This window comes from Apodemus sylvaticus, chromosome 11 (genome assembly GCF_947179515.1).
Source record: "Apodemus sylvaticus chromosome 11, mApoSyl1.1, whole genome shotgun sequence".
NCBI classification, from domain to species: Eukaryota; Metazoa; Chordata; class Mammalia; order Rodentia; family Muridae; genus Apodemus; species Apodemus sylvaticus.
Window position 1 is genome coordinate 35,351,359 of NC_067482.1, and position 249,175 is coordinate 35,600,533.

A 249,175-nucleotide genomic window follows, 5' to 3' on the forward strand; every position below is an offset into this window, starting at 1 on the left:
TTCTTAAAAGTCCCAGGTGCCGCTGGTTGGAGCCAGTTTAGGCAGCAAGGAGCTCAAGCTGAGATTCCCTTCTCAGTGCCTGCTGGACAAGGAGCTTCCTGGCTGCGCTGAGAGATCAACTCTCCCCCAGGGTGAGCCAGCTCCAGGTGCCTGTCTAGTGTCCTGGCTTGTCCGGCTCTGCTGCAGGGATCCACGCGTGCTGCTGGGTTGCTTCCCCTTTGGGCTTTTTTTCCTAATAGAGATTCTGCATGTATAGTGTTTGAATGAGTTTAAATTGAGGAAATACAAGTGTTCAAAATGGGAGATGCTGTCTATTTAAACTGGGGTGTGACTGAGGGAGCCTTTGGAGATCCAGTGGCACAGAGTGACAGGACTCTCACTGGGAGGGGATTTGAGGCAGAAGTGGCAGGCATACCAAGGGATCACAGATAGGGTGCGGTGCTGTATACCTGTAGTCTCAGTACTTGGAAGGCAGAGGCAGGAGAGTGAGACCCTGCTCCTAAAAATCAACTAACCAAACCCCCAAACAAAATGCAAACAGATCACAGGTCATTCAATGGAGAGAACCTGCTATTCTTCCAGAGGAGCCCTCAGTTCTGAGTACAGTGTGCTCTTAAATTCTAGCGACGAGACAGGTAGCTTGGCCTCCTCTGCTTATTTTATATTTTATATTTTATTTTATTTTTTCCATATGAGTTGTTTTGATCCAGAGCTCCAAACATAACACTGGGTTGTTGACGTCACTGTCTTTAGTTGATGGTTCTCCTCTGACCCCTTTCATAGAACTGTGGAAGTCCCCCCCTCCCACTTTCTGTCCAGACTCCAGAGATATGTCCCCAAGCAACCCTTTCTTGGCTTGGGTTCTGCCAGTCAGCCAGGAAAACACTGTGGACTGTCTAGAATTGAAGTTGGGTGTTATTGCCAGACGCTCCTGGGGTGGGAGTGGGGCTTCTCCAAGGTTTCAGGAGAGAGGTACCACAGTAGGTAAGTCCTTCCAGGACAGGCTAGTACCCCAATCATGGCCCCTAGCACTCTGCCACCAGTACCACATCTCAATAATCCCAAGTTGCTTCTCCCTGGAATGCTCACAGTCTTTCTCAGTGTGGTCAGGACGCCAGGGAAGGATTCATGGGCTTGTCAGTTCCTTCCACACTGTTCACTGGATCCTTACCGTGTGTTGGGCTCTTTGCTTGTTTCCAGAATTCTGTACCTAGAAAAACATTTCAAAACCAAAGGTGGAGTGTGCATTTGTGGGAGGCCATAAAAACCAAAGGAAGGGGTCAGCTGGCGGGCTTTCATAGAGTTAGAAGGTGCTATGCAGGCTGCTGGGGAGAAAGGACATCAACGGTCTTCTCTGTGCTGGACCCTGCATGCTGCAATGCGAACCTGCATCACCAGTACTAATGCAATAATGTAATAGTGGCAAGGCTGTTGTGGGGGGCAATCAGTCTTTCTCCTGACCAGATCTGAGACCTGTTCCACAGGAAAGAACTCATGCTTGGTACTACAACCACGGTGAAAACTCATGGTGAGTCCACCGATGCCGTTTTTCTGAATGGTCATGTTGCTAAATTGCCTTCCAAAGGTTAACGTTCATATATTTGTGCTGCTCTCAGCCGTGATCCGAGAAGCTTCTGATTGCAGTGGGCAGTGGGTTAATGCAGAGACTCTGAACCGTTCAAAGAGCTGAGACCGTGTGACTGAGTGTTCAGCTCTAGGTAGGACCTCTAAATTGAGACCTCACCGCCCGAAGGGCTCAGGGAACATTGCAGAAGAAGTCGGAGAATACCAGAGCCAGAGGATGGGGAGGAGTGCCAGGAGATGCTTCCTCTGAGCATGGCGTGACTTGTGCACGCTAGAATGCAAAGCAACTGTGGTTACCTGGGCAAGATCAAACCACGGAACATGGTAGGGCTCCTGAGATCCCCATCCGCACCTCAAGGGCTAATGGCAGGTGATAGCAGCTGGGAGAGAGTGAGTCGTTTATCTTTGAGGATTGGCTACTGACAGGTTGCCCATATCCCAGTGGATGACGTCACACCATTTGCATATAGGGAGCACAAACTGTCATCATTGGATTATAAAACAAAATAAGACAAAAAATGCAGAGAGGACTTGGAGCTAGAAAGGCTTTATACTGTGGAGAGAGCTAAGGGGTGTGGGAGGGAAGGGGCCAGAGGTTATATGAGTAAGATGCAGCATATATATCTATGAATCTTCCGAAGAGTAAAGGAGAGAGAGAGAGAGAGAGAGAGAGAGAGAGAGAGAGAGAGAGAGAGCGCACAACAGAAAATCTGTCCTGTAAGGAGTGCTTCTTGTTGTTTGTTTATATTATTTATTTCATTTTACTTTTGACATAGGATTTCATTTGGACAAGAATGTCTTCAAACACTTGGCAATCCTGCTGTTTTTCCCTCCCTGAAGGAAGATGGGAAGAGATGTCACAGACTATCATGACGGAAAAGGGATGGAGCTGGAAAATGGCACAGCAGTTAAAAGCACTTACTGCTCTTGCAGACAACCTGGGTGTGTTTCCCAGCACCCACATGGGAACTGAAAAATGTCTGCAACTCCAGTTGTTTCTGTTTTCCTCTTCTGACCTTCTCCAGCGGCTCTACTATACACATGCTCTGTGCGCATGCGTGCGCATGCGCATGTGCCCACCCACCCACCCACCAATGCATGCTCAGGTACCCAGGGATTGCAGAAGAGAGCGTTTGATCTCCTGGAGCTGGAGTTTGGGTCCTGGCAAGTGAACCTGGGTCCTTTGGAAGGATAGAAAGCTCTCTTAGAACTGAGCCATCTCTCCAGTACCTTGACTTTTCTTTTGTTCGTCTTCGTCTGCTTTCTCCTTCCTTCTTCTACACATGAAGGAACCAGGCTAGGCTTGGTGACACAGTTACTGGGAGTGGATCTCTGGCTGCTATCCGGGCTGTCAGCCTTCTTATCTGGGATTGTTTGTCCTTTGCCACAACTCACCACACTTGAACAGACGCGACATAACTTCGATACTTTGATGTAGAAACAACCCTTAAACGGAGAGAGTATGCAAGATGCATAAATAAACAGACCAAGAGGTAGAAAGCAGAAGAGTGACCCACTTACTGTGCTGCATTTGTTGACAGTTGATGGGCATCAGTCAGCAAAGAAGCCAAAGGAAAATAACTCAGCTATAGGAGAAACTCTGGCTTGAGACCAGTGAATGTCCTTGCGTTCAGCCCTGGCTGCCCTGGGACAGAAGCTCTTCTTCTTAGGTCACTGCCCCTTCCTCACCCTGGGTGGCAAGGTTCTTCACACTCAGGCCTTCATTTGAACTAGATATCTGATGGGCTTGCATGGAGTCAGTGGCTGTTCCCCACCCCCTGCTCTCTGCTGGGTTCCCACTGTGTGCAGCACCCAGGTCTATCAAGTGGCCCGTGAATTCACACACAATCAATTACCAGCTGAGCAAGAGCTCTGGAGGTCTCAGAGAACTGACCCAAGCACTGGGATGAAGGCAATCAGGCCTGAGGTCATCTGGGGTCAAGCCCATGGCGTTGGATAGTCATTTGTCACTTGGAATTGGGCAGGAAACCATAAACACAGGAGACAGTGAGTGAAGTTAACTAATTATATACAACTGTGGCCTTCGTTTGGCCTGGCCAAACAGAAAACTAGATAAAGGCGGTGTGAAGGCAGAACTGTTTTAAAACATGGCATTTTCCAGCTGGGACATGGAACAGTAAATGCAGGGACCCGGGAGGAACAAGAGAAATCCAGGCTTCCACTCAGAAGCCAAGCATATAGGCTTGGGAGGAGTGGAGAGTAAGTTCATGGCTCCCTACAGTTAAACCAACATGAGCTGTGTTGCAAACACCAAGCTGGGGGTAATGATGACCATGACGGCCAGAGAGGAAAACAGATCTGAAAGCATGTTTCTCCACCAGTAAAAGTAACTCAGGGAAATGTGACCCAGAACACCCTGGGAGAGGCTGGGCAGTCAAACTGGTTAGCACAGGCATCTCTTATCACTGTCGAGGGAAAGTGTAACAGGGAAAGACCCCAGTATCCTCAATGAGTCAAAACGGGGTGAGGGTGGGGGTGCTGATGACAGTAACCGTCTCTCAAGCACTAGAAACTGTAACTGGGTCCAGTTGCTCACTTTTTACCCTGAACATATATATGCACAAATATGGCTTGTATAGGTAAGGTTCCTTCGGGCATCAGGTCTCTCTCCTCAACTTTTGCAGGGCTGGCTGACTTTGAGCAAGGTGTCTTCTTTCTATGCTTTATTTTGTTGTCTTAGGATAGCAAAGTCAAGGCCATAGTCCTGTTCATCAGACCAATCTATTTCCATCTTAGGAAAATTCTCAATCCCTAGTAGCTCACAGCCTCCTGATGGTCAAGGTGTCTTCAACCTCTCTCTTCACTTGCAAGCCTGGGCATCTCCACTCCACATAAACAGTGGGTTTCTGCAGTCCTAAGCCAGACACACCTGTCCTTCATAGGCTACAGAGCTGAAAGCCACAATTAGATACATTCAGTTAAGTCAATATAGCATAATAGTGTGCCCGCTAGTCACAACTTAACTCACCAATTACATCATCATATTACATATAAAACTATGTTGGATGATGGATGTGTGTGCAGTTGAGGGTGTCCCTGAAGGAATCCTGGCTGACCAGTGCCCTAGCCCTAGCCATACCAGTATGACATTATTCTCCGAACAACAAAGGAAATGACAGCTCCCAAAGCAGATGCAAATTCCAAGATGCAAGACAGAGAAACTAGCTCTCCTCTCCCTCATTGTCCTGTTCTGTCAATTGCGGGTGGGCTGATTTGAAGATCTTCAAATTCTTTGTCCATAATTTAGGTCAAACACATCTTTGTTCATTTACAATAAGGTAAAATAACATGGCGGCCAATGCCTCATTGTTTTTTCAAGGAGGAGAAAGGAGGTGTGCTTGGAGACCTGTGCTCTGCCTGACATGTGTTGTTTGTAGATATCATTTTCTGGAATGATCCAGAGAGATGGCTGTTAGTTAGTCAAGGTTCTACTGACAAACCACAGAGGCAGATGTGAGAGAGAAAGAGAAAATGAATAATTGCTCTAAAAATTGGCTCATGTGATTGTAAAGGCTGAGAAGTGTCGATGGTGGAGGACCCAGGAGAACCACTGTTTAGTTTCCAGTCCAAAGCTCCTAGCTTTGAGGCTCCAGAAGAGCTAGAGTCTCAGTTTGAGTCCAAGGTTAGTGTCTGTCTGTCTAGATATCTGTCTTTCTATCTCAGTCCAAGCCGTCTTGGGGAAAGTCAGTTTCTTTTCAATGTTCAGGTCTTCAGCTAGTCAGGGTTCCTCCACATTAGGGAGGCCAGAAATAAAGACTGCTTTATTCAGTTTATTGATTTAAATGATAATTCCACTCTAAAACAGTCTAATAGAGTTTGATTAGATATCTTTAAAATATCTATCTAGATATCTAACAAAGCACTTACATATCAGCTAAATTATGTCTGAACTCAGCTGCTATTGCATGGAAACTATGTCTGATAATGGGGTGTATGTGTGTGTGTGCACGCGCACGCGCGTGTGCGTGTGTGTGTGTGTGTGTGTGTGTTTTGTGGAGGAGGGGATGTCTTCAAAGTAAGAATGTTGAAAGCATATGAAATGGTTAAAAGAATCACAACAAAGATGGGATGCACGAAGTCCCAGGATGAGGAACCTTGATAAAATTTTGAGAATGGATCACAGAGTTCACTGGAGACTGGGTGGATATGCAAGGTCTGAGCCACTGAGTCTGTGGAGTGTGCTGAGACTAGGAAGTTCTTGGAGACACAGTATGGACAAAAAAGGGTATTTTAGTTAGAATTTTATTGCTATGAAGAGACACGGTCATCACAGCAACTCTGTCCTAGCTTGAGCATCTGAAACCTCAAAGCCCACCCCCGAGTGACACACTTCCTCCAACAAAGCCACACCTCCTAATTGTGCCACTCTCTAAGGGTCTATGGAAACAATATTCATTCAAACCACCACAAATGGCTAACGGAAATTTAGGGGAAAAGGGATGACCTCTGAGCCAGTGAGATCTCCCCAGCTGTAGGTAAAGTTGGTGGCCGCTGCCCATCTTGTTCTTGCTACCTGCCTGTCCATCACCCAGGAAAATGGACTTCCATTACCAGGTAGGGCGAACTCCAGGGCAGAATACACACATTGGTCACTTATTTATTATACAAGAATAACTCTGGAGGCCATCAAGTTTCAGGCCAATGCCCCAGGAAGCTGATGTCTGTGGAGGATTTTTTCTCTGCTTGCAAGGAGGCATCTTGAGTGTCACATCCTCCTAAGGAAAAGGAAGCTGGGTCCTCACGAAAGGCCAAAAGGGTAAAATCCTTCCCCAAAGCCTTTCGTAGGGCAATCTACCCCATTTGTGAAGGTGGAGTTGGAATCTTCATGACTCAGTCTTCTCATCAAAGCCTCCCAATACAGCTCTGGTAGGACTCAAGTTTCAATATGGGTTTTATGGAGAAGGCAAAACATTCAAACGTTTCATCATGGATCAGAAGTTCAAGGCCAGGTTGGGCTATGTGAGTCAGTAGAGTAGAGACCCCAAGATGTCAAGATATAGATTCCACCAAGTGACATACACAGAAAAAAATTCTCTAAAGCTGATTCTCAACCTGAGAGATGGGGCATCCTTGCAGTCTCTTCTAAGATTTTTTGCCAATGTGAACCACAGGACAGATTTGCCTTATTACTCTCTGGGGGGCACTTTTAGTCTCCTCTTCTCAGACAAAATAACTAAGGGTCAATTAATATAACTGACCCCAAGCCCACATGACACAAAGGACCTATTTGTTGAGTTCCTTTGATCTTGTTCTCAGCCTCAAATGACTTGTGGTTAGTTCAGCAAAATTCACCTTAAAAGCCAGTATATTGAGAAGGATTTTCATGTGTTTTTGCTTTTGAATAAACCCACATATAGTTCTTGTTGCATACAAAGCATGGATATTTCCTGATATGAAACTATGTACTCATTATAAAATGCCAACAGACTGTCACCTATATTTCTGTCATCTCCCTTTAAACAAAGGGATAATCAAGAAGCAGGGAGATGAAGTAGTAGATATGTACAGCTTAAACAAATTTGTGGCACCTGGAGTGATAATGTTCCCCACAAGTTCCACAGACTATTTAACAAGATCCTAGGGCCAGGCATGGAAAACCTCCTTTTGAGGTCAGAGAAGTCCCAGTGACTTCCAAAACAATATTAGGTTATTGATGTTGCCCTTGGCTGCAATTCAGAACATTAAAAGCCAGAACATGAAGGTAAGACTCTATTGTCAAAGGTATCACACTTTGGCTATATGACTGGAGGAACCAAGTTGGAATTTTCCTAGAGACTTCCTCCCTCAGAACTGACTCTCATAGGATCTGATGAGGCTATGCAAACTGCTGAGGGACAAGAAAAATCAATTGTCCTCTCCAGCTGTGACACCTATGTACTACAACAATGACCAGCACACAGAGATGTATTGAAGGCTGCAATAGTGGTTCTTCTATCATGGGAGTAACCAACAAGTATGTATTTGTACTTAAAGGTTGATCAGTGGGAAAGAATTCAAGCTGGTACTGTAAATGTGGCCAGCTACTTGTGGTTGACTGGAAGGTCATGGAGAACCTATCATTGCACAATCAATCATGGGGTGTCCAACCATAATTGATACATCTACAATAAAACTTCTGTACCCAAGGCTCAAAGAACATTTTGGCAGAGGAGACAGAAAATTGTAAAAGCCAGAGGACCAGGAAGTCTGCGCGCGCACACACACACGCACACACACACACACACACACACACACACACATAAATGATAGGGACATGAAACCTCATGAAACCTCAACAGGACTGAGATCTACACTTATCTGTGGGTATAAGGATAAATATTTAGAATGCAATATGGCTGCCTAAGCAAAACCTGAACAATGGCAACTTTAGTTGATATGCCAATGTGGATGGGAAAAATCTCAGGGCCACCCCTAGATGAAGAACTTCAGGTAATTAATGGCTGCTAAGAGACAGAATTAGTCTTCTCCAGGAATGAGCCTCCTGATAGGTGATCCAGTCCAAAATGGTCAGCCCTGAAAACATATACATGAATAACACTAAATGGACTAAACAGGTCATATGTAACTGTGTGTGTGTGTGTGTGTGTGAGTCTGTGTGTGTGCATATGCCTGTGTGCACATAATAAGGAAGAGGTTGTGAATTGGAGAGAGACAAGGAAGTACATGAGAGGAGTGGGAGGAGTGGGAGGAGTGGGAGGAGTTTGTGGGAGGAGTTTGTGGGAGGAGTTAGTGGGAGGAGTTAGTGGGAGGAGTGGGAAATGATGCAAATACAGTATTAATTTATGAGATTTTCAAAACAATTTAAAAAGAAGAGGAGAAAAAGAAGCAGCCATTGGAAAGAAGCAGCCTCAGAGATCTCAGCAGCAGGATTCATCCCCAATCATTTAGGATTCTTCAAAAGAATATATTCACTCCACACATTCTCACCTTTTAAAATTTTTTGACTTATCCTCATTAACACACATTTATAGGACTCGTTGAGACACTTAGTATAAGTGTACCATGGAATGACCATATTAGTGTCACTGTCGCATTTATCACCTTAGACGTGTGTCATGTCTTTGTTGGGGCAGCACTTTAACATTCTCTCTTCTGGCTATTTTGACAGTTTCTCAACACTGATGGTAATTAGCTGGCTGGGCTATAGAACACTAGGGAGATTCCCCAATCCAGCTGTACCCTGTCACCCATTCACCACCCCCCTCCTCCACTCCCCCAGGCCTCTCTAGGTTGTGGTAACCACACTTTGATCCTCTACTTTCACCAGATAAACTTATTAAGGATCTCATTACATCGATGGCCCATTAGTATTCCTTGACCTATGTCAGCCACGTTTGTGGTATTCATTTATTTACTGATGAATTCTCATGTTGATTCCATATCTCTCTTATTTTAAATAATGGTACAATAAATTCAAGAATGAGGTAGTTTGATGTTTTCCTTTTTACATGTTTGATTTGCCCCCCTTTGGATAAACACCCAGTTTGAGGGTTTCTGACCTATATGGAAGTTCTAGTATTTCTCACCTTTTGGGTTACATGATAGACTACCATTTCTCACAAAGAGAATCAGATTGATCTCAGGGCCTGCTCAGGCTGTGGGAATGGGGAAACCTTCCTTAAAGGTGGTTCTCCAAAGCCCAGAAAGGAGGGAAGGATGGTGGGAACCAGGGCTGTTTGCTTGGCGAGCAGCAGGGATCCCATGCAGACCAGCCTGGCTGCGCTCCATTGCTGCTGCACTAAGTGCTAGACCCACATCTTTTTGCTTGGACTGCACCTGTTTATCTGATCCTGACTCATCTCTTTCAACCCTGATGGTCTAGGGTTGATGCTGTTAGCTTCTGTCTTGGGGGGCTGTCAATGAACTGTCATGTAGATTTTCTCTTCCTGTATTTGGTCCCACTTCATTTTAGAATCACAAATGCTTGAAGGACACCTCTTTTTAAAGCCCTTTTTAAAATGTAAAGACGCTACAAAGTAGGCAGTGTGAATATTGCTTCCACCATCCTTCAGATGAGCTGGTGTCAGCTCCGCCACAAAGTGAGTAAGAAGCAGGTTGCTGCACTGACACCTGGGACCGCCATTTTGTTAAGACCCCCAAACAACACTTGCAATTCACTGTGGTAAGGAGGACTCAGTTGAACTCAGCTCTCTGTCTGGCAGAACTTCCAAACTCTTTCTGTTTCTACTGTTATGTTTCCAGAACTCTTCAGAATGCCCAGAAGAGTGCTGGCTAACTTAATAATCCCACTCTTTCCCCTCTCTTTTTGTCCCTCCCTGTTTCTTCCCTTCTTTCCTGACAGATTCTGGCTATGTAGACCACACTGGCTTCAAGCTTGTAATCCTCCTGTTGTGGGTTCCCAATGGCTGTTATTACAGGCATATGCCATCATGCTTGACTTGAGTTGACCGTGCAGTCTTCCATCTCTAGCACTCCAAACACAATCGATCTACTTGATCATCATCTCCAGGGTAAACTCTGACCTATGTATTTAGTTCAAGGTGTTTGGAGTATTTTATATTTTCCTTCACTTGGTATTCATTGTTTTCAATCCCTTAAAAAATAATAGTCACAACTGACTCTGGGAAGCAGGATCTAGCTGTCTGTCATTCTGATATCCCGTCAACTCACACCCACAGACAGCTACATCACATTTCCGTCAGCCCTGGGGCAAGGAAAGTCCACTTGTCCCTTAGCCTCAGTCAACAGCAGAGGACAGGCAGGTGTTCTTACCCGCCTCAGTCCCTACTGAGTTGGTCCTGTGTGCTGATTTTCTAAACCCAGTGTTTTAGTAGATGCAGCATAGGGTCAGCATAGCCAGTGGTCCCATCGGGAGTGGGTCTTTAATGCTTTCCAGGTCATCTGGAAATTATCTCAGAGATTCATTTAAGGCACAGTCTTGGGAGCGGGAGACCATTTCCAGGACATACAAGTTAAGCTGCCTTATAAAATGTTTATGGATTTATTTGATTCGTTTAAGGATATTACCTGCTAATTCTATTCACAGGGCTAAGAGGACAATTTAAATTCTAATCTCTTTTAAATTAATACTTGTATGCTGTGACTGTGTGTGTGTGTGTGTGTGTGTGTGTGTGTGTGAAGACTGGCAATTCGTTAGGAGTCACAAACTTAAATGACTCTATATTCTAGGATAAAGGGTGTGTGAGTGACATTCTAATAGTGTTCATTTCAAACTTGCTTGGTTGTGAGTTAAAACTATGCTCATTTTAATAGTGGGGTTGGGCTGGGTGTAGCTTTCTGGTCCTTCCTAGTTTTACCTGGGCTTGTTGATGTGGTTTTAATCATCAGTTGGCCAGGATGGTCTAAAAAGTCTTCGCCATCTGCAGTCACTCCAGACTGCCTGCCCAACTGCTGCTGCTCTCCCTGGTAACCTGCAGTGACAGGCCTGCTTTGCTGCTTGGTGGTCCCAGGGCTCTCAGGAGCCAAAGATGACAAAGCCTCGTGTGCAAGCATTTGTCAAACTCCTGCTTTTATGTGTCGCATTGACCAAAGAGAATAACACGGGCCAGTTAAATGTCATGGGAGCATGGAGAGGACCACCCAAGGGCAGGAATAACAGGAGTATGGCCCCACTGACATCTTCCCTGCTGCACCCTGCCCAGATGTTCTCTAATAAGTGGCAGAGAACACGGGGCTGGATAGTCACCTCTCCTACAGGTAGCAGAAGCCACCCAGCTCTGGGTCCCATAAGGGAATGAAGACAGGTTCAACATGACTCAATTCTGTACTTTGATGAAAAGCTAGAAAGGAAGAGTTCTGTGTACATTCTTGAATTTAAAACACTGTAAGTTGGGGACCGAGAGACTCAAGTCTTAGAAAATTTACTGCTCTTGCAGAAAAACTGGATTTGACTCTCAGCACCCACATCATAGCTCATAAGCTTCTAACTCTAGCCTTAGGGTTCCAACATGTATATCAAGCAGGCAAAACAGTCATGCAAGTGAAACAAAACAAAAACTATTGTCTTAGTCAGGGTTTCTCTTCCTGCACAAACATCATGACCAAGAAGCAAATTGGGGAGGAAAGGGTTTATTCATCTTACACTTCTGCATTGCTGTTCATCACTAAAGGAAGTCAGGACTGGAACTCAAGCAGGTCAGGAAGCAGGAGATGATGCAGAGGCCATGGAGGGATGTTTCTTACTGGCTTGCTTCTCCTGACTTGCTCAGTTTGCTGTCTTACAGAACCCAAGACTACCAGCGCAGAGATGGCACCACCCACAAGGGGCCCTCCTCCCTTGATCACTAATTGAGAAAATGCCTGGTAGCTGGTTCTCATGGAGGCATTTCCTTAAGGAAAGTTCCTTTCTCCATGATAACTCCAGCTTGTGTCAAGTTGACACAAAATCAGCCAGTATAATCGACCCCTTGTCAACTTGACACACAAACACATCACTCTTAAGCCTCAACTCTTACTCTTTTATTCATCCCCAAGATCTAAATAACTTTAGATCTGCAAATTCTTAAAATTTCAATACATTCAAAATATCCACTCTCTTTTAAAATTCAAAGTCCTTTTACAATTAAAAGTCTGTTAACTGTGGGTTCCACTAAAATACTTTCTTCCTTCAAGAGAGAAAAACATCAGGGCAGAGTCACAATCAAAAACAAAATCAAACTCCAACTGTCCAATGTCTGGAATCCACTCATGATCTTCTGGGCTCCTCCAAAGACTTGGTCGCTTTTACAGCTCTGCCCTTTGTAGCACATACCTTGTCTTCTAGGCTCCAGCTGCCTATATTCCACTGCTGCTGTTGTTCTTGGTGGTCATTCATGGTACTGGCATCTAAAAACACTGCTGTCTTCTGCTGTAACTAGGCTTTACCAATAGCCTCTCATTGGCTCTCTTCATGGTGCCAAGCTTCAACTCCTTTGCATGACCCCTTCAGCCCTGGGCCATCAATTGCAACTGAGCCTGCACCTTCACCAATGGCCTTCCATGGCTTCTCACAGTGCAGAGCCTCAGCTACTCTTCAGGAACCCTTCATGTCTTCAAAACCAGTACCACCTGGATGAATCTTACACATTAACAAGTCCTGCTACAGCACAAGGTACAACCTTGGCTATCTCTGGAACACAGCCTCTTTATACTCTCAGAAAACACTTCCGAGAAAATGTCACCTCAGTGATGCTGGTACCAGTCCTAAACACTTGAGATTTCAGACAGTAAAACTACAAACATTATCAGAGAGGATGGCAAATTTAAATTGTGTCAACCAAGTATTTTTTCAAAGCAAATCTATAATTCTATGGTTTTAGAATAAAAAGACTCAAATATCCAAAAATATCAATGCCAGAGACTCAAGATATTAAATTTATAAGAACAGATTCTCTTGTTGCTTTGACCAAACATCCAACAAAGGCAATTTAGGGGAGGAGGGTCTTTCTTTGATTCATAGTAGTTTATCGAGGTGGGGAGGGCACAGTGGTGGCAGACTGCTCACTTACTTGGCAGATTGGCAAGCAGAGAAAGTAAATGCTGGGACAGCTGGCTTCCTCCATTTTCCTTTTTATTGAGTCTGCACCCCAGCCCATGCTCTGCTACCACATGCATTCCAGGTGGGCCTTTCCTCCTGTCTCTGGAAATATGTATAGACACATTCAAAACTGGGTTTCTCTAAGGCCCTCGGCATTTCTCCTTTCAATCAAGATGATGACAAAAATCCTGAGAAATTACATAAATTCACTGGAAATGCCTAATTTTAAGATTTAAGACACACACTTGCAATACAATACTCTATCTCTTTGCCTTAACATGAGTGTCTTAGTTAGGGTTTCTATTTCTGCACAAACATCATGACCAAGAAGCAAGTTGGAGAGGAAAGGGTTTATTGAGCTTACACTTCCACACAGCTGTTGATCACCAAAGAAAGTCAGGACTAGAACTCAAGCAGGTCAGGAAGCAGGAGCTGATGCAGAGGCCATGGAGGGATGTTCCTTACTGACTTGCTTTCCCTGGCTTGCTCAGCCTGCTCTCCTATAGAACCCAAGACTACCAGCCCAGGGATGGCACCACCCACAAAGGGGCGCTCCCACCCTTGATCACTAATTGAAAAAAATGCCCCACAGCTGGATCTCAGGGAGGCACTTCCCCAACTGAAGCTCCTTTCTCTGTGATAACTCCAGCTTGTGTCAAGTTGACACACAAAACCAGCCAGTACAATGAGCTTTATGATATACTGTTTGAGGTCATTGCCTGCTCTAGGTTCTTCTATATCACTGTGATAAGATGCTCTAACCAGAAGCAACATTCACGCCCAGTCATGGTCTAGTGTTGAAGGGAGTCTGGGCATGCGTTCAAGCAAGAACTTGGTAAAGAAAGCATGGGGAAACCCTGCTGACTGACACTCAGGCTCAGGCCTCGTGTGTGAACTCTCTTGTATGGTTTAAGTCTACCACCTGCCCAGGGATGTCGCTGCACATGGTGAGCTGGATTCACCAACATCTATTAACAATAAGACAACCGTCCACAGACACGCCTACAAATCAACTTGATCTAGGTAGCCCTTCAATTGACACTCCCTTCTCAGATGATCCTAGGCTGTGTCATACTGATAGTTAAAGCTTACTAGGATATCAGATAATCTTAATTCAAGAAGATAAATCTGTACACACATGATATTATATTCTCCCCTATTACTTAAATGCTATCTTCAACAGTAGATAATACAGAATTAAGGAAATTATTATATCATTCTGACTTTTCTCATTTTGTTCATGACTAACGCAAGGTGGGGTCAGGCATGGGGGCTGAAGTCTGGTAACTACTGCTATGGTAGAGCAGTGAACATTGGAGTTAGTTCTATCTGAATTTTAATCTTGTCTTCATCTTTTCTGGCTTTGGACAATTTTACTAACCTCTTTGAACCTGAATTTCCTTATTTATTTATAAAGTGACATCATATTATGAATTATAGATAACATAAATTATCCCTAGACACCAGGCACGCGATACTCGGGCACGATTGTCATAAGATATTCTTAGAGTCATGAGGATTTGATTCATCTTTTTTTTTAAATTTTATTTGATATATTTTTTATTTACATTTCAAATGATTTCCCCCTTTCTGGTCCCCCACTCCCCGAAAATCACATAAGCCCCCTTCCCTCCCCCTGTTCTCATATCCACCCCTTCCCACTTCCCTATTCTGGTTTTGCCTTATACTGCTACACTGAATCTTTCCAGAACCAGGGGCCACTCCTCTGTTCTTCTTGTACCTCATTTGATGTGTGGATTATGTTTTGGGTATTCCAGTTTTCCAGGCTAATATCCACTTATTAGTGAGTGCATACCATGACTGATCTTTTGAGACTGGGTTACCCCACTTAGTATGATGTTCTCCAGCTCCATCCATTTGCCTAAGAATTTCATGAATTCATTGTTTCTAATGGCTAAAAAGTACTCCATTGTGTATATATACCACATTTTTTGCATCCATTTTTCTGTTGAGGGATACCTGGGTTCTTTCCAGCTTCTGGCTATGATAAATAGGGCTGCTATGAACATAGTGGGGCATGTATCCTTATTACATGCTGGGGAATCCTCTGGGTATATGCCCAGGAGTGGTATAGCAGGGTCCTCCAGAAGTGACGTGCCTAGTTTTCTGAGGAACCGCCAGACTGATTTCCAGAGTAGTTGTACCAATTTGCAACCCCACCAGCAGTGGAGGAGTGTTCCTCTTTCTCCACATCCTCGCCAACACCTGCTTTCTCCTGAGTTTTTAATCTTAGCCATTCTGACTGGTGTAAGATGAAATCTCAGGGTTGTTTTGATTTACATTTCCCTGATGACTAATGAAGTTGAGCATTTTTTAAGATGTTTCTCCGCCATCCGAAGTTCTTCAGGTGAGAATTCTTTGTTTAACTCTGTACCCCATTTTTAATAGGGTTATTTGGTTTTCTGGGGTCTAACTTCTTGAGTTCTTTGTATACATTGGATATTAGCCCTCTATCTGATGTAGGGTTGGTGAAGATCTTTTCCCAATTTGTTGGTTGCCGATTTGTCCTTTTGATGGTGTCCTTTGCTTTACAGAAACTTTGTAATTTTATGAGGTCCCATTTGTCAATTCTTGATCTTAAAGCATACGCTATTGGTGTTCTGTTCAAGAACTTTCCCCCTGTACCGATGTCCTCAAGGGTCTTCCCCAGTTTCTTTTCTATTAGCTTCAGAGTGTCTGGCTTTATGTGGAGGTCCTTGATCCATTTGGAGTTGAGCTTAGTACAAGGAGACAAGGATGGATCAATTCGCATTCTTCTGCATGCTGACCTCCAGTTGAACCAGCACCATTTGTTGAAAAGGCTATCTTTTTTTCCATTGGATGTTTTCAGCCCCTTTGTCGAGGATCAAGTGGCCATAGTTGTGTGGGTTAATTTCTGGATCTTCAATCCTGTTCCATTGATCCACCTGCCTGTCACTGTACCAATACCATGCAGTTTTTAACACTATTGCTCGGTAGTATTGCTTGAGGTCAGGGATACTGATTCCCCCAGAATTTCTTTTGTTGCTGAGAATAGTTTTAGCTATCCTGGGTTTTCTGTTATTCCAGATGATTCATCTATTTTTGTGCAATGCAGGTGATTCAAATGGCCTGTTCCATGCCCACATGCTGACAGTCAGTGCCATCTGTGCTATTTCATGTTAGTAAGTTCACTTGGATGAAAGTCAAGTGCTATCCTACCGTAGAGATGACAAATACCCAGAACATAGGACACTCCTCTCACACCTTCACTTTGGTAAACATTTAGGGTTTATGGCCTTCAGAGACTTTCTCGAGGAAGGTTCTGCACACTAGTGTGCCACCAGCAAGGACACTTGCCATTCCTATTTAGGATACTATGGAACAGGCTGTCACAGGTCTACTTTGCTTTGCAATGTTGTATATCAAGCAGACACTTTAAAGTCTTCTCTATCATCTGATAAGGTGAACACCCCTGACTGTCCAAAGTCCACGTGTTGAACACCCCAGTTCTGATGCTTTGCTTCCCTGTTGGTTGGAGCACTGGGGGAGTCAGTGCTGAGACCACACCAAGCAGCATCCTCAGAGATGCTTGGCTGACTTAGCCTCGTGGGAAGCTAAGCACATAAGAGCTCAGATTTCTTTGTGTTACTTTCCCATCACTGCAACAAAACATCAGGGAGAGATTAACGGGTCATGGGTGGATCTGGGCTCACTGGTTTTGAGGTTTTGCCCCACAGTGTCTTGGCCCTGTTACTTTTGTGCCTACGCATGGTGAGGAAGAGAATCATGGTAGAAAGGCATGACAGAAGAAAACTGCCACTTCATGGCATCTGGGAAGCAAGCATGAGGCTGGGTTGGAGATAAGATATACCCATCAGATGTGTAAATCCAGTCACCACTGCCTCCAACTGGTCTACCTCCTGCTAGGTGTACCACTTGGCAATGAGCTTATCACTTGGTTACTGTATCGATGAAGTTAGAATTCTCCTTATCCAATGACTTCTCAAAGTCATCAGCTTGTAAGCAAGCTTTTAAGAGTCCAGGGCATGTGCTAAAAGTCAAACCATGGGCTGAACATACACAAACCATCACATTCCACTCCCTGGCTCCCATAGGCTTGTTCAAACATGAGTTTGTGGGAGCCATAGCTAAACATCGCATAATGCAAAATATTGTATATGCTCATCCCAAGGAGCAGCACTATTAGAAGGTATGGCCTTGTTGGAGGAAGTGTGTCACTGTGGGGTTGGGCTTAGAGATCTTCCTCCTAGATGCCTGAGCATGCCCAGTCTGTTCCTAGCTTCCTTTGGATAAAGATGTAGCACCCTCAGCTCCTCCTGCACCATGCCTGTCTGGATGCTGCCATGCTCCTGCCTTGATGACAATGGACTGAATCTCTGAGACTGTAAGCCAGCCCCAATTAAATGTTATCTTCTATTAAAAAAAATTCAAACCACAGCACTCACCTTTCTGTAGGAGACATGCCTCCCCATTCAGATTCTGTCACATGCAAGGTGGCATCCTAGCAATGAGGATGTAGAAGAGAACCAGAGATACAGCTCTGTCAGTACGGATTACTTTCTAAACTGGGAGACCAGGCAATAGACAGTAATGCAATCCAAGGGACAACAATGTCTGATAGTGGAACACTCTGAAGGACCTATCTCGGAGAGGTGATGGGGAGGAAGGGACTCTCTGAGGGATATCCTCGGCTAAGGCCTCACAGGGAGAGAAAGGAGTCTAGGCCTCGTGAAGACTTCATGAAGATTTGAACCTGCCACCACGTGAAGAAGGCACATGCTCTCTTTCTTTTGCCCAAGACAAAGATGACACTTAACTAGTAATACATCATTTCAGTGATAAATAATTAGTGACCTGAAAGGAACTAGATCAGAATTTGTGGCAATGACATCATCAATGTCTATAGGCCTTTGCCTACACTCTATTTAGGAAAGCAGGTTAGTATCTGTTCTAAACTATAATTTATTGCCTAATTCCGTTCAACCTTTGTTTCTGCTCTTGTTTTAGACACGGTCTTACTGTGTATCTTTTCCTGGTTTGAGGCTGGACCTCAAACTCATCATAATTCTCCCAGTACTGCCTCTAGAGTTCTGGGATTACAGGTATGCACCACAGGGCCCAGCTGATGAGGTACCTTTTGAGCAGAGATCTAGAAGGTACAATGTCCTCTTCCACAGCTCTCTGACCTCTCCAAGTCTGACCTGGGCATGGTACTTTGTTCTTCTGCCTGGAAGTCCAGCAAGGGATCTCAGCCCTGGACCAGTTCCTAGTCACTCAATGGGGGTGGGGGTGGGGAATCTGAGTTTCTTCCCTAACACAACCTAAACACATGGTGTGTTTTCTACTGCTCAGACCTTCTGAGAAATCTTACTTTAGCTGCCCTGCTTCCTGCTTTGCTGCTTGCACTTCAGCCATCTGGATTCTTGGTTTGTGTGCAGTCTTTGAATAAAGATCATTTTTTTTCTTTTGTTAAAATAGCTCATCAGCCCACCGGCTCCTCCCATCTCCATGCCTGAGTGGTAACCTCTCTGACCTACCTTATGTAGGTGACTCACATCGTGAGTTCATTTGTGGAGTGGTCCCCTCATGTCTAGACGGCGCTGCTGCACTCTGATCCTCTCTAACCTCGGGCTTTTATACTCTTTCTGCCCCTTCTCCTACAATGTTCCCTGAGCCTTAGCTACTAGAGTGGAGTATGATACAGATGTCTCATTTGTGATTGAATTATGATCTTTAAAAATAGCTTTATTAATGATTTGAGAATTTTGCACTGTATATGATTATAACTATCTCACTCCTAGTCCTTGATCCATCCGCAATTCCTTATCCTTCCAACTTCATGTGCTCTTAAAAAAAGATAACCTACTGAGTGTAGTTTGTGACATCCACTGGAATATGGCCTACCTTTAAGGGAAACTAAGTCCAGCATGAAAGTGTATACCTTTAATCCCCGCAGTTAAGGGCCAGAGCTAGGTAGATATCTATGAGTTCAAGGCCAGCTTGGTTTACACAATGAGTGGCCAATATTGTTTACACAATATGTGGCCACAGTAGGCTCCATAGTGAGATCCTGTCTCAAACCAGTCAATCAATCCATCAACCAGTCAGCCAATCAATCGATAGATCGATCAATCATCAATCAGTCATCAATCAGTCAGTCAGTCAGTCAAACCAACTGAGAGAAATAGACTTTCTGTCCCACACACCATTATTATCCAGAGTTTCTCACACACACGGGTGCTGTAGGTAATGAGTGTAGCGGTCCTACGCGGTCCAGAAGATACCGCTTTGGTTGGGTGCTCCCCAAGTCTCTGGCTCTTGCCATCTTCCATGGCAGTCTTCCGGATGAGCACTCCGCACTATCGTCTGCACCTTGGCCACGTGTGAATCTCTGCTTTACCTGCCATCCACTGCACAAAGACACTTTTCTTATGCGCTCTGAGAGCTATACTGACCCATGGGGTAGGGAGATGCAAATTGTAAGGGCAGTTTGATTCTATGTCCATTTAGCAGAACATTAATAGTAGGTTCAGCCTCTGAGGCCTGCGAGCTCAGCTACCATCCATAGTTCTTGGCCAGATTTAAAGTACCAGGCCAGTGTCTGTTTCCATGGACGGAGCCCTAAATCAAATAAGGAAGTGACTGGTTGTCATTATAACATATGTGTATAGTGTATTCAGCACTAGGCCAGCGCCATTAGGTTCTACTTAGCCACCAAGAACAGTGACAATAGTCTGTGTAGTTTGGCGTTTGGCGGGGTAGGTGGGAGAGGTTTCATTTCTAAGACATCTCACCTGAAGGGCTCGCCTGGGGTCACAGGGTCCTCCACACACGGACACCATTCTTTCTCTTTCCCCACTTTGCACTCTAGCACCAGGGTTACTGCCTGAGCCAAGGAATGGCTTCTTTTCTTCCAATTTCAAACTATTATCCCCACCACCGCTGCCCTTTCCACGTTTTTATGGCTTTATTGCTACCTGAGTTTGGTTGCTTAGTGGCTGCCTTCCCCAACAGGAAGGACTAGCTGTAAGAACAAGGACATCTCTAGTCTTTTACTGAGCTTGGAGATTGCCCATAGCAGAAGCTCAGTGGATGGATGGCTCTATACCACAGACTTGCTCATTCTGGCCCAGTTAGAACCCCTGGTCGGGAGATTGCAGCATCATCTCACAAAGGAGAGAGACCCTGTTCAGGAAAGGCTTCTCCCTGAGCTCTGATCCTTACAACTCAGACTATGGAAGTTTGCCCAAAGGGTGCAGTGCCCAAGTCATCAGTATCCTGTTGAGTCCCCTGTGGCTTTCCTTTTGGTACCCAATTTAAAGGTGGAGCCTGCAGAAGGGGTGGGAACAGGATACTCAGTTCCCAGAAGCCGGGACTCTGTTTCATTCATTTTGACCATCTCTCTTTTAATTGACTATTTACAAACGGTTGAGTCAGACATCCCACTCTGCCTCCTCCATCGGCTGGGGCCAGGGAGATGTGGTTTATATTAGTGCCCTGGTGGAAGTTCATGCCCTCTGGGAAGAGCGTGTCCACGAAATGGCAGAGTGATTAATGGTTTGTTTATAGCACTGACATCCAGCCTGTCAGGACCCTTCAGTGGCCTTTGATGTAAAACACACTGAGAGGCCCTGGGACCTCCTTATCTCCTCTGAGGAGAGAAATCAGAAATGAAGAATGGTGGGCTGGGGCTTAGAGTGCTGGCCTCCAGGGCTCTGAATGGTTAAAACAGATAAGAGCCAGAGATGGGGGTCCAAGGGGACCTAGAGGGTGGACAGTGCTCAGCGGGGACTCCTGTTGTCTTATCTTGCCCTCCTCTCCCTCCTCTCTCTCCTGCTCATTCCTTGTTCTCCTTAGCACTCCCAGGTCTACAGAGCTTCCTCAACAGACTAATGATCTCACAAGTTCCACACCGACGTCATCAGGAATAAAGTGATGGGCATTTTATTTCTGAGGGCCAGTGGGTGGGCAGTAGCAAAGGCCTAGTACTGAGCCATTAATGATAATTTAAAGCCCTCTGGAGATTGCTTGAAGGAGCCATGTTTCTTTAAGAGAACAGAAGAATCTGAAATGGTTCCCCAGTTTCCCCTGGCCAGGGGCTGGAGTTTGCAAACAGGCGTCCTATGGGCTGAGTCCAGCTCACAGCTGTATTTTGTTTGGCTGTAGAGAGAGGGACAACTTTGTAGCGGTTGCCAGTGTTTAACAATAAGATCTCAGTTACACATAAAAGTTCAAATTCCTTCTGTCTTCTGAAGAAAACAATAAATAAAAAGCTGGAGATCTGAAGTTGCTGGGTCTTTACTCCCTTACAATGATGGGGACTGAAAAGATGCTGGCCTCCCTCAAAGGAGAGCAGACCTGTGCCCACTGTCCCCGCCACACAATGTGCTGTAGCCATTGTATTGTTTACTGTTGAGATTTATCCCCAAAACTGCTGTTTCTTTTAGTCCTAGCTTGCTGTGCACATTTTTGGTGAATTATTTAATCTAAATTCTTTGAATCAGTTAAAAAAAAATCACTATTTTGTTACTACAACAGCCAGCCAAGACTAACCTAACAGGGTCACTGTAATGTTTATAAGAGATGCCATTAAGTGCTTAGCTCAGTGCTGGTATTGTCAACCGTCTTCAGTAAGTGCTTGTAGTGTGGTAGAGGCAGGCATGCAGTGAGATCTTCCATTAAGTGAAAACACTCTTGAAGTCACTTGTTGATTTTAAAGCTGTCATTAAAACATGTGACCATTTTAGAAAAGCCTTTTTACTTTTATTTCTGAAGATCCATTGACCTTTCAATATTTAAATGCAGCCCTGGGGGCTGGGCATTCTAGAATATCTTTAAAAGATTGATTTTAACGATGTGTATTGAATAAGTTTGTATTTGTGTGTGCGTTTGTGCACATGAGTGAAGATGCCCACAGAGGCCAGAAGAGGACGCCAGAGCCACTGGAGCTGGAGTTATAGGCATTTGTGACTGCCTCCCAGGTGCTGGGAGCCGAACTCTGAAAGAGAAGTATACATTCTTAACTATTGAGACATCTCCCCAAATGCCTATTAAAGAAAATTTGAAGTAATATGGGAGCTTATGCTTGTCATTCCAGTACTGGAGAGGTTGAGGCAGGAGGATTGGCATAAGTTTAAAACCAAAGCTAACCTTTGGCTACCTAGTGAGTTCCAGGCCAGGTTGAATTATACATATGCACACACACACACACTCACACACACCACATATTCTGATCTCCTCCAGTGAACACTCACATGTTCTGTGTCTTCTAAGGCCAGAATAGGAGACACGCTGAGAACTTGGGAAACTTCTGTTCTTGCTTCAGAATGGGTTAGTAATGTGCCAGCTACGCCTGCAAGTAGACACAAGAGGATGCAGACTATAAAAACAGCATGGGAAGATGATTTCCTACAGCCCTATGGTCAACATTTCTAGTCTTCTGTGGAATAAACGAGGCAAAGGTGACCTACACTCGGTCTAATGAGTCACAAGCTACAGTGAGACACTGCTGGCCTCAGACTTGTGACTTCGGGCAGCTTTCTGTTTGCCTTCTTATTTTGTAATGCCTCAGCTGCTCCTACCCAGCCCATTGCCTGCAGCCTGGGAATCCGGAGGCAGAGCTCGCTGCAAGGTGATGCATACATTGTTGTAATTGGTCTTTCCCGTCACCACAGCACCAAGCATAGATGCATGAGACAGACAAGTTTGTTTGGAATCAGATCCACCCTACAGTGTAGGCCAACTCTTAATGATTTCCCCCACTGTTCTCTACTATTTCCCTGGAAGAAAGAGCTTGACCCTTCTGAATGCAGGCCTCTGGGATCTCATTTTTCATTGTGCCTTAATGTACCTCAATGTGTATAGGTTCGAATGCTCTGGCTACAAGCAACAGATACACTGTATATAGTTCTATTGACAGATACATTGTATATAGTTCTATCAACAGATACCCTGTATATAGTTCTATCAACAGATACATTGTATATAGTTCTATCAACAGATACCCTGTATATAGTTCTATCAATAGATACATTGTATATAGTTCTATCAACAGATAACATTGTATATAGTTCTATGGTCTCATCCTCCAGGAAGTCTGCTGGTAGATTCAATTTTCACCTCTTTCTGAAAGCTTTTGTAGCTGAATGGGTTAATTTCCCAAGGGTGACCACATGAGAGGCCTGTACCCAAACCCCAGGAATAGAAAGAAAACAATATGGCCATACAACTGACCTTGCTCTGGGCCCCAGGTTGAAAAGTAGCTGCTGGTTCACAGATAAGAGTCTGTCATATGAACACTTGTTCCTGACTCAAAAGAAGAGTCAACTGAGAGTGTGTTGACATCTGTCTGGTGAGAGAGAGACAGAGAGAGAGAGAGAGAGAGAGAGAGAGAGAGAGAGAGAGAGAGAGAGAGAGAGAGAAAGAGAGAGAGAGAGATTTCCAAGCATCCCCAGTGTGACAGAGATCAGAGAAGTCTCTGGGCTGCAATGGTGGTAGATGCCAACAGGATGGCCAGGGCTGCGGAGATACGCTCTGTGTTGGGTGGCATAAAGCATTGATATCCAGAGACATAGTAGCAACGCAAGTGCCAGGTCCTGGGGGAAAGAGCTGAATATGTTCTAGCTAACTTCATAGCAGCAACCATTCCATGAATAAAACAAATTCTCAACACAGGGGAGCCAAATAGTAGAGAAGATACAACGGGTGGCATACACCCTAGAGGAACAAAAGATGAGAGTCTGTGCTGATGTTCTCTGTCTCTGTCTCTCTGCCTCTGTCTCTGTGTCTCTGTATGTCTTTGTCTCACTCACATAATAGAATTCTATTCAGCCATCAAAATAATGAGGTTATGTATGATCAAGTTAGCCTCATTTCAGAGATGAAGGGATGGACTGACAATTATAAATCAATAAATGTAACATATTATATAAATGGACTTAAGGATCATCTCAGCGGATACAGAAAAAGTCATTTACCAAATCCTATATACATTCGTGATAAAATCCCCACCCCAAGAAACTGGAACTAAAAGAAATGTATCTCAACATCTCAAGTATTTGCTTTGTTCTAGTAATGGAAATATGACTAACACAAGGTTTGTGAAGAGTATTAAGAGAACAAAGTGTAAGTCCTCTGCACAAAAAGCAATGCACAGGACAAATGTCTCAATACAGCCACTGTATTATTTATACACACTTCAAAACAGCATACTGTGTGTAATAAGTACACACAGGTCTACCTGTTAGTTAAAAATAAATAGCTTTAACATTATTTATTTAGTATATGAATTATATATTTAGTGAACACACATGTTTACATGCTACAATTTGTTTGTGTGTTTGTGTGTGTGTGTGTGTGTGTAGGTCAGAGGACAACTTGTGGAAGTTATCTTTTTTCATTATGTGGTTCTGGATGATGGAACTTAGGACATCTGTCTTGGCACTAAGTGCCTTTGTCTGTTGATCAAGATCCTATGGTTGCTGTACCTTAATAACTACTGAATACTCTTTAATAATGTTTTTGTCTACTTGTGAATGGGGTTCCATTGGGCTCTTCTATCTCTATTTGAGAGAGAGAGAGAGAGAGAGAGAGAGAGAGAGAGAGAGAGAGAGAGAGAGATTTAGTTCACACTTAATTAACTACAAGGATGTGGAAGTGACAGATGGAGCAATTTGCCTTCCTTGGAGGCTCTGCTGCTTGAAATGATAGACAGGAACTGTGGGTCTCCTCCTCAGCATGTTAACTACCTTTCCCTTGTTGTGACCTAATATCCCACAGAAGGAAGTTAAGGAAGGAGGAGCTTATGTGGCTCCTGGTTTCAGGTTTTACAGTCCATCATAGCAGTGAAGCCATGGCAGCCGAATTATGAAGCCTCTGACGGCTACATTACACATGCAGTCAGGAATCAGAGGGACAAATGAGCCCTCTCACACCATCTTCTATGTTCTATGTCCCATCACTCCTTAGGGGATTAGAGGGTCCTTTACAAGTCACCTTCACTGCTATAAAAGTCCACAATCTAATCTCTCCTTAGGGGATTAGAGTGACTTAGGAAAGCAGCCTGGGCCACCAGCTTGGGATTCAGGATGGGGTCTTCCCCCTCATTCACTATAGAGGCCGATAATCTAATAATTTATAACATACAAACATTTCCTATGAGTCATTCCTACATCCTGTTACTCAGTACCCCCAAGTTTTTAATCTATGGCACAGAGAGCATGGATTGAGTTTTTTGGTTTTGTTTTGTTTATGTGATTACATTGTAGCTCTCTTCAGACATATCAGAAGAGGGCATCAGATCTCATTACAGATGGTTGTGAGCCACCATGTGGTTGCTAGGAATTGAACTCAGGACCTCTGGAAGAGCAGTCAGTGCTCTTAACAGCTGAGCCACATCTCCAGCCCACAGAGTGAGTTTGACAGCTGGATAGTGTGTGGTTGTAAAACATAGTTCATTTTGCTGGGTTTGGGATAGCCTTGAGAAACAAAAATGGTAAGCCTGTGGTCACTGGGCACTCTGCAGTAATGGGTAGAGGGTCCTTTACAATCCCACTCTTGAGTTACCCTCACTGCTGTAAAAGTTCATAATTCCATGACGGAAGAATTGCAGGGGTCATGGAGGGATCCTGTCCTTAATCCAACTCGAAGCTTCATCATGCCAAGGAACGCTCTCGGGTCTCTCTCAGGGCAATATCCTAGGACAAGGTCAGCACATTTCCCCACAAAGCCCAGATCCTGGAAATGTCTGAGTAATACCAGCGTCATGCCTTCACGGGTGAAATAGTTTCCTATCCGACCCCCAGGAACGCAGACCTCCTGATCTCAAGCACTTCAACTCCTACGGGTGCTTTTCTTGGTTAACTGCTCAGTCATCTCCTTCTGTAGCCAAGAGCAATCTTGGTCTGAAGCATCCAGCTTTGCCTTCCAGTCAGGAAGGGCGGTGTAGCTCAGTCCTGTCTGACACATGCTGATTCATTGTTGCTCTAGGGAAATCGCTCCTTGCTATTTTATTAGAGTATGAATCTGGTGGGGGGGGGTCAGATTTCAGTTCGGTTTGTAAAAGCACAGTGGAAAACACTCACGTTGTTAAGCCTGGGGTTGGATAGATGTATATTTCCTTCGTTTGTTTGGCGTCCAGACTGGCTTCAAACTATTTTGTTTGTTTGTTTGTTTTTTGTTTTTTTGTTTTTTTTCAAGACAGGGTTTCTCTGTGTATTCCTGGCTGTCCTGGAGCTCACTCTGTAGACCAGACTGGCTTTGAACTCAGAAATCCGTCTGCCTCTGCCTCCCAAGTGCTGGGATTACAGGTGTGTGCCACCGCCGCCCGGTGCCTCAGCTTTTCAAGTGCTCTATTTTGTCTCTCTTTTATTATGCTATGAGACTTAGAACTATCAGACACCTTGTTCTCAAAGGCCCAAACATGAAGAATTTATGAAAATTGGAAGCCAGTTTGCAGGTAAGGATGTATTGAGGCCTTGGTTAAGCTATTTTTTTTTTTTAAATTTAAAAGTGGAAGTTAGCATACCAAGTGATGCTTTAATTGTGGCATGTTGGGCATATGTGTCACTATATTTGTATTGAACCATCTCTCCCAATGTCTCCTTTCCTCTCTGACCCCGTCCTTGCTGTTCTCGGTCTGAGGAGTCAGGCACACAGTCTGAAGGGGACGAAAGACAGAATCACACCCAGGTCGGTGGCAAACAAGAGCAGGCTGGGTGTGGTCATTCTGGATCTGTTGTCACTTGGAGGGATCCCCTCCCCAGTACATACTTACATGAGTGAGAGAGATGATTGGACAGACTCTGTGGTCAGATCGCTGTGGCAGTTTGAGTATGAAATGGTCAACGCTTGGTCTCCAGCCGCTGGCGCTATCTGAGTTTGTGCACAGGTGGAGCCTTCTGAAGGAAGTAGACCACTGGGAATGGGACTCTGTAGCCTGGCCCCATCAGCTCCTATTCTCTCTGCTTCCTGGCTACAACACAAAGTGACCAGCTGCCCCTCACTCCTGCTGCCAGGCCCTCCCCACCATGAAGACTTTACCTCCTCAAACTATGGGCTAGAATTAACCCTTTGTCCCTCAGTAGCATCTTGTCAGCTATACTGTCTTAACAGCAAAAAAACATGATAGTGCAATTGTGGTATAACATTCATTAGAGAGTCAGAGGCACAAGAATTGGGGTCTTTGGGCTCTGGCAATGGGATCCCACTGCTACACATTACGAGGGTGAGGATGACCACCAACTGGTCCATTCACCCAACAAGACAGTGTGATACCTTGAAGGTTCTGTGGTAGGAGAACGCGGTTAACCAATAAAGGGAGTGTCTGCTCCCAAGGGCTTGCTTCCCAGTCCAGCAGGGAGCTCTGGAAAATCACAGTAGAACTGCAGCTTCCTGGAAAGGGCAGGAGAGGCTTCCTGGAAACCTAGATGTCACTGCAGCCTGTAACATAAAACGATGAGAAGCAACCAAGTAGGCAGAAGCTGTGGTTGAGGGGAGGAAGGAGTTAGCCAGAGAAGGGGTTGAAGTAGAGAGTGGGGTGGGCTCTGGATAACTCACTACAAAGGATCAAGCTAAGGCTACTCAGCGTAAGTTGCAGGTGAGGCTGAGCAAGGGCGAGGGCAGGTCTGGCAGAGCCTTTACAGTCCATTCTGATGGAGGCAGAGTTTTCACTAGAGAGAAATGGGAGCTCCTGAGGCCCCCTGAAAATGGCTGGATTCTTGATTAGACCTGGAGATAGGTGATCTTACAGCAGACCCTTGTTTTGGGGAGGTGACTGTGAGGGCTATTCTTGGTTGCCAACGTGGTGGAATTAACCAGAACCCCCAAATGGAGAGACACACCTGTGAAGGAGTTTTGCTTAATTTGAACTGGGAAGGTCTAGTTCTAGTTGGATCTTTGGGGAAGACAGACATCTCTACAATGAGCCATGGGTCTCCCTAGGAGCCTTTATAAGGACACAGAAGAGGGAAGCTTTTGCTCTGCGCCTATTCACTCTCTCGTTGCTAGCAGGCCCGTTCTTTGAAGATCACTAGAGCCTACTTCTACATGCTGGTATATACTAAGACCATCTGAGACTCCAGCCTCATGGACTGAGCAACTACTGGATTCTTGGACCTTCAGTTCAGAGGCAGCCATTGTTGACCTAGCTGGACCACAGCCTATAAGTCATTCTAATAAATTCTCTTTCTATACAGAGAGATCCGTTGTGTAAATCTGGTTACTCTAGAGAATCCTGACTGATACAAAGACCATAGAAACAAGTAATGTGTGTGTCTCTCTGTGTGTGTGTCCGTGTCTGTCTGTGTGTGTCTGTGTGTGTGTGTGTCTGTGTGTGTGTGTGTCTGTGTGTCTCTGTGTGTGTGTGTCTGTGTGTGTCTCTGTGTGTCTCTGTGTGTGGCTATGTATCTCTGTGTATGTGTCTGTGTGTGTGTCTCTGTGTGTCTCTGTGTGTGTGTGTGTCTGTGTGTGTCTCTGTGTGTCTGAGTCCCTGTGTGTGTGTCTGTGTGTGTGTCTGTGTGTCTCTCTGTATATGTCTGTGTGTGAGTGTCTCTCTGTGTGTCTCTCTGTGTGTGTGTGAACTTGGACATCTGTCCATACCTTCATCATCACAATGAAGACAAAGATGCATGTACCCACTACCTCTGAGAACTCCCCCATGTTTCTGTTGCTCACTATGAAAACACGTAACACAGGATTCACCTCTTTCCATGTCTTCAAGCACATCATACAGTGCTACCTTTATGTAGCACATTTAATAGTACATTTCCAGAACATTTTCCTTCTGCACACCACAGACTTTTATCTGTGGAGCAGCATCTCCCCATTTCTCGTTCCTGAAGCTCCCAGCAAACACCACTCAGCTCTGCATCTGTGGGATGTCCTGTTCAGATTCCTTCTGTACATGCAACATTTAGTCTTCTGCAACTGGCTAACTTAATTTAGCATCATGTCCCCTCGAGTTCATTCATATGACAGAAATGGCATTGTTACATTCTTTTCCAGGGCTTAGTAGTACTCCACCACTGCAAGATTTACTCTTGGACCATCACAGCACAAGGGGTAAAGAAGCAGGATTTCTTGTGTCAGCTCAGGGAGATGGAGGGGGGCTTTGGTGGGGATGAGAAAATGGGGAGGTAAGCACATTAGCTTGAATCCAGTTGGCTTGGAAGTTGTAGCATTCTTTCATGTGAAACTGTGTCCCAAAATAGCTTTTTATAACAAATGCCTGAGATGACCAGCTAATACCTGAGAATGCTTCGCTCTGGGAGAGATTGGTCCAGCTGCTCCTAAGCCTGTGGGGAGAATGTGATGGAGTCGGACCACTTACCTGGTAAGGATAAAAGGAAAGGGAGGGGCCAGGGCCCTACCATCCTCTTTGAGGAATGTCCCCAGTGGGCTGAGTCCTCCCACAATCTTCTCTGGATCGTACTCAACACCTCCCGCCAGGTCCACATCTGTAACACATGGGTTCAAGTTATACAAAGTGAGCACAGAGAGGGTTGTCCCCGAGTTTATTTGTGAGTACCCTCCAACAAGAACCTGGCTGTAAGCTGTTTTGAGAGAGGACACTGGTGTCTGTGTGGCCACGAGCCCTTCTGGGAGGAGGAGGCCATGGGAGACTCTGAGTCATGATTTACTTAAGTGCCTTGTCAATTGTAGGACTCTGACACACAGATGGACCATTGCTGGGGTCTTTGCTCCGAGATTTGGTAAGCGCTTCGAGGAACTGTGTGGAGTAATGTAACAGCACCCCAGGAACAGTCATGTATTTGTTAAAGCAAACAGTGCCCCTGAGCTAGCAATTCCCATGGACAGCGACTTGCTCAATGTTTTAAGTAGGTCTTGAAAGAAGAGTTGAGGTCTGAAACTTGCCATTAGAGAGATAAATTACATATGTTAAGAAGAAACTGATGATGCAAAATAACACAGTTCTTACCTCAAAGGGAATAAAAGAAGAGTTTATGCTGGAGCCAAATTTGAGTAACCATAGCCTGGGAACTCTGGAGCTAGGTTATCCCAGATTCCACAATCTCCTGACGTTTTATAACAACAGAACAAAGAGAGTTATAAACACAGAAACTTAAAACATACTGTGGTGGAAACATCACAGAGGCAGGTGGTTTGGGGGAAAATCTCCTTATCCCTTAGATGCTATCTAATGGCGTCCTTAGCTGTTGGCTTGATGGAAGCTAGTGGCCTGCACAGTTAATAGATTTCAACGGTTTTTATCTGTTCGCAGCATGGTAGTTCCAGACACAGTGACAGGCCAGGAATGTCTATTAGAGGGATAAAGCTAACGTAAGATAAGTTATAATTAGACTCTGGACCTGCAACATTCCAACCTCCCACATCAATACAGTTTTAACCAGTCCATCAGTCAGTTTCTGATCCTTCTCCGAAATTACTGTTCACAGAACATTTGTAGGACAGACCTTGAATATCTGAAAATCACAAATCGTCATGACACACTTTAAATAGTAAACTTAAAATTGCATTTGTGTGTGTGTATGAGTGTGTGTGTGTGTGTGTGTGTGTGTGTGTGTGTGAAAGAGAGGGAGAGAGAAAGAGAGAGAGAGAGAGTGAAAGAGAGAGAGAGAGACGCAGACCATGGCGTGAGTGTGGAAGGCAGAGGGCAGTGTATGGGACCTGGGTCTCTCCACCTGTGCCTGGGGACAGGTGCTTTACCCATTGAGCCATCTTACTGGCCCATTAAGTGGTCATTTTCTAGCAGAATAAAAGATGATGTAGTAAAACTCTTAACGTTTCCTGAAATGTTTTATTGTCAAGACATTCTTGCCAATCACCTCAGTTTCTACCCACTTTCGATCCCACACAGATAGGATGGGTGGCTCACGTAGAGAGAATCAAGAAATGATAAAAGATATCTATAACCTCCCCCAGAAAAGTAAAACACCAGCCATTCATATCAGAAAAAAAACCTTCTAACATCTGCTATGAATCTGTGAGCCAGGGAGGGTGTTGGTGATTCTAAGTGAATAGGAGACGTGGTAGAAGGCTGAAGCAAGAGGACAATGAGTTTGAAGCCAGCCAAGGTTACCAGTCCAGAGACTGTCTTGGAATCAAACAAACAAACAAACAAACAAACAAACAAACAAAAAAGCTCTAAGACAACTAGATGAATGCAGGGAAGTTAAAGCCAGAAGACAAAGTGCGTGAGTGCATGTGTGTAAGCATGTGTGTGTGTGTGTGTGTATGTGTGTTCAAATGCAGCAAATACCTCCCTGTTCTCCCTTGCTCCCCAGGAACTGGTTTAACTAGTTACTTAGCAAATGTGCATGTTCCTACTTGGGGTACCATCAGCATCCCCCTTTTACAGAGAAGCTGAGTAACTCATCTGGAGTTACCCAGCTGGGAAGAGAAAGGCAGAGGGACTCAGATCCAAGAAGGCAGGCTCCAGGGCGTGTTTCCAAACTGCAGGCTGCATGACTTCTTTGATGAAATGACTCAGGGCCTAAGGAGATGCCACAGGAAGGCACCAAGTCAGGAGTTCAGGTTTTATGGTATTTTTACTTACCTTGGGTCACACACACTTAGCAAGAACAGATTTTCAAAGGCTGCCTGTACTACATGTCCAGAACAGGAGGTCTAGATGATCACATCTGATAGGGATCCCGTGACCCCTATACCCACATGCTCTCTGCTCAGGGGTGGTCCGATTTCATCTGCCATGGCAAATCAACCCCCTACTGGCTTCTCCTTCTGGTGGATGGTGGGGGGGGCTGGGTTTGCCTGAAGCATCAGGCTATCTTTACTGCCTCAGGGAGACAAAGAGGAACTCTCCTTGGATCATGCTCAGTCTCACAAAGCATACTATATGTTCTAAAAAGAAAAACAGCCTTAAGAGTAAGTTGATTCAGTACACACACACACAAACACACACACATGCACACATATAATACACCACCCTCATCTCCATTCTCACACACACACACAAATACACATCATACACCACACACCACACACACAGACACAGACACACACACACACACACACACACATATATACCACACTCATATACCACACATATGCACACATATAATACACTACAACCATCTCCACTCCCACATACACACACATACTCACACTGGTACCCTTCCACACACATACACTGCACAGCACATATATATACACACCACACATCATATATATATATGATGTGTGATATATATATATATATCACATACCACACACATGCACACATATAATATACCACCCCCATCTCCATTCACACACACACACACACACACACACACCTCACATACAGACACAGATACACATATACCCCTTATACTCTCCACTCCCCCCACACTCCATATACCTCCAAACCACACACTACTGCTGGGCACGGGCCTGCCCTGAAGCATGGCTAACACAGCCAGGGAGACTCCCTTAGAGAATGAATTTTTCCTTTGGAAGCAGATGTCACTTGCAGGTAGCATCTTGGTAGGGATGGAACTCACGCCTACCTCCCCACCTCAGCCTTGGGGCTGTGTCTGGCTTGACCCTGTGCACGAGGCCCCAGCACGACACGGCTCTGTGGACGTTCCTCCTCACCTGGCCTGTTAGCTCGTTGGACTTGCTCACTCTCCCTGTTTGCAAAATGCCTGACAGTAAAATATTCTCACCCTATTCCTTTTCCTCTATGTTAGGTCAGGGCCAAAACCAACCAAACAAAAACCACCTCCTCCCCCACCACAAAAAACAAAAAACAAAAAATAAAATCACAATGTTTTCCTCTTGAGAAATTTTAAAGTAAGAATAGAAAAATATGTATAGATAAAATTCTCTAAATCATAAAGAGGATGATTTATCTTTCCTTTAGCAGCTCAGTTTCTTTTATGTGAATAGAATCATGAAAACTTCTTTCAATGTACCTGATTTCCCACTGGTTTTGCAACTTTATGAAGAATTTTCGTTTATTTCTTTTTGTAAAAGAATTTAACAGTTTCTCCTTAGAAAGGGCTAAGCTGTGGCATCTAGCCATAGATGCAATCAGTTCCTAAAAGAAGGCTTTTGTGGGAACATTTTAAATGGTGTATTTAATCCAAAGGGCGTTATTTGGAGTACAACTTATGGCCACACGGTCACACTTGGCAGACCCGCCCAGATTTGGAGTTTTCCGAGTGACAGCCTGAAAAATTTAACTTTCCGCCTGAACATTTCACTCCTCTCAGTTTTGGGTAATAGAGTTTTGAAAATTCACCAAGCATCTGTAAAGAGCAGCGTTTGTCTGCAAGGTGTGTGGAACAGCTTTTGGAGAAGGAATTGGCCGCAGGGTTGGGGCTGTAGCTGCCCCTCAGCATTTCCAGATGTGGAACCAAGTGTCAGCATAAATTTCTCCAGATTTACTCCAAGTGCGGGCTTGGCTGGCCTCATTGCCTGGAACACACAAGGAGATGGCGCCGAGGCAGCGGCCATCGTCCGTGTGAAAAGGCTGGGCTTGGGTCTCCCCCAGAATCTAGAGCTCATGCTTAGAAGCCAGCTCCCACGAGGCAAAGCCTTGCTCGCCACAGTGTTGGTTGTTTTGGAGCATACTAGAAGTCCCAAGAAATGCAGGGGTAAGGAGACACGCTGACTGAGAGACGAGACTACCTCTCTCTCACACGCATCTCAACCTCTCTCTCACACACACCTCAACCTCTCTCTCACACGCACTTCAAGCTTCGCTTTCCCTGAAATCGTTAGGTTTCTTCCAGAACGTCTTGTACTGTAACCACACATTTTTATATCACTGGCTTTAGTCCCTGAGGTATCTTTTAATTTAATTTACTGTCCCCCTGTTGGAAATCAAGCCCTTTTCTGTTTGTTTAACATGTGTCTCTGTGTGTGTATCTTGTACCTTTTTTTTTTTTTTAAATCATTCTGGTTCATTTGCTTTTTTTTTTCTTGTTTGTTTTCTAAAGAGACAAAGAAGGAGCAGACTTGAATGGGTGGGGATGTGGGAGGATCTGGGAGAAGAGGGAGGAAGGGAAGGGATCTGTGATCAGAATATATTGTATGACTTTCCAGTTTAAAACAAAAAACAAACTGCAATTAGTACTTCCATGAATGTGCAAAGCATTTTGTGGTGCTTCCTGTTCTTCCAAGTGTGTCTTCCAATGAGACTTATGTGAATCGTGGGAGTAGGGCCTCCTCTGGCCATGAAAAGCCATTATCAAACTAGAGTGTTGGGGAAAGAAGGAAGGGAGGAGGAAGGGAGGGAGAGGGAAAGGAAGAAGGGGGAAGGAAGAAGGAAGGGGGAGAGAGAAGGAAGAAGGAAGGGAAGGGGAGGGAAGGAAGGAAGAGAGGGAAGGAGGGAAGACAGAAGAGGAGGGAAGAAAGAAGAGAGAGAGGGTAGAAGAGAGGGAGAGATAGAGAAAAAGAGAAAAGAAGGAAGGAAGAGAGTGGGGAAGGAAAACTGAAGTAAGTTAGTTTTAAAAGGACTGAAAAAATGCTAGTTTGATAAAAATCTGAGTAGAAACAGGCAGATATGTATGCGTTACTCTAAGACTCAAAATTATATTTTAAAAGACGAAAATTAAAGGAGTAGACAAAAAAAAATTGCCCTCAGGCTGAGCAATCTGCATATAAGCCACACCCACATATGGCAAGCCACACCCACATATGGCAAGCCACACCCACATATGGCAAGCCACACCCACATATGGCAAGCCACACCCACATATGGCAAGCCACACCCACATATGGCAAGCCACACCCACATATGGCAAGCCACACCCACATATGGCAAATTTAAGCTTTTTCTCAGCTCGGCTGAAACAGCACAGAGCAGGCTCAATCATGTCAGGTAGTTTTGTGTTTTGTGAGATTTATTAACTCTTTAAATCCTTAGGAAAACCTATGAGAAAATAACGACTATTCTTCCTATTTACATGTAGAAACTGATACCAGCGAGTCACAGAAATGCCCAAGGTCACTATCATGTTTTGTTTTGTTTTTTTGTTTTTTGTTTATTGTTTTTTTGTTTTTTGTTACTCTGCAGACCAGGCTGACCTTGAATTCACTGAGATCCACCTGCCTCCTGAGTGCTGGGACTAAAGGTGTGCATCACCACTGCCCAGAAACCATCGCATTCTTAAACTCTTTCTCCAGTTGCCTGTCTGTATCTTGCCACACACTGGGTGTTCCTCATTTTCTCTGCTTGTGGAGAACCCTGAGCCCAACCCCAAGGTCCCATCCTCGCTGTTCCTTGGGCATCTCCCTTATTATTTCCCTATACCCTTACCTCTTCTTGGCATTTCTCCTTCTGGTCACATGTGCCCCTCTCTTGATTCACTCTCCTGGTTTGCCAAGGCACCCCTTGAAGAAGAGTACGCACAGGATGATTCTTTGAGAACTTGAATTCCAAGAAGCTTCTCAGGTGCTCAACATGGAAGCTCACCTTGACAATATTTTGTTTGCTTGGTAATTATCTTAGTCAGGTTTTGTATTCCTGCACAAAACATCACGACCAAGAAGCAAGTTGGAGAGGAAATGGTTTATTCAGCGTACACTTCCACATTATTGTTCATCTCCAAAGGAAGCCAGGACAGGACAGGAAGGCAGGGCAAGGAGGAGGGATGAACTGTTGCAGAGACCATGGAGGGATGCTTCCCCTGGCTTGCTTTCTTATAGAACCCAGGACCACAAATCCAGAGATGACAACACCCACAATGGACTGGGCCCTCCCGCTCTTGATCACTAATTGAGAAAATGCCTTACAGCTGGATCTCATGGAGGCATTTCCTCAAGGGAGGCTCCTTTCTCTGTGATAACTCCAGCTTATGTCAAGTTGACACACAAAACCAACCAGTACAGTAATTTTAGTTTTTCGAGGTGTGTCTCACTCGTGTATCTAAGGTGGCCTTGAACTCATGAAGCCTCAGCTTTTCAAGTGCTGGATTACTGGGGTGTCACTATGTCACTCTATTTTATGGAGTCGTCAGTATGGTAACAATCATTCTTCTCCAGAACTTCCAAGGACTTGATGCACCGTCTTCCAGTTTGTGTTGTTGAGAGGCCTGGCGACATTCCGAGTCTTGATCTTTTATGCAAAACCTGCTTTGGCTTTCTAGATGCCTTGAGCATTAGAGTCTTAACTCTGACTTAGTTAGATTGAGTTTCCTAAAAATAGAGGACCACTCAAATCCGTGAGTAGATTTGACTGTGTGTGATTAACTGAGAGAGATTACTCTCAGGAGAACTGGGGTGAAGACCTGGGAAAAGAGCCCAAGTGGTGTCCCCTAGAATCTGCACTATGACTGGGAGTAGGGCCTGTAGCCAGAGCTGTACCTTGGATTCGGCTTTCTTTGAAGAGAAAAAGCAACTGGCCTTTGGAATATATGATGGAGAGATTAGAAAGAGGGAGCACACTGTGGAGAGATGGGCGGGAACAAGAAGCCTTCCTCCCCTGTGGAGACACAGCACCGGTGACAAACAGACATATATATGAGGAGCCTGCACAACCACCCCAGGCCATGGAGGGATCCCGCTCTGGCTGCTGCCAAGGGCCATGCCTGGGTCTGTGCTGAGGTCTGTGGCCTGTGTTGCCACCCAAGACCATCCAGATGTCAGTGGTCTGGGTGCCGCCTGAGACCACGTTAATATCTGTGGGGCTGGCCTGAAGCTGGAGAACAGGCTGATCTGAGAGGCCAGTGCTGCCACCTGAGGTCATGGTGATGTCCTGGCCCCATCTGCTGCTGAAGGCCATGTCTGAGTCTGTGGTCCTGCTGCAGCTGCGATCTGTGTTACGTCTGTGGCCCACGTTAGGACCCTAGGCCATGCAGATGTCAGTGGCCTGGGCTACCACCTGAGACCATGTAGATGTCTGAGAGCTGTTTTCCTGCCAGGGGACATACTGATCTGAGAAGCCTGCACTGCCATCTAAGGCCAAGCTGACATCTGGGCCCATGCTACTGTCTGTGGCCAGGGTTCATGGTCTTATCACAACAAGGTTCTGCATGGACGTCCAAGGTCCATGTTACCACTGAAGGCCTTGGTTTAGCCTGCTGCCTGAGGTCATGTTGATGTCTGAGCATTGTGCTGAGCTGGCTCCTGCCCCTCAACTTTGGTGGGAGATTTGGCCCCACCCCTCACCAGCCGTGGCACTAGGCCCCATACCTGGTCTGGGCAGCACAGTAGAGCTGCCCCTGGTGGTGGGGGTGCAGGGGAGCCAGCCCCAGAGAGTGTGAGCACAGGAGAGCAGGCCTTGCTTCTTGTCTGCCATTAGGTGGGCTTGAGAGAGATGCATCCCCCTCCCCCTCTCCTTCCCTCCTGACCCTCACCTCACCTTGGCAGCACAGTAGAAGAGGTGGCGGGGCAGAGGAGAGTTGGGCCAAGGGTGTGAAAGCGGGAGAGCTAGCCCTGCACCTGGGCAAAGCAGGAGAGCCAGCTCATTGAGTAAGTTAGCTTCCACGCAGGCCCGGATCCGGGGCTCTGTGTTGCCCACCCCAGCACCCACCCCTTCTGGGAACTGTTAGAGCTTGTGAAGGGGCCGGCCCTGCAGATTGAAAGCTCAAGGATCTCCATCACACAGGGCAAAACAGGATTCTGAGAGGAGTCTCCTCAGTATTGATAGTAAAACACAAGTTAGAGGTCTCAAACCAGACCAATGACTCCCTGCCATGAACATTTGTAAACATTTGTAAAGCTGTTTGGGCAAAGGGGTGAACTGTGTGTGATACACCGTGACACACTGCCGCTTCCACAGAAGGAGGGATACATTTTATATATTTCTTCTGGGAGGGAGGTTGCAAAGGCATAAGGTGACTATGAAGGGACAGAGATGAATGGTATTGGGATGCGTGATGTGAAATTCACAAAGAATCAATAAAAAGTTAATAGCCAGGCAGTGGTGGCGCACGCCTTTAATCCCAGCACTTGGGAGGCAGAGGCAGGTAGATTTCTGAGTTCGAGGCCAGCCTGGTCTACAGAGTGAGTTCCAGGACAGCCAGGGCCACACAGAGAAACCCTGTCTTGAAAAAAAAAAAAAAAAAAACCCAAACCCCAACAACAACAACAACAAAAACAAAACAAAACAAAACCCCCCAAAAAAGAAAAAAAGAAAGAAGAAAACAAGTACCAGGAAGTGTTCTCCATGAGTAACCACTAAAGCATTGTTAACACGAGTGGCTATGAAACCAGCCACCTAGGAGACATATCTCTGGGTGTATCTTTGTGGGATTTTTTTTTTTTTTTTTGAGAATTTTAGTTCAAGACTCACCCTGAATGTACCAGATGTTAATCGATGGACTGGGGCCCTGAACTGACTTAAAAGGGGCAGAGGAGCAGAGAAGTGCTTTTGCTTCCTAGTTCTTCTTTGTATAGGTACCACAGCCCAGGCTGCTGCTGCGGTGCCTTCTCTAGTGTGACGGGCTGTATTCTTTGGAACTGTGAGGCAAAAGGCAGCCATCCTCTCTGGAGGTTTCTCACAGTGGTGAGAAAAATGAAGATGCGGTAAGTTAGTTCAACCAAGTTAGTCAGATTCGTTTAGCCCAGAAATCCTTAAAGTGCGACCACCTCAATTCAGATGCTGCAGAACACACCACTAGACCCAAAAAACCCCAGGCTTTGTGTTCCAGTGGCCGTGTGTGGTTGACTATGGCAGATGCTAGAACAGAAGGAAGAGATACAAAAAACGGTCTCAAAGGTTTGGTTGGACACGACTGAAATTTGCATCGCTGCTACCACAATACCCAATATGTGTATCTCAAGAGAACAGTGGGGTTTTTCTGGCTTAGGTGTCAGAGTCTTCATGATGCAGGGAGGCCCAGCAGAGAAGTTCAGCTCACATCCCACACCGCAGTCCAGGAAGTGTGAGACTGTTGCTCAGGCCAGCTCTTGCCTTTCCCTACTTATATGATCAGAGCACAGGGCCTGCTCTGCTCACAGGATGGTGGTCCACACATTTGAGTTTGGTTCCTTCTCCCCTTAGATAACTCTCTCTGAAAATGTCCTTACAGGTATGCCTCACTAAACCTCTTAAAATCTTAGCATTCTTTTCCTTCCTTTCCTTTCCATCCCTCCCCTTCCCTCCCCTACCCTTCCCTCCCTTCCCCTTCCCTCCCCTCCCCTCCCTTCCCCTTCCCTCCCCTCCCCTTCCCTCCCCTCCCTTCCCCTCCCCTCTTCTCCACTCCCCTCCCCTCCTTTCCCCTTCCCCTCCTCTCCCCTCCCCTCCTCTCCCCTCCCCTCCCCTCCACTCTGCTCCCCCCTCCCCTCCTCTCCCCTCCCCTCTGTTCCCCTCCCCTCCCCTCTCCTTTCCTTTCCTATCTTTCTTTTCTTTTCCTTGTCTTTCCTTTCCTTCCTTTCCTTGTCTTGTCTTTCCTTTTCTTTCTTTCCTTCCTTCCCTCCCTCCCTCCTCTTTCTTTCTTTCTTTCTTTCTTTCTTTCTTTCTTTCTTTCTTTCTTTCTTTCTTTCTTTCTTTCTTTCTTTCCTTCTTTCTTTCTCTCTTTCTCTCTTTCTTTCTTTCCAACTTCTCGGCATTTCTTAATTCTCTGAGTTGACAATGAAACCTCGGGCTGTTCTACAAGAATGTTAGTAAGAACTGACCCGGATAAAGGTTTTAAGCTTTCTTTCTTTCTTTCTTTCTTTCTTTCTTTCTTTCTTTCTTTCTTTCTTTCTTTCTTTCTTTCTTTCTTTCTTTCTTTCTTTCTTTCTTTCTTTCTTTCTTTCTTTCTTTCCTTCTTTCTTGTTCATTCAAAATTTTATTGAGCAGCAGCTAAGGATAGGCTTTTAAAACCTTGACCAGAGAGATGACACACATGCAAAAGTACTAAAAGGCAGTAAAGTCCTCTGCATTACAAGAGTGAAGAAAAGTGCTTTAGGAAAACAAGAGATTACATCTAGTGTGCAAGTGGGGAAGGATGGCCAATCAGGAGAGGGGTGTGGAAGGATAGCCAATCAGGAGAGGGGAATGTGGAAGGATAGCCAATCAGGAGAGGGGAGTGGGGAAGGATGGCCAATCAGGAGAGGGGAGTGGGGAAGGATGGCCAATCAGGAGAGGGGATGGAGCTGGAAAGAGAAGACTTCGGTCTGGATTGTTGATGGTGTTCTATGTGGACTATTTCTATACTTGGTTGCATTTTGCCTTAATATCTTCTGTGAAATTAGATCCTTATGGTGTTTTAGGAGGGTTTTGGTTTTGAAGGACTCTTTACTTTTTGATCTTGATGTTTTCCATTTCGGTTTGGTTTTTGTGCATTTTTGGCTGGGGTATTTCAAACAGATTTCTTCACTGGAACATTTTCTTCACTTTCCTTCTCACCAAAACCTTCCTCCTCCTCCTCCTCCTCCTCCTCCTCCTCCTCCTCCTCCTCCTCCTCCTCCTCCTCCTCCTTTTCTTTGCTTTTTACTTTTTTCCTGTACAACCTTGTTACCATCTTCAGGAGCATCTTCTGGAAAGCATGTTACTTTCCAGACATGCCTAAGATTTTTGCATCCTCCTCATTTTTATCTTCAGATTCTGCCTCTTCCTCTATCTACAGCTTCTAGGTGCTCTCCACCAATGTGCACAGGACCTGAACCACGATTCAACCTTAAGACCACAGGTGGTGTGATCTCAAAGGTCCCAAGGGAAACTGCTGGTTGAACAGACATTTTCAACGTTGCCAGTGCTGCTTTAGTTGGACCGCCTTCAGAGTTCGTTGCTACCGCCTCTATGATGTGTAATCTTTTGCTCCTGCCCCTAAACCGATCATTCTTAATGATAACTGATGCTCATTTGAATTATTACTCACCTTAAAGTGATAATCTTTGTCTGCCTTTAGTTCACAACCAGAAAGATAGTTCTGGGCCTGACAGGGTTCATGTCCATGTCCACTGAGTTTTCCTTGGTGTGGAGCTGTGCGCTTCAGCGTGAGAGAAGCCAGACAGAGAGAACTGCCCACTGCTGCTCAGAACAGACTTTCAGGATGGACTCATGCAAGGTATAAAAGTGTGTGGCCCAGGCTGGCCTTGAACTCGTGATCTTCCTGTCTCCACCTCCTTCAGTAAATCCTACTGGCACCAACTTCTCGGCATTTCTTAATTCCCTGAGTTGACAATGAAACCTCGGGCTGTTCAATAAGAATGTTAGTAAGAGATGACCTGGATAAAGATTTTAAGCCTTGAAAGTCATCACTAAGCTCAGTTGTTTCTTGGATATTTAAACTCCAAGAGACTTTCCTATTTAATTTTTCATCTATTTCTATTTTCCTTAAATAGATTTGTCTCTTTTTTGCTTCTCTATTTAATGGGTATCTTTTGACAGTCAGCTAATGAGCCCCAGTGACGCTCAGTAAATGCTAAACAGTGTCAACAGCACATGTCCACTGCTAGTCACATAAACCTCATCAACGAGGCCTTATCACAGGCTCTCACCTCTGGGTAAACAACAAAAGGCTAAGAAGTGGTGTGAGCGCTCAGCTTACTGACAAGTACGGGAGCTGTTGTATCTTGGTGTCGAGAGAAGTGGGTCATCCACAGAAGGCACACTGCACCACCAGGCTGGTCGCCCTTCTCCTCCCCCCAACATAGAAATGCTTTCAGAAACGCTGACCATAAACTCTACTAAGCGCTTACTACATAAGCGCTACTCTCATAAACTCTACTTCATGGATAGAAATCAAGCCACCGAGTTAGTCACAGAGCTAGTCACAAAACTTGGGCAGCAGAGAACAGTGAAGAGCAGTGGTCTGGAGGATGTGACTGAGAGATGGTGCAGGGCAGAGTATTCGTGCTTGGTTCTCAGTCGCCTGGTCTACAAGCCCAGGTACTGATCGAGGCTCTCTAAGCTCAGTTGCTTTAGGAAAATGGGAAGTATGTCGACATTTAAGAAGATTCTTTTCAGCTGGCCATGTGGCTCAGTGGTAGAGCACTTGCCTAATATTTGAGGCTCTGGAATCCACAAGAAAAAGAAAAAAAAAACCAAGCATTCTTTGTGGGATAAGAAATTTGCTGCATTAAACATCCAATTATAGGTCAGTGGGCTAGTTATTACCATGTGTCCTTGCTGCTGCACTGATGTGGTAACAATGCTACCCCACTGCTATTTGAATGACCCAGTCAATCCAAAGTAATTACTAATTTCAATTCACATACTTATTATTTGTTTAGGCTGTGACTACAGGTCACTACACATCAAACACTGGCTTTTGCTCTTTGCGACCTGCCTCATTTAAATTATTATTTTTTCTTCCTTTTCTTTGTGATAGAGTCTGTTAACACAGCCCAGTCTGCACCTGAACTATTGATTCTCCTGCCTCATCCTTCTGAGTGCTGGGAATACAGGTGTGTGCCAGCACATCTGGCTCCTTCATTTTTAAAGGCTTCTGAGAGATGAGACCTTCCCCGTGATTTACAGGTGAGAAAACCGCAATTTAGAGAAGTAAAGTTACTTTTATAAAGACTATTGAACGCATGATAGAGTTGAGATGGAAAAATAGCCTCCGCTGACCTGTGGCCCTTGGCAAATATGGAACTGATATGTCTGTGGGACTATGACCGGTGCCCCTTGGTAAATGTATGGCTGGAGTTAGTGGGAGTTAAGTTGGGACATGTAAGATCACGGTTTGACCAGGGGCAAATAGGACATTTGGAAGTGACAAAGCAGAGTTTGACCAAGGATTCATTCAGCCGTGTGATGGGTCAGATTGTTAGATAGCCGTGTGATGGGTCAGATTGTTAGATATAGTTTGTCAGGTGTGTGTGTGTGTGTGTGTGTGTGTGTGCGTGTGTGTGTAAAAATCTTTTCATTAGACATCCAGTTGCAAGGGATTGAAGACTCAGCTATGGCTGGCCAGTAGACAGGGAGTTGCTACCTCACTAAACACAACGCTCTGAGAGGGAGGGTCCCAGGACACATTTGGCCCCTGGTCTGTCACCAAGGACTGCTGGATTTTATAGCACTTCCGGGATTTTATAGCACTTCCGGGATTTTATAACACTTCTTTCTGCTCTGATCACAGTGCGCACAATTTTCCCTCCCTTTGAACATCACAGTGGTTGAGGAGGCTGTCAGAATTTCACGTAGAAAACACATGTCCAGCCAATAAGGGGTGTGTCCTCCTGTGTAGCTGTGTCTGTGGAGTCTAAGGGAAACCTTTTCTGGAAGCCCCAGCAGATTGTCTTTAAGATTCCAGCTATTCATTCTGGAGATGTGGCCAGGCAAAACAGTCGATGGCACACGAAAGGAACGAGCTATCTTTTCCCAGTATCTGTAAGGGGTTGCTACTGCTATTTCCCGTGGATACTGTCTTAGTCAGTGTTCTACTATTATGAACAGACACAATGACAACAGCAACTCTTATAAAAGAAAGCATTTAATTGGGGTTTGTTTGTAATTTCAGAGGTTCAGTCCATTATCGTCATGGCAGGAAACATGGTAACATGCAGGCAGACATGGTGCTGGAGAGCAGCTGAGCGTTCTGCACCCAGATCTGCAGGCAGCAGGAAGCAGTGAGGGACACTGGGCCTGACTTGAGCATTTGAAACTCCAAAGCCCACTGGCGGTAACACACTTCCTCCAACAAGACCGCGACTAATGACCAAGCATTCAAACTTATGAGCCTATGGGGGCCATTCCTATTCACACTACTGTAGATACCCAAATCCACAAATATTCAGGTCCTATGTATAAAATAACATTGTAATTTCATATCTTCGTAAACTTCAAATTATCTCTGGACTACTTATAATATTAAATAGAAAATACTGTGTATGCAATTGCTGTGCTATACTGCTTAGGTAACAATAACAAGGAAGAAAAAGTCTGTGCATGGTCAGGTCGGAGGCAAGTGTTTTCCAAATTAATTTTAGTCTGCATTTGGTTATATGCACAAATATGAGAGCTGTGGGTGACAAGTAGGGACAACTGCAGTGTGCTTCGCTTCAACTGAGACTCAGTATCTTCTACCTGGACCCGAGTGAGGAGTCTTTTTCCCTAAATGGTGTGTAGTGTGTTGGGGTCGGGGGACAAAGGCTGACAGAGCAAAACTGAAACTGATACCAAGAAAGCCGTATGTGACCTCTGTGTATGTGTGTGTGGAGTATGAGCCTCTGGGTAGAAGAGGAAGCTGTGTGTGCTGTGTGTGTGTACTGTATTGAACTGTGTGTGTACTGTGTATGTGCTGTGTACTGTGTATGTGCTGTGTACTGTGTATGTGTACTGTGTATGTGCTGTGTACTGTGTATGTGTAACTGTGTATGTGCTGTGTACTGTGTGTATATGTACTGTGTATGTGCTATGTATTGTATGTGTGTACTGTGTACTGTGTATGTGCTGTGTACTGTGTGTGTGTACTGTGTATGTGCTGTGTATGTGCTGTGTACTGTGTGTGTAATGTGTATGTGCTGTGTACTGTGTATGTGCTGTGTACTGTGTGTGTGTGTACTGTGTATGTGCTGTGTGCTGTGTATGTGCTGTGCACTGTGTGTGTGTGTACTGTGCATGTGCTGTGTACTATGTGTGTGTACTGTGTGCTGTGTATGTGCTGTGTACTGTGTGTGTACTGTGTACTGTGTGTGTGTACTGTGTATGTGCTGGGTACTGTGTGTGTGTGTACTGTGTATGTGCTGGGTACTGTGTGTGCACTGTGTATGTGCTGTGTACTGTGTGTGTGTACTGTTTGTATGTACTATGTAAATGTATGATGTATGTGCTGTGTGTGTACTGTGTGTACACTGTGTGTACTGTGCAGTACTGTGTGTACACTGTGATTACTGTGATTACTGTGTGTACTGTGTGTGCCATGTGCTGTGTGTGTACACTGTGTGTATTGTGTGTGTACTGTGTGTACACTATGTGTGTACTGTGTGTGCTGTGTGTGTACTGTGTGTGCTGTGTGTGTACTGTGTGTGCTGTGTGTGTACAGTGTGTATTGTGTGTGTACTGTGTGTGTACTGTGTGTGTGCTGTGTGTGTGCTGTGTGTACTGTGTAAGCCATGCGTACTATGTGTGTACTGTGTGTATTGTGTGTGTACTGTGTGTACTGTGTGTGTACTGTGTGTGTACTGTGTGTGTGTGTAGTGTGTACTGTGCAGTACTGTGTGTACACTGTGATTACTGTGATTACTGTGTGTACTGTGTGTGCCATGTGCTGTGTGTGTACACTGTGTGTATTGTGTGTGTACTGTGTGTACACTATGTGTGTACTGTGTGTGCTGTGTGTGTACTGTGTGTGCTGTGTGTGTACTGTGTGTGCTGTGTGTGTACAGTGTGTATTGTGTGTGTACTGTGTGTGTACTGTGTGTGTGCTGTGTGTGTGCTGTGTGTACTGTGTAAGCCATGCGTACTATGTGTGTACTGTGTGTATTGTGTGTGTACTGTGTGTACTGTGTGTGTACTGTGTGTGTACTGTGTGTGTGTGTAGTGTACTGTGTATACACTGTGTGTCCTGTGTGTGCACTGTGTGTACTGTGTGTACACTGTGTGTGTACTGTGTGTGTACTGTGTGTACTATCTACCTTGAGGGCAATGTCAAGATTTTCATGCAATTAGACCCATACTCAGGGATCTGCACTGACCTTCCCAAGCAGAGGCCTCCCAGCTTGCTGGCTTCTGGAGGACTTATCGCATCCTCTCTTATTCAGACCTGCCTCAGTCACCCTTCCCCTACAGCTACTGTAAATTCTCTCCAGCAACCCCTGACATGGATCCCAAGACCCTTGTTCTTCTCTTCTGTCCTACCAACAATTCACCTCTCTAAAGAAATACATCCTGGTGGCGTGAAAACCGTCTAGGATGGCAACATCGACCACGCGTCCAGCCATAAATCACCATCTAGAAGGAGAAACAGAACTGTGAAAATTGTTTTGGGGGAAAGAGCACTTTCTCCTAAATGTTCCTGAATTTTTAAATTCCTACTCAAAAAGCCATTCTCTGTCTTGTATTAAGCACCAGTAAAAACAAAAAACGCGACGGCCTCCCTGCTTCCCCAGGGCTCATCCCAGCCACGGCTTCCCTGGCAGGCACCAACCAAGATGGCGCCCGTCCCTGCTCGCCCTCTGTTCACTGGGGTGGGGGTGGGGGTGGGAAGAGTCTAATACTAAACAGGGCTGCTCTGGTTCTGAAAGGCATCGTGGCAGGGAGCCCAGGATTAAAGACATAAATAAGCTGCAGGTTTTCAGAGATCTGCCAGCAACTCTCTCGAACAGGAAGAGGATACTTGGAACTGTCCTGCTAGCTCTCAGCCTCAGTTCACGCTCAAAGGTGGAGACCGTGCAGCCAACTCCTAAGGCAGCGAGCTGAGACCGCTGTCTGAGATATCAGTGTATGGGCCATGTCCTTAGTCTCCAGATAACAACTCTACCTTCAGAAGGGGATGCGGTTATAAATGCCATTCCTTTTCTGGGAGATGAGCTATTAGATGCCAGTGGGCTTCTGGGAAAACTAAAAACAAACAAACAGGAATGAGAGGGCTTAGGGTAATGGGCAGTGCTGACTTAACTCATTGTTGTCTCAGAGCTGTTCCCAAGCACCTTGCGTTCCAGGGCCCACACTCAGCCAGGATTTAGAACTCTCTCGTTCATACATAGAAAGAACTGGAACAAGTGTTTAAAATTCTATTGTACGAAGCTAGCATGTGTCTCTCTCAAGCCTGAGAGTCTTTAAATACTCATGGGAAGCCATCACTGAAGTACACAAGGGAGACGGCAGACACAGGATCTCTCTGTGGAACCTGCAGTGAAGTGCAGCCGATGGTCTGGCCACATCAAGAGGCATTTGACAGCAATGGACCAGGGGTTTGTGGTGATAAGAGTCAAGCCTGGGCTTAGAACTGTGTTCTACACCAGAGAGATAGCCATCCCACATCACACGCTCAAAGAGACAAGGAACACGCATCATACATTTTAGAAGCTTAATGTGACCACAGATACATAGCTTAGCAGTTTAAATAACAAATCAAAAGAACATAAGAAGCCACAGGCATCATTTGAGAAGCTACTGTGCATGCCGTGATACCTTAGAATCCCAAGTGGGTTTCACTGCAGAGAGGTCAAGTGGTCCACAGAGACTTCTAAAAGGAGATGGGATTTGGCATGGGGATTATAGAACAAAGGCTCTGGGTAGATGAAGGGAAGGGGAGGGGGAGACTATGAGGATAGTGCTATAGCTGTGTGTGAACAGGGCTGCCTCACTTGGGGGGTCTTGATAGTGCAATAGCTGTGTGTGAGCAAGGCTGCCTCACTTTGGGGTCTCAGTAGTACAATAGTCGTGTGTGAACAGGCCTGCCTCACCTGGGGGGGGTCTCTGTCTACTTGTGCTCATGTGCCTAGACGTCACTGTCCATTTTTGCTTCTAAACTGTATTCTTCTCATTGTATTTTTTTAATACAGCTTTGTGTAAATGTAACCAAACTACAATAAATCGTGTACAGCACACACCCTTCAGTAGGTCTGGACCTACATGTGCAGCTCGGATCACAGTCCTGTACTACATCACCACAGTCAGTGTAGTACCCATGTCTATCCACCCCCGGAGAGTTACAGCCTTGTCAAGTAGGAAAGTCAGCTGTGTGGCTTCAGTACACCTGCTCTCCTGGGGTTCTGAAGATCATCCCCTTTCCTTTCTCAGGGAAAGAACTACAGAACATAGATTTCATTTTCTTTTTTCAGGAGGGAGGGTCTCTCTCTTTCTCTTCCTCTTCCTCCTCCCTCCCTCCCTCTTTCTGCCTGCCTGTCTGTCTCTTAGAGATAAGGTAGCTTGGAACGTGAGTCTTTCTGCTTCATTCTGAGCACGGGCGTTACAGGTGCCCCTACAATGCCCAGCCTCATGCTTTAGCGATGGCCACACCAGCTTCCTTCGCTGATAGCATTTGACAAGTGGGTACGTGCTTATGCTGTTCATCCTAAACAGAATCCCAGCGAGGAGACACTGTGACCTTAAACCCATTCCAAAGAAGAGAAGGTGAGCCTTAGATAGGTCAGACACTTGTCACCTATGACAGTAGGTAAATAGGGGTGCCACTGCTGCACCTCAAGTCAGCTTGCCTGAGATAGTGATTTATTTATTTTTGTTTTTGTTTTCAAAATTTATGTGTATGCAGGTATGTGTGCCTGACTGAGTTTATGTGTGCCACACACATGTAGGAACTCATGGAGACCAGAAGAGGGAGCTGGCTCTCCTGGAACTGGAGTCAGAGGCTGTTGTAATGAGTGCCCCACTCTGGTACTTTCCAGGGTCAGGATCTGCCTGCCCAACACCCAGGGAAGGATCAGCTGGCTCACCATGGAATCCTGACGATGGGCAATCTAGTGAGTTCCGGTAGGGGGCTCAGTTAGTTTTCATCTCCAGCACAGTGCACACGGGCTCCCTTTTCTCCACAGCCTCACCAGGCACAGTGCTCAACGTTGGTCTTTCTGATAACAGCCATTTCAATAGGTGGGGGATGATTCCTGAGCTTCCTTTGATTTACTTTCTCCCAGGCTATTATTCATAGCCAAGATATGGAAATAGCCCCTCAAATGTCAGCCATCAGATGACAATAACACACACACACACAGGCACACACACACACACACACACACACACACACACAGAGGAATATTATTTAGCCTTTAATAGAAGAGGGGACCACAGCCACTTGTGTGATGGACCTGGAGGCATGAGCCTGGGAATATTAGGCTAAGTGAAACAATCCAGATGTCGGACCCCAGATGCTGCACAATCTCATGTTTATGCATAATCTGAATGGCTGAGTCTATAGAACCAGAGAGGAGAATAATAGTTACCCAGGGCTGGGGATTGTCAAGTGTGTCTTCATAAGTTGAGGGGAAAATTTTGACCATGGCTTCTGCTTCCTATAAAAGAGCCTTGGTGGTCCCTGGTAGGGACAGTGTGACAGTCTTTCTGTCCACTGCTGCCCTCAGGTCCCAGAGAGTCATCCGGCCTTTCCTTAAATGGAACCAGGATGTCACATGCAGCCTAGATAGAGGACAATAGGCACCCCCTGTGTCTGTGCTTCCTTCTGGTCTATTCCACACTTGGGAACCAGGACTCTGCTGAAGCTGCTGTATAAATGTCCTGTCAGCCTGTTTATCCTCACAGGGCAGTTTCTTGGCTGCCCCAGCCCTGTTAATTGCCCCCAGCTCAGGAGTCTTTGAAGGGATAAAAGCCAGATTGCAGACACACAGCAGTGTTTATCACGCACGTCTTTCCTGGGGGTCCCTGTCCCAGGAAGGGGCAGGTCCTTTTCTTCATGTGCCAGCTCTGTTGTCTGGGGTTGCCTGTGCCCCTCCGCCAGCTGCCTTTGAACTGAGCTTCTGATTTACAGAAGATAGCTTATTCTAGCAGGAAGCTGTAGCCCGGGATGCGAGATGCTGAAATGGACTTGTTTTTCGTTACCTGTGTGCTTCTGTGTTCCGATATCCCATCCTCCCATCAAGCCCTTCTCTGTCTTCTGAGAGTCCTCCCTCTCCTTCTCCTCCAGCCAGTGTTCCCTCGCGTGTGTAACACGTCTTCATCTGAGTGCTGTACCCACAAGGGCTCTTCAGAGTTTGTCTTTGTAAACTCCGCACAGGCAAACACCACCCCTGCAAACATGACTCAAATGTTAGAAACAACTTGAAGTCTCTGAAGAGACACAATGAAATGTGGGTGATCAAGAGAGGGCGGAAAGACACTCAACTCAGGAACAAGGGGGGGGGGCTACATGTCAATTCAGCAAGTGTTTGATGACATCATTTTACCTTCCAAATAATTATAGTAGGTAAGAGAACTGAGCAGGCATGGGAAGATGCTGGATTCTGACCCTCGTGCTTCCAGGGAGCATGGGAGGCAGTAGAGAAAGGATCAGCATATATAAAGCCTGGCTAGTTAAAAAAAAATCTTATTTATTCTCTAGAATAAACACATAGACAATTAAATATAATCATAGATCTTCCTTGCTTCCTCCCTATAATTTCTCTATATTTCTCCCTAAAAATGTACCCTCCCCCCAACTTCATGGTCCCTCAGCCCCCAAGTCCAGTTATGCATGGGTGTGGGATCAAACCATGTGAGCATGAAATCCTACCTGTAGCTGTAAGGAAGACGAGTGGGGCCTGTGTACCTGTATAGGGATGGTGAGTGCCTGTGTTCCTGCAGAGGGAGGCTACCCGGCTAGGGGGGATCTGGACTTGATCTGGACTTGATCCTGTGGGGCAGAGGTCCGAGTACCTGTGGAAGAAGCCCAGCTGGGGGGCACCTCACTTCCAGAAGATCCTGCTATACCACTCCTAGGCATATACCCAGATGATTCCCCACCATGTAATAAGGATACGTGCTCTACTATGTTCATAGCAGCCCTATTTATAATCGCCAGATGCTGGAAAGAACCCAGGTATCCCTCAACAGAAGAGTGGATGCAAAAAATGTGGTATATCTACACAATGGAGTACTATTCAGCCATTAGAAACAATGAATTAATGAAATTCTTAGGCAAATGGATGGAGCTAGAAAACATCATACTAAGTGAGGTAACCCAGACTCCAAAGGTGACTCATGGTATGCACTCACTAATAAGTGGATATTAACCTAGAAAACTGGAATACTCCAAACATAATCCATACATCAAATGAGGTACAAGAAGAAAGGAGGAGTGGCCCCTTGTTCTAGAAAGACTCAGTGAAGAAGTATAGGGCAAAACCAGAATGGGGAAGTGGGAAGGGGTGGGTGGGAGGACAGGGGGAGAGAAGGGGGCTTATGGGGCTTTCGGGGAGTGGGGGGCTAGAAAAGGGGAAATCATTTGAAATGTAAATAAAAAATATATCGAATAAAAAAAAAGAAAAGCAAAAAAAAAAAAAAAAAAAAAAAAAAAAAAAAAAAAAAGAAGCCCAGCTGGGCGGGGAAGTCCTTGGTCCTTTCTGTAGGCTGGGAATGCTACGAGGCCTGTTCCATTATTTCAGCATGGCGGGTTTTGATAAGAGGAGACAGCCCGTGACTTTAAAGCTTTATTGTAGAGAAATAAAGTGAGAGAGGGGAGGTAGAGAAGTAAAAGCTGCCATGACCACATAGAAAGAGGGAGAAGAGAAGAGAAAAGAGAAAGGTGAGAGAGAGTGAGAGAGAGAGAGAGAGAGAGAGAGAGAGAGAGAGAGAGAGAGAGAGGAGAGGAGGGGAGGGGAGGGGAGGGGAGGGGAGGAGAGGAGAGGAGAGGAGAGGAGAAGAGAAGAGAAGAGAAGAGAAGAGAAGAGAAGAGAAGAGAAGAGAAGAGAAGAGAAGAGAAGAGAAGAGAAGAGAAGAGAAGAGAAGAGAGAAAACAAGAGCAGGGAGAGCAAAGGGAAGAGATAACGGAGAGAGGGGCCAAGCATCCCCTTTTATAGTGGGCCGGCTACCTGGCTGTTGCCAAGTAACTGTAGGGTGGAGAAAACTTGACTATAGCCAGGTGACTGTGGGAGTGGAGTCCAGGCAGAGCACTAGGGGCCTGGCCCTACGTGACTGATGGCCATAGGGTTATGCCCAACATGTAGCCACATCGTCCCCAGACACTATCAACTGCCAACAGCTCTTTGGTAAGGGGTGGGGTCTGGAGATCATCTATGCGTGGTTCCTAGTGTTTTGGCTGGCTTGATTTTGTGGAGGTCTTGTCCAGGTAAGCTCTGCTGTTGTAAGCACATGAGTGTGACAGTGCTTCATTCGTCCCCATCCTGTGGCCCTCTGAGATGTTCCCAAGTCTTAGTGAGGGTGAGTGAGTGGAACCTTTAGGGCTGAGAATCAACATCCCCTCCTCAGCACTTGTAGCAGTATGCATCTCTCCGTTGACTGCTGCCTAGTGCAGAAAACCTTTTCCGACCGGGGCTGAGAGCAGCCCAGATTAATGGCACAAACACAAACACTTAGAAAGCATTTTGACCGCCTGACCATGTAACAAAATCCCCAGCTATGGACTTTTTAGCAGGATTATAATTAGGCATGAAACTCCATTCTGTGGAGCAGACCTCAGATCCAATCAGAGAGCTAGTAACGCCATAAAACTCATGCATTATTGCACCTGTGGGCCAGCCTTGCTTGACAGGCTAAGATTGCAGCATGCAGGGCCAGACCATTGGTACTCTTCCCGTTCCTGCAGTCTTCATAGCATCTTTGGGCACTATGATAACTACCCGGCAAGGAAGAAGTGTCCTGGCCAGTTTGACACTGGTTTCTCCATATCCTGCAGTCAAAGTGTATGGTTTCTTCAGCAGTAGGGTTTTTCCATGTAGTTTTAGAGGGTGACCAAGGACAAGAACAATAGCCTGTGTTGTTTTTGAAACCTCTGGGACCACTTAATCCTTTAATCCCAGTATTCCCCCGAAACCTTTCATGTTGTGTGTATTCTACTATCCCTCCAATTATTTTTACAGTTGGGTTGTGGGATAGTAGGTTTCCATGTGGTTCTCCAGCTATCCCCCCTTGTTGTTGGGTTATGGGATAGTAGGTTTCCACGTGGTTCTCCAGCTATCCCCCCTTGGCCTCTAGTCCTCCCTTACACCCTCTGGCATCTGCCATATTCCCATGAACCATTTTGCTTAAACCTTTCCATTCCCAACATTCCATGTCCCAACTTTTGCCTTCCATGAAACCTATTACACCCCCTGCATGTTCCTTACAAAAGCTCCCTTTCTGGTTTCTTAGGAAACTCAGCTCTTTTCCACAAAGCCTGGCTGCTGACGTGGCCTTGGGCCTGATATTTGGAAGATGAAATAAATTGGCGGGTACAACCGGAAGAGAGCATTCCCACTGTGAGCCACAGACAAATGAAGAAGAAATAAAATAAGAAAAGCCTCGGAGAAAGTCACTCATTCATTCATTCAATAAATAGAGTTGTTCAACTCTCACTGCGTGTCAACCACTTAGGGTCATAGACTCTGATGAACAGAGAGGTTCAAGCACTTTGTTTTTGCTATGGGGATGCTAACTCTGAAAGACGAGTGTAGTTATAGTTGAGACGTTATAGAAATGCAGCCAGCCCAGGAGGACTGGAGATCTGAGGTGGCCTGAGAGAGTAGCAGTTGATACAGGTGGTGGTGGGCAGACCCACCCCTTGGCCATTCTCACTGTCTAACTTTCCCTGCATGATCTGTTTGTCTAACACAGTAACCTTTGAAACCACGACATTCTTGAGTCAGTGTCTTAGGACAGATTCTTCCCAAAGTACTGACAATCCCAAACTGCCGAGAACACACACCCCGAACCAGTCTGGAAGATGCTGTGACCCCAGAAGGCTATGATCCGGCTCCGGGGCCAAGTACGGTATCTGATGTTTTCTGATCTCCAGGCCAAGCCAGGCTTGCTGGCTTCCTGTTTACCACTTCTTACTTTGCCCCCTCTGTACCAGAGGGTCAGCTCCCAGAACAAGGTTGAGGACAAAGCCTTCCTGGGCTTATGCAGCCAATGGCTTTGCTGCAAAACACCCCAGCCAGCTCAAAGGAGGCATCGAAGGAATGTGGAGTGTGACTCAAGAAGGGGAGTGCAGAATGCTGTTGAAAGAAAAATATAACCATCCCCGGCACCCTGGCCTGGATCCCCAAGTAAACAATCTGGACAGAAAGTAGCTCACAGAGGGAGTGTGGCGACAGATGAAATCCCGGAGCTGTTAGGGGATTCAGAAGGAGCAAGAGCAAAACCACTTCAGGGAAGAGGCCTGGGTCAATTCCTATCAACCCAGTAACAGAGATAACTCAGTGAATACAGCCTTGTATGAGCACATGGAGTCCGGGGGAGGCAGGATCCCTTTGATCCCTGATGACTAAGGAACCATTTGTTGACCTCCAACATAATAATGACCCACATCACAGTCATCCGTATGTCATGTGATGTCACCCTTTACCTGGTTCTTTTCCAGTGGGGTCTGCTTGGCCCCTCTCTATTTGTTTTCTAGAAAGACTTCGTTGTTTTTCCAGTGGGAGTGTAGGGAAGGACCCTGAGGGCTTGTTAAGACAGTACTGAGCTTTTGTGAACTGATCGAGCCAGTCTAGATACCAAAAGTTCACAAACGATAACGACTTTCCCTAGTTAGAGATTGTTTAGTCGCTGAGAACTGAAATCCACTTCAGATGGGGGAGACTTTTTGGTGATGTAAGGAGGAGGACATCAGATTTCTGGGATGACATGGAAGCATCTCATATACCTTGGGGTGGGAACCCAGACAGCTTCAGAAGGCAAGGGACCAGAATCCTGGAACTGAGCCCCCTCTGTGGGCTTGTCTCTGCGTAGCTACCTCGGCCTTTTCTCTCTTGCAAGATGGCTTCATCGTGTTTGCATGCCCATATGGACCAGTTCTTGTTTCTTGTGGGTCAGTTCTCAAGAAACATTGACTTCTGAACTCCAGACTCCCGTGCACACACTTGGCACACCACCTTAGCTCAGAGTAGCTTTAGGTAGGGCCAAAGAATTCTTATAAACTAGTCCCGGAGGTTTCTGGAAAGGAAGCTGTAGGAAAAGGGAAGAGAGGTTATCATGCGATGTTATCTTAACAAATCTCCCAGAAAGGGAAGCAACAACAGACTAAAGCAAAAATACCACCGAAGTCCAACTTGGTGAACCAGTAAGCTTTATGTCTAAATAACCAGTGAGTTACTTACAGGAGTATGGGTAAGGAATTATCTACAGGAGCAGAAATGACTTAAAGGTGTATCACCAAAGCCCACCCCAGCATGGGCAACAATTCACAAAAGCTGGGAAACCCGGAGCACACGGCACAGCCTTCAAGCAGCTCAGCAGGTTGGGCAGTGCCCTTTCTGGGTGGGCTCAGTTTGTCGGAGCATCTTCTAGGCCCCTCAGAGGGATCTCTGATGCTTCTGGGCAATGTCACATACTGTCTGCCCTTCCATAGTTCTTTTCTCAGCCAGTCTTTGCATCTTTCAGTCAGCTCAGTTTGAGAATATCTCTCAGCCATCTTTACTGCTTATACACACTTTGGGGGACAGAGGCCTGGAGAATCTGGTCAGTTTCAGTGACTTCCTGAAGCTATTGAGTTATCTTCTTCCCAAGCTTAAGGAGCTTTGCTGCAGGGCAGGAGGTCTCATCTCCTCACAGCAGTTTGTCGTCTCTCTTCTCCTTGAATATCCGAGTCTTAACTAGCTTTCCTCCGAGATGGGAAGTTTTAATCTTTGAAGAAACTGCTACACAGCAGGGTTTTTTTTTCTAAGACTACATTCCAGAAACTGCTTACTGCACAGCTCTCACTAACAGGAAATGTTCCAGAGAATGAAACGAACTCAGCACTATTGATTCAAATACAAGTTGGCACTCAGATGCAAACTGAGCTTCAAAATGGTGGGACTTCCCCCTTACTCTTGGCCGTTGGCTCTTGGCAGTTGACAGAGGCAGATGAGGAAATACTCAGTTGGGAAGCTGTGGTCATTGGTAAGATTCCCGTGTTCCAGTGGATGGCACATATGGGCACCATTAGCTAGAGCTAATGGGTCATTTAAGAAAAAGATAGGATGTTATAAGGGAGGTTGTTGTAGTCCCAGGATTTGGGGAGAGCTGGAAGGTGAAGATGGGGCTTAGATATGAAAATCTGTATGAAAGTCTCAAGAATAAAGAAACAACCAACAGATAGTTGTTTTATTTCCATTGCATAGTGAGGTTATAGCATCAACAGGCTAGCGTGAGGAAGCAACTTCTCAGTGGCAGATCTATAGAACACATACATCCTGTAATAGCTCCCATGGTCTCCTAGCATCCATGGATAAGATCCTCTTCCTCATGCTCTCCCTCTCCCTCTCCCTCCCCCCCCCCCCACATCCATAGCATATGGCTGAGGTTTCTGTCAATTTCAGGTAAGGAGATATTCTGAGATGGCATGTGGCATTCACATAGCAAAGAACACATGACTGAGTCAGGCAGTGATGGAACACACCTTTAACTCCAGCTCTTAGGAGGCAGAGGCAGGTGAATTTCTGAGTTTGAGACCAGCCTGGTCTATAGTGTGAGTTCTGGGAAAGCCAGGGCTATATAGAGAAACCCTGTCTCAAAAAACCAAAAACCAACTCCCCCCAAAAAACAAAAACAAAAAACAAAACAAGCCAACAACAATAAAAAAACAAAAACAAAAACAAAATGCATGCCTGGGGCCAACAACCACCTGAGACCTGGAAGCTGCCAACAGCCCTAGGAATGATCCTTTTTGTAATGAGCACAGAGATGCAGAAGTTCTAGTTAAAACTTTAATTAAACCTCCACAGAGAGACCCTGATCCCAGGAGGGCCCTACAGAGGTGTGTTTTTAACCTCTGACTAGGAGGGAAAGCCGGTTTATAAAGGTTGCCTAAGGCACCACAGTTTGGCTGAATTCCTAGAGAGGAGGAGCACAGCAGGCTTCTTCCATTTTGCTCCTCTGCCATCTCTGGGTGTCACCCTACTCCCACGGTCCAAATGACTCACCACCACCGCTGCCACCCCTGCTCCACAGCCAAGCAGCAAGAAGGCCTGGGAATGGAAAGAGCATAGCTTCTATTTATTCAGGGGAAAATTGGAATCTGTATATAAAGTCTCCATTCACAAGCTCCTAACCAGAGCTTAGCTGTGTGACTGTCTAGCGCCTAAGAAGGAGTGAAGGGACACAATTGTGATCAACTGAAAATCAGAGGTTCCATTCCAGGGGAAACCCAGGGGGAAAATCATTAGCAATTTCTGCCACAAACATTGATAGCCCTAGTGTTTACCCTGTGCACACTATGTTCATGGTCTGTAGAATAGGTAGGAGCTTAGCGAAGCTGAAGAAGATGAGACCCAGGGCTGGGAAGAGAACAAGGTTAATAAAGTGTTTACTATGTAAAATGCTTGCCTGCTTGCTTGCTGACTTCTTATGTAAGCATGGGGGTCTGAGTTCAAGCCCCAGAGCCCTCAAATAAAAGCCAAGATGTGGTGACACAGGTTTGTAATCCCAGAGACAAGGGGACCCTTGGTACTTGCTTGGTAGGCAGCCTAGCTCAATTGGTGAGTTGCAGGCCATGAGAGACTTCTTCTCAAAGAGAGCGGTTGATGTCTGAAGAACAGTTCCTAATGCTGACCCCTAGCCTATATATTACACACACACACACACACACACACACACACGCACACGCACACGCACACGCACACGCACACGCACGCGCACGCGCACGCACACACACACAAGAACTGGGTATATACCTTTAACTGCTGAGAGGCAAAGGCAGGCAGGTCTCAGTTCAAGGTCAGCCAGGGCTACATAGTAAGACTGAGTCTCACAAAAAGGGTGAGGCAAATGGCCTCAGTGATCTAGACCCTATGCTGCTCTTCTAGAGGCCTCAAGTTCAGTCCCTAACACTCACAACTGCCTGTGAGCCACCTCCAGAGCATCCAATGCCTCTGTCTTCTGTGGACACTTGCACCCATGTACACATAGCCTTAAGGAAGGAAAGGAAGGAAGGAAGGAAGGAAGGAAGGAAGGAAGGAAGGAAGGAAGGATGGAAGGAAGGATGGATGGAAGGAAGGAAGGAAGGAAGGAAGGAAAGAAAGAAAGAAAGAAAGAAGGGGAGAAAGGAAGACGATACCGTCCAGGGGAACCTCATGGTCTCACACCCACCGAGCCAGCATGGCAGGTGATGACTGCAGGTTTGTGGGCGGCTTAAGGAGTCAAGAGCCTCGGCCCTGCTTGTGATTTCTTCAGCAACCCAGCCAGTGTCGCCCTTGGTTTCTGCCTCCTCTCCCCAGGCTCGGTTGGTAAAGGGCAACTGTAGTGCATTTATTTTGGGCAGGACTAAATGAGAAGTTTGAAAATGAGGAGAGACTGACTCCCGGCAAGGCCCTCGTGACAGTCACACGCAGTCCTGACAGCACTGTCCTTGCCAGACCTGAACGGTTTGTTTTGGAGCTCCTCGTGAGCATGACGGCAGCCTTTGCCACCCTGGGCTGCCCCAAACCTCTCAGGGAAAGACAAAGACTTTATCTTTGCTCCAATTTCATGCTAAGAAAGAAATACCGCGGAGAAGGCTCTTGTCCTTCAATGTTGTTTGTTTACAGATAGATATGTTGGGGTTTTCCCTGGAACAAAGTCCCCTTTCTTGGAAGATTATCTCTGGATGATCTAGAATACTAGCACACACGAGGAAATGTTTGTTAAACACGTTTACAGGTTCATTCTAGTCATGACCAAGGCACGCGGAAGATGCCTGCCAAGTCCATCCGTTCATTCTCCGTGCCCAGCCCCCACTTCTCACTTAGAAATAAGATCCCTGCCTTTCAGCCGGGCACATGGATTATCTGTGAGAGACTGTGTTTCCCAGTCTTGTGTGCAGCTGGATTCAGCCTCGTGTCCAAATTTGACCAATGGAGTGTAACATCAAGTGGTACCCACAACATCTGGCTCATCTACTGGCCACTGGGCAATGGCGGCAGAGGCACATGACAATATTCTTGTGCTCAGAGTGAGGAGGCTAGAAGCCAAATCTCAAGGCTGGGTGGGCTGGCAGATTTAAACCATCTGCCCACCCCAAACCATCTGCTTCACCTGGGACTTAAATTTTGTTGTCATTGTTTATTTTATTATTTCATGTGTATGGGTGTTTATTTTTATTATTTTATGTGTATGGGCGTTTATTTTATTATTTATGTGCACTACATGTTTGTGCATGCATCACATGTGTGCCTGGTGTCTGTGGAGGCCAGAAGAGGGCATCGGAATTACAGATTGGGACTGGAATTACCGACAGCTGTGGGCTGCCGTGTGGGTGTTGGAAACGGAAGCCAAGTCCTCCGAGAGCGCAGTGAAGATGCTCTCAACCACAGAGCCATTTCTCCAGCCCACACTTGGCCTTCTTTACATGAGGAAAGTCAGCTCCCATGGTGCTTAAGGCGGCTGAAGTCTCTTAGCATGGCTTAAATCGTCGTCATCATTTAGTATGTTGGTGAGTTGGAGTCACTGTTTAGCCAACTATTTTAAGTTTTCTTTTCTTTTTCTGGAGCTGTATGACCAATCTTAAAATGCTTAATATTTAATTAAATTATACAAAGTATTTTCAGAGCTAGCCATGAAAAATCATCGAAGTGATTGCTAACAGAGAGAAGGACCATTCACCACCCAGCAGAGGATGCTGTCTCTAGACAATAGCATAGGTTCAGCTTCATTAACTAAATTAATGTGGCTCCACATTTCCTTAAGATACAGAACAGACTCAGAGAAAGAGATGTGGTTAAAAAACAAACAAACAAACAAAAAAACGAGTGTCAACAATTACCCAGAATATCTTTTCAGTGAAGTTCAGGCTCTTTGGGGGAGAAGGTGGTTGAATTGTAGTTTATGAGTCAAGAATGTAAGAAATTTCAGCTCAATTGTAGAAATGCATATTATTATATCATCTGTAAACCCTACTGGTTCCAAGACCATTATGGAAAACCCAGTATGGAAAGCTCACTGAAGACAGTAGAATAATGTATGCCCTGTCACAGAGTGGACACTTCACCCTGCATTCTCCACAGTGGCGTAGCTGTCTAAAAACCTACAAACTCGTTTTCCTGTCTTCTGTGTTCTTGCTGTGTATTTGCTCCCTGGCCCTTTCTGTCTGTGTTAGGAATGTATAACCCAGGCATTCAGGCAAGCCAAGCAAGGTCTTTACTACTAAGCTACAATTTCAACCTGAATACGTTGACTTTAAATATTTATCTTTTTAAAGATAAATATTTGACTTTGGTCGTGATCTCTCTCCAAAGGACCTAGGAAATAACCTGATATTTTTCTCATTCTGGGTAGACCTGACTGAGTCCTTCAGCTATGGTAATACCACGCTGTCTTTGATGTATATAGCATCAGCTGACACTTTGAACTTCCTAATATTTCTGAAATACATGAAGAGGGTCTCTCTCTCTCTCTCTCTCTCTCTCTCTCTCTCTCTCTCTCTCTCTCTGTGTGTGTGTGTGTGTGTGTGTGTGTGGAGAGAGAGAGAGAGAGAGAGAGAGAGAGAGAGAGAGAGAGAGAGAGAGAGAGAGAGAGAAAAGAGATAAGAAACACTGGCAAAGACAGACACAGGGAGGCTCACAGTGAGATACAGAGACATACACAGAGAGACACACAGACACGCAGAGAGAAACATGGAAAGAGAGGCGCAGACAGAGATGGAGACAGAAAGACAGAAGGAAACAGAAACTGAATGTATTAAACTGATGTTTCTAATGAGAAAGCAACCCTTTCCTTTCTCCTCATTTCCTGCCAGACTTGGAGGATTTGAATTCTTCTTTAATGTCTATCAGGTGAAATTCTGACACACGGCAAAGATGAGCCCTGTCCGTCTCACACACCCCAAATCCAGTGTTGTTCTGTGTTAAAACTATGAGCTATCATCCAATGAGAACCTGTTCTCCCTTTCCTCTCAGTCATTTCTTCTGTCCTCCTCACTGTCTCCTTCTCATTTGTAGGTCATCCCCCTCGGGGTCTGGATGGATGTCACTGTGGAAGGATGTGGAGAAATCAGTCAATACTGTAGCAGTTAAGCATCGGGGCCTCGCTAGGCTGTGTGCCTGAAGCTGCTGCTCCTCTGGTTCCTTGGAGCCTTCGGTCCTGAGGACTTCTCCTCTGAGGTCCCACTGACCAGCGCCTCCTCTAGCTATGGCTGCCCCTGCCAGAGTCAATAATGCACGAGTGCTTCTTGTAGTCACCTCTGGCCTCCGGAGGCCCTCTTCTACAGCATCCCATTGGGAATGGTCCACTCCCTGCCCTCCCTACCTCAGAACCAACACTTGGACCATTGCCTGCTCTGTTTCAAGCTTGGAGACTGGACACAGCCTGCTTGCTCCAGCAGATGCTGCTTTACATGACACACCATGACCTAGACACAGTTGGAGGGAACATCAGTCTCCCAGGATTCCAGGAAACAGCTAATGTCCTATGTGGGTCAGTTTAAGGTCACCACAAGGGAGTCTTGCTTGACTGTTTCATTTCACGCCATAGCAAGCGGACCTGGCTGAGATGTGCCACCAATCCTGCCTCCTAAGCTGGGCCTCTGACTTCCCTACTCATTTCTGACTTGACTTCTTTTTTGCAGAAGTCCTCATCCTCCACTCTCATCAAGACCATTGCCCTAAAGTGCTTCTTTTGCCAGCTGTGGAACCCATTGGGATATTGATCAGCAACCTTATTGTCAGTTGCATGGCGTCATGGAGTGGGGCAGGTGTGCATTCAGAGGCCTCCCTCCCACCTACCTGCCAGTGGGACCTGCCTGCTAGCTCTTCAGAACAAGTGAGCACTGAGCCAGTCCCTGGGAGTCCTGCAGGTGAGAGCCTCACTTTCGTAGAACCGTGGCTTAGGTTTGGAGTGGTCAAGCAGAGTCCAGAAGACAGGGCCCAGGAAAGCACTGGGGTTTCTGACTTAGGGTTCACCAGCCTCCCGGCAAGCCGAACATACGTTAAATCAAAGCCTATTGATCCAGCACCTATTTATTTCTTGAATAAACTTGTAAAAATCTTTCTCTCCTAAAAATGTTGGTTATTTCATCTCTTGAAAAGAACACCTTCTCTGGGCTGTGACCAAGTGTGCCCCCCTCCCCTTCTCCCCAGGCGCTGTTGGCCACCAGCCTGTGAGGACAAAGGGAGCAGAAGCAAAGAACAGGTTTCAGAAGTCTGTGATAATGACAGAAGCACTTCTGGAGACTCTGCAGTGGCATAGGTCTACTTTAGGGTGTATAATGGCTTTAGGGGAATGGGTGGAAAGGCCTAATTGGTCATAGCATAGTATCTAATTATCATGAGGGTGGAAGGGTTGACTGGTCATAATATAGTATCGATTATCATGTGGACAGGAAACCAGAGTGGGACTTGTGTGCTGAGCTGTGCAGCGTTTGCAGAGAGTTCTACACAGGGTCATTTTTTCATACAAGGCCAGGTACCTGTGCTTAAGGGACACTCTCCAGACAAAGCCAGGCAGAGGCAGGGACGCCCTGCAAGAAAGGGAGACCTCCATTTTGCTCCCATCTCAGAAAGCCATCCTGTCATGGGGGACAGCAACCTTAATAGCAGGGCTCTCCAGCAGCCAAGAACTAAACCTCGTAAGTCCTGTGTCTTTTCTCAGATCCTGCTTTCTGTTGGCGGTAAGGTTGGGGAAGATGCTGTGGATACAATTCTATGTGCTCACCTTTACCAGCACTTAGTGGGCCTGCCTTCACCTCAGGCTAGAGTGACTACCTTCACTTCAAGTTGGTTTGAGAAGAAGAAGAGTTCTAGTTAAAAGCCCAGGTTTTGGAGCCTGGCTAACTAAATATGAATTCTGGAACTCTTGGTTTCTTGAAAATAGCCTGGAGCAAACAAGGCTTAGCTAACCAAGATATAACCCTGTGTCCTCTATTGCTCCATAGGCTTATGGCTTGTGTGCTCAGAACAGAGTCTGATGCACAGAGACATTCCAGCAGATGGGAGCTGAGGAAACAGGAGAGAGATGGCTCTATCTTTCACTGATTCCAGCTTTGGACGGCATCTTACCAAATCATGGCTCTGTATCTGACTTGGCTGGATAAAGATGCCAGGGCTCAGCGTAGTTGCTGGAGTGCCACAGGTGTGTGGCACCTGTTCTGTTGAATCTGTTACTTCATGCACACAGTGTCCCAGCTGGGTCCTGTAAAGGGACCCACTGTGGGAGGGTTGCAGCAATCCAATTAGAGAAAAGCCACGTCTTCCAGCATCTCTCCTTGGTGGATTTGCTGAAGGGCATCACTCCTGGTGCCTGCCAATCTGGAAGGCTGAGCCTCTTTATGTCTTGCTTGAAAGTTTACCTATTCTTCAGAGTGTTTCCAACTCTAGATTCTTCACAGCTAACTTCCTTACAACTAGCTCTACTCCCCTTGGAAGTTCGCCACTGCTCAGTTTACACTTTCAGCTTTGACAGTGGAGTTGCTCAAGGGAGGTCCTGACTTACCTTTCACCATCTCTGTGACTAAGAGAGTATGCTTATCTCGTGATTGGGTCCTGCTAAATAAACACATGGGTTGAAAGCCGCCAGAAAGCCGGTGCAATTAACCTTAATTTGAGTTGTATTTTCTTCGAGTGTTCAAAAAAAAAGTGATAACTAGTCAATATACACATAACATTTTTTTTCCTTGTCATGACCTTAATGGATGGCAAGGGCTTACTGGATGTTTGGGGTTGAAAGAGCAAAGTAGGCAGGTGTTGTAGAATGCCGCCCCTGAGCACAGCAGGCAACACACCTTCCTCTAGACAGCTGCGACTACTCCCAAGAGCCCTGGACATCAGGCCTTTGAACAGTTTCTTCTAGAAGAAGTGGGTAGGGAGAATCATTAGACACTCCCCTGGGCTTCCAGCCACCCCTTGTAGAATTATACACAGTAACTCCGCAGGTCATCCTACCTAAGCTGCTTGTGTTCCTGTGGTCCGCGGAGGTGGCACAGTGTAGAGTTGACTGGAGGGGGCCATTCTGTCCATACAGTTTTTAGAAAAGTAGTTATTCATGCTTGGGTGAGACTTTTTGGTGGTGTGGCTACTTTGGAGTCACCCAGGAACCTGTAAGTAACCCCTCGTCCTTGCTATGTCATCGAGCCCCATGAACTCATTGCCTCTCCAAAGCACCGTGGGATGGATTGTCACCTTGGTCTATCTTTTTTCTTTGGATTTTTTTCATTTTTTATTATTTTTATTTTTTTTTCAATTCCCACCCATTGCTCATCTTTACAAGAAGTCAAAGACAACTAGTCTCATGGAAGTCTCTCAAGAAGCAAGCACACTTGAAGTTGAACAGGACCCTGGAAAGCCAGTCAATTTTTGATGAAGGCACCAAGGAAATAGTGGGGGAAAGAATATTCTTTTTAAAAATGACATTGCGGAAAACTGGGTATTTACATGGAGAAGAATAAAATTGGATTCTCATCTCATACCATATCCAACATCAGCTCAAAATAGGTTAAAGAGCCAGATGAAAGACCTGGAATTATAAAACTCTAAAATCTCATATCAGTCTAGGAGTAATATTTTGGGCATCATAGCAAAATCTCAAGCAATAATGCAAATTAAACAAGTAAGGCTCCATCAAGCCAGAAACTTCCTAGCATGGGAGTTAGTAAACAACATGGGAAAGCTGTCTGCAGATTGGAAAAAATATCTGCAAACTATTTATCTGGGTTAACAGCCAAACTATAAAAGGGAACACACAACTCAATAGTAAAGCACTGAATAACCCAATTTTAAAAATGTACGAAGAACCTGATCAGACATATTGTCCAAGAAGACATAAGAAGACGGGACTCAGTTAACATCCCAGGTTGTCGGGGAAATTTGAATCTTCGGCACAGAGAGCTATCGATCCACACCTGTTAGGCCGGGGCTTGTGAGACACAAGAAGGGCGAGGGCATAGCTCATTGAGGACAGCTCGGCACTGAAAAGCTCCTGGCTTGGATTCCCAGCAGCATAGCAAACAGATGGAGCATCAATGGGCCAGAAAGACCAGGTTTAGGGAGGGTGTGAGAAGTGGGGACCCTGGTGCCCTGCTGGTGGGAATGTTATGTTTGGAAACTAACAAGGAGGTTCTCCAGAGAATCATCAACGAAACCAACTATATGGACCTAGCCCTCGCTCTCCTTAGAGTATACCCACTGTAACTGAAATCAACAGATACGATTCTAAAATTAGGGGAAGGCGTTGTAGAAGCTTCATGTCTAATAGGTCGCACTAATATTGATTTATACCGTATTGCCTTAAGCAGGACTTTCATAGTCGCTTCAAGAGAAAAATAGGAAGCGACAAACTCAGCATCGGAACTCTTTTTTCTTCTCTTGGGCTGTAGTTTGAGTTAAGGTTTCACTAAAGAACCCAGGCTGGCCTTGAATGCCACAGTTAGGGATGATAAGCACAGGCCACCACATCAGGTAGATGATGACGATGACAGGTCATTATAAGTTGGCAACAGTTTTAGAGGGTTTAATTCTACAGTGAAATGAGGGCCACTTTCAGCCTTTGGGGAAGAGCTGGGTAGCCTTGTCCAACACTTCCAGTGACAGCCCGTCATTGCCCAGCAGGAGAGGGTGACCTGTCCTTGCTGCAGCAGGAGAGTGTGGCCTGTCCTTGCTGAAGCATCAAGCAAGGCCGATTTTCCACATGTCTGTGCATGATGGGCATCTGCAGCTTGGTGGGAGCGTTTGAGGCTCCAGGGCAAATCTCTCCTTCACCTTGGTGAACTTGTACAGGCATTTGCTTGCTGTCCTAAGCCTGGGGCAAGACCTCTCGTGACTGCAGAAAACCCGCTGCAAGCCTCTTGTGCAACCTTCTCAGTACAGCTGTGCTCACTCAGACCTACAGCCAGGTCTGGGCTGTGTTTAAAGCACTTTGTGTGGGGGCGGGAAGGGGGGGCTGCCCTCAGAAATGGTTTATGAATCATGGCGAAGAAAGGGGCAGCTGGAAGGATGCTGAGGGCTGAGGACTGGCTCTCAGTCTCTCTTGTAGCCACCTGGTCACTGGTCCAGCAACCTAGAGTTGCTGGGCTAGAAGCCGCACGTCCTTCTAATGGTTGACTGTTACTTGACCTCACAACAGTGCCTGAGGAAGATCTGGGAATGGTAGGTGCTCTCCTTCTCCTTCTCCTTCTCCTTCTCCTTCTCCTTCTCCTTCTCCTTCTCCTTCTCCTTCTCCTTCTCCTTCTCCTTCTCCTTCTCCTTCTCCTTCTCCTTCTCCTTCTCCTTCTCCTCCTCTTCCTCCTCCTCTTCCTCCTCCTCTTCCTCCTGTTCCTCCCCTCATTTTCCTCCTCCTCCTTTTCCTCCCCCTCCTTTTCCTCCTCCTCCTCCCCCCCCCTCTCTCTCACACACACACACACACACACACACATTGCCTCAGTGTTTTGAGACAGGGTTTCTCTGTGTAGCCCCTATAGCCCTGTCTGTCATGGAACTTGCTCTGTAGACCAGGCTGGCCTTGAACTCAGAGATCTGCCTGCCTCTGCCTCCTAAGTTCTGGAATTAAAGGCCTGTGCTACCACTGCCCAGACGCCCTGGTTGTTTCTTTAACACATACATATGCAAGCATTGGCAGTCAGAACTCCCTTCATGTGGTAACAGGGTTAGCTTCTGGCGGATCTGGGCAGTGGCACTGGGCCCATCCAGTAGAGCCTGCAGGCACTATAATGCAGTGTGGCTGCCATCTTGTAATTCTAATTGTGAGTGTATCTTGAATTTTCATTTTGCTCTTGACCCTGAAGAGTATGTGGATGTTCTCAGGGATCAGTCTCCCCACTAAAGTAAGTATAGCAGCATCCTGGAGAAAATAGATTTTTCTTCTTTTGCAGCAATGTCGTGCTGTGCAGCTCAAACTAGCCTCAATCTCAGAATCCAATCTCAGCCCTCGGAGTAATGGGATTACAGACATGCACTACTACACTTGGCTTTGGAAATAAGGTTTTGATTATACCTGATACATGGAGTGAATCTTTAGCTCTGTGTGCTGACATCACAAGGTTCTTCATTTACAGTGAGAAGAGACGGCCCATGATTGTTAGCTGGAGGGCAGCCCACCACCTTCTGGGTCTTTGAGAAGTCCTTCAGTGATGTTGCTGGGTGTAAGTATTAGCATGGTGGGAAGACTCAAGCAATGGGTTTCGCTTAAGGACCTCATTGTTTAGCCATAAGCTTAGAGCGCTCTGGCTAACCTGAGCCAATCTATTCGGATGCTATCTGCAATGGATCCAGGTCTGATCCTGCAGGGACTCAGAAGACTCTTCTAGTTCGAATCTTACTGAAAGTCTCTGGTAATGCCCACCCAGCCCTTGGCACAAGGTGGGTGCACTCTACACTTGCTGGAGATGTTGCAGACAATATACACAGATTTTATCCTTCCTCAGCATTCCACGGAGTAAAAACCACATATCACCTGAACATCTTCCCTAATAAAGTTCCAGTTGCTTACTCTCCGTACTGCCGTCTCTAGTGGAGGCAGTGGATGGATTCCATGCAAACCAAAATTGGGGGCTATTTCTACAACAATGCTGTGGGGAAAATTGTCTCCCAATTCATTGATAAGTACTTTTCTTTTTAAAAATGTAATTAATTAATTTGTTGTTTTCAAAATGGGGTTTCTCTGTGTAGCCTTGGCTGTCCTGGAACTTCATCTGTAGACTAGGCTGGACTCGAACTCTCAAGAGATCCTCCTGCCTCTGCCTTTCAAGTGCTGGGATTAAAGGAGTTTGCCAACACTGCCTTGGACAAGCACTTTTCTTATGAAAACTACAGTGGGATTGGCATATAAGAGAAGCTTCGACTTGTGGGTTTATCTGGCTCCATTATATTTGGGGGTCCTCGCACTACATGAGTTCACTTTGGTCCAGAGTGGGTGGCTGCATCAAGGCAGGGCAAGCTTACGTCAGGGCTGTGGACAGAGGGAGATGCAGAGGCAGCATAAGGCCTACATGGAGGTTGGATGCTATTGTGTCTGTCACAGTCCATTGTCTAAAGCAACTCCCATGGCCAATCTCGAAGAGACAGATGCATCCTCTCTGCCAATACCAAGTCAAGAATGTAGATCTAGGGCCTAAGAACTGAAGGTAATAACTAGTTCCACCACTCTGTCTCTGTGCTCCTGTACCTCAGCTATAGTGTAGTCATACTCAGGACTGTGGTAGTTAATCTCCTGACAGAAACAACTTAACAGAGAACTTACCTTGGCTTAACATTTCATGCCAGTTCCCCACTACTGCCAGAAGGCTTGGCAGTCTTAATGGCTGTCTGAGCATGGGTGGCAGCTTTTTCACTTCATACAGACCAGGAACAGGAAGTGAGAGAGGAACCAGAGATAGGGTCCTTAAAAGGCTCATCCCCCAGTAGCTTGCTTCCAATAGCTACGTGCCACTTCCTAAAGACTCCATGGCTTTCAAAATAATACCAGAAGCTGAGGACTGAGTGTTCAGAACACGAGCCTGTGAGGAACATGTGGGATTCCTGAGCATTTAATATCTACCAAGCACCAAGCAAATACTTAACGGGATTGTATAGAAGTATATCCCACAGTCCACCATAAAATCCTCGGCTTTTGTAGTGGAAGCCACATCATAAAGTATCTTCTAGGGACCATATTAAAATGCAGATACCCTATTCCCACGTAGAATGACAGGGGGCCCAGGGTCCAGGAACCTGTATTTCATTGCAGTTCAGAAGGGAGGGGGCTGAGGTGGGGAACTCGTGGTCCTTAACAACTCTTAGGCTAATCAATGATGCTAGCAGATTTGGACAGATTGGGGTACATTCTTAGAGATGCATAATGTGTAAACCTGTCTACGAAGAATGAAAGAATTCTTTGCTGACCCCCTCCCCCTCCCCACACCATCTCCATTGAGGTCTTGGCCATGCCACTGAGTTTTGCAGATAGTCTCTGGTCTCTAGAAAATAGCTAAACACATATACCTTAAAGTCATGTTTAGAAACTGAAAGTGTGTCTTGCTTAACTCTACAGGACATTGATCATTTCCCACTATTCATTAGACAAAGTTTTTTTTTTTTAATACTTCATTTGGAGTTCCTTCCCTCCCCCCCACCCAAGATAACCCCATCTTTCCTCCTAATTGATGAGGTAAATTCTAGCTGACCCCAACCACCATGTACTATCTCTGGTTCTGGGTTTATTTACATAAATCACACGGTTGCTGGGAAGAGCCATATATTTGATTCTGGACCAAGCCTCTGTCTGTCTGGGGTGTGTTCAGCTAGCACCGTAAAAGGCTGGGGGTGTGGGAGCTCACTGTGTCCATCGCAGTAGCTAAAGCTGCCTAACAATAAAGAGCAGGAAAGGAGAACAAAGGGTTTTGGCAAGAAAGCTGGACAAGGAGTCCAGCTGGGCCTAAAGATGGATGGTCTGACTCTCCCCACCAGAGAAGCAGATGTTCATACTGCTTAAGCTCATAGGAGTTTAGTTTCTTTTACCTGCAACCCTAAGAGCCCCGGCCAGTATTCCATCATCTGATATTGAGACCAGCTCGACCGCAAGCAGGTGGGACTGATCAGAGCTTGGCAAAGCCAAGGATTTGCTCAGAAAGACACACAGTTTATTCTAAGAACCACACCAGACCCGGGGCCCCAGCGCCACTACTCCTGAGGCACTCCTCTAGAAAAATGAATCAATTAAAAAAAATAACTACACCCATTCATTAGCTCTATTTGTGTGTTCTAAGCAAGGCCCGATTACATTCTCTAATACTGTTTCTTCTGACTTCCACCCGGTGCTGCACAAGTTGTGTTTCTTCCCCATTCCAACACCCACGATTGACTCCAGTGACTTCTGCCCAGGTATTCAATAGGATGACCTCTGAGATGATTTCTTGTGTCTTCCTGGTTAATGATGAAAGCATAGAGGCCTGGGTATGGCTGACAGGAAATCATGTATCACTTGAGCATGTTGCCCTTTTTATTATAAATACGACAGTATGGCTAGGTGGGGCGGTTTCAAAGAGACAGGATGTTACCTTAAACATTTACAGAGCTGTGGTTAAAACAGCCTTTTTAAACTACCTTTTCAACCCACGGAGCTTACATAAATATTTGGCTGTTGGTGACAGGCCTAATAAAGCTGTTTAGAAGGTCACAGCACTATTTACTTACAAAGTAATGTCCTAGACCCACTTTGGCCAATATTTTCAAGAGGGAGAGATGCTACTTTTTAGCACCTTGAATAAATATTTGCAAGACATAAATTCAAGATAACCCCATCTCTTCTCTAAAGCTGTTTACTGCATCCCATCCAAGTGCTCCTTTTAGATGTTGCTTGCTAGGTACAGCTGGAATGGTTGGATGTTTTCTTAAAATATATTGGAATATATCAACTACTATGTGTGGGAATTCTTGGGTTTCTTAACAGCTCAAAGTCCTGTAGAGTAGCTTGAGCCTGGAGAAGAAAAAAAACAGAATTTTTTTGAGCTTAAAGAATGCAAATAAGAGCACAACTAGGACCCTTTGGGGAATGATGAATCTCAGGTCTGAGCAGAAACCAAAGCCATATTCTAAGTGACCTACCACATGATGGGCATTGTAGAAAGTGCTGGAAACAGAAGTAGAAAGGACAGTTGACCCCCCTGGGCATTTCTCCTTTTCTAAAACTAATACGGTAACTTCAGTTGTTGAGTATGGCTACAAGGTCAAGAAACAGGTCTCTGTCCATGCGAAGTAGCCAGAATGTCAGCTGATTTCTTCTTGGCTCTGTTCAAGAGCTAAGTTTCTTCTTTATTCTCAGAAATGAGTCCCTAAGGGAAAAGACACGCCGACTGGCATCTCTTCATGAGGAGCAAGTCACAAGCAAGAGCATGGTTGCCTATTACACCCCTGTGCTATTTTTTTCTTTTAAAAACACAGTTGAATTATTTTTTAAATCCAAGAAGCTTTTCCAGCTTGCTGTGTGATAGTGTTAAGGTTTTCAAATCCTTGTCCTGCATGTAGATGCCACACAGACTCTTAGTGCTTCCTATGTCCATATTACAGTTACCATATGAGGTTTAATTTCCCAACAAACATTCCCAACATTTAAGACAGCAATACTGACTCGCAGAGCTAGCCATTCAAGGTTTCACGTAAAAGCTGCCCTTGTCCCAGTGTATAATGAGCCCTCTTGGTATGAACACTCCTGAAGAGAAAAAAATGAACGTGGAGTTGGGATCTATATTATCTAGGGCTGGAAGGGAAGATGATGACGGCTTTGAAGGGTGACATTTATCCTTTCTTTCAGTGTATGAATTTAAACCAGATGGGCCATTCACAATATCCCCACTCAGCCGGTACTCTCCATTCCAAACCATTTGGTTAAGTGGGCCCTACAGAAAGCCCCCCTCCCCACTCCGGCCATAGCCTCTGATGCCTTGTAGGCTGCTGTGCTTTCTTCCTTTACCAGCCAGTGGGAACACTGTATGGCAGCCTACAGATGTCTCCAGCAAGAATTGCCCTCAACCAATGCCATGTAGGTCACAGCATTTTCTTGTCTCCCGGAATGACAAATTCAAAATGGAAAACTACCCCGTTGGGGATGGTTTCATTTATCTGGGAAAATGGAAGATATCTTCACAAAGATTCAAAGGAGTGGTCAGGACATTCTAAGTGCCTTAACAAGCATCTCCAGGCTCTGGGACTGGGCTCTGGGGACATGGGGATACAACAGAGGTCCTGTGCTCAAGGACTTCAATGTTGTGGCTTTCAGGACAAAACTGGTGTCTGTGGGGAATGATTCCTTCCATGAAATATTAGTGCTGGGCTTCTGCACATTGATGTCAAGAGCTCTTTAGGAAAAATTCAGATGAATGGGTCCTACTTACGAGTTAGAATAGAGAAAATAACCTTAAATAGCAATTTGCCAACATGAGGAACCACTCTTGGGTCCTGTCACCTGATCTTCCTGCTGGCCTCACAGCTTCTATAGTTTTCAACTCTGACTACACACTAAATGTGTGGGCAAGCGTTCAAGACTACTGAAGGTTCGACTTAGCAGGTCAGCAGAGACGTGCTGAATATGAAGTTTGGTCAGCCAGGCTGCTGATCATGGCGTTAGCACCCTTGGACTGGTGGCAATAAGGTCAGTTTTGATGACAGTGGCTACAAAGCTGTACACTAGCCGGGAGGTGGTGGCGCACACCTGTGATCCCAGCACTCTGGGAGACCGAGGCAGGCAGATTTCTGAGTTTGAGGCCAGCCTGGACTACTGAGTGAGTTTCAGGACAGCCAGGGCTACACAGAGAAACCCTTTCTCAAAAAAAAAAAAAAAAGACAAAAAACAAATCCAAAACAAAGAAACAAACAAACAACCCCCCCAAAAAAAACTGTAAGCTGAAATATGGTAGGCATATTTATGCATCATTTGACACAACAGGTTTCTTCATCCACAGACCCATGGCAAGTGTCTTCTCTGTGACAAAGGGTGATGGTCCCGATCTATGGCTATCACAGTGAACTTGTGGGGACATGAGACAAGCAAAGAGTTACCACCTAACAAGAAAGGCAAATGTGATGGTAAGGACATTTGTGCATGATTCGTTCGCTGATGTACCGACAGAGCTTGGCTGGGGACAGTATAAATAACTCTGGGTGGAGGAAGCTTAGAGCGATGATGTAGAGGGCAAAACAATTGCTACGCAAACCCAACAACCTGAATTTGGATCCCAAGAACTCACATAAAACCCCAGCTGCAGTAGCTCAAACTGCAATATGTAATCCCACTGCCTCTCCTGGGAGAAGGGGCCACCACAGGAGGACTAGAAGAGGCAGCCAGCCCGGCCCAGCTAGCCTAGCATACACAGCGAATAAGAGAGATCCTGTCACACAAGGTGGAAGGCAAGGACCAATTCTCCAGGATGTCCTATGACCTCTGTGAGTGAGCTGCCTCCAGCCCCACCCCAACCCTACACATACAAAAGAAAAAAGCAAGCTGGGGTGGGGGGTGTTGTAATGTGATCATCTTGAATCTTTAATTCTAACATTATGAACACATTTAAGTGTCTTTAGAAAGCAATTAGGAAATAATACAAGGCCCATAAAATATCAGAACCATTAAACTCTTCTCTGAGGTTTTATTTTTTCCTTGAAAAATGAAGTAAAAGATGAAAAGATTAAAATTTTGATAGTATTCATTATAACAGCTCACAAAAACAGTCATTTAGCTACAATATAAGGATTAATGCATTAGCCACGACAGGCTAAAGCAGTAACAAAGAGTCCCCTTTTCATACCAACACTCTATACCTTTGTTTCTCACTTATAACTTAATGTTGAATGCATGTTTTACCAGATGGCGATTCTGGGATTTGGGATTAGACTCATAGCTCCACAGTCCTTTGGGATAGTGAGATCTTCCACATCTGGCTATCAGATGGTGATGAGGAGAAACAGCATCTAGGGAAATATCCACGGGGCAATTTAGAAGCCATCAAAAAAAACTGATGTGTGTCATTCCCTGCAGACAACACAAAAGAGAGCTAGACATGAACTGGACACATGAGGACCAGATAGTGAGATGGCATGGTGGGTACAAACACCACTTCTGTCAAAACATGTGAGTTGTGCATTATAGGGAAGAGAAGTGAGCAGATGCAGGGAAAGAGGCAGTATATTGCTATTGCACATCCTCATTTGCCTATTTTTGTGTCTGTTTAAGACCATTAATGCCTTTGCAGAACTGGAGAGTGGCTTTGACACAGGGTTGTGCACAAGTGTGTGAGTGGAAGCATGTGTGCAGGTGTGTGTCTGTGTGTGTTTCTGTGTGTATCTGTGTGTGTCGGTGTGTATCTGTGTGTGTATCTCTGTGTGTGTGTTGGTGTGTATCTATGTGTGTATCTGTGTGTCTGTGTATATCTGTCTGTGTGTATGTGTGTGTGTCTGTGTGTGTGTGTGGGGGGGGGTTGAGAATCCCAATGACATATGAGCCTACAAAGAAGTTTGGAGCAGTGACTTTCAATCTTCCCAATGCTACAAGCCTTTAATACAATTTTTCATATTGTGGTGACCCCCAATCATAAATTTACTTTTTGTTGCTTCTTCATGCTGTAATTTTGCTACTGTTATGAACTGTAATGCACTTATCTGATATATAGGATATCTGATATGTGATCCCTGTAAAACAGTCATTTGACCTCACAAAGGGGTCTCAACCCACAGGTCAAGAACCAATGCTATAAAGCCTCTTCCATGTTCAATTAAATATATAACAATCGTTACATTTACAGGTTAGAATATTCTATTTGGAGGATAGGTTAGAGAGAGAGAAATGGGAAGGAAGTGAATTTGTTAGGAATTTGTCTTTCTAGAATCATGACTGGCATCTTCTTGTCTCATTAGTACATTTAAGGTCTTTAAGGGCAGATGATTTTTTAATTAAATGTATTTATTTATTCCCTTTAGAACCCAATATTAGCATTTCCTCTATTCTCAGAACACCTCATGCAAATCCATTTCCCTCTTCCCCTTCTCAAAAGAGAAAGGGAAGCCCCATTCTGGGTGTCAAACACCCCACATTCCTCCATCCCCATCCCCACGCACACATATGTGGGACTAGGCACATCCTCTACCACTGAGGCCAGACAAGGCTGTCCATTTAGGGGTGCAGGATCCACAGACAGGCACCAGGGACAGCCCCTACTCCAGTTGTTTGTGGGGACCAGCATGAAGACCAAGTTGCGCATCTGCTATGTATGTGCAGGAGGCCTAGGTCCGGCCCGTGCTCACTCTTTGGTTGGTAATTCATTCTCTGAGAGCTCCCGGGGGTCCAGGTTAGTTGTCTCTGTTAGTCTTCCTGTGGAATCCCTGTCCTCTTTGGGTCCCACAATCTTTCTCCCGGCTCTTCTGTAAGACTCTTCGAGCTCCATCTAATGTTTGGGTGCGAGTCTCTGCATCTCTTAACTTTTCCACCCAGTTCCCTCCTTCCATCAATCTCCAATATCTATTTTGTTTCCCCTCTGTTGGGTAGAGTCTCTCAGATGACAGTTATGCTAGGCTCCCATCTGCAAACACAACAGAGTATCATGAACAGTGTCAGGGTTTGGTTCTTGCCCCTGGGATGGGTCTCAAGTTGGGTCAGTCACTGGTTGGCCATCCTTGCAGTCTGCTCTATCTTTATCCCTACACATCTTGTAGGTAAGACACATTTTGGGTGAAGGGCTTTGTGTGTGGTGGTTGCTGTCCTTATCCTTCCCCTAGGAGTCCTGCCTGGCTACAGTGGGTGGCCGCTTCGGGATCCTTTCCCCCACTGCTAGGGATCTCAGCTAGATTCCTTCCCCTTTCATGCTCTGTGGCCTCTCCCTATCCCAGGTCTCTGGCGCCTCCTAAAGATTGTCCCTCTCCCCCTGCTGATCTCCCTTCTCCCTCTTCTGCTCTCCCTACATCTGTTCTCTCCTTCCTTCCCCATCCCTTCTTCCCTCCATCAATCTCCGATGTCTCTTTTGTTTCCCCTCTGAGAAAGGGACAAACACCCTCCCTAGTACCCTCCTTGTTACTTGGCTTCTTTGGGTTTGTTGATTGCAGCAGGGTTATCCTATACTTTATGGCTGACATCCACTTATAAGTGAGTACATGCCTTGCATGTCCTTTTGGGTCTGGGTCACTCAGGATGATATTTTCTAGTTCCATTCATCAAGGGCAAGCAATTTTACCTACACAGCCACTGTTGATGCTATATTCCCAGACGGATGCACGGATTCAGCACTTGAGGAACTCTTGGATTGATGAGAGAAGACAAGGATGATGGAAAAGAGCTTGAGAAGAATTTCCAAGGTCACCTGGGTCTTCAACAAAATGTGGCAGGTTGGAGCTTTTTATGCTGAATGATTGTTTTTAAAGGAAACTTATCATACATGTGATAACTAGACATAGGATGGGGTTCAGATCCTGGGTGCCCTCCAAAGTTACAATTTCCAGTAAACAATTATTAGCAACCAGTAGGTTGTTGTGTGTTAAGCGGAAAGTGTACTGAGAAGCAATAAGTAAGAAGTCTAAAATCAAGGTGTTGGTGAGAAGTCTCCCTTCCCCCTGGGGTTCTGGGAAAGAGCAGATCCTTGCCTCCCTGGATGCCTGGCTCATCACTCCAGTCTCTGTGGTCAAAACACTGTTCGCTCTTCTGTCCATTGTCTTTGGCCTAAGACCCGCCCAGATGATGCAGGATGATCTCCTCATACCCAAATCACTGACAGTATTCATCTGCTGGTGCTTTCCCTAGTGAGATCATAACACACATTTCAGGACAGGAATTTCACTTTGAGGGCTGTCACAATTCAGTCTATTTCACAGTCCTTTCAAGGCTCATTACCTTGTTCATTGGCTAGGGTCTTGAAGCTTTTCCTGTCTTTGGTGATGGTTCTCAAGACAGACAGTGTTGTCCCCATTGGCGTGGGCACGTTGCTAAGGGGTCTGGGTAGCAGGTGCTGATTGAGTAGAGTATACTTAAAATTAATATTGCGTTTTGAAACTTCTACTTCTCAGTTCTGGAATTTCTCTTCTGGAATCACTTCCTATTCTCCCAGTGGGTTTGCATATTGACTTCTTCCATATCGTAAACTAAGGACAGAAACTTCTATGATCCCTGTTTCCTTTCCTATAAACACAGCGAAGAATCTTCCAGGGCGTATAATCACTCCAACCATGCTGAGCTGTGTTTATAATACTGGGTGTCACAGATGGTGTCTGTCAGGTTTGTTTTAAAAAACAACCATCTACCTGGCCACAGTGGTTCACTGAAGCTATTTCAGTTATTTTAGCACTTGAGAATCTGAGGGAAGAGGATCACTGTGAGTTCAAGGCCAGCCTGGATTACATAAAAAGACCCTGCCTCAAGGAGAACAACGGCAACTTGATGATATATATATATATATATATATATATATATATATATATTAAACTTAGACCTAAACAAGCACCTGCACATGGATTTAGATAGGAGTGTCTTTTACAACTGCCAAAACTTGGAGACAATTGGGTCTTTCAAAAGTTGAGCAGACAAAGTATAGTGTATGTATAGGATGAAATATTATGCACCATGGAAAAGGAATGAGCTATCAACTCAGGAAAAGATGTGGAGGAAGTATAAATGCATCACTAAGTGAAAGGTTATGTATATTATGATTCCAATTACATGGCATTCAGAAAAAGGTAAAACTGAGACAATTAAAATATCAGCGCCTGGTAGAAGTTGATGGGATGGAGATGGTGAATAGGCGATGTGCTCTTCTATGGCAAGAACGCTATACAGTGTGGTCATAGAGTGATATGCACATTTTTATGTCATTGGAACCTTGGTTCACTACCAAGAGTGAGCCCCCTGCAAATTATTGAGCTTGATTGACTGTGCCTTGTCCATCGTGGTTCACCTATGTGAACTTTGCTGTGAACTTAGAACTGCTGTAAAAACTAAATTGGAAATGTTTTAATTAATTAACTTAATTTGCATCCCAATTGCAGTTTTTCCTCCCTCCTCTTCTCCCAGTTCCCCCACCCCACCCCCTACTCCTACCCTCCACTACTCCTCCCTTTCTCTTCAAAACTCCCATGGATATCAACCAGCCTTGGCATATCAAGTTGCAGTAAGATTAGACACATCTTCTATCATCTTCTATTGAGCTAGATGAGGCAGCCCAGCAAGAAGAAAGGGTCCCAAAGTCAGGCAACAGAGTCAGAGAAAGCCCCAGCTCCCTCTGTTAGGAGTCCTACAAGAAGACCACACTGCACAACTGAAACATGTGCAGAGGGCCTATGTTAGTCCCATGCCTGCTCCCTGGTTGGTCGGTCAGTCTCTGTTAGCCCTATGGGCCCAGGTTTGATGACTCTGTAGGTCTTCTTGTGATGTCCTTGACCTCTCTGGCTCCTATAATCTTTCTCCTCTTCACCAGGATTCCCTAAGCTGCCGCTAATGTTTGTCTGTGGGTCTGTGAATCTCTTTCTATCAGTTACTGGGTAAAGTCTCTCTGATGACAGTTACGCCAGCCTCCTGTCTCTGCACATCTTCTAGTATGAACAGATTTTCTGTTGAAGGTTTTGTGGCTGGCTTGGTGTCCCAAGCTCTCCACTGGAAATCTTGCCTAGTTATAGGAGATGTCCGTTTCAGGCTCCATGTCCCCCATTCCTAGACACAGTATCCTTGGCCACCCTCATAGATTCCTGGGAGTTACCATCACTCTAGGTTTCTAGTTAGTCCCAGAGATGCTGCCTCCCCACCCCACTGTGATTTAGTTGCCTCTACCAGTACTCTCTCCTGTCCTCCCTGACCTGATCACTCCTGATCACTCCTGTTCCCATTCCAATTCCCACCCCCACTCCATCCACCCACAGTGTCTATTCTATTTCCCCTTCTCACTGAGATTCGCATTAAATTAAAATTTTAAATTGGCTTATATATTACACAAAACCAAACCCCCAAACAGAACCCCATTTTTCTTTTTCCTCCCAGTCACACCAAAAATTCATAAACATATGGTGATAACTAACTCCTACCACCCAAGCTTTGTTACTCATACCTTTTCCTTCTTAAGACAGGAACAAGGGTTGATATTCAGATCACTAGAGAAATAGTATTTCTGGACTAGAGAGCTAAGCAAGTGAATTATAGAACCAATGTTTCCTTCAGAGTGCTAATTCTGGATGAAGGGGGATGTTCCTTGGAAAAGAGTCATATTATAGCCCTTCCCTTCAGGGCATCCTACAGAGGGAGTAAGACTTCTGCTTCTGCTCTGACAAAGAAAGCAGTGTTCCTTGTGGGATAGGGCTTCCTAGCTGGTGGCCCAGGCCTACAGGGTTATTCTCTAGTGACAAAAGTTAGTTTCTGACATCCAAAAAGTGAAGTCATACCCATCTAGCTTTGGGGTAAATAATGAATCTAATTAGACTTGCCACATATCGAGATTGAGAGGAGATACAATCAGTTCCTTTTTGATCACACCACAAGGCACACAGACAGACATCAAGTAGAAACACCAGTAGTCATCAGGTAATAAAAATACTGGAATAAATAATAGTCTGTTAGGCATCACAAGGAAACAGGGCAAGGCTGAGTCAGCTGTCAGTCAACAGGTCTGTGAAAGGCTGCCACATTGAGGCTTTCCTGGTTGGCATCAGATAGGGGGAGGAACATGTATTATTTGCTGTGATTTGTCGATGACCTCATGTCTGCTATGACTTCTCTCTGAAGGAAGGGTACCTTTCCGCAGGTGATGAGAACCTGGGGATGTGCAGGCAACAGGGCTCAAGGGATCCTGTAGAGCTAGAAGCAGAGATGTCTCTGGTCCAGTGGGCACTACCTTGCCTTCACCTACTGGAGGATGGGGTCTTGCTGGTGCCAAGTCCCATCCCATCTCAGGGAGCTGATGTTTATAAACATCTCCTTACGAGGAAGCAGTACATTCTTAATGGAAGTTCTTCCTGTTGGTTGGAGCTGAGGCCAAAAGGACAATATGTGGTTAAGACTGGTGCTGCCTTCTCACTTCTGGAAGACTCTACCTTCTAGCAGCACTACTAACAGCTGCTCACTACAGGGACCCAGGAGCAGAGGAGAAAATACATTAAGATGCTTTGTACCTGCTTCTGGTTGTCTGGGCCACATCCATTCCCTACACCGTATACCCCAGCCACTGGCCAGGACTGTGGTGTGTCTATTTGTATGCAATACAAAAATGTGTATGTGTCAGAGACAGAACCTTCTGTGGGACAAGGTGTTTGTGCAGGTGGCACTAAAAAGTTATGTGACTGTGTTATAGTTACAGAAGAGTAGACATAAGAGGGTGTGGGGTGACTTGGGGTGTACAAGGAACTATAAAAATGCACCAGTGATCTTTGAAATAGGCATGACCTAAAAGGCACATAGCCTTGTATAGGACAAAAGACAAAAGCACTGAGTGAGCAGATCCTAAAAAGCACAGCAAGAGTTGAGGGGCCATGTTGAGGGGAGGGAAAGAAGGAGATGACAGCAAAGGCAGGGACGTGAGTGACACACTCCATCACTACAGACCAGCCCACCGAGTGATAGGCTACCATCATCGCTCAGTCACGTGACAGGATCCTACCACCTACCACCTATCACCTGATAAGCTAAACTTTCTGAAACTGTTAGCTGAAGTAAATTCCTTCTTGGGTTATGTCTATCAGATAGTTCGTCATGGTATTGAGAAAGCTAACTAACACAGACTGCTCAGTATCTGTGCATGAAGTATGAAGTTATTACTGGTGCTTAATAGGTGTAAGAAGAGGAAAGATGGACTTATTGTATTCATGTCCACATAATAGAGCGTATAGAGAGCTGAAGCCCCTCAGGTCTCGTCAAGATCTTACTTCAGTATAGCCATGTAATATAGTAATCAGAGCTCAGGCTATGGACATCCAGCCCTGCCACTTTCTAGACATAGGATTCTCAGCAAATGACTTGAGTTCCCCAGGCCACAATTTTCTTATGTATGAAGGGCAATGTTAAAATAGGTCCAACCTCAAAGGATGGTTGTAAGGGTTGGAGAACCTATAATGGGCTATGCCCAGCACCAGACACATGGTAAACAATCATCAAATGTCAGTTGTTTTTATTTCCAATATAACACTAGAGGTGTTAATTGTGTTCTCTGACTGCCACGGGGACTCTAAAACCTGGGTAGCATTAAATCCCTGTGGTAGAAGAGTATAGTTGCCAATATCACATCATCATCATCTCCTTCCCATTAACAGAACTCCTTGTTTTATTTAAGAGAACATCACATGTATATTGTATGTAGGCATACCTTTTTCCAGCTTCCCTTGCAGCTAGGAGCTATGTTTTCACTAGAGAGATGTAAGCAGTGCATACCTTTTTCCAGCTTCCCTTGCAGCTAGGAGCTATGTTTTCACAAGAGAGAGGTAAGTAGTATGCTCTCCTGAGAACTCTGATCCAGCAGGCACAGAGCATTTATTTATAGCACTTTTCTTCCTTCATCCTGCCTGACATATGCATATAAAGGCTGAAGCCTCAGCATCCTGATTTCTACATGTGGGACCCTTAAGGGTGGAAGCTGGACAGATGATAACTGAGTTTCACAGAAAGAAGGAACAATGGTGTAAGAGTCTTAGGTTGTTTGCCTCTCAGCTTCTTCTTACATGATAACCATAACTACTTCCACTGTGAAAGTCGTATCTTTGATAGCCACACAGATTGAAAATAGGAAATGATACATTTTTCCTTGACCCATACATTTGGTTAGGGGCTGAGATGATTAGTTGGTGGCAAAATCCTATGTAGGCAGCTGGTTCCTACTCTGATCTGGTCTTTTTCTTCTCTCTCCAATGGGCTCAGTAGAGATCCCAAAAGGGATGCCCATGTCTTAATTCCTGGAACCTGTGATTGCAAATTTATCTGAGGAAAAGGTCTTTGTAGACATAGTTGACTGAACAAATTGGGAATGAAGACTATATCTCATGCATCTTCTAGACAGACTCTAAATCTAACAGACATAGTTGGTCCTGTGGGAGATAGAGAAACAACATTGAGACAGAGGAGAGGTGACACAGTTACAGGTACAGGAAGATCACAACCTACAGAAGCTAGAGAAACTAAGAACTGGATTCTCCCCTAGAGCCTTCACACTAAGTGATTTGGCTGCCATCTTGAATTTAGGCTTCTGGTTTCCAGGACAGTGAGGACTACATGCCAAGTATTCTAAGCCAATGGTTCTCAACCTATGGGTCATGATCCCCCTTTCAAATCTCTATCTCCAAAATTAGGTACATCACAATTCATAACTGTAGCAAAAATTCCAGTTGTGAAGTAGTGACAAAATAATCATTTGGTTGAGGTAACCACAACATGAGGAACTGTATTAAAGGGTCTCAGCGTTAGGAAGGTTAAGAGCCACTGCTCTAAGCCTTTGTTACAACAACCAAGAGACCCTCCAGTATATTCATTATACACAGCATCTTAGCCCCCCGCCCCCAAGCAGGAGTGATGCCTTCAATTTTCTGCAGTTCCTCAATAAATTCTTTTTGAACCTGACATATGTGTTCCCCCATCAGGCCATGCTGTTTGTTCTCCTTTCCCGAGTGAGGAAGAAGCAGGCGCCCTGACATTGACATTCCCCACACATTCCACTTCCCAGACTCTGTAAACAGCTGTATTCTAGTGGCAGCTGCAACCTTACCAAACACAAGAGTGAAACCATTTGTTACCATCTGGGGGACATGTCCAGGTCCTTCTTGCTCTGAAATGTCTGCGAGGTTAGGAATCTAAACACAGATCTCAGTTTGTCAAACTTCCCAAAGCCTGGGCTATATTACATGGTTGCGTAACACAGCTCTTTGGATCCACTGCCTACTCATCCCTCTCCACCACATGGGCCTACGTAAAGAGTTAGGAAGTGAGCTGGAGAAGTCCGGAAGCGGGGAGATGGGAAGCAGGAGGGTACAACTGTCTGGGCAAGAGAACAGAGACTTGAGAATCTTTTACAGGCTATCGCATGCACCTGGCTATGTGTATATGCATATACATATGTATGGGCTATGCATGCACGTATTTAATGGCATGTTATGGCTATATAGCCCAAGCTGCCTTGAACTCTCAATCCTCCTGCTTTGATCTCTGGGAGGAAGGATGACAAACATGAGTTGCCACACCAAGTTATCATTTAACTTTCAACAGAGTCCATAATAATACAGGGCATGCATCATCAACAGTACATCCATGTTCTATACACAAGTCACTCAACCACAGTGTATCTCTGTCATCCTGGAGTTTTGTTTTCTTTCTGTCTTCAAACAGGGATGGCAATTCCTATACTACAGTGATCCTGTCCCTTCACTCACGGCTGATCAGCCCTTCCCTCTGTTAGAATCTAGAGAACTCAGCAAACTGTTTACAAAGATACATAGAATGCTCCATGTGCACTCCCAAATGCCCCCCATTTATTTATTTATTTATTTATTTATTTGTTTGTTTGTTTGTTTGTTTACTTACTTACTTACTTACTTACTTACTTACTTACTTACTTCTTTATTTTGAGACAAGGTCTCACTATGTATCTCTGGCTGGCCTGGAACTCTCTATATATAGATCAGGCTAGCCTCAAATTCAGAGATGCCCCTGCCTCTCCTTCTGTTTTTCAAGACAGGGTTTCTCTATATAGTCCTGGTTGTCCTGGAACTCTGTAGACCAGGCTGGCCTTGAACTCTGAAATCTGCCTGCCTCTCCTTCTGAGTGTTGGGGTTCAAGGCACTAACTTTTTCATTCCTAGCTCCCTCACACAATCTTTCTGTTGCATTGTTTTTCTTTTCTGATGCCAGAGATGACACCCAGGACCTTGTATATGCCAAGGAAGTATTCTGTCCCTGTATTTCAGCACCTAGCTTTGCCCTGTAGAAGGAAATAGCTTAAGGGGGTGATGGAGGACAGATCTGGCTCCAGTGTTTGCCATGCCTGGGAGATGAAAGTTTAAACAGATGGAGTTCCTCGGAGCAGACCCCCCACCCCCACCACCCCCCCGTCTGCATAAACAGGGAGATTTGAGAATGAAGGCAGTTTCTATCTGTCTGACTCCCTCTCAAGAGGATGTGGCCTCAGAGGTAAGGTGAACTGAAGGGATCTGTGGCTGAAGGACATGAAGTGGAGATGAAGGGCCTTCTCCACATACTGTCTCTGCCTAAGGCAGCTCCTGCCAATGTGTGCGGTCACCAGAGGAGCCCATGGGAACCAGATAGACATTTGTGTTTCCACACAGCTTTTGTTCAGCAACTCAGAAACGATGTCACCTGCCCATAGTTCAGCCTGGCAAGATGCCCACAAGCTAAATGCTCAACTCTCATTCCAAGATTTAATAACAAATTAACTCCTTCCTGGAACTCTCACCCCAGCCTTTAATTCTAGGCTGCAGAATGCAGGGCATCAGTTTTACGGATAACATCAAATAAATCCCTGGGTGAGGGACTAGGGTCAGTTATCTGAGCTTCCTATGGCCAAAAGATTCCTGTCTGTATCTAAAAGAAACCAGGGCTGTGAAGACCCTGCCCATGGGATTCATGGGCATGGGAAGTCTAGAGCTAAGGGGACTAAATTTAACCCTGAAAGAAAATATAGATTACTCCTTGATCAAAAGAGAAAATGGATTATTATCAGATTCTCTATCGAAGATAGCCAAAGAATACTTATAAGCATGGGTAAAAATGAAAGTTGAAATGCCAATCCTTAATTGTTTCCACAAAGATACACATATGGCAATGGGTCTTTATTTCCTGTTAAAAACTAATTCTTTCTTTGAGTTTCCTTAACCCAGTGTATTAGTCAGAGAAACAAAACCAACAGGGCATGTGTGTGGCAGCCCAGGATGGACTTATGTTAAGGAACTGACTCCCGTGACTGCGGTGCTGGTGAGTATAAAATCCTTGGGACAGTCTCACACTTCAGAAATCTGTGGAAGAGATGTCAGTGTTGCTTAAGCCTAAAGTTGGGGTTCAGAAAGAGTGTTATTTCTACAGAAACTGCCAAGTTCTTTTCCTCCTCAGGTCTCTAAGTGATTAAATGAGGCCCACCCACATCAGGAGAGAATAAGTTGCTTTAATTACTATACTAATAATACTAAATTAGTTTGCTTTACTTAAAGTCTATGGATTTAAAATTGAGTGTTCTCCAAAAGCACTTCTCCAACAATGGTGTTTTATTCCATAGTTGGATACTATAGACTGACTCCGCTGACACATAAAATTGACCATCCTATCCGGGAGTCTATCATTTTCCTTTGGGCTCACTGAATTAGCCAGAGATATTAGAGGATTTTATTATGACTTTTCGTTCTTTGTGTAGGGTGATAAAATAGAAGAAAAATAGATTACCCCCAAATAGCACACTCTGTTCACTAGAAATGTGTGTAGCCACAAGTAATATGAAACCAAACTCCGGGAGTTAGCTGTGTGTGGTGGCACATACCTTTGATCAGAAGGCAGAGGCAGGAAGATCTTTCTGAGTCTGAGACTTGCCTTGTCTACATAGAGTTCCAGGACACAGAAGGCTGTCTAGAGAGACCCTAGACAGGACACAGAAGGCTGTCTAGAGAGACCCTGTCTCAAAGCAAACAAGCAAATAAAACACCCTGTTTGTTATGAAAGGTGTATGGGTGTGACCACTCTACCTTTCAGGGTGAGCTGCGTGTAGAAACTCAGGCAACCTCAAAGAGGAAGCAATGATAAAGCAGCATCCTAATCTATGACTAAAAGCTGGTCTCAAAGCTTTAGGGAAAGCCAAGGCTGTTGTGTGCATGAATGCTCTCTGGCTCCGTCAGGTTTCTGCAGATACTTCTTCAGTTGCCACAGTATGAGGAATTTAAAATAAGGGATTGATAAGACTGTGTGCTAGATAGAGATGCTGGAACTGAAACACGGGGTAATGAGGCCACATAAAGATTAACATCAGCAGGAAGTCACCACCCTTCTAGAGGGGGAAAGAAGTGTCCCGAGGTTATGGTGGGCTGCTTGGCAAGAGCTAATGTTCCCCCAGATATCTGGGTAATGTTGTAGAATCCACTTAAGGCAGCACAGAGAAAAATAGCCTGGTGTCTCCTTTCTTTCTACCCACCTCACTGCTACCGTGATTTTACCCATACTTCCTGTTGGTCTCACTCAACCAGCTGACAAACCTGTGAAATGAAACCAACAAGGGCTAGCCAAGAGGAATGAACACAGAGTCAAGGAAGGTGAGGATGGACTCAGGGGCAGGAATATGGTCTTAGGAAACTGTTAATAAAACTAATGTACAGTATTCCTCAAGTGCCCAGTGTATGGAAGGTTGTGCGTGAAGGAGGGAGGAGATGAAGGCTCATGACACAAAGGGCTTTCCTGCCACGCCGATGGCTTTGAACTTCGTCCTGGAGGCATCGGGGTCCATGACAAGCTGGAGGTAGAACGGAACAGTTTGATTGGTGCTTTTGACGGATCATTCCATGACCTTCTCTGATGTTCCAAGAATTGCTAACTCATCAAGGTAAATAATGGTGATCAGATGAAGGAGAACCAGGGCGGGGCCAACCTCTCTGCCCCTCTCCTCTCAGCCAGCAGCATCACTTCTGAGCACTGTCATCTGTTGACATAACGAGGGTCTTCGTTTACTTTAGCTCAGCAAAACTGGAGGCGCAGACCTTTTTACAACAAAATATTTGTTACTAATCTATACAATGGCTACAGTGGTTGATGAATTAATGCATCACTCTCCTCGTTAACGCATTTCCGGAAGGATCCATATCCTTGCAACGTTTCAGATAGCCGTGCCTAGCCTCCAGTTCCTTAAAGCATACTGTCTTTCTTTGGATTTGCCTTTCAACTTTTAAAATAAATTAGTGTCATTTGTCTTGAGGTGGTGGAGCTGGCAGTTGGAGACAGACCCTGAGATTAACTTGAAGTGTTGACACAATGCTATCACAGAGCCAAGACATAGAGCCTTAGAAGACACATTTAGAGTTTCTCTCTCCCAATAGTCTCTTCTATCAGCAAGACAAGTGAACCCACACAGATAAGGTGACTAGCCCAAAGATCTGAAATCAGTTACTGGAAAAAGAAGCTCCAGCCAGATGCAAAGACTAAGACTTCCACACTGGGAAGACCCTAAGACTTCTTGGCTCCTTGCCAAGGTATCCAAAGTTCATAGGAAGTTGTCAGTCTCAGAAATACTGGCCAGGTGACGAGATCTCCCGTGGACTTTGGTAGAAAAAGGAGTTTTATTGGCTACAAAAATAGATCAGAAGGAAGCCAATTTCAGTTCAGGGGCAGTCTGTCCTGTCATCAGGACTCAGCCACTTCGGTCTCTTTGTTAGTTCCTGGGCTAATTTCATTCAGGTGTGCTCTGTCCATGGAAATATAAGAGAACAACCAAAAGTCCCAGCTCACTTGTCCCTGGCATCTCCCTAGTGGAAACAGCAGATGGATGCTGTTCTTCCAACAATAACAATATAAGTTTAGGAACTGAGTTGTATTGGTTGAGTTTAGGTCATATACCCATTGATGAACCAATCACTGAATCATAGATGAATGGACTACTAATTGGCCAAGTCTACCTAATCACTATTTTACCTATTTAAGTATCAAAAAACTATGTATAGTATGTCCATCAACAAAACATATGCTTCCTCACTGCTTAGCGAGGGGGATGTATTCTGAGAAATATGTAATTAGACAATTCATTATTCTACATTATGCAGTCATCATTCCACCAACATCATTGGGACTGTGCCTATACAAAGATAGCTTGAAGGCACTGTCTTGGAATTCTAACACTCCGGAAGCTGAGGCAGAAGATTGTGAGCTTAGGCACAGTCTGGACTGCATAACGACATTGTCTTAAAGTAAAACCAAAACAACACAGGCATATCAGGTGCTTAAGGGTGAGGAAGGACCTTGGGTAGTGAATTTGTCCTACAACTCTGCTTGCTCCCAATGAACAGATCAAAAGGAACCTGCACACTGAAATGAAGCAGCAGCAGGCACTTGGGCATCACTGTGTGTTTGGGCTTCACTGGACTTGTCTTACAATAGTCAGTCAACTTTGGTAGCAAAGCATTATGGGATCTTATCCCACCACATTCATCTATTGCCCCCTCTTTACTGTACCTGCTCCTTTTGTATCAAGAACACTGCCAGGCAGTGGTGGCACATGCCTTTAATCCCAGCACTTGGGAAGTAGAGGCAGGCATATTTCTGAGTTCAAGGCTAGCCTGGTCTACAGAGTGAGTTCCAGTACAGCCAGGGCTACACAGAGAAACCCTGTTTTGAACCCCCCACCTCCAAACAAAAGCAAAAAGAAAAAGAAAGAAAGAAAGAAAGAAACAAAGAAAGAAGGAAAGAAAGAAAGAAAGAAAGAAAGAAAAGAAAAGAAAGAAAAGAAAGAAAGAAAGAAAAGAAAGGAAGAAAAGAAAAGAAAGAAGGAATACCTGTGGAGCCAGGTCTAGTGGTGCAGCATATAATTCCAGATACTGAGAAGACTGAGGCAGGAGGATTATGACCTTGAGGGCTGCCTGGGCTATAGAGTGGGACCAAAGCCAGCATAGAGAGCTTCTTTAAATTTTTAAAAAGGTCCTGCTATATAGCTCAATTATGGAGTATTTACTCAGCTTGTGGGGCCCCCGTTTCAGTCACCAGTCCTGGAACTCTAAACAACAGCAACAAAAACTAAACAGTGACGGAGTTTGATGAAGCCAGGCTCACAGTTTCATCGAAAAGCCACTACCTTCTCCTGAGGGACACACAGATAAAGGGACCTTTGTAAGCATGATTACACAGTCAGAAGTCTTTTTTTTTTTAATAAAAAAAACAGCAATCTGGAAATGGTGTATAGTGGGCAGTATGGATATGGTCCAGTCAGAGAATGTTTGCTGTGTAAGGGTGAGGACCTGAGTTTGATCCCCAGAGCCTTGTAAAAAAAATGAGGTATGTGAGTATGAACTTGTAAACCCAGTGCTGGAGAGGCAAAGAAAGGTGGCTCTCAGGAGCCTGCTGGCCGGCAAGGCAAGTCTAACCAGTGAGCTCTGGGATCAATGGGAGAGCCTGTCTCAAGACACAAGGTGAAGAAAGCCAGAGGGGTTGACACTCAAGGTTGACCTCTGACCTTCACGTGCACATGCACACATTTGCATACATACCCCCCACACGTATGCATGTACACAAACACATCATACACATGAACAGTGTGCGGAAAAACTACGAAGGAAAGGCGGCAAACTCTGAAGCACTGAACACCTTGTATTCAGAGGTGACAAAATCTATTTTATTTAAAGGATTCTTATGGAAGAGAAAGCTAAGTACCACCATGAATAACAGTCCAACTGCATGAATGATGAACGAGTTAAAAATTAAAATAATACATATTTGAAAACTTGCTCTCCTGCAGCTAGAGAGCTCAGGTAAGAAGAACAAAGAGAAGCCATCTTCACAGCAGCAGGTGAGCAGAAGAAAAGGCGTTAGCTTGCCGAAGCTTTTGGGGTAGTGGTACTGCATGAGTGAGAGGCCTCAGCTCGTGAGGAGCCATTCTAAGAAGCCATGGGCATATGCATCTTTGACTCCACAGCCATAAAGCATTGAGCTGAGATGCTGTAGCTACAGGCTATTCATGAACATAAGACACCAGAGCGAAGCTACCCAATGCAGAAGGGTTAGCTGACGACATTAAGACAGACTCACTGTTTATCACAGGCCATGGCGGGAGACTGTGGTGTTACGAAAAAGGATGGCAAACTGGGTGCTTAACTGGGCGCTTCCCTCAGCATCCTTCTCTCCCTCCTCTGAGAAAAATGGAATGTGACTGTCCATCCCCTCAGCAGTCAGGGCTCTGATGTCCCCCTGGTGATGTCCCCCTGGTGATGTCCCCCTGGTGGGTGTCCATGCCTGGCTCCCCCGGGGCTGAGAGAGCTCCTGGCTCAATGAGAAGCAAGGCTGCACCAAATAGAGGCTTTTGATCTTTAACTCTGGGCCAGAAATGCTCAGGTTGAGCTGAGGCTTGTTTTCTATGTCCATGTAAAGGGGGGGGAAAGGGATTTTTTATTTTTTAAATACAGAGTACAACTTTTCCTTTTAGTTTTTAGTTTAGTGTTTGGTTTTGGGGGTTTTTTGTTTGTTTGTTTTTTTGTTTGTTTGTTTGTTTTTTAATTCCCCACTGTATTTTCTCAAAGATAATTCTGAGCTTTTATAGAGAAAAGGAAAAATGGAAAGAAAGGAGAGTGAGTATCAGATAGCCGAACTGGTCTCCAGATCCTCTCTGGTGTGTGTTGGATATCTGCTGCTTTCCGTCCACTTCTGATTCTAAGCCTCATGATAAGAGTCCCTGCTGACACCTCCGCTATCGGGCGAAGAGGCTCCACGTCTAGCAGAGGCCTTTCATGCCGGACAGACAGAGCCTCTGTTTATTTAGATTCTGTCACACTGGATCCATTTCAACGAGCGCATAGTATGCCCCTCTCCCGATTGAGAGATCTGGTGCTGTCTTCCTCCCTCCTACTAAGTCCACCTTAAGACTTCCGAGGAATTCAGGAGATGGGAACCAGTTCTTTGTAGTAGACTTACAGAAAACAAAACAAAATCAAAAAAAAAAAAAAAGAAAGAAAGAAAAGAAAGAAAGAGAAAGAAAGAGAAAGAAAGAAAGAAAGAAAAGAAAGAAAGAGAAAGAAAGAAAGAAAGAAAGAAAGAAAGAAAGAAAGAAAGAAAGAAAGAAAGAAAGAAAGAAAGAAAGAAAGAAAGAAAAAAAGAAAGAAAGAAAGAGAATTTAAACCTGAGGTTCAGGTATCCATGAAGTCGACATTTTTTTTTCAATTCTTGCAATCAATCCCTCATTCCAGACTCAGCCCATTCCACTTGCTTGCATTTCGCTTTGCTTCATCTTTGCAAGCTAAACGCTTCATTTTCCTGACTGTGTCTCATCTGGATGGAATTGCCGCATCTTCCTCTCCCACCTGATGGATAATTTCCTGCGTTGCATGCTGCAGGACAATCTGGCAAACACTCCTTCCTCCCGAGGAGCCAAAACCTTCCCTAAGCCTTCAGTCCTTCAGGAAGGACCCAGCGCAGAAGCTGCAGGACTCCGAAGAGGGTGGATGGGTTCTCAGCTCCAGCCCCTCCCCCTTTCATTTCTAAGTGCATGTTTTGAGCTTTTTTGGGACAGTTAGGCCTTGCTGAAATCAAGGATGGGGTATCTTTATAACTCCCTGTTTCCTGTACGTTTTCTGGGGGGACTGCACAAAGGAACTGAGAAGCCCAGATACACCGCCTCCCCATCTGTTTATAATATAAAGATCTATAGGGCCCCCTCCCAATGGGATGAGCCTATTTTATGAAGTGCTCAGAAATCCTCAAAGAACATTCATCCCTTGCCCCAAGTTTCCTCGTGGTTAGCAGACCCACAACTTGGAAACCAGGTATCCTGCACCATGGGGTGATTAGGACTCCTTGGCTCCAAAGTCAGGCTTGTGAAAAGCTGCCCCCACCCCCACCCTACTCCCAGCTCCTCTCTCCTCCCTCACGGGTAGTAGAGTATTTGCTTCTAATTATAAACACTGCCTTGGTTTGTGTTGGAAGGAGCCACATGTTTGCAGAGTGGGATAAGGGGGGCATTAAAAATTCATCAGGAACTTCTGGGACCAAGTCACCTTTTATTGGCTGCGGTCACGGTCTCAAGGATGTATCCATACTTCAGAATTTATCAAGGTGGGGTTTTACATGTATACATGTGACTTCAGGCCAGTTATACCCTCAGTTCAACTGGTAGACGAAACAAAAGACCTTTGTCCATCCCATCCCCCAGCCTAGAGTCTCCTCCATCCCTTTGTACTATTATTAATAAGTTGGGTAAAGTTAGAGACAGTCTCCAAACAACCTTCCTAAGGCAGCTGAGGGTCTTGGTTTATCTCATTGCTTTGGCTGCTTTCAGGGTCTAGGACCCTAAAATCAGATTCTGCTTCAGAGATCTAACAAAGATCTAATGGGGTTGGTATGCCTCAGAGGAGATGTTGATAAAACTCTGTCCCAGAAATTATTTAAGATGAGGCTGGATCCAGGAGATAGTGGCATGGCCTCCCTTGAGGCACCTCCCCAGCTCTACGTAACCCCCTTAACCGGTTATCCTAAGTTTAGCTATCGGCTCCTCTCACAGCCTGTGATTTAGGTGGTATGTACGGACTAGCATTAAGGCTAAAATTTCACAAAGTGTCTGTGGATTGAAACAGCAGAGGAGGCCACAATAGAGGTGACTGTCATTCAAAGGGTGAGGAATCGCTTTCTCTCGTTCACAGCTGAATCATATGTTTTGCTAGCATCCTTAAATAATGTGACAGCTAATCATAGATGTTAAGTTTGTAGCAAGTGTTGAAGGGAGCCAGTAGCTTACATGGGGGCATGGAGGAGGCACCAGCAGGGGCAGGGTCCCACCGGGTATATATTGATTTTCCACGGAGAGGGTTCAGGAGTGGAGCAGGCTTACAGAGCAAGTCCAGTTTCCATCTTATCACAGCCAGACCTGCTGGCTCCAGTGTGCTTGGTGCCCCGTCTGTGCCGCTCGCTGTTAACCTCCCACTCTGAAGCTGGCATCTCCTTCCTGCTGTACAGAAGGACAGGCTGAAGATACGGGATCCAATGTGACAAGGTCACGTGACAGCAGCAACTGCAGTAAACATTGTAGAGAGCATGTACTTTGTACCGCAGACTACATTGGCTGCTTTAGACACAGTGCCTACGGGACATCTCCCTTCAACCCCTCCCTCTGTGTGTGTGTGTGTGTGTGTGTGTGTGTGTGTGTGTGTGTGTGTGTTCATGTTTTGTGTGTGCAACAAGGAGGAAAGGTCTGTTTAACTTAAAACAAATAAGGCTGGATGAAAGTTGACTCCGACATGTGTGGCTTCTGCTCCACCAGAGCCGCAGGCTGTCCCTCATCACACCAGCCTGTTGTATTTACACCTTCCAATGCCCTGTGAGGAGCTGGGCCCCATAGTTCAGAAGGCATATTACTGTGCTTACTCAACCACTGGAGTGAAAGCGAGTCCTACACTTGGACCATCGGAGACCCGCCCACTGAAACCTGATTGGCCCAGCAATGAGCATGTGAACAACTGGAACCAATCAGGATCCTCCTTTGAGGTCATTCATTTATGTGCTCTGAGGGTAAGGACTCTGGATTCTCCGGAAATTTTCACTAGGAATGGTACACCTGACGCTGAGGTCGTGCTCCTCTTACTCTGGGCTGCCTGTGGGGACCATAGCGGGAAATGGAGACACCAGACGGAAGTGGTGGGTGACAGGGACAAAGGAGAAGGTTGAGAGACAGCAGAGGCCAGCCTTTTAGCCTTAAAAGATGTCTCCGTCTCCGCTCCACCCAGTTTCTATATTTACTAGTTATGTGTACCACGAAATTTGCTTATTGGCACACCCGGGAAATATTCTTTTTTTCCCTTATGATTTTATTTTACTGATTTTAGTGTTTTGAAACATTGGGGTTGTCCTTTGATGAATAATAATTGCATTGCTTGTATCATATGGCAGTAATTTTATGGTGACCAAATGCATGGATTTGGGCCTGATAGTCTGGGATCTGATCCTGGCCATAGCATTGATTTCCTCCCTCCTTCCCTCCCTTCCTCCCTCCCTCCCTCCCTCCCTCCCTTCCCTCCTTTCCGTGATCCTAATTTTCCTCCTCTGTGAAGTGAGAAGATAGTGGGGTTAGATGCAAGCATAGCATTCCATGACCTTTTGCCCCTCTCTCCTAGCCTAAGTTGGTTCACAGCACACCCTCAAGCAATGGAAGCTGTGGTCCCTAGGTTGGGCCATCCTGGAAAAGAACTGGAAAACTAGCAGAAGCCCCAGCAGTCACCTTGTTCTCCAAACGTTGTCCAAGTGACCTTATCCAAACGCATCTCATTTTCTCCCCACCTGATAAACCTGGATTCTAGTGTCCCATCACGCCTTGTTCCTCATAGTGGCAAACCCAAGACTGTTCTGAGGACAAAATGAGAAAACAGAAATGAAAGAGGCCGTAAAAGTGGGGATGGGATTTAAATAAATAAATAATCAGTATTTGCAGAAAAATAGGTTATTCCCTAGTGTTTCCCAAGTGCCTGCTGGGTCTAAGGCATCACTGAAGTACAACTCTATCGGCAAACAGCTGCTAAAACTTCCTCCACAATAGAGAAACTTAGGAGAGAGCTTGAGAGCTCCTTAAAAATAGAGGAAATGACCTTGGCATGGTGGCAAACATCTCAAATCCCAGTGTTTGGGAGGCAGAGGCAGGTGTATCTCCTTGAGTTCTGGCCAGCCAGGGGTACAAGGTGAAACCTTCTCAAAACACACACACACACACACACACACACACACACACACCTACAAAATGAGCCTGGGGTGGTGGCACATGTTTGTAATTCTGGAACTCAGGAAGGAGAGAGGCAAGAAAATTGAGGAGTTCAAGCCAGCTTGAGCTACACAGTGAGGGCCAAGCTCACCATCTTCCCGCTTCACCGTTTCTGCTGCAGGCTGACTCCATCTGACTAACCCTCCATAAGATCAGGCTGTAGGCCAGACTGAAGAGCATTTTCTTAATTAGTGATTGATGGGAGAGGGCCCAGCCTGGTGTTTGGTGTCATCCCTGGGCTGGTAGTCCTGGATTCTGTAAGAAAGCAGGCTGAGCAAGCCATGGGGAGCAAGTCAGTAAGCAGCACCCTTCCATGACCTCTACATCCGCCCCTGCCTCAGGCTTCCTGCCCTTCTTGAGTTCCTGTCCTGATTTCCTTCAACAATGAATAATGATATGGAAGTATAAGCCAAACAAACCTCCCCTCCCCTACCCCAACTCACTTGTGGCTGTAGTGTTTAATTATAGCAATAGAAACCCCCGGTTAGACATTGACCCCTTCTCAAGCAGTCTGAAGCTCTCATGCCATCTGTTCTTTGTGCCAGTGTCCGCTGAGTGAAATCTGGCATGTCTGCCTCACACCCACCAATGCCTAGGAGCTCAAGTAAGCTGCTTTCCTAAAACAGAACTACTTTTTTCCCCTAAAGGATCTAAGATAATTATGTTGTAGATGGGCCTGGTGTTGTTCTTGTGAACCATTCCCCTAATGAATAAAGGAGCCAATCACTGGGCAAGGAGGTGGGACTTCTGAATGGGATGGTGGAAGAGAGGAAGCAGGAGAGAGTGAGGCTCTTTTGGAACAGGGACAGCAGAGGGATAAGATGTAGCTGCTAGAGTTTCCCCGGTATCATGGGGGGATCCACAAGGATTCACCACTTGAGGGATCACAAGGGTTACAAGATTAGGTTTTAGTGGTTGCATGCAGAGATTGAGTTACTACTGTTTCTGAACTAAGTTTGTGTTGTGTTTTCCTTCACGTGGTGGGTCGTCTAGGTTCAAGAGAGAAAGGTACAGCAGCCAAGTGTGGGTTTGCCTGAGGTGCTCCACAAAGGCCGTGGGGGGATTTGAAGCGCAGGGCCAGTAGCAACTGGCTAGTAGGAACTTAGTGAGCTGGGTGGAGAGATTGTGGAGTTCAGAGGAAGAATCTCCATAAGACAAAAATAGGTCGGCCGCTGCCTGCCAGTGTGTGGCTAGCCAGGCTGCGAGGGGCAGAGGCACGAGTGCAGGAACACGACAATTTGATTTTTTTCAATATTTTATGCAGCATAATTATGGCAATGAAATTTGGAATTGGGGCTACATTTTGCTCTGACCTGCTCCCAATTTACTAAATGTCCTCAATGGGTTTTCAGGGCCACCAGGCTTTGGGCAGAGGTGATGCTGCTGCTCTGTGGTTATGGTGGCTCCTGGTCACAACTTTCATACCTGTGCCCTGGGATTTTACCTTTTATGGTTGCATGCTCCTACATTTTACACACACACAGGACTTTTTGGGGAAGCCAAGGCCCAGGGTGTGACCCACTGGACACTTTGTTCAAGGATCTTAATGGAAGTTGAGGTCTTATCAAGCAAGCAAAGTGAACAACACAGCTGGCCTGCACGATGTGTCTCTATTGGTGCTGAGAGGAGCAAGTGTCCTAAGGTTTTACTGCTGTGAACAGACACCATGACCAAGGTGACTCTTATAAAGGACATCATCTCATTGGGGCTGGCTTACTGGTTCTGAGGTTCAGTCCATTATCATCATGGCAGGAAGCATGGTAGCATCCAAGCAGGCACGGTGCTGGAGGAGTTCTACCATCTTGGTCAGAAGGCAAACTGGAGAAGACTGGCTCCCACGTGGCTAGAGAAGGGTCTCTAAGCCCACCACCACAGTGACACACTTTTTCCAACAAGGCCACAGCTACTCCAACAAGGCCACACCTACTCCAACAAGGCCACACCTACTCCAATAAGGCCACACCTACTCCAACAAGGCAACACCTCCAATAGTGCTACTCCCTGGGCCGAGCATATACAAACCACCACACATTCCCAGGTGGGAGATGTGGGGCACTATGGGATGGGAGGGGGACGAGAGTATAGCTTGTTGGTGACCTGGAGCAGACAATGAGGTGTGAAGCTAATGTTGCCTTAGGAATAGGTCTCCATACCCCAAGCTGAAGAAAACGCAGGTTGAAAAGACCTTGTCTGCCCCTGTCTCTGCCTCATCCTGACTTCAGCTCAGCAAAACCCAGGTCCTTATACAGGTCACTTACAAGTAAACAACAGTAACAGCAAACCCCGTGTATCCCAGAATGTATTCTTTCCAACATTGGGTATTCTCCTCTCAAACCCACCACCCCAGGTGGATAGAGTTATGCTGTCCACAGGCTGAAGGCCATACTGGACTGGCACTATGGAAGAACAGCCTTCAAACAGGGCAGAAGCCTTTTGAGTCATCTGTGATCTTGTGATGGCACTTGGCGTAGGTGTTCAGAAAGATCCTTACATGTTGGGGCCTTTAATATTTTGTATATTGTGTGAAGGTTGTCTCTGTATATTCAATAGTTGAATGCTAAACCGGCAGAGAGCTGAGTTCTGGCTGGATCTTGCTGTTGTTATTTCTATGCCTCATATTTTGTAAACATTCTCCCTTCCTTGCCTATAGGACGAAATAAAGAGCTGGTGGCCAATAGCTGAAGCAGGAAGAAGAGATTATAACTTCCATGGAGAGATAGGGTTTTTGGGAGAAGAAATCAGAAACAGGAGATTCATCAGCAGACACAGAAGTCAAGGGGACAAAACAGAGCTAAGCAGAAAGGTAGACCTGGCTACCTGGCAGGATTGGACCAGAATTAGTCGGGTTAGAGTAGTTGGAAGGTAGCCCAAGTTAAAGACCTAAACGTTGAACATTAATAAGACTCAGTGTCAATATTTACATAGGTGGTGAGTTGGTGAAAGTCCTGATCTGCTTGCATTTGATCAACAGGATACATGATCGACCCACGAATGTGTTTGGGGTGGGCAAAGAAGATGTAGCTTGCTACAGAATGGTAGCTAAGCTTCCCAGTGAGTGTCAGGCCAGCCTTAATGAGCAAGGGACTGGGAATAGGAAGGATGCTACCATGTCCAGGGCCCTTGACTAGACAGTCGGCTAGCTGCTGCAATAAAATGTCTGGTGAAAGCAATTTAAGGGTAGAAGGGTTTCTTTTTTGGCTCACAACTCAAGGTCACAATCCAGCATCCCAGGGGAGTCATGGTGACTGGAGCTTGAGGTTATTGGCCACACATTGTAGTCAGAAAGCAGAGAACTGTGACTATGACTATATGACTGTTTATGCTCAGGTCTGTCTGTCTGTCTGTCTCTGTTCTATCTGTCTCTGTGTCTCTGTCTCTGTGTCTCTGTCTCTGTTTCTCTCTCTCTCTCTCTCTCTCTCTCTCTCTCTCTCTCTTTCTCTCTCTCTCTCTCTTTCTTAAATAAAGTCTAAGACCCCTTTGCAGAGAATGGTACCACTTACATTCAGGGTAGGTCTTCCCACCTTAATTTACATCATCTAGATAACATTTCATACAGGAATCCAGAGGCTAACCTAATCTAAATCATCCTTCACAGGCTCTCCCAGAGGCTTGTCTCCTGTGTTATTCTAGATTCTGTGGAATTAACAATCCCTGTTAACCATCACAGACGATAATCCTGGAATTTCATGGAACGAAGCTAATAGTATGGATACCTCATCCATGCATCTATCCATGCCTTTATTTGAATGATTTATTGGAGGCCTGTGATGTTTCAGGGTATTGTGCTAAGATCTGGGGTACAGTGCTGAGCAAAACCAGATTGAGTTCCTCTGTGTTAGCAGGGAATGTTGAGGTTGGTCTGTTGCCGTGTAGTGTGATACTAAATACTGGCCCTGGTTGCCTCAGGGATGAGGAGATCCTCATGTATACCACGTGATGCTATGTAGACTTGATTGGTCAGGTTATCCCTGATTGGACAATAAAGATGCCTACAGCCTATAGCTGGGCAGAAGAGAGGTAGGTGGAGCTTCAGTTCCCAAGCTTGGCTTCTGAGACAACAAAAAGAGACAGAAGGCGGAGAGAGGAGAAGATGCCATGAAATCATGAAAACATGGCCCCGAGGGCTGGCTGATTGGAGTAAGAGTGGAATGTGGCAAATTATAACTCGGTGTTCCTGACAGGGAAGTAGACAGAACAGCCATAGACGGTTGATATTTGTCCAGCTCTTAATGCTCTTTCAGGCTTATTATAAATGTAAAGGTTTTGTGTCTTTTATCTGGGAACTGAATGAGCAACAGTGGGGTAGAAACCCCCAATTAACAACAACAACAAGGGAAGAGGTGAAACTTGGTAGAGGAGCATCAGGACTGAGGCGTGTAGGTCCCAGAGCCTGGAGATACACAACCTGAGGTCACTGATGGTTGGGGAATGGTGGAGGAAGGAAGATGTTAAAAGGGCATCAGGGTTGCGGGGCTCTGTGTGGTGAACAGTCCTGAGCACTACAGAAAACCCAACTGCACCCCCAAGTTGAACTCTGTTCCACGTTTGGTGGCAGGTAGGTGCTTATGTGTTTCAGCCATGGGAAGAACATTAGCTTGTCCATCCACCATGTTGTTACTTAAAGGTGAAGATTTACAAAGAATTATAGCCTTAAACACAGACTCAATCGTCATTTGACCCTTCTTCTCCTTAACTCCATTGTCCCCTGTCACTTCAGCCAATTAGACATTAATTTCCTCAAGGATAAAATAATGCCAGACAGACTTAGTGTGCTTAAGTTCCCCTGAGAGTCTGCCGATAGCTGTGAGATGAGAGCGCTCTGCATTTCCCATCTGTCTGCAGTTTTACAAGTGTGTCTGCTGTGTGTTGAGCTGTGTGAAGATCGCCCGTATGGCCTCGTTCAGACCCAAGACAGCATGGAGAGGCCCAGGAGGCTTCCATTTCTCAGCTTTTGCAGAATATAAAACTAGGCAAAGCATCCCAACATCTTACATGCGACAATCTAAAAACTGGCCTTATTTTACTGGGGCCAGGTGAGTTCCTGAAATAGTCAGTTATTCACTTACTAATGATAGTATTGATGAGATTAATAACTAATGCTCCTTGAGCTTGTGTTCTGTGCTAATCATTTCATGCTTAGAGCTCATATTATGTTAACTTTATGGAACATGGGTTGGTGGGAGGGCTCACACGCGTGCAAGCGCCTGAGTTCTGATCATCCGAGCCTGCATAAAGGACAATGAGGTAGTATGCATCTCTAATCCCATCTGTGCTACGGCGACATGGGTGGTAAAAGCAGGGGAATGCCCAGAAACTTGGGGGCCAACTAGCCTGGGGTATGCGCAGCAAGCTGCCGAAGACCCCATTTCAGCAAGGCAGGCAAGGACAGACTCCTGAGCTTGCTCTTTGACCTCTTCACATGCATCACAGTGTGTTCTCACTCTTGTGCACAAACTTATACAGATTTAAGAGATTGGGGCTGTGCTGACATTATGCCCACTTTATAAGGAAAGGGAGAGAGAGAGAGATGCAGAGATGTCACATGACTTGTCAAAGTCCTCACACTGCGGCGCTGTGCTGTGACCAGGTTTGAAACTGAAGTCTGATTGATCATAGAGCCTACTGAGCAACGCCCTTGAAGCCTTTAAAGTCCCCTACAACCTCCGGAGCATCAGACATGAATATACAAATGCTTAGCCAATCACGAATACTTACCCATCACTTTCTGACAAGAATCCTATGTCTCTAAAGACAGTAGCCCAACACTGTTAGATTCTAAGATGAGTGAAAAATTTTAAAGCACTCTGGCCAAGTGTTTACATGGTTAAAAATACCATTTTACTAAAGAAAGATTAACTAAAAGTGTAGGAATTAAATAATACACAACACTAAAAGCTAAATACATCTAACCCTGTGAACAAATCGCTCCACCCTTCTCTCATTTTCCTTCAGATCACTGCAGATAAGGCCTCAACACTGACTGGCACCAATACAAGAAATGGAGTCTGCAAGCATACATCTAGCCTTTGCCTCTTAGAACGACACTCCCCATTTGAATGCAGCTGGAGAAGACGGGATGGTCCTTATTACTACTCTCTTTTATAACTCAGACTTTCCATTACTTTCATCTGGTTTCTATCCTTCCCCACCACACAATTAGTCTGAATATTTGAGGTTTCCCTATTGTCTCTGGGAAGGTTCTTGAAGACAAGGTCAAATCAAGGGCGAGTCGCCCAGGTCAGGAGTGCTGTGCACTGAGTCATCTGAACGTGCCTCTCAATAATTCTTGCAAAGTCAAGTCGCTGTGATGCTGACATTATTGAGTGTTTAAACCAAAGAGCTGAGTAGGTCTTGGGCCCAAACCAAAGAGCATGGTTCAGAGATGGTAATGATTTAAAAATGTTCATCCATCACAGTGCAATTGGGCCAGAGAAGCAATGTAAGCCATGAGGGGAAGGCCAGGCTCTGATTTGTTTGGGGTCAGTGACCTTTCCTGGCTCCAGTATTTTTGTAGACCTATGCTGACCATCTATATCATGAAATCCAGAGTTTATGAGCCACATGACATCTTGGGGGCAGTGTCTCCTTTTCTGGGGTGTTTGTAAAAATCCCACCAGGTAAGTTGTGGGGTACCACTTTAATTCAGGATTTGCTTCCTTGAAATTTGGAGGGAATCCGGTTGAGACATGCGAGGTGCATTAACATCTCCCTGTCAGGCAAAGCACACACCAGGCAAGGTCCATCTTTATAACATACTAACTTTAAATTGAGTCCGATGCCACATCTTAAAACCAGACATCTGTACCTATAGGGAATCTCTCTAAGTGTTACAGATGCTCACCGCTCTTTCTTCAGAGTGATTTTCAGAGTGATTCAGAAATCAAATTAAAGATAAGGATTTTTGAGGGTAAAAATCCCCCATCAAATCTAGATATTGGAGAGTAGATCAAAATTCCCAGCTGATTCTATCATTTACATACCAATGAGCATGAGCCACGTGACCCCAACATCTCAGTCTCTATAGGAGAAGGCAAAGCTAAAGCTACACATGCTATGTAAGTTCTTATCATTGGATTTTGGAAGGGATGAAAACGTACAAGATGGGGCAGAGGCCATGTAAGCCATCAGAATGCTCATGGCCTCTGAGACATCTCCTGGCTTTCCCTCACATCTTCCTGTCACATCTGGGCTAAGGCATTTAAAAATGGGGTTCTCTCTCTCTCTCTCTCTCTCTCTCTCTCTCTCTTTCTCTCTCTCCCTTTCCCTCTCCCCCCTCCCTCTCCCTCTCCCTCTCCCTCTCCCTCTCCCTCTCCCTCTCCCTCTCCCTCTCCCTCTCCCTCTCCCTCTCCCTCTCCCTCTCCCTCTCTTGATCTCCCCTTGGCCATAGTGGTGACCTCACAGTCCCATGCTTAGATGGCAGAATCATAAGACAGAGGGGTCCTGCGGTCCTGAGTCATGTGACTTGAAGAAAATGTCATGCTAGGTCTAACATAAAGGTACATTAACTTTCCCCTAAAAAGACGTGGACCTTGTGAAGAATGTCCATTACAATGGTGGATTAATAACTATCAAAATAGAACTAGGATCAAAATACATACATATTTTGTTCAGATCAAGTTACATTCCTCTCCACCCTCCAGGAGTCCATTTTCATTGTGCTGACTCCGTTTTTTCTGGGTAGGAAATTGAGAGGAGTGTCTAATCTCATACATAATCTCATTAATTATCTCCTCTTGACCTATAAAGGGAAAGCCCGCCCTAAGGGTCTGACTTCCACCTGGCCATGGACAGAGCCACTGTAGCCAATATTAACTACATGGGAGCTAGGAGAGCACTACCTGTGGCTCCTCAGATGACACCTAAACATATCTGCCTTCCCACCTCTAACCATGGTCCTCCTGAGTTTCAGTCGTAAATATAAGACCCATATGAAACTGGATACTTTAGTTCGCTAGGGATCCCATAACAAAATTGCACGAGTTGGCCAGTTTAAACAACAAAAACTCATTTCCTGTGGCTCTGGATGCTGGATGTTGAAGATCAGTGTGATTTCTGAGGCTACAGGACCTTTCCAGCTTCCCTCTCCATGGAGAATGAGACCAAGCCGTATTAGAGCAGGGCTTGAGCTAATGACCACTTGATACCTTAAATTCCTCCATAAAGATCCTGGGCTCCAATATAGCCTTGATTTCAGGCACTGAGAGTTGGAACTTCCACATACAAATTGTGGGGAGACACAATTCCGCTCTGTCCAGCGCCAAACCCAGAACGAGTTTGGGTTTGGGAAATGAGACCCAAGCACTTAGACGCTGTGCCTGCCTGTGTGCCTGAGACAGGCTCGAGGAGTTCCTGTGGTTTGACATCACAGCAAGATCCTTGGCATCGTCTAAGAGGCCGTCAGTCCTCCAAGTGTTTTATTTAGTTCACATAATGATCTCACATTGATCACGGTGCATCTAGAGTCATTTTAAAGGGTATTGCGTTTGTGTTTTTCTTTTTAAAAAAAAACATTTAAGATTGAACTGAGTGGGCTTGCTAATGTTCCCTTCCTTCAGCTTGGTAAACAAAAGCAGAAAATGTACAAGAAAGAACACTCAGTTGGCACTTGACTTGTATGCCTTTGTTGACACTTTGTTCTTTAACTTTTGTGCTTTTGTTGGCTTTTTGTTTGTCGGCTGGAGCTAGAGTGAGGATCAGCCTACTCACTGGCTTGTTCTTAGTTCTTGGCCCCCCTGCCTCTCCTTGGATATCCTGCGAGCTAGCCCCAGTGCGTGCAAACACATAGAGCTTAGCCACAGCCATTTCCAATTAGATGAAAAGATTCCCTTTCAAATTGGGTTTGCTGCCCTCTTTGAACATATAAAAGACCAATTTGAGGTTTCATATATCCTTTTAGGTTGTTCTATTGTTTCAAACTCATGCATATGTGTAAAACCATAAAAGGAAGTTAAATTGGGACTCAGAGCAGAGAGCTGTGATTAATTGCTGGCCTTATTAAGACAAGTCACTACACAAAGCTGAGCAATAAATTAATAACGTCTCAGATCATAAATTAATCAAGACAGCTTGTCTAAGGGGTAAATGATCATTTGTAAAGGCTGTTGCAGGCAAAGTGTCTAGGGCAGCCTTGGGGCAGTAAAAGAATTTGGAATTCCTGGCTTTGACAGCCCATGTGTTCTATATGGTAAGAAAATGAACAGATTGTATAGTGAACTCCAGTTTAAATTGGAGGGAGGACTATATTTCGCCCTGCACAGTGTTTAGGCAGAGATGGGGAGGCTGGTTTGTGACGATGTCAGGGAAATAGTGAACTGGGGCTTTCACAAGATGTTGATCTGAGCCAATTTCTCAGAATTTGTTCTTGCAAGGAGGCATGGTGAAATGAACCGTGTGGGCCAGCAAGATGGCTCCATGAGGGAGTGCTGTCCCCGCCAGAGAGGTGCATCCCAGAAACATTGTGGAAAGAGAGGACCAACTCCCTCAAGTTGTCTTCTGACTAAAACATGCATGCCATTGCCTGTGTGTGCTCACAGCGTGCATAGACACCACAAATATATGGGGGGGGGAGAGAGGGGGGGAGAGAAAGGAAGAAAGGAAGGAAGGAAGAAAGAAAACGAAAGCAAAATAAAGGAAGAAAGGAAGGAAGGAAAGAAAGAAAGAGAGAGAAAGAAAGAGAGAGAAAGAAAGAAAGAAAAAAGAAAGTGAAAGAAAGAAGGAAGAAAGGAAGGAAGGCAAGAAAGAAAGAAAGAAAGAAAGAAAGAAAGAAAGAAAGAAAGAAAGAAAGAAAGAAAGAAGAGAGGCTGAAAGAGGGAGGAAAAGAAAGAAGAAAAGAGGAGAGAAGATGAGAGAAGAGAGGAGGAGAGGAAAGGAGAGGAGAAGGGAGAGGAGGGGAGGGGAGGGGAGAACAGCTGTTATGAGGAGTATAGTTTAGCAGATTGGTACCTGATAGGCCGTGGGTCTGAGAAAATACAAAACCCCTTAGCAAGAGGAGCACAGGATTTAGATTAGTGGCTCTCAAACTGTGGGTCACAAACCCCTTCGGTAAAGCTCTGTCTCCAGCAAAATTACAGGTATGAAGTAGCAATAAAAGTAATGTTATGGTTGGGGGGCTCACCCCAACTTGAGCAACTGTATTGAAGGGTCACAGCATTAGGAAGGTTGAGAACCACTGACTTTAGATAGATTTCTACAAACCTCATGTTGCCTCTCAGGAACTGGCAGGGCCACCCAGCCCAGCCCAGTGTGGTTGCCCCCTCCCTTGGGAAGTCTGCCTCACTGTCCAGCCCTCCCCCTTTAGCAGCCTAGCTCCAGTCAGTAAATCCAGTCCAGAAGAGATCTGCAAGGTTCCTCATGTCACCCTTGCCTCTGCCTGTTTGCCTGGTGTTAGCACCCGAGCAAAAGAGCCTCGTCCTGCAGCCAAGTCAGAAGAGACTTCTTCCAGTTGTATTTCCCTCAGTACAGATTCTGGAACTTTTTGTATCCAGGTAGTGTTTGGGGAAAGTTGGGCATATTCCAGATGCTGGTAGAGGTGCTTTTCAACAATATTCTTCCCAGAACTGGTCACTATCACCACGGTAACCTGAGGGCAAGCTGTGTGCCATGGGGTTTAGGGACAACAGCCTTGGCTGCCTGCACCGTGCTGCTGAGACCCTGACTGTGAAGAAAGGCAGTTCTCAGGATCTAGAGCAATGGCTACTTCCTGACCTTTGCAGACATCCAGTGCACACGGGTTGTTTAGCAGTCTTCTTCTTCTTCTTCTTCTTCTTCTTCTTCTTCTTCTTCTTCTTCTTCTTCTTCTTCTTCTTCTTCTTCTTCCTCTTCTTCTTCTTCCTCTTCTTTTTTCTCCTTCTCCTTCTCCTCCTCCTCCTTCTCCTCCTTCTCCTCCCTCTTCTTCTCCCTTTCCCCCCTCACCCTCCTCCTCCTCTTCTTCCTCCTCTTCCTTCTTCTTCAAAAGAGACACTGGAAAGTGAGTGAGTCTTGCTGCCAGGAGAGTTGGAGTTCCACTTTGTGAGTTATTAGTCTCATTGATGATAAAAGGATTTAAAAATTGACTCAGAAACTGGTTGACCATTTCATTAGTTGGAGAGTAAAAACACTGGCAGGCAAGCTGTAGATCCCGGCAGCCCCCAGGAGGAGGGAGGCAAAGGAGTCACAATGAGAAGACCTGTCTGTTCTCCTGACCCCTAACAAGGAACCATGGTTGTGTAACTTCCCATCTGGGTTGGATCCCAACAGTCAGGACACAGATTGTTCTCTTCTCTTGTCTCTCTGTCCTTCAGTCAGTCTGTCTGTCTTTTTCTCTGGCTGAGGCATTGAGATTTAATTATAGTCAACATAATAATTTACCCCATATTATTTCAGTTTATCTTTCCTAGTCCCAAGGACATTCTCCTACACAACTACAGAAGCAATACGCAGGGAATTTAGCACGGATGTGGCTCTACTTTACATTGAGAATTTATAGCCCATGTTTATAAGCCTTCCAAACGGTGCCAATAATAGCCTTTGGAGATTTCTTCAGTTCAACCAAATGCAATCAAAGCTCCTTCCCCCGTGACTTCCTAATGTTCCAATGGACATTCATAAGAGGAAAAACGCAAATAAATCTCTTTTCTTCTGAGACGAGACCCTCACTTAGTTTTAAAAATAAACACAAACCAATTTTCTGCAGTTTTAATAGACATTACTTTTATTCAAGTGTGATTACCGGGGCAATAGAGGAGTATGCTGCCTTGTCTTTTGTCTGGGGTTTGGGATTGACTGATGGTTACTCTCTGGGAAAATCACATTGCTGTTTGGAAGGCTGTCTCTGGTGTCTGTGACCAAGTGTGTGTGTGTGTGTGTGTCGATCTGCACTGTCACAGAGCCTCACAGTCATTGCACTTCAGGTGCCAGCAGTGAGCCCTCTAAGAGGTCTCTTATTTAGACCTATTTAGGCATATACTACGACATCATTAGCAACAGTCTTATTTCTATTTTTCTTTTATTTCATGGAAAGGGCATCCATTATGCTGGGTTGGCTCTTAAAGAGAAAGATACATTGCAGACAATATAATATTCAATTTTGTTTTAGGGTACTGGGGGAAATGCCACAGGGTGTTTATTATTAAAGGGACTTGTTGATACATTCAGATATGAACTAAGACACCTGCCCTGCCAAGTGGGGATACTGAACAGCTGGAAGACTGGAACACAGCTGGTGGGACTTAAATGGTATAACAACCTGGGAACGAAAGTGTAACAGTTTTGGATAAGGTTAACCCTACTCCCATAGTGAACTTAGACATTCCTCCAAGAGATACAGTCAAGGGCATTATAGGCATCTGCCCATGAGCGATGTTCATACATGTTCTACTTGAATGCTCATGTATGTTTGTTTTTGTTTTCAGCACTAGAAACAAGCCAAATGTCCAGGTGAGTGGCTACATTGTAGCACAGCCACACAACAGTGTGCCACCATGCAATAACAACAATGAAGTTGTTTTTATTATTGTAATAATGGCTACTCATGTCAAAACTCACCAGATTGTACATTTAGACTTGTGAAAGATTTTAATATGTCAATTGTACCCAAATAAAGGTATTAAAGAAAGAGAAGGGGGTGCTGTTACATGTACCTGCCCTGTTAAACAAAGTCTATCTAGCATCCTCATGATCTGGCCCTTTCTGGCTTTGGGTTTTATATTTTCTTCTGGTTGGTAGGTTCTGGTGGTTTACACTAATTATGGTAGTTTTTATCTACCTCCTATCCCAGAACTGGTTAGATGTAAGCATAAAGGACCACTTTGGATAATGAGGTATCAAGTTTGAGAGGAGGCTTCTGGGAAAAGTTTATTTTGGAGAAAAGCTAAGAGAACGAGTAGTACCACCCTCCTTCTCCTGACTTGGATGTGTCGGACGTGAGAGCTGGAGCTTCTGCAGGCATGTGGCACCATGAGGGATGGGAACACAGCTAATGTAGGGAGAGAATGGCAAGAAACTCAGTCTTGATAGCCTTTCCCAGCCTCTGATCAACAATGGACTCCAGGCTCTGAATTATGAGAGATAACAGATAATCCTCTATCATGTAAGGCTACTGATTTTTTAAAAATATATCCATGCTTTTATTATTATTATTATTATTATTATTATTATTTTGGTTTTTCGAGACAGGATTTCTCTGTATAGCCCTGGCTGTCCTGGAACTCACTCTGTAGACCAGGCTGGCCTCGAACTCAGAAATTCTCCTGCCTCTGCCTCCCAAGTGCCTGGATTAAAGGCGTGCGCCACCACCGCCCGGCTATCCATGCATTTCTATATGTGGATATATTGTAACCGTCTGTCAAAGGCCACACACTTCAGGCTGAGAGACATAGAGGAAGCCATGCCTCTTCCTCAGCCTTCAGACAGCTGCTCCTCTTTCTGCTCCTGTGGCTTTGGCTCTCTAGGAGAACACACTGTAACTGTCCCTCCCATGCCAGCAGGCACAAAGGGCCTGTGTCTCACTGACCTCTGCTTGCCTTCCTCCGAGGCTATTTGGGATTATTTTCTAAGATTCAATTCTGTCCTCCGTGACTCATTCACACCTCTTGGGCACCTCCCAAGAGTACCAGGTCCAGAGACACCGACAGGTGATGTGTTCCTGCCTCCCAGGTCGTTACCCCTGAGGAGGATGGAGACGCAGCCAACGCACAACCCTGGGCCTCTGCTGAGTGTTTGTCTCCTTTTCTGGGATTTGAACCTCAGGCTGGAGACAATTACAGCTTATCAGCATGTTTTGGTTGCAAATTGTGCAAGACGGTGGTTCCTGTTTTTTGCAGACCTTCTCTCTAAAATTTGTGACACTTGATGTTGTATTCCATCTCTTATCCTCCTGAAGCCTCCCAGATGACTGCCTAAGAACTCAGACTCTAGGAATTGAAAGGCTACTTCTAAACCTATGTTCTCTCCCTCGATAGCTGCCCAATCTGGAGAAGACACTTAAGTCCTCTGAATTTTGGTTCCTTCGTTTCTGTAGCAACGATTATACATTACACTCATCTCCTGCAGTGGGTATTAAAGTTTCATGTGCAGGACTGGTGCCCATGCCTGGTATAAGGTTGGCACAGTGTGGGTGTTAGGAGAAATATCACCTCTATGACTGCCGGTGACATAGTCAGTGACTACTTCCTGCAGGGCCTGGTGTTTGCTATTTCAAGCTCTTTAAAAACACTGGCCCACACAAGCTGGATGTGGTGGTAAGCATCTGTAAACCCAGCTGCTCCGGAGGCTGATGTCTCAGGATCACTTGAGCCCAGGTGTTCAAGGCTAGCTTGGGCAAGGAAGCAAGACACAAGGCAACAAACAAACGCCCTGAGTCCACTTAATCACCAGGTCCTGAGCAGCAGTTGAGGAAAGAACAAAATAAAACCATTTTGAGTACTAGATGGCAGGCGCTTTATAAGTTCTGCATATTAGTCTAGTGACAGGGAAACTAAGGCTGAGACGAAATGTGTTTGGCTGAGGGTGGGAAGCCACACTTCAGGTCAGTCTAACCCCATGTTTTTCACATGTGAGTTCTTCTGATAGCCAAGAATCCGCTAAACTGCAAATCCTGGACCCAGGGTAGCATCCAATTCTGTAAGTCTCAGAACAGGGACTGAGGATGTGTATTTCTGAACTCTGTCCAGAGACTTAGGGATGGGGTTGCTTTACTTTATTCTTATAGTAGTCTGAATCCAGTAGGGGCCTTACATTTTGTTAAGAAATTGTGATCTGGATCCAAGGAGAAACTCTGATTGCTGCTTAAAGGCTTTTCAGGCCCCTTCTAATACCCAATACAACAGTCTCCCAAATCCTGACTCCGTCTATTAGAAGTGAAGTTGTTAAGATGATGATGATGACAATGACGATGAGTATCTTCCATAATGCTCACATATCCCGTGAGCTTTTTCTGCACAAGGATGTCAATCTGATATGTGTCAGTCAGCAAGGATGTGCTGATAACATGGCAGATGTCAAAGCCATGATGCGAAGAAGCAGAGGAGACCTTAAAAAAAAAATGGAGCATCCGTTTATCCGTTTGGGTGTTAGGCAGGAAGGAGATTGGCTGTTTCCCTTGTTGATACTAGATCTTTATCCAACATGGAAGATTTTAAGAATAACGTTTCTGAATCTGAAAGACATAATTGGTACAAGTGCCAGTTGCTATCTTGTTTCCTCTTGGCTGAAAACCTACTCACCCATTTCACTCTGCTGTTGCACTGGGCCCTGCAAGCGTTTCCCCCTTCCTAGCTGCCTCCGGTAGCCTTTATCAACAGAGAGTGCTTGGCGGATGAAGCTGGAGAGTCATCAGCAAGGAAGAGGCTGATTTACCTCCACAACTCCAGGGTGGACAGCTGGCGGCAGTCAGCCACCTAGAGTAGCTCACTCTGCAGAATCTCTCCTGCAACTAGAAGACCTCTCTCTCCACACCAGCCCTGTTCTGGTTTCACTTCTGCTGCTGGAATAAAATATCAAGACAAAAAGCAACCTGGGAAGTAAGGTTTATTCTAGTTCCTACTCGCAGGGGAGGATACTTGCAGGGAAGGCAAGCTGGCAGGAACCTAAGTCACATCACATCCCAGGCATGCTTGCTTGTTGGATTTCTCCATTCTTAGGCAGTTCCGGACCCTCTGCTTAGGGAATGGTGTCGCCCAGAGTGGGCGTGGTCTTCCCACATCAGTTAACTTAATCTGCCCACAGACATGCCCAAGGGCCAACCCAATGTAGACAACCCCTCACTGAGAGCCTTTCCCCAGGTGATCTTAGACTGTGCCATTGTTAGAACCACGGCAGGTTCTAACAAGCCAGCATGGCTTCAGGAAGCTTCCTGTAAGTCAGCCTGGGTCTCTGATTCCCCAGTTGACTGCTTTCCCTCTAGCTCATCCTTCAGCACCCTCCAGAGAATTCCTTCAACCCCTGCACCCAGGCTTTGCCGTTCCTTCAGCTCTGCTCCTGTTTACCTGCCCCCTCTACTGAGTTCCTCATCACTTAGCAAGATCTTCCTGCAGACAAGATGGGCCCCATCCTGGTAAATGTCTTTACCACAGAAAGGTTATGTCTTTACATCTTTGCAGTACCCTGGTGAGGGCTAACCTTCAGCCTAGAAAAGGGCCACCCTGTGCCTTCCCAGCCCTTCCTTCTATAGTTCTGTCCTCTCGAGGAGGAGCATCTTTTTCTTATGCTTAGATTCCTTCTGTTTTGATAACTCGCTGCCTTTCCGTAGCTAATGATTCTATATATTGCTTTCTTGATTCAAATACTGATGTGTATGTTTTGTGGCATAACATAGACATCAGGAGCATGGTCTGAGAAGACAGGCCCTCAGACATGAGCCCAGGCTACAGCTTTTGTCTTAAGTGCAGCGAGGAACTCTTTACCAACAGGAAGTGGACACTAAGCATTTATGCCATGCAGTAGCTTTGCAATTAGTCACGCTCTGGGAATTGGGCTGAATCTGAAAAGAAGCGCATGTCCTTCGGTCGTGCCCTGTGGGGTTGGCTGGATGCTCTGGAGTGCACTGGAGCATGATTAGGAAGCAAAAATCCTTAATTCTCCGTTCAAGTCATGATCTGAGAATCATGACTTTCCATGGCTGTCCTAAGAGACTTTTTATTATGACCAGCGGCTGATATAATTAAAACTCAAGTGTGAAATTTAATTGGGTGTCTTGCAGCATCAGGGTTAGCCAAGTTCACAGCCTTATTGAGTTTCTCATGTAAAAGTTAGGAAACCAAAGCAAAAGAATGAGACAGAGACCCACGGTGGGGTCATGTAGGAACTGACTGGTAAATATTTTCACCAGTCTGAGCCTCCCTCGTTAGTACTTTCATGTTGAAAGAGACCAGCTTTTCTTTGACTAAAAAACCAATAGTAACATTTCCTGGGACTGGAGGCTTGCAAGGAGATGCTCACTTTCCCCAGCACCCACCACAGCAGCCCCTGTTGCCACAAGGCTAATGACTAGGTACAACTACAGTGTGCTCCAAGACTCAGGGACACACTTGGATTTAGGAAGAACTGGTGATGTACATTGCCAGACTTTAAGTATATATTGAAAGGAGGTCTTTATGCGACCTCAACAAAAGCAAACAAACAAACCAGCTTTATTTGTGAATGAGTTTCATTAGGATGTAACACAAGCCTACAGCATTAAAACAGAATTATGGTAGCGCATGAGTGAACACAGAGGTCAATGGGACAAGATAAGATAGGGTCCTGAAAACTCTCCCAATATGAGTAGGAACTTGTTTTATGGGAATAAGTAAGTGGGTATAGGAAATAAGTAGATGCTACTCATACTACGGAAAAATCCTAATTTATTTAATGTCTAAAGAACTGCTGTGAGCCAGAAGGAAAAGAAACAAAAATGGGGCAGAAAAGGAGATAAAATAGAAAAGCAACTGGTTCACGATAAGACTGACTATTCGGCAAACAAACGGATGCTGAATTCTACTCTGAATTCACGAGTGCTCAGGAAAACAGCACGCCGAGAACAGTGTGGGAATAGCTGATAGTGCTGACAGGCGGGCCTGCATGCCCAGTGGGAAAGAGCGCTCAGGCTTTGAAAGCGGAGTTAATTAAATCTATCAATTTGAAGCATACATGTCCTCTGACCCAGTGCTAGAAGATTCATGGAAGGTGGGCTCACAGATGCACGGAGGGTTTGAACGTGATGCTTATTGCTGGCTTGTTCCTATTTGTGTGAAAATGCAGGATTGCAGTGTGTATCCATTTTAGAGAGCTGGTTAAAAAGTTGTTCATCTAGTCCAGTGCTTCTAAACCTTCCTAATGCCATGGCCCTTTCATACAGCTCCTCGTGATGTGATAACCTCCAATAATAAAATTATATTTGTTGTTACTTCATAACCTAACAGTTTGCTACTGTTATGAATCAGAATGTAATTTCTGATATGCTAGTGGGCTTGGCAACTCCTGAGAAAAGTGGGTCAGGTTCCACAGATTGAGAATTGCTAATCTAGTCAAACACGGCAGAGCCATTTAATATTTAATGCTGTTTGTTTGCTTTAAAAACAAACAAGGTTTTCTATGTAGCCCACACTGGTCTGGAACCCACTGAGTAGTCTGTTTTGAACTCACGATCCTCCTGCTTCAGCCTCTTCAGGGATGGAATTACCAGCGTGAGGCATCGTGCCCTGCTGACAGAGCCACTTACAGCACTGAGGGAGAGCTACATGTGTGGAAGCCAGAAGATGCACATGGTATGTTATTAAGAAAAATAGACACATCTCGCTAAACAGTGTGGATTCACAATGTCACCTGTGGATAACAAAAACTCATAGCTATACCGTGGCTACCTGGACGCCCTGGGGACTAACAGGTTCACCTCTAGGTGAATGGGATGGGGGAAGAGACTCTGTTTGATGAGAGGCCTGGGCTTCTTAATTTTTTATTTTGTTTAGTTTATAAGTGCTTAAATTTCCTTTTAATAAACATATATCCAAGTTGTGTTTGAGGTTACATTTCATTTCGCTTAAAACAGAACAGGAACATTCTTTTTCTTCCTTCCTTGAGGAATTCCTGCTTCCAGAAACTTCTTTGCTCTGGGACTTGTATGACATTACTGATCTCAGGCTCTAGCCGTGTTCACTGGCCCCACTGGAGAAAACACTGTGGGTCTTCAAGGTTGAAGACCCGAGTTTCTGTACTGAGTCCAATCTCCATCTCACTGTGGGATCGTGGATGAGACAACCTCTCTCAACCTGGGTGTCTTCGTCCGCAAAGAGAGGCTCCACATTCCCCTGCCCCTCCCTGCCTCAGGGACCAGCCGCTGCCTTATATGGGAAGCGCGTGCATGCGAGGCCCACCTCACCTCTCACACGAAGGTGTCCCTGAAGAGAATGGGCAGCACAGGGCTTTTATTTCACCTCCCAATCTGCCTCATCTGGACCGATATCAGCCACCCTACATCTCAGTCTTGCCTCTGTTATCTAAATGGACTCTCTGTGGCCGAGAAACAGATTGGCCATCAGGGAGAGCTCTCTATGGCTGTATTTAAAGTGGCTCCAAATAGTCTTGTCACCAGACACCTGGGTGGCGCCTGAGCTGAGTAGAGACACTGCAGACATGAGCATCTTTCTCTGGAAGGGCCACAGAGGTACACACAGCATGAATCCACAAACATGACACTGTTTGTACATGTGGCAGCCTACATTTCACTAGTACCCTCTTCTCCTGAGAGTATGCTGGCTGTTGTACGTGGGTTACATTATTTTATCCTCTCTCAACCCCCAAAGCTATGTGTTACTAATCCCATTTCACAGATGAGAAAAATTGAGACTTAATAGAGAGAAAGACGTGCTTAAAGAATCTGAGTAAGAGTTTAAAGCAGTGTTTCTCAATCTGTAGGCTGTGACTCCTTAAAGATCAAATGGCCCTTTTACAGGGGTGGCCCCAAGACCATAAGAAAAGACAGATGTTTACATTACCATTCTTAACGGTAGCAAAATTACAGTTATGAAGTAGCAATGAAATAATTTTATAGTTGAGGCTCACCACAACCTGAGAAACTGTATTAAAGGGTCACAGAAAGGTTGGGAATCACTGGTTTAAAGAGTTAAGTCAATGGATTTAGGGATGTAAATGTAGGCTAGGGATGGACTATAGAACCCTGACCTACTCTGTACGAAGCCTGAATTCAGTCCTCAGCATGGGGTAGGGAGTGAGGGTTGGTTGAGTCAAAGGATAGTCACAAAAATTTTCTTTTCCTGAAGCAAGCCAGTGTGTTGGTTGGCAAGGCCCAAGCAGGCGACCACAACCTGAGCAGGTAGTGAAAGCGATGCAAACCGTTCCAGGCTTTCAGCTGGGCCTCACGATACTCTCCGCTGACCACTGCACAAGACCACCGCCGCCACCACCATCAATTCCGCCCTCTTTTCCCCAGCTATTTGTTTACCCAAGTAAATAAAACCCTCTTGATGGTCAGTACTCGCCCAGTCGGGGCAGCAGAGGGGACAGGCACAAAACAAATGTTGATGTGTCCCTTGAAAAGTGATCAGAGAAGGTGGCAGAAGTTTGCACAGACTTCTGATCAGTTTTGTTGAAGCTGGTAGCTTGGGGTGGAGGGGAGGGAGATGGGGAGGGAGAGGGGATGGGGAGGGACAGGAGGAAGGTTGTGTCTTGGAACCTGGCACTGGGAAACAGCATCCCTGGCTCATCTTGCAGTGACAGTTTCTACCTTATCTCCAGTGCCTCTCCCGCCCCATAAAATTACAAGCATATGTCCCTCCACCGTTGAGAATAAATTTGTCCAGACAACAAGCTGGCATGGCACAGGGCAGTGTGCAAAACAGGATGTGGTGGCAAACGCTCCCACATTTCTTCAGAGACAAATTACTCTGTTTTTTTTCCCTACTTGGAACCAACTCTAGCAGTGAGTATTTCATGTCTTAGACCCATAAAAGCCTAATTGGCCCATATGTGAGGCTATAGAAGTCCTCTCAGCCTTTAAAGCCTGCTGCAGGCTCCGATGAGCAGCTAGACAATAGTTGAGTTCTCTCTCTCCACTGAATGCAACAGCAGCATGTGGAAATCCTCAGGATGCTACCTCTGCTTTTCCTCAAGGCCCTGGTGAAGGCAACCAAGCCACGCCCAGTCTTTGCAAGCTCTCTCACAATGTACAAATTGCTTCCTGTGAGCCTGAAGATTGTCTTAGACCTCCTCACAATAGCTTTAGAATATCCCAGAAGACGGGACTCATGTTTGTTTTTAAAGTGGTCATGAGAAGCGATTTCATCATATCATAAACAAAATAACAACATCTAGTAAAGAACTATTTTTGGAAGGGTGATGTGACCCAAATGTGAGCTTCTTCCTTAGACTCACACAGTAAATTCCTTTCTCCAGGTGACAGTATTAAGAGAAGGGGACCACTGGGGCCTAATTAAATCATGACAGTGGGACCCTCATGAACAGGGTTAATAGTATCTAAAGAAAACGGTCCCCTGTAACTGGGGCTATGTTAGTAAAATACTTCTATGCAAGCATGAGGAGCCCTAGAACTGATATAAAGACTTGAGCTTGGTGTGGCATGTCATAATCCCAGGACAGGGGAGGTGGAAACACATTGATCCTTCCATCAATGGCCAAGCTCAGCAGGCATTCAGCCTGCCAGCCATCCAGCCATCCAGCCATCCAGCCATCCATTCTACCCAGTGAGCTCCAAGCCAGCTTGGATCACTGCCTGAGTTCCAGGACAGTGAAAACCTCAAAAAGCAAGGTGGCTGACTTGTGGGGATAACAGCACACGCGAATGTTCCTCCCAGCCCCCATCCCGGCTAATCATAATGACACACAGTCATAAGCCCAGGATCTGAGAAACTAAGGCAGGGAGATTTTGAATTGGAGCCCAGCCTGGACTACATAGTGACCTTACCTCATACAAAAAAACCAAATGCAAACAAACAACAAGGAACTAAAATCAAAAGAGCCACAGAGAGAGTGGCTTTGTCCTTTCCTTGTGTGAAAACATAGTTCAGGTCCTTCCTTTGAACCAGGAAGCCAGCTCTCACCCCCACCTCACACCTCTAATCTCCAGAGGCTGAAGCAAAAGACCACCGCAAGTTTAAGGTCAGTTGCACTGTGAGTTCCAGGCCTGTCTGAGTAACTGAGTAAGATCCTGTTTCAAAAACAAAGCAACAGTGAACCAAGATGTCTAGAACGTTCTTTGGTGAGCTTCTTCTCTTCCTACTTCAGAGCATATTCTCTTCCATGAAGATGACTGGCTAGAGATGGAGAGATAGTCCAACAGTGATCGGTTCTGAGGCTCCTAGAAGAGCCCTGGTAATAATAAGGAGTTTCCCTGCCATGGGTCCAGCTGTCTTTAAGGGTTATGGGAGCCAGAAACTTTCAGCGTTCAGTTCATAGAAAGGGCCTGCCTGAGAGGCAACTCAAAACAGAGAAAGCAAAGACATGAGGAGGGAGACGGGATCAAATACCATGCCTTAACCCTTAATAGTCTAACTATACCTAGGACCCCAAATCCTTTCGGAGCTGGTAGTCGTTCAACCCAATAGCCCCACCAAGCCTGTCAGACTTCCAGAATTATGGCATTCCAAAATAACGAAGACAACACACCAGAAATGTCTATGGTTTCAGTATCTTGATAGCTACAGCTTCTATTCGAGCCTGTTGGGTCAGCTGGTACTGGTCAAGAGCCAGGCTGCTGTTTCATAGATCTCAATATGCAACTGCTGAACACTGGGCATTTCTCTGCTGTGGAGAAGTCTATGAGGCCATCTAGGACATTGATTATGCCTTAAGCAGAATTCTGGCCCTTTACCTCATCATCCGGAGAGTGCAGTCTCTTTGCCATGGATCCAGGAGGCAGTTCAGCCTCCTGCTTCATGTGTCTCATGCTAGGTGGGAAAGGGGTACCAATGCTCCAAAGATGCTACTGGTATGCGGGAAGAGCCTATAAAAGAGAGGCTATAAAAGCTTTCCTTCCCTCCCTCTCTTCCTTCCCTCCCCTTCTCCTCCCCTTTCCTTCCCTCCCTCCCTCTCTTCCTTCCCTTCCTGCCTTTCTCCCTTCCCTTCAGTCATCCTTTCCTTCTCCTCCACAGTCACCCAATGAACACCTGCTACCAGTGGTGCGCTGTTGGGTTTTCTCCTTCCCCAAGTTTATCTTTCTTAGAGCGTTAGTTCTTAGTTTTGGATCGCCAGAGGCCCAACTTTAGATGGCACCTGCTCCCAGTGATATTGTATGCTAGTGGGGTTCAGAAGGCACCCTCAGAGAGAGAGAGGTTCCCGGTTCTTGTGTCTCAGAACAAAGAAATAAACATGTGCATGATTGCAAAGGAAGCAGGGACAGTTTAAAGATGAAACGCCCTGGCGAGTGGCAGATGGTCCTTACAGACAGGTGATGTTCAGCATCTTTCATACATGCTCTATCTGTTTCGTGGGGTTCTACATATAACTGTGTGTCACATGCCTCATTAGCATCCTAAAGCTCCACCCTGGAGTGTGTTTTGGTGTCCTAATGAGCCAGATTTTTTCCTACACTCTGGAGTGGCCCTGTGCCTTTGGCAGTGGCAGTGGCTTTAGTTGGCTGCCCTGCTGAGAGTTTTCAAACCCTTTCTTTGCCAACTTGTTTTGAATATGCTAATTTTGTAGGGTTTGGCATAGGGCCTTCTGAACTTTGTTCTTCTAGCCTTCTCTCCTGCAGTGTGGACTCTGGATCACCCTCTTCAAAAGGCTGGGAAATCCAGCCACTCCTAACTTCTAGGAGCCTGTGGATTCCATTTTTCAGGGCCCCAGGCCTCCTGAACTAGGAAGGTCTGCCCCTGCCCTCAGTTAGACTTTCAGAGACATTAGTGATATTCATTTCAATTGTTTTCATCATGTGTGTATTGCAATTCTTTGCCCTCGTTGCTTTAGCGCCTTTGTCTTCTCCCAAAGGGATTTCAGAATAAAATGCATTTTTCTACAGAATGCCAATAATGTCACCTAGTTCATGGGTGTGTTGTAAAAATTCAATGGGATGATGCCAGTAAACTTGGGTGACAGAGGGCAGGGCAAGAATCTGTCTCTCTATATATGTAGATAGATAGATAGATAGATAGATAGATAGATAGATAGATAGGTAGATAGATAGATAGATAGATAGATAGATAGATAGATAGATAGATAGATAGGTAGATAGATAGACAGTACAGAAAAATAGAAGATGATAGACTATAATAGATAGACATATATATGTATATATAGATAGAGATAAACATAGGTAGATAGCTAGAGGTATGTAGATGGATAGATATGTAGGTAGGTAAATATGTAGATAGGTACATAGACACGCTACTAAGAGTGTGAAAGAGAGACTCAAGAAGAGATAGCTTTACAGAAATATGAGCATATTTGTGCACACTAAAATAATTGAATTTAACATTAGGAAGTTGAAGAAATTGTTGCCCTTTTGTTCAATGCTCTTTAACACAAGAGATTTTATTTCCTTAAAACTCCCTCTTGGGGGAAAAAGGTTAAGAAAAGAAGTCATGAAAAATGTGAAAAGGTTGGAGTCATTATTTTTTTAGGAACGTGTTTCAGTTTTCCACAGTATTGAATGACTTGGGTTATGAACGATGAGAACATTTTCCAACTTGTGCTTCTCCTCTGTCTATCTCTCACCTCCCAAGTTTGCTAATTTTGCATATTTGCCACGTGTAATGTTCACATGTGGTTGTGGGGAGATTTCTTCCATAACTGTTGAACATCAATCAGTTCTAGAATGAAGTAGAGTGTGTGCTCATGAGAAGTTCTCTCATTGTGCACCAGCATGCTCATTCTCAACCAATTATCATCCCCTTCATCTCTAACTTGGCAGAATGTTGAGTAGGGAGATATAGAGGGTGAGGGGGGAGGGGGATCTAGGTGGAGCTGGGGGAGGGAGATGAATAACCAAAACATTGTCTAAAATCCTCGACTAGGGGCTGGAGAGATGGCTCAGTGGTTAAGAGCACTGACTGCTCCTCCAGAGGTCCTGAGTTCAATTCCCAGCAACCACATGGTGGTTCACAACCATCTGTAATGGGATCTGATGCCCTCTTCTGGTGTGTCTGAAGACAGCTACAGTGTACTCACATACGTAAAATAAACAAATACAGAGGAGAATCCCTATTCTTTTATTCTGCCACCATTCTTCAGGAGCCATATTGTTCATATTTTTTTCATCTACCACAATTGAGAAATTGACTTCCATTAAAAAAAAAACGAGTTTATATAAATGCAAAGTTCATTTAAAAAATTGAACTACATTGCACAAAGGTTTTGGTTTTGGTTTTGGTTTTGAGATGGAGCCTTACACTGTTGCCCAGTTGGCAAGGAATTCATTTTGTAGCCCAGGATACAAAGTGGGATTAAAGTGGAACGTGCCTGGTTTCAAATATTTTTTAAAATCGCAATAGATCTAGTATTGTGTGGTTAAGTCCCATAAGAAAAGCTCTGAAGGTGGCTTTCGCACCTTCCGTGATGGGGGGGGGGGCTCCCTCTTGGGCCAAGCTCTCAGGTTTTCCTGCCTATATTTAGGCAAAATGTGCTATTCTTATTCTCAACCTGCTGAATTTCCCAGTGGCATAATGGCCATTCTTCAAAAATGACACAATGTAGGATGCTAGCCTCTTGCAAAGAAGAAAATCAAACTAGAAGATTCGATGTGTTTACATGAAGCACAGATGGTAATAATGGACTTTCTACTTGTGCCTAAATAGAGGGGGGGGTACGGGGGGGGGGGCAATTGAGTTGTGTAAATCCCAGCTTAACTATGTATCAAGTTTTCAATTTGAATGCAATGGAACCTTATGCAATCCTCGTTCAAAGCTCAGAGATAATTGCTCCCGCCAGTGTTGGCAATCTTTCAAAAAATTAAGTGGAGGGTTGCTGAGAGCTGGCCGTCATCACCTCTGTGCCTCTTAGGCTGCTGAGTGAGGGACACACTTCCCATGGCCCAGACCCTTCTCAGAAGGAAGCAGGCCAGGCGGCAGAGCACCCTGCTGATTAACATGCTCCACAACAAACCTATCCAGAAACACCACACAGTTCTTGTCGGCCCATTTGATAAATACTTTAACAAATAAGTTCAAGGTTTTACAATCTTATTCCAGCCTGTAAAAGAAACCTATCTCACAGTCACATGCTACATCAGTTTGTGTAGTCTTTTTGTTTGATCTCCATTCCAGAGCTGATATTCTGGCTTTGGAAGCTAATAAGGAAAGTGTCTGGCGCTCTAATACTGCCCTCTCCGGGATTAGATAGAGGACTAACGGTGTGTGTAGCTCTCAAGTGACCAAGGCTAGAGACCTTTGCCTGCCTCCAGTTGCCATCTCTACTGAGGTTGAAGGCCAAGGTCCTTTGATCATTTTCCCACACCCTTTCAAACCTGAGCTCCGCTGGCCCCAGAGCCACCCTTAAGACCCTTCTGAAAGATCTCCTTTAAAGACCAATGCACTCTAATTCATCACTATTCCATTCTGCAGTTCAGTGAGCCTTTCTTAGAATTTTACAGCTTTCCTCTCTGTTAAGTCCTGGCCAAAGTTCTCAGTTGAGAAGGTAGAAACCTCAGGCTTTGAATTCCTCCTTCACACCTATATTTCCTTTCCCTGTTCAGGAAGGAGTCTGATTATCCTGTAGGACATTCCTTCTTCTGACTCTAATCTTGTGTAAGACCATGGAGAGCACTTAACTGACCTGGTCCTTTCTCTAACTCCACCTGAACTGACAGCTACAGAGCACTGGGCAGAAGCCCTGGTCCTTTCTCTAAATCAACTCTGTTCAGGGCTGGCATGCATAGGGCACACTGCACTGGGCCAGCCCTTGGCACAGGTTACCTGTCTCCAGGTGATTCCCTGTTTTGCATTTTGAGAAAGGAAGGGTTAAATAATAAACCCAGAGCTGCCAGTTTAGGAGATAAAAGAATTCAAGTATAAAGTTAGTGGCGGCTACGACTCCCGAGCAGGTTCTTTCCATTGACTTTCCACCACACAGAAGTAGATCGACTCCTGATCCTTAAAACCCGCTGGCAACAGGCTTGCCTGCGTTCCCCTGGGCACTCCCCAGGCATGTCTCTACACACATCTTGTGGGCACCTCATTCAGTGTTTGCTAGCCTGAGTGGCCACAGAGGTTAAATGATCTCACGTGGAATTCTACCGACCTAATGGGATTTCCATTTGGGACAATATGGTGAGTGCATGATGATACAGACCCTCCTGCTAGAGGGCACCTGTAAAAGCAGTATAAAATCCAACTAGCATCCCTCTAAATGTCCAGCTGAGCTCAAAAGAGTGAAGAGGAAATCCCATGAGCCGAAAATGAAATGAAACTGGAGACCAGAGTATAACTTGCAGACTCATGCTTGGGGCTGCCTGGGGTATTAGATGATCTCACAAGCCAAGCTGTCTAGATTTAATGGTTAGTGCAGGACAGAAAGAAAAGTTAATACCCCCGCACGAAGCTGCTACCCATAGTGACAGTGGTAAAGGAAATGAATATACTCTCCCTGAGGGAAAAAAAAAGAAAAAAACAAAAAGCAAAAATAAACAAACATAAAAGGAATTTTTTGAGGAAGCTTGAGTCCTTGAAGTGAGCTAAGTGGAGAAACTTTTTGGAATTCTAGGACCACTCCCGTCAATGTGGGTTGCCAGGTCACTCTTCCTACGTGGTGAAGTCCTTAGGTATTAAATTAGCATAGAAATAGTTCTCGTGTCCTCAGTGTTCCCGATAGAGGAAGCATTAGAGAGCCCTCAACCCAGGAGACCCAGGATTCCTATAGATCAAACATCACAGAAGATAAATTTATCAACAGATCTGTCTCCTCACACTCGGATATGAGATAGAGAAATATAGACATGTTCTTTAACCCACAGACTGTATTGGGACAGCTAGGATTTCTCCCAAGGGCTGCATTGCAAAGGACTCATCTTCAAAGTGACTGAGCGTGAGAAGGAACGACTCGGGGGGAGAAAAGGGAACCAGCAAAAGCGGTCCCTGGTTAGGACTAACGGAGCGCTTGGAGAGGTGAGCATGACACTAAGGTTAAGGACTCCAGGGCAGCCAAAGATGACTTGTGGAGGCCATTGACCATGCTTGTGTTCAGATATTGGAGAAGACAGATGAGAAAAAAGAAACAGAAGGCAGCACAGGAAATGATGTGGCCCCATTACAGTGGCTTTCATGCTCTTCCTGGAAGCAGTGGACAGGGTTTGATCCATTTGTGCCTGAGCTGCTAAGCCATGAGTTCTCCTCCCTCCCCTCCCTCCCTCCCCTCCCTCCCCTCCCTCTCCTCCCTCCCCTCCCTCCCCTCCCTCTCCTCCCTCTCCTCCCTCCCCTCCCCCCTTCTCCTCCCTCCCCTCCCTCCCCTCCCTCCCCTCCCTCCCCTCCCTCCCCTCCCTCTCCTCCCTCTCCTCCCTCTCTTTTTTCTCTTTCTCCTCCTCTTACCACCACTACTACTGTCTTAAGGAAGAGATGAACATTGTCCTTGGCTTTGCCATTAACCATCCCTTTTGTTTAACAGTCTTCCCTTCTACAGTTTTTATGACAGTAAAAATACAGACAGTTTTTTTTAACCCACAGACTGTATTGAAACAGGTCACAGCTAGGATTTGCCCCCAGGGCTACATTTTGGTTCATTGCAAAGGCATGAGTGTACAGCAGCATAGGGGGGAAACCTGAGCTTGAACCCCCCCCACTCTCTCCACAACACACACACACACACACACACACAGAGAGAGAGAGAGAGAGAGAGAGAGAGAGAGAGAGAGAGAGAGAGAGAGTTCTTGATGTAGTTTGCGTGTGTCCAGGCTCACCGCGTATCAAAGCTTTAGCCCACTGACTCTTCTAGTTAATGGGAGCCAATAGATACCGTTCTTTCTCCAAAAGTCACTTTGCTTTGGTTTTATGTCACTTGTGAATAAAATGAACAGTGTGTAAAACTGGCAGCAGTGCTTGAAGAATCTTGAAACCATTCACGTGTCATAGTCTTCCTGCCTAGATCGTATCTAAACTACAAATATTATTATTGTTCAGGAATTACTCAATAAGTAAGCCCAAATAAATCCAGTATTATTTTCTAATCAGTCACTAAGCAGAGAGAACAATAGGAGAGAGGAAAATAACAGCTTGCTATGCCAAGCACTGTGCGGAGAGTTTTACATATTGTGTCCTTTAATAATCATAATGGGAGCTAGTGTGGTGGTTCATACCCTGTAATCCCAGTACTTGGCAGGAGAATCATGGATTAGATGCCAGCCTGAGCTACACAGCAAAACTCTGTCTTAAAAATGAGTCATGACAGCTTTGTGATATCAGCCTTAGTCCATCTGAGAGGGGTGATGTAATAGTCCAACTGCACTTGTGGTAAGTGACAGGCTGGTCTTGGATTTACCACCATGCTCTATGTTCGCGTAAACCACACATTGCAAGTGCCCAAGCTCTGGGGTCAGAAAGCTTTTCCACAAAGGTCAAGATAGGAAATATTTTTGGTTCTGTTGGCTACATATCATCTCTGTTGAAATAACCTGGTTATGCCAAGTGCACTCTCAACATGGAAATGAGCAGTTGGGGCTAACTTCAAATGAAACTTTACTTAGAGAAACACAGTGCCTACAGAGATGGTTCAGTGGGTAAAAAGAACTTGCTGTGTAATTGGAAGGACTTGAATGTGAATCCTAAAGGTCCACATAAAAGCTAGACATGGCTGATAACTTATAGACATGCCTGTAACACCAACGCTAGCGACTAGGAACAAGTAGATCCCCGGAGCTCACTGGCTGGCTAGTCTAGCTGCAACAGTGAGCTTCAGGTTCAAGGAAAGATTCTGTCTTAGGGGAGCAGGAGTGGTAAAGGAAGACACATGACACCCTCCTCAGATCTCTGCATGTACACACACACACACACACACACACACACACACAGGTACAGGCACAGGCATAGGCACACAGACACAGTACACACAAGTAATGGGTAAGATTTGGTCAGATGCCGTAGAATGTTGACATCTGTCTTTCTAGACTTCTGTCTTTACTAAAGATGAGCTTACAAGTCAAAGAGATCTCCAAATAATACCCCAAAACCTTAGTACTCCATCGAAAACATGGTTGTGATTTTGAACTTCATTTCATTTGCAGCTAAATTCAATCCTGATCTAGTTAGAGAGTTTTTCCATAGGAGATATATTGGCAAAGATGATCCTAAACAGTAAAGCTATTTTAAGGAATCTTAAGAAGATTAAACCTCTTCTTGTAGCAATAAAAAAGAAGAGAATTTTTTTTTTTTTTTTTTTTTTAGTAAATGAGGGGAAGTTTCACTGTTTAAAAAAAATTATTCTTCATTCTTTGGAGCAGAAATGGTTCTAGGGAAGAGCGGATCAGGAGGAGACGACTGCAGAAGGTCGTCAGCTTTGCACTTGCTAGATATGCCATAGGAAAATGGGTGAGCTTCTGAGAAAGCGCAGAGTCAGGGAAGCTGATGCAGGGAGACGCTTGAATAGCACTTCTCCACCTGTGGGTCAAGACTCCTTTGGGGTCACACATCAGATATCCTGTATATCAGATATTTACATTATGATGAACTGTAGCAAAATTACAGTTATGAAGCAGCAACAAAAGAATCTTATGGTTGGGGCCACCACAACATGAGGAACTGTATTAAAAGGTCGCAGCACTAGAAATGTCGAGAACCAATGCTCCAGAGCTTGATTCATTAAGGTGCTGGCTAGAGAAAGGGTGGGCCTGGAATCTCTCTCTATTTTGACCTGGCCAGCGGCAACAGTCACAAGAGGAAGGCATTAGAAGAGCTGATCTACTAGCCTGAAAATGGGATAGCAGTTCTAAACACAGAGAAACCATGCAAAGGAAGGTTCTAGAAACACGGTATTGAACCAGTTATAAGACCGCAGATTTAACAGGTAGTGTTTGATTGTTGTTTTGGTTGGGTTTAGGGCTTGATTGTGTCATCCAGTGAGACTCCAGAAAGGCTGCGGGTACTCCAGGCTGTGCTATTACAGCTAGACCAAGCAGGGAGGGAAATACGCCTTCATATGACCTGAACACTCAGACAAGCAGCACAGAACAGCCACCACACCCCAGCCATCTACTATGTCAAGTTGAAAGCTGGGAACTTCATTATTTGTCACAAAATCTACTAAAAAAAAGATCTAGTCTTTCTAATTGAGTTAGTTTTGCATATGAAAGAATCTAAAGGCCTAGGAGAGGAGGAGGAGAAGAAGAAGGAGGAGGAAGAGGAGGAGGAGGTGGGGGGAGGGGAGGGAGAGGGAGAGAAGGAAGAGAAAAAAGAGAAAGAGGAAGAGGAAGAAGAAAAGGAAGAAGAAGAGGAAGGAGAGGAAGAGGAGGAGGAGGAAGAGGAAGAAGAGGAAGAGGAAGAAGAAAAGAAAAGAAAAAAGAAAGAAAGGAGAGAGAGAGAGAGAGAGAGAGAGAGAGAGAGAGAGAGAGAAAGATCATGGAGCCCAAAAGTCAAGCAAGGGTCTGTGTGAAATTTGAACCAATTCAATTTGGTTTATGGTTTTGGCTGTGCCAAAACAAATAAGCAAACAAACACGTCCAAAATTTGGGTTTTAAAAGCAGTGCTTCTGTGTAGGGCTGGGAGTGGGGAATGACTCAGGCGGTAAAGCAAACATGAAGACCTGTATTTTGAGCCCCAGTTAAAAAGCTGAGTGTGTGAATCCAAGTGCTGGGGTCAGGGAGACAAGTGGATTCTGGGACTTGCCAGCCAGCCAGCCTAGCCTATTTGTGAGTTCTAAGCCAGGAGACACCCCCCCCCCATCTCAAATAAAAAAGAAAGGAAATGGCAGTGGTGCCTGAGGGATGGAGGCCAACCTCTGATCTGAATATAGACCAACATGGACACATCCATGTGTACCTTTCACTAGCGTGCGCACACACACACATTCACACACACATTCACACATACATATACATACATACATACACACTCAACACACACATACATATATTCACACACATACACATATATACATATACAACACACACATACACACATACATACATACATACATATACACACACACACACACAACACACACACCTCACATTTTTTCTAGTAAATAATTTGCTAAATTCCTTAATGTTTTAATGTGGTGGGAAAAAAAAGAATTTTTCCCCCTCACTAGACATTAATTGAGCCCCAGATCCCCGAAGAACACAGTAGGACATATAGCAATACTGGCCAGCCATAAATCTGGAAGAAATTAAAAACCAAAGACTAAAGTCTTTGATTTTTTAAAAACACACGTATTTAATCATTTCAAAAAACAAAGCGAAAGGCCACAAATCTACACGGACATCTCAAACAGTGAATAATTTTTTATGAGGATCTTGTAGCCCTGCTCATGCTGAAACTGTCCCTAAGTGGTGCTGACAGCCTTGTCCGAGACTGTGCCTGAAGACTGTGTATTTTTTCAATCATACTTTGGAATCAATGAATGGACTCAATGAAATTCCATAATTAATACATCCCAGTCTTAGAATACTCACTGACTCATCCCTGTTTTCCCTTCAGTAAAGTCCTCATCCTCTTCCTCCCGTGATGTGAGTTGAGTAATGGGGTCATGGGCCATGCACACGTGTGCACAGATACCCTGGTCCTCATTTTCATTACTAACCAATGACTATGATACATCGATAGTCACAGCTAATCTGAGCGGCTTTTTCCATTTGCAGCTCCTGTTTTCCTATCACAGATGGAGAGAAGATATCTCACTTACTACCTGGACCACCTCCCAGAAGAGCTAAGATACCGAGAAACTCTGGCTTAAGGGAAGCTCGCTTGGTTCTTTCTGCCCATAAATCCACCCTGTTCAGCCTCCCCACGCAGAAAGATGAGGGCCCTCGGTTACAGCCCCCACGAACGCCAGAACTGCACTGGGTTGACATTTATTGTGCAGTCTTTGCAGAACAAATGATTTACCTAGAAAGCAGCACAGGCTTCCAACAAGATGACATTTCCTTCTTCTTGCAGAGCTGGCGAGTGGGAGAGACTCCACAGATGGACTGGTTTCACAGTCCAAGATTTTAGATGCATAATACATTTCTATTAAACATTCTTAAAGATGTAAACTCACATACATAAAATCCAGCCCTCTAAAGTCTGCAGTTCAGTGGGCTTTTGGTATATTCATAGGCTGTAGATACAACCCTTATGACTATTTCCGGAATGATTGCGTCACTCCCAAATACATAGCATGCCCATTAGTAGTCAGTCCTAGGCCTCGAACCTCCAACCCTCAGCAGTTGCTACTCAATAGTCCATCTCCAAAGCATTGACTGGTCTCAGCATTTTCTATAAAAGAGAGTAGATAACAAGTGAGATTTGCCTGTGGATTTCTTTCACTTAGCAGTGTTTTCAGGACCCTACCCGTGCGCTTGTGGTGCTATATTTGCTGCCTTTTCTCCTACCTGGTCCTGTCCAGGGCATCTCCCCGTGCTGAAGGGCTCTGCAGCCCTACCTCCACTTCATCCCGATAGTAGCATGAGTCATGCATAACAACATCCATTTTACAGATGAGTAACTGAGGCTCATAGCAAGAGAGCCAAATGTATCCAAGGGGAAACAGCTCACCAGTGGGGGAGTCGGGGTCTCATCCCAATCTGCTGGGCTCCAGACTCCACTGGCAGAAGTTTTAAAAGACAGATTTAGATTTTGCTCTCTTTCCCAGTCCAGTATTCTGAACAAGCAGACAGGTACCGTAAAGACACTTGAAAGAAAATGCAGTTCCCCAGTTCCCAGAGCTGGATTAGGGAAACACAGAAGACAGCATTGTAACTGGAGCCTTGGAAACCCCAGGCCCTCTAAGGGGGATGAGCGAGAGTTCTGGCACCCAGCAGGCAGGATAAGCAAATGGGGATCTTGGAATTTCACTGTCCCCTTCTTTGGGCTTTTGATTTATGACCCAATATAGAGCCATATAGATGCATATATTAAATTATTTAACTAAGTCACCTTACTCATATAATGCTTTCCCTGAAAAAACCTGGAACAATAGGAATGAAGGAAAATCCTGCCTGTCACTAACCTGTCAGAGCAAGATTCAGTGTTAAGCATCTGGGTATGAGATTTGATGTCTGTGAATTTCCTCAAGAGTAGAAAAACATCCAAGCAGAGAGTCATGGAAAACTGCCCGTCTCCACGTCTCTCCCACATTAAATGAAACAAATTACGCCGCATCCACCGTTCTGTCCTTTTTGTTATTTCTGTCACCCCTAATGGCTGACATGTCAGGAATGCCTGCGACAGGCAGAGGGTGTCCTCTCTCCCCGTTCCCACCTTGCACCTTGCAGAAGCCATGGTACCCGCAAGCCATGCGCGGCTGCAAGTGGGACACGTGGCAGAGAGGCTGCAGAGCAGGGAGTCTGGAGGTTCCTCCCTCGGAGCCTCAGCCTCTGGATGCACCCTGGGTGCAGGTGCGCAGGAAATGGACTTTAAATGATGACAGATTATTAGGCGCACGATTAAAATGAGGCCAACCAGCCTCAAACGTTCGGATCTGCTTCCCAGTTCAGTTTGGAGCTGTGGCTGAGTCCTTTAAAGAGAGAAAAGAGAACATTATTCTCCCCTGAGTCCATCTGTCCATTCTCGCTGTCTGTCCTGCTTTTTCTGAGAACAGCAGTCAGTTCTGTGGGCTCTCTGTCTCTATCTCTGTCCCTGTCTCTCTCTGTCTGTCTCTGTCCCTGTCTCTCTCTCTCTCTCTGTCTCTTTCTGTCTCTGTCTCTCTCTCTCTCTCTCTCTCTCTCTCTCTCTCTCTCTCTCTCTGGTATTAGGAGATGCTCCATCTAGCTCTGGAGTGAGACAGCATCTGAACTTCCCTCTGCTGAGCCAAATCGCTTACCTCCCTAAGCCTGGGTTTCCTCACTTGCTCAATACAGCCATTCATACCAACCTCTTAAGGGTGTTATAAGGATTAAATGAAATAAATATGTAAAGCACTCAGCAGGATGTTTGACATAGAGTAAGTCCCCATGAATACTAGCTCCCTCCCCCCCTCCATAAATTTCTCTCAGCTCCTTGGAAGCATATCCAGTGAGACATCCTGTAGTCATTCTTGCAGATGTGTGGAGAATACACATCTGATGGAGGAAGACCAAGGATGGATAGGAATGAGAGCTGTCTCTAGTAGGGCTTTCTGGTAAAAGCATCGCACCTGCAGGGGAAGCCGCTGCAGGTGGCTTAGAAATAAATGGAAGTGATTTGGCGCTTTTCTCTCTTCTTGAAGGTGGGGGGGGGGGAGAGAACCCAAGGAAAGCGCCCACGATGCTGAGGCAGGTGGCGAGAGCAAGGGCCAGCATCCTCCAGGGCCACTAAGGTCCAGACAGCAGGAGTGGGAAAGGCCATACAGGGATGAAGGGGAGACCTCCACCTCCACACCTAGACAATCACCTGCTGGGAGCTGATGAGGAGAGACCACTACCTAGCAACGCCCTCCCTCCTTGTGGCCTATAATTATCGGTATGGGGCTGACTCCGGTACATCTCCAGCAGGTCTCTGAGTGGGACATCACAGTGTCCGTGAGCTTAGGGGTAGTTGTTGGTGTGTGCATTGAGACCCTGGAACCGGGAGAGTGGGGGCCAAGGAGGGAAAAGAGACAGCCTGTGGCGGGTAGGAAGACAGAGACAGGAGACCTCGAAGAGCTCCTCTCTGCTTTGCCACATGTCCAAGTTGCCATAAGAAGCAGGACTTTCAGACACAGGGACTGAATAACAGCAGGGATACGAGGTGTTCACCTGCTCCTGGTGTTCTCAGTGCCTGGGAATAGAGAGGAAGTCGCATTGCCGTGGGAGTGTGACAAGGCACCACCCAGGGTTGCTGAGGGTGGGGGCATGGCTGGACACTTTGAGAGGGTCTAAAATCGGGGAAAAGCATGGCTTTGGGCAGGCTGACTCTCTGGCTGAGGGGGATCCTGTCAGAGCTTGCCTATCAACCCCATTCCCCAGGGCTATAGAGCTAAGCCTTCCTTGGAAGATCTGAGTTGGCATGTGTACCAACCACAACCACCTCTACCACACCAGCTTGTTTTCGTGTATCGCAATATCTCTGCAAACACTCAATCAGTGATACGGGACCATTTCTCCCAGGATAATACAAAGCTGTGTTCCTCTGAGCCTCTGGTCACAACATCTTCATCAGTTGATGCTTAACCTCGTATCTTAACCTGACTTTGTACATACTGTTGATTTACTAGTCTTGAACTCGTGGGCCATTGCACCGTAATTCACATCTTAATGAAGCTTGTCCACTTCCTTGTGGTTAAGAACAATAGCCAGTTCTTCAGAGCTAGAGCTATAGTGGGCTGAGCCAACAGCCAAAAGGTGGAAAAAGGAAATGGCACTCAATAAACCTCATTCTTGCAGCGTTTGCAGGATGGGAGCTGAGTAGGACAGTTACGGAACTGTCTGTTGGACCTCAGGTTGCTGAAGTCTAAAGGACCGCAGGTCCTGAGGCAGGAGCCATGACACAGGATGCTGTGAGGAGCAAGGGCTGGCAACAGGAATGGCTCAGTAGTTCCGCATCTCAGAGAACTCCTTCTCTCCTTGGGTTTCCGAGCAACACAGCCAACCTCCCATCCACCTCCTGTCAGTATAAGTTGTGTTTGTCTTTCACTTGCTAATACAACAGCAGCTTGTGTTTAATTCGGATTGATTCAAATTAGGGAATTCAGCAGCTTTCCAAATCCACCCACTTCTTCCTGTGTGGTTAAGTGTTCCCATATTGGATGAGAACAGAAGAAGAACCGATGAAGGATTTGGATACTATCCTTAACGTTATTTGCTTGCTTTTAAAATCTTAATAGAAGATCCCTCCAATTTATTTTTCATAACTTTGTGGAAACTAAGAATAATTTCTGTGAAAGAGTTGGTTCTAGGCAAAAAAAAAAAAAAGTTTAATTTCAAAATACGCCAGAACCCAGCATTAAGTGCTATAAGACATTTATAATGTAAAATGTCCAAAGTCAACACTGTATAGGGTCTCTGATGGGGCAGGAGTCACGGGGCTGCAAATTGTCTTTTTTTTTTTAATGCTTCTTTAAAAAGCATATTAGCTTTTTACAGTTGGCTTCCTCTGTCCTCTCTGCTCTGCTGTCATATAACTACTTTCCTGGGGTTGGTAAGCTTTAGATGCATTATTTATAATTGAAGCTAAATATTTATGAGTTCAAAGTAGATAAGATAAACCAAAGCAAAGACGCATGTGTACATTATAGAAATCCTGAACCTATGGAAAAATGTCCACATCCGACATCCTGTTTCCTTATTTGCTGCATTTTCTGATGGTTACTAATGTCCCTGTCAGTTTCTCTTTCTAATTCTCTTCCAGTTGATGATCCAGGCGAGAAAAGGAAGACATACTCCGAATAGAGCACACTCGATAGCTTGAGTCACTAGTCCCTCTTGCTGGAGTGGCCGTCCCATACTGGGGATGACTTCTGGGTGGAGGGACAATCTGCGGTCTCAATGCTTTATCTTCTTGTAGTCCCCCAGGGTCACTTGGCTTTGCCAGGCTTTTAAAGTATTTGGTTTTCCTGTTCTGTTTTGTTATATGGTGGGGCAATGTGTTTAGTCTTCCTGGAATTGCATCTTACCCTCCTGTCATTCTCTCTCCCTCCCTCCCTCTCTCTCCCCTCCCCTCTCCCCTCTCCCCTCCCCTTTCCCCTCCCCTCCCCTTTTCTCTCCCCTCTTCCCTCCCCTCCCCTCTCCCCTCCCCTCCCCTCCTCCCTCCCCTCTCTCTTCCTGTACTTTGCAGCATATGGTTCTCACAAATGGTCCCAGTCTCCACAGTAGCCAGAAAGACACCTGGCCTCAAATAGCTTTATCTATGGAGTCTAGTGTACAGCATAAGAATGTTTTTTTTCCATGTATTCTGTGACTTAAAGATGGTAGCAGAGTACCACTCAAGACCAAGGTGAACTAGAAACTTAAGGGTTCTTTGGAAATCAATTGAATGGTGTTTTGCTGGGGCAAACATGAGAAGGAACATTTAGCTGAAGCAGACACAGGTGAAAAGATGTTCTGCTAAAGCAAGCACGTGAAAGGACACATGATGAAGGATTCTTCGCTAACGACATACATGTATTGGTCTGCCTTACATTTCGTAGTTGAGCTGCATTTGTCGGGACTCCTCGGATTCTGGCTGATTGGATGCACGTGCTGAGGTAAGGCACGTGGAGGACATGTGATGTCTGGAGGGCATAAATGGACTTGAATAATGATGGAGACAGCTTGGCTTGCTGGTACAGCTAGCTGTGCAACACCTGTGGGTCTTGAGTCTTCCATGATCTTCGCGTCCCTGAGAGAGGCACAGCTGAGAACTTCTCCTGGTGTTCCTGTAGGTCCCTCCTGCTGATTTGAGGCGAGGCTGAGCCCTGGCTGTATCTACTAGGTCACCGTTTCCACAGTTGCTCACTTGACTCTACTGAACTGCTGGTGTATCTGAGAAGTGTTTGCAAGTGGATCGAGCTGCTGCCTGCTAACCTGTGAACTGAACTGCTGATTTCCAGACAACACAGACAAAAGTTGCTCTAGAGACCTCTCTAAACAGGTCCATTTCGCCTGGATCCTTCCTTTTCCACTACCTCTAGTGGGTGGTGGGCTATAAGGGAGGTTAAAGCATTTAAGAACGATTATTAAAAATAGGATTTGCAAAAATAAAGTTACCAAGGTTCATTATGACTTTGGAAATTTAGGAGACTGATGGTGCCTTTGTCTTCAAGCGCATTTTCTTGTCTACTGCAGTGGTTCTCAACCTGTGAGTCGGAACCCTTTGGTGGGGGGCGATCACATATCAGATATTTGCATTATAATTCATAACAGTAGCAAAATTATAGTTATGAAGTAGCAATGAAATAATTTTATGGTTGCAGGTCACCACACCGTGAGAAATAGCATTAGGAAGGTTGAGAACCTCTAATCTAGTGACTGCTGCCACAGAGTAACTGGATCATACTTCTAGCCGAGACTGACTACGAAGACTGACTGTTTACCAAACCCTCCATCCCTTTCCTAGGTTTGGGCACAAACTACACTTCCCAAGCTCTGTTCATCCAAGTGAGCACAGAAAACCGGCTTCTACTGCTGCAAGGTAATGGAACATAAGTGACCCTGCATCAAGGGTCAAGGCTGCTAACAGTCAAATGCCTTACACACACGCACGCACGCATGCACACACACACGCACGCATGCACGCACGCACAATGGCAGCTGTGGCTGGAAAGACGACATCAGTTAAGGGGGCATACTGTTCTTCCAGAGGACCTGAGTTCTGGTCCCAGTCCAGGGCAGGGGGATCTAGTGCTTCTGACATCTGTGGGCACCTGTATACATATGTGCACATACAATTATATATTTTAAGATATATATGTGTGTATTTATATATGTATGTATATCTGTATGTATTCCATATGTGTGTATATATCATATGTGTATATATATTTCACATATATGTGTATGTGTATGTGTACATTTACATGTATATGTATATATGTATAATATACATATATATGAAAACTCCTCTTCAAGACAAATTTACATTAAGGAACTCATGCCTACTCAACCAAGCAGATTTTGAGTGCTTTTGCTTGATGTATTTATTCCACATTTCAGCAGTTGTCTTAATCATGAAATTTATTTAGCAAGTCTTATCACTCCCGTGATCATTCCGAATTCCATCCTAGTCCAGTACAAAGTCCTCTAGGGAGGTAGATGCATTTCAGTGAGTTCAGGCTCCATTATCGGTGTGTGTGTGTGTGTGTGTGTGTGTGTCGGGAGATGCATGTGTACATGTGTGCTTGTACATGTCGAAGTCAGAGCATCAATGTCAGGTATCTTAGTCATCTCCCACCTTATTTTTCAAGGCAGGGTCTCTCCTAGGGTGACCCCTAGGTCACCAGTTCAGCGAGGCTGCCCGGCCAGAAATGCTCAGGGCCCTTCTGTTTCTACCTCCCCAGAGCTAGAATTACAGATGTGCTCAGCCTGGCTGCGCCTTTGAATGGATGCTGCGGATCAGAACTCAGGCTCCCATGCTTGCGCTTGCGCAACAAGAATGTTACCTGCCGAGCCTTCTCTCCAGCCCTCCACGCGCCTCCCCCTTTCTCTCCTTTATTGTGTCACCTTCCTAGCCACTGTTTCCAAAGCCTGTCACTGCTAATGTCCCCCTGGCCTGAGTTGTGGGTTTCTCTGACCCAGGACTTCTCCCTGAAGACTTCAATCACTAGCACACTGCTCAGTGTGTATGTGTGCAGGGTCAGCGGAATTTGCCAGCTCCCGTACCGTGGTGGAACCGAGACCTGCCTGAGGAATCCAAAAGGCTTACACTGGAACCTGCCACACTGGGTTCAGACTGAGCTCTGCTGAGGAAGCAGGATGCAAAATCCCGGGGAGCCCACAAAACCCAGAAATCTACCTTGCATAAGTTTTGGTCTGGCTCAGAGCTTGACCAGCCTGCAGCTCTGTTATGGTTGGAGTTTCCAAAGCACACACAGGACCACCTGCTTGGTTGATTGTCCATTGGCCTCCGGCTTGTGCAATATGTTTGAAACAGCTCCCTCTACTGGGCTACTACTGCCTCTAACGCTTTCTGTGTCAAAACGTGGGAGAAAATGGATGGATCTGGAAAGTATTACCTTAAGTGAGGTAAAAGTCAGAAATAGAAAAATCCCATGTTCTTCTCCCCCCCCCTCAGATCCAAGCTTATAATGTTTACATGTGTGTACATAAGTGAGCTTGAGTGTGGATAGAGAGTGGATGAAAGAGCGGAGACCACAAGCCGCGGGGGAAGGTGTACAAGGGTCAGGCATGGGCAAGAAGAGGGAAGCAATGAAATTCAAAACAAAACACATACACACAATTGTTTTGAAAATCCCATAATGACGCTGGGTGTGGTGGCGCAGGCTTAGAATCCCAGCACTGAGGAGGCAGAGGCAGGCCAAGATCTGTTAGTTCAAATCTCGCCACATAAGAATTTATTTTTTTAAAAAGTTATAATGAAACCTAATACTGTGTGTGCTAATTAAACAGGTATTAATATATATTATGTGTATATAATCAACTATAACAAAATCAACTAGTTACCATCTGAGAAACTGCCTGATCGAATTAATGAGACAAGTACAATATCTGAAAGGAAACCACGAAGGGTGTTTTGGGGGAGGCTCTCTGGGATTTTGTGAATCCTTTCTGGGTGGTTCCTTCCCTCTCTGCTTCTAGGTCATCCATCACGAGAGAAAAAGAAGCATCAATCTTGACCCAGGAGGTTCAGGACAATAGAGTTACAGCGTTTTCTAGGAACAAATACAACCTAAAGTTCAGTTCTATGGGAAGCTGATGTGCATTGGGAGGGCAAAGGTGTCTCAGGCGGGCCAGCAAGAACACATTTCCTAAGGAGCCTTCTGAACCAAGGTATCTTGGGGAAGAAGATAGGCAGCTATCCTGAGAGTCACCTGAGGTGAGGTGAGCTTCTGGACTCAGACCAAAGAAAGCTGGTGACCATGTGGAACTGGTCCACACCTGAACAGAACCATTCAGAATCATTCCATTTGTCCTGCAGTCTCCTGTTGTGTCACTGCAGAGCAAGGTCAGAAGGGAGCTGCAAAGGTAGGGGAGGAGCAAGGCAGGGGGACTGATCTGAGCTCCAGGTCAGTTGTTCTGGTCTTAGACCTGGGATGTAGTTTCCTGTCAGTGGGGCCAGAGCCGTGATTGCATGCCCACCATCCACTTATGGACCACACTTAAGTATCATCTGTGTTATGGTTCAAATGAGTCCTGTTACTTTCTTCCTTACCACAAGCATCAGGTAAAAGGAGATCAAAACAGCAAATACTGTGGGCAGCTAGGTTACAGAATGTAGCTTTAAATATACGAGCCAAATGGGCTTAGTACCATCCCTCCCCATCCTGAAATCACTCCCTCAGCTACTTGGTCAGTACCTTCTGGCAACAGCCATCTTCTAGAAACTACACTCAGGCTCCGAAGGGAGTGACCCACCCGAGAAGCAGCTGACTCACTCTGTCCCAGTTTCCCCTTCTGAACTCCTGACTCTCCAATCAGATAAATCATGCCTGCTCTCTTGGGTAGCCATGAGTAATGGGCAAGTGGGGGAGGCCAGGCGAGGTATTCAGTGCTATAGCTCAAGTCTTGGGCACACGGGGTTTCCAGAGAAGAGAGCATCAGGGAATCTCTCTTGGGAAACCACCGTGTGTGTGTGTGTGTGTGTGTGTGTGTGTGTGTGTGTGTGTGCATGGATGCATGCCCCTTCCTCAACCACAACACAGCTAACCCCCAGTGCCCAGGCCAAAGCAACACTTCAGGTGGGTTTTCAAAGCTCCTCATTGCATATGCCTCAGCCTTTGCCATAGCTACTTTCTCTTCATCCCCTGCTCTATTTTTCGAGCTCCTGGAAGTCGGAGACCATAGGCACTATATTAGAATTCATGTGTGCATCCCCAGAGCCTGGTATCAGCACATGGTGAATATCTCAGGACTGCTGGGGATGTGCGGATGAGGAAGGAATAAAAGCACTGATTCCCATAGAAGTAGGGTGCGGGAGTTTGAGCATGAAGTATCCCCACAAAGAAGCTCACACACTGAAGGCCTAGACTCCAGCTGGTGGTGTGCTCTTCTGGTAGGTTCTAGAAGCCTTAGGAAGTAGAAGCTATCTGAAAGAAGTGGGTCAAAATGGGCATGCTCTTGAGAGCTGTGACGCTCCCTCAGAACCCTTGTCACTTCTGCTTTCTGGTTACACATATCTACCACCATGACACATGTTTCACCACAGGCCCAGAAACACAGAGCCAAGTAACCATGGACTGAGCCCTTTGAAACCCAGAGCCGAAAGAATTCTTCCATTTAAACATTTCCTTAAGGCACTCTGGTCACAATACGGAAAGTTCTAACACACAGGCCCACCCACTCCCACCCCATATATGCCATTTGAGTCTATCTAATGGTAAAGTTGCTTTAGTTCTAAGGAGAGGAGTGTGCAGTCCTAGAGTCAACAAACTCGAACAAAGGTCCTGGACTCAGGAGACAGTTGGGATCAGAATGATAATCTTCAGAAAGCTAAGAGTTCCCAAGTGACAGGAACCCTTGCAGCTCCCTGTGGCCTGGCCAGGCCCTGGCCTCGGTGCTGGTCTCTCTGAGACCTCTTCTTGTCTCCATATGGCTTCAACCCTCATCTAGAGGGCTTGGAACTTAGGCCCAGGGCTAAAGACTACATCTGGGGGGCTCTAACCCACAGAAACACAAAGCCCTCTTTCAAAGTACAAGTACTGAAAAAAAATATAATCTCCACATTCCCTCAGTATGTGTCATACTTTTTTTTTTTTTTTTTTTTTTGCCTGATGTCAATAGCATGTTGGCTATTTGGGTCTCAGAGACCACATTGGGATGAACACAGGTTGCTGTGTTTAATTAGGAGGGCAAAAGATAGAGTAGCTTGGACTCTGAGTAGAAAGAAAAACCTAGAGGAGGAGCTATGAGCCCTGGGGAACATGTTCTCTGACACAATCAGTTCCTGCCACCTCTGGGGCCGTCCCACCCCTGTAGAAATTCTGACAAGTCCTATCGTCTTTTCTAACCTGCCATTTTCTGTCTCCTGGAGATAATAACTGCAAATTTCATAGGACTGTTCAGTCCTATGAAAATTAAACAAAAGGAAACACATCAAATATTTTCTAGTGCTAAGCATACAGTAAGTATCCGGCACCAGTATTTTTGGATCATAGATATTGCTTTATTGGTTTTCGTCTTGTTTCATTTTTTTTTTTTAAGATTTGCTTGGAAGATTCTAGAGAGAGGCAATCGGCCAAGGAGAAGAAGATGATTAACAGTTTCCAGGGACCCATGCTGAAGTGGCAACGTTGGAGTGACCCCTTGCTGGGGCACAGATGTTCTAGCCTCCAGATGTTCACACTGGATTGGTTTTCTGAATGTAGCAAGAAGGAGCTGAAACCCAAACAGGGTCTGGGAAACTTGTACAAGCACAAAGTTAGTCAGGAGCACAGGAATAGGTCTTAAATCAACTGCAAATAAAAACCCCATGAAGGACATCTCCTGCTTTAACCTGGAACGTTTTCTCCACCGTATACAAAGGAGTAGGAAAAGGAGAGGTGGGGTTAAGGCGAGGGGAGGAGGAAGAAGAGAAAGACAAAAAAGGGAAGATGGAGGAAAGAAGGGGGAAGAAGGAGGTGGGGGGAGACTCTTTAAACACTCCTCCCCCTGCCTCCCACAGAGAGGAGACAAGTCCCTTAGCCAGCCGCCATCCCATCGTCATCGGAGGTCTTAGAGGGATGCCTGTTGTCTGGGCCACCAAGGGCAGCCAAGGAGCCTTGCTTTTGGTCCTAGGGGAAGCTGTCCCTTGAGGAGGCTGCAGCGTGTCCACAAATGTGGTTCAATGAGGGCAGTAGTTTGAACACATGGGGAACCACTAGAAATGACAGAGTCTAGCCCCGGGGCTATTTTAGGCCAGACTCAGAATTGGAGTCAGTTGAGGTTTTGTTTATGTAACATCTGCTCAAGGCTCTTAGGAGCAAATAACCCAGCTTCCAGGCCTGCGCTCGCTCAACGAGCGGGGGCGTGGCTTCGAGCTTCCTGTTGTTCTTGGCCGCTGCTTCCCCCGCTGTTGTGGCTCCTCTCCGGGAGTTGTTTGCTGCCACCTAGGCTCAGTGCAGCTCCTTAGATTCCTTTCTAGGGTCAGGATAGCCTGTAAGAAGCCATGAAGCTAGAGGAGATGGTACCCCAGGCACTACACTCCAGAGAGTTGCTTCCTGACCCCAGGGTGTCCTGGCCACTTGTCAGCCTCCCTCGGCTCCGTGATGCTCTCCCTACACATGCTCTTAATTGAGCAGCCTTCTGGAATGCTAGGTAGTTTGGAGTGCTAGATAAAAGATTCTCTTCTGCATTCTGCAAGCACAGATCTGAATCACGACCCGCACCTGATCCTTGCTGTCTGGAATTGACTTTACCTGAAAAGAATATAAACAGGACTGTTTCTTGGGGTCCTCCCGCGATTGGCTCCAGTACCCAGTGGATACCGAAATGCAAGGACGCTCAAGTACTTTCTGTGAAATGGACAGTGTTTGCATAAAACCCATGCAATCTCAGGATTACTTGTATTACACAAATCAATCTAAGGGCTATAAGTGGTTGTAGTTCTTGCTTGGGGGAAAATGACCAGGAAAAATATAGTGTACGTGTTCAGAACAGGTGAAGTTGTTTTTCATAAACATTTTTGTCTGTGTCTGATTGACCATGAAGGCAGAACAGACATATACAAAGGGTGACTGCACATATAATAAAATATGTTAATTTTCTTTGTTTGGGACCTTCTCAAGGGCATGAAGACTATAGCTTTGTAAAAATCCAGATAATATAGACACTTTGTATTTGATTATGAACTCTTTGTATGTCTGTGTATGACTATTATGTATATATGTATATATATATACACACATATAAAGGTATGCATACATGTATACAATGCATTTTTACTAGACTCGCCCTCCCACATTCATTCTTGTCCCCTATTGCTGTACACAGATTCCTTCCATCCAGTTCTTTCCTACTTTCCTGATATTTTTTCTTTTCTTCACACTCTCAACCCCAACACTTGTGACTTACTGAGTTTAATCGGCATTATTTGCATGAGCTTGGATGGGGAAATTATTTCCCAAAGTTTGGACAACCTACCCATAGGGCCAGGAGAAAAAAATGATTTCTCCTCCCCTGATACCCTGTTAACTGCCGAGAGCTCCTTGAAGAAGGCTAGGCCTCATGAGACCCCCTTACAGATGATGGACCATTGATGGGCCCTCTCAAGTGCAGGTAACCATGGCTACGAGTTTATGAGTGCAGTGGTGGTGTCATCCTGAAGATCGGGCTTCACCTCACTCTTCCTCATCTTCTCACTTCATTCTTTCTATCCCCTCTTCCATGATGCTCTTTGGGCCTTGGAGAGGGACGTGCAGATGTTTGACTTAGAGCTGAATATTCAGAGTTACTTACTCTTAGTACTTTGGCCTGGTTGGGTCTCTGCCTTGGCCATTACTCACTGGGGCTGATAGCAGCATTATTCTATGGGTATAACAGTAAGTAGGAAGCAATGTGTTCATTTAACAAAACATGTGCAGTTGATTCCCTGACTGAGTGATGGCCTACTCTAGTCAAGGGCTTTTGACCAGTCTTACAGCCCGAGGTGTGAGTCTGCTCTTTCGGAGAGAACTTCAAGCCATCTCAGAGCAGCTGATTGCCCCTAGAGCAGTCATGTCACCGTCACACAAGTGGACATAGCTTGGCTTGAAGGTTACTGTTGTAGCACACAGGGTGCACAGCTGGGCAAGACCGAGGAAGATGGTTCCTCCCCAGGAGCCTACATAGCACCTTCCAGGCCTATGAATACCAACTGGCAGCGAAAAAGTCTGCGTCCCACAACCAGAGTGTGCAATAAGGTTACATCTTTTTTTAAAAGTATATTCATTGGGAAATAATAGACTCGGGGGCCCTTTTCTAAGTTTGAATAAAATTTACATACACAAAACTTACAAATCCTAAGTGGACAGCTTGACACGTTTACTTAGCTTCATAGCCGTGATATAAATACCCAGATCAAGGTATAAAATGTTTCTGCTCTATGTATGTCTCCTCCTGTCTCTGAAAGGTCAATAGCCCATCACTCCCCCCTCCCCCCGACCCCCAATCTAACTCTATTAATGTGATAGTGTTGACAAAACAAAATGCTATCCACTGGAAGAAATAGATTCCTCCCAACTCTGTGCAGTAGACAAACAACAGGGTATGGCAAGGCTGGGGTCTGATGAGGCCTCCTCCCGGCTTGCAGACTGTCCGTTGTAAGCACAAATGTGCACTAGGAAAAAAAAGGGCTAGCTCTCAGATTCCTTATTAAAAGCATGCTAGTCCTGTCAAACCAGGGCTCTACCTCAATGGCCTTGACTCGTCTTGGTCAGGTTCATCAGGATCCTGGATTATCAGAGGTTAGGACTCCCACGTTGCATGTGTGGATACAGACAGAACACAGCATTGTTAGAATGCCCCACTGCCCCAGCCAGTGGCTGAAGCTACTGCCTCACTTCTAGTGTCTCAAAACTGGAAGCAACTCAAAGACCCATCAAGGGGAAACAGGTAAGTGAGCTTAGCTACACTCCTACGGTGTCTCAGTCCCTCATACAGAATACTCTGTCTTGGCAGAACAGAATGGTCACCCCTGCCCACATCTGTTCCCATGCGTACATCTGTACCCATGCCCTATCTGTGTCCCTCCCCACATCTGTACCTATGGCTATATCTGAAACCATTTCTATATCTGTGCCTCTATGAGCAGGATATGAATGAAGTATCTGCTAATAGGAACAACTCTAGGAAAAAAACTTTAATTTTTTCCTCATGTTTGAAGGCAAATTTTCAAGTCTCTAAAACCTTGCCTAACTGTTGATAATTTTCTCTGGGGTAGAGAAGGGCGCCAGCTCCCTAGTAGCTCTGCTTCCCTCCAGAGCCTGGTTAAGATAAAGCATAGCTTTTTGGGGGTTAGGGGGGAACTCAACTTTGATTTTGGACTCTCTTATTCTTTCTAAAACCCAATAGACTAGCCAGTTGACCAAGGGAAAACAGTTGTTTCAAATTAGGTGTAATTTTGAATTAAGCCAACATTGGCTTAATACATTTCAACTTAGATATTTTCCTATACACAAGCTATTTCCCTAAGTCCTACAAAGATCAATATTTGGCCTCACGCTTTGTAAAACATCAAAGCAAGCTTGTTCTTGACCGTTGTACTGCCAATTCACTGGATTCAGAGGAAAGGATTTTTATAAAAATCATTTCTGTCAGGGGAAGGAGTCTTCATTCACTCAAGTAATAGATTTGGAAACAAAAGCAGTTAAGACACGAACGCTCCACTAACAAGCCAAAGTGCTTGCAGCTCTGGAAAACATGGCGCTACTCCCGGCATCTCATCCCACCCGTCGTCTCCTCGCAGACGCTCTGTTCTGGTTGTGAAAATCTGGCTCTTATATGTGGGCCTCACTCACCTGATACTCCAGTTTTCACTGAAAGAATTTTAAATGAGTCAGAAACAAAGAAGCCAGAGATACTTGAGGGAGAGTCAACCCTCAGAGGCCTAGCTCTACCTCTTTCCGGCCTGGCCAAGTGACTAGAAGCAAGTTACTTCATCTACCTGAGCATCGGTGCCACCATTCATAAAATGGGTACAGTAATACTGACCTCTGAGTATTTGATAAAAATCCAGAATCATTCCTGTGGGGTGTTGGAATAAAATGTCCTTCTCCATTTAACAAATATTTTTATTGTGTTAGACATTTTTAGCAATAGAAATGCAACACAGACAAATGATCTTCTCCCTGCAGGGGCTCATGGCTGATCAATGTGGGAGTCCCCACTCCCACAGAGCATCTAAAAAAATGTTCCACAGAACTAACTATCCTTTAGGGGAATGCAATAAAACCCACAAAGGTATGTGACAGTGCCTCACACACGTTAGAAATGTCTGCTGTAAAAACACACAAACAAACAAAATACAAAACAGGAAATAAATGTTTTTATTTCCTTGGTGGCACATAGAATTGTAGTATATCTTTGTCACTGTCATTTTAGAGATGACATGGTGATATTGTTTCTTATCTATTCCCCGCCTCCTCTGGAAAGGCTCCTTTACAAGGCTGAGGAATCTTGATTTTCTCTGTTGCTACATTCTACCCATCTAGAATAAGTGCTGGCACATGTAGCTTCTCTACATACATTTGTTGAATGAATGAATGAATGAATTTCATGCCTATTGTCAATCAACTGATGATGAAACAAATGGATGGTTTGTTTCATCAAACGGAAAAGAAACCTTTGTCTTACCTTTTCTTTCCCAGGATGGACAGCCTTGTTGGGGGCTCCTACTCATTCTCCAGGGAAGGAAGACTACCAGGAGCCTAGAGGCGAGGCTGGCATGGAGTTCCCTGTGCACAAGGGTTTTGGTTCAATCCAGGCACCAAGACAAAAACCAAACAAAATAAACAAGAAGTTACAGCAACCTAGAATAGACATCCCCAGATCACAGGGACAATTCTCAATCCTAGCAGCTTTGGTCCATGAAGTCTTACCATTGACATACTGACTCATTCATTCATTTCTTCAGCAAATGTTCCTGAGACACTGAAGTTGAAGTTGCCCTGTCCTGTAGTAAGTGTCTGCCCTGGTTCCAGGGCTATGCCTCAGGTACTGCCTAAGGTGTCCCCAAAGCCTACTGAGTCCCTCAAGAGCAGTTATCTCCTGCTTCTGATTTGCTTTGGGGAAGCTGCGGGGTGACAGGGAGAGCAAGTGGTCTGACAGTCTTGGGGTCCAGTGTCAGGTGTCACACAAGGTCCCTGTCCTGTTTCTCAGCACGGGGTCCCACTTTGCTGGCTTTGTCTGCCTTAAGTTTCAAGAGGCAATTACCTCTTACCTCTCTCACTGTACTTCTGCAAGGACCCTATTCAGTGAAGAAAGAAATCTCATTAGAGAGAAAGGTAAAACATCCCTTTTCGGGGCTGGAGAGATGGCTCAGTGGGTAAGAGCACCGATTGCTCTTCCAAAGGTCATGAGTTCAAATCCCAGCAACCACATGGTGGCTCACAACCACCCGAAAAGAGATCTGAGGCCCTCTTCCCGTGTCTGAAAACAGCTGCAGTGTACTTACATATAATAAATAAATAAATCTTTAAAAAAGTGTACACCGTTGGAAAAAAAAAAAAAACATCCCTTTTCACGGAGACCCACTTCTCAAGTAGCCACAAGTTGACAGTTCACGCTCTGTTTTTTGGTTTGTGTACTTGTTTGTTGTTTTTGTATTTTTTGTTTTTTGTTTTTGTTTTTTATCTCCCTGGCCATCACTTACCCATCATGCCCCAGGCCTAACATGTTTGGGGATACCTGCTATACTTAGGAGTTAAAGGGGTGTTAACTCTTTAGAAAGCAGAAGAAAAAAAGGAAATGTTTAGGTTCTCAAATGTTTTTTTTTTAATTTTGTCTTAATCTGAAAACAAATGTTTTAGTGCGCATAAAAATCTATTAGATTTCCCCCAAATCAAAACTAAATGTAATGTTGACTTGGTTAAAGTTTGCCAAAGGAATGTTGATGCTGACATTTTATGGAGAGGATGGCCCATGAAACTCACATGATGTTCCTGATGCTACCGGTGAGAATTACAACCATGTCATAGTAAGACCTGTTAGTTCCAGGGTGTGCACAGTTCCCGCAAACAGCTCAGGGAGCTAACACTCCTGGGGTCACTTACCCACATTTTAAGTATATTATCTTACTTCAATGAGATGTTCAAAAACTCCGGAAACCCAATTCCCCAAATTTACAGAGTTTAAGGACTGTTACTCCACTTCCAACTCTATATCCTTCAATACGTCCCATTATTAAAAAGAAATAAATGATAGGACTAGGGAGATGGCTCATTCAGTAAAGTCTTTGCTCCACAAACACATGAACTGAAGTCCCAGCCAAGTGGGTGTGGCGGCCTGCACAGCAGGCAGACATCGGACTCCCCCACTACCCCCAAGAACAAGATGACTGACAACCCTATCCAAATCTACATGCTCTGGATTCAAGAGATCTGTATTCTATGTAGAAGGTGAAGAGAGAAGAAACACCCTACATTGACCTCTGACCTCCACACGGATGCATGTATGTATACATGTGTGTGTGCGCGCGTGCCTGCACACAGATCATTTTTAATGATTATCTTCTCCAATGCTTTGTTCTTTTCTCATTCATTCATTCATTCATTCATTCACTTGAGAGAAGATTTTACTGTGTGACCCAGGCTAATCTTGAACTCTTGATCTTCCTGTTTCAGCCACACAAGCATTGGGGTTGTAGGTGTAGATGCCTCCACTCCTTTCTTAGCTTTTCCCTCAAATTAGAACCAGAGGACTGAGGATGGAGCTCCCTGGTAGAGCAGTTGCTAAGTATGTAGCAGATGCTGGAATCAAGCCCCGGCCCGGTGCTGTTAAATAAATAAATAAGAACCAAAAAGATAGCTTCTGACAGTCAGAGACCTGTTTTAGCTTCCAGAATGTTCTGACTGTGTTCTAAGATGCACCTGTGGCCTTGAGGTCATGATTACCTAGGGCAGCCTGCCTTAGAGAAACATGTGGTTTTTATTTTCTAAACACGTTTCATGTGTGCAGAGGTCATTGAAAAGCACATTTCACAATCGGACTTGATTGTATCGGCCTCTGTGCCAACACGCCCACGCTGTCTTCAGAATGTGGCCCCAGGGAAGTTCAATTAGGAAAACCAGAAAACAGAGCTTGCCCACTGGAAATAATCCTGCCCTGACTGTCCCAGAAAAACAGAGTGCTGGCTGCACAGGGCCTGGCTTCTCCTTCAGACAGCTGGGGCTTCTCCCTGCTCTGTGCCCATCAACTCCGCTGCGTGAGGGGGCAGTCACTGAACTGGGTGTTGGGGGGCTCTAGTCCCCAGGAGAGGGTTTGAGTCTTGTGTTTGTTACTCTTAAACTAATGAGGGCAGCCATCTTGGCCTAAGCTATCAAAGGCCCACCATAGAGGCTTCAGGGACCTGTGTTCAGGGAGCTGTACCCCTTTTCTTCTCAGCACCCCTGACTACCCACCTCACTCAAAGCAAAGCCAAGGTCATATCATATCCCCATGCCCCCTGCTTCTTGTGCTTCCTGTAAACCTGGCCAAGCCCACCCCGACATCAAGGGTCTCTATTTGCTATGCCTGCAGGCAAGAATGCTCATCCCTGGTGTCCACATGTCTTGGTCATTGCTTCTTCCTCTTTGACCTGTCATGACGGTTGATGCCTTCCCTGGACAACATAGCAGCTCTGCTCCCCACCATTGAGTTTCCATACTCTCTCTCCCAGATTCGCTGACTCCACTGCGTTCTGAACCTCTAAGTGGTAACTTACAACTTACTTATTTTTCATGGGTTTTCTTCTGTCTGGTTTGTTTCCGACTCTGTCTCCTACTACCTCAAGTGCCTGAGAGAGTAGTAGTTGCTCAGTAAGAACCGGATTTTTCTAAAGCAAATAATTGGCTGAAGGGGACGTTATGAAACAAGCCCCAAAAATACCAGGCAGGAATGGTTTGGGAGAGACCAGAAGGCAGATCATCTTTGGTGACAGAAACCCGCTAACTCTTTGGGGGATTTGGTACTTAGTTTCTCAGGGTAGTGGCATTTAGCCAGGTTTTAAAGAAAGAAAGAGTCCATTGAGTGGTGGGCAAACAGTATAGCTAAAGAATGTTTCTTGGGGGAACTACAAGAATGGGGGCAGAAAAGGGAGGGGACGGAAGCCAGGGTGGCAATGGTCAGATGGCTGCTACTGGGCTTATCTTTCCTTGGTCAGGGAGTGGGGTGGCACTGGTAGGTAGAAGCAGAAGAGAGACTTGCCTGGATTTATGTTTTAAGGCAGACTTATGTAGACCAGATTGACCTTAGACTCATGAAGATCCACTTGTCCCTGCCTCCTGTGTGCTGGAATTCAAGACATGAGACATTATACTCACCACCTTCTTGTCCTTTTGAAAATTAGGGTGGGGGGGATGAAGAGGAGAAATAGGACTCAGGAATCCTCCCTGAGGGGCTCATAAGCTACCCACACTGAGCTGAGATCCTCTTGACAGTTTATGCTGTGGCGGGAGAAAGAGACCGTTTTCTTTAAGGGTGTGGCCTCTGGTAGGTCGAACACAATCCTGTGCTTGGCTCCATATCCTTGTGTATTTGGGCAGCACAAACTGAACTCAGTGGATTTCGCACACACCCACAAAGAGGACACGAAGTTGGGATGTGGGTGTGAGGGATGAGGGGTGGCTACGAGGCGATCAGGAGGAAGAGGAAGAGGATAAGTGTCATCAAAAATATGTTATATGCATGCAAGACATTCACAAAGAATTAATAAGATATTATAGTAAAACTCTCTCCTTATTAGGGCAAGGTGCCACATGCCTCTAACTTCAGAACTTGGGGGGGGAGGGGAAGGCAGAAGTATGGCTGCAAATTTCAGGCTAACCTGGTCTATATAGCAAGTTCCAGGCCAGCCAGGGCTATATAAAGAAATCCTATTTCAAACAAACAAAACCAAGAATTCCTTATGTTTATATACAGAATGAATAAGTGAAAGTTGATGTCCTTTACTGAGAAGAGTAGAGGAAGGTTTGGAGATGGCTAGAGGAAATCAATTTTTATTTTAGATACATTCTGCTTGGAAAGCACACACCCAGGAAGAAATACAGCTGGTGGTAGGATTCTGGAGTTGAAGGACCAGAATATGGTCCTGTAGAGAGAGAATTGGAAGGTATTTGACGGGGCAACACTGCATGAGATTACCCCAGTGTCTCAGTGTTACATTGTTGCGATGAAACATCAAGTCCAAAAGTAACTTGGGAGGAAAGGGTTCAATTGGCTTATGCTTCCAAAAGGTCATTGCCAGGCCAGGAACTCAGGCAGGGCAGGAACCTGGAGATAGGAACTGACACAGAGGCCACAGATGAGTGCTGCTTACTGGGTTGCTTCCTATAGCTTGCTCAGCCTGTTTTCTCATAGACTTCAGAACCACCATCCCAGGGTGGCCCTGCCCACAATGGCCTGGACGCTCCCACTTGAAACACTAAGAAAATGCCCTACACCTGCCTATAGCCTCTCTTATTGAGGAATTTTCTCAGCGGACATTCTGCTTTGATGTCCAACAAAGGATATCAGAGGGTAGAAATGGCAAGGTGAGGTATTTGGGGTGTCTTGCCATGTCAAATACTCAGAAACAGCTCCAGCAAAGTGGGGACAGCGAAGTGCAAGAAAGAACCGGAAGCAAGAAAGTGACAGTTAGACTAGAGTGATTGACATTTACCCAGTACAGAGTTTGTAGAGAGATGAGGCAGGGGGTGGAGAGGACCAAGGCCAAGGGGACTCATAGTAAACATATACATGGATGGTAATTACAGGGATTTACAGTAAACATAACACAGAGGGTAATTACTCTGTGGAAAGTGCATGATTGTTGTAAGGCAAAGGGATGATTGTTGGGTCAACACCTTGGATGTCTGGATGGAGGAAACAGTGTACTGTGGTTCTGTGGTTCACTTGGATGTTGGGGTGCCAGGCTCGTGAGATGCTAACACGATGCTCAGGGGAGACGAAATGCATCCTAAGACAGGGTTCCCAGCCCATGTTCTCTGGGTGAGGAATAGCATAGGTTGGGACAGAGGCTGTGGTTCTCAAACTCCTGGACACTCAGATGCTGCTGGGATCCTCAACGAATTGAAAATGGGGACCCAGGGCCTGAGATGGGGGAATCCAGCTTAGCTCAGGGTGATTGCTAGGAGTGCAGAGAGGCCTTCTGAGGAAGATTTGGCATGGCTCTGTATGATAAAGGCCTCCCTCAGCATAGGTTCTCGATGAGAGAGACAGTCCTTACTTGTCCAAACTGGAAACAGATGCATACTACTTACTTAGGGTGAACCAGAGATTAAATACTTTTTGCAAGGAAGGGATGTCCAGGAAGGGAAGCTTATTGGCTAAACCCTTGGGGCGCATCTAGATACCTCACTGGCATGGAGGACTCTGGGTTTCTGTGCTACATGACCAGGTGTCATGGTTCTCTTAGTGGGGTGTCTAGGTCACAAGTGCCAGGATAGGAACCTGGCTGTGAGTACATTTAAATGCCTACCATTCTCACTTATGAGAATTGCCGGGGTTCCTTAACCTGCTCCACCTTACCTGTCTGGTGGCACAGTCCACTGCCCTACAGTATACCGTGGAGAGACTGCTAGCAGGCACAGTGCCACTCACTGAAAGAGGACAGTGTCATGCAGCCCTCGGGTGGTGGATGTGTGGTAGATTCTGCTCTGTGGAGAGGCTCTGGTCGTTTTACTCGGCAAAATCATTCAGTGCAAATGATGGAGCAGGAAGGGTGCTGGACATTTGAGCGGGGAAGAAGGTATGAAGAAGTATACACAACTCAAGGGTCAAAGGTGGTGAGTGCACGCCGGCGGATTGCCCGCAGTGGCCAGTGGCCACCTGAGAGACAAGGTCCTTAATTTAAAGTGAGGACAGAGCCAGGTGTGGTAAGGCACACGTGTCACAAAGCACTCAGGAGGCAGGGCAGAAGGATCACAAGTTGGAGGCTAGGCTGGTCTACACAGCCTGCAAGACCCTCTCTCAAAAATAATGAATAAAAAGCAAGTACAGTTCAGTGTGCCTACCTGGTGTGCATGTATCTCTGGGCGGTTTAACTGGATGGAGCAGGCGGGGAATGATGCTTTTGTGGAGGAAGATATTGTGGGGTTACACACAAGGCTTGGCGTGGCATGTGCTGGGTTTGGGATAGCTGAGGAGACCAGGTGTGTCAGCCTGGTGGGAGGAGTCTGTGAACACAGCATAGGGGGACCAGCTGGGGAGAAGGGAGCTCTGATCGGGAATAACTCTGCTTCCAGACGCATGTCCAGGGTGTCCACTGTGACCGACACCACAGCACAGCAGGGAGCAGTAGCAAGTCTCTGCGCTCAGAGATGCCACCCTGCCAAGGAAGACTGCAGGTAGCTCAGTGGTTTTGAAGGAAGAAGCTATAAGCTAGCTCAGGGGAAGTGCTGCACCATTCCCCGGGATCCCAGTTGAAAGCAGAACTTCCACTCCAATTTTTTTTTTAATCTTCAACATCTGTTTTTATGTCCCTAATTTTATAGTATGTTAGCAGATGTATATTGAGTATATACACACACACACACACTCACATCAATAAAATGTGTATGTTGAGAGGTGTTTGAAGAAAATTTGTTTACTGATGGAAATGCTTGACTGAAAACATTTGGAAACCAGGAAGCACATGGAGATAGCAGCAGAGGAGATACTGTAGCAAACTCTTACATAGGACACAGTCAAAGAAGTCGATAAAGAATTAGCTCACTCGCTTAGGCTGGAGAGATGGCTCAGCCGTTAAACTATAGGCTCACAACCATAAACTATAAGAAATAGCTCACTCTGCAGAGTGCAGACCCTGAGTTATCCCAGCCTGTGTTGGGAGTGAAAAGTGGTGAGCCTTCGAGAAACGAGATAAAAACAGCATAAAGACTCTGTAATGACTGGGCTGTCAAAACCCAGCAATCCGCCATGATCATGTGGAAACACTCGTGAAGTCAGGTGCCCGTTGGTGAGACCAGCCATGGAGAAGCGTCCTCACCAGGACTGAACTCATTTCATAAGGAAGATTGGACCACACAGCCACTAAATATCTTGTAACTTTAAGCATCTGTGAGTGTGCAAAAAATGAGCTGGGAACTTAGAATTCTAAAGATCTCTTTCTGCAGAGAGTCAGACTGGAGAAGGGTGAGTCACACAGCCTTGACTCTACCTCTACTGAGGGCAATGGTTGCTCAGATTACAGGGAAGAGAGAGCTAGGGGGTGGGGCAGAGGGGATGTGTCAGCATTTCCAGCTCTGAAATTGGGATGTCTGAGTAGCAGATGTGACCATGTGTTTCCATGGTTGGTTATTTTCCTATAGTGACTCATGAGGGCCCCATAGCATGAGGAGAATCGCCAAGAGAAGCCAGGCATGGCAGCTCGTGTGCTTGTAACCTTGGAATTTAGGAGGATGAGGGTGCAGCAGGCTTGGGTTACACAGGGAGACCCTGTCTCAAAACAAACCCCAAAGCAGAAAGCAAGGTGAGAAACCACCAGGAGGCAATTCATAGTGGTGGGAAGACATTCTGTGTGGAGTTGTCTCCAGGATTTATAGATGAGGAAACTGACGTTCAGAAAGACCAAGTGATAAACTCGAGTCAACCAGCTGAGAAACGGTGGAAGTTGAGTCCAAACCCAGGACGATTCACTTCAAACCCTGTTTATTATATTACGTACCTTAGAAAGACACTTTGGGCTCTAAGAGGTCAAAAAAGCAAATATTCAGAAGGCACAGTTCACTGTGACAAAGAAAATTGTCAAAAGCAAATCATAGGTTCAGTAAGATAAGAGTTTCTGTTTTGTTCTAGTTTTTTGTTTTGTTTTGTTGTGAGGCAGGGTTATATGAAGCTCGGGCTAGCCTGGAACTTATTAGTATCAGGGGATGACTTTAAATCCCTGATTCCCCTAGTCTGTGTCTCAAGAGATGGTAACTACAAACATGTCGCCACCACACTAAGCTAGGGTTTTTCTGCCACACGTAATTTTTGGAGTTCCTTCTAACTCCGGCGCTGAGGCTGTATGGCTGCTTTTGTGTGGCTGGGACCCTGACACCTGGTAGAAAGAACTTAAGGAGGAAAGAAGTAGGCCAACTCACAGTTCTGGAAGGTTTCTATTCATCAGACTGGGGAAAGCACAGCGATCCTTCACGGTGGCGTGAACCAGGGGTAGGGGCATTCATACCAGATTAGGAAGCAGACAGCAAGGCAGGGACAAGGGGCTAGTCTCACTCTTTGCCAGACTCTCCTTCTAAGTAAACGTTCTGCAGCTTCCTAAAATAGTGCCACCAGGAAATAGCAAACATGGCGACTTCCCAGGTATTCACTGACTCTGCATGGCATCCAGATGGAGGAAGAAGGAAAAGGTCTCTTTGTCTCCTTGAAGATGACCTGGTCATTTCACATGTGGATCCTGCTTACAGAACTGTGGCCAGAGTGAGCTGGCCAAGTCATGACAGAAGCTGGGGAGTGTCCTTGTGCCAAGGAGCTATGTGCCGGGCCTGAGATGCAGATTCTGCTTCTAAAAGAAAAAAAAGGAAAAAGAAAACATAGCTGCTGGTGGGCACCTAGCAGCTCTAGCACAAGGAAGCATCTATTAGGGACAAAAGAAAAACCACAGAGAGGACTTTCTAGATGATTCTAAAGGAAATCGAGAACCATGCCTACAAAGGATGAGGAGACGTTGCCTTTCAGCTCAGATCGGTGTCACTGGTCATGGGCGTTAAGGCCTACGTGGAATGTTAAGACCCAGGTAAATCTTACCTGGCTAGCCTGCCATTTTGTGCTGTTACTATTATTATAAAGACACTTTCTCATATGTTGTTTCTGCTGTTACTAGGAAACTTTCTCATACCCAAGTTGATTACATCTTCTGTTATGTTCTGTGCCCTTGGGAACCAATCATGATAGAAGTCAGTAGAACTGCTTTGTATAGTTGGCCACAATAAGCTTGGACCTGAAACACCCACCCAGCAGCACTTCCTGTGCCTGTGTATGAGCTTCTGTGGTATTTGCCTTTATAAGCTGCCCCTGGGATGGACCCTGACATGAGAGACACCTGCACCAATATAAACTGTTCAGAATAAGACTTCCATTTTGCATAAGGGTCGAGTAAAGTTTAAGTTTCCAAGACCTCCCTGGAAATTGACATCCTATTTGGCAGAAAGAGATGTGTATGTAGGTAACCGACATCCTGGTTAACAAGTTAAGACATGAATGTTAGTCAAGGCAAATCCCCTGCCACCATCGAATACCCTAACCAATGGGAGCAGGATAAATGTGCAACAAAGACATGTTCCTATCCCTAAATCCTGATGGGTGGAATAATTTGGCATAGATGTTTGTAGATCTCAGCCTTAAAAAGCCCTGTAACTCAAGGTCACAGTCAGCTCCCCAGTCTGACCTGTGTCCCTGTTCAATCAATTTTGGGTCATGCGTTCAATAAACCATCCCTGATTGACTGAGATCGGTGTCTGGATGGTTTGTGCAGCAATTCCCAAACCCCAACAACAGATAAGCCTGAGATGACCTGGCCAGGCACTGTGGCTCAGGCTTTTAGTTTACCACACAGGAGACAGAGGCGGGAGATAGATCTCTGTATGTTCCAGGCTGGTCTGATCTAGATATTGAGTTCTATGTTGACCAGAGCTACTTAGTAAGACCCTGTCTCAAAAACAAACAACAAACAAACAAAAACAAAAAAATCAAAACAAAACTGAGATGGCCCATAGACAATGCTTATCTGGCAAGGCACATGGGTTGTTGGCTATTGGCTTCAGTCAGGTTTCTCTCCAGGCCAATGGCCTCCAAGCTCAATGGTGTGGAAAGTTGATTTCTTTTGAGGTGGCAGTGGGGTTCATTTCTAAAGGCATTTTCACCTCCCAATATCCCTGACTCCCCGGTTCTGTAGAGTCTAAAATAACCGTCCAACATTGGCAAAAGAAATCTTAAAATGATTGTTAGAATATCTTTTCCATTAAATAACATTAATTTGTTAACTTTGTTTTAGATTCCCCGTACCAAATTACACTAATGTTCTGGTGGGGGGAAAAGAAGTATATTCCAATCTCAATTTGTGGGATACAAAACAAGCAATGCAAAGATGCTCAAGCACTTGAAATAACGTGTCTGCCCAATTCCAGTCTTACGAGAGAAGTGGGGGCCTAGGGTAACACCTTAATTTTCTGAATCAAATCAGAAATAGGATTTTTGCCAGTTCTTTCTAAAACTTTTTTTTTAAATTTTCTTTTCTAATCTTGGGATTTACTGTGTAGACCAGGTTGCCCTTGAACTCACAGAGAGCTTCCTGCCCTCTGCTTCCCCAATGCAGGGATTAAAGTGGGTGCCACCATGCTTGGCACTAGCAGTACTCTTCTGAGGATGCTCCTGAGGTATCCCCGAGGTGCGAAGGCACCACCTAGACAGAAGTTCTACTTCCTGACTCAGCTCTGGAGACTCATGGCTCCCAGGTTTGGAAGAAGATGCCTGTGCAGATGGGCCTGGATGCTCTAGCTCAACAGGGTGAGTGAAAGGAAGGAAGTAGGTGTGGCTCTCTCTCTCTCTCTCTCTCTCTCTCTCTCACACACACACACACACACACACACACAAGTTGACAGGATCTAGAATCACTCTGAAGACAAATCTCTAGGTGAGCCTGGGAGGGATGAGGCATAGCCTGATTAGGTCCTGAACTAGAGAAAAAGGAGAACTCTGGCTTGAGTACCATCATCTCCCTCCACTTACTGACTGTGGTTGCCTCAAGATCCTGCAGCCATGTCTTCCTCACCATGAGAGGCTGTACCAAGAGACTCTGAGTCGAAGCTAAGCACACCTTCCTTGGATTGCTTTGGTCAATTTATCCTAACAGCAAGCAAGGACAGTCTACTACCACAGCATGGACTGAAGTATGTGCCTTCTAAATTTGTAACTCAAATCTCTAATGCCTAAATTCAGAACATGACTGTAGTTGGGGCCATAAGTGTTCCTTGACTTATAATGGGGTTAGACGTGCAAGTATATAGCAAGTTCCAAGTATCAGCCAAACTGCCTTTAGTACACCATAGAGAACACCCTACCTCGGCTCAGTTGGTCAGTCTCCCATGACCATGGACAACCTGGGGGCTGTGCTCACCGCACCGCCCATCATCCAGGTATCACACCACCATGTCTTGCTAGCCGAGGGAAAAGACTGGGATTCAAAGCCCTGTTGCTACTAAAATGCGATTTGCTTTTGCATCATCATAAGTTGGAACATCTTAAAGGAACCATCATAACTTGAGGGCACTCTGCAGTGGTTTTTTTTTTTTTTTACAAAGACAATAAAGTTCAAATGGACCCATTAAGGTGGATCTTAACCCTCTGTGACTAGCATCCTCATTGGGAAGGAAATATGAAGGCAATAAACACAGAGAGAATATCGTGAGGAGATGGAGGCAGACCCCAGGGTGATGTGTCTAGAAATCAAGGAACACTGGTATCAGCCTGGAAAAAAAAAAAAAAAAAAAAAAAAAAAAAACACCAGAGGCTGGGTGAGCCTGGGAGAGCATCTTTTCCATCCTTCTGCAGGAGCCAAACTTGCCAACACCTCTATGTTGATCTTCCAGCCGGCAGATCAGTGAGACAACACAATACACTGTTGCTGTCTAAGCTATGCTATGAGGGGCTCTTTTGGCAGCCCCAGCATGCCCATCCAGCCTGTGTCACACAGAAGTACCTGGCACACGCTCAGAATTTGATGAATACTTTTTGGGCGAATGACTGAATGCATGAAGAAATGATTTCCAGCAGATGAGTCAGCTTTTACTTCCTCTGCCTTCACCGTCCCCCCCCCACCCCCCGTCAGAAGCTGTGCATGGTGCAAATTGATTTAGAGAAAAAGGCAGGAGAATCTTGACGGCAAGGAGAAGCAGCTGCCAGCAGCTACATTTCCCAGAAACTCTCCCCTGGCTGCAGATGTGAGGGGACTTGGCCAAGCCAGCTAGCTACCTTAGGGGAAATCTGCCTAGGAAAGTGGAAAACTTACTATTTATTATTCAAGCTAAGCGTATTCGTGACTATAAATTGATTTGATTTTTGAAATCAGCAAAAATAGCTTAAAATATATTTGAAGGTTTTGAGAGCCGGGAGAACCTCTGAGGTTCCAAAAAGTACCTCCCCCCTTCGCTGTGAAAGACAGCTGAGTTTCTGGGGAAATACAATCCTCTGTTTCAGCCCCTTTGTCCTGAAAACCCCAGGAAGACTTGCTTGGTAAGCACCAGGAAAGAGGAAGGCTGAAGGCTTTTTGGGCTCACTCTTTTTGAGTAAATGTCTTTTGCCAACTTCACCAAAACATTAAAGTTCTGTCCCATTTCTAACCTCAGTTACCTGATACCCCGGAAGACCTTTGTGGTTGTTTCTGTTGATCGCTCTTAACTAGTTAGTTTGCTGTTACTATAATGAAATGCTGAGGTCAGGAACTCAGAAAGAAAAGTGGTTTGTTTGGCCTCTGTTGTAGAGGTCAAAGGGCATGTTGCTGGTTTAGATTCTGCTTTGCTGAGGCATTGTGCCGAGACTACATGAGGAAGAGAGATCACCCAGAGAGACGGGAAGTGACAGAGATACCAGGGTAAGACCAGTGAGGACTTCCCTCTAGGTTTCACCTCTTAGAGCACCTAGCACCTGCTGCCAAGCACCACACTAAGGACCAGGCTTCCCACACACAGATACTTCCAAACCACATCTACCCATAACATACACAGTCCTGACCCCCTTTCTCAGTCAGGCCTTGCGTTCTGCTCACACACAGGTGACAGCCAGCCTTAGCCAGGCCCCTGCAGCCTGCACAGCACAGGCTTGCTTCCCTTTCTCCATCCTGTCCTGAAGCATCTTTTAAAGAAAGGTACTAAATCGTGTCTCTGCCACAAAATGCAGTTTGCCCCACTGAGGTGGTCGAGCGAAGGGTCTATTCAGTGCCCTTAGGAACAAAATGTCTGTCCCCCGCAGCTCAGAGGAGAGTTTCACAATAAATACTTAAGTGTCTCCTGTTCAGAGAAATGTGATGCTCAGTTCCAGGAAAACAGCAGAATATATGAACCACATGGGACAGGGCCCCTCCCATTCAGGGCCTGGTGACTCTGAGATTTATTTTATTTCATTCGTTCATAGCTTATACATGTCAGTAACTGCAGAAATGTTCCAAATGCCCAACCGATCCTGAGCCGCAAACAGAGAGCGCTGAGAGGTTGTCTTTGACTGGAAACAGTTGACTGGTGGGGATGCCAGAAGGACGGAAAGAAAGGGTTAACGGTCCAGACAGAAACGTGAGGCTTTCTGGAAGTACAACCCAATACACTGCAGACTCAGCTGCCTGGGCCGCGCTATAAATCACTCCTAGCGCAAGGCATCATGGGGCCCCTCCCTCAGGCACAGGGGGGTACAGATGCTCGGGTTTGCCATGTGTTATTTATCCCACCTTAACCAGAGCAGTCCACCCCCACCCCGACTCTCTCTCCTCTCCTCTCCTCTCCTCTCCTCTCCTCTCCTCTCCCCTCCCCTCCCCTCCCCTCCCTTCCCCTCTCTCACTCTCCTTCTGTCTCTCTGTCTCTGTCTCTCTGTCTCTGTCTCTGTCTGTCTCTCTCTCTCTCTCACACACACACACACCTGTGGAAGGAAGCCACAATACAATAAGCTCTGCTCCGGGCCACTGAGCTGAGTGGCCGAAACAGCTGAGTTAGTCCAAGTTCTCCAAGGCGTGTTTTCAAACGTCTCCTTGCTAGTGGTGAATTAGCTCAGTTCCGTATTGCACTTATTACTTTAGTTTGTCCATTGGAGTCCCTGCCTTTCTTTTCCTCCCTTCCATTTTTCTTTCTTCTTTATTTCTTTGCTTTCATCCTCCCCTTGTCCTTAGCTACCTGCCTCCCATCCTAATGTGAGTAACACACTTTCGTTTCTATACATATTTTCCAAAATGCATGAGGCTCCTCTTTGCCTGGGCATTTTAATTTCTACATACTATGATGTCAACATCATGAAACAATTTTAACATTTAGTCAACCACTGCCCCAGAGAATGCAAAGGCTAATTGGCCTCAAAGGTTATCACCTACAAAACAACTGCTATCTGCGTGTATTTGTTATCTTAGAAGTGTTTGCAAGTGTGCTTCTGTGTTCCAGGTGTGACTCTAGCTCTAAAATTAAATCTTGAAACAAAACAAATAAGCTCTCAGCTGGTGATATACCTCTGTGATTGTGGTGTTTGTGCGGTAGAGATAGGATTGGAAGTTCAAGGCTAGCCTGGGCTACAAAGAAAGCGTCTGTCCCTAAAACACAGGGGCTGAAGATGGACCTCATTGGTACAATGCTTGTATGGTATGTGCAAAGGAGAGGGGGGGGTACTATATTTTTGCTAGTCATAATCTGGAAACTAGCAGAGAGGAAGGTAGAATATAATCAAAATGTTTATTGAAATCTGTATATTTTGTGGTAGGTATAAAATGGAAAAAACCAAGCAGGACAAGGCATTGTGGGTAGAGTGGGCTGCGGTTTAAGTAGATTGACAAGAGTGTCATTCAGGCATAGACCTGAAGGGTCAAGCAGAGGGTACTTATGCAAATGACCGAGGGAGGAGAGTTCTGTAGAGCAGGGACAGCCACTGCACAGCCCTAAGATCAGAATGCCCCTATTGTGGGGTGACATGGAGGGATTCAGGGGGTGGTAGACCAGTCGAGCAGAGGGAGCTAGGGACACGGCAGATAATGGACAGCCACCAAGGGGATTTGAAGGGTTTGTACTTTCATATCACATGAGGAATTACTGGAAAGTCAGCCAAAAAATGTCTCAATCTGATTGATGTCTTCAGAAGATCACTCTGGCTGACATGTCAGGAAGAGACTATGTTAAAAGTGAGGTAGAAGCCAAGATTCCACCCAGAATGCTTTCTGGTAAATTGAGTGAGATGTGATGGTTTATGCTACCAGGATTGGATCTACTGTAGTACCTATTATTGTGACAAAACACCATGACCAAGGTAAGTTCTAAAAGAAAATGTTTAACTGTGTTCATGGTTTCAGAGGGATAGAGTTGGTGAGGGCAGAGCAAAGGCACTGTGGCAGGAAGAATTCAGAACTCACATCTTGATCCACGAGCAGAAGGTAGAGGGTACACTGGGAATGGCATGATTCTTCGGAAACCTTAAAGCCCTCCCTCCAGTGACAGACCTCTTCCAACAAGGCACACACCCTTATCCTTCCCAAAGTGTTCTGCCAACTGGGAGCCAAGTATTCAAACTTGAGCCTGTGGGGGCCATTCTCATTCAGACCTCTATAGGAGGCATCAAGATTAGGGGGTGAGGGGTGGGGATCAGATACCAGATAAATCTTTTTTCAATTTATAGAATAGCACTAATTTTAAAAACTGTCACCATTTTTGCTTAAGCATACAAAATAATCGGTTTCCTTATAATATTCTCACTCATATATACTATTGTACTTATAATATTCTCACCCATATATACTATTGTACTTATAATATTCTCACTCATATATACTATTGTACTTATAATATTCTCACTCATATAACTTTTGTACTTATAATATTCTCACTCATATATACTATTGTACTTATAATCTCACTCATATATACTATTGTACTTATAATATTCTCACTCATATATACTATTGTACTTATAATATTCTCACTCATATATACTATTGTACTTATAATATTCTCACTCATATATACTATTGCACTTATAATATTCTCACTCATATATACTATTGTACTTGGTTCATTTTCACCCTTATCATTCTCTTTTGGCCTTCTTCCCAAATTCTAGTCTCCTTTGTCCCAGTAAATACTGCCCCTTCTGTGTGTGTGTGTGTCTGTGTGATATCTAGTATGAGAAAACTAGATATCTGTCTTTGCCCCACCCCATGGCTTTCTCCTGTTCCCCTCCTCTTTCCTGTTGAACATTTCTGGCCCCTCAGCACAGCCCCCCTTCTCCTTACACGTCAGATGAATTTTCAATTCAAAGTTGGTAAGACTGCTGAAAGTTCTGCTTCTACTTAGGATATAAAACCCACAAAAGCACATTGTTCTCATACTAACAATGAGAATAATCTGGATAATCTACAAAATCTTTTCTGTTCTTGAGCCCATCAGAGAACCAAGGGCTCAAGGCAACCAACGAAGCTGAATTCCAAGAAGAGTCCAGACTTTTCTCCCCAGAGAGATGAGACTCACTGGCTGTTTGGGCTTTGGCCATGTGGGGAAAGAAAAGATGGCTGCCAAAGAGTGAGCAAGAAGAAAGGAGTTCGAAGTGTTGGACTTCCCTAAAGACTCAGTGTGGGTTAGCATACCAGGAACTAGACACAGGGGACTCTCCACCCACTAGCTCCTCCCCACAGGTGTTCCTGAAGACTAAAGGCAGGACAGGGGACCAGATTATTCCTCAGTGGACTTGGTGTGAAAGAACAGGCCAGACGTTGCTGGAAAACCTGGAAAATACTTCCTACTCTCCCAGCTGTGGTCTACAAAGCTAAAATCTCAAACTGGGGAGAAGGGTAGCTTTAAGGGGGGTTGGATACAGGGAGACCCATCTGCCTCTGAGTCAGCAGTAAATAATCTTGGAGCAAAGACCTACCACTTGTAGGGAATGGGTTGAAACCAAAACCATCTCTCCCTAGGAAAAAAATGAGGGGCCCTCTGAGCCTCAAGATGTTTGACACACCCAAAGCCTTCCTTTTTCTGCCACTGGGTAAGTGCAGGAAAATCTTTACTTTGCAAGAATACACACTACCTGAGCAAAAGATTGATGCTATGGGTAGTAAATAGGGAGAAAGAATAGGATGAGAGGCCAAGGTGTCTACTGTAGGAAGGAAACTCTCTGAAGGCACAAGCAAGTAGGGAAACCTGAGATCTGAGAGTATAGCAGCAAGAGGAAGGCCTCCCACTGAGCAAAGGCTGACAATTGCAAAACCCAAGCCCAGCTTAATCCCTCCTCTAAAGGCCTGACAGAAAAATAGACAGGCTCATTTCTGTGCATAAAGACCAGTCAACTCAGCCACTACTGTTCTTCAAATACAATGCTTCACATTCGATTAGAAATTGAGGCATGAAAAAAGCAAGGGGAGAGGACACCTATTGTTATCAGATAAACCAATCATCAGAAGCAGCCCAGAGATGCTGAAAGGATCACAAGAGCCATCAAGATAACTATGATTTCCTTTGTTAAAAGACCTCGTGGACAAGGTGGGCCGTGTGCATGAACAGATACGGAGCTTAAACAGTTACACGTCATTTCTTATGACGGAAGACAAACCTTCATTACATCAACACCGACAGTTCCATCTCAACAGAGAGAGAGATGGCTTCTACCAGCCAAGGAATATGAGTGAAGGATTTTTGTGTTGATACCCATCAGCAGCATTGTGAGGAAGGGCGGGAAGAAGGGAGAGAAGATTGGGGAGAATTAGAAAGACAGACTGGTGGGCAACGATAGGAAAGCATTACCCCTTGGGCTGGATTAGAGCTCATTAATTATTACAGTGATGGACACGACCCAGTAGACACCAGGGAGGAAGCAAACCAGAAGAAAGCCCCCCCCCCAAAAAAAAAGAAAACTAAAGGAACCAGAAAAATCATGTAAGAAGGGAACTAGGGAGAGGCAAACGGTATCAGTGTAAAGGTGGAAAAAGAATGTCAGCTACAGCATGGCTGGGCAAGATAGAGTCTACAACTCTTTCCCTTTCCCTTTACCACATCAGGATGTCAGGTAAAGGGAAGGGGAGAGCAAGGTGAGGTAATGCCTCATGTCTCTGCCTCCTTTATTGGAAAAACAGAAGCAGTTCCAGAAGCTCCCATCAGGATAGTTCTGGTAGGTGGTCATCTGATCACATACCATCAGGTCAAGGACAGCTGAGGAAAGCAGGCCTTCTCAGGTCTGTTTCTCCTTCAAGTGGGATCTAGGCTCTGTTCATAAGGGATAATGGAGAATGTAGCCCTGGCTAGATGATATGAGAACTAAGAGTTTATGCAAAAGAGACAATGTCATGGCTGGCACAGCGAAGATGCTCAGTAACGCTAGCCTAGAGTTCCACAGCTGAAGAAAAGGGATTTCTCAGAAATGGAGGGGGAATGGCCTGTAGACCCGAGGTCAGGTTCCCACACTCCAGGACTGACAAATGGAACGTTTATATTTGATGCTGTAAATCCTCAAAATACTTAGCAAAGACACTGCCATCCATTTTCAGAGCACTCTTGACAGTCAGTGCTGGCTCTCCCTGTATCTCTAACAGGCAGACTGGTTAATATAAACTGGAAGGGAAGGGGCTGTGCCAGATGCAGAGAAATAGCGACTGTCACTGGGAATAAACAAATGCGGAGGTAACCCCAGGCCTGATGAGGGCTTTTGAGAGGTGGAAGGCAGATGGCAAACTGAGTGTTTGAGTGCGCTGCACATATGCACGTGCATTGAATAAATAGCTCTCAGCCTGCCAAGGCATTCTTTAACAAGGAGAAGTGGGGAAGGTTTTCCTCTACCTAAACGTAACTGATTTCAGCATATCCCTTCTATCAACTTCAAAAAGTTATTTCAATAGTAAGAGCTTTGTTGCTTTTAGGAAACTTTAAGGACAAATTTTAACATCTGTTTCCACAGTCTACGTGGAGAGAGGAAGACACCCACACCCTAGTTCTTGATCAAAGATAACAATAAGTATAATGAATTTAAGCCCTGTACAGATTCCTTTCAGGCTTGGTTTTAGGGTTTTGTTTGTTTTCACTTTGCTGGGGTTTCCGGTAGCATTTGGCAGCGCCATTTTCACTGTTCAGCTTAATTCCTCAAGGCTGTTTGAGGTGTCGTGTCTGAAGCATAGACACAAGGCCCAGATGCCTGTGTTAGCTCCCCCAACATAGTGACAACCCCTCTGAGGCAATCACCCTAAAGCTGGGGAGGGTATCTTTGCTCACCGCTTCAGGAATTTTATTCTGAGGTCACTTGGGTAAAAGCAACCGTAGCAAAAGTGAACATCGTGACAGAGAGATTGTAGTAGAAGACAAAAGACAAATGCTGGCTTCATTTTGTCTAAGAAACAGCGAAAGGAGAGGGGAGAGGGAGAGGGAGGGAGGGAGGGAGAGAGAGAGAGAGAGAGAGAGAGAGAGAGGAAGAGATGGGCTCAAATACCCCTATCAAAAGCACAGCCCAATGACATAACCCCCTTTCAATGGATCCAACTATTAAAGGTTCCACTACCTTCCAATAGAGCCACTGACTGACTACCAGAGCTTCGTTCAGTACTTGGGTCTCTGGCACGTGGATCTTAGCTCCAGGTAGACACTCTGAATGCCTAGCATAACCTTCTCTTGTATCCGGTGGAAGATGAAGGAACAGGCAGTAATAACAAAAGTACCAAAGCATCCTTGTGGGTGCTCCAGTGCAGACAGCAGGCATTCCCTGGACCAATTGTGCCCAGTTAGGGATTTTAGTTAGGCTACCTGGATGACATGTTTAGAAATAGCTCACTTCACCGTGGTTGAACCATTAACTAATATCAACCAGTTATATTAAACAGAATAGTTACATTAGCGACATTTTCTCCTTGCTGTTACAAAACACCTGGCGAAAGCAACTTCGGAAAGACTGATTTGCTTTGGCGCATGGCTTAAGAAGGGATACAGTCCATCACAGCGGAAAGGCCTGGGCGCAGATGCTTGTCCTCCGGGGATGGTCACACTGTGGCTGCAGTCAGGGAACACGGGGAGCGTTGAATGCTGGGGCTCCACTCTGCTTCTTCCTTTGAATTCTGTCCATGACATAGCCCCTTCAGGATCTGTTTTCTCTCTTGAGTTGAACCTCTTTGTAAGAAAGATTATAGATAAACCCAAAGGTATACCTCATTAGTGCGCTAGATCTTTCTTAGTAGATTAAGTTGACAAATATTTATACATTGCATGAAATCAGCCTTATGTAACTCAAAATAATATATTAAAATTAAGTAAATAAAAAAATCTATAGAAGTAATTACCCCGCTTCAGTAAAGACTCCAAAATATCAGAAGAATTATTAGAGCTTGTCCTCATGTGGATGTCCCCAGCAGCTGGATTCCCAGCCACCGTGAATCCAGACTCCTTGTCTTCTAATTCTGTCACCTTGATGACTGCCTCCCAACTCATGGCTGTCTCAGGCTGAGACCCTGACTTGGTGGATTAAACAGCCGATGTTTATTTTCTTGCAGTTCTGTGTGGGACCAGGGGAGTTAGTTTCTAGCTAGGCCTCTGTTCCTGCCTTGCAGAGGGCCATCATCTTACCCATGTCCAAACATGAGATTTGCTCTGCACACATTTCTGGTACTTGCTTCTCTCCTTCAAAGGGTCACTGGAAACTGAATATGGTGGCACGTGGCTTTAAACCCAGTGCTTTCCTGGGAAGCAGAGGCAGGAGGAACTGTAAGTTTGAGGAGAGCCTCATTTACCTAATCGATTCCCTGTCAACAAAGGCTACACAGTAAAACCCTATCTTTAAACCCTACTCTCACAACCCCATTAAACTGTAAACATCCTCTCATTGGCCCCATCTCTAAAGACAGTGACATCAGGAGTTAGGAATTTGGGGACACAATTTAGTACATAATATGTCTCAGAACTGCTCTGATGGCCACCTCTAACTCCCAATTCCTTCTGTAAGCAGAAAGGAAGTTAGCTGAAGACCTTTCAGAGCCAGTAAGAAACTTCAACTAGCCACATCCTTATTATACAGTCGCATGCAGGGGCAAAGTGGGCTAGGAGACAGGTTCTGTGGCTAAGCTTCCGTGGGCCTGGCTTAGGTTCCTATTGAGAAGTCAGGGGAAGCAGCCATATCGGCAAGGTCCTTTCTTCTGGTGCAATCGATCGCGTCCACACCCCCACTGTGGTCTTTGTGCCTCTCTGTTCCATTTCGCTTCCCCTGCTGTGTGGGCTCTGCTTTGCATCCTGGGAGGAACATGGCGCGTGGTTGCACTCGGAAGTTCCTTTATGGCATCGGTAGAAGGCTTGGATGCGGTATCTCACCCGGAGGCCCCCCTTCCCTCTCTCTTTAAGAAGGAAGAGTTTGGAAGGCGGTAATGCAAGCCATCGGAAGATAATTAGAGGACAACTCAAGGTCAAAACAGAGGACCTGGAGACGGAGACACCGCACATTCTGTCTGTGCCGGGAGTGATAACCTTCCACCCCTGCGTTTAAAGATCTTCCAGCACAGCAGACCTTTTGCGGAGAGAGGATGTTTAGAGCTGTCCACTTCCGACGCAATTTCTTGCTGAGCCACAACTGGGTCTGGCTTCCTGCTTTGTCTCTTGAAAGTGGAATGTCTCATTCCATTAGTGTTTTTAATCTCATTCCTACAAAATTGTGCAACTTCCTGAGACGACTCCTATGCTAATCTGGCCAGTTTTTATTGGGGCAGGGGACTTTCCTGGTGTCTTAGGTTTCCCGAAAGGCTTTCTATTCATCTCTTTCTCATCCACTCTTTTGTGGGAAGTGCAGTGTTCTAGCAATCACCACACAGCTATTTAAAAATGCATCTTGGCCCCTTGGCCCCATTTCAATCAACAAAGGTTCATAGGATGCTTTCTCTGCTCTGAGACTCCTCTGGTCTGGTAGAGAATAGACACTAAAGACTCCCAGGTCCGAAACAGCTCAGAGTGATAACTGCTGTTTTCCTAATGAGCAAAGGGAGATCCAAAAAAGCCAGCAACTTGCCCCCAGGTCACGAGGTTGTTTAGAAGGGCCTGTTGACTTTCTCACTTCCCGTCCTCATTAGGAATTATGCCTTATTAGAGAGATGGAAGAGGTAATGGAACCATGGGGGGGGGGGAATTTCTCCGAACCGTGCATTGTGTTTGCAGCAAGTTTTGCAATCTGTACTATTCTCCTAAGAACTTAATAATAGTATCCCACAGTGAAGAGTTGCCTGAAAGAAAACCACAAAATGTATCTGGACAAAGTCTATAAGGAGTCATGCACAATCATATTATATAATAATTATTTATAATACCAAAGACTAACAACAGATGCCCAACAAAAGGAGAGTAGTTAGCCATATTGTGTTCTTTCTACAATAGAAACAATCTTGTCCAGTAATGCAAGTGAACAGACTGGGAAGGCATGCATGGATGGCTTTCATGTGAACTGGGGAAAACACACTGGAAAGGGATAGTTCAGAATGACTCTATATATTCAAATTTGAAAACTCCTCAAATAGTAGCCCCTGTGTGTCTGGATGTGCACATCATATGTAGTGATAGCATATATGCATAGAAGTTAAAAATACCAAACCCACCTTACTGATGGTAACAGCAAGCACAACACAAGGTGACCGCCAGCACTGTTCCAAGAATGTCGCACACATTAACTCACTTTCATCCCGGAAACAACCCTGTGGGCAGTTACTGTTAGTAGAATTAGCCAAACATAGGGAAGGCAGTAGCTTGCTCGTTGTCTTTTATGCTTTATGCATATGTGGACAGCTTCATGGCAAAGGGCTGAGATATAATTTCCTCTCTCCCTGGCGTGTGTACATGTGCTCGCATATTTGCATACCCGTGGCCACAGGTTAATGTTAGTTATCTTCTTCAAACTTATCTCCCATCCAAATACTGACCAGTCCTGACCCTGCTTAGCTTCAGAGTTCAGACGACAGCCAATGCATTCAAGGGAGTATGGCTGTAAACCTTCAATCCTTTCTCCACCTTATTTTTTGAGACAGGGGCTCTAATTGTGCTGAGAGTTCTCTGATTTACTGGACTGGCTGGCCTGCATGATCTGGGAACCTTTTGTTTCCATCTTCCTAGTGCTAAGATGAAAGGCATGCACTACCTGCCTTGTGCTGGGTGTCAGAGCCATGCCTGGCTCCTAGTGATGGTGTGGCACGCCCTTTACCAGTGCAGCTATCTCCCCAGCTCCGGCTCACTTTTTAAACCTATTTAATTCAGTGCTATCTTGACTTTTATTTTTTAGACTACAGCATGCTGCCTTATAGGAATGCCTGTTCACTTTCTACCTGAGATACTGTAAATCAAAGCACAGCTGCCCCTTAGTGAGAAGTGTTCCTGCCGTCATGGAAGTCACTGTGGTGCCCAGAAGGAGGGGAACTGAAATGATAGACGCTGCAGAGATCTAATGCTTCCAGCCTGCTGTCCCTACAGCTGTGACAGCCATGAACTGTCACAATGAGATAGCATCAGTCATGATCCCACCAAATTCCTGCCTATGCAGTTCACCCAGGAATCATTGCCCTATAACTTCCCTGCATACTTGGCAATCCGCAGGTCATGTGACAATTCTTGTTTATAAATTGCATTTTTGGCTCATCTCCCCGATGAGTTTTGACAGGGAGTTAAATGAACTATCTTAAGGCTAGGCTTGGGAAGCCAAGGACCGGGTCCAGGAACATGACAAGACTGATACCCTTAGAGTCATCTTGAGAACTGTCAGACAGCATGGAAGCATCCTTTTCGTACTGTGACATGCATTTCCCTTTTATCAGCCCAACAACCATGTGGAGAAGATAGCTTTATTCCCAGTCTAAAGATGAAAACATTGAGGTGTCAAGGAAATACCTCTGAAATGATTGTGGCCTAAAGAATAGGGGGAATAAAAAGTGTGGAGGGGCAAGGGTGGGGGGTGATGAAAATCAGTTTGATTAATGCTTTCCTTTATCCTCAGAGTGCTAGAATGAGTCCCTGAGTTGCCTCCCATCCCTTGTACAGCTCCCCAGTGTAGAATGGTGAACACATGGGAGCAGAGGCACTGGTTCAATATAGACCCTGAAGCTACAGTTGAAGGGTCTAAGGCTCATAGCCAGCTTGGACTTCAGCCTAGAATACTATCAGGAGGAGGTAAAAGAAGTGGGACCTAGAGGCTGGGGAGATGGCTCAGCAGTTAAGAATACTGAGTGTTCTTCCAGAAGACCTAGGTTTGATTCTGATTCTCAGTACCCTCAAAGTGGCCCACATCTGTGATGCCAGGTCCAGGGAATCCAATGCCTTTTTTTTTTTTTTTTTTTTTTTTGCGTTGGTTTTTTTGGTTGGTTGGTTTGTTTGGTTTTGTTTTTGGCTTCTTCATCAAGCATCTATATGGTACATAGAGATACATGCAAGCAAAATAACCATATATTTTAAAAAAGAAAAAGTTCAGCCTACTGGGAGGAAGTTAGCAATTTCAGGATAACTCTTCCTCTCGATGCTTCTCAGTCTCCAGGATCTTTCCTCGCCTATGCACTCTTCCCATGATGCTCTGCCTCTTGACACAGACTCAAAATAACAGGACCAAGCAGCACCCAAACTCTGAAACCACGAGCCAAAACCAGCCTTTCCTTCTTTTGTTTGCCTTTGGTATCGTGTCACGGTGACAGAAGGCTGACTGATGCAGACATTTGAGTGGGCAGGTGTGTCCTTGAGGATGAACGTGATTCTGGGTGCTTTCCCTCATAGCTGGCGTCTCGTGAGATACTGGCGGTACACTTCTCTGCTGTGAGGAGAAAAGTCCTCTTGGATGAGCTAAGAGATACTCCTACCCTCTGAAATGGCTCTGTGTCCTTGGGAATAGGAAGGGGTAGAAAAGAGGGTGGGGACTGTGGTGGGAGATGGAGAGAAAGTGAGAAAACAGAAGGGCCTGTGGCCAAAGCCTACTGGGATGGAGAGCACAAGGCAGGCCACGCTCTGCAGGCCACGCTCTGCACGCTCTCTAGACCCACGCACACATTGCTGGCCCTCAGTCTCTTCTTCCTAGAGTCTGGACTTGCCTTCATACCTTCCAGATCTTGCAATCCTAAAAACAAAATTACATATTCATACATCTATATTTACACAGTGAAAACTGTGCAAAAGAGTAATCATTCCAAACATCAGTAGTTATGATCATTCATTGAAGGTTTTGGCTCTTCATATTTTCTGTTTTAATGAGCTGAAATCCCTTTTTAATGAATTTTTTTTAATTTAGTGAACTATAAAAGGGCATCATGTACATCTGCTACCTTCAAATATGATTATTGCCTAAAAGATGCTTGGGAGCTTTAGCAGGACTTTGCTTACCAGGGCATCCTTGGCTTCACGAGCAATTTGAGAAGAGACGGAAGAAGCCAAGGTATGTGGAGGGCTAGCTACTAATCGTACCCTCTCTAGAAAGTCTCAAGTCCACATTTTTCTTGGCTCTCTACAGCGTCATCTTTGACTTTTCCAAGCGTTGGATTGCAGCCACTTTGGGCAAAGGGAGCTATTTACAGATGATAATAATTACCTGGGGCCTGGTTTGAGATGCTCATGAAGGAAATATGGAGACTTAGTGATTCTGTTTTTGTGTTTTTAAATGTGACTTAGAAATATAGTACATGCTTAGCATATTCCAAGCCCTATTAAAAACCAACCAAACAAGAAACAACAAAAATGGAGGTGGGCCACAGGCCAAGGCCGACAGTGCAATGACGTCCATTTGGCCTTCATGGCTGCCAGGAAGAGAGCAGAATCAAAATGGTCCTAAATGACTTCAAGGGATGCAATTTAATATTTGCCTGGAAGAGACGAGGCAACCTTGAGTTTCTGTTGTGACCAAGTAACTAATAGGAAACAAATTAAGGGAAGAGGGATTATTTTGGCTCACAGTTCAGAGCTCATTCTGTAATGACAGGGTAGGCATGAAGGCATGAAGCCTGGCTGGTCACAATGCATCCATCCTCAGGAGGCCAGAGGAAGCCTTCAGGCTGCACCCCCATGATCCACTTCCTCCAGCAATGCTCCACCTCTTCAGGATTCAGCAGCCTTCCCAAACAGGGAGCAGTGTCCGAACATGTGAGCCTAGAGAGGACATTCTGCATTCAAACCACACTAATTTCCTTCTTTGGAAGACTGCAATCAACACATGCCAGTCAGATAAGACTGAGTTATGGGATTGTCCTCATAAATGCAAAGAAGTAGACTCAATTCATTTTCTTAGCCTTGTATTACACAAACTTTGTGTTTTCTTTTATTCCCAGAGCAAAATGACAACTGGTGATCAATATAATTTCCCCTCTTCACCATGACCTCCAGTTAGTGTGGACATTAAAATTCTTCAGTCATGCAGTATATCCTGATCAGTGTCTCTCTCTCCACCCCTTCTTCCACTACCCTTCCCAGCTCCCCTCTTCCCCCCACCAAAAAGAAATCCACTCCATTTCTCTTAATAAAATAAATAAAAAAAAAAGCCTAACACACAATGTAAACAGAATGCATCATAACAAGATACAGTAAGACCAGATACAAACCCTTATATCAGAGCTAGGCAAGGTAACTCAGGAGAGGGAAAAGGGTCCCAAGAGCAGGCAACAGAGTCAGAGGCACCCCCACTCCCACTGCTGGGGGTCCTGCAAGAACACCAAACTCCATAATGTTACAGGAAATTTGATCACATTGTGAACCCCAAGATTGTGGGGGAAAACCCTGTTTCTAGTTGTGGTATAGCTCAGTCCTTAGTGTTCACCTTAAATCCCTCTTGCTGCAGTATACATACACCCACAGCACTTTAATCCAAACAATGAGAGGAAAGTTAGTTTGTAGGAGGAAGCACCCATGTTTGAAAGTGATGTCTAATTGAGGGGCAAAGTGAAAAAACCCACAAAAACATCTAACAGGATAGAATATGCCCAACTCTCATGAGAAGAGGAAAGAAAGGGAAGCTACTTAAGAGGGGCAGTGCAGAAAAAAAAAAGGAGGCAATTTTTACCAGGAGAGTTTAACAGAGACAGATTGCAGAAAGAACAAGCCAGACACGAGTGAAGACACTGAGCCATCTCTCCATCCTCTCCTTCCCCCTTTGCTGGCTCCCTTACTGCCCTCAAAAGTCCTTTCTTCTGCTTTCAAATCCTCCTCCTCAAAACCCACCCCCACAATGACACACTTCCTCCAACAAGGCCACACCTACTCCAAAAAGGCCACACCTCCTAAAAATGCCACTTCCCATGAACCTAGCGGGGCCAATTACATTCAAACCACCACACTGTTCCAGAGAGTTAGCATCTATAATGGAGGGCAGATAAGGCAGCAGGTGGCCAGAGCAGGAAGCTGGGTGAACTCAGCTGCAAAACGGAAGCAGAGAAAGTAAACAGGAAGTGCAGCCAGTAAACCTGAGCAGGTTAAAATGGAAGCTTCGAATGTGTGGCCATTCTCCATCTCAGGTGCCCAGAGCCTATCAGTTTAAACAACAGGTTCTCTCTCAAGATGACTGTGAGCAAATAAGATTCCTCTCCCTTGCTGACCCATCCAGAAGAACCACTGTCTCCTGGAAGCTCTCATCCAGATTTGAGGCTCGCGAAGGCTAGGGTTTGTTCTGGGGTAGGACTGCCAGTCTCCTGACACTAGGGCAGACCGGCTCACTTTAGGATGAGGCTTCTGCTCCCTTTAACCCACAAGAAACCTCATGGCTGGAGCTTGCTCTGTATCTTCCTTTCCAGCTGGATGCAGTCATGGTCCCCACAGTTTTCAGGTCTTCCTGTCCCTCACTACCTACGTGAATTTCCGAGGCCCTTTCTCTCTCTCTTTGGAACAGTCTGTATTCTCTTGTCCAGCCTCTTCTTTGAGTCACACAGAGGCAGTACCTTGTTGGCCTTCTTCCAGCAAAGTCCCCCTGGGTGTTTTCATACTGTTTTAGTAATTATATTTGTCAGTTTGTGCATTAAATTTATTTCTAGAAAGGCCTTCGGATATAGAGAAATGTCTTCATTCTATGAAGCAGCAACCTCCTCTTGAGCTTCCGGGCGCCTCTCTGGACCCATCCTATTCTCACACACAACTTCCTGTTCCGCTCTCAGGAAAGCCTTCCTTTACCATGACTCAACTGTGTGTTAATTGCCTAATTTCAAGTTGAGGCAAATTTAAAAGGAGGGCATAAATGAACTAATAGGATTTTCTTTACAAATGGATACTGGTGAGGTGGTTCAGTGGGTACACCAGCTACCGAGCCCAGTGATCTGAGTTTGATCCCCAGAACTGATGTGATGGAAGGAGAGCGCCATCTCCCACAAACTGCTCTCTATACTCCGTTCATGCATGTGTGTGTGCATACACATACACAGACACACATACACACACACACTTAAAATTTCTAATTCCTTTGACTCAGCAATTCCACCCTCATAAATAGAAGCAATGGGTGGAAAAATTTATAAAGCATTGCAGGCATTAGCAATAATATTTGGAATAATTTAAATGTCAAGTGATAGCAAGTATGCCAAATAATTACAGCATTTACCAACTATAAAATTTCTGTATTGGAAAACTTGTTAAAATATGAGGGAGGAATGTGAATATTTCATAACACAGACGTTCATCATAATGCATTCACTCTCGATTACTGTGTAGCAAACCATCCCCAACACCATATGCCTTATAACAGCCAGCGTTATTGGCTCAAGATTTGTCACACGATTAGAAGTGAGTTCAGCTGAGCTCTTGAAAACTGTTGTCATGCACAGCTCCCAGCACAGGTGGGCTGCCGTAGCTAAGAACTGATGCTCAGCAGGCAGAGCCGTCTGCACTTACAACTTACTACAGGGGCAGAGACTCAAGATAGCAACTCTAGTGATAGCTCTTGGTCTAGGATGTCTGAGATCCTCGGCCTTGGCTATTCCCTGGGACCCTCCCAGTAACCAGGAACCATAACTTCTCATTTCAGCTCTTCTCAGCCCTTCCTGTCCCCATCGCTGCTTGCAGGGTTTCTGTTTCATCGACCCTTAGAACTCTCAGCTGCCCTCCCCTCTCTCCTGCTGCTGCCATTCCTGCTATCCTGTTTCCTGGTTACCAGCTCGGCCTGATTTACTGAAGATGAGGATCGAAACGAACTGAGACAAGAAAGACCACTGGAGAGAAACCTTTGGTTTGATCTAATTTTGCAACACCGAGGGGCAACACATGTCCTGACTGGTTCAAAAAGCAAGTCAAACCACCACGTATAACAAGAGAGGGAACACACACACCTCACTTTGCTCCGATCTTCCAAGCACCATTACCTTGACTGTTGGAATTCTGGGTATTAGCCACCAAGACCAGCATTAGTTCTGTTTTGTTTTGATTTGTTTTATTTTCTGAGACAGCATTTCTCTGTGTAGCTCTGGCTGTCCGGAACTCACTCTGTAGACCAGGTTATCCTCAGGTTCCAACCTCCCTTTGTTTCCCTGGAGTACTGGGGTCAAAGGCGTGCGGCACCAGTGCAAATTCTGTAATTTTTTAAAACAAAACAGTAATCTCACAATATTAAAGAAACGTTTGTACAGCATGAGCTGTACCACGTGGTGGTGGGAAGGAGTCTGACCTAGCTGAGAGTTATTTGAGGGCATCTGGTATGTCCTAGTCATGACTGCAAGACATGCTGGGAACACATGCTCAGTCTCAGTTTCCAGAGATGAACGCTCAGGTAAAGGATAACCGAGACGTGAAAATAACAGCAAATAACAACTATAAAAAAGTGAGGCTTCAACATCCCTCCTCCCAAAGTGTCCCCCACAGAAGTCATGTGGGTTCTGACGTAAAATTAGGACATGCAGCTGCAGCTGGTTTGGAACATGGAAAACCTGTTTGAAAAAAAAAAACAAAGACAAAATGGAACCCAGCTGCCTACACCAGTTTAGGAAATATCACTTTTCATCACAATGTGGTTTTGAACTGATCTGATGGATTAATTGGAACAATTGACCAGAGCTTCTTAAATTAAAAGTTTAAAAGCTTCTGAAGTGTTTGTTTGTTTGTCTGTTTGTTTGTGGATGTTGTTGTTGTTGTGTCTTGGCTTTCCAAAGTCTGAAGTAGCATCATGAATTCCTTTTTCTAAGGCGTCTATGACACCCGCACTGTTCTTTTCTTGCAGGATGTTTATCGTTGCTGCGTTCTTTGCTGTAGTAAATGCCAGTCATGATGCCAGAGTTGGAAACAAACTCATAGAAGCTGTGGCCTTTGTCTAATGGAGACCAGGATGGAGTCTCGTCTCTGTCACTCTCTCAGAATATGCCAAGTTTAGTTTTGTGGCCCTGCACAGAGCCCAGAAAGAAGCGATTTCCCTTCAAAGAGAAATGTCTTTAACTTACAGAAGGTAAAACAAAAACAAAACGAAAAAAGCAAAAAACAACTGTCTTGGGATGATGCTATCACCTTCATCCCTAGCATCCTGCACTGACGGCTCAAACTTTCCGCAATTTGGAATTTAACGAGGAGTTTTAAATTTAATCATTGCTTCTAAAAACTGTACTTTCTGCATGTAAGAACTCAATTTGTTTTCTCTCTTCCCTCTGCGCCTGAATCCTACTCAGGAGAGAATCCGGTGGGAAGCCGTAAACACAAAACCTGTAAACATAGAAAGAGTGGTAAAGGCTGTGTGACCAGAAGCTGCAAGAAGAACTTGACCCTCTCAGCAGGAAACCGTGGGCTCGTCAGTTTGGGGAAGCAGAAGGAAGAGATGGGAGCAGGATGCGTGTCCCCAATGCCAGCTTTGAGGCTCCCCAAGATTCTTAGAAATCTTGTTGTGGTCATAAAAAGTGCCAAGTTTAGTTTTGTGGCCCTGCACAGAGCCCAGAAAGAAGCGATTTCCCTTCAAAGAGAAATGTCTTTAACTTACAGAAGGTAAAACAAAAACAAAACGAAAAAAGCAAAAAACAACTGTCTTGGGATGATGCTATCACCTTCATCCCTAGCATCCTGCACTGACGGCTCAAACTTTCCGCAATTTGGAATTTAACGAGGCAGGAGAGAGAGGAGGGGCAAGCATCTTCTTTTATAGTGGGCCAGACCTCCCTGGCTGTTGCCGGGTAACTGTTGTGGTCATAAAAAGAGAAATAGGAATAAGAATGTGTTCTAGGGCAGGTGGGGGAAGAGGCTGCCTCAGCGGGCCCATGCCAAGGCATCCCTTCCCCCTGAGGGACCAGACATACGATGGTATAGTATAGAATAGAGTTTATTCAGGGTATGGGGAGGGGAGTTAAGGGGGTAGCAGAGGCAGAGAAAGGCAGAGAGAGGGAGAGAGTAGAGTAGAGGTGGCCATGACCATGTGGAGAGAGGGAGAGGGGAAGGGGGAGGGGAAGAGCCCAAGAGGGCAAGAGAGAAGCTAAGAGAATGAGAGAGGCAGGAGAGAGAGGAGGGGCAAGCATCTTCTTTTATAGTGGGCCAGACCTCCCTGGCTGTTGCCGGGTAACTGTGGGGCGGGGCTTACCTGGCTGTTGCCAGGTAACTGTGGGGTGGAGCTTCAACAGAATCCTAACAGCCAGTTTTTCCAGGCCTGCTTTCCTTCTGTGACAAGAACGAAATACATTTTTGAGAGCAAAATACCAGGGAATTCTTAGAATGGCGACCAAGAAAGGAACAAGACCCCAGCTACAGAGACAGGATGTGGGGCTCTGCTCTGCCCCAGGTGACTTAAGGTGAAACTGTTCAGTAAAATTCCTCAGGGAGTTTGACCAAGTTTCCTCAAAACATCTAGGACATGCGAAACACTAGTTTTCTCAGATAAGTCTGGCAATGCCTTACATCTTTGTGATTCCAGTGTGATATTTATTTTATAAGCATGTTATACATGGGTATATCTGAAGTTGGCTATGAAAGAAGCACTTTCATAGTTCAACAAGGCCTGCTGGTACGCATCTGTCACCCAGCACTTGGTTGGCCGAGGCAGGAAAAGCACCAGTTTGAGGCCAGTGTGGAGTACGTAGTGAGTCTTAGGCCCGAGCTACATGATGAGAAACTCACTCAATAAAAATAAACAAAGACAGACAGACAAAGAAAGGGAAAATAGATGGGGTAAAGTATAATATCAATCCCTGAACCTTGAAGAGGAGGTCCTGGTGGGAAGCAAATGAAGAGCCAACCAGGAGCCTTAAGTGGTTCACTGGCTTTCTGAGGAGCCAAGCGGAGAGTGAGTGACTCATGACCCATGAGACCCACAGTGCCTGACTAAGCCACTCACCAAAGAGTGACAGGGGAGGGGATGGAAGCAAAGGAACAACTTGTCTCGCTGCCCTGGCATCCCTGTGCAAGTGTAGCTCGCCTTAAACAGGAAGCTCAGAGACTGCACAAGGGGCTAGCGTGGTGGCACACACCTTTGATCCCAGTACAGATGGATCTCTGAACATTTGTGACCAGCCTGGTCTACAAAGCAAGTTCCAGGACAGCCAGGGCTGTTGCACAAAGAAACCCTGTCTTGAAGGAAGAGAGGAAGGAGAGAGGCACTACTGGAGCATCTTCAGTGCTGGCCACGCCTCAGCGTAAGACCTGAGAGGCAGAGGGAAGGAGACCCTTACTTTCCTAGACAGTAAGAAAGTCCCCAGCCCCAGGTTGGTCAATGACTCCTGATTGCTCCAGGCAGGGCTCCCATTACTCTTCCTTTCCCAAGGAACAGCCCAGGAGTCTAGGGAAAGCCAAGGAGCATGGTTCCATACTATTTACCCAGTCCTTTCCCAGTAGACAGGAAGTCTCTTCCATATATGGACAGGAAGTCGTTTCCTGGTTCTGCCTCAATGCAAATAAATACAATCCCTGTATGAATAATCTAGTTGGTGTGCCAGCATTGCTAACACATGCTCACCAGGATTCAGGAGGTGAATGCAAGGATCTGGCTGGAGGGTGAGTCACCATAGTTTTGCAAATTCATATAAAACCAAAAACAGATGAACTCCCAGCTTAGGGTTTAGTTCCGAGGGACTTGGGGCAAAGATGTTGGTTATTAGAATTTGGAACCCACACCCACCCCTTAAATTGGTCTTCTAAAGTAAAATGGTGCTTGCTTTCCCAAAGCTAGTCACCAAGAATTTTTATAGCAGTACAATATTCTCTCTTGACTGTTGGCTTCATGAGGAATGAATTACAAAATCCACCATGAGAAGTCAGAAATGGATTCAACTGATGTTCCTGGAGCTTACCCTGACCCTTCCCGGGGTTAGGAAAAACTGAGACAGTTTGAGAGGAATGGCTGCTTGGGAGAGAGAGTGGGTACTTGTAGATTCTAAGGCCACAGTCCGCTAACTGTCTGGTCTGCCTGGGAAGCCTGTACCTGCATCTGAGTGAGAGCAGTGAGTTCCCCTCTGTAGATTTTTAAAAGACGCAGGCTGGCAAGCTAGCTTAGCAAGGGCATTTGTCCTTCAAGCCCTGCAAGTACAGACACTGGAGCCCTCAAAGAGGCAATAGAAAGCCAACTCTACAAGGTAATCCTCTGAATGCCACCATCACACTGTGGCATGAGTGCCCACCCAACCAAAAAAGTTCCCCACTCATAATACATTCCAATAGTGAGTTAAATTTAAATGTTAAAAGAAAGTCAGTTTCCTTAAATGCCCTAAATAAAGAGGAAATCATATTTTTTGTATTCACATGCTCTTTACTGGATTGAAATGTCAGAACTTGTTGTGCACCCAGACACAATAGAGATTGCTCCTGCCTTTATGAAAGGAACCTAGGTGTGGGTAGAAACATGGATATGGGAAGGTAAACTATAAACCAAATATTAGGCAAATAGATAATGCACATGGGCCAGGAGCCTGCTAATCAGAAAGGTGCGGGCCATGGGGGCAGAAGGACCTGACTCTGAGCAAGGTGCTTCGCTCCTGGAATGCCAGGCCTGGGAAGGTGAAGATGGGCAGATCTTGGCACTCCTTGGCCAGCCAGTCTAGCCACATTACAAGCTCCAGGCCAGTGAGATGTTCTACCCCCAAACCAAACAAAACCAATATGGGTGGCACCCAAGCTATGAGCCCTGAGGATGACCTCTGGCTTCTATTATCACAAACACACACACATGAGTACCTGTGTGCATACACACAGAGAATATAGACAGCCAAGGCACATTAAATACCATGGAGGGAATATACATTGGGAAGAAATATCTCTAGGCTCAAAGTTCGTTTGAGCCGAGATCTGAAAGGAGAGAGAGAGATAGGCAGGAACAGAGAGTTGGTATGTGAGTGAGGAAAGGTCAGAACAGACCATGCCTGTAAGAGCAAACGCTGGCTGATGAGAGCTGGGGCATCCAAGGGACTGCCAGCAAGCTACTGTGCCCTTCGGTAAAGCTAACATGGCCTTCGGTAAAACCAAAGACATGGGCCGCTCCGTCATGCCAACCCTCAGGGCCAAGTGAGAGGTCTCATAGCTCACCCCGAGCATGTTCTGGATTTTACATTTCAGAAAGTCTGTCTTTTGGGATTGGGAGTTTAGATGCAGGAGTACTCCAGGAACAAAGCGGGGAGCAAGAGACCCCATCTGTAGACTATGTATGGAACTCCAGTGTCGCCTGGAGATGCTACTCTCCTTGGAGATGGCAATAAAAGTGGGGATCGGAGGAGGAAGCTGAGGAAGGTTGGCTTCCAGGATGGAACATAAAATGGATGGAGGCACCTCAGGCTGAGATAGAGTACAGGAAGAAGGCTGGGGGGGGGGGGAAGTGAGAGTTGGCTCTGAGGGTTAGGTTCGAGGTGGTTGTGAGACGTAAGCACATACTTCAAAGTCACCAAGGAGTCCCAGCCTCTCAGGGGTTCAAAGGTGGGAGTTATTGCTGCAGAGACAGCATGGAAGCCACCGGAGACCCTGGACTCTCCCCTGCCTCTCCCATTTGCACTGAGTGGGTAAACCAAGATAGATTAGCTTTGGCAGAGATGGTGAAAGGCATTATTCAGGGCCTTAAAAGAAACTATTTTGTACCTCCTATTACAATTGGAACATTTTCTGAGTGGGAAAACAGCCCGAGAAAAGGCTGACTCAGGTTCCAACCTCATCACAGTTAGAAGGCAGAAATGGTTTCATATGATTTTCCATTTCCCAGCTTTAAGACCCCTCCCTCAGCATGCACCAAATATAAGATTCCCCCATGCGTAACCGGGCATATCACTTTGCCGAGACTGTCAAGAACGCAGCACTTCTCCTATGGTAAACTGCTTGCTTTGCTGTAACCATCAGGATTTGGGTTACATCTGGACATCTCTGCAGAGTTGGAGCGTGTCACTAGCTGGAAAGTTGTCCACTAATGGAAAGGACAGTTCTGAGCCACAGTGTTTGAGCAAACTCAGGCCTCATGCGGTCAACGCCAAGAGTGAGTAATGCTGGCCTTGGGAAGGGCACATTTGTAAGGCTAAATTAATACGTCCTGTTTCTCCCATGGCCTCGCTCTGTATCCACTTGAAAGCAGGCAGCTGCTTTGATTACATGGCCAGGCAAGAAAGCTTGTTTTGGTGTATGTGCGAGCATGTGTGTGTGCGTGCGTGTGTGCGTGCGTGCGTGCGTGTGTACATGTGTGCGTGTGTGTGTGAATGTGTATGAATGTGTGTGTATGTGTGTGTGTGTATGTGTGTATGTATGTGTGTGTGTGTGTGTGTATGTGTGTGTGTGTGTGTGTGTTGTTAATCCCAGAGTGGACTCAACTCTTGGAACCAGCTCATCAGAGGAAAGAGAGAGAAAACCATTTCCCTACCTTTCGGGGAAAACCTGAAAAGCTTCCAGCAAACATTTTTATCATTTTCTCCTGGCAGAGAAAAGCCAGGGAGCAGGTGAGGGCCTTGCAAGGCTCCGTGGCGATGGATGTCACCCCTTTCCTTCCCAGCACATTGGTTTCATCATTTCATCCAGTAAGGTTGGCCGTGCCAGCTACTATAGCACACTGTAAACCACTGGGAAAGATGGCACGATGACATCTAAACGAAGGGCCAGCCTCTTCAACCACCTCTCAATCACAGTGCATCCAGGAAATCTGTCTTCAGTCTCGCCGAGAAGAAAAGGCTGAACAGCCTCTAGGTTAGAGCCTGGTGTGCCTTCAGGAGGAAATACCACAGGCTCCATCCACAGAATCCGAGCTGACAGGAGGAGCAAGTGCCCAGATGTGTCGAGTCTCATCTTTGTGCAATCTGGATCTTGCGGGAAGACTTTCTTATTAGCTGACTTACATCTCTTTCCCCAGCAGCCAGATGGCCTGGATAAGGACCATGACACAAAGGGGCTCACAACTCCTCGAAGCAAAGATGAGGACACAGGGAGAAAAAGTTAAGAGTTGACCTTGGGCTAAGAATACACATGCTGATTTTTCTTCTCAAACAGGAAATTAGTGTCAACCATTCCATGGGCTATGCACTGAAAGAAGATACTAACAAATAGGTTCCCATAGTCAACAGGACAAAGTAGCCACTGGCCGTAGCTTCTTGTTTGGAAACAAAAGTTGCAGCAGACTGTAGTGTACCTGGGAACAAGGAGAGAATACATAAAGGTTATTATATGCCAATTTTTTTCTGTCTTAGCTATTTTAATTTTTTATTTTTTTATTGAATATCATCTTCATTTACATTGCCAATGGTAAAACCTTTCCCGATTTTCCCCCTCCCCAAAGACCCCCAACCCCTCCTCCCACCCCCTGCCTCCACGTATATGCCCCTCCACCCTACTCACTCCCACCTCCCCCACCTCAATTTCCCTTTGTTGGGGCATCTATTGAGCCTTTACCTGACCAAGGACCACTCCTCTCACTGATGCCCAACAAGGCATTGTATGCCATATTCTTTTAGCACTCTGATTGCCAGTGGGACCTGGAAGAGTGGATCCTAAAAATGACATGGATCTCATGCAATAGCCAAGTGTTTATTCAGAGAATCAGACAATTTACACACTAAGGATTAAAAGGAGTCGCATGAGTTAAGTGTCCAATCACAAGGACAAGCCAAACGTGTTACACAATCTTTATGTGGCAAAAACTTGTTTTTCTACAGAAGCATATAAAAAAAAAAACAGTTGCCTGTTGTAATGAATAATCTAAAGTCAAGTCACTTATCCACTACATCTGGGAGCAGCATGGAGACACAAGAACAAGTGTTAGGGTTTCCATTGTTGAGAAGAGACACCATGACCAAGGCAACTTTTATAAGGGACAGCGTTTAATTGGGACTGGCTCACAGGTTCAGAGGTTCAGTCCATTATCATCTGGCAGGAAGCATGGCAGCATCCAGGCAGACATGGTGCTGGAGAAAGAGCAAAGAAATCTACATCTTGATCCCTGAGCAGTGAGAAGAAGACTGTCTTCTGGGGCAGCTAAGAGGAAAGTCTCTTCTGCACTGGTCAGAGTTTCAAACCCCAGGCCCACAGTGATGCACTTCCTCCAACAAGGCCGCACCTCCTAATAGTGCCACTTCCCACGGGTCAGGCATATTCGAAGCACCCCAAGTCTGTGTTTTGAAGAAATTGAGGTAACAAGACTCTTGTCTTGTTTCCTCACAAGCACCCAGACTTCTCCCCTCAGTTCATTCGTGGACTGTATTATGACACTACTTAGGCCAAGAGTCACCTAGAATCACAAATGGAGATTGGAGTTTCTCTGTGGAACTCCTTTCCCAAAGTATTAATGGAAGCAAAAGTTTTACCCATCAAAGCTGTCAGCTCTCAGAAGCTCAAACCAACTAATAAGAGAAGACAGACTTGGAATAGCATACTCCGGTATAGCATACTCCTAGACACACCATGTTTTTGTGCTCTACGAGATGGGTGTGCCAGGTTTCTGGAGCTCTAGACCCAAGCTAGAGTCACATTTGAAAAGAGAAAACTTCAGTTCAGAAAATGTCTCTATCAGATTGGCCTATAGGCAACTCTGGGAAATATGTTCTTCATTGACGACCATGTGAGAGGCCCCAGCCCACTGTGGGTGGTGCCACCTCAGGGAAAATGGTCCCGTATTGTATTTTTAAAAAGCAAGCTGAGCAAGCCATGGACATGAAGCCAGTTAAATGTTGTTCCTCTATGGCTTCTGCTTCAGTTCCTGCCTTAGTTTCCCTCAATAGACTGTGATACATGATATACGTAAGCCAACAGTGCATATGTAAACCCTTTCTTCCCCAAGTTGCTTTTGGTAGTGTTCTTTATCGTAGTAATAGAAAACACACTAAGATTTGGGTCTCTCTGTGCAGGAGTGACTCCACCTCTAACCCAGAATTCCTCATTCTGCATGATGGGAGTGCCCCCCACCCCCAGACTATGGCGAGAGTTGATTGAGAACATACAGGTCAGGTACAGGTCTGGTAATTTACGTAAGAATTGGCACACAGTAAGCACTCCCTAAGTGCCTCCCAAGAGGCTACTGCTCCTGGTAATACTACGGAAGAGAGCAGAAGAGAGCCTCGGTTAAACAGTTCTCGTTTTAGGTTTAAATGTTTTACCTAGTGTCAGCTGTTAATTTGTTCATTCCATGACTCTTACATTAGCCGACTTTTGGTTATGTGCAATACTGGGCACACCGAATCTTTGAAAGTTTTGGCAAGTTTGTTTGGAGAAAGTCAGACTCACCTGATGTTTCTGCTACAGATTTTGTTGCATGCCTCTTTTTCATCCTTCAAAATAATAAACTGCTCAGAGGACCAAGACCAACCATAAGCAAGCCCTGCCTGTTCCAGAACCAGGCCCAGCAATGATGCCCTAGAACTAAAGATGACTGTGTTTGTTTCCTCGTGGCCTTACCTTCCCAGCTTCAGGCTCATTTTCTCATTGCAGAAAAATCAGCATCCAGCCAAGCTGTGTGCTGAGTCAGCAGCCCTACAGGTGGACAGCATCCCGGCTTGAGTCGGAGAGCAGGAGGAAGTTAAAGAGTGCCTCGGCCTGTCCAAATGACGACATGGATGTCACTAAAGCTAATGATGCCACCCTATAGAGTGCTCTCCCTGGGACACACTCTACCACCTCACAGGCTGCCCTCAGGCCTGGGGGTCTGTGCCTCCCAAGGCCTGGCATTTTGACAGTGGTTAACCTGGAAGTAGCAGGGAGACTTATCTTTGTTTGTTTTGTTTAAGATTTATTTTATTTATATGAGTACACTGTAGCTGTCTTCCGACACTCCAGAAAAGGGCATCGGATCCCATTAGAGGTGGTTGTGAGCCACCATGTGGTTGCTGGGAATTGAACTCAGGACCTCTGGAAGAACAGTCAGTGCTCTTAACTGCTGAGCTTTGTATCTGGGAAAAAGGGCTTAGGAAACTGAAGGAAAGGTTCCTGTGGAGGCAGCCTCCACCTCAAAACCAATTCATAGTGCAGCAAATGATAAATGATCTATACCTCTGATGCTGACCCTGACCCTGACCCTGACCTTGACCCTGATACCTCTAACCCTGACTAACACTAACCCTAACCTTATTCATAACCCTAACCCTAACCTTAGCCCTAACCCTAACATGTAATTTCATTACCCTACATACATACATTACCCTACATACCCTACATAACATTTGGAGTTATAATACAGATCAGTGGCTTTCTAATGCTGTGACCACTTACTACAGTTCCTCATGTTGTGGTGACTCCAACCATAAAACGATCTTTTTGCTGCTTCATAACTGTAATTTTTCTACTGTATAAATCCTAATGTGAATATTTGATATGCAGGATATCTTATATGCAACCTCCTCAGGTTGAGAACTGCTAGTCCAGATAGTCATAGGTCTCTTCAGACAGATATGGCAGAACATCAGATAGTAGTGGGGAAAGGCCTAATATGTCTGGGGCTAGAAGAAAATGGTGAGAAGAGCTACATAGACTTGGCTTTCAACTCTCTTGGCTTTCTTTATACACACACACACACACACACACACATTTATATATATATATATATATATATATATATATATATATATATATATATATATATATATATATATATAAAATATATACTGGTTAGTTTTGTGTGTCAACTTAACACAGGCTGGAGTTATCACAGAGAAAGGTGCTTCAGTTGGGGAAGTGCCTCCATGAGATCCAGCTGTGGGGCATTTTCTCAATTAGTGATCAAGTGGTGAGGGCCCCTTGTGGGTGGTTCCACTTTTGGGCTGGTGCCCTTGGGTTCTATAAGAGTGCAGGCTGAGCAAGCCAGGGGAAGCAAGCCAGTAAGAAACATCCCTCCATGGCCTCTGCATCAGCTCCTGCTTCCTGACCTGCTTGAGTTCCAGTCCTGACTTCCTTTAGTGATGAACTGCAACATGGAAGTGTAAGCTCAATAAACCCTTTCCTCCCCAACTTGCTTCTAGGTCATGATGTTTATGCAGGAATAGAAACCCTGACTAAGAAAAATTGGTACCAGGAGTGGGGTATTCCTGTAACAACCTGACCGTGTTTTGGGGAGGATTGTGGAAGGACTTTGGAACTTTGAGCTAGAAAAGCTGTGGAAAGTTCTGTAGGAGCTTGGAAGACAATGTTACGAACAGTGCAGAAGATGGAGGCCTGGCTTGTGAAATTTCAGAGGGAAGATTAAAGACTCTTAAAGTGGCCATGTTTTGATTGTGAAGATTCTGTGGTTTTGGTTAACTGGGGCTGAAGAATCAGCTGTAAATAACAAGATACCAGAACCACTAAAGCAAACCTTTGTGTTACTGGGAATATTGATGCTGGTTAGCTGGAGCTAAGAAATTGGCAGTGATTAAGAAGAGACCAGCATCACTGAGATGAAATCTTCTTGGAAGTGTTTTCTGAGAGCACAGAGAGTGTGTTCCAGAGATAGCCACAGATGTATTTTGTGCTGTGACTAGACTTGGTACTGTGTAAGAGTCACGCAGATGGTACTGGTTTTGAAGGTATGAAGGGGTCATGAAGAGCAGCTGAGGCTCTTGGCACAGTGAGAGGCCACGGAAGGCCATTGGTGAAGGTGCAGCCTCAGTTGCAATTGATGGCCCAGGACTTGAATGGGTCATGCATAGGAGCAGAGGCTTGTCACCATGATGAGAGCCTATGAGAGGCTATTGGTGAAGCCTAATTACAGTAGAAAATAGCAGCATTTTGGAGATGCCAGTACCATGTGATGACCACCAAGAACAGCAGCAGCAGTGGAGTACAGGCAGCTGGAGCCTAGAAGACAAGCTGTGTGCTACAAAGGGCAGGACTGATGAAGTGACCCAAGCCCTTTGAGGAGCCCAGAAGATCGTGAGTTGGATACCAGACATTGGACATTTAGAGTTTGAGTTTTGCTTTTGGTTGTGACTGTGCCCTGATATGTTTCCCTCTTGAAGGAAGAAAGTATTTTAGTGGAGCCCACAGTTAAAAGACTTTGAACTTTTAAAAGACTGAATTTTAAAGATATTGAACATTTTAAGGTGATTGAACTTTTAATATGTAAAGACTGTGGGACTTTTAAAGTAATTTAGATCTTGGGGATGAATAAGAAAGTAAGGGTTGAGGCTTAATAGTGATGTGTTTGTGTGTCAAGTTGACAAGGGGTCAATTGTACTGGCTAGTTTTGTGTGTCAACTTGACACAGGCTGGAGTTATCACAGAGAAAGGTGCTTCAGTTGGGGAAGTGCCTCCATGAGATCCAGCTGTGGGGCATTTTCTCAATTAGTGATCAAGTGGTGAGGGCCCCTTGTGGGTGGTTCCACCTTTGGGCTGGTGCCTTTGGGTTCTATAAGAGTGCAGGCTGATCAAGTCAGGGGAAGCAAACCAGTAAGAAACATCCCTCCATGGCCTCTTCATCAGCTCCTGCTTCCTGACCTGCTTGAGTTCCAGTCCTGACTTCCTTTAGTGATGAACTGCAACATGGAAGTGTAAGCTCAATAAACCCTTTCCTCCCCAACTTGCTTCTAGGTCATGATGTTTGTGCAGGAATAGAAACCCTGACTAAGGCAGATATATATATACACACACATATATACACACATACACACATACATATATAATATTTTGAAATGATTTATATGTGTTGGAAACCATAAAGTCACATTGACTCTTCCAAGTCAGATCTAGCATACAAAGTTCATCTCCATGTTTGTCATTCCTCCTTTAATGTTAGTCAGAGCTCTGCTTCCATTATTTCTGATATATCTATTACTTTTCACTCCCCTGAACCCCAAAAGCCACATTGTTGTGAGGTCTATCCCCTTCCCCTCTCACCTTGCTTAGGGTCTCCATCCTGCGTTGTCTCCCCCATACATGTAGGTACTGACACACGTATGAACTCACAGAGACTGTGGTAGCATGCTCAGGGCCTGCACAGGTACAGGCCAGATGGGGTCCCAGGATTGAGAGAGGTGGACATAGAGTCCCACCCTAAACAAGAAGCTGTTTGCAATTGATACCTACTGGCAAAACAAAAACCAGTTTTCTTTAATGGAGGGTCACTGGGTGTATCAAGCACATTCCAGGACGGGCCCGATGCCCGGGGTACTTACTCAACACTAAACAAAACATTATCCATAGTTTGTTTGCTTGTTGTCTGTCTGTTTGTTTGTTTGGGGTGGTGTTTGTCATTTTGGCACTTTTTGTCATATTTGTTGTGTGTTTATTTCTTTGTTTTGATCTTTATTTGTGTGTTTTTGTGTTTGTTTTGATAGAGAGGGAGAGAAAGAGAACACAGAGTTATTTGGGTAAGGAGTGAGGAGGATCCGGAGTTGGGGGAAGTGAAACACAATCAAAATACTTTGTGTGGAAAACAAATTTTAAATGAGAAAAGATAAATGAATAAAATGTTCTTTGCATCAGATAAAAGAGCCAATAACATAAAAAGATAATCCCCAAAGGCAGAGAGAAATGTAAGTGAGCCGTGCACGTGATAGGTTCTAGACTGTAAAGAATTCCTATAACTCAACAACACAAATGATTCAAAATGAGCAAAACCAGTTGAATAAACACTTCCGCGAAGAAGATGTAGCAACGGCCAGCCAAGAAGCACACAAAATACCATGAACATCACAAGTTATTAGGAAAATACAAATCAGAACCACAGTGAAGTAGCACCCACGCCCCCCAAACCGAAAACAAACAAGCAATAAAAATGTTAAACAAGTGCTACTGAGGATGTAGAGAAACAGAATCCGTGGACCGTTGATGGGAGTAGAGAAAACCACGACTATGGTGGGGGAAAAAAGAGTTCATTAAAATGTTAAAACAAAACCCACGAAGTTGCTATGCAATCTAGTGATCTCACCACTGGTTTGTATTTGCCACTTTTTCTTTCTTGGGACCAAATACATGTCAGAAAACAAACAAACCTCAAGGGAAGGGTGCATTAGCTGGGCTCACAGTTCAGAGGGCTCAGTCTATGGTGGAAGGGAAGGCACGGTGGAGCAGCTGGATGGTGGCAGCAGACATGCATTCTGCCACAGTAGAGCCAGCATGGCAGAGCCGTTGCATACCAGCAGCAGAAACCTGCAGTGGAGGCTGCTCTTCACATCTCAGGACGGGAGGCTGAGGCAGCAGGAGTGCAGGAGAGACCTAGAGCAGAGAGATGTGCGCTGGCACTCGGCTGGCCCTTGGCTGGCACTCGGCTGGCCCTCTCTCGTTTTATTCTATTAAGCTCAGCCCACCTCCATTTAGGGCCGTCTTTACCTCTCACTTCTTCATCCCTGGAAATGTCCTCACAGACACACCCAGAGCAGCACCTGTGCATTAATCCTCTAGGTTAGTGGTTCTCAACCTGAGGGTCACAACCCCTTTGGTAAACTTCTGTCTCTAAAAATACACTACATTATAATTTATAAACAGTAGCAAAAGTAGTTATGAAGTAACAGTAAAAATAATTTTATGCTTGGGGATCACCGCAGCATGAGGAATTATATTAAACAGTTGCAGCATTAGGGAGGTTGAGAACCAGTGCTCTAGGTGATTTCAAATCTGGTCAAGTTTACAATGCAAATTAACTATCACACACTTCTCCATCCCAGATATTTGAAGACAAGAACTCAAGCTGACATTTCTATATATACTTACGTAACAGCATTGTTCACTGTTGGAAGAAAATGACAGGAACCCACTTGTCCCTTGGGAGATTAATGGACAAGCAAACTATAGAGTAGCCCATGGAATGCTACAATTCAGTGTTTAAAGGGAAGGACATTATACCACATGCTGAATGACTAAAACTCAAGGGCACCACATTAAGGAAAAGAAAGTCAGTTATAAAAGGACACAATAGATATGCCCAAGTGTATGAAGTAATTACTAGAGAGGGGATCACCTCAGAGGCACAAAGCAGCAGGATGGTCTGACATTGTGGAGACAGCAGTGAGGTGCACAACAGTGTGTGTGTGTGTGTGTGTGTGTGTGTGTGCATTTAATAATGGTTAAGGTGAGCTGGGGTTGACTTCTGTCTTAGTTAGGGTTTTACAGCTATGAGCAGACACCTTGACCAACACAACTTTGAAGTTAGGATAGATGACAGAAGTTCGATTTACTTGACAAAAATGTTGGACTGAGTGTTAGGTCTATCTTGTACTTTATAAATTACAAAATGGTAATAGCTGTGCTCAATTTATATTTTGAGAGAAAGTTTTTCTGTTTTTAACAGAATGGGTGATATGTTACAGGATTCCCCCTGTCCAATTACATTAGGGAAGCAGGAGGCCTGTGATTGGACAGGGAAAAGGGAGGTGGAGTAAGAGTGGTAGAGACAGCATCTCAGGGAGGAAAGGAAAATGGAGACTGAAGTAAACCAGTGTAGCTTTGACATGCAGTTATGATATCATAAGGTTAGAATAATTGGGATAAAGCTTTTATCATTAGCAATTGGTTCTGAAATTATTGTATTGGCTTCTTGTAAATTGAGAATTTATTGATACATAAATCTGATTGGTTAATTATAAGGTTCAAGACTTTTGCTTTACTTGGTTACAGAAATGTGGGACTGCCGCTGGGAACTAGCAGCTCAGCCAGATGCTGCAGGGGCTAGCTGGAGAGAGAGGAGTGCGGGAGCTCAGGAGCACGCAGGAGCACGCAGGAGCAGCGCAGGAGCACGCAGGAGCACGCAGGAACAGGGCAGGAGCACGCAGGAGCACGCAGGAGCACGCAGGAGCAGCGCAGGAGCAGCGCAGGAGCACGCAGGAGCACGCAGGAGCACGCAGGAGCAGCACAGGAGCAGCGCAGGAGCACGCAGGAGCATGCAGGAGCAGTGCAAGAGCACGCAGAAGCACGCAGGAGCAGCGCAGGAACAGCGCAGGAGCACCGCAGGAGCATGCAGGAGCACGCAGGAGCAGCGCAGGAGCACGCAGGAGCACCGCAGGAGCATGCAGGAGCACGCAGGAGCAGCGCAGGAGCACGCAGGAGCAGCGCAGGAGCATGCAGGAGCACGCAGGAGCAGCGCAGGAGCACGCAGGAGCACCGCAGGAGCATGCAGGAGCACGCAGGAGCAGCGCAGGAGCACGCAGGAGCAGCGCAGGAGCACAGTCCAGCCCCACTGAGGAGTTGGTGGGTGGAGAGAAACAGGAGCACAGAGAGTTAGTGGGTTCATTTCTGACTATTTCCCACAACACTTAGGGTGTAGCATATGAGAGGATTTAAAGAAACACCCACCATCACAGGTTAGATCTCTATCAAAATGTATAGAAATAGAGCCAGCATGAGGCTAAACAATTCAAGGGCACAGCCTGTGTCAGGGGAAAGGCCCACGTAACATGTAGACAGGAAGTGGGCAATAGAGCCAGGAGAGCCTTTTGTTCCCCCTGCCCCCTCCTGAATGCCTGATCAGAAGACCAACACGGGCATATACTTGTTATCCCAACATTTGGGAGTCAGAGATGGGTGGAGTCCTAGGGCTTGCAGGACTTGCTAAACCGGCCAATGAGAAGAATGAGAAGCCCTGTCTCAAAAAACACCACCCAAGGCCAACCCCTGGGTGCTCTCATACATGCAAATGCACCCCCACATACACATAAACCTACGTGTGTACACACAGAGGCACACATGTATATTCACGTTCATCCATCCCTGAGCGAGCGCGTGTACACACACACACACACACACACCACTCACACACACATGAATAAAATAGCTATAGAAAATTGTAAGTGTTATGAACAAATCAGGAATAAGAACTAGAGACTGACAGTGGTCCAAGAGGTAATGTGCTTTACTGGCAAACTCAGGGAAGACTTAGCCTCAGTTTGCCTCAGGTTTCAGCAACCCCTATCAAGATTCCCTCTGGTCGTAGACTGCTATTGATGCCTGGCTATTAATGGAATCCGGGGCTGTGAATTCCTCCATGAAATGATGTAAAATACAAACCAGACTTTAAACAGGATCAGCACAAAATAAGAGAGATGACAGGCCCAGAGGAAATAAGAACTGAATGCAGACAACTTTAGAGTCTTCCTGATCTGTATCAGATTTCATTCAGCTTCCTGGCAGCCAAAGCAAAAAGAAAATATCTCTAGTGACATCAAGCTCATTTTCAGAAAGGAAGGAGTCAAGTCAGCCTTTTATAGATATAAGGCTTTCCTTCCCCAAACTTGGAGTAGAAATCAATTCTGTCAGGCTCAGTAGGGAACATGGTAAACCAGGGCCGAGCCTCACTCACCAGACATCCCTAGGAGTGTGATATGTTCACCATTACGGATGCTCCTCAGAACATCTTTACTGAAATATTAAAATAAGCACCAGAGATCCGAAACCGATACACTCATTCTCTAGTGTCCATAGGTAAGAGATGAGGACGTACACTATCTAACCTAGCCCAGTGGGCATTGTGCACAAGGCAAAGCTAATACAGTGGCAGACCAGGAGTTCCCACTGATAGCAGTTCTCAGGGAAAGGTGAACAGAATTGCTGTCAGTCAAACTTCTTCTTCCCCAAATCTTTCTTTTTTTTAAGCTGCCTCGACAGAGAGGAGGCAAGGGTTCCTTGTGATGGGCCTGTGAGCAGGTCAGTCCTGTTACTAAAAGGCATCTTCTACAGCCCTTGAGTATTTGATAGCAGTGGGAAATACTTCCTTCCCTTTCTGGAAAAGTCTCAGGGAGGAACACCGAAGACTGTGCTTGCTGATGTATTAATTCCAAGACTAGCCCACTTGAGGGGAGAAATCACTAAATCTCCTCATTCATTCTCTGCACAAGAGAGCTATGCCACACTGCCTTGCCAGGGACCACAGGCCAGGAAATGCCATTTACCTTCTAGAACATTCCTTAGGAACATCATCATGGTCTAATTGCCTAGTCTCGGAAGGGTTCCCTTGCTGAAGAAGCCTCTCCCCTGGGCTCTCTTGGTATCCTACTGACACTCTGTACCCCTAGGAGGACATTGATTGTGGTCTTCCAAAGTGCTTCTGTCCCAGGAAAACGTAACAAGCAAATCAGAATCAATCCAAAAGGCCATCCTTCTGTTTGCATGGATGCTGCCTGGCCAAGCTCACCCTGCCTGGATTATCTTCTAGTTTATTAGGGCTTTGTAGACACACTCGCCTCCTATTGGCAGGAGTGCAGCAGCTGAGAGCCAGGCCCAGGCATTCCTCCTAGAGGAGGGTTCAGTGTACCTCGCTCCACCCTGCAGCCGGCCACACCTCCCTGTTCCTTTGACTCAGTGCCCTCTGAGCCAACCTCACAGAACTGGTTCTCTGAGTTTAGAGCTAGGTCCTCCCAGGAGTGCCCAGAGCTCCCTCTAGCAGGAATCTCTCAGTGTCTGCCTGGCCATCTGGCACTGGGCCCTTCGGGTGTCCAATTAACCCACTCCACCAGAGAGGCTCCCAGCTCACCTGACATGGAATCCAGCCCTATCCTGGAGTGCGGCCGCCAGGAACGGCTGAATATTTGCTGTGAGAGTCCCAGCTAACACCTGGTCTTTGTGTTTCCTTTTTTAAGAGTGGGTCTCCTTTAGCCCAAGCTGGCCTTGAACTTCCTGACTAGCTGAGAACGACCTTGAAACCATTCTCCTGCCTCCACCTCCTGAGCTTTAGTATGTCCCAACATACCAAGTTGAGGCAATGCTGGGGATGAAACCCAGAGTTTCACGCCTACTGGGGAAGCTCCCTACCTACTGAACTAGAGCCTCAGCCCGACACTGGGTTTTAAGACAAACTACTTCATTACCCACATGATCAGACTGTAAACTAATGCTTCTGAGTTACTGCTTTCCGTATGTCTTTCATCACTAAAATAAAACACAACTCAACTGAGTTTTGTTTTTGAAGGGTGAGGTCATTGTTCTTAAGACTTTTAGAGCACTCTAAATCCCCCATCCGAGGTCTACACATATGTGTGCAGGTACAGTTGTCTGTGCACGTGTATGTGGAATTCGACTTTAGGTATCTTCTTCCTCTGTTGCTTGTTGCCTACTTTTGTTTGAGACAGAGCTTCCCACAGAATGTGAAACTCGCTCTTTCAAGTACACTAGCTGACCAGGAGGCCCCAGGAGCTGCCTGTCTCCGCTTGGCCACACAAGTGCTGGAGTTAGGAGCATGTGCCGTCACACCCCGTGTTTACGTGGGTTCTGGGGAGCTTCATGCTTGTTGAGCCCCATCTCCATGCTCATGTTTTGAAGATTAAAAACAAATGGCCCCCAACTGGTACTGCATGGCTAGGGTTGCAAGATGCCTTGTGTCCAGTAAATTTTCTTGTTGCTGTGATAAAAACACACTAACCAATAGCAAATTAATGGAAGAATGGACTTATCTGGGGATTATGGTGTCAGAGGGAGAGTCTATTAATGGGGGAAGAAGCTCGGCATTGGGGGGCTGCAGTAGTAAGCTGAGAGATAACATCTTCAAGCAGGCAAAGGAGGAAGAAAGAGCAACCAGGTCCTAAACTTCTCCCAAACGGTGTCACAAACTGAGGATCAAGAGTTCAAATGCACGAGCCTAAAAAAGCACGTTCTCATTCAAACCACCAGAGGCAGACAAGGATGATGGAAAGGGAGAGGAGAGGAGAGGAAGGGAGGGGAGGGGAGGGGAGGGGAGGGGAGGGGAGGGGAGGAGAGGAGAGGAGAGGAGAGAGGGAGGAGAGACAGGGAGAGGAGAGAGAGAGAGAGAGAGAGAGAGAGAGAGAGAGAGAGAGAGAGAGAGAGAGAGAGAGAGAGAGAGAGACTCTGTCCATCTTGGGTGACTGCTGACTTCATCATAAACGTTCCTGGCTTTGCCATCAGGTGTTTGGGGCTGAGCTATTTCTAACCATGTGTTGCAAGATTTCAGCCACGCCCTCAGCCACTACACTCCAGGCTCAGTAGCATCTCAAAGCCGTGATGAGCAATGCCGCCTCCAGACAATGCCAGTGTCTTCTGAAGACATGTCACTCCACATGAAGTCACTCCACCATCCCAGCTACACAGAGGCGGGGGAGAGCAAACCCCCACAGAGGTGATGGTAGGAGCTCCTGTGGGCAGAAAGACATGGGAATTCTTCAAGCAGAGGAGCCCTTTCATAGCCATGATGAGAGTGTTGTTGTTGATGTTGTTGTTGCCGTTTTGTGTTTTACAATACACTCAAAAGAAAATAGGTAACAGAAGCACCAGTCTCCTACCCTCAGCCCCAGCTGGCAGGCTTATGGTGTATAGTATTCCTCCGAAGAGACAAAGTCTTCCCATTTTTGCCATTTGGGCAAGGAATTGGTGGACATACATGAAAAAAATAGTCCTCTCTTCTACAGTTATTCTTGTAGCATTCATTTGATTGATTCTCCTAAGCAAACGTGTTAAAGGGGAACCATGGAAGCTCTAAATTCAGGGTGGTAAAGTTTCTGTGAGAAAGGCTCCAAACTGATGCTCCCCGCCTATCACAAGGTGGCCAGTGGCAGAAACAACCCTTTGTCCCAAGCTCCACCACAGGCTTGAGTTTAAAATCATAACATCATCGTCAATGTTGCAGGTCAGATTTTTCATGTATATTTAAAATCACTAATTTGTTCCATATATACGTTAATTCAAAGAACATAAATATGTCGATTTTGACATTTCTCTCATTTTTAATATTCCAAGGACTCCAAAAGGTGGAAATGCCCTGGGTCTATCTTGACTTTGATGACTGCCTTCATCATAAAGGCACAAAGGCAGGCAGAGAACTTGATCCCCAAGGCCCCAAAGCCCCAAAGCCCCAGATTAATCACGTTCTGGTCAGTGGTAACAACCTTCATGAAGAATTTTCAGGTAATATCTCAAAATTCAGGGTAATTCTTTAAATAATACAATAGCCGAATGTTAAAGGCCTCTAGATTCTGTCCAGGTTGAGTATTCATTAGTTGGAATCTTTAGAACCAGAAGTACTAACTTGTGAGGGTGAGAGCCCAGTCTAAACACAAAATGCGTTTATGTTGTATGCATACTTTATATGCTCTACCTGAAGGCAATTTCGTATCACACTTTGAGCATGCCTCTGGTCTGACTATGAGCCATGACACCAGGGCAGGTATGGAATGATGTAAACATCTCTGTGGCTTCACGCTCTCCCCGCCACGAGGAACTGAAGGCCCTGAATCTGCGAGTCTAAATAAAGCCCCCCCCCTCCGCACCCATCCCCTGTCAGGTGTTTTATCTCAGTGAGAAATTATAACTAAAACACCCATAAGAGGTGAGTGATTAGCTGGGGATGGGGCACACATGCCTAAAACTCTGAGGAGCTGGACTTCAAGGCCAGCCTGGACTATGTAACAAGATTCTATCTCAAAACCGATCGAAGCTAAAGCACCACCTAGAACAAACAGTGTGTGTGTGTGTGTGTGTGTGTGAGAGAGAGAGAGAGAGAGAGAGAGAGAGAGAGAGAGAGAGAGATGAGAACAGAGCTGAGAAGACAGATCAGTCAGGAAAATATGCGCTACACAAGCATGAAGACCTAAATTCAAGCCCTGGAATCTGTGTAAAAATGGCCTACATTGTAGTGTGTGCTTAGTGGGGCAGGCTGATGGTCCCTGAGATTTATTTACCCAGTGAAAGACTCTGACTCTAAAAACAAGATGATTGTCACCTGAGAAACCACACCCATGGTTGACCTGTGGCCTCCCTCCCATCACCACCACCACCACGACCACCACAGAAGTAAGGAAATAAAAAAAAGTCTGAGCTACGTCCATATAATACAAGAGAAAGTTACAAAAAGAATAAGCCGTTGACACACAAGATGAATGAATCCCCAAGTTATCATGTTCAAGGGATAGAAGCCACGTGGAATTAAATTACATAAAATTGCAAACAATGTAAACAATCTATAGTTACAGAAAACAGATGGGCGGTGGCCATGAATGCTGTGGAGAGCTGAGGAGAAAAGAGACGTGAGAAACCAAAGCCTTGCAACAGTAAACTTGGATCCCTGGGTGTGGTCGGGCCAAGGGCAGAGGCATCATCCTTTGTCTCACTCGAGAGATTCCGCCATCTCTTTCTTCCGGATGCAGAGGTTGTGGATACTGGTCCTGCCCGTTGCTTGGATAATGCTACCCAAGGCAAGCCTGAGAGACATAAAGACCCATCCACTTATTGGTGGGAGAAAGCCTGGCTGTGCTGTCCACTCACCGTTTATCTAATTCCCCTCGTGGGACTAGGGGCCATCAGACCCAGATACACTGGGTATGTTTTCATGTCTTAGGAAAAAATATCCTCCTTCTTAGAGAGTAAGGGAGTGATCCCCACTTTCTCAAAACAGAGAAAGTAGCTGAACAACTGGGATCCCCTCCAGCATATTCATGCCCCAAACAAGCTGTGCAGTATCCCAGGGTTCAACGGAGGAAATAAAATACACACCCATAAACCCTTGCGCGGAGAGCAGCCGGCACCGAGCCTCCTCCCCGGCTCGGGGTCTGCAGGTGCAGGCTCCAATTACAGCTGCCAGGCTCCTAATACCTTTCATCCTGAAACAACAGCCACAGCCAGGGATGGAAGGCAGCCCAGGCAGGAGAGCCGACCAGACTGTGGAGAACAAAGCCTGTCCAACCGTCGCTTGTGTGAGTCAAACCTGAAATCCAGCTTCATTTTCAAAACCTCTTGTGGGAACTGTCCAGTGCAGAGCTTTGTGGGAAATTAGTGAACGGCCCCAAGGAAGCCAAACACCTTGCAAAACAGGGGCAGGTGTTTTTCCAACAGTCTTGATGGCTCTTCCCACAGTTGGACAACAGCTCCCCTCGCCCTGATGTGCTCTACAGGGTGATGGTAACTGGTGGTTCATTATTGCTAACATCACATCCAGGCCTGTGAGCCTGGGCTTTAGTGAAGGGGTGAGTGGCTCAGGACCTGATGCTTCCTGTTCCCAGGAGTGCACAGGGGCCCTGGGCGCTCTCTCTCTCTCTCTCTCTCTCTCTCTCTCTCTCTCTCTGTCCCTCTCTATTTCTCTGTGTGTGTGTCTCTCTCCCCTCCCCCTCTCTCTGTCTCTATCTCTCTCTGTCTCTTACTATCTCTGTCTCTGTGTGTCTCTCTGTGTCTCCCCTCCCTCTCTCTCTCTCCCTCTGTCTCTCTGTCTCTTACTGTCTCTCTGTCTGTCTCTCTCTGTCTCTCTGTCTCATTCTCTGCACCTCTTTTCTTCTTTTCCCCACTGACTTCTCAGAGCAGGTACTGTCACTCACAGACCACCCCTTACGTCTGTCCCTTGGCGCAGCCACCTCTCTGACTCTCAGGCTCTCTGGGCTAGGTTACTTTTCCAAAACCTGCTGTGTTAGGGGTAAGTTCCTTCCTTATTGACCGTTTGCTTTAGCCACATAAGTCCCCCAAGAAGTGTTCACGACTAGAAACCATCTGTGTTCACAGTGTCATTGTCACCGCTGCCCCATGTCTCCTCCCAGATCTAATCAACAGCTTGGTTTTGTCTACTTAATAGGCATATGGCTTCAAACTTGTCCTAGTCCAGGCTCAGCCGCCTGTGTGTGTGTGTGTGTGTGTGTGTGAGAGAGAGAGAGAGAGAGAGAGAGAGAGAGAGAGAGAGAGAGATGCATGCACAGGTGTGTGTGCTCCCATGCAAAGGCAGTGGAAAGACACAGACAGCATTCACCAAGCCCCAGCAATGCCACAGCCCCGTGGTTATAGAAATTCTTGCAAGCAAACCCAGCTTTTTAAGTAAGTCTTGAGGATTTGAACCATGTCTCTGCCCTTATGTAGCAGATCCTCTTACCCACTGAGCCATCTCTTCAGCCCTGAGACGTCTGATTGTTCTCTGACTTGACCTCCCCACAGGGTTTGCAGTTACCGGATAGGAATGGCAGGTAGGCTGTCAGTAGAAGAAACGCCCCTTTCGACAGGTTAGCCACCTCAGGGCAGTGAGTTCTTATTAGTGAGAATTAGGTCAGATCACTCCGTAAGCCTGCAGTCACATTTTCATCTCATGATCATGTGTAACTTTGTCTGCTGTGTGTTTCTGTTTAAGGAGATCTAATGTAATACATGTTGTTGATTCTTTAACATTAAACTCATGTCCTGCTCAAGCGTGAATAAGGCTTACCTAACAAGCCTTTCCTCCATCACACGCTGCCTTCTCAAGTTGAGAACACTAGACAGCCCCTGAGAGCTGTGCTTAAGGGCCGCTGGGAACATGAAAAGGCACCAAATGAGGACAACAAGGCACTTGATGACGGCTTAAAGGGCACTTGTTTGCAGCCTGAGCGCTGGAACAAGAAGGCTCATCCAGCCTTCGCTGGGAACAAGTGCATCTGCCTCCTCGAGCGTTCGCTGTTCTATGCATGTCTGCGGATGCCCACGAAAGCACCAGTAGGTATTGATTTTCAATTATAATAATGTTTTATCTAAGCAGGAAAATTCACAACTATGAAGTCCACAAAGTACCTCTGTCGTATTCATGCAATATCATCAGGAAGACAGAATGCAGGCCGTCACTTGGGCTTCCCATGGAAAGCTGGTGCTTATATCTGGGTTAAAGACACTAACCAGGGTGTTGCCACAATCCATGACAAAGGTTCTCTTTGGCAGTGCTTGCTTTAGGAATACCTGTTCTTGTGTCTTGCTTCGAAGGTAACCTTCAAGATTGCTAGGTCTGTTTGGGTGGAGTCCGTTTGGGCTACAGTCAGAAGGTCCAATAGTGGCCGGGACTCCATGTGTCACCAGCTCTGGAACACAGCACAGATGTTCTCATCTGCAAAAGGGAAAGTCGAGTTTCAACACGGCAGGGCAGCCATTATTGCATAGCATCTCTGAAGCTGCGTGTTTGGCTTGGTTTGATTTTTATAATTGTCAGTACACTCCGGTTTAATTGGCAGTGTTCTGTTTTCTTTCTGGGTGGCACATAAGATTGGGGTGTACGGTCCACCCACTGGCCTCTGGGAAATAGTGATGCCTACCGCATGGTGTCCTAAGGACAGAGCAACGCTGTGTGCGCTACAACTCCACCAGGTTGTGCAAGGTGAACCACGTGTAGAAAGACATGCATAGTGTAAGCACTGTGGCTAAGAAACTACCTGCATGACTGTATTGTCCTCTTCAAGCTGTTTGAGAAACTTTATAAAAAGCTATGGCATAACCCCTGGGATACAACCCAACCTTGTCCAAATAATGATGGCTACAAACAAATGATCTTAGTAGATCATACCACTTTTTTTTAAGTTTGGAAAGAGATTCCCAAAACAACTTAGAAACCTTGAAGCTAGGGCAGCGATGCCTGCTGTGTGTGACCATGAGGTCGCCTGTGACTCGATGACTGGGGGGGTCGGGCGGGGGGCGGGGGGCGGGGAGCAGGGGGCGGGGGGCGGGGGGGAGAGTCTCTCCTCTGTATTCTAAGATCCTTCGTCAGGGTGAACTATTCTCTTCTTGTATGTGCGTGGTTGCTCTTTCCGCTGAAAGTTGTAGAAACAGACACTTGAAGGTGAAATGTCTTTATTTAAAACACTCCCCGATCTACTTCCTAATGGACAGGAAAATCTGGCCTAAGGGCCAGAGACACCTTCCCATTTCCTGGCTATCATAGCAGTTGTGATGTGTTCTGAGGGCCACTCAAACCTAGCTTCTCTGTCCAGGCCAGGCTCTTCCTACCAGGAAGCCAGGCATAAACAGCCACATACTAATTTTTTTGAAACATTTAAACTACTTTTTTCTTAAATCAAACTAAGACAGAGTTCTTCATCTTCATCCCACCTCCATTTAAAACATAGATAAGGAAGTCGATTACATCATCTGTGAGACTCCTCTGTGGCCTCCACTCTGAGCAGCAGCTGTTGTTCTCAGCAGTTACTGCTCTCGGAATCTCAACAGTAAAGGCTATCGTCTTCTGGCACTAGAACACAGAGCTGTTAGTTGACCTGCCCAAGGTCACACAGGAATCAGCCACAGGCCCAGTTGGAGTCCAATGTCAAACATGTCTCAGCCTCTCTTCCCCACCACCAGCAGAATAAGCCCACACCACTGTTTGGTGCACACTTGGTAAATATTTACATCTTTAATATCTTCCCAGCTGCATTCAGGACAAGAAGTACTCTCCTGTAGATGTACATGCATGTGAAACAGTTGGAGAAAATGTAAACTTGGATTCTATGGACACAGTTATATAGACACAATTATATAAATGGAAAACACAAAGTTGAGGTCCAACACAGCCAAGCCTCAGCTTTGACTTAGTATTTATCTCTTTCAATCTTGTGGATTTTTTTTTGATGTTTTGTTCTAAGGAGGCTTTATGGATTGGTTATATCAGTGACCAAATCCTGCCCTTAGTTCCTAAATGACCATTACATAAAATAAATGATGTTTATAAGCTATAAGTCTTATTTTCCTTTGTAATAATGTTGAGTGGTTATAATATATCAGTGCTGAGTGGAATCCTATTCTAATAACAAGTGGACTTAATAGAAGACAGTAGACAAAAAGAATGCCCATTTAAGTGGAAATGTATGTTTTCTTTTTTTTTTAAGAATTCTTTATTTATTTAATTTTTATGAGTACACTGTCACTATCTTCAGGCACACCAGAAGAGGGTATTGGATCTCATTACAGATGGTTGGGAGCCACCATGTGGCTGCTGGAAATTGAACTCAGGACCTCTGGAAGAGCAGTCAGTGCTCTTAACCGCTGAGCCATCTCTCCAGCCCTGGAAATTTATATTTTCAAAACGATATATCCTCTTAAGTTTTGTGGTAAATGGAGTGAGGCTAAGTTAATATAAACTTAATTTAAAGAGGGTCTTTGCTGGCTTACAGATCAGGAAGATCAAGAAACCTGGAGCTGGTTCCCACGAGCTGTCTTTCCCGACATCTGACCACTGCACTGCTCTGCTTTGTAATGTCCCGGTATCCTTCTTCCCCTGTGGAAGTACCCTAACTACTTGTTCTCAAAAGTCAGGGGAATCGACCTTCCACTCCACTCCTTCCTGGGGAAGGTCTCAGCCTGGGGACTTAGTGAACGAGCAACCCTCCAGGCCAATTTTCACGCAGGCTGTGGGGTCTGGGCCCAACTCTTCATACTTGGAAGGTGTTCAGCCAATGCCATGTCCTGACTACAGCCTCCCTAGGAGCAAGCGATGGAGAAAAGCAAGGATGAAAAGCTGAGGAGCTGAGCTGATGAACGAGTGTTAATTTATCTCAGCCTGCTCCACTGACGTGAGATAGGATGGGCACAGTAGGAACCCAGTTGAGTTGCTGGTAAGGAGGGTTCCTGGCTGATGACTGACTTCCTCATTCCTACATCTCTTTGCGTGGAGTGTTGCCACAGCAGATATGGACTGAAAGATACTTCATGTAAAGGTTCCATGGAGTTATTAACAGAATTAGTAATGAGACATATTGTTTATAAGTTCTGAACAGAGTTCCAGAGCTTCCCCAATACTGTTATGAATGTTCCCGAGTCCCTTGTGAAGTGGCTGGACATATGTCACTGCAGAACCTTACTGATCATGGAGAAACTGGACAGTGAGGAGCTTATGCAATCTCCCCAGAGCCCCAAGACAAGCTTGTGGCTGAGCCTGTAAACGCTTGTCTCCTGTGCTAACTGTGGGGATCTGTTCCCACTGCAGGGAGGCCCATTTGGCTCAGATGGGGAAGATGGATGAGGGCTCTTAGGTCGAGCCAGTCTCTGATTGGTTTTTAATGACCTTTATTTCAATGTGAGGAAAATAACATAGCCTTCCTTGGCTAAACACTATTTCAGGAAAAGCCACAAACCAGTCTCCTGAGTCCTGTTTACAAAAATGAACCCAACCTAACTCTGCTGAGCTGACAGAAACCGATAACCTCCTAGCAGCTTCCTTGGCTGTGACCCACAGAAAGGGGATCTGTGTTCTGGGCAACGGAGTGCATTTTACACAGATTCTCATGGCCAAAAGAAATGAAGGCCAGTGTAAAGAATGAGGTGAAGAGGGGCTGTCCTAGGAGAACACAGTAGGTTGGGACCCCGAGACCCAGGATCTTTGGTCTCTGCCTCACAATATTCAGGTGTTCATAAAAATTCCTCCTCTACTCCGCCATCTTTGCTGTTCTTGGTAGACTTTATTTAAACATTGTTACCATTCTGTGACTATGGGTCTCGGGGTGTCAAAGATCAAGGCCTTCAAACAATAATAATAATGCCTGGGCTGTACCCTCAAGAAAGAATTAATTGGCCCAGAATCCAGACTAAACTGAAGAGGATGAGTACTTTAACAAAAAATTATATATATAATTTTTTATATTTTATGTATTATATATATGAAATAGAGAAATATATAATAAAATTATTATACAATAATAAAATACATAAATATATAAAATACATAAAATATATTTTATGTATTTTATATATTTTTATATTTTAATGTATTATGTATATTATACATTAAATATCAAACCAAGGTGTACGTGTGATGCATATAATCAATAAGAAAGCCTACATGCAAATCAGGGCATGGCTTAATGCTTTACAGGGGACATCTGCCAGAAAAGGTGTGGGCTAGCACCACACCATCCCTCTTCCAAGGGTTGAGCAAACCCTGAGATGGGCGTCTTTTTCCCAGGCTCCAGCCCTGAGCCTCGCCTTTCCCTTCAACTCTGTTGCTCCACTCACTAGACAAATGGCTTGGCTGTTGGTTTAGAGCCCTTTGGGCAAGCCAGTGTCTTGTGGTGCAGACAAGCCATTTGTAAACCATTTGGAAGACAGACGGCATCTGCCATAACTCACCTTCTTTCCAGGTACTGGAGTGAAGCCAAGCCTTGGCATCGCCTGGGACATTTGATAACAATGAGCAACAGAGGAGGTGGAGAGAGACACGGGGACCTCTCAGCTATCGGGTTCTGTTCTTTCAGAGTCAGCCCAAGCTCAGTCTGTTTCTTGCTTATAAGGACACCACAATCAGGATCCCAGGGGCACTTTACTGCTATTTCCAGTTCCTGGGTGCGGGGAGATGGCTGGGGGCAGAAAGAAGGGGCTTTAGGGCACCAGCCTCCTCTCAAGTAGCTTCCACATTGGCGGGATAAGCATCCCTTTCCTTGTGCGTGACATGTAGGGAGTTTCTGGAAGTCTGTCACTTGTCCTGACCCTTCTACTCCAAAGGGCTACTTCTGAGTTTGGCCTCACAGAAATTTTGGAAATTATTTGGTTTTGTTAGTGAATTTCACTTTCACTCCCAGTTGAAAACTTGAAGAGTCGCCAATGAAACACTGGCAAGCTGGAGGTTTGTAAATGGATACCAAGGGTTTTCTCTTTTGGCTAGGTCTTAAGGACAGTTTCCCTTGGCGGGTGTGGGGGCAGGGCGAGGGCGGTTTCATGATTATATAAGTCCTGGGTCCACTTGACCCACTAAATATGGTGTGTCCGGTCTTCCGGGAAGGCATTGCTAAGAAGGCGTGCGTGGGGACCTGACCCAGTCATGTCCAGACTGTTCTGCAGAAGTCACAATGGCTGTGGAGGCTCATATCTTATGCTGCTAACAGACACGGCTCTCCACCTTAGAGTTCTGACTCCAAACTATCCTGACAGTCATGTAAGGCAGAAAATGGCTTCGTGCCTGTGTATTCACTTAACAGTGATCCTGATCCCCCTCTTGCCACCCTTGATTTCCTCTCAGTGAGAGTTACACTTGGGGTTGTTTACCTCGTGTCTAGGAGAGGATCCATCTGAAGCAAAAGCTGATGGGGGCTTGGCATGCTTTTAGACTCGAGGGTCAGCAGGACTTCTCCTGGGAACGATGTGGGGGTCAGTGCACCTTTCAACAAGGTCGCTCATTTCTGTTAGAATCTGGTTGCCAACATGCGACTGGGCTTTTATCATAATGACTAGAAGCTACTTATTTGGGAAACATGGTAAGTGCATTGTGAGGCCACTCAGGACGACCCTCAAGGATGTGACAAGGGAGGTAAGTGGATGAGGAAACTCTTTAGTAATCAAAAAAAAAAAAAATCCCACATTGGCCCACCACACCGTTGACGAGTCTTATTTTGCTTACTAAGTGCCCCCCCCACCTGGAAACACCATAGTCTGTGAAACAAAGACCAGGGGGCAGCTTGAAATTTCCTGAGCCATGGCCCTGTTAGGAGCTATGTCTCAGTAGCTGAGGGAGACAGAAGCGCCATGCTAGCCTCGGATGCCTGGCCACTCGCTCTCAAAGATGCCTGAAGAGCAAAGGCTCAGTTTTCACAGGCCCCTTCCCATGTTTTCACTTCTGCTGCAGCTGCTGCCAGAGATGGGCACGGGATGGTCCTCATCAGAATTCAAGTCTTCATTCCTCATTATTACAAAGCTCCTTCTGAGGCCCCTGCGAAAGCTGGGGCTTTTCTTCCGCACCCAAGACACAGCTTTTCATTTGAATTGCCTGCTTATAGCAAGAAGAATATAAAGAACCGACGTTGAACTGAGTGGGGATTCTGGTCTTGGCTAGCCCCCGACTGTGTGGGCTGTCCACACGGCTTTGGGAGCTCTTCTCTCCTGCTGTCCACACTGAGACCATGGGATCTCTTCAAAGCTCAGTTACACTCAGCACCTCCCACAGCTCCTGGCTCAGTGTGGTCAGCAAAAATTTAGCAAATCAGTGACTGACAAAATGAATTCTAGCCTGCAGGTAGTGAACCCTCGGTTTTTAATTCATTGGTTTATGGGTGTAACGGGCTTTGTTGAATAAATTTCCCATACTATGAGATAGTCCCTTTAAACTGTGCGTCTCAGTGAGTCTGTAAAAGCTGTTTAGCCACCAACACTGTGAAATGTCAGAACATGTCATCATCCCCCAGGGAGACCATGGACCCATCTTCCTCGATTACCTCTCAGTGCTAGTCCTAAAAATCACTAATGTTTTATATCTTGATAGATTTACCTATTCTGAGTGTATATTTTAAAATAAATCATACCTTTCATGTTAGACATCTTTCACATGTGTAGTGTTTTTAAAGTATGTGTGTGTTGTAAGTGTTCATTTTTATCAGTGACTAATATTACGTTGTGTGCATATAAACATTTTCTCTATCTGTTCACTAGATGATGAGCGTTTGGACTGTTTCTCATGGTGGCTATTATGAAAAATGATGTTATAAACATTTGTGTATGTATTTTGCGGCAACATGAAGCTTCCGTTTTCTTGAAGGCACATATGGGATTTGTGTTTAATATTTGAGAAAATGACAAAAGTGGCTGCACCACTTTACAAACTCAGGGATGGGTGTGGGCTCTGAGCTTTCTGGTTTGTCAGCACTGATTTTTTTTTTCTCTTTAACTTTCACTCCCCCTTAAAGTACACAGCTCAACAGCACGAGCAACACTCACCTGTCCCCCTCCAAAACTCTTCTATCCTCCCAAACTGAAATTCTACACCCAACAAAGCCCCCAGCTGCCTGGCACCTGATGACTCCCATTCTGTATTCTCTGCAGACCTGACTCTGCCAGGAACCTCAGGTGACTGTGGTCAGCCTTGGGGAAGGCCCCGCTGCTCTCAGCCTCCTATCCTCTTTATACTGCTGAGTGTGAAAACCTCCTGTGCCTTACAGCCACCATGAATGGTAAGTCCATGGACAATGGTATACAAACATGCATGCTTGGGTCCCTGTTCTTAGCCCTTTGGGGGTAAATAGCCAGAAATGGATGTGCTGGATCAGATGACAGATCCACGTTTAATTTTTTGAGGACGCTCTATCACATATTTCCCATGTTAGCTGTACAGTTCTTCATCCTTACCTACAGAGTACAAACGACACAGCATCTCTACACCCTGGCCAACACCAGATGCTTTTGGTTTTCCTTTTAAGTAGGTACCCTAATGAATGGTAATTAATATCTCCTTGCAAATATTTTTTGGTGATGATGCTGGGATTTGAACCTGGGTCCTCCTGGATGCTAAATATCTATCTAGTCACTGTACTACCTCCCAGCCCTTATTGCAGTTTTGATTTTTTCACTTCCCTAGTTACTGATAATGCTAAACTTGTTTTCATGGGTTTATTGGCTGTTTGTATATTTCACTTTGGAGTAATGCAGTTTTAATTGGCTTGTATTATGTATGGTTTGAGTGTGTCTTCAAAAAGGTCTTAAGCTGGACAATTGGCCATCAGCCTACTAATGCTGGGGGGTGGCAGAGCCTTCAAACAGTGAAGTCTTTGGGGAATGGTTAGGCCACTGGGGCACTGCCATCAGAAGAAAGATTACAGTCATTTCCTATGAGATGATTGTTTCTAAAGAACAAAACTGGCTCCTGTATTCCTCCTGCCTTTCTACGTTACTGTTTAACTTCTTCCTCTCCCTCACACTCATACAGTTGAGCAACATATCATGAGATACGGCTGAGGTGGTTTGAGTGAGAGATGTCCCCCAGAGATCCAGATATTTAAAAAGTTGTTTCCCAGTCGGTGGCGCTGTTTGGGTAGGCTTAGGAGGTGTGGTCTTGCTGAAAGTATATCAGTGGGGCTGGGCTTTAAAATTGTATAGTCTTGCCCTACTTCCTGTCCTCTCTTTCTGCTTCATTCTCACAGGTGAACATGTGACCCCTCAGTTTCCTGCTGCCATGCCTCCCCGCCATGTTGGATGCCCCTGGAACCATAAACCCAAATAAAGCCTTCCTTTTTGAGTCATGGTAGTTTATCACGGCCAACAGAAAAGTAACCAATGCTGAATCTGGTACTAGGGCTTGGCTGTGACTGTGAAGAAGATTTCTGCGGTTTTTATTGCTTTTCTGTTTTGAGGACTGTAGAAGGCTTTGGAAGTAGTACCTTTGGACTACACAGGTAACGGTTGGATGCTGTAAGCAACTATAAAGGCCTTTTTAGTAGGATCCTGGGAGAAAGTAGAGCTGAGAGAGTATGACTGTGGAGGTCCAGATCAAGCGATTTCAGAGAGGAACATAGGATATTTTGTCAGAGTCTGGCTGCCTTCTGCCCATATCTTGAGAACTTGCCTAGGGCTAAATTTAAAAGTAGGGGTTTAATTTCTTTGGTGGAGGAAATTCAATGCAGCATAATATTATACAGGGTTACAGTGAAAAAGGACACATGGGACAGAAATACAAAAGGTAGTTGGAGCACTATGAAGCTTAATGGTGCAGCCAAGATCTGTCTGAAAGGGAGACTGTAATTTTTAAGGAGATTAGCTTCCTGCTCTGCATTGGAACAAATGGAAAGATGTGCTCAGGGCAAGACCTCTCCCTGCTAAACGTCCAGTTTAAGAAAGGAAGCATCCAGAGTTCACTGCTCCTAGGAAGGAACTAAATTAACATGTCGCTGCTCATATGATTCAGGGGGCAGGGAGGGTCTGTCTCAGGATGGCAGCTAAGCGTGGCAGTGTCATGCACTCAGTGCTGGCTTTATAGGCCTGAATGGTTCAAGAGAGAAGGTCATGGATCCTTCCTCCAAAGTTTCAGAGAGCTGTGAGGCCAGGCGATGTATGGTTGGTGGCCCTGTGCAGAGCTGTGAGAGGCATCTCATGAAGCTCTGAGAGTGGAAAAATGGGTCGCAGTGAGCACCCTAAGATGTTGGAAATGCCAGAGCTATGAGGCATCTGCTAAGGAGAATTTATACAGGAAGTGTGTGACCAGCCCAACAAAGAGAGAGAGAGAGAGAGAGAGAGAGAGAGAGAGAGAGAGAGAGAGAGAGAGAGAGAGAGAGAATCTACAGGCAGCCAAACAGGAGGGGCAGAGCCATCTAAGCCTTGACACTGGACACGGACTATAAGCTCATCTTATTTTTAGGCTGTTGTATGCTGAAAGTATATCATTTGCATTTTTATTTTATCGGGTGTTAAAGTCAAGAAATTGCCTTGACTGTCAAGAAACTTGAACTTGTAAACAGTGCTGAGACTATGAAAGTCTATAGGGACTTTCGGTTTTTTTCGAGACTGGGTTTCTCTGTGTAGCCCTGGCTGTCCTAGAACTCACTCTGTAGACCAGGCTGACCTCTGCCTCCCAAGTATTGGGATTAAAGGCATGTGCTACCACCACCCGGCTCTATAGGGACTTTTGAAACTGGACTATGTTGGACATTTTGCCTTATGATATGGCCACAAGCTGATGGATTTCAGGGAATAGAATGCAGCGATTTGAATTAGACATGCTCCCCATAGTCTTGTTATTTGAAATATATAGTTCTAAGTTGGTGGCATTGTTTAGCTTAGGAGGTGTGGTCTTGTTGGAAGTCAGTCACTGAGGGTGGCCTTAAGAGTTCATCACTTCAACTTACTTCCAGTTCACTCTCTCTGCTTTGTACTCATGGTTGAAGATGTGATCTCTCTCACCATATATTCTTACTATCATGCTACTGGTGTCCAGTCTCTCTGTGTCATGATGGACTCTTATCCATCTGGAGCACAAATAAACTCTTCTTTCTCTAAGACACCTTGGGCATAGTCATAGCAACAGAAAAATAACTAACACAAAGGCCAAGAGGACACTCCTCAGAAACTAAATCAATGTGACTGCCTGATTTTTCAAGGTAGTCTTCCAAAATATAACCCCCACCCCTTTTCTTTTAGGTATTACCATCCTCAGGTACTTTACCATAAAAAAGAAAGTGGGTGACAGCTTGGCTTTTAGTTTTGAGTTAAGTGGTTTCTTTATATATCCTGGATATAAATCCCCTATCTGATATATATGATTTACAAAAATACTCTCATATTCCTTGTGATTTTATTATTTTATTATTTAAGGTTTTTCTTTTCTATAATTATATGCAGTGTGTGTGTGTGTGTGTGTGTGTGCGCGCGCGCGCACTGTGTACACATGTAAAAAAACCTCTTTTTTCTGGTATTAAACTCAGACCATCAGTCTTGGTGGAAAGGATCTTTACCAGTTGAACCATCTCACTGGCTAGTTTTTGGTTTGGTTTGGTTTTTGTTTGAGATATTTACTTTGTGAAAAAAAATAATGTAAATGATCATGAGTTTCTACATAGTATTGAAGTGCAATAGGGCACAGCCCTGTGACCTCTTTATACACTAATGCAACTATTTTTTTGCCTTTAGTTATTATGCAAAAATAAAATGCAGTGAACAAGACATGTAGACTCTGACAGGCTATTCAGTCCCTACAGTGAGGAGTTAGAACAGGGCATGGGCTGAAATGGCCAAATAATTTAAGTTAAATGTTTTAATGAAGCACTAAAAAATAAAAAGGTTCAAAGTTATTTTTCCAACATAATAGGCTTTTTGAAAGTCATGTTAAAGCATTGTGCTATTAAAAATATCATTAACGCTGGTTACAGATGTTGTCAAAGTTACTGAAGGTAATTTTGACTTTTAATATAGCTTTAAATAATAATAAAAATATATTATGTTTACTTACCAAAGGAAATTTTACATTTATAATTGGGGTATGTATAAATAAGGACCTAAATTCAATCCCCCAAGAACCCCCCCCCCAACACGCACACACAAATAGAAAGTACAGCAAACTTGTAAGCATTTTTAACAAAATTAAGCAGGCAGTATTAAAGAAATGTCATATCTATACTGAAATGTAGTGTTTGATGTTCAGTGAATTTTGGCTTTGACTCAGAATCACAGAGAAGTTCTCCAGAGGAGGAAGCCATTGCACAGTTCAAAGCAACCAGACAAACAAGGCTCAATGATAGCTTCGTGAAGCTTTCTGAGTATATTTTATTTCCTTAATGGTGTCCTCTAGCATAAGTGTGCATACTTGGGTGTGTGCATGTGTATGCATGTGTGCGTGTGTGTGTGTGTGTGTGTGTGTGTGTGTGTGTGCTTGTCTCCTTTCTGTCCTAGCTAAGAAGTGATTATATATTTCATGATCATAAAGATTTCTTCGTTTTTCTCCAAGTGCCATAGCATAACCATTGTGAATGTATTTTTACATGTAGATTGCATACAATCTTTATATATAATATGCATATATAATGCATTAATATATAATGTATTGTATGTATGTATGTATGTATGTATGTATGTATGTATGTATGTATATATGTATGTATTAAACTGAGGGCCAGAGAGATGGCTCAGCAGTTAAGAGCATTGGCTACTCTCCCAGAGGACCCGGGTTCAATTCCTAGCACCCATATGGCAGCTTACAACTGTCTGTAACACCTGTTTCATGGGATCTAACACCCTCACACAAACATACATGCAGTAGAATAAAATAAAATATTAATATTTTATTTAAAATAATAATATTTAAAATAAAATAAATACAGTTTTAAATGTTAAACTGAATTTATTCCTTACTCCACAAAATCGGGTGGAGGGGGGATCTGCTGCTATAATGTTTAACAGTTTAATCATTTTTCTATAAATATTTAAAATATAGAAAGTTGGGGCTGGGGAGATGGTTCAGCAGTTATAAGTGTGTGCTGGTTCTGCAGATGTCTGTGCTCAGTTCCTAGGGCCCCCGTCCAGTGGCTCATAACCACCTATGAAACCGCTCCAGGGAATTTACTGCCCTTTTCTGTCCTCTAAAGACACCTGCACCCACATGTGCACACCCATACCCAAGACACACACCTACACACAATTAAGAAATAAAATCTTTTAAAAATATATAGAAAGTTGTTTTTATATAACATTTCCGGTTTTACTTGTATATTAATTCAGAAAATACTAGAATATTATCTATCTGGCCCTCTAATAGTTTTGTGCCTGGTGTACATGTACAGTCTCCCAAAGAGTGGATGACCTGAAAGGTCAGATGCTGTCAAAAAGTCAAGGTGAAGGGCACCTGGGAAAGGCCGGCACTGTGCAGGTTGGAACAAAAGCATTCTGCAATTTGCTATTGCAGCCTGGTGGGAAGACAGCCAGGGATGCTGAGAGGTTGCCACTAGAGAGACTGTTTGTTGTGAAAATTAAAGAAATTGGATAGTGATTCTAGGCACAAAGGAGTCATAGAACTAACCCACACAGGGGAAACCTGAGCATATCTGAGGTGAGGAATGGGAGCAGGAAAGAGGGAGAGCCCACAGGTGCTCCAGGAAGAGCAACAGACCTGCCTCTCAGAGGCAAGCGGAACAACCGCGGTGGGAACTTAGGCTACACTTAGCTCAGCCATCAGAAAACCCCATTCCCTCGAGGAGTGACAGTCTCCATGAGGAGCTTCCAGCACCAAGTCACGAATGATTGATAGCTGTGAATTCTTAGCAAGAATGAAAATACCCAAGTAGCTTCAAATTAGAGTTGGCTGAAATTATAGTTTATTCTGTCATAGTCTTCCTCCTCTTCTGAAGTCCTGCGCTGTCTCCTCTGGCATAGACATGGTTAGCACACGCCCATTCTAGCCACACAAAGGCATCTAGGGGACCCATCTAGGACCCTGAGCCCCAAGTGATGTGATCAGAGCCCCGTTTTGCAACATTTCAGCCTCCGGCATCTCTGGATATCCTCTCATTTCACGGGTTAATGAAAGGACAATCTGTCTCTTCCTTGTGCAACTCTACACAATACTAAGCAAAACTCATTAAAGCTTCCTTCCCAGAGAATAATATTTTGATTACGAGAGAAATGCAATGATGAAAGAAAAACGCTCGTGTCTCGCAGCTATACGGGGCCAGCATTAAAGTTCTGTGACAGAGGACAGTGAACAGGTTCTGACATGCGGGTCAGCCGTCTTTCCACACAGCGTTCCCAGAAACAAGCATTTTCTCAGTAAGCACATGTAACTGCATTTTCTGGGTGTCTCATTTTCCTCTGACGTATTTTTCTCTTTATGTCTGTCATCCTCCTCCTCTGCTGAATCCCCTCCTTGTTTTCTTCACTGGATCCTGTTATAATAAGAGGATTTTGTTCCTTAAACTGATTTGGAAAACTTCCTTCCTGGCATTGAGATTCCATCTTCAAATGTCATAATGAAAGACAATCGTCCGTCGCTGGCTGCGGGGAGGGACGCTGAGGAACAGGGGAGCCGTGGTCTCGCCGTGAGGGCCGTCTTGCATACACTTCACAACACTGAGTGGTTCAGTTGTGTGTCAACAGTGGCTGCACTGTTCATTCCTACAACACCCGGACATTAACATGCGAAGGGCGTGGTTTCAAACCTGTCAGGATTTTCTAACCCGTGCACTCTTTTTTTTTGACAAATCTGTGGGTTTTCTAAAGAACCTAATTGCTCAAACAGAGTTGGATTGTGAGTAAACGCCAACTTCCTTGATCAAAATCCACTTCTCCTGGGTTATTGCACACTCACATCTTTCCAAGTCAGGTTTTATTCAATCGCCTCCTTGTCTTGAGACACTAAAGATATAATAAACGATGTTCATAAATATCTCTAGGGAAGTAGGAGACCCATGTATCTTACCATAACTTGCCTGTAAAACAGATCATGAGAAAGGAATATTAACCTCTGGGGGCTTGTTTAAATCAAACCTTAATTTCCAACAGAGTCTGCATGCCAATAAAAATCAGAATTTTTGTCCTTGAGAAGACTTATAGGGAGCTGGGGAGATGGTTCAGCTGGTGGAGTGTCTGCCACGCAAGCTTGAAGACCTGAGTTCAGATCCCTGGAACCCACACAAAGAGACCAGGTGCAGGGCAGGAGAGATGGCTCCCGGCTTAGAGCACTTGCTGCTCTTGCAGAGAACCAGGGCTCAAGTCCAAGCACCTATGTGGTGGCTTTCAACTACTCATAACTGCAGTCCCAGGGCTGTCATGCTCCTCTGATGTCCTCAGGAACCAGGCATCCATAGAGTACACACACACACACACACACACACACACAGGCAAAACACTCATGCACATAACAGGAATGAATCTTTTTCTTTAATGTAAAGCCTGATGCTGTGGGGAATGCCTGTATTTACAAAGCTAAGGACGCAGAGACGGGAGGACCCCTGGGGCTTGCTGGCCTTGGTTTTCAGTTGAGATCCAGATTCATTAAGAGACTTCATCTTAAAAAATAGAAAGAAATTGAAGCAAATGCACAGCATTGATGTCTGGCCTACCCCCCCCACACACACACACACAAACACACACTATGGGGACATGGGGAACTTTGCAAGGTTGCTCACTCAGGAATCAGGACACAATGGAGCCAGAGGCCCAAATGCCAAGACCCCAAATTGCCTCCACTTTAGATCAATGTCACCCCAGGGGCTAAGATGGCAGCCCAGTGTTCACTTCAGTGAACTGCCTTTTGATAAAGGATCTCATAAACAGAAATATATTGAGAACTCAAGACTTCGTCAGAACATTGGAAACAATAGTCCCTCCTTCACCTCGACTCATTCTCAGTCTCTTTAAATCTCTGTTTGCCTCAACTGAATGAAAGAGCAGACCAGACTTAAGTCAGTAGAAAGAGCAGAGTGAGTCTTTAGATAACATGAGCACGGATGTGTCCATGGGAGGTACCTGGTGCATCCCTTCATCCACCCACTGCTTTGTTGAGTGGACATTGACTGAATCGCTGTTATATGCAAGGCAGTAAGTGAGACAAGATTCTGCAAACTATAGAGAATCTCACACTGTAGTGTTGGAGACAAACATGATAAAGAAACAAACAACAGCCTGAGTGATGTCCAATGTCTCTGCAGTCAGAGGAAAGGGCATCCCAGGCCAAGGGTGTCACACAGGGAATAGAATTTGGCAGGTTTGGAGAGCTGAGTTCTTCCCAGAACCTGGAACAGATTTGTGGAATTTTCACACACGCGCATTGTTCAAATGCAGATCCCAATGCTGGAGGTCAGAAAGGAGCACTGGCCCCAAGCCCTTGGTGACTGGTGATGTTAGTGTCCTCTGTGGGACAGGGACTCTGGGGGAGAAACAAGGAACTGCGGGGAAATGAGTGTGGAGCCAGTGGCCAGCCATGTTTGGAAGCCATGCTGTGGAATTGGGCCTGTCTAGGAAGTGCACGTATACATGAAGGGATGCATGTACCTAACGGCTGCTTCAGCAGCTGTATCTTTCAGATGCTCCCAGATCACTTCTGCAGGGATACTTTCTCAGGCTTGCATAGTCTGACTGCCCTTCACTGCAAGTTAGGCACAATCTGCCCTTCTGCTAACTTCACTTGGAGTCTAACAGAGGGAACAATTTTGTCTTTCTCTGCTTTGAGTTCTCCAACTCAATGTATCTACCACCTTACATTGGGCCTGGCCCACAGTTTTGTGTGTTAGGATGAGAAGGGTTCTAGAGCTAGAGGGAATTTCCCCTAGTTATTTGATTGGCTGATAAAGACGACAGGAAGCCAATCACTGGGCAAAGATATGGAGGCGGGATCTTCCGGGCAGACGGGGGGGGGGGGGGGGGGGGGGGAGGGGGGGGGAAGGAGAGAAGGGCTGTGCAATACAAAAGGGAAGGCGACAAGATGGAGGAGTTGAAGATGGAGCTGACCCACGTGGTCTGGAGGAGCCACAAGTAGCTAGGGATTTCATAGCTGTGCAATAGAGTAGTGAAGTAATATATTTGTCTTATCTAAGCAGCGACTGGTCTAGAAAACCCAGTTGATGGCCTCTTACCAAGTCTTAACAAATGGGGTAAAGTAGTTTACCAGCTAAGGGCAGAGGCTCTACACGGCTGCTTAGTCCCTCCAAACCATACCACACACAAGCCATCAGCAGCAGAGGCAGTCACAGTACTGGTCCCCCAGATCCAATGGAAGGTTGGCTTGTAGTAATATAGGTGGAGGAATTGCCAACAGCAAATCAGGGCTGTCATTGCCCAAGGACTCACCTTGCCTACTGAGAGCACTAAATAAAACACCTTTTAAAAATGAATTTAGGAGATGATCAGTAATTCAGAATTTCCTTCTCAAAAAAAAATTAGGATCTGGGTGTTTATTTACATATATACTGAGCAAATGTGAATTTAATTTGTGTGTGTGTATGCGTGTGTGGTATGTGTGTATATGCATGTGTGTGTGTGTGTGTGTGTGTGCGTATGTGCGTGCATGCATGCACCTATATAGACAGCAGAGACCGTTGCCTTTCTTCTTTCTCATTCTCTGTCTTACTCTCTTGAGACAGGATCTCTCACTGAACCGGAAGCTCACAGTTTAGCTAGAATGGCTGGCTTGTCATCCTACTCCTGAGATCTGCCCATCTCTCCCAGCCCCTCCCCTTACAGCTACAAGCTTGTAAGGTCATGCTCATCTTTCACAGAGTGCTGGGAATTCAAACTCATGTCTTCATCCTTGCACAGAAAGTACTCTTTCCCACCAAAACACATGCCTATCTCCTGGTGGAGAACAGGCCTCCATCTTAGGCTTAACCATCATCTTATAGGAAAGACAAACCAGGTCTGTTCATGTTCATGATTAAACCTGTTTCTAGAGGATAGGGTGGTGCCTCAACCTTAACCTCAGATGGTTCTGTACTGTCTTGTCCAGGAATGGCAATCATGTCTTTGTTTCAAAAAGGTTGCATAACCATCTTGCAACCCTACCTTTGTTTCAAGAAGATGATTATGACAACCTTGTTAGGACCACCCGGAAATTGTGTCTTTGTTTCAGGAGATCCTTGACTTACTTGTTATGCTTAAATTCTGCTCCTGGAACCCCATCTATTATGGCAAATCCCTCATTTGGAAATCTTCTACCCCTGAGCTATAAAAAAAAAAAAAAAGAAAAGAAAAGCATTGTCTTCCTCACATCCCATGCTCACCTCTCAAACCCTGCTTTAATTAATTGCTTGCTTTAATTAGTTGGTCATGATGATTTGAGTCAGGGACATTTCTCCTCATATCTTTGGGATTAACACCAGCCCATAGGTTATTTTTAATATTTATTTTTTATTCTAGCACTTTCCTCCTCCCTTTAAAGGCAGGGTCTCACTGTGTAGCCCCGGCTGGCCTAGATCTTGCTGTGTAGATCAGAGGATAAGTGACTATGTTTATGCCAGTACAAGTTTTGAATTTATTATTGCACTGTAGAATAACTTGAGATTTGGTATGGTAATATTTCCAGCATGTTGATGCTTAATATTTAGTTTTGTTCTGAATATCCTCAGTCATTTGTATTTCCATAATTCAAGACTGAGTCTTAATTTCCATGTAAAATTGTGTTGGCAAATGCATTGAATACATAGAATGCTTTTTGATGTATAGCTATTTTCACAACTTTAATCTTGACAACCCATGAGCATGGGAGGAATCTTTCCATATTCTGGTATAAAGAGATCCACTTGCTTTTGCCTTCCAAGTACTAGGAGCTACCACACCCAGCTCCCTCAATCTTTCTAGGACTAAATAAGAACACCATAGCTTCTGTTGCATTTTGTGACCACAATTTTAAGTATTGTCTTAATTCATGAAGGCACCAGCTGACTCGGTTTTGTTACAGTCTCGGGATGGCTATGTGAGGCAACACAAGCAGTAACAAAAGTTAGGAAGACTATGCAGAAACTAAAGCTTTCACACAGAGTTGGTGGGCTTACAAAAAAGGTTAGGTCAGCTAAGTCACTTTGGAAAGGAGCCTGGTCCTCATCAAAAGTTAAACATAGACTTACTGTGTGTGACTCAGCTATGCCCCTCCTAGATTTATGCCCAATAGAATTGAAAGATGCATTCTTTCAAAACTTACATGAATGTCTGTAGCAGCATTGTTCGTAGTATACAAAATGGAGGTGGGGGCTGTCAATTAATAAGTTGCTACACAGTGTGTCGTGTGTCTTTGTAGGGATGAAGGACAGCCTGTGCATCTGGGGCTAGTGAAGGCTGGCAGGCTTCCCCGTACATAAAGGGTACTGCACCCGGCCCTCCATGGCTCAGGTTCATTAGCATGGCTCAACCCATGTAAACAGGCTAATTCAATGGACGTTTCCGGCTTTGTTTTTTGAGTAGAAGGCCACCTGCAATAACAGAGCCCTGTTATCTCCAAGCATGAGGTTCTGAGCCATTATTATTTCTGAAAGTACTTTGTGTGTTTCTTGCTAATGAGCAACACAGTGAGACAGCTGAGAATCACATTCTTAAGACTCAATTTCTTTCTTTCTCAGATTAACTTCTTTCCCCACCAAAGCTCAAATCCTGCATTAAAATGCCATTAACCTTGACATGTATGAAAGAATAAAAATTAATTATAAGAACAACCCCAGAGAGGAAAGTTGCTTTAGAATGAGTTAGTCACAATGATTTACTTGACAGGCAAAATAATCCAGGGGAATTTATTTGAATGATAACTGAATGTCTTTCAAGAAGAAAATTAAGTAGACCAATTGTTTCTTAGAAGTTGCAGTGTCTTTTGATTATAAAAAACAATAAGTGTTATTTTGAAAACGTTTTTAAAAATCAATAAGCAGCAAGTAACTATTAATATTTCTAATCCCATTGCAGAGATTTGGTGGTGGTGTATAGAATCTATAACACGGATTCTCATTCTCCGGAGAGGGGTTGTTCAATGAAGAATGTCCCTGAATCAAAGAAAACAACTCCATGTCTGTTGTAGGCTCTTCCTCAACAAATCAATTTTCTTTTCATACATTCAAAAATAATTCTAGGGGCTGGAGAGATGGCTCCCTGGTTAACATTTGCTGCTCTTGCAAAGGAGCCAGGTTTGGTTCTCAGCACCCACAGGGATTTCACAACCATCCATAACTCCAGTTTGAGGCAATCCAATGTCTTCTTCTGACCTCCACAGGCACCAGGTACATGTGCAGTGCACATAAATGCACTCAGAACACCTGCACGTGTAAAATAAAGTAAATAAATCTAACACAAATTAAAAAAGAATTGTATTAGTGCTTTAACTTTGGAGAAGACTTCAGTTTGTGTAGGATTCATTTGTATAACATCCCTGAATCAGTTGAGAATAAGTCTTTTGCCTTTAACTCAACAAAAGAAGGAAGTTATTTACAGACTATCCCAAGGCTAGGCAGTGAGCATGTCTCTATACATTTCTCTTTCCTCCCTACCAACAAGCTTGTTTAAAAACCTCTACTGCTTTTCTATGGACTCATGTATAGAGCGTGCGACCCATTGGGAGGAAAGAGTAGATTCTTCGCTGGGGTTTTATGGACTCACATTCAAGTACTTCCCCAGCTGTGTTTACAGCACTGGGTTTCTAAGCCTCTTGAGAAGTAATCAGTTTTGATCATCTTAAACCCCAAAGTAAATTTTCTTTTCTGGAGATTACTCTGGTTGCTAGCACAGGTTAGTCTGGCCCTATTGAACTATCTTTTTAGTGCCCTGACATCCAAAAGTGAACACTGGGATTTCACTCTGAGGAAGAGAGAGACCTGAAATATAACCCACAGCCTTCTGGCAAGGACGAGGGTTCTGAATTCCTCTACTCTTAAAAAATTATTACATCCTGTCTTGTTCCACAGTTATTTCACTGTGAAAGTCTGGTATCATCAAAATAAACCCGTTTAGAGCCAAGTTTTTCAGATGCTATTTTTTTATAACACATTTGTTGTATCACTTTGTATAATAACTGATACAACCAAGGACATATTACACTCTCAGTTGTGTTTGCTTTTGATTCATAAAAAAATGTAAATAACATTTAACTTTTTGGTGTTTGTAATTTATGGTAGATTTCCAGTTGGGCAATTTTTTAGGTAGTTCTATTTACCATTCCTTAGTGTAAATTCTAAGTACACAACCAGCCACACTTAGAGCCAGGCATTTGCTATGAATTGGGACTTTATATTATCTACATAAGCTGGGAACAGTCAATAAAACCAACTGTGCCTCGATTTCCTTGTAGATGATAAAGAATGAAATTAGTCAAAGTACATGACCTCATGGTCAGCATGTTGATATGTTTTCAATAAACCTTAGCCACTGCTGATGCCCATGATCCAGTTTTAACCACTGTGCCCTTTACCAAGGAGCCTGGTCCTCCATCAGTTGGAAAGATGCTCTCTTTTTTGCAAAACTGACCCTGAGGGAAAATGTGACATCATGGGGACATTTGCAAAGTGGGTAGCTAATCTAAAGAACTACAGTGCATATTTGTGATACAACCAAGTTCCAAGAAAATGGCACAGCAGCCCAAGAGGTGCTGTGTAAAACACTTCATTTTGTTAGGGCCCGCTGACCTCTCAGTGGCCAAGCCCTGGTACCCTGGGAACAGGGTACTAAAGAGCTGCAAGAAGCTGCTATGCCTGTGTTTGCAGTCATCTGATTCCTGTGAGATTTGCAATGTGGAGGACATAGGGATTATTTGTGAGTGTGTCAAGAATGTGTTTTCCCAGGTTCCTGAAAAGGAAGTAGAAAACACACCTCATTATGCAGAAAACTAGAAAAATGTAGATTGAATTAAAAAGGCCAAGCCCTATACTAAGAATACACTGCTGTTTTATAAACAACATTAGCAATTTATAATAACCACTATATAGTATTTGCCACAATCATGGGTTGGCTGAGGCATTTTTCTGTGAGTTTTGCCTGTGGTTATTCAGGAGGATGCCTTTAAGTGAGAAATCCAAGATGGCTTCCCTCGTGCCGGCTAGTAACTAGATGCTCAGTTCTCTTGATGAGGTCTCTCATTCACCACTAGATGGCCTGGCATCTTTGTAGCTTGGTTGCCTCCAAGTTCCATAAAGGCAAGAATACAAAAGCCTCTAGCACTCCCACAGTTTTCCGAAGGTCACTCTGGGAGCCTGCAGGAATCAGGAGCAGTGCCTACCATTGCATGGAGGGCTATGGCGTGTGTTGTCAGCTAATCATTGCTATGTTACAAAGTATACTAAATTTCCTTCATCTACTTACTATGCTTTCAACTGTGGCATCCTCTCCTTTGAGGCCTTCCTAAACAGCCCTCTGGATTCTTTCTGCAATTACTTTAGTTTGAAAATTCAGTAACTAGAAGAAACTATACCTATCTTTCCCACTCTGAGAGGTCAAACGCTGACAGATGTAATGAGGAATTGTCTCTGGATGCTTGGATGCAAGGAAGAGAAGGTAGTGAGAAAAGGAGCCAGGCTGGGTCTAACCACACCCTTGGAGTCTCCTTTGAAGGTTCCCAGTGCTGCACAAGATTGTGGGGCAGAGGAAGCTGGGCTGAGCTGAAATGTAAAACTAGAAAGCCCTTCTGGAACATCCAGGGTGAGGCAGAAGCTTGAGCTGCCCACTGCATGGACTTGCTTGCTAGAGGTGGCTCAAGTCAGTGCTCTTCGAAAAATGTCACAATTTAGGCCACTCTAGGCCTATGACCAAATGAGAAACTGGTCATTTCTCCAGGTATCTAGGGTATAAAGGGTTCCCTCTGGCTTCTTGGATGTGGATGGAGAAGCAACATGAACCCAAGAAAGTCTATGTAAAGTGATCTGACTTGCTTTGCCTAGAAAAGCAAGTCAGGTGGGTGTGAGGTTCACTTCAGAAAAGGAAGTGTGGACAAGAAGGGGGAGAAGAGGAAACTCCACTGGGAATCCACTTCTGTGATGGAGTCAAAGATTCTCTAATGCTATTTCTGAGATAAACTTGGGGGTCATTCCAAAGAAAGTGTTAAGTGCTAGGAATCTCACAGTCAGAAGACTAGCATGACAGTGTAGTCTATAACCCTGGCCTCCATATACTGTGATTTGAGGCCAGGCTGGCCTACAAGAAGCCTTATCTCAATAAACAAACAAAAAATTATTTTTAAAAAAACTCAGATTAAGAACAGGTTATATTTAGAAATACACACACACATACACACATACACACACACACACACTCAACAATAACAATTGGTGAAAAGAATGGCCATGATTTTGAAGGACAGTAGAAAGGGGTATATGGGAGGATTTGGAGGGAAGAAAAGGAAAGGAGAAATGTTATAATTTCAAAAATAAATTAAAAATTAATAACAACAAAATTAGGAAAGTCTTTCCTGGAGAATGTATAGGAACAATGTCATACACAGAACAGCAAACTTTTCTGTAAGTCAAGCAGTTATGAGACAGTCACAAGAGGACCAAGTGATTTCAGGCATTTTTACAAATGCCAATGCCTGACCAACTCAAGGAGAAGTGATGGGATATGGTTTGTGCATTGTGTATTCAGATGCTGATGTCTGGACACTGGCATTGAAATTATCATTGGAGCATCTCCTGTCTCAATGATGTGTAAAGATTGTTTTCATCACCTCTGATTGGTTAATAAAGTGCTGATTACCCAATAGCCAGGCAGGAGAAGAAAATCAGCCAGGACTTCCAATTGTAGTGAGAGGATCCCAAGAGGAGGAGGGGGCAAGGTGCAATTTGCTATGAAGTCATAGGAGAATCGCTGAGGACACAGATGGAGCAGGGGCAGGCAAGAACAAGATGGCAGGTAATGCCACATGGCTGGAAAATAGGCCAAGCCAGTACCATCAGGTTAGAATAGCTGACTATACTGCCTGAAGCTTTTATACAAATACTTTTATATTTATAGAACTATATATTTATATAAGTATAGGTCTCTGTATTAGTTATTCAGGAGCTAAAGTGGGCTATAGTAGGAGAAATGCCCTGTCCTTATTTGGGAACAAGGGGAGAGGTATGTAGAAAACCCTCTGGAATTAACATTTACAGAGAAGTGTGTGGGTGCAGTCACACGTGGGTGCAGGCACACGTGGGTGCAGTCACACGTGGGTGCCTTTCTTTTCTCTCAACATTTGCCTTTGCTCTCAGAGCTTCCTTTCTGCTATAAGCATACATACCAGCTCCCAAAACACCATCATTAGAACCTATTTAGTCTCTTTCCTATCTTTCTACAGCTCTGTAGCTTTGTGTGGACACATACACGCACACACATGCACACACGTGCATACACATGCACACACAGGCACACAAGGTGCTTCTGGACCATTGCTTATTTTTTTAATACCAACCCAGGTGATGCATTACCCCCTGTCCTGCGCTGACTTTGTTGAACAGCACCTTCTGAAGTCCTTCTTGCTGGCCAGCATAAGTAACTCCAATCCCTTCTTCTTGATCATTGTGTTGCCCATCTCGGAGGTGGGCCATAATCTATCCAGCTACTCCCCTAGTCCTAGAAACAATCCCTAGCTTTTATACAACAATTTGTGCAGAAACAAACAATGACCCACACAATACACTCTGATGATTTTATTCCCGATTGGAGAGTTTCTGGGACGGGATTGCTCGTTGGCTGGAAGAGCATGGGTTTATTGTTTGGTTGTTTTTATAGTTTTGGTGTTGATTTTTGTATTATGGGGCTGCTTTGTGTGTTGGCTGGCTAGATACTGAATCTAGAACTCTGTGTAAGCCAGGCAAGTGTTCCACCACTGGCCTGTGTTCCTATCCCTTTTTATTTCTACCCCAAACAGTCCTTGAATTTTCAGTCACCTTGCCTCAGCCTCCGAAGTATCTGGTGTTAGGATCCTATGCCTCCAGTCCTGGCTCAGAGTACGTATGTCTTACACTTTCTCTACATACTGCCTTGTCTCTAAGAGAGCATCACATCTCTTGTTTCATCCATGTTCTGTGATCACAATCCCTTCCCACAACTTGGCCAGCACTAAGCACTGCAGACTCCTTATATTGTCACCGAGCTGCAGGGCATAAAGCCCAATGTCACTGGTAGTGTTTGTGGTCCCTTCAACCCTTGGAGAATCTTAAGACTTTCCTTGCTTCTTTGCCATTACATAAATGACCCATACGTGTTTCCATTTTCCATGTTCCCTTTTCCATGTTCCTTTTGTTGAGTTGTAATGATTCCCGACACATCCCATGGGCACGTGCCCCATCTGTCATGACCTGCTGTATTTTTTTGCTTCCTCCATCTTTGGATGCAGTCATGTACAGTCTGCTATATCTATCTTCCCTTCTGGAGGTTTTGACCAGCCAGCCTCCTGCCTCAGCATGGTACCACGTTGCTGGATCTTCTTGCTAGAGCTCTGCTCTACTTCATTTATGATTCCTGCACACATCTGACCTACACCACAGAATGTGAAGTACTATCAGAAGTGGAATATGAGGTGGGGAACTTGGCTACTGTTCAAGTCATCTGCCCTGTCTCTGGCTGTCTTTCCAAAATGCTTCATGTTATTCCTTTCTCTTGGAGTTTAGATTTTCGTCTAAAAGTTTAAGATCGCTTACCTAATTACTGGAAACAAATAAACAAACAACCCACCTATTGTGTCACCACTGGTAAAATGCACAGGCAAAGAGGGAGCTCTGTAGCTTGTGGCAGTGTCTTCCCACCCACCATCATGACCCACCTTCCATGACAGGAAATCATCTTTCCATTATATCGCTTTGTTTGTTACTATTTTAAGGGCATTTTTTTCATTCCTATTTTAACTCAGAGAATAGAGAAGAAATGTTGTTTTCAAATAGTTTTGGATCCATCTGCCTTTAAAAAAAAAGTTTACAGATGCTGGGAGATTTGGGTCAGATCCTTCCTGTTGTCTTTACAGCCTTGCCCATCAGCTGCAAAAAGCAGATAATTTTTACTTCTTCTTTTCCAATGACTATTCCTATTTTCAAATTTGTTGCCACAAAGTTGTTTTTTTGTTTGTTTGTTTGGTTGGTTGGTTGGTTGGTTGGTTGGTTTTGGTTTTTCGAGACAGGGTTTCTCTGTGCAGCCCTGGCTGTCCTAGAACTCAACTCTGTAGACCAGGATGGCCTTGAACTCAGAAATCCACCTGCCTCTGCCTGCCAAATACTGGGATTAAAGGCATGCGCCACCACTGCCCAGCTGCCCCAAAGTTTTAAACTGGGTTCTTTTTTTTAATACTTGCAGTCATTTTAATATCTGTTCTTTTCTGCTTCTTTTAAAAATGTACTACTAATTTGGTTTTTCAAGACAAGGTTTCTCTGTGTAGCCCTGACTGTCCTGGAACTTGCTATGCTGACCAGGCTAGCCTCGAACTCAGAACTCTGTCTGCCTCTGCCTTCCCAGTGCTGGGATTACAGGCATGTGCCACCACCGCCCAGCTCTTTCAGATTCTTGATGCTCCTTCCTTCATTTTGCTTTTTTTTCCCTTTTAAATAACTCAGACCTGGTGGTCACATGCAAGCATTTTTATACAAGATTTTAAATTTAGTTGTACATTCCATTGCTTTTTTAAATGCTTTATTTAGACTATATTATCCATTTTAAAGATTTATTTTATTTTTTAAGTGTGTGTGTATGTGTGTGTGTGTGTGTGTGTGTGTGTGTTTTCAAGTGAGTGTAAGTGCCCTAAGAGGCCAGAGATGTCAGATCTCTCTGGAGCTATAGTGACAGGTGACTATGAGCTACCCAATGTGGATGCTAGAAACTGTGCTCAGGTCCCCTGCAAGAACAGTACATGCTCACAACATCTGAGCCGTATCTCCAGACACACTTTTTAAGGTTTTTTGTTTATGTGTGTTCATGTGTGTCTGTGTGCATGCATGTGCAAGGTGCTCATGGAAATCAAAAGATGATGTTAATTATAATGCTTTTATCCTTTGAGTTTGGTGAGGTTTTATTTATAGCCATGGCAACCTTTAGAATTTTTCTGTGTCAGGACCATAGGAAGGGGCTATTGTATTATATTGTCTCATCCATTAAAATAAAGACTTCAGCTGGGCAAGGTCAGTCACACCCGTCATCCCAGACAGTTAGGAGGCTAAAGCAAGGGGGTTGGATACATAGAAACGTGGGAGGCGGGTAGAAAGGCATAGTTCAAAGGTGCCAAGTTGCATGGTAAGTCCAGAGATCCAGCATGGGGCATACAGAGTGGGGCGGCGTGTGTTTAAAATGTGCCGAGGGTGAATTTTAGGTACTCAACTCATAATCACTTTGCCCAAATAAGATGGTAAGTATGTTAATTCAACTGACTGCAGTAATGTACCTGTCTCTTTATATATCAAAATATCATACTATACACTTTACATATATTTAATTTAAACTATTACTAAAAGTGTGTTTTAGCACTTATTTTTCCAAGATGGCAGCCATAGTGTACTACCGCCCATCTTATATACATTACAGTGTGGTTGGGCCACATCTTTTCTCATCTCCTTACCTCTGGGCCATTTAACTCCCTTCAATGACAAAACTATGGAGAAATTGTGCCAGGCCAGTTCTCAGTACAGCCAGCCTGTGGCTGACTGGCTTTGATCCACTTTCTGTGCCAATGGAGTCCTCAGGTCTTACTGTGACTTTGTGTTGTCTCCTGTATTCTGAAGTTCTCTGCAGAATGTGCACGTCGGCAGGTCGTGCACATCTCTGGGCAAGAAACAAGTGCCATATAGTCAAGCCATGTCCCTGGGAGCAGTTTACAAATGGGGCCATTTCCAAATGTGCATTCAGGATACAGACTACAGAATAGCCCCCAAGGAGACATGCTGAGGCAGATGATAGTGACAGTGTGCGCCCCAGGAGAGGGTGGGTAGAGCCATTGCTGTGCAAAAGTTTATACCCTTTGTCAGACCCTCAAATACTCCCTTAGTGTGAGAGGGTTTGCTCGTTAAGATTTACTTTGTGTATTGTGCAAGGATATTCTGCCTGCATGTTTGTTTGTGCACTGTGTGATTGCAGTTCCTAAGGAGGCCAGAAGAGGGCATAAGATCTCCCTGGAACTGGAGCTACAGATGTAGTGTGAACTGGCACTCAGGTGCTGGGAATTGAACTATCCCTGGAAGGGAAGTTCTGACACTTCTGAGACAGCATATCACTCTCTCAAGAATCTGTGTGTGCACAGGACTTCCAGTGTCCTGCCTCAGCACCCTCATGGAGATGTTAACCTGTGATCCTCCAACCCACCCATAAGCAATCCAGGCATGAGATCAGCTTACTATGTAAAAGACTATTAAATCCATGTCTGACTCCTAACTAGTATTGTGCTGCCTTGTCACTTACGAGAACCAAATAGAACCCAAGCACATTTCAGGTGTCAGCTTTTCCCTTGCACACACACCCTTTGGAAGACTCACCGTCAAGTCCCAGGACCCACACATCTGCTCGCCAGCATTTGTAACTTGCATTGTAACGAACTACTCCAACATATAAAATAGTAGTAACGGTAATAACAATAAAGATTTTAAAACAACAACAAAATGTTTGGCCTGAACTCAGTACCACCACTGAGGAGAACTCAGCCGTCACTTTGCTGTTAGTGAGGTCCTGGGCTTCTGCTTGTTCCTTCTGCTTCCACAGGGAATCTACGTTGGAGTGGGTGTGGCCTTGTTGGAGTGGGTGTGGCCTTGTTGGAGTGGGTGTGGCCTTTGTCTTATGCAGCACCTGACTCTGAAGCCTGGCCTGTCACTGCTTTCTTCCACCATATCCTTTGCCTCAAGCGTCTTGTGAGTTCAAGTACTTCCTAACTTGTCCAGCTACTTTTCCTTCAGCCTGAGTTCAGTATTTCCTCCCTTTAAGGAAGGGATAAACCCTTTCTTGTGGTCAGCACGCAGGGACGGTAAGGGATGCGCCACCTTTAGCTGTGAGCACAGTGAGCGGGGCAGTGAGCAAACAGTAGCATGAATTCTCTCCTCCGATGGACTGAATCAGAATCAGCGGCCATTCTGAATAAATACAGGGTTCCATTTGATAGATCAGTAGGCAACTAGGAGACAAGCTTCCAAGCACAACCAGAGTGACACACCTACTTGACAAGGCCACACCCACTCCAACAAGGCCACACCCATTCCAACAAGGCCACACCCACTCCAACAAGGCCACACCCACTCCAACAAGGCCACACCCACTCCAACAAGGCCACACCCACTCCAACTAGGCCACACCTACTCCAACAAGGTCACACCTCCAATTAGTGTCACTCTCTGAACCAAGCATCTACAAACCACCACACCTCCTGTCTCAGCTGCTCAAGTAAAAGAATCACATGCCTGGCTTTACAAATGGCTATTACATGCCTGACTGACAGCTCCCTTTGTCCGCCCCTATCTACAAGAATTGTTCATATGATTGGAGGATGTGATAACAGGTGTGGGGGGCGGAGTAGCCATCATAAGTAAGTTTTTTTTCATTTGAAAAGAGCAGCTCCCAGTAGTCCAGACACTATGATTTCCCCTGTTGGTCTGCAGGTGCAACAATCATTAGAGCATAGTATCAACCAATCAGAAGAGAGTTCAGGAGAGAAGGGGCAGTATAGCCCTATGGAGTTCATATATGCCACCTCCTACAACCCAACTCTGCTGATTTGTATCCCTTTGTATCCAATCCTCTTTTCTCTTTCCCTTCCCAGGCTGAATTTATCTGTGCATCCGTAGCATGAGGTCATTTCTCCATGAACTAGGCACAGTGCATATAAAAACGAGTAGTCTCAGATGCAGTAAGGATCCTTTGATTCCCCCAGGCAGCCCCACAGCTCCATGACGCCCTGCACAACCCCACAGTCCTCAAGACTGATTTGACTCCTCTGCTGTCTAAATGCTGTGGCACAGTGGTGCCCCTCTATAGAAACTTTGTTCATCAGGGCTCAGAGCGTCATTCGATTTTGTAGTTTTACACCTGGAAAGTCTTCTTTAAACTCAGTAATAAGTAATAAGTTGACCTTTTTTTTTTTTTTTTTTTTTTTTTTTTTTTTTTTTTTTACAGATCCTTCTCTGGTCTTAAAAATACTCTCAGGAGTTCCGCACCTGCTAATGTCCACTTCCTTGGATGCCAAGTCAGTTTATCTTGTCTTAAATAGAGAACTGTGACCTGTCATGGACAGGTATGACAGCCCTCTGTCCCAAGGACACTCTCACCTAGCCTTTCCTATTTCTCCTTCCCTGGCATTGGCTTTGGGTTGCAATCTGACAGCTCCCCCACCCTTTCTCAGCCCACACCCCCATGTTGCTCTTCCTAATCAAGCCTTTGCATATTGAATCTCTCCTCAGTACCAAGCACTCGCAGGACTAAGGTTGAATCCATCATTTCCAGGTCAGGAGCAGCAGGTGAGAAGCCACAGGTAGCAGAGTTTGCTTCCCTTGACTCCAGGGTCCTTGCTGCAGAGAGTAACTTCAGACCCACAGCTCTGGGTGTACACCCGGTGGGGCCCTAGCCTCTCATACTTTAGATTTCTAAGACTTTCTAATGAGGAACCATGTCTCTTGTCTACGAAATCTCATATGATCATTCCCAAGGGAAGACAGTTCAGATCCAGCACAGCCCTATGGGTTCATATATATCCTGCCTACAACCCATCCCTGCTACTTCACATCAATGTGTATGCAATGCACCCCCACCCTTACCACCCACCCACCTCCTGGGGCCCACACTGTTACTGTCATCCAGCTTAGCAATTCGCTGTGGATTTTCTGTATCTCAAATGCAACTGTGGAAATGGCCCCATTTGTAAACTGTTCTCAGTGGTCTGACTTGACTTGTGCACGAACTTGTGGTGATTTGCACATTCAACAGAGAACTTCAGTGGTGTTGACAGAGATGCGCTTTTCAGGGTAGATGGCTGTAGGGGCTACAGAGTGGATAATCTGCATGAGAGGTACAGGGACAAGGAGAAACCATGGTATCCACTTGGGAGAGTGTGGCTCTAGGGTAACTGGCAGCTTGGGACTGACATGTTGGTGATCCTGATAATGTGAGTCCTTGATGCTAGAAAAGACATCCTTTGAGACAATTTGAAGGGAAACCAGGACAATCATTTATCTTCTCACTACATCTCCAGGTAGGTGATAGTACACTTGGTCTTCATGAGCATCCTTTAGCACAGCTGCTGTCTGCTCTGGCCTCAACTAAATAGCACCAAAGAGGAAAACCCCCAGGATGGCATCTGGCTGCCACCCTCATGCTGCCACAGCTGCTGTGAGTGATGGGTGGGTAGATGGAAAATGGTGCCAATCCAGGGACAGGCTAATCGCTTAGGAGGACTGGTCTCCCGGGAAATATTTTCGTGAAAGTCACACAGTATGGAGATCACAGGGCTGTCATTCTAGTCCATCTCCTTGGGAAACTATGACAAAGTGAGTGAGAAGGGGACTTTGTTGTCTCAGGGGGACACCACCACTAGGAAAACCAGTCTGGCCAGCCTGAGCTGATGGCTGATACCGATAACAGTCAAAGGCTCTAATTAAAGCATCACAAACAGGAAACTGAGATCTGGGGCCTCCAAGTACCCAGACTGGTTAATAACATATCCCCAGCTCCTAACCCTCCTTGCAACTCACTGGGCTGAGGTGAGTAGATCAGAACACAACATACCAGGCCCTTCTCAGACATGCTCACATCCTCAGAGGAATGAGTTCCTGTTCTCACCTGTCCTGTCCTTTGGTCCCTGGATTACAGCCAAAGTCAACGCTTCCAACTGATGATTAACTCATCTGTCTAGGAATGGGGGACTTCAGAGAAGTTCCTCAATGGCACCCCGTACAATGGACAAAGGAGAGTGGTGGGAAAGTGCTCATTACTCGGTGGATAATCTGAACTCTGGATGGACGTTCAGCCTTCATATGAGGAAGAGATGGCTGCACCTTGGGCCAGAGTCATCGGAAGAGGACATGGACAGTTCCTCCCTCCACATCACCCAATTCCAAACCCGACATTCTAGGTAGTATGGCTTGCGGCTCACCAGGAAGCCTAGTCTTGTTGACTCTGGCTACCTCACTGTGGATTAGGAACAGGTGCCCATGGGGAACTCAGCTGTAAGAAGGTCCTAGGCTATCAGACACCTGACACAAATTCCCCAAGCAGAGTAAAAGAGAGTGTCTTCACACTCGGGATTTGAGAGAAGTCAAGGGAGCCTCCCTGTTTTGGAGGCTCTGTTGGTCCGAATCTAGTCACAGCTGTCTCTCCATGATGGTGAGTATACTTTCATATAACTCTCTTTCTTAGTCTTTGACTTAGAAGGTCCAGAGAGATGGCTCCTTGGCTATGATCCCGGTTTTAGAGGACCTGCCCTTTGGTAGATGGAAGCGAAAGTTCACTAGGAAGGAAAAAGCTTCTCCACCTAGGACTTTGGCTTCTCCAGAACTTTACATGCCCCACCTGGCCAGCAACACAGTTCCTCTCTCCCTCTTGCCCTTTCTGCTATATTCCCCAGCAGAATATTTGTGTGTATGAACTCACCTGGTATCACTGATGATTATGAATTTTAAACTTCCTTGGGAAAAGAGTTTGAAGAATTTGGTCTCCTAAGTCTAGAGAATCATTTCCTAGACTCATAGACCAAGCCAGCAAGTGCAAGACGGGTTGAGGAGAGGCAAATGACAATTTGTTTGTTTCCACCGATGACTGCACATACACAGATACAATCTAGAGTGTGTAAGTTATGAAATGCTTTAGAAGTTGATACTTGAAGTAGGGTCTGTTTTAAAATGTCCACTAAGCTGCCAATACTACTTCAAAAGGAACTGAAGTTCATCTCAGTGTCTACAGATGTTACCATCATTGGCAGGACCCAGAGCTTTCCCATGTTCTTGCCTAGGTGCCAGGCACCCCTGACTGTGGCTCTGAGACAGAGGCTATAATTGAGGCATGGCTAGTCTTTCTATCTGCTGAGAGTGTCCACGTATCATCCCATAAGTGTAGAGAAAAAGCTTTAAGGTTTAAGTCATCTGGGAACATGCACAATTTGGACCAAGATGAGATTGCTAGGGTCTGAAATTATCATGGGAACTATAGCACTCTGTGTCTAGGCTAGCTCTGCTATTTAATAACAGAGAACTTGGAAGACTTTAAATTAGCCCAAGATAGCCTCCTTCTCTTGGATAACTACATCTATAGCACTTTTCTTTAGAACAATTTCCACCTTGCATTCTGATTTAACCCTGGCTCCCCATTGATTGTAAATATAAAAAAGCTGAGGACTCTTCTCTTAGGCACTGACTATGGTATTGAAAGTACCCAATAAATGTGTTCTAGACACGGTGGATGAATGGAGAATGAATGCTTAGATTGCTATCCATTGTTGTGAAAACTAAACGTGGTAGCCAGTTCTCCGAAGCTTATGGGGAAGGAAGGTTTGGCTCGATACAATTTAGCAATGAGTCCTCCCTTCATCTCTTTTGATCTTTAAAGTGAAATTTACTGAAGGGTACCTGTGACCCTTTCAGACTCTGGGCAGAGCTCTGGGCTTATAGGAAAAGCCTCAATCTATCTTTTGACAAGGCAATCTACAAACCATACTCAGTAAAGTGCCAGTGTAGAGCCTGTAGAGAGTGCCTTCAAGTACCTGCTTGGGGAAGTTAGGAACGGTTCCATGGTTCCACGGAGAGAAAGGTGCCTCAGGGTTTGTCGAAGTGACACTCCAGGTAGCTTGCAGTGGGCAGAGGACCTGCCTGGAACCAGCTGGACACGTTGGACAGGTTGCTTTCTGCTCAGGCTTGGTTTTTGCATGTCAACTACAGTTAGCATATGGGCTTTGGCCAGGCTCAGTACAGCGACACGGGTGCATCCTGTGGATGCAGGCGATGGGAAGTGAACAGAGACAGATTGTTATGGGAACTATGAACAATCAGGTTTTGGCATGTATTAGGGTACCCCATTGAACAATGACCCTCTTTTTCACTAGTGTTCAGGAAAATAAGAAAAACTTAAGTCATTATGGAAGCTAACTATGTCACTTTTAAAATGATAAAGATGAAATCAGAGGCTAAACATAGAACTGGGAAGACAGCTCTAGATGATACCCAGCTGGGAAGACATAGATAAGGCATATTCCCAAACAGGAAAAACTCGGGACCTGGAGAAGTTGGACTCCCTCTAAGTTAGAGGAGAAGCAGATCTGAGCCTACCCTCTGTTCTTTCTGAGACACCCACGGGCAAAGTGAGAAAACACTGGAATATGGTCAGAAAGAGTGTGTGCTTTAGGGTGATACGGCCATGAGCGAGCCTACTCTCGGCTAATATGGGGTAGGGAGCAGCTGTTGCTCAGTGCAGAGAAAGAAAGACAATGTAAAACAGTTTCCGACAGACAGGCTGAGAATGAGATCCAAGGGGTAAGCCTGAAAATAGATGCTTCTAGAAGAGTGGGGTGAGCGTCATTGCCATTATAGCAGCCACCACCACCACTAACAGTTGCTTGAAGAAATGTCACATGGTTTCTGGGTTAATGCAAGGATGGAACCATGTAAACACGGAGACAGAGTTATCCCAAGCTTTACACGTGACAACTGCAAAAAAAAAAAGCAATAGCATGGTCATTGTCTTCATTCTGTTAAATAAGGGTATGCTGGCCACAACTTGCATAGTGAACCTTTATAAAATGTGCATCTTCATCAATAACTGGTGTAATTCGAACTTCCTGAGATCTTCCATCTTCCTACAGAAAGTGAGTGAACCAGAGGGCAAGTGTCTCCTGTGCTGTGCATGGGGTACCTAGCAGAATATCTGTAAATACTGCAGTGGGGAGAGCGAGGGGATGTCTCCTACATTCCAGAGCTGGAAAACCTTGTTCTCTCCCAATAATGGCACTGTGGAGGCAGTACTCATACCCATCCAGGCTTAGCACTTGACCTTAGCTAATGAAAGACTTAGAGCTGAGCTAGTTTTAAAAAACCACCGAGGTCAATGTGATGTAATGTATATATAGCAATTTCATCTCACAATGCAGAGTACCTTCAGTAATTATGTAGTTGAGGCTTTTTCTAGAGATGATTTTATTAAAATCACATGAAATCTGTTCCCTATTGTGGCACTCTTAGAAAACCCTACAGAGATGCTGGGGGTCAAAGAGAGATGCAAACTGGGCAGAGTCATTCTTCTGAGTCAGAAGAAATGTGTTCGTCATGGGTTCTTTACCACAAGGAAGCCTTGAGAATGCTAGCCTCCACTGTCAGGATCAAGAAGTAAAGAGCTCAGAGAACGGACCTCCTCTCCTGCTTCCATTGCTCTGTCAAGATGTGTAAGAGTTAAGGGAATCATAGTGCTCACGTGAGCTGGCTGAGTAACCAGGAGAGGCCCAGCCTTGAGTTCTGTGAGCTTCCTAATGCTTCCCACCCCTGCCTCTGCAGAAAATAAAAGGTCCAGGACCCAGTCACAGCAGAAGAGGCCGGCTCCCAAAGAGTAGGAAAGCCATAGAGTAGTAGTCCAACACTCTCAAAGAATGGCCTTCTCTCCGCCAGCCAGCCTCCCGTCCTGATCCGACCCCATCTCACCTGCCTTTGTACTGCTGCCCTTCCACAGTCATCCTCACCATACAGGGAACTATCTATTGTCCCTGCCCCCAGCCCTGTGAGTTGTCCTTGCCACCAGTTCCTCTTCCAAGTCCTATTCATATTCCTTTTGACATGATGATTTTCCCAGCAGCCCTGGCAACATGGCCACCCCTTCCTCTAGTGTGCTGTCAAAGTTGGGCTAGAAATCATTTGTTCTGGAGGAAGAGGGTTAACAACTACTAGCGTACCCGGAGGTGTTGGCATAGTCCAAGGAAGTATAGTTGGTATATTCCAAGCTGCTAAAATTTTTTGCTTAGGGAGACTGTAAAAGAAGCCAACCCCTCCTCCTAAGGTCTCCAGGGCAAAGTGAGGTATGATCCTACCAGTCTTCATTTTGGAACCAATGAGTTTAGTGGGCTTACTCACAGGGCTGTGGGGGTTATGGGCAGAATGTGGGAACCCCCTCCCTAGACCTTTCCAGCTATGTACTTCTAGTCCCTCCCTGATGTCACATGCAATTGAGGCAGCATACAGCTGGTTAGGAGGAGGCTCACACTCTGGAGAACCCCCTCTCCTCCACTCCGCCATCCTCCTCCTATGAGAACATCACAGTCAACCAGCCAAGCTGTGGCGATCGTTGGCATACCAACACAGCTGAATTCACGGAGATGGCATCAGTTTGTGATGGTCCTGTATGGCGCAGGGTTACCTCTGAGCTCCAGAGAACCTTGGGGATTCAGCAATGACAATGAAATGGTTGTGGGGAGGCAGCTGCAGAGATAGTGTGGGTCCGCTATTTGCTGATGCTGGTCTAAACCCCTCGCCTTGGAAGTAGTGTATAATGAGAGTTATTTTTGCATTATCTCATCATATTCGGCTGTGTGCAGATCATATTGGGTTTTCAAAGACATTTCTGATAGAAAGGACCATGGAAGATGTCCTAGGGAATCATTTGTCATTCTCAAGGGGGACCCTTGAGCTGTCTTCATTCTTGCGTTTGGGTTGATAGGTCTCCAAAAGATAAGTTTAAGAGCAGCCGCAGAAGTGATGATTTCCTTGTACCGCTCATATATCCATATATACATGAACACAAGAGTAAACATCTTACACCTATCCATTTCATATATAAACCAGGTTGTTAATTTTGCACCCGGCGTTCTTTCTCAGACCACACTCTTGCTTTAACCCGCTCTTCCTTCAGAATAATGCGCAGGTAGGAGGCTGAAGTGAGCCTGTCATGGTGAAGCATGATTGGAATGGCAGCCCTTGGGAGTGAGCAGGAGAACCAACAGTTCAAAATCAGCCTGGGCTACAAGATACTGTCTCAAAAGAAGGGGGCGGGGCGGGACTGGGAATACAGCTAGCTCAGTTGTACAATGCTTCACATTCAGGAAGCCCTGGGTACAAACACGGGCAGGAAATAAAACCAGATGTGGAGGTTCACACCTGGAGCCCCAGCACTCAGGAGACAGAGGCAAAAGAATCCAAAGTCAAGACCGTCCTCATAGATACAGGGAGTTTGAGACCAGACTGCACTAGAGACCCTGCCTAGAGGGAGATGGGGTGAATGAGGAGGTGGGAGAGAGGAAGAAGAGAGAGAGAGAGGTACAGTCACATGTAGGACCTCACCCAGTGAACATACAATTAGAATTTCCATGATTTCTTTTCATGGTTTAGGACGGGCCCTGGTTACAAACTACTCTTGTTCTGCCGCTCGCTGCATGAGTCAAGTTCCCTGCTCCTCTGTGCCCTGGTCCCACCACCTGTTCCTGTCCCGTGTAAATGGTGCTAGGAGCTGACGTAGGGGTTCTGATATAAAGTGCTTGGGGAGAGCAAGCAGGCTCTTCCTCCTGTTCCTGTCCCCCCTCCCCCACCACCACCTTAGAATCTAAGGCTTTGTTCAAACACAACATCCAGAATGAAACAGTGGAGTTTATACTGAACTTGTTTTTAGTCTTTAAAAATTAGGCTACATTCGGCGGCATGGAGAAGCCCTTCTCTTGGCCGACCATATGGAATAGCCAGGAGTATTTCTTTTACACAGCACACCTGAGCCTTAGCTCCACTCCCAGTTTAATGCTGATTCACATTGTCTGTCACCCCCCCCCCTTCCCTACCCGTGTTGTGTCTCTCTTCCAAGCTTGTCTGTCTTTCACCAGGCTATCCGTGCAAGTGGCTGTGTGATTGTGAATACAGCCAGAAAAATTACCACAGCGAAGTTCTGTGCGCGCTCCTTTATTGCACATTTTATGCAAATATATTTCTCCTGCACCTTGGCCCACAGTTTCAGTGCCAGGAACTCTAACTGCTTCTCCAGGTCAGAGCCAATCCCCTTGGGCAAGGTGAAGCCTGACTGACAGCACACAGAGGGCGGGACTCAATGAGGGGCGTGGCTTCCTGCAACCTGGCTAGCCTCAGTCTCCTCCTCCTAGCCTCAGGGACACCCTGCCTCAGGAAGGAGAAACTTTTGTCTTGGTGGGATAATAGTCACACACACATACACACACACACACACACCTCGAAAAACCTGCACGTGAAAGGTTCAGCGGTCTTTATCTCACCTCCACCACATCCTTCTCCCCACCCCCACCCCCCACGGTTTCCAACCTTTTGCTTTTATCAATACAGGGTAGCCACACCTCCCTACATTTCTATTGGATAAAATAGTGAAGAGGGGCGTGTGTGTTTGTTTTAAAGCTTCCCAAGCTGCTGGGTCCCAGATGGAGAAGCTGTTTAGGCCTGTCTGGAGTGAGCCATTGTTTTGAAGTTGCCTCCTGCGTTAGATTCATCTTCCTTCTCCCCTCCCCATTTGTTTTACAAGGTGCATAGTGACAGGGAGCCAACTACCGGTGTGGACGCTCAGGGATGAGGTGCTTTTTTTTTCTATTTCTTCCTCCAACCGCCCCCCCCAGCCACGCCCCCGTCCCGCCCACAAACCACTGCTAAGCTCCGAGGCCTTAGAACAGGTGAAAACCTACAGTTTCAAGATCAGGAGGAGGAAAGATTTTTCAGCAGGTGTTTTCTTCATTAGGGGACAAACGTGTGCCTGGACCAAGCCAGGAGAGAGAACTCCCCAGTCCCCCCAGGTAGCACATTCCGGACAGTGAATACATCTGCGAGGGAGGCTGGCTGCCAGCCACGGGCACCCAGCAATTCGACAGGCTGATGGGACAAGATGCCACAGGCCTTAACCAGCAGGCAGGAATCCTCTTAGCTGTCACTCAAGTGCCAGCTGAGTCGTGCCATTAGCCTCTCTTTCCTGCTGGAAAAGCTGAAGCAAGGGTGACTTGTCCAGGGTCACACACCAAGCTTGGGACCAAAATAGCTCTGACTCCTCTTCCGTAGCTCTCCCTGCAGACAACATTGCCTTAGTAAGGCGCTATCATTCTAACCTGAATCATTTCAAGTACTCCTAATTGTAGGCCTACTGTGGACTGTAACCACCACATGACGACAGACCGAGGTAGGAATGACTGAAGTTTTACCAATGTCTGAATCTATGAATGTGCTAGGGACCGCGAGGGTGTTTGGGCAATGATGCTGACAGGCATCGAATTTAGATTTTTTAAAAAGTAGACTTATAATGCCACCTCCAGTTTGTTAGAATATTCGAACAGAAAAGCACTAGGAACTCAAAGGGAGGTGATTCAGAAAGGCATTGACAAATCCCAGATATTGCTAAGTAAGTCTTCACAACCTTTTTTTTTTTTTTCCTCCTACAAAAATCCCTGTCTCGTTCCAGTGTTTAAACTTCCCTTTTAATTCTGATGATGGCAATTGTGTGGGTTCCGGAGATGGGGGAAACAATTATCAGGCATACAAGATGGACCTGGGAAACAATCGGGCAACCGCATTCAGATCTGTACACGGGGCTAGACACGTGCTGTGCTCAGGAAGGAAAGTAAATTCCACCCAGCAAATTGCTCTAACTGATTCATTTGTCCTCTGAGAGAGACGCCACCTACCTGCTCCAAGGTATTCAGGTAATTGACAGGGGGCGGGGCCTCCGGGAATGTTTTTAGTCCCTAAGGTCTCAGCCAGACTTCCGTGATGTCACAGATTTCCTGCTCTGAACCAACCAATGCCCTCCTTCTTCCTCCAGCCACCTGTACACTGAAGTTGAGACTGGTCACAGCTCAGCCGGCCCAAGACTCTGGCACAGGGATGGGAGCTGGCTGGTCACTGCTGCTTTGAAAGCCCCGAACATCTTTGAACAGGTGAGAAGGAACTACTTTTTCCCCTCTTTAGACCCCTGACCCAGAAGAAATCTGACCAAGGAATCTAAAAAAACAAAAAGAAAAATAAAAAAGTTAAAGAAAAAAAACGCTTACTGGCCCAGTCCAGAGTAACACTCCGAGAGTAGAGATGTCTGTGACAGTCTAATTCCGTGGTCAGCAACGTTGTCTCAGCCAGATATCTAATCATTTTTCTTTCCTGATTATTACTCCAGCCTCTGCTTGTTGGTAAAGTTGATCTGATTCTTTTAAAAACCCCAGAGAAAATTGAGGTGAGATGCTTTTTGAAAGTTAGTTCAAATGTACGGACCAGTTCAGCCTGTTTGTGTGTGTGTAGGGGGGTGGGGGCTGCCGCGGACATTCACAAAATTCAAGTTGTCTTTTTTTTTTCCTTGCTTTCTTCTTTCATCTCATCTGAAGCAATTTTGATCCAAAGCTGTAATAGGTTTTGTTGTTTACAACAGAAAGTCAGTAGTACTAAAGGTGATAAATTCTGGCTCCCTATTTATAAGTTTTCTTCTCTCTCTCTCTCTCTCATAAAAAGTCTTTAGTTTCCTTTACTTGTGGAAAACAGTAAAGGAAAAAAAGCAGTCTGGATTAGAACTCTGTTTACCTTCAGGCCAGATAGGCTGCCTGGTGACCTTTGGTTAAAGTAAAGATTACCCCTTCAAGGCCACAAGAATGTACTACCAGGTGTGGGGTTTAAATCGTTGAAACTCTTGTTGTTTCTGTCTTGCTCTTAATATAATAAATATCTGGAGGAGGCTGCTCTACTAGGACCTGACTTTAAAAGTAATTTTACCTCAAGGACCCATATTTGTTTTTCTAATCCTGATCATATAACCTGCTCTCAACAGGCCCAAGAGCCCCCACTCCACCAGCTAGTATTATAAACAAGAGCAGGGGAACAAATCCCCAGTCTGTCTTCTTCTTATCAACTTAGCTGGGAAACTCCAGAAGAGAAATAAATGAATGACTTGAGACATTTCATTTTATAGACCTTTATTAGTTGCTTTCCCGGGACTTAAGTTAGCAGCTGGGTTTGTAAGGAAATCATCCACTAGGAAATAAGCCCATAGACGGCCCTCTAGGAAGTAAAAGAACACACCAAATGTTCAAGAGTATGAACGGAAACAACCAGAATGTATTGCCCTTGATCGACTGCTGCTGGCTGGTAAGTGTCTGCTCCGGGCTTGTTACCGGTCTCTTTCCAACCCTTGGGAACCTTGTGGTCTCTTCTCTACTTGACCTTTGTGCCTTGTATTGTCCTCTAAGCTCGTGTGTTTGCAGAGTGACTGCTGCTGAATAACATTCTCAGTTGGTTCAGAAGTTTGTGAGCAAAGTGAAAAAGGACTCCCCGTAGCCTGGGCTCTGTACGCATAAAATTAGTCTCTGATGTTCCAACCCTCTGCAAACTTTCACCCCCTCCTGTGTCTCTGGTTAATTAGTTATTTTTACAACAATGGACCTATTATTAAATAACAAATCATGTCATCAATGTCTCTAACTGCTTAGAAAAAATAGAATTATATTTTTATTGCCCCCAATTCAAGAGAAAAAAACACGACAGGGCAGAAACCAGAGTCACAGTGTCTAGTGCAGGGGTCGAGGCAGCTTGTTGGATAGCTTGAAATGTGTGCTCTGAGGCGTTGCCACGACAACTCCATTGGCTCAGGTGTATACAAAGCGCGATAGGAGATTTTACATCCTTTAGCAAATTACTGGACTTCTCTGGGCCTCCACTTCTTTCTCAGTAGGATAAGAGATAAGTACCATGTGCTATATAATGTGGTTCTCTGTGCATAGGCAGAGCTAAGAGTAAGCAGTGCCTGCTACTGAGCCAGGGACAAATAAAAGCCTGGGACAAATAAATTCCTCTCTGCTGGAGGAATTTTCCTGGGAGCTTGGAGCCTGTGTGGGCCCTTGTAGCTCTCCTGTGGCTGCAATGGTTCAGAACCCTGCTCTTATTACTGTAATTAATTGTCAGTAATTAACCCCACTGTTAACAGTTTGGAGAAATACAACAGTCCGGAGGTAGAAGGAACGAGCTGTCATTTCCTGGGCCACACAGTGTGTGTCTCTGGAGTGGTCGCTCTTCCTTCTTGTCCCCAGCTCAAGGATCTCTTGATGCATTCACAAAGTGTGAACTCCCAAAGGCTTTCAGGAGAAGTCTCGCTGTCACCCTCCTTTGGGATGCTCTGACTTTCAGGGAGCCCAGTCTGTTTTAATCATCCTACCATCCTGAGTGGCCTTGTGTACTTAGTCCCCTCTAATCTTGTAGCTAAACATCTTCTACCTCAGATTCCATGAGCGCTTGGCCAGGCCAGTATGAGAGGTGACAGATAATTGCAACCTGTACCATTCTGTGGAGGGAAGGTTCCTGGGTCCTTTGGAGAAGATCCACACCCTTAAATAGACTATGGCTTGTACCTATCAATGACCTTGAATCATGCATCAGAGCACTTGTGGCCCCAGACTCGCTTTGAACTGTCCCATCCTCTTCCCAAAGTACAACATACATTTCTGTCATTCAAGAGCAAGGGCCCAGTGAGCCGAGGACTGTGGGTTCTAACCTTAAAAATACTCCAGCTTGCTGAAGGGGACTCTAAAGAAGAACCCTGAGCTCCTTGTTTATCACTTGCCTTGACCCCCAAACTCCCCTATTTGAAACCCCTGCATCCTACGATAGAACACAGAGAGACTCTACCTAAATGCATGGGTCAGAGTAATGGAGAGCCGGAGTGGGCAGCGCCACTCACTAAGGCATGATGGTCTTATTCATTTAATTCCAGGTGAAGTGACACTGCCATCCTAGAATAGGGAACTGATCTTTGGCATCAGACTGCCTGGGCTCAAAGCCCAGTTCTATCATGTGATTTCTTTATGCCCCAGACAAACTTTTTAACCTGTTTGGAACGGCCCTGGCACCATGTTAGCTAGACCTCATGTGATGTTCTTGAAAAGAAGGTGAGGTCGCAGTGATCAGACAGACCTGTTGCACAATTGCTAGACTGCATGAGGTACTTAATATCTTTGCCTCAGTCTGATTGTCTGGCAGCCAGGTACCCAGGATTTTTGTGAAAACAGTTACAGGGTTCATGTGTGGGGTACCTTGCGCATGCTAGGTGTTCAGTTTAGGTGCTCAATTCTAGGATGGATATGTTATATTAACTACAGTGAGATGACTTAGCTCATGCTTCGGTCTGGACATAATGATGGAAACAGCCTCTGACTGAACACTGCACATTTCTGGAAAGATCCCCATGGACTTATAAGGAAAGCCTGTTAACCAAGATCAGATTGTTAATCTTGGCCTTCTAGGGAAGGGTGGCTGCCAGTGTGGTGGCTGGCCTTTTAAAGACCAGCAGGTGTAGCAATCTGGAGTACAAGACAAGCAATCCATGCATCTTCCTGCAGTGGGGACTCATGGCCGCACCTCTCAGTATTTCTTCTCCTGTTACTATTAAAATTCTGCACCCTTAAGGGAGAGCCCAAAAGATCTGCTTTGCTTAGGGCTACAGAGGCTCTCAAGTAGGCCCTCCCCACCTCGGTATCTCTGGACTCCCTGGCAGCAAGAAACTATTCCTGATATTTATGTGCCAACATTACAGACTCACTTTTATGTGGGTGGTAAATTGACTGTCCTCTGACAGTGTCCCCAAACAATTACAGATGAGCCTTTCAAAACTACCTGAAGGAGACTGTCATTCTTCCTGGGGGAATTATATTTTAAGTAGTTGCTGTCTCCTAAGAATGAAGATCAACATGAAAGCCGTAAAAGTCACTAAGAACAGAGACTACAGGGGGGCTAAGATCTCGGTCATAGAATGCTGGCTCTCTCCTCTAACTTCCCACCTGTCACTGCCTCCTTACTCTGTGTCTTTTGGCTCAGGGAAACTGCTTAGCAACACAGAGATACAGACTTCAAATCAAGGAGAGAAAGCGCCTCCTGTGAATTGGCATTTCAAAAAATGCAATAGGTTACCTGGGGTGGGGGGTGGGGGGGTGCTGAGTGTGTTGTCACTGAAAGTGAGCATTATTCCCCATATGTAATACCTGGAGTGTTTGGTGGCTGGGTGGACAGACAGATGGATGTGTGGATGATAGGTAAATGAATGTGTGGTTGATGGATAGATGTGTGGATAGATAGTGGATGGACAGTAGACAGATGGATGGATGCATAGATGGATGACCAAAGATTATTTGTGTTTCTTCAGCTGAGATGTTTCTTCACATGAGGCATAAGAATACATAATGTAAAATCAATTGCTTTAAATATTACATGAGAAAAACGCCTGTCTAGTACCAGCATAGCCCCTATCCCATAGCAAATTTCGATTAAAAGTCGTAGCAACAAATTTACAATTTTGATATTTTAAAACAGAAAGGAGCAGAGGCATTCCCCACTTCAGACAGGGCAGAAGAGCTGGCTCCACACTGGACACATACATGCTTGACGATGAGTGTTTCTCTCTTTCTTTTTTTAATCCCTCTGTACTTCTTCTATCTCTCAAAGAGTCCCTCCTCCCTGCCCAGGGGCCACATTCCCTGTGGTTGTTTGTGGGTTGACCAGCTCACTTCAAACATGTGCCCAAAGTTTCATCTCAAATGTTGTTTGTTTGACACCGAGTTTTACTCTGGAGGATGCTCGCTGAGACATCACCATTGTCACCACTGCCTACCGGTGACTCGGATGCATTTGTCACCGAGAACGAGAAAGACTTCACCAGCAGCAGAGAGGAAGCTCTCTAGGAATTCCTTTAATAGCTTCTTGGCACACAGCATGGCAACAGCGTTTGCATGATAGGAGGCTTAGCTATGCCATTGCTATCTGTTGAGATGATGTGTAGCTTGCCTGTGACTACGGTCTGTCAGTCACGTGGCCTCTTTTGAATAGAACTCCGAATGCTTCAGCTCATTCGTCCTCACATCAACACGTGAGTCACCCTGTGTCTTCAAGCTCCTCGTTAAGAACTGTGGTCACACTTGTATGACATCTTCCACAGTACACACACACTCAGCCATTACACTGGTAGCCCCTGGGGGCCCTTGTAAATTGGTCTCACGGTCACCTCTAAAGACATCTGCGTTGTAACTTATTAGTGAACCAAAAGCAAATCATTAGATTTGTACACTGGGGAGGGATTGCTATCCTAAGTATACAGGAGTCTTAGTGGCTGCCATGTCAAAATGTTTCTACCCCGTCATTTAGCCATGTGGAGAAGGGTTAGAGTGGGTCATTGGGAACATTTACCTCATTTCTGTGGGATTTACCTCTAGGGTTATATATGGGATTGCTACAGCTGATGACCATAAACTCAGGAGTTTAAAACAATTTCATTAAATTTTTTTTTCAGTTCTAGAGTATGTAGAAGTTTGAAATCGAGACATCAGCAGGGGCACATTCCTGTCTTTGAGAGACCTAGGCCAGAGAGAATCTACCTTTGCCTCTTCTATTGGGCCCAGAGGTCACTTGCTAGACTAAACCTTCACATTGCCTCCTGAGTCTGTCTTCTCTTCTCTCTCCTAAGGATACTAGACTTAGAGATCACTCAGGTAATCCAAGGTGCTCTCATCTCAAGATCCAACACTTGATGACATATTTAAAAGGCAAATGTCCCAATTAGGTGGACTCTTTATCATCACCCGGACGACTTACAAAGACAGTTGGAAGGACCAGAGACTAAGAAAACAAGGGAGAACCAGCAGTGCTATCTTTAATTTGGGGGATGGGCATCCTGTTTTGAAGGAATAGTGTGTCATATGCTGAACACCAAAAGACAGAACAAGAGCCAACAGCCAAAGCCACAAAAACTTAGAAAACTACCCAGGCTCTATCACTGGACGGACTTGGAATAGTAACCGGCATGGTACCCCTAGATATGCTGAAACACCGTTTCCTCACTTGGTGAGAACCTATGGTCCTTCCCAACACAAAACCATGTAATTTCTAAGCTAGGTATTGTGTTCGCACCAGTAATCCCAGCCCTTGGGAGGCTGAGGGAGGGTCATGAGTCCGAGGACAGCCTGGGCTACATTGTAAGTGTGAAACCAACTGGGCTACATATGTAATGAGGCCCTGACTAAAGAAAAAAATCTATGACTTCTATATAAGACATTAAAAGAATATTTTAATATCATACAGTGCCACCAACCTATGTGCATTGTTGTCCTTGATGACAGTGTTTGGCCAGGCTCTTTCTCCTCAGGACTTCCTCTCATTTATCAAAATCCTACTTGCTTTTGTTTGTCTTTGGGTTTTATTAACTTTTTTAAAGACAGGGCCTCATGTAGCTCTGGATGGCCTTAAACTGCCCATAAAGGTGAGGATGACCTTGAACTTCTAATCCTCCTATCTTCTCTTCCTGTGTGTTAGGATTAAGGCATGTACCACCAATGCCCAGTGTATGTGGTGCTGACGATTGAACCCTAGCACGTGTGTGCTGTGCAACTGAACTACAGTCACCTTTGTGACCCTTCCTAGGAGCCGAGTGGTCCATTACGTTTCCTGGGCCTCCTCTGTGGGCTCTCTTGCTCCTTGTCCTTCAGATCTTCATCACCATCACGGTGTGTGCCACCTGTTCATGCCATTTACCTAACTCTATTCTCCTAATTCAACTTGAACTCCATGAAGATGGCATTGAATTTTCTGGAGGTCCCCAGAGTTCAAGACAAGTAACTGTCATGGACAGGGCAGTTAGCACACATCTGTAGAACTGAAATAGTTGGAAAATGTTAAGAATTCAAATACATTTCTTCTTGTACTTATCTTTCAAAAAATTTGGTTATGTGTTGAAGGAAGGAAGGAGAGAGAGAAAAGAAAGAAGAAAGAAGAAAAAGAAAGAAGAAAAACAGAAGAAAAAAGAAAGAGAAGAAAAAAAGAAAGAGAAGAAAAAAGAAAGAAGAAAAAGAAAGAGAAGAAAAAAGAAAGAGAAGAAAAAAAGAAAGAAGAAAAAACAAAGAGAAGAAAAAACAAAGAGTCTCTTCCTGCCATGGTAATCTTCGAAAGAGAGGACATCAGCTTGCAGGCTGTTTCCCTCCCATACTTCCCCAAAGTCAGCTCTTCCCGGGAGTCCATGTTGATACTCAGCAGTAATAGAGTGCTTGCTCAGATGAAATTTGCCTTAATTGTGCATTGTTTGCAGGACTCCATGTTTATAGGCTAGGATGTGGGAAGACATTTTGTCTGAGGCAGAGCACTTACAGACCAACCCAAGGATGGCAAGGGCACCATGACATCACCTAGGGGAAGCCTGCTGAGGTCACCCATCAAGGGAGATGATGCTTTTTTCTTTCCTGAAAAGCTGTGAAAAGCCACCCCCCCACCTGCACCCCCCCCCCACCTTTAGAACTCATATGTAATTGGCTAGCCACAGGGGGACTCTGTTCGCTCAACCACTTCCCTTGTCTTTCCCACTTTCTGAATGTCTGTGTTCCTGGTTATTGACTCCAGATGTGTTCTGCCATCTCTCCTGGTTCAGTTCTGTCATTTCCTGGCAGATTCTGACCTCTGTAGAGACCCTTTCTATTTTTCTGTTCTTTCTGGTGTTTGAGACGCTTTGCAGGCGAATGTCATTCGCAGGTTTCATTAATGAGTCTCTTGCTCCCTCTTTGAGGCCAGCGATTTAGAAGTTAAGCAGAAGCAGGTCCAACCGCAATCCTCCTCAAAGCAAGCTGTATCTGCCTCCTTTTCCTCCTCCCAAGGAAAAGTGCCTGTCCCTCCCCTATGCACACACAGATTTCTCCTCCAACCTTCCTTCTTAGTTTAAAGATAGGATTTTATCCCATAAGTGACTCTTTGTATTCAGGTCATTGAAGCACCTGGTTTTCCTGGTTATCTACAATTCTGTAAGGCAAGGAATAATGTATCTCCATTCATAATCAGTACTTATTTAAAAAAATCACACATTATCAGAGCCTTCAATGCTCACTGAATGAATTCGAGACTTAAGGCATCAATAAGGTCAAGGAAGAGAGAGAGAGGTCTTATCTCGACTTTGGGAATTGCTTTCCCTATAACCTATTTTAAGAGGTGTAGCCAGGGCCAGAGCACTCTGAGACAAATGTGCCTGCCAGGCAGATTCCTTTAGAGAGAGAGCAGGTGGCTAGGGCCACTGTGGGAAGCAGTTATTGGCAATGGTCCCCTGGGCTTCTCCATGGTTAAGTTTCTGCACAAGAATGAATGACCTGGCTATGGCTGGTGTTGGGGCCCTAGGGTCAGTTCGAAATGCTGTCACCATGTCACCCAACAGTGCTTCCCCAAGTTTTAAAGCATCATTAACAAAAACTCTACACCTCGGGGATTTCTAGATGTCTTTTTTTGTTCTGTTGTTTTGAGATGCTGAAGCCTGAACCCAGGGCCTCACACATCCCAGGGAAGAATGTTACCATGAGCCCACACCACCATACCACCTCACCAGGCTCCGTTTCTACTTCATAGGTATTTATGTTCATGCAGGGTGTGCATGTATGTGTGGCGACATACATGTGTAGGTGCAGGGCAGAGATAGCTTTGGGTGTGTATGTATGTGTGGGTGCACATGTGTATATGGAGAACAGAGGAAACCTTGGAAATCTGTTTATGTGTGGGTGCACACATGCATATATGGAGGACGGAAGACAACCTTGGGTGTCGTACCTTGGGCACCATCCACCTGGTTCTTCTGAGGCAGGGGATTTCATTTGGCCTATAGTTTTCCCATCATCTGCTAGGTTGACTCAGGAATCTGTCTCCTTCTCAGTGCTGGGATTAAAGCTCGTGCCACAGGCATGGCTTTTTGTTGGCCTGACTGTTTTTTTGTTTTTGTTTTTGTTTTGGTGTTTTTTTTTTTTTTTTTTTTTGTGACATCTGTTGATCTAGTTCTGGTTCCTGTGGTTTCAAGGTTAGCACCTCACCAGCTGAGCCACCTCTCCAAGCCCCGTTCTCCAGAATCCATTTCGTGGAACTAAGTTACCTGTGTGATCACTTGATGTAGGTGTAGTCTCTATATATTTGAAAAACATTGGGGTTGGTGGAGGGATAAAAAGATTTTGAACCATTTTAAGTCATCATTACAAAGCGATGCCCAGCGTGGTGGTAGACACTTGTAAGCTCAGTCCTCAGGAGACTAAGGCAGGAGGATGGGGTGAGCTACATCTCGGGGATCGTGTCCCCAAACTCCCTCAAATCACAAGATGAATGCTTCTCCAGTAGGGATGAGCCTCCCACTGTTTGCCACATTCTGGGCAATATCCTGGATAGAGAGACCCGTTTGGTACCTGGGTGTACTCACAGCAAAGCTCCCACAGGACCCAGGTGCTGTGTCTCTGGGAACCTCACTCCGCACTTCCCTCTTGTGAGCCCACCAGCCAGCTGTGCACCTGATGACTACCACGCACAAAATGAGGTGGAGCTGTAACGCATTCAGAGCTTGCTTACAGTTCAGTGGCACACCTCTGAAGTACTGGACCAAGTCCACCATTTCCTCATTGCACCTGGCTGGCTACCAGGGATGATGCAAGGAACATGAAGACTCACCAAGGCAGTTAAACCCAGGGCCGGCCTGAGCCACAGTGTTGACGCCCCACTTTCCCTACTTGAACTTCTAAGAAAAAATATTAATAAGGCCTTGGTTCTAACGAAAGCAAATAAGGCACTCACCTTAAGAGGCAAAGTTTAAGGAACAAACAAACCAAAAAATCTCAGCAACCATGATTTTAATAGTCTTTATATTAGTCTTCTTGTGGTGATGGAGTACCAGACAAAAGCAAATTAAAGAGAGGGTTGTTTCTGCTCCTGATTTGAAGGATACAGTCCGTGGAGGGAGGGAAGATAGGGGAGCGAGTGTTGGGCACCTATATTCACAGTCAGGAAGCAGAGAGAGCTGAACACTAGAGCTCAGCCCCGTCTCCCCTTCCCCAACTGCAGTCAGCCCAGGGCTCCAGCCATAGACTGGCACTGTCCACATTGGGAACAGGTCTTCATTCCTCAGTTAAACCTGTTTGGAACCGCCTGGGTGTGTTGCCATGGTGACAGTGAAGCTGAACACTTTTACGCTTTTAAAAACCAAAAGCAAGGCAACAAACTATGATGAACAATGAATGGAAAGATGGGAATTAACCTTAAAGATCAGGTCAGGCATCTGGTTATTTATATACAAACTCTCCTCCCAACTTTCCTTCACCTCAAGCTGTGATGTGGCTCAGCACCGCACCGGTGGGATAAGTGTGTCTTTTATTTGGGGACGGAGTCAATGGGGGCTTTCTCAGGGTAGTGAGATGGTGAGGTGTTTCCTGCAGGCAAGGCTGTCCAGCAACTGCCTTTTTCCTGAGTTGGGACAATTGTCACTATCTAGGGTGACAAGCATTCTCCTCAGACACTTTCCTGTTCGGTATTGTGTGTCTTGTGTGGGTTGTGCAGGTGTGTGAGGCTGCAAGGTCCTATCTCCTGGGCAGAAGTCTGCTCATCACCTCAGCCTTTTCATGTGCTGCTGATTTTTAATATTTGCGCTTTGGGTGGCAAAAATATCACCAGCTGACTGTTTGTTTAATTGGTCTCCAGCTCTGTGTTCTTACATTATGTGTTGTTCATACCTTTAAAAATGAGATGAATAAAATAGCTGAAAGCATCCCCAAATGTCATTAGTCCTAGAGAATAATGGAAAACCATAGATTCTATGCCAGACTGTTTAGGCGTTGAAAGTCTCCTTCCGTTTATATAAAGTCACAAAATAGCTTTCCATCTTCTTTACCATGTCCACAGACCTTTTTTGTGCTTTTACAAGCCCCATGCTTCTTCTTAAAACTCTAGATCTTATCTCCATCTGTCTGTCTACCTATGGAGAGATTGCTGTCCTTCTACAGTATAGATTTCTTCTAGAAATGCCTTCCCACCCACAGGCACCCAAATCCACAGATGGCTCAAGTTTCTTCTATAAAATGATGCTATGTTTACATTTAATAATCACACATCTTCCAGCATACCACAAGTCTTCATTAGATTACTTAAAATATCTAAAACAATGTAGGAGTATTGTTATGCTGAATTTTTAGGAAAATGATAATGAGGAAAGGCCACATATTTAGCATAGATGCCTTCCTTCTACTCTGACCTGTGGTTGACCGAATCCATTAAATGCTCACACATAGAGGGCTTCCTCTCCCCTCTCCCCACTCCCTTCTCCCCTCTCCCCTCTCCCCTCTCCCCTCTCCCCATTCCCCTCTACCCTCTACCCTCTCCCCATTCCCCTCTTCCCTCTCTACCCTCTCCCCTATCCCCACTCCCCTCTCCCCACTCCCCTCTCCCCTCTCTCCTCTCTCCCCCCTCCCCTCTCCCTCCTCCCCTCTCCCCTCTCTCCTCTCTCCCCCCTCCCCCTCCCACCTTCCCTTCCCTTCCCCACTTTGTCTTCCTCCCTCTCCTCTCCCTCTCCCCCCTCACACACAGAGACATACATACACAGAATCATGCACACACACACACACACACAGAGACGTGCACACATGCACACAGAGGCAAGCACACACACAAACACACACAGAGGCATGCACATATGCCCATGGAGGCAAACACACACTTTTCCAACCAGTCCTCAGAGCAGCATCTCCCACGTGGCCACCCAGCAGCAGCAAGGAAGCATCCTGGGCTGGCCGAAGATCAGCTCACCAGTACAGTCACCTGCCTGCCTCTTCCGGAGTTTTGGAGCTTGCCCTTTGCAGGCATTGTAGGAGGCCCAAGACAAGTTGGGGTGCTTGCTGAGGAGAGATAGCCAACCTCATAAAAACCAGAAACATGAAGAAATGCTCAGTGAATCCAGCTCAGTGCAGAGAAGGGCATGTCTTCAAATACTGAAGCACTAAAGAACTCCATGGACAGTCCTGTGTACCCTGAAGAGGGGAGGAGCCATGGGGAGACAAATTCTCCCTCAGTGTGTGGACATGTCCCTTAAGATAAAGGTCTACCCAAGGGTGGAATGATTTCTTTTATAAAATCATTAGTGTCTGCTATAAGGACAACTCTCAAAACATCCTTTTAATTCAGTGTCTATGTGTCAGCTTTCTAAAGATATCAATGCAAGACGTACTAGCATCTCTACAAGTTGGGGAGGCATTTTAATTTTCTCATTATTTACTTCCTTATTTGTTTGGTTTTGCTGCGCTGGGTCCTATGCATGTTAGACAAGAACTCCACCCCTGAGTTCTATCTGCCAGATAGGATAATACTTCAATTCCTTGAATAATATAGAATCTCCTCACTGCTGTTGGAAACAGAGACTCAAGAAACAGTTTAAGGGGTACTTTAGGGTGAAATTGGTTCTTTCAATAGAAGAATACAGTCTTCTCAGTGGAGCCAAGTGATGTATTTATCCATTTGCTTTCTGTGAGCTTTAAGGGTGTCCTGGGGGAAAGAAGAAAGAGGGGGAACACAGCACAGCAGGGCCATGTTGTTACAGCAGGTTCCTGTTAACAGTTTCATTTCTATCACAATAAAAACACCCTGACAAAAGCTAATGAGAGGAGAAAGGGGTTTTTTGTAGTCAATGTTCCCAGGTTTCAGTCCATCACTGAAGGGAATTCAGTGTACACTGTGACTGGGGCTGGAAAGAATGGGGCGCATTACATCCACCTTCGAGAGCAGAGGACAATGCATGCTAGCTTGCTTGCACTCAACTGGTTCTCCACTTGTATACAGTTCAAGTCTCTCCCTTGCCTAGGGAATGACGTCACCCATAGTGGCTTGGAGCTGCCCATATCAATTGACAGTCCCCGACCCAGACATGTTCCAAGGCTAACCCAAAGGAGAAAATCAATCCTTCATGAGACTCTCTTCTCAGTTGATTCTAGTTTATGTCAACTTCTGAAAGGCATGTTTGCTTTCTAAGTGAAAAGAAAAGGGGGGAGATTGTTGCTAATGCAGGAGACCAAGAAAGTCTGACCTCTACTGTGTGTTTTCTCACTCTAACCCATACGAAAGCCACATCTCCTTGCCCTCCTCGGACAGGGCCAGAAGGACAGGCCTACTGAGCATATTTAAACAAATATTTTCTACCCACCTCAGTCTTGAACTCTACTTTATAGGGGAGAAGCGTGTTTCTCTGTTAGATTAAATGGTTCTTGATAGCTGTTATCTCATCCCAATAGCTTGGCTCATGTATGTCTAAAAGCAGGGTATATTCTATGTTACAGCAAGATGATGTGTGTTGTATGTGCACAGGATAGAAACTCAAAAAGAACTTCCAGGTAAATGAAAGAATTCTATTTTCTGGAGTCTACCTAGTCTATCGCTGTAGAGCCCAAACTGCTTGTTCGGCCAACGCTCTCATGGCCCGTTTTTTATTTATGTAGACTTTATTTAGTCTAAAATAAATTCACACAAAAAAATATAAGTGGTGTTTACATTAACATTACATTAAGAAGTTGGTTTACCATCTGGCCAAGAGCCAGCAGATTCATTGCTCTGAGAGGGAAAGAAAAATAGAGTGGAATTGGGAGAAAGGGAAGAGAGGTTGGAAGCGAGGTTGGGAGAGGGGAGGAAGTAGGGAGGTGGGGGGAGCATTGGAGTGTGAGCTGAACCCTACTCTGCCTGCTAATTCTGTCCCTGGGGCACTGTAGTTCTCCTTAGAAACAAGGACTCTATCTTTTCAGAGCTCTGGTATCTCTACTTAGAGACCTAAGAGATTTAAATCCCTCTGGTTTCCTAGGTCTTTTATATTGAAGTGGTTACATTATTGGGGTTCTAACCATTTCATACAGACCAGGAGAAAGAGGGTGGAAGGGTCAGGAGGAGGAGAGTCTGGCAGGTCAGCCTGCTTAGTTTCCTTTTGGGTGTGACTCGCCAGTCACTTAGGTGCTATGCTCCAGTTTCCTGATCTGTTTAATTAAAAACAAAACAAAATGTCATGAGGCCTTGAGAGGATAAAATGACACAGTTTAGTAATGTCCTCAGCACAGTGCCTAGCACATGGGAGATGCTAAGTAACTTATTTAGAAGCAAAGGTATAAAAACATCAGTCCATCTGGATTGGTGTGGTGCTGCACACCTTTAATCCCAGCAGTTAGGAGGCAGAGGCCAGCAGAGCTCTGAATTTGAGGCCAGCCTGGTCTCATTTACAGTGAGACTCTGACACAGACACACACACACACACAGACGCACACATACAGAGAAAGACACATAAACAAAACAAACACATTTCTTCTTAGTAACATAGAATTGCAGAAATCTATTTGTGAGTGGGATGATATCTAGTCTGTAGCCTACAGGGGTTTTTGTTGTGAGGATGTTTTTTGTTTGTTTGTAAGGTGTGACTCTTAGTGTGGAATATTATTAAAAAACGTGATGTGCCAGCGTATATATAGGCATGGCGGAAGGAGGCCATACATTTAGTCAGCTTCATGTAACAATTATGAAAGACCCCAGGCAGTGTCTGTCTTTCTGTTGCTGTGCAGACCATGACCAAGGCAACTTACGGAAGAACTGGGGCACAAAGGGGATTCATGGGAAGGAAGAAGGGCTAAGAGGAAGAGAGCAGTGGAGGTGTGCAGTGGAATATGTCCAGTGTATATGTGCTTGAAACACCCTTATGTGATCCATAAAATAATAATGATGATGATGATAATATTGTGTTAAAGGCACATCCCAACGACTGTATGACCAGCCCTATACCCCACCTCTCAAAGACTCCACACTCCCTCCTCCCAGTAGTAGCACCCTGGGACCAAGCCTGTAATACATGGACCTTTGGGAGGCACTTGCTCAGACCAGAGCAAGGGAGGCAGAGCTTCTCCGTGTCTTCTTCCACCTTCCTTCCCCTAGAAGATCCTGAGTGAGGCTCCTCTGGAAACACACTATACTAACCACACATCAGGTCTCCACCACCATGTCGCTAAGAAAGGAACGGCACTCGAAATGAACAGTTATCTTTTCATTGGTACCTGCTGCTACTGCCTGGTTTTCTGTTAGACTGTCTCCTTACAGCAGAATGAGGAAGGGCAGGACCAAATCACATGGGAATATATGCCACAACTTTAGAAGAATCCCCCAAGACTTAGAGATTGACCCTTCTGCACCTTTCTCCTTACAGTAAGATGACAACTGCTTGGGTGGCCCACTTCCATCCTC

General features: G+C 45.3%; 1 pseudogene; it reads right to left on the minus strand.

The window, feature by feature from the left end:
* Window positions 1-40,065: 40,065 nt before the first annotated feature.
* On the minus strand, window positions 40,066-180,605 carry LOC127696741 (nucleophosmin-like; annotated as a pseudogene).
* Between the last annotated feature and the right edge of the window lie 68,570 nt (window positions 180,606-249,175).